The following is a 288358-nucleotide window of genomic DNA, read 5'->3' as shown; positions in this document are numbered from 1 at the left end:
CACCTATTCAAGATAACTGCTGCCACTCAATTCATCCGAACTCAACTACTGGCACTTGTTCTCACTGTAACTATACCCTTACCAGTCATAGAGGCTCTTCCAACAGCAACAAACATTATAAAATGTTTCTCCTAAACTGTCGCTCCCTAACTAAACATTCAGTGCAGATGGCGCTACTCCTAGAGGAAACCAGTCCTGATGTAATATTTTTAACAGAGACTTGGCTTAAAGATGCATCTGACCCGGACATCACTGCCCTTATGCAACTGGGATATGCCCTTTATAGGATGGATAGACCACAACGTAGAGGAGGGGGCTTAGCTATTCTCCTGAAAAACCACTACCAATGCAAGATTAGTCCAACTACGATATCCAATTGTGAGAGTATGTACTTCTCCTTGGATTTTGAGCCCACCGCCACTTTCTCAGGCATTCTTATTTACCGCCCTCCTGGCCAAATAGGAAATTTTCTTGACTCACTCCACGTAAAAGTCGCAGAATCAGTGATCACTTGTCCCCATTTCTCACTATTGGGAGATGTTAATATCCATCTGGATGATCCTAGCAACATGATGGCCAGATCCTTGGTAGATGATCTGGCAGCCCTTCAAATTACTCAGAAGGGCTTCCAACCTACTCATGAAAAAGGTCATCTCCTAGACTGGGTATTTAGTAACGACCAAAGACTAGAGGTAGGTACACCTCTGCCCCTCGCCTGGACAGACCATTACTTGGTTCCGATACAATGGACACCAGTTATCTCTGTACCAGTTGTCCCCCGCACTGTTTTGCAGGGGAGAGAATGGTCAAAAATATCTTTGGACCAATGGACTGAATCTCTGTCCCGTGCTCCCCCCCAATTGGGAACAGACCCTACATCTCTTTATGACAATTACACCAATTGGGTGCATTCAACCTTGGATCATGTCGCACCCCTGAGAGAGCTCAAAGAAAAAACTAAATCAAAAAACTCACCTTGGTATACCCCCCAACTTAAAGAGCTGAAAAGAGGTTGTAGGAAATTGGAACGAACCTGGAGGGTTTCCCGCAAAAACTCTGATAAACTCAACCATCAAGAGGCAATTAAAAAATACAAAGCAGAAATTAGAACTTCGAAAGCTGTTTATTTTGAAAGCAAAATTATCAGAGCTTCGAATTCATCAAGGGAAATCTTCAAAATTGCAAAATTCCTCATGGATACCCCGACCATTCCCCTTGATCCTAATAAAATCCAACTACGGTGTGACAACCAGGCAGAATATTTCTACAAGAAAATACAGAACATCATTGCCAACTTTGAACCAGTTAATAGAGCCACTGATAACAGAACTGTTCCATCATACTCTACGCCTCAGACACTGGATGAATTCCCTCTACTCAATGAGGACTCACTTGATATCTTAATGCGGAAGGTCAAATCCGGGGCACCTAGTGATCCCGCCCCCCCCTGTCATCTTATTAAGATCATAGACATCGTCAGGCCTGTTATTCTTAAAGTCCTAAACTCCTCTATCACCACGGGTATAGTTCCAACGGCGTGGAAACGTGCCCAAGTTAGAGCACTATTAGAAAAAAACACCCTAGACACAGATAACATGGCCAATTATCGTCCAATTTCACTTCTCCCCTGGGTCAGCAAACTGTTGGAGAAACATATTAATGCCTCCATTACTCAATATCTGGAAGACAATCTTCTGCTTCATGAGTCCCAAGCAGGTTTTCGACCAAAGTTAGGAACGGAAGCGGCGCTTCTGACAGTGACTGTGGTGGCTAGGAAACAGATGGATCGAGGCGGCACTGTAGCAATTATGTTGCTTGACCTTAGTGCCGCCTTTGACACCATCAATACCAGCATCCTTCTCCACTGCCTACGCCAAATAAGAATTTCGGGGAAGGCCATACTCTGGCTCCAATCTTTCTTGGAGAACCGCTCATTTGAGGTAGTCGAGAGCAACGCTCACTCAAAAATCTGGCCCCTTGATCAAGGCGTACCACAGGGCTCGTCTCTGAGCCCTACCTTATTCAATGTGTACCTACAACCCCTCGCTGAAATTGTGTATTCGTTTGGCCTAGATATTGTAACCTACGCCGACGATACACAACTGGTTGTATCCATGAACCAGCCTAACACCTCCCCCCCTAATCTCACTAAATGTTTAGTTGCAGTAAATCAGTGGATGACTTCCTCACACCTAAAGCTCAATGGTGAGAAAACTGAGCTTATGATCCTGGCCAACTCATTCACTCCTGGTCCCATGTTAGAATGGCCCCCTAACATGGGAAACCCGCCTCAACCAAAAACCCAAATAAAGAGTCTGGGCATGTGGCTAGATACAAAGCTAAATTTCAACCACCAAGCTACTGTCCTGTCCGCCACCTGCTTTGGCTTGATGCGGATGCTTAGGAAAGTGTTGCCACTTCTACCTTTCCAAGCTCGTAGAATCATGGTGCAAGCCATTATTCTATCTCGATTGGACTACGGAAACTCCCTATACCTCGGAGCTCCTATCTCCACCACAAAAAACTCCAGATCACCCAAAATTCAGCTGCTCGCCTCCTTTTAGGCTTGAGCCGGCGAGAATCTGGTACAGCAGCTTTGAAGGAACTACACTGGCTGCCCATAAAGGCCAGAGTTATGTTCAAATCCATGTGCATTATGCACAAGGTCATGTGGAGGACTGCCCCATCCATGATCTGCTCTCTGGCAACCCCTTATCTTCCCTATAGAACCCTGAGATCCAGTTCAGCCTTCTTAGCCACTGTAAACAGAATCAAACGGGCCAGATGCGGAGGGCGATCCTTCTCCTGGAATGCCGCCAAGGCTTGGAACTCCTTGCCTGATACTCTTCGCGGCGAATCCAACTTGTTGAAATTCCGGAAATACTTGAAAACGCTCCTCTTTATCTAACTTGGTCCTCTGGCCCTCTCCTGACTCAGATAATATAGCGCTACGAGGCCTCCGGGTTGTATGCGCTCAACAAAACACTATTAATAATAATAATAATAATAATAATAATAACTAGAATCCAATGGGGGTTTCTTGTGCTCAGTGTATTTTGCACTTAGTGCACATTGTGCACCCAAGAAACATTTATTGTGTGAACTTTGTACAGACTTCTGACGTGGCGTATAATCCCTTCACCAGCCATGACAGATCTGTTACTATTCCAGCACAGAGAGTACAGGTCCTGGTCAGGGACAACTTTAATTCCTGTCTTGGCCTTGAGGATTGTCAAGCTGTCAGTGGCATCAGTCATTCTTCTAGGGTCGCAATTGGCTTCAACCGTGAAAATACTGAGGTGTTTGTCCTCCACCTGACCACACTTCTATTTCTGAACTGTAACAGGAAGGCAAGTGCTAGATATCCTCTGAGTACCAAAAAACCCTTTCATGTTTGATACTGAACCCTCATCCAGTACCTCCTTAACTGAGGCCGTGGAGAGGTGTGGCGCAGCTGCCAGAGTGGCCGATTCCACAGCGTGGGGCTCACGGTTCTATCCCTGGCATGGGCGGCAGCACAGCTCAGCATCATGTGACTATGGGCAATAGCTTACTTAATCTCCCCGAAGGCCCCAAGCGCCTTGAAACCTTAAGGGGTGATATATTTGCGCTTTACAAATAGGAATTATTATTATAACCAAATTATTTACTTTTATTTGATTTTGTTTTCACCTAGCTCCAAATGGGATCAAATTACTACCTTTCTTTAATCCAAAACCAATTGACAATAAATGAACAGAGGACTTAATTTGTACCACACCAAAATGTGTTTCTAAAATAGCACTGATTTGTCTTTTATATTACAGTTCAATAAAATATAATACTTCTCAAGCTTGCTTTAAAATGACTTTCAGGGCCCTTTTGCTTTGTAGAAATAACAGACTAGGCGCATTGTATGAATGAACATAAATCCAACTAATGCAGATAACTAAAATAGAATTTTAAATGTTACATATCTAAATATATTGGGAACAGCAGTACATTTATCTTTCTACATATGGTGGAGTGAAACCTTCGACTTCCTAACACTGCACAGGACTTTCTATTGGACCTACTGAGAATAAATCTTGTTTGCATTAGGCTGAGAAAAAACAGATCAACTTCAGAAAATGGGCCAATTTTAACAACGGCCTTTTGACCTAGCATATGTTACAACTTACAGCAAGTTTCTGTCTTTTCCGTAAAGCTAGAGTCTCGTACCAGGACTCCCAGCGTTTCCAAGCTCTTGAGACAGAATGGACTGAAATGCATTCAATGCCATCAGTGATGGAGTGGGCCGCATAAACCTAGAATGGTGCTTCTTATCCATCACCTTAGGAGGAAGCCACTTGGGGCCTGATGTACATAGGCTTCCGTTTGCGATTTCTTAATAGCAAATTTTTGTGATACGCTATTAGGAAATCGCAACAGCTATGTACAACATTGTGCTTTACATTGTTTGCGATTCGAAGTGGGTCACAAATGGACCTGCCTCATCAATATTCTTGCGGCAGGTCACAGGGATGATGGCCGTCTGGGGTCACCAAACCACCATGTCTGTGACTGTGTTTTAAATAGAGCAGTTTCTTATTTTGAAATGCAGCCCGTTTTCCTTAAAGGAAATACAAGGTGCATTTACAAAAGAAAAATGAAAAGATTCCTTTTCATTTTTTACGAGCAGGCAGTGGTCCGTGGGACCACTGCCTGCTCTTAAAAAATGTTGACACCCACATTCAAGGGACCCCTTCCCATTTGCGAATGGGTTCCCACCTCCTTCACGGAGCCGGTAAAGTATGAATGTTTTGCGACCGCATTCTAGTTGCAAAACATTCATACATGCCCCTGCAACTCATTGTTAGGAAGGGACCCCCTTGGCAAGCCCCTTCCTAATAACGACTCGCAAACCCAATTTGCGATTCGGTAATAGCCTACCAAATTGCAAATAGGGTTTTGTACATTTCAAAATGTTTTTTTCAGGTCTTAAACAGCCTGATTCTGCGAATCAGGCCGTTTGTGAGCTGAAAAAAGCTTAGTACAACTGGCCCTAGGTCTTTAAGCTGCCACTCCCTAACTAGTGTTTAGGTGCAAAGCAGTAGCGGCTCCTGGAGGGAGTGGTGCGGGCGGTGAGGCGGTGACGCGGGGTGTCGGAGGGACAGGGTGGGCTAGGAAACCATGGAATAAGGCCAAACGGAGGTAAGTACATAGGTAAATAAACAAAACTAATTACACTGCGCACGCTGCATCACCAAATGGCCACTACAGGTGCAAAGGGAGGCGCATTTACACACAACAAAGATGAGAATGAGATTGAGACAGGATGCTTTCGAACCCTCCTGGTGGCTGCTTGGTTCGTTTATGGTCGTATTACTGCCAGAGATGTTTTTAGCCAAGGGCGGGCTCACATTTTCCAAGGGGCCCCTGGGAAAGTTAACTTTTTCTCTGTTTTACATTTGTCTATTTCTCTTTCTCAACCTTCAAGTTATGCTTCAATGTTGTGAAGCATCATCGGGCTTGAACTACCAGAAAATAGGTAACATAGTTGTTTCAAACAGGGTCACGGACCGGGGACCCCAAAATCGTTAAGACAACTATGAGTGCAGTGAAACTGTTGCTGTCCAATTTGAGTAGAGGTTAGATTATTGTAACCTTCTCTGCATTGGCTGCTTCTCAGCTACAGATGTTTTAAACAATCCTCTCTATAACAGATTTTAAGTGAGAGTTCTGAACTGGATTCTTGAAGTATAAATAGCAATGTATGTATCAGTTGTTTTGGTTGACCCCTGTCTTCCAGTAGTGTTACTGGGTATAATGTTCTGGTATGTTATTTGTATGGACTGTGTTTCTGAAATAATGACTTTCCAGAAAATATGTATGAATCCCTTTCTCAGCATGGTCATGTTCTTCAAAGCTCAGCGGATGGCTTTAAGGAGTTCCTGTGAGGAATTTCTCACATCCTTTTCAAAATTCTATTAGTAAAAAACTTCTAAAAGAATTTCCATAAGTTTCCCTGGAAGTACATTTCATTATCTAAATAATTATTCAAATCTACCACCTCTTGGCATTTCTCTAGGGGCACATTCCACACCTCCCTGGTGGTTCCTTGGTAGTATTTCCAGCTAAAACTTTCTCCAGAAATATTTTTAAATCTCAGCCTGCTCTTCCTGTGGTTCTTCCATGACTTTTGATTCAGCGGGCTCCAAAGATCAGAATTCCTAAATGTGTTAGGATGCTCGAAATTAACAGTATCTATTAGATGTGGAAATTCCATGGCTCAGAAGTTGAATTATATTTTTTCACAGAGAAGTGTCAGAAACACAAGAGCGGTATGGCCTTGCCTCTAATATTTCTCCTGGACACTGCAATCTATGATATTAGTGTATTTATAATTTAATATCAAAAAGTCAAATTAAGAAACATGAAGGTGTTTCAGACATCAGATGACTGGTGCACTCTGGCTTAAGCACCTGCCAGCTGCCTTTCCTTTCTGCATTACTTTCTGTCCAGAATGACACAATGAAATATTTATTGGTTATGTCAGTCATGTCCCTTAAAGACCTTATCTTGAGCCTAGCCCTATAACTTGCTATAGACACACGAGGATACTTCTGGGATCAATTGTTCATGAATGAGTAAAGCTATTTGAGTGAAGTATGCATGTATACAGTGCTTAATTGGAGCTGGTGGGTTCCTGTACTCGTCACTGGCACTAACCGGCTTCTAATGAGCCCCAGGTAAGGACACATTAATTTATGGGGAGTATAAGTGATTTGCTCAGAATCACAGGACGTTGAGTCGACACCGTCACTCGAACCTGGTCCCCATCTCCAAAGTTGGCAGCTCTGATCATTACGCCACATCCTCTCCCCACTCTCACGGTAAGCAGTTGGTTCTGATTTAGGCGGCGCTACAGGAGAAATGGGCTGGTGCAAGCTGCCTCCTGACAAGAGCCCTAGCACTTATTTATTATACAAAATAACTACTGCATGTATATGGCATTTCTATAGCGCAAGTCTAGCTAAAAGACAGCGGAGCGCTTTATAGGGTGAAAGACAAACATACATTCAATAAGTAATAGGGGGGGAAATGAGTTGTGGACAGATAATACATTGGTATGTAGAGGTGATTCTTCATCTCTTTCCTAAACTGGAGCAGCGTTGGGGCGGTCCGGATAGATATGGGGATTTTGTTCCAGATCCAGGAGTAGTGCTAGGTCAATTAATGTACTATATGAACTACCAGCTTTATGTCCTGGTATGAACCTCAGTAAGCACAGTTAAAATATATTTCTTTAAAGAAATTATTGCAAAGATTGACAGATGGAGTAAGTTTAGACTAACAGTGAGAAGCAATCAGTTCAAGCAGGTCTCTGGCTTTTTTTAATCAATGGAGTCCAATCAGATTATTTTTTGTTGCAAGGAGGATCACAACCTTATGTATAGCTATGTATAGAGATGTACCTGTGTTACTGTTGAATATGCTTATGTTTCCGCCATCTAGATTGTATCCCTCTGTTAACTTGTTTAATTTTTTTCAAATTGAAGTAATACCATGAAGCATAAAGTGTTTGAATTCTAGATTTAGAAGGTTGAGCAACCATAGTAAGGATGTCCTTTGTGCAATTGCAAAAAATGTCAATGGCCTCAATATTATGAGCCATGATAGGGCACTAGTTGCTCTTTTAAGGAGTCCACATGAAGGGCCACTAATTCCAGCTTCAGGTTAGAACTCGGCCATTGAGTAACGGAAAAGCACATGTGGTCTCTTTGTGGCACAGGACCTCTCACGAGGGGCCTATATGGAGACTGTAGCATTCATATATTAATATAGATGGGAACCTCCATCTTGTGCTTCAATCACAGTGGCCTGATAATCCAAACCTCATGATGATGAACACAACATGTGCAACATAACTATAACTCAACTGATTCTACTTGGTGGAAATAAAAGCAGAGTTTACCTAGACAGGGTTGATGGGTTGCAATCACACTGGTACAGGTAAGAACTCAGTTATCTACAGGTAAGTCTCAGCTGGCCCGTTCATTAATCTTCCCATTGCCTTGTGAGCAGGTTGTAGGCCCCCTATACTGAGCATGGGGCCAACTTTTGATTTTCTCTATGGCCAGCATACCCTGGTGCTCTTCTGATGGAACATGAAACCAAACGGAGCACACTTAGTGGACTTGCCGATTGTCCACAGCACTAAAGTCAAGCAGGATCTGGTCAAGAAAGGTTTATAAGAACAGGATGGCCCAGCTTTCTGTCCTGCAACATGTCACCCCTACAATTAATGTCAGGTTTTCTTGTCTAATATCATCAAAAAGGTAAAATTAATTAGTAAGTTTGAGTATTTTTTTCATTTTTCTATATTCAGGAATCCATGCAACATGCTGTCAAACGAGTTTTGTAATTCTGTCAAAACTTTTTTTGTGCTCTTTTGGGAAAAACTAGACTATTCCAACCAAACAAGGAAACACCGGACTATTCCAAACAAACAAGCAAAACAGGACTATTCCAACCAAACAAGGAAAAAGGACTATTCCAACCAAACAAGGAAAACAAGACTATTCCAACCAAACAAGGAAAACCAACACTATTCCAATCAAACAAGGAAAAACAACTCTATTCCAACCAAATAAGGAAATAAGGAAATACAAGACTATTCCAACCAAAAAAGAAAAAACAAGAATATTCCAACCAAACAAGACTATTCCATTCAAACAGGGAAAAACAAGACTATTCCAACCAAACAAGGAAAAACAAGACTATTCCAACCAAACAAGAAAAAATGGAAAAACAAGGTTATTCCACCAATCAAGGAAAAACAAGACTATTGCAACCAAACAGGAAAAAACAAGACTATTCCAATCAAGCAGGGAAAAACACAATTATTCCAATCAAACAAGGAAAACAAGACTATTCCAACCAAACAAGGATTCACAGGACTATTCCAACAATACAAGGAAAACAAGACTATTCCAACCAAACAAGGAAAAACAAGACTATTCCAACCAAACAAGGAATCACAGGACTATTCCAACCAAACAAGGAAAAACAAGACTATTCCAACCAAACAATAGCTGTTAATTTTGAGCACTTTCAGAACCTCTTGTCATACGGTCTTGGTCACCCTGCTCTTGAACTCTAGCACATGCTATAATCTAGGCTTCCGCATCTAAGTAACACCAGAGTGACAAATATGACATTTTCAAGTAAGAATGATTGATAAATGCCTGTCATTGGCTATTTGATTGCACAGCATCTCAATTATTTGTCTTAGTGTGGAAATTATAGTACACAGTTTCCTTTGTCGTGCAACATCCCATTTTTATACCAGTATGCTCGTCTGTTATTTGTGAACATTCTGTGTCTGATATGTGGGATGAGCTCCTTTCAGGGCCGTTTCTACCATTAGGCAAGACTAGGCGGCTGCCTAGGGTGGCAAAAGGGGGAGGGCGGCAAAAAACATGAGTTTGGGAATATCTAATGCATTCATTCTTCTAGTCTGGATAACAGGAGGAGAGCGTTATGGTAGTAAAAAGGAGGGTGCAGCATTTTTCAGTTGTCGCTTAGTGCGGCAAAACACCTAGAAACGGCTCTGACTTCTTTGGTACTATATTGAGCATCACCTCAGCATCTTCAGAACTATAAATCTTTCTGTGAGTGGGCTTTGAGTGATACCGTTTCACATCATCTCACAGGCCTTGGCATCTCTTTTGTTGTCAATCATAAAAAGCACAAGAGAGATCCGTACTCAGCAAATTAAAAAATAACGGGCTACCCTTCAACTTTGTTCAGAGAGGCTCACAGGACCATTGTGGATCCATCCTTATCCATTACTCAAATTTACTTCTGGTTCTGAGAAAGGGAATTGACGAACTGAGATGCAGCGAGTGGGGGAACGGGAAGAGTGATGCGCACCAGACGCACTTCCCCAAAATAGCTTCCTTGGTGGATGAGACTGAACAAAAGGCAGAAATTTAGTTATCAGATAATTGTTAAAGAAATCATTTTAATGATGTAGGGTTTTGTAGATATTTTCCTGTACACATCTGAACTGTTATATGCTGTGAGAAAGGTAGGATTCTATTCCAGTCTTGTGGTATTCCCTTTACCTCCCTTACATAGAAGCACCCATCATAGCCTAGTATGTCTTTAAAATCATGAAGTAGTATTGCAACTGAGTTACTCTACAAATACGAACAATTACCCTTTTACGCAAGACTGGTTGGAGCATGGAATTTCAAAGATACCTACCTAAAACACAGCCTCACTTGAGTAACATGACAAAACCCACCATGCTCTTCTGTGCTACTGTACCCAGATTAATACCTCACGAAAGGAGAAGAGGAGTGAATCTTTTAGAGAAATTAGTAACTCTAAAGACTAATTCCCAAAACGTCAAAGGCTATTGTGCACAGACGGTGACTAAAGAATCCACTAGAGACTGATTAATAGACGAATGTGAACTAGGCAACAGCTAAATCTAACTCCACATTTTATCTAGCACTAGTACAAGGGTCATTTTGGGACAAAATATTGGACATTCTTGTGGCATGGGATAGTGAAGTCTCTGATAGGCATAACCTCTTTGGGAAATACAAACTGGGTTAACCAATGCATTTTTTGTTTCCTTTTCTGTCTAGTGGTCTGCAAATCACATTGGCATAGCTTGGTCAGGTAAATTGGGTGGTGTGAGCTTCAGATTTTCCAACAATTCGGTTGGCATGTCTTGTTAAAAAACAATATACCACATGTACGGTGCATAAAAGAGGCATAATGGGCAGTGGAAAGGAAACGTAGTGTGGATTGGTAGGGGTGCTCAGTGAGAGAAAACACAATATTATGTAAAGTAACCAACATTTTTGAGGACTTTCAAAACAGAGGAGTGTGTGTTTGTTTTTGTCTGTGTGTATGTAGAAATTCCTGGTGAAAGCTTTACCATGCCCAATTAAAAGCACCTGTATCCAACTATTTATATGAAAATACATTTATTTAGGGGAGTGTAATGCCACAAATAGCCCCGCGGAAATTACGTCCCCACACATTAGGAACCAGAAACTGAAAGGTTCAGGGTCTCTCTCCATCTCAGCCTGCATACTTCGGTCTTTCTGTTTTCTTTGCCAATGGCTCTTTTATGCTACCATCATTTTTTTCTTTTTATTACGGAGTTGAAGTATATTTGGATCCAGATTTACTAAGGTTATGCATCGGGATTGTGCCACTTTTATGGCACAGCCACAATGCAAAATCCTTTTTGGCATTTAATAAGCCCCGCAAAGCCACTTTGCATGGTTTAGTAAATACAAAGTCATTGCTTTGCATCGAGAAGGCGTTCTATGGGTGGAGTATGGGCGTCACCATGTAATCCCAAATTTACTAAAGTGAGTATACCTGGAATTGCGCCAAGAAGCGACGCCTCCCTGAAACAGGTTTAACAAGGAGAAATGTTTATTTTTCCTTGTTACTTCCGCTTTGTATGTGTGCTTTCTGCAGCACACATAGAAAGAGGAAATTGCTTCTAGGGATTGTTTTTGTGTAGGAATGTAACCCTTCCTGCACAAAACCAATCCTGCTTGTAATTTAGACGCTCTTGCACCAACTTTGCTTGCTGCCCTGTATTGCGTGAAATGTTACTAAAAATCCCCCTTATTCTTTCTTTTTTTGAGTCAGGGACAACTCTCTCCTTCTTTTGTCTTTAGCCTGGCCTATAGAGCCTTGTGATCAGGCTGCCAGAGATGCCCGTGTTCTGTAAAGCACCAACCACACACCCTACATGGTGTAGCATGCTGCTCATGTAGGCAAGCACCCTGTGTAGTAAGCGCTAGATAAATATGAAAAAGATGAAGCTTCTGCTGTTCTCTCCATGTCTCTGCCTGCACACATCCTCCATCTCCGGAGCAAAAGTGATAGTGGGAGATTATGGGTCTTCACATGTGTTTTTCTAACCTATTTCCATGGTGGAATGGTCAGAGATTTACTACTGTTAAGGGCAGTAGTAACTGGAAATCCCTTTCTAGGGCGCAGGAGGAAGGACACACAACCACAGTTTGTAGGGCATAGGGGAGTCGTTTAAACCTGTGCAAATATTTTGTTTATCAGTAACGACACGCTTAGATTGTTCAACTTCATGTCTCAAGGATCCTGGCCCAGATTTATAAACGGTTTACCCTGGGTTTATGTTACGTTTATAACGCAAAACCAATGCAAAGTGTTATTTAGGGATTTACCATCCAACGCAAATTAGGGTTTGGATTGGATAGTTTTCCAAAGTATGTCAGAGTTGTGCTATGTGCTGCTTTGCATTACATTGCGTCAAGAGGCATCCTATGGAAGGTGGAGGGATGTTCCTATGCAACCACCAACGGGTTTTGATGAAAATCCTTCTATACAAACAATAGTACACAGGGATCTGCATCAAAATCCTACAGCTCCTCGAGGCAGGCACAACAAAGGAGAATTTTTTTGTTTCTCCTCGTTTTTCCTACTTTGCATGCGCTCTGCATTCTACAATACACATGCAAAGCAGAAAAGGTGTTAAAGGATAGATTTTGTGTTGGTATTGTCTCCTTCCATCACAAAACCAATAATATTCCGTACAGAACGCACAATTTTGCACTATGGGGCCAGAATGTGAGCATTGGAGTCCGAAAGCCAAAAGTGCGCCAGCGCAGAGAGAGAGGAAATCAGTGGCACATCTTAGTAGATATAGTGGTCTTCTGCTTAGATGGGATGTGCCTGGGAACATGGCCCACTAGTCGAGTTTTGCTGAACTCCCGCTGGCATTTGTATATCCTGCAGCACCTGCGGTGAGGTTAACATCTAAAGTCAGGGAAAAGGCAGTAAAGACAGTGATCAGGAGGGCACCACATGCACCCAACATGCTAATCTGGGTGCTCTAGCCGTTTGTGAAAATGGCTGCCACCATGGCGGTAGACCAGTGGAAGACGGGAGGTTGTAATACTCTGGGGGACCTGTACATAGAAGGGCAATTTATTACGAGACACCAGGCGATAGAAACATTCGGGTTGGGGCATGGGCCATCATACAAAGATTTCTGCCTTGCTGTTGGAGTCACCCCTATTCCAAACCCTTGGGCCGCTTCTGACCTTGGTGAGGGGAGTGAAGCTAATTTCCCATCTTTATAGGGCACTGCAAGAGGATCTTCCAGCGTTGTTGCTAAAAACTAAAGTGAGATGGGAATTGGCTTTGGGAGGCCCACTTACGGAAGCGGGCTGAGGCAAGGTGCATGGAGGGTTGAGGACTGTGTCTACCAATGCAAGGTTCAAGCTAATAATGTATAATTACATTCATCAAGTGTACCTCACCCCTAAAACACAGCATGTCATATATCAAGCAAGAGAGGCAATTTGTTCGCATAGTGGGGAAGGGGTGGCAGACTTTCTACACATTACTTAGGCTTGCGGGTCCCTCAGCCCCTATTGGCGGATGGTTGTGGAGAAGCTTAATGAGGCCACAGGGTGATACTTGTAGCATGTTATCAAAATGCTATTTTTAGGCCTGCTTCCGAACCCAAAGGGTAGGAAACTGAGCAGGAAGTTTCTGCTCTTCGGACTGGCGCTAGCGAAGAGATGTATAGCCATGAGATGTTTGGCGAAGGAGCCCACTTGGGTGGGAGAGTGGCTTAGGGAAATGATGGAGTGGGCAGTGGCAGAGAAAGTCCATATGAAGTGGACCAGGCACAATGATAGGGTGGAAGATGATCTCAGGGCTTAGGCGGTCATGTTAGATGCACTGAAGGACCCCCCTGACTCACGCCTGCCTTGGGGGACTAAGGGAGGGACTGTTTCGAGAAGGTTCCTTCTATCCCCAGAGGGATTTGTAGACTAGAATGGTGGACAACCCCAAACGGAGATGTTATACAAGTTGCACTAGATGACTGGGAAGGCCTTTGCTATGCATGGATGTTCTCTTACGTTCTTGGTGGACTGTATCAAGAATGTTACACAGGTGATAATAGAGAGGAGTTGGGGGAGGAGCGAGTAAGCAAGAGTTCTTTATTTATCACATTTCCTGAAGACTATGAGGTAATGTGATATACTGTATGGAATGTAAAATGCAATAAAAAAGTATATGAAAAATGATGGTGGTGTTCTGCTCCCTCCCTTTCACGCAACGCAGGGCAGTAACTTTAGTTGCGTTCATATTTAGTCAATCTGGGTCCTTGTATCTGGTGCGTGCCTTTTGATGCCTGATCACTCTGGGTTTTAATTTTACTTTGAAACTTCCTATTTTATTAAGTGTTTTTTTTTTGCTTTGCTGTGCTTGGTTTTGAGCAGTGCATGAAAGGGTGTTTTAATTGTCTCTCATACATTTTGGTGGTTGCCTTGGTCCTTGGCTTTGTGCCCATTGTCTTTAGCCAAAACAACCCTTCATGAGAAAGATCCCTGAAGTCTCTTCCAAATGTTGTCTTATTCTTTCACATGGTTACAGGTCTCTGCCCCTGCCAAGCAAGCCGGATCTCATCATATGAGGCCATGGGCTGACAAGCCACCTGCCAAGTTCATAATGACCCCCTTATTCTAGCAGTAAAGGACCTGGGCTTTAAAGCTAACTAGGGCCCAAGTGGAGTTTCAACACTGAAGTAGTTCACCCTGACCACAATGTGTGTGATGTAAATGAGAGATTACAGAGAGCTTTCTAAGAACAGCACAAGCCACTTGACAACCAGCAGACCCTGCTGCTATATACTGTAAGAGCGAATACAAGCACGCGTAGTAAACATGTGTAGATTGTAGACTGAGACCTTAGAAACAAAGTCAACATATACCAAGAACTAAATGAATCAGAAAAAGAAGAATTTTCCCAGGCTGCACATAAAATGAATGTATGCTTGAGGCAAAAACAAGGGGCACGCAATCCAATAAGCATAAATAGATATATAAAGCTGGACTGTTTTAAAGCCCAAAACAGGATGACCTCTAAATCACCTAAAACGAAAATATATATAAATGTGCAGGAGGGTGTCACTCTGAGGCAGGAAAAAGTGTCAGAGATAAATGAAGCGTGCTAATGTACAGTACAGATTACCTACACGGAGGAGAAATGTGAAGGGGTTTGGTACCAGATTATTCCAATCAAAATTTCCTCAGGAAGAATATCGTATCCTAAATATCGTTTGCAAATTAATCCCCCTACTGGAGATAGTAATGGAAACTCTACACCCAATGGGATGACATGTTGTAAACATATTTAGGACAAGATATTTCTGTCAAACAATATGTTTGTTTTCATCATCTTTTCGTATGTATATGAAATAATATAAATAAAATAAGTAGTATAGGCTGTATACTGCTCACTGCCATGTATTTTTGATAAATAACCACACCTCTTTTATTTGTCAATGGTTGTCGGTATGTGTTGTAATTGGTAGATATATGTTTTTTGTCTGTTTTTATAATGTTTTAATGGGTGTTTAACGTTCAGCGTCGCGGTAACATACTGTAATGGAGAAATATGTTATTGGTTTAGTATTATTTAATCAGGCGATGTAAGGGGGAATATATTTTATCTGATATCGATTATTATTTAATCAAAGCATATGAAGAAGAAATATTTCCTCAGTTAAGAATTGTTATTTAATCTGGATATATAAATAAGGAATATTTTATTGGTTCTGTATTATCATATATTTAGCTTGCTTAAATAAACTAGACTAACATTCATGTCCAATACATTTTATAAAATATAAATGTTTGCAAAGGCTTTATTTTTAACACATTCTCTCCAGAAGTAGCTGTGATGAGAACAGTTTTACAGAACAACAAAAACACAGAGGTGATTATATATACAGACATTTTGTACATTGCACTTCTTACATCAATGATTAGTGAAAATTACTTTGTGAGCTACCTGTAGCATTACAGTTGCTAGTAAGCAGCTGACAGACAATATGGACCCTGGTCAACTATGTTGCCAACATGCAGGAAGCAGCACTGCTCTTGAGGAGGTAGCCAATCACAAATGGACTAGCCCATGCTCACAACACTAGGACTATCAGCATGGGGGCCAACAACACAGACAAACGTCGAGGGGCACAGGCACATGGTGATTGGTTGTGTTGTAGGTCCCAGTAATATTGGCCACATTATGTGTGCCAAACACAATGCTAGAAAAGTTGTAGTGGTGTCTCTGGATGTGATTTTTAGGGACAGGCACATAACAGGCCACCAAACTGGTGGACACACACAGACACACATGCATGTATATACACTCTGAAAATAAGCAAAATGTTAAAGAGAATTAGCAATGCATGGCACAATGCTCACTGAGAGTCAATAAAACATTTTAAATAAAGGATTTTTATTAAAAATAAACATGCATTTGTATTTCTTTAGCACTCTTCAGGCAGCCATAGGACCAACCTCCAGGGATCTCTGGACTCTGAAGGGCATACAGCTCCAGTTTGGAGTGCTTTTAAAAAAGATAGTAAACTCTCCTGGGGTCATGTATTCAATGACCAAAGATATTTCTTTCAGGACTGCTGTGCTCCATACAGCCTCACAACATTTTAGGAAAATTGGTTGGTGCTTCTCTACCCTTTCTTGGGACGAGGAACAGAAAAATAAATATAAAAAACCCTTGTAAATGCATTATGGGGAGCCCTCCGGCAAAAGTATTCAATATGAATTGAGAGACTACTCTGTACGTTTCATATTCCTGCCATGTTTTTTTTGTGAAATATTTTTTGTGGGTGCCCCAGTCCCATCCAGGGCACTGACAAATACGTGTAATGTTGGTTGCAATGAGGGGAGGTCCATGGCCCCGGGGCCCCACCAGATTGCCAGACAGCACCCATTAAGGGTGCCAACAGAAGCAGGCCATTATTATTTTTTTAGTGCCCCAGTCCCACCGGGGACACCCACAACTTTTATCTCATTTGGGGACAAGGAGGAGCCCCAAGGCTCCTGTGGCCATGCCGGCCTTCCGTCCAGCACCCATCCTGGGTGCCGGCAGGAGCAGCCAACACTGAATTTTCTTCCACCGTAGGAGCATCCTCATTGTCTGCTCCTGCGGTGGGAACACATTCACTCTTTCCGGCCTACTATCTTGCAGGCAGGGACAAAGATTACTGGGGAGCTGGTTGTGACTTTAGGTGTTCTGGAACCATCCCCACATCCCCTAAACAAAATGGTAAATGTGGGTGGGTAGCAGGACACCCACAAATATATATCACTGCTCCTTAAAAGAAGGTCCCATAGTGCCCTGCAAGGGAGTTTTGTTTATAATTTTTGAGCTTGGAATAGGAGGAGCAATATCAAGCTTTTTTTAATGTTGTGGGAGGGTTGCAGGGAGTGCAGTAGTCCCCCAGCAACATTAAATAAAACAGAAGGTCTTCTGGGTCATTAAATCTATGACCCGAGGAGAGCTTACCATATTTCTTAACGTGCTCCTAGCTGGAGCTCTATGGTCTTACGCTAGAGTGCAGAGCTCCTTCATGGTTGGTTCTATGGCTGAATTTTGAAGCCTGAAAACTATTAAAAGAAGACTTAAAGACACGCTGGTTAGTTTTGTTAAATAAAATAATGTATTACAATTTTTTTAATACATACACTTTTATTAAACATTGCAGTGTGTGAATTAATAAAATATACATTTGATTATAATTATTGGGGATTTTTTTATTTAAAAAAATATGTGTGCTTCATACATGTTGAGATGGTGACCCCTTCATAAAGACAATAGGACCACTTTTTATGTTTTAGTGTTGTAGCCTGTTGACAAAGTCAGTAGCTCTGCCTTACTTAAAATGACATCCCTAGTAATCAGCTATACTCACCCGTGAGGGTTTGGGCACCAGGCACTATGCACAACCCCCAGTTGCGCATGACTTGTGCGCAGCAGGGGGGTTGGACACAGGGCCCCACACTACACATGACCAAAGGCTATACACTGCACAGGGCTGGCTGCAGGGCATGATTGCATACAACCTGACCTGAACACGGCCAAATGCTGTGCATGGCATAGGGTTTGCTGTCCTCGTGAGGTTGGATGCAAGGCTGGGCCACAGTCCAGGCACTGCAGCCAACCTTACACTGTGCACGGCCTTTGGCTGTGCAGGGCATAAGGTTGGACTTATGTATGGAAATAAAATATTACTTAACGTGAAAAAAACTAGAAATTCATGAAAAACAAAGGTTGAAGTGACGTTATAGTTAGGTATTGTAATAATGTTACTTTACATTAAAAACAACCATAGAAATTCACTGAAAAGACCAAAGGTTAAAGGAACGTTATAGTTAGGAGAAAAGGTCAGAATCAACATACCATTTTAAACAAAACCACAGTTATAGTTATCTCAAGTAACACTAATTCAAGCCCGAAAGTAACTGTCATCAGTATTGTTATTTGAGATGTCATCAGTGATGTCACTGACCATGTCATGAGTGATGTAATATGTGAGGTCATAAGCAGTGCTTTGCAGTGGCGCAAGTTATAGTTAACTCAGCTAACTATAACGGCTGAATTTCTCTAGTTTTGTACAATTGAAATGTCAACCTAACTATAATGTCCCTGTAACCTTTGTTTTTTTTAATGAATTTCAAAGTTTTTTTTACATTTTATTTGCTAACTAAAACGTCCCTGTAACCTTTGTTTTGTTTAGTGAATTTCTAAGGTTTTTAAATTCTATTTGCTAACTATAACGTCCCTGTAACCTTTGTTTTTTGTTTAGTGAATTTCTAAGGTTTTTTAATTCTATTTGCTAACTATAATGTCCCTGTAACCTTTGTTTTTTTAGTGAATTTCTATGTGTTTTTTTAAATTCTGTTTCCTATCTATAACGTCCCTGTAACCTTGTCTGTGAATTTCTACATTTTTTAAATTCTATTTGCTTAATATATCGTCCCTGTAACCTTGTTTTTTTGTGAATTTATAAGATTTGTTTAACTAGCAGTCACATTTGCAGAGTGGTGGAGAAGGGGGGCTGGGCCTCCAACCAGCTCCAGGGAATTCCACAGTGTAGGGCTTACAGGAGGTACCAGGTGGGCTTCTTGGCCTCCTAAATAACAAGATAGGGGCCCCCCTTAACCAAAGGGACAGGGCACCAAATTGATAACCAGTCAAAGTTCAACAATTTCCCTTTGGATATTTTAAAAGAAGCCTAACAGCGAATCATTCACCATTCATCCCAGATTCAACCAATATCACCAAAAAATAATGATTAATTGAATAATTCAGTATGTATTTTTAGTCTTAAAAACTGCTTGAAATTATCATATATGAGAAATATACATTCAATATGACAATAAATATGTGCAAATCAAGTTATTCTATATGCAAATTCAAAAAGATCACACCAGAGTTATTCTAAACTCACATAATCTTTACTAAAACTGCCTTGGCAGGAGCAGTGCTCCCGTCATGCCATGGCAAACTGTTATGTCCCTGGGGTGGGCATCCCGGGACATTGCTGGAGCCGGTTCTATGGGGTGGCTGTCCCCAGGGCCATGGAGGGCTCCTGGAGGGGGGCAGGCGGCCCACCTCCCATCTTCTATGTAGCCCCGGGAAGGCGGTGGTCCCCAGAGCCAGGGGGCCGCAATGGACCCTCCCTCTTTACTTAACTTGTGCCCCGAGGAGGCAGCGGTCCCCGGAGCTGCGGGGGCCAGAGGGGCCCCTCATTTTTAGTTCAACTGCTCCCGGGACCTGGCCCACTGCGGACCTAATTAAACAAACTGCGGGACACCACGTATCATTCATTAAAACATTTCGACGGGATTTGCAGATCCAACGCAACTCCCGACGAAAATTGTAAAGAAATATACTTTTTGAGCACTGGGGGCTCCCTGTGGGACCCCCAGAATAGGCTTAGGGGGTCAGGGTGTTTCTACCCTGCCCCCTTTTCTTGTTTTTTCACCTTTCTTCTTGTTACTAGGTTCAACCGAGTCACAAGATGGCTGCCAACACTTGTGGTCTGAAAAGTTGGCAGCCAATCAGATCTCAGGCACGAGATTGGGAGGGTGTCAGAAACCATACAGATGCACTAACCTGTAGCAAGGTACAGCAGGAGCGATGTCCGACGTTAGGTCTCCCTATCCCCTGCAATGGCACACCTCGGGTGTGATAGATCAACACCTCTAGGCGTAACACCGCCAGGGAAGGGGAAAAAATGGATAAAAGAAACAATAAAGTGCAGCTGTTCAAAAATAAAGTAGCAGATAACTTCGGATATCTGTGCGAAGTATTATTCTCTGATCTCTGGTGATAGACCCTGCAGATGGAGAGACAAGGTATCATTCATACATTCCATACCTCTAAATAGAACTATACAATATGTGTATGGAATATAACTTACAGTTTAAATAGCCGCCAGAATCTCCTAGTAACCATTCAACACAGGAAAAGAATAAAGCATAAAAGAAAGAAAAGGTTCTATAGGTAGCAAGGCACTCAATAGACTATGAGTGTAGTCCCAGTAGATCCTTTTGCAACTAGAACAATTTCTTCTTTAGTCTTCTGCAAGCTAATCTATCCTTTACGTTGCAGAATCTTCTGTTAATTCACAAAAGGATTCTAATCTCAACAATTCTTGGATTTCGTAGTCTCACTCCTTTAGAACAAGAATGTTTCCAAAAGTTCATACCAAAACCATATCTGAATTCAGAAGTTGTAACAAGTTCAAAAAAGCAAAAAAAATATAAATTCCCCAAGTCCAGGATGAATTTAAAACTGTTCGACTTTTCTTTTACAGGCAAAATAGAGCAACCGCTCTTCTTCAAACACAGCGCGAATGAACACGCGCTGTGAACAAAAACAAAGGCGCCTACCGTGAAGCCGTTTCTTACTAGCCAGTAAGCGTCCAACTCAGTTCAATGGAAAGCGGCGCCTGCCGTGATCCCAGCGCGTTCAGTGCGCGATCTTGGCTAAGCGTTAACGCTCCCCCAGCTTACCGGCTTCGTCTCACGCCAGGAAGTCCAGCAATGGTGCATCAAAACGGGAAACAGGAAAAAACGAAGAAACTCCGTCGTATTACACAAGGCGCTGCCAAAGCTGCAAGCAAACACAGCTTACTCCTAGGATCAGGTGACAAGCACCGGACTGCTGCTAGAGGAGGAGTATAAGTGTAGACTGATAGAAAGTGTGAAAGGACATCCGCCCCCAAGCATTCTGGGCTCTGTAGTTTTCACCATTCAGACCCTACTTTCTCTCATTCAAACAACCCAGGTGCGATGTGACAGAGGGTTTGCGGCCACAATTGTATTTCTGAGAACTCTTTAAATTTCTCAGGAACTGCTGAATGGATTTACACCTTTTAACGAAAAGAGTGCTTTCTGGACCAAGAGCTACCTTCTTGCCAAATTTGGTGTAATTCCGTTCAGCAGTTCGTGGTGTAGCTGTGTCTAAAGTTTCCTAAGGAAATTAACTGTCATGGTATCAGTAGCTCAAGATAAGATAATGCCACTAACCTCGTAAGATCGTCTGCATGAGCGATGGCACGCGGCTAAGCCTCACTATTCCCCTGGGTGCAACCCCACATAGAGCGAAGTAGACTAAGGGTGGGCGTAAAATCTGTTTCGCGGGCGAATTTGCGGATTTTCCGCGATTTCGCGATCCGCGAATCTCGCGAAATCGCGGTAAAATCCGCGAATCAGCGGGGACGAATTTTCAGCCAAGCAAGGGTTACAGCAGCAGGTGCAAAAGTTGAACCTAATTTCTTTGTAACCTTTTACAAAAGGGTTACAAACAAATTAACTTCAACTTGGACACCTGCTGCTAATTGCTTCCTGGCGCCTCGTTGCCTACTTGCAACTATTCTCTGACCCTGCTCTGACCCTTGAAGCAGGGTCAGAGAATAGTTACAAGTAGGCAACGAGGCACCTGTCCAAGGAATTAAACCTCATCAGGAAGCACTTACAGATATAAAAAACAGGAAGAAGGGAGAGGATGGCAAATACACCCATTTTGAGTTGTCAGGAGGGGTTAAACTAAAAGAGACCTTTACAGCACAATTTTCATATGCATTTTGCTAAAAATAAAAAGCTGTATGTTCTGTAGGGGCAACTCAGGAATCTGGCCCTTCAGAGATCCGGCCTCTCTTTCTTTCTCTCGTTCTCTCTCTCCCTCTCTCTTTCCCTCTCTTTCTCTCTCTTTCTATCTATCTATCTATCTATCTATCTATCTATCTATCTATCTATCTATCTCTCTCTCCCTCTCCCATAAACGACTGCATGGGTAACTTCGCTATGCAAGCGGCTCGCGAAGACGCAAAAATCCCCGCGAACACGCAAAAAACCCCGCGTACACGCAAAAAAACCCGCGAACACGCGAAAAAACAAAAATCCGCAAATTCACACAAATTTGCGAATTTTGCGGATCGCGAATTCGTGAATCCGCAAATTCGCGGATCGCGAATTCGCAAAATTCGCCCATGCTTAAAGTAGACGCTACTATGCACAAATTCACCCCGGGGAAATGGGAAGGGGATAAAACAATAAACACTGCAGACAATACAGCTCTTCCTAATCCTGCTTCTCTCTTCAGAAAGACCATGTCAGCACGGAAGCGTAGGAGGTTCTGGGAGGTACTATTTAGATATAGGAGATAGGAAGCCAGGAATTAGAGAAAAAACATAAACAGGATCAATCATACAAAACTGTAGTTATGTAACTCTCACCACTTACAAGTGTTGTACTGCAGTCCCTTTAAATTAGGAAAGAGGTATTCAGAGGAAAGGAAATCCTGAACCCCTATCTGCGCCCACAAGGGTTGAAATTAAGTTTTACCAGGAGTCAGATTTGTCAACTGATGTAACACAAATATACACTATTTATGCTGTTACATCACAGCACATACTTTACTGTATGGAATCAAAATCAGCAAAGGAAAAAATGCTCAATAACCACAGGAAGGTGCTCCTGCGCTCTCCTTACAGTATGCACACCTAAATACCTGTAATAGTCGCGCTCTGAATGCGCTTTGGAAATGCAGCAGAAATACACGCTCCTCCCAGCAGTACACAGGTTAAGGCGCGCAAGTGAAATAAATGATGAAGGAGCCGTCCGCTCAGCGGGGGCTGCTTCCAACGGGAACACGGAGACTCAGCAAAATCCAGCGGGGAATACCTTCCGCTATGCCGAGCTCCGCAACCAGACACCACTCGAGAGGAAGGCAAAGCGGGAACAAAGGCACAACTGCTCTGAGGAACAGCTTGCAACAGGACATGGAGACTTCAGCAATCCGCGGGGAACACCTTCCGCTTGCTGGGGCTCCAGACAGGAACAGGAAGTTTGTCAAGCTCCGATCCTCTCTAGAGGAGGGGCTTTGTAGTTTCTGTATGGGCGGTAACGACGGAGTCTGTTTTCGGTGCTCCGAGCACAAGGATTATGGGAGTTGTAGTCCCTTGTTTTCTGTGTGCCCCCCAAAGGCCTTGCTAAGACAGCGCTTTCATACCCATGCATTCCTTAGGCAAGGAGGGAAGAGGGATGTGTGCCCAACACTCTACGTCCTTGTACATGGCCCGTGAGTGCTACAGAACCCCCCCTTGAGGACCGCTGTCTCGGCGGTTGACCCGGCTTACCGGGATACTTAGCATGAAAGCGGTCCAACAAGAGAGGGCAATGCAGGTTGCTGGCGGGTTCCCAGGTCCTATCCTCTACCCCATACCCCTTCCAGTCCACCAAGTACTGCACTCGACCTCGAATTAATAGAGAGTCTAGTAATTCTCTGACTTCATACTCTTCCTGCCTGTCTATTTCAAGGGGAATGGGTCTAGTTGGTAATCTCATATTCACGGGACAAGGTTGGAGTAGGGATGCATGGAACACAGGGTGTATGTGCCAAGAGGGAGGAAGCGATAAACATACTGCTACAGGGTTGATGATTTACTCAATCCCATAAGGCCCGATGTACTTGGGAGCCAATTTGCCTACCCCTTTGAGATGCAAATTCTTTGTGGACAACCACACCTTTTCCCCCACTTGATATACAGGTTCCAGAGCCCTTTTGTGTTTGCGAAACTTTTTTGTGCTGTTTGGAATAGGGCTAACTGGTGTTTAGCATCGATGAGTACTGCTCTTAGATGGGCATGGTGTTCCTGTATGGAGGGGTGTTCGGACACAACGGGCCAGTCGAAGGGGAGCATGTTTGGATGTAACCCATAAAGACAAAAGAAGGGCGAACAACCCAATGTGGAGTGTTCCGCATTGTTGTATGCAAATTCTGCCATCCAGATCAGGGGATACCGGTCTGAGGTGTTTTGAAGAGTGAAACAACGTAGGTATTGCTCCAAGGTTTGATTGAGCCTTTCTGTTTTTCCGTCAGTCTGAGGATGGTAGCAAGTGGATAAACGGGCGTCGATATTCACAGTAGTGCATAGTGCTCTCCAGAAACGGTAAGTGAACTGTGCTCTTCGGTCCATAATAAGGATTCTTGGACTTCCATGTGCTCTCACCACATGCTGTAAGAAAACCGCTGCCAGTTTGGTAGAGGTAGGTAGTCCTTTTAGCGGAATGAAATGCCCCATTTTTGTCAAGTGGTCGATGATTACCAGGATAGTAGTGTATCCTCAAAGGGGGGCATTTCAACTATGAAATTCATAGATACTGTGTGTCATGGAAAAGGAGGTATAGGTATGGGTCGCAGCAAGCCCACAGGTTTAGAATGACCGGCTTTTCACTGGGCACAAATGGCACAGTTCTTTAGGTATTATTTAGTGTCCTTTCGCAGAGCGGGCCACCAAAAGGATCTCTCAAGGTTAGCGATTGTCTTGTATTCCCCTAGGTGTCCTCCTAGCGTAGAGTCATGAGCCCCGGCCAGCGCCTGTAGCTGAAGAGCGGGTTTTGGCACATATAAGGCATGGTAATGGTATAGGAGATCGCCGATGGTGCTCCGATGTTCAGGGTCTTCTTGTATCCATGTGTGGCTATCTATGTTGGCTGAAGATACTTTGATATCCTCGATGAAGTCCTGAGAGATAATGAAGTCAATGGTCTTTTCCGGAAAGGCAGAAGCAGGGAGGATTCAGGAGGTTCCAATCTTTCGTCCATGTAATGTTCTGTGGGTTCCTCTCTTCGAAACAACGCGTCTGCCTTCCCATTCTGTGGTCCGGGTCTGAACTTAATAACAAAATCGTAGTCAGAAAAAAACAAAGACCATCGTAGCTGGCGTGGGGTCAAGGCTCTAGCAGTTTTCAGAAACAGGAGGTTCCGATGGTCAGTGTATATTTCAACGGTGTGACGTGGTCCAAGGAGGGAATGCCTCCACTCCTCACAAGCCTGTTTGATAGCCAACAGCTCTTTATCGGAGATGGAATAGTTTACCTCACAGGGGGTAAGTTTCTTGGAGAAGAATACAACAGGGTGCAGTTGTCCTGTATCCGTGTGCCGTTGTGATAAGACTCCACCTAATGCGTACTGCGAGGCATCCCTTCTACCACAAACGGCAAGCAGGAGTCATGGTGTCTTAAGATGGGAGCCTGGGTGAAACGTTTCTTCAATGCCTCAAATGCCTGATCCGCCTCTCTGCTCCACACAAACGGGGTGTTTTTCCGCAGCAGACTAGCAATGGGGTGTATGATCTTAGAAAAGTCTTTGCTGAAACGTCTGTAATAGTTAGGAACCCCAGAAAGCTCTGAACGGATTTCACATGATGGGGTGCCTTCCATTGTGTTATGGCTGCTACCTTACTAATATCCATTTGGAAGCCTCGTGCATTGATGACATATCCCAAAAAGGTGACCTCCTCGACATGGAACAGGCATTTCTCCAGCTTGGCGAACAACAAGTGTATCTTAAGTCTGTCCAACACTGTTTTCACGTGAATTATATGTTCTTGAAGATTGGCTGAGTATACCAGGATATCGTCGATGTAAACGATACATATGTATTCCAACACCCCATGTAGCACTTCATCCATAAAGAATTGAAACCCGAAGGGGCATTACACAACCCGAAAGGCAACACCTGGTACTCATAAAGCCCAAATTTGGTCCTGAAGGCCGTTTTCCACTCGTCGCCTGTCTTGACTCGTACCAGGTGATAGGCGCCTCGCAGGTCTAGTTTGGTAAAGATTCGTGCCCCCTTCAGTTCGTCCAAAAACACCGGTATTAGGGGCAAAGGGTATCTGTTTTTTTACGGTTACCTCGTTGATCGCTCTGTTGTCGATGCATGTCCTTAGCTCATCGCAGTCCTTCTTCGAAATGAAGAAGAGTGGTGACGAAGCTGGAGAGGTGGAGTGTCTGATAAAGCCAGAAGCAAAGTTTTATTCCAGGTAAGTCTTGAGATAGTGTGTCTCTGGTTCTGTGAGGGGGTATACCCTACTACAGGGGATATCAGCTCCTGGGATAAGATCAATGCGACAGTCGTAGGGTCTATGGGGTGGTAGCTGGGTGGTTTTTTGTTTATCAAAAACTGATTGATGGTCACCATCCACTTCAGGCAGTAAGGTAGAGCAGCAGTATCTATTCTCTTCAGCTCCTGTGGCTGGCAGCTCTGCCTGTGTTTCAGTTGCACCTTCCTGGATCAGGGACTGCTTGGTACAATGTTCTTTACAAAATGTGGACGACAATGAAACAGTGCGTTCCGTCCACCGAATAACAGGATCATGCAATGTCAACCAGGGCATTCCAAGAATCAGGCGAAAGTGGGGGGCATTGATGAGGTCGAATTAGATGGTTTCGTAATGGTCTTTACCAAACCTCATGAATAGAGGAACTGTGTGATATCTGACGAGTCCAGAAGTCAGCTCAGTCCCGTCTACTGCTTCACAATTTCGGGGGTTTTCTTGCTTTCATAAGGGACTCCAATGTTCCAAGCGTACTGCTGGTCGATAAAGTTCCCGGTGGCTCCAGAATCAAGCAAAGCAGACACACTAAGGGGAGTAGCGGCGGTGACCCATATGGTTACCCTCACATTCATGTGTGCTACAGATGGCTAAATGGTGTTGGCGAGAACAGAAGGGATCGTATTTGTTCTTAAAACCCAACCCGTCCATGCTTGGGCTCTTTAGTTTTCCACCCCCTGTGGGGCGGTTGCTTGCGTTCTAGGAACAATTCCTCTTTCAGGTCTCCTTGCCCGGACTCGGCACTCTCTTATGAAATGCCCGCTCTTTCCACAATATAGACAGAGCTTCTGCTGTCGCCTTTTCTCTCTCTCCTCCAAGGTGAGTGGGCCTCGGATTCCCCCTATTTGCATGGGCTCAGACCCATCCGACGTCTTGGTGTGTTCTTCGAGGGTTGATCGAGGCCTAGGTACGACGAAGCGTGATTCTCCTCGCCTTCTGTCCCCTTTTCTTTCTTGCACTCGATGATCTAGTTGAACAGTGAGTTCAATCAATTCCTCACAAGTGTGTGGTAGTTGTACTACCTGAGAGAAAACATCTTTACATTCATAGAAGAGAGTCGTCCGTCTTTCTTGTGGCCAGTCGGTTTCCACCAAGTTGTGGTTAAATGTAGTGATGTAGGTCAGCAAGTCCTGTGACCCTTGCCGGAGGGTAATCAGTTCCCGGTCCAGAGACATCATATGTGTTTTTAGGGAAATTATGAAGGATGGGTCATTCCGTTCCATCAAGGGAATAGTCCAGCTGGCTGCGTGGCCCCCCATGTATGACATCATGAAGGATGTCTTGGATGCGTCCTCTTGAAATATGGCTGGTTTACAAAGAAAGTGGAGTCTGCTTTGATTAAGGAAGGTTTAGAATTTTTTCGTGTCCCCATAGAAATGCTCGGGAGGTGCCAAAGGTATACAAGCATTCTGTATAACATGGACTGTGGGAGGGATTCCTTGGGAAGAAGGACTCGCTGCGGGTGCAGAGAAGAAACCTGTACCTGGTGAACCAACCCCTGTGGAAGATGTACGTGGGTGAAGAGTTGACTCTTTAATATTAAGCCCTTCCCAAAAGCGTAGCTCTTGCCACTTCTTGAGATGCCTGCTACCTCCCTACGTAGGGCTCCCATCTCATTCCTTAACTCTTGGGTTTCCTGACATGAGGTATGTACTTCCTGCTGAAGAGCGGAAAGGCTCTCCAACAGCGAGGCTAAGACCTCATTGGTATCCATCGTTCAGGCTGACAACAGTCGTGGGCTTGACAATCTGTCGTGGTATCAGTAGCTCAAGATAAGATAATGCCACTAACCTCGTAAGATCGTCAGCAGGAGCGATGGCACGCGGCTAAGCCTCACTATTCCCCTGGGCAAAACCCCACATAGAGCGAAGGTGACACTACTATGCACAAATGCACCCCGGGGAAAAGGGAAGGGGATAAAACAATAAACACTGCTGCAGACAAAACAGCTCTTCCTAATCCTGCTTCTCTCTTCAGAAAGACCACATCAGCACGTAAGTATAGGAGGTTCTGGGAGGTACTATATAGATGTACCAGATAGGAAGCCAGGGATTAGAGAAAAACATAAACAGGATCAATCATACAAAACTTTAGTTATGTAACTCTCACCACTTACAAGCGTTGTACTGCAGTCGCTTTAAATGAGGAAAGAGGAATTCGGAGGAAAGGAAATCCTGAACCCCTATCTGCACCCACAAGGGTTGAAATGAAGTTTTACCAGGAGTCAGATTTGTCACCTGATCTAACACAAATATACACTATATATGCTGTTTCATCACAGCACATACTTTACTGTACGGAATCAAAATCAGTAAAGGACAAAATGCTCAATAACCACAGGAAGGCGCTCCTGCTCTCTCCTTACAGTATGCACACCTAAATACCTGTAATAGTCGCGCTCTGAATGCGCCTTGGAAATGCGGCAGAAATACACGTTCCTCCCAGCAGTACACAGGTTAAGGTGCGTGAGTGAAATAAATGATGAACGAGCTGTCCGCTCGATGGGGGCTGCTCCCAACGGGAACATGGAGACTCAGCAAAATCCAGCGGGGAATACCTTCCGCTATGCCGAGCTCCGCAACCAGACACCACTCGGGAGGAAGGCAAAGCGGGAACAAAGGCACGATGGCTCTGAGGATATATATGTATATATACATATATATATATATTCTCCATTGCTGGTTCCCTTTACCACTCGTGCAGCGCTCGGAACGGGTGCGGCGCCCTGCAGCTGAACCACGCTGCTAATCCATTTGCCACTGTTCCCTCTCGAAGGAACAAATTGGGTCGCACTCCACGGGTCAATTTTGCAATTTTTTTATTTTTTCATTACATTCCACAGACTCAGGCAGATGTTACGATCTACGCGTTTCGGTATTACAAATACCTTGCTCACGATCAACCGATCACTTGGCTCCCCCTCCCTGATATACTTGCATTGTATACATTACATCACTTCCTGTTTGGGGTTTGCCAGTGCCTCATTGCTTTATGGGACATGTAGTTTTTAAGTTTTGCAGAGTTTAAATTTCTACCTTTTGCCCAATATTCAACATTTTACAGTTACAATTGACAATGGTTTGGTCAAAGATATCAAAACACGTAAAAATTGAGAGGATCCCTCTGGTGGGACGAGATAACTGCTATAGTGATTTCATATATAACTCAATGGTATAAAGTTATTCTCGGCAATTAGTAAGCAGTTGCGATGTTATCTACTAATATTTTCCCTCTGGTGGGATGATATTACTTACATTATTATATGTGTAACATAACAGTATCAATTCAGATTTGTTGACACGGGTATCACTAGTCATTTTAAACTAGACAAACAGAAACCCCACCATGGAAATAAAAGAAATGGTGGATGCTAGATTGTCAGAATGGACGAAAAATGGTCTAATTGATGAGGAGGAAAGAAAATACCTCACAGTTGCGCATCCAGTAACGGCCACTATATATTTCCTCCCAAAGCTGCACAAACATCAAAAAATGCCTCCAGGACGCCCAATCCTGTCTGCCAAAGGCTCACTCCTGGAACCAATTGCCAATTATATTGACTACTTTTTGAATCCGTTTGTATTATGCCTGGACTCATATATACAAGATACAAGTGATCTACTCAGAAAACTTGAGAACACCCCTTGGCAAGACACATACCATTTGGTATCTATGGATGTTATTTCCCTTTGTACCAAAATAGGGAATGACATGGGACTGACAGCATGCAATCACTTCCTGAACGAAAGGAAAATAGAATTTGCAAACCACAATCAAATGATTTTGGATATGATTAAGATCTGTCTGACTAGAAACATCTTCATGTTTGGGGATGAAATATACTGCCAAAATAGCGGGACGGCGATGGGATTTTCCTTCAGTCCCAGCTATGCCTGTTTAGCGATGGGATGGTGGGAAAAGGAAATCGCATGGAGCAACAGCAATGAAACATCACTGAGCAAAGTGATAAGCTGGACGCGATATATTGATGATTTACTCATCATTTGGGATGGCAGCAAAGAAGACTTTCAGAAATACTTCGATATCATGAACAACAGCATACCAAACCTCAAATTTAGCTATGTAATAAGCAATGAGCGTATTGTATTTCTGGACACAGAGATCTACATACGAGAAAGTCAAATACACACCACATTGCATCGTAAATGTACTGCCACCAACGCTACACTAGAAGCAACCAGCTTCCACCAGCAATCCCTGATCACCAGTATCCCCTACGGGGAATTCTTGAGAATCCGGAGGATTTGCAGCGAAAAAGATGAATGGGAAAAACATAGTGCGGCAACCTCGGAGAGATTCAAAAAACGCAAATACAACAAGGGCATAATCAAAAAATGCTGGGAAAGAACAGATCAAAAGAGCAGAGAGGAATGTCTCCAAAGAAAATCCAAAAAACCAACAGAAGAATCAGAACCAATACGCATGATCATGAACTTCTCGAACGAGAGTAAAAGGATTGCAAACATTTTAAGGCGCAATTGGAAAATCTTACAATTGGACGAGACAGTGAAAGACATTGTGGGATCACACCCGACAATTACATACAGAAGGGCAAAGAACCTTAAAGATCATCTCATTCACAGCCACTTTAAAAAAACGACAAAAAAAGATGAGTGGCTAAAAACAACGGGTTTTGTGAAATGTTATGCATGCAAGGTCTGTCAGATTGCCAAACCGACAAAACAAGTACAAATGTCCAATAAGAAAAACTGGGAGATAAAGGAACTGATCACTTGCAAAACAACACACGTTGTATATGTCGTCGAATGTCCATGCCCCATGAGGTATGTGGGCAGCACAGTGTGCGAATTAAAAAAACGCATCCTAGAGCACGTTCGAGCGACCATTCATAAGGACAAGGCTAATGCAATAGCCAAACACATGGAACTATACCATCGAAGTGACTGGAGCCAATTAAAATTCTTTGGTCTCGAAAGTGTCCCCAAGAAAGAAAGAGGGGGGGACAGGGAAAGGCTCCTGAGACAAAAAGAATCACGCCATATCCTAAACCTAAGAACCCTTACGCCCTATGGGCTGAACCAGTCGGAAGAGCTATATATACATTTGTGAGAACTTCGCTTTGATAAATTGTTTGTTGCCCAATATACTTTTACAATACCAGGATTGAGTTTGACACATAAACTGCAAAATTGAGATGATGAAAATGTTATCAGTGTCTGAGCACAGTAAACAGAGTTTGTATGCGATACTGTCACCCGGGTAGTCAAAGGAAGTTGGCAATTTAAGCACTCAAATAATGTTGAGCAGCCGTAACAATAAGGTATTCCCACTAGAGGGAAACAATTGTCTAGTTTAAAATGACTACAAGAATATAGTTTATTGATAAACTGTGCGATTACTTAAAATCATTACAGTGTATAAAAATGCATTTTGATTCAGATAAAATACAGTAAAATGCAGTAAAATACGCCCCCCCCCCCCTGCTCGACCTACACCGGTCAGGGACCATTGGTGCAGCTATGTGGTCTCGATACTGACTGTGTGCACTGGTACTGTACATTATTAATACTAAAAGGAATTAAAATTTTTAGAGTCATCATGAGGCCGTGCTTTACTAGAGTCTAGAAGGCGTGTAAAAGTTCGACATCCTCAGTTGCACTGTGGGCTTTATTGGCCCCTGAGTCGGCCCCAGCTTTTCGGCGACTCCCTGTGTTATCTGTGGATTACCAACTTTAGGGCGGCGGGTCACAGGGCACTTCGGGATGGTGTCCTTTAGTTGGTTTTCGAGTGCCATTTTAACTTGATGAATGAACTTGCCTATCCTGGCTAATAAACATGTTGTGGTTTCAGAGAAACACCAATCCGAGGCCTCTCTGCAAGTTCTGAGACCCAGGATACGTAGTGCCGGACGTAGCAATCGCTGTCGGTCACTGGCCAGCTTAGGGCAGCAACATAGCAAGTGTAGCCAGGATTCTCTGCGATATTGGCAAAGTCGGCAGGCAGTGGCTCCGTCCGAGCGTGCCCAACGTGGGTTAAAGTCCATTGTCCTGAGGGCCAAGAGGCGCATAGACAGAATTTTTTGTCTTGCTTCGGTTGTTAGTGAGTCTTGTAAGTATGGCTGGGGTTTACCAGGAATGTAGGACTTGTCCAGGGCCAACGTTAGCGGGTTGGGCCGGAGCGAGGAGAGGTCTAGCTCAAAGGAAATAGACTGGACTTGGCGCTTGACGGCTTTTGCCCAGGCGGAATATGGGATTTCGTGTAAGTGCAGATTCCGCCCCTCGATTTTCAGAAGGTCAATGGCTAGTTCCACCTTGGCTTGCCATGGGGAGCCTTCTTCCCCAAAGATGATTTTTAGCGAGTGCTTCAAGGTGTTTTCAGGCAACTTCAGAACTCTGATGTAGTATTTTAGCAGTTCCCCCAGTAGTACCAGTTCAGGACGTTTCAGGCCCATTTCCAGTCTCACCCTGCTATTTCGCGCCTGTTTGGGGGCTCGTAGCACCAACTTATAAGCTTTCACCTGTGCCGCTTGGACCACTTTCTCAAAAGCCCCTGGATAGGCTATATGGCCGTACGTGATGGCGGGGATCAGTTTAGCCCTAAGTACTGTCAGCATCGGATCTGCAGAGGGACTGGCCAGGCCGTGGCTTAGACGTCTTAGAGATGTAATTATTTTATCAAGTTTTGGTTTAAGCGTCTTCAGATGTTTGAATGCCGTGGCCCTCTCTGATACCCATGTGCCCAGGTAGTTGTAGGATGGGGCCGTGGTGATACGGTGTTCCCCCAAAGACCATGAAGCTTTTGTTTTGTGTGGATGTTTGCCAAAGATTATTATCTTAGTCTTGCTCACATTAATGAGTAGCTCGTTCTCCTTGTTATACGTGGCGAGACTGTTTAAGGCTCTTTGGAGGCCTACCCTGGTGTGGTCCATAATTACTGTGTCATCTGCATACTGGAGCGTGCCCAGAACCAGCTTCCCCAGTCTGGGTGGTGCTAGGTTTGCATCTTTCAGGGCTTGCCCCATGTCTGCAGTGTACAAGTTGAAAAGCAGGGGGGCCAGGACACACCCCTGCTTTAATCCCGAGTTAGTGGCAATTCTTGTGGTTGCAGATGTAGCGCTTAGTTTCACCTGAACCCAGGTTCCCTCGTAAAGTGCTTTTATGGCCTTTAGAAGATCTCTGGGGATCCCCCAGGACTCTAGTTTTGCCCAGAGCCGACTTCTGTTCACGCGGTCAAAGGCCGTTGAATAATCGATAAAGCAACAGAACAGGGGCAGCTTATTCCGCATGTTGGCCTTCTTAGCGAGGTACGAAAGCGCTATGATGTTATCCAGCGTAGAACAGTTAGCTCTGAAGCCAGTCTGTGAGGGCGGGAGTATGCCGTTCTTATCTACCCAAGTTTCCAGGTTCTTAAGTAGGAGGCGGGCATAGACCTTAGCTTCAAGTCAAGGAGGGCTATCAGTCTGTAATTAGCCGGGTTAGAGTGGGCACCTTTTTTATGTATAGGAAAGAGGATTGAACCTTTCCAGGAAGATGGCAGGGTTGCGGTTGCAAATGCGTGGTTAAATAGAGGAGTAAGTTTGGAAGCGAAGAATGCAGGATCTTTCTTAAAAACCTGTGCGGGGATCCCGTTAGGTCCAGGGGCACCATCGGTTCTGATGGCTTTGATGAGCTTTACAATCGCCGCCTCCGAGAATTTTCCAGATCGAATTGGACATAATTCTTCATTCTGGGCACTTTCAGAGCTGATGGTAGCTGCCGTTGCCTTGGACCAGCCGGATATGCAGTGAGACATCTGATTTGGCTCACAGGTGTACAGCCCCTTTGCATACTGTTCCCATACTTTTCCTCCAACACTGTTAACCTTGTGTACGCCTCCTGATGACAAGCTGTTGATGTAGCGCCAGAGCTTGCTATTATCTTTGCCTTTGATTATGGAAAACACTGTCAACCAGTTCTGATCGGTCCGTTTTCTTTTCAAATCCCAAATGTTCTTTTTGTACTTAGCTCGCAAAACAGCAATGGGGGGCCCCCCTGGCGGGTGGATACCTTTCTTGTTTGCTCTCACTGCCTTGTTAAGCGCCTGCTTAGCCAGCTTAAGACTGTAGGATTTTTGGTAGCCTGGGATGACATTTTTTTGACCGCTTCTTGATTGGTGAGTGTTGCCCAGGTGCTTCAATAAGTCATTGGTCAGAGTTTCCCATAGATGTGTTATACTGTCTTGTGGACTTGGTACAGTCACCCAATTGACTACGAATGCGTTAAGTCTGTGGCTAAGATTGGTCGACCATTTTATTCGTTTGAGGACTAAATGGTGTTCTTCGCCTGTGGTCATACCAATTGTGGCGTAGGGGTCCGCCTGTTCTCGTGTCAGGTTGAATGTGACACGGAGGGGCCTATGGTCGCTTTCGGCTCTGTCGTCCACAGTAAAATTGCGAAGTTTGTTGGCCAGTCCTGCATTGATGAAGATGTAGTCTATAGTGGAGACATTCCTGAAGGTCGGGTGGGCGGACCATGCGCAGTTGCGCGTTTTTTGTATCCCGTGGGTGGATTGCAAGTTGTAATTTGCTAAAAGTTCAATCAGTTGAGCTGACTTCCTGCTAGGTGTAGTCATGGGTAGCAGGTCCAGGCCTCTCAGGTTAAAGTCACCAACTATGATTACATCGTGGTGCAAGCGGCTTAATAATAGATCTTCCAGGGCAGTGGTAAATGATTCCAAGCCGTGTGGGGAATGAAGTTTTGCAGGGTTGAGATAGCAGTTGATTAATAAAAGCGGGCGGGTTGTTTGATCCGCTCTCAGTCCTTCTATTGAGATAGCTTGTAGGTCAGGTGGCTCCAGAGATAGTTCTTTTACGTTAAATTTGCAGGCGTGGCTTACAAAGATTGACAGACCCCCTGACGGGCGTCCAAAGATCGTCCTTTTGGTTGCTGATTTAAAGTATTCGTGGAAGCCAGCAATTGGTGAGGTGGACCTCGCCCAGGTCTCCTGGATACATAATATGTCCCCCTGTGCGAGATAGTCATGGGTGGCAGTAGCCCTGTGGATGTTATTTAACCCTGCAATGTTCCATGAGATGATGCTAAGGTTACGATCCAGGCCTGTTGATGGGCATGCGCGACTGATGTTTTCATATGAGTGGGAGGGGTTAGGAGCCCCGTCTCCATGTGTCCTCTGGGGGGGCCAGTCCTTGCTGAGGACGCTGGACGAAGCGCTGTTTTTCTTTGAGCAAGATTTTTATTTTTAGCGGGGATCTAGGCCTCCCAGATTTCACTCCCCCATCTAAACTTGTGTAATTTGTGCCTTTGAGAACAGAGATGGATTGTTGTAGGCCATACTGTGGTCTGAGGACGTGCGGATATTTTGGAACTATGGGGGCGGTGACTTCTATACCCCATTCTGCCAGTTGCAAGGCTTCATGGAGGACAGCTTTTTGGGCTTGCTGGTTTGCTAGTCCGACTATGGTGGAATCACCATGAGTGTCTGTCTCCAGGCACTTGAACTTCACCCATTCGATCATCCCCGAAGTGATGTGTGCCAGGGAGTCAATGTGGCCGAAGAGTCGTACGATGTTTGACCTGTTCAGAATGTCAAAGGAGCCCATGGCTGTAAACCTGGGGGTGAACAGCAGCTCGTAAATAACTGGTGGCTTATTATTTTCTGGGGAGCGCTGTTGTGCCTCTGCGCCAGGGGACTCCTGCCTCTGATGAATTGGATGTGCAGTGATTGTGTGGCGGTCACCTGGACACTGTCTGTCTGAGATCGTAATTGGGGGACTTGCCTCTCTTGACTGTCCATGCAGCTCATCGTTAAGAGCGCTCGGGTGTGGGGGGTTATTATATATGGCTCCAGATTGCTGGCTACCTGGAGCCTCAGTTGGTGGACCTACCGGACAGGGCAGTCCCAACTGCGCTCCCAAATACAGTGGGCGTGTTGATTCTATCTTATGTTGGGGGAACCAATCAATTGGACCATTGATGCTGGAAAGTCCTCCAGAAACAACTTGTGAGGGCTGTGGAGTAACCTCCACATTACAGTAGCCCTCCGGAGGAGGGATTGAGTGCCTGGGGGCCACACAAGGGACAGGTGGTACATCACTTGGCTTAACGGTCCTCAGTGCACGATTTAGGGTGAAGATAGGAAAGGGTGTTTTGAAAGTACTTTCAGTTGTAGTGGCGCCAGAAGTTATTTTGGCTGGTGGTATGATCCTGCTTTTGGTTTTAAATTTATTTAGTTGTTTTTTTAGTCTTTTTTTTGCTCTCCGTGACAGCGGTGCATTTGCACCAGCCAATGCACATTTGGCCTTTTCCGAGAGAGGAATGCTGACGGACGAGTCGTCGCTATCGGTGTCAGGGTCCAAAACCACAAGGTCCCCGCTTCCTTGTTCTGGCATGGTGAGCTTGCTGCATGGCACTGCCAACGAACCTTTTGGTGAGCTGCTGACCTTGGTGCAGGGATCGTTCAGTACATCGTGCACTCTCGTCAAAGTTGGTGGCTTTTGAGCAAACTGTGTTTTAGGGGACCTCTCTCCAAGGCCCTTGGCTAATGTGAGCATATCTTTTAAAACTTCGGGTAGGCTTGCCCATTTTTCTATAATGGCGGCACCAGAGTTGATGTTGACCGCGTGGGCTTCAAATAGCACTTCTAATTTTGCAAGTTTGTCGTCTTGGCGCACTAAGTGCTGGGCGATTGAGTGCAGCAGATCAACTTGAACCTCCATCTTCGTGGACTGCCACAATAAGGCCCTGGCCATGGTGTCCTGCACTTCTCTTATTATGGACAGGTTTAGTTCTTTGACCGTGACCTCATCGACTGAGTCTTGATGTTGTGTTAGGCCCAGGGGGCTCCATGCCTCCGTCTGCTGCAAGCTCCTGGGATTAATTCTGGGTGGGTGTATGGGGGTGTCTTCTAGTGTACGCTCTATTGAGTGTTCTAGTTTTTGCAGGAACGATGCCGTTAGCGCGGCCATGCTCGGGGTGGTTGTCTCCGTTGTTGCCCGGGGTGTAACTGACGTGCATAGGTGCGTCCCAGGGCTCGTTGGGGGAGAGGGTGTGGTGCCCCTCTTTTGCTTTGCGCTACCTGTCTCCTCCTGTACACCCTCGGAGGCATTCCTGTGAACTTCAGCTAGGATCCTTAACGGGCTTTTTGCTCTGACAGTAGAGTGAGGTAGGACTTCCTTGCTTCGAGCGTCTTCCGGGCTTAGGGCTTTTCCGGAGTCTGCGGGCTCGCAAGAGTAACTGCGGGAATGGTCTTGCTTCGATATTGACAACCTCGATGTGCCTCTACCCTCGGGTCCTTGTAGACTCATGTCCGTGGCTATCAGGCCACTGGGGGCCTGAAAGAAATGAGTGATGAGACCCTGTGGGAGGGATTTGCCCGGGACTGAGTCCTGTGAATTTTGGAGGTTGGTACCTTTAGTACTCCTGGTTGTCCTTCTTAGTGCCGTGTTTTCAGGGTTCGCCTCCGCCCCCACCTCCTCCTCCTCCTTCGTGCTTGTCTTGAATTTTTTAAGCGTCATCCTTTACACACCTTTAGGCACCGTAAACTGGGGCTATATGATGTGGGAGGGTGGTAGGGCCCACTTGCTTATATTCCTGGTTGTTGAGGTGAGTCCCCTGTAAGGGCCTAGAGCATATTGAGCTTATTGTGTGAGTCTAGGGAAAGTTACTAGCTCTCTGCGTGAGCAGTGCAATACTGGGCAGCCTCTTTTTTCAGGGGGAGAGGGCGGCGGCAAGCGGAGCGCACAGGGGGGCCGCAGGCTGGGAGACCTAGTCAGGCAGCCCCTTGGTCCGCACCCTCGGCTCTTACTTTGCGACTGCCTCTAATGGCTGCCGCGCTCACCACTGCCACTTGCCTCCGTCGGGGATGGCAATTGTACTAGCAACAGGCAACCGGCTATCCGGTAGAAGGGAATGTGAGAACTCCGTGTTTCCAGCGGCTTAAACTGGACTCTCTGCAGCTTGGTAGTAAAGTCAAGGTACGTCCTCTTGTGGGGGTATGTTATTTCATTGTTAGTTTGTGTGCATTAGTAATCAAATCGTTTATTCTAAAGTCTTGTGCTGGTTTTCTCAAACACAACCTCAGACTTTCAGACTCTGGGCAGCATTTCTCCAGGCACAGGTGGTGCAGGCTGTAATACCACCCGCAGCAAAACAAAATGAAGTAGATGTAAAGTAGAGTAAAACTTGCAGCACTCGCTAATATTGCACGCCGCTGCTCCCACCTTCAAGCTGCCAAAATCACTGCGGGCCGGTGTGGGATCGGTATGGCCGCCTTATTGTTCAAAGCGGCCAGAGCTGCCAAAGTCAATGAAACACAGTGTAAAGTTCTCACCGGAATCACTGCTCCCTCTGCTGCTTTGGTGCTCGGGGCTCGGAACTCAGATGCGATGCGCAGAACCTGCTGAGCCGAGAAACCGGAAAGATCTCTCCGAGGTCAATGCAGGGCGGCCCCCCCTCGGAGCTTAGAGCGGCGCACAGAGAACCACTCTTATCTCTGGCACCGCGGCGCACTCCGAACCGCCACGACCAACTGCGGACCTCGGGAGCTTGCTCTGCTTCTCCTTTTGCTTCCGCCTTCCTTCCTTCGTGTTAAAATGACTAGTGATACCCGTGTCAACAAATCTGAATTGATACTGTTATGTTACACATATAATAATGTAAGTAATGTCATCCCACCAGAGGGAAAATATTAGCAGATAACATCGCAACTGCTTACTAATTGCCGAGAATAACTTTATACCATTGAGTTATATATGAAATCACTATAGCAGTTATCTCGTCCCACCAGAGGGATCCTCTCAATTTTTACGTGTTTTGATATCTTTGACCAAACCATTGTCAATTGTAACTGTAAAATGTTGAATATTGGGCAAAAGGTAGAAATTTAAACTCTGCAAAACTTAAAAACTACATGTCCCATAAAGCAATGAGGCACTGGCAAACCCCAAACAGGAAGTGATGTAATGTATACAATGCAAGTATATCAGGGAGGGGGAGCCAAGTGATCGGTTGATCGTGAGCAAGGTATTTGTAATACCGAAACGCGTAGATCGTAACATCTGCCTGAGTCTGTGGAATGTAATGAAAAAATACAAAAATTGCAAAATTGACCCGTGGAGTGTGACCCAATTTGTTCCTTCGAGAGGGAACAGTGGCAAATATATATATATATATATATATATATATATATATTCACCTTTGGTTGCTCTATTCGCGGTCCGGGCGCATTCTTTCGGCTGTGCGTAACCCCACGGTTAAGCACACCGCCATTAATTTCTCAACACTCTCTTTCCAGAAAGCAACGGGTCGCACCACAATAATCGGGATTTCAAAATTCAAGGTGATTTATTGCATGATATTCCAAACGTAAAACACACCAATGCGTTTCGTTCTCTGCTGAGAACTTGTTCACGGTAAAGCCCCCACCAATCCTGCTACATTTTTTTAAAACAACATTCACTGTTGGTGTCATTTCCTGTAGCTTAGTGACCAGGGCATTATGGTAAATGTAGTTGTTTTTAACAAAATTTCAATTATGTGAGAAAAAAGAAATTATATTATTTAATTGCACTTCCCTCACATCATGATTTGTGTATATACATTAAGTAATTTTTATGTGCTAGCATATATTTACAGTGAATAAATTATTCCAAATAACATTTTGTCTAGATGAGTTTAAATTTAAAGCCTCCAGTGGCTATATCGAGTTACCCAACCTCTATCATCATCTAGGTTATGTGCCTCTGGTGGCCAAACAAACACATTTTCAACCTATCTCACCTAACACCCCTGCTTTGCTAGACTGTGAATTTCTAAATCATGTGTACCCAAATATAACCTCAAACTATAATTTAAGAAAACTGAAAACTAATATTGTGATTTCAACCTAACATAATCTCGTGAATAAAAACCTCACTATTCCTTATTCCTCTACAGAACACTAAATACTTCTTCTCAATTCTCTATAGATCCAGCTATTTACAAATGTATGTACATCTCTTCAGTCAAAACGGAGTTATTGTTCTTAAGCTTAGAATGTATCTTGACTCTTTCATTCTCAGCGATTTTTCTCTGGCTCCTCTTCGTGTCTGTTTTATCACAGTGTCAATACCATAAAAACTTAGACTTTTCCAGTTACTCTCATGATGTGTTTCCATGTGCTTGGCTACAGCATTACTTCTGTCCTGGTGTATGGTTGCCCACACATGTTCCAAAATGCGCTTCTTCAATTCACATTTTGTGCTGCCCACGTATTTCAAGTGGCATGGGCATTCGATTAAATAAATTACATATTGGGTCTTGCAGGTGATGAGTTCTTTTATGTCCCAGATCTTTCCGCTTGCTAGCATTACATTTTGTACATTTCTTGCTATCTGACACACCTTAATATTGTAAAAAACACAGTTGATGGACAGAATGTAGAACAATGTCATACATTCACCCCAGTACAAGGATCTGGGCCTAAATCCATCGTTTCTTTGCACTCCACACCACCCTGGGTTAGACACTGGCTATATGCAAATCAGCTCTGACCCTGTGCCTCATGGGAACAGTCCAGTCCGAACTACCAAGCCATGTCTTTCCCAGACCGGAATCAAGCATCCAAGGACCGGTTTCTGGCTATCAGCCTTCTTCAGCCTGGATAGCTTGACTCCAGTGGTGTGGAGAGCCTGGGACTCACGTCTGAGTATACCCAGCACACTCGGTGTGAAAATTGCAAAAAACACAGTTGATGGACAGAATGTAGAACAATGTCATACATTCACCCCAGTACAAGGATCTGGGCCTAAATCCATCGTTTTTTTGCACTCCACACCACCCTGGGTTAGACACTGGCTATGTGCAAATCAGCTCTGACCCTGTGCCTCATGGGAACAGTCCAGTCCGAACTACCAAGCCATGTCTTTCCCAGAGTGGAATCAAGCATCCAAGGACCGGTTTCTGGCTATCAGCCTTCATCAGCCTGGATAGCTTGACTCCAGTGGTGTGCAGAGCCTGGGACCTCCACTCCCTCTCGGACGCTGGCCCAGAGGCACCGACGGACAGAGCGGGGCCTCCTTCTCCCCGAGCGGGTGCTGGGTGAGGTGAGGTAACCTCCCACAGAAAGCTGGGAGAGAATGAATGATTGGATAACCGCCAGAAAAACATTTGGGCTCAAAGTATCTGGTAGGAGTGATCCATTATGTCAGTGCACAATTATTAGCTAAACTTTTACAACTGCAGTCGCTATTACTATCTGGTCCTGAAGAAAGCTTGGACACACAGTCCACTTGAGCTGAAACATGTCAATCCTCCATGCACTGTGCCATCATATAGTTATTATTTAAAACTATCAGGCGTTGTTTTAAATTTTGACCTTAGGACAATACCCATTAAATTTAATTTTTGTCCCATGAGTCAATTTTATCTTCACTTTATCTTCACTTTATTTTTCATTAGCACTGCACTCCATTAGCACTACCTGTGAAACACTGTGGTCTAGAAGAATATCTTCAAAATCCATCTCTGCATCATTACCAGGTGCTTTGGGTGAGATCTGGATTTATGATATGTATCCCACATGACGAGATTCCACCAGAAGGGTGGGCTGATGGGAATTTTTTCAGCCCAGTGTTATCACAGTTGTGATCTGATGGACTCACGGTTCTAGTTCTGGATCTGGGCCTAAATCCATCGTTTTTTTGCACTCCACACCACCCTGGGTTAGACACTGGCTATATGCAAATCAGCTCTGACCCTGTGCCTCATGGGAACAGTCCAGTCCGAACTACCAAGCCATGTCTTTCCCAGACCAGAATCAAGCATCCAAGAACCGGTTTCTGGCTATCAGCCTTCATCAGCCTGGATAGCATGACTCCAGTGGTGTGGAGAGCCTGGGACTCACGTCTGAGCATACCCAGCCCACTCGGGGTGAAAATTGCAAAAAACACAGTTGATGGACAGAATGTAGAACAATGTCATACATTCACCCCAGTACAAGGATCTGGGCCTAAATCCATTGTTTTTTTGCACTCCACACCACCCTGGGTTAGACACTGGCTATATGCAAATCAGCTCTGACCCTGTGCCTCATGAGAACAGTCCAGTCCGAACTACCAAGCCATGTCTTTCCCAGACCCGAGCCAAGCATCCAAGGACCGGTTTCTGGCTATCAGCCTTCATCAACCTGGATAGCTTGACTCCACACCACTGGAGTCAAGCTATCCAGGCTGATGAAGGCTGATAGCCAGAAACCGGTCCTTGGATGCTTGATTCCGGTCTGGGAAAGACATGGCTTGGTAGTTCGGACTGGACTGTTCCCATGAGGCACAGGGTCAGAGCTGATTTGCATATAGCCAGTGTCTAACCCAGGGTGGCGTGGAGTGCAAAAAAACGATGGATTTAGGCCCAGATCCTTGTACTGGGGTGAATGTATGACATTGTTCTACATTCTGTCCATCAACTGTGTTTTTTGCAATTTTCACCCCGAGTGGGCTGGGTATGCTCAGACGTGAGTCCCAGGCTCTCCACACCACTGGAGTCAAGCTATCCAGGCTGATGAAGGCTGATAGACAGAAACTGGTCCTTGGATGCTTGATTCCGGTCTGGGAAAGACATGGCTAGGTAGTTCGGACTGGACTGTTCCCATGAGGCACAGGGTCAGAGCTGATTTGCATATAGCCAGTGTCTAACCCAGGGTGGTATGGAGTGCAAAAAAACGATGGATTTAGGCCCAGATCCTTGTACTGGGGTGAATGTATGACATTGTTCTACATTCTGTCCATCAACTGTGTTTTTTGCAATTTTCACCCAGAGTGGGCTGGGTATGCTCAGACGTGAGTCCCAGGATCTCCACACCACTGGAGTCAAGCTATCCAGGCTGATGAAGGCTGATAGCCAGAAACCGGTCCTTGGATGCTTGATTCCGTTCTGGGAAAGACATGGCTTGGTAGTTCGGACTGGACTGTTCCCATGAGGCACAGGGTCAGAGCTGATTTGCATATAGCCAGTGTCTATCCCAGGGTGGTGTGGAGTGCAAAAAAACGATGGTTTTAGGCCCAGATCCTTGTACTGGGGTGAATGTATGACATTGTTCTACATTCTGTCCATCAACTGTGTTTTTTGCAATTTTCACCCCGAGTGGGCTGGGTATGCTCAGACGTGAGTCCCAGGATCTCCACACCACTGGAGTCAAGCTATCCAGGCTGATGAAGGCTGATAGCCAGAGACCGGTCCTTGGATGCTTGATTCCGTTCTGGGAAAGACATGGCTTGGTAGTTCGGACTGGACTGTTCCCATGAGGCACAGGGTCAGAGCTGATTTGCATATAGCCAGTGTCTAACCCAGGGTGGTGTGGAGTGCAAAGAAAACGATGGATTTAGGCCCAGATCCTTGTACTGGGGTGAATGTATGACATTGTTCTACATTCTGTCCATCAACTGTGTTTTTTGCAATTTTCACCCCGAGTGGGCTGGTTATGCTCAGACGTGAGTCCCAGGCTCTCCACACCACTGGAGTCAAGCTATCCAGGCTGATGAAGGCTGATAGCCAGAAACCAGTCCTTGGATGCTTGATTCCGGTCTGGGAAAGACATGGCTTGGTAGTTCGGACTGGACTGTTCCCATGAGGCACAGGGTCAGAGCGGATTTGCATATAGCCAGTGTCTAACCCAGGGTGGTGTGGAGTGCAAAAAAACGATGGATTTAGGCCCAGATCCTTGTACTGGGGTGAATGTATGACATTGTTCTACATTCTGTCCATCAACTGTGTTTTTTGCAATTTTCACCCCGAGTGGGCTGGGTAGGCTCAGACGTGAGTCCCAGGCTCTCTACACCACTGGAGTCAAGCTATCCAGGCTGATGAAGGCTGATAGCCAGAAACCGGTCCTTGGATGCTTGATTCCGGTCTGAGAAAGACATGGCTTGGTAGTTCGGACTGGACTGTTCCCAGGAGGCACAGGGTCAGAGCTGATTTGCATATAGCCAGTGTCTAACCCAGGGTGGTGTGGAGTGCAAACAAACGATGGATTTAGGCCCAGATCCTTGTACTGGGGTGAATGTATGACATTGTTCTACATTCTGTCCATCAACTGTGTTTTTTGCAATTTTCACCCCGAGTGGGCTGGGTATGCTCAGATGTGAGTCCCAGGCTCTCCACACCACTGGAGTCAAGCTATCCAGGCTGATGAAGGCTGATAGCCAGAAACCGGTCCTTGGATGCTTGATTCCGGTCTGGGAAAGACATGGCTTGGTAGTTCGGACTGGACTGTTCCCATGAGGCACAGGGTCAGAGCTGATTTGCATATAGCCAGTGTCTAACCCAGGGTTTTGTGGAGTGCAAAAAAACGATGGATTTAGGCCCAGATTCTTGTACTGGGGTGAATGTATGACATTGTTCTACATTCTGTCCATCAACTGTGTTTTTTGCAATTTTCACCCCGAGTGGGCTGGGTAGGCTCAGACGTGAGTCCCAGGCTCTCCACACCACTGGAGTCAAGCTATCCAGGCTGATGAAGGCTGATAGCCAGAAACCGGTCCTTGGATGCTTGATTCCGGTCTGGGAAAGACATGGCTTGGTAGTTCGGACTGGACTGTTCCCATGAGGCACAGGGTCAGAGCTGATTTGCATATAGCCAGTGTCTAACCCAGGGTTTTGTGGAGTGCAAAAAAACGATGGATTTAGGCCCAGATCCTTGTACTGGGGTGAATGTATGACATTGTTCTACATTCTGTCCATCAACTGTGTTTTTTGCAATTTTCACCCCGAGTGGGCTGGGTATGCTCAGACGTGAGTCCCAGGCTCTCCACACCACTGGAGTCAAGCTATCCAGGCTGATGAAGGCTGATAGCCAGAAACCGGTCCTTGGATGCTTGATTCCGGTCTGGGAAAGACATGGCTTGGTAGTTCGGACTGGACTGTTCCCATGAGGCACAGGGTCAGAGCTGATTTGCATATAGCCAGTGTCTAACCCAGGGTTTTGTGGAGTGCAAAAAAACGATGGATTTAGGCCCAGATCCTTGTACTGGGGTGAATGTATGACATTGTTCTACATTCTGTCCATCAACTGTGTTTTTTGCAATTTTCACCCCGAGTGGGCTGGGTATGCTCAGACGTGAGTCCCAGGCTCTCCACACCACTGGAGTCAAGCTATCCAGGCTGATGAAGGCTGATAGCCAGAAACCGGTCCTTGGATGCTTGATTCCGGTCTGGGAAAGACATGGCTTGGTAGTTCGGACTGGACTGTTCCCATGAGGCACAGGGTCAGAGCTGATTTGCATATAGCCAGTGTCTAACCCAGGGTTTTGTGGAGTGCAAAAAAACGATGGATTTAGGCCCAGATTCTTGTACTGGGGTGAATGTATGACATTGTTCTACATTCTGTCCATCAACTGTGTTTTTTGCAATTTACACCTTAATATTGTAGCATTTTTTAAAGCCCCTACTTTGGAGCCATGATTTCTTCTTTTCTTTATGGAACTGACTGTGAGTTAGTTGATCTTTTTCAAATTTAGAGCCCGGCGATATGTTATCTGAGGTGCCTTTCCCACAATTGGACCTACAGTTGAATCTAATTTCAGAATCTTCACATTTTTCTTCAGAATGTTTCTGATTGGTGGAGATTTTTTCGAGAAGGTCGTATTGAACCGAATTTGTTCATTTTCAAATTTTTTTATGGTGTTCTCTGATGAATCCAAGAGATCATTTCTCTTTTTTTGATTTGCACTTTCCCATCCTTTTTTGATGTGATTTTTTGAATACCCTCTTCTCGCAAATCTTCTCGCAGTTGATGCACTTTGTTCTTTCCATTGTGATTCTTCAGAACATATTCTCCGGACTCTTACTTAAAAATTCACCATAAGGAATATTTTGAAATAAACATTCCTGGTGGAAGCTACTGGCGTGCAACGTTGAATTGGTTGCTGTCTTTTTTCTGTGTAAGGTGGTTTGTATCTGGTTTGCTTCTATGTAAATTTCTGTATCGAGAAAGGTCACTCTTTTTTTGCTTAGTTCACATGTGAATTTGAAGTTTGCTGGTGCGTTATTTAGCATTTCAAAATATTCTTTGAATTCATTTTCTGAACCATCCCATATTAACAGGAGGTCGTCAATGAATCGCAACCACAGTATTGTTTTATTTAAAAACATATCATTGTCTGCTTGCCAAGCCCATTTTGGCTCCCACCATCCCATAGTGAGGCAGGCAAAACCTGGGCTAAAGGAAAAACCCATAACTGTCCCTTTGATTTGGGCAAAGATGTCTTCTCCAAAGTAAAACACATTCTGATTCAGACACATTCTCATAATTTCTTCCAGCATTTTGTTTTGACTAGAAAAATGAATATTTCTTTCTTGCAAGAAGAAGTTACACGCTGAGATACCAATTTCATGATCTATATTGGTGTACAGTGATATTACGTCCATCGTTATCAGCTTATAAGTGGACATCCAGGGAATTCCATTGAGATGCTTTAGCATATCTGTAGTGTCCTTAATGAACGAACTTAACTTTGAAACATAAGGTAAAAGGAAAAAATCAAGATAATTGGCCATGGGTTCAAATAAAGATCCTTTTGCCGAGACAATCGGTCGTCCCGGTGATCTAGTGCGGTTCTTGTGCACTTTTGGCAAAAAATACATTGTTGCGGTTACTGGTTGTTTCACTGTTAAATATTTAATTCATCATGATCAATTAATCCCAAATGTAACCATTCATTTAGTTTCTTATCAAGTTCAAGTTTCATTTCCTTTGTGGGATCTGACGTTAACTTCCGGTAATACGTTTCATCCTTAAGCAGCTCATCAGCTACTTTGACATATTCCAATTTATCCAGATAATCACATTAGCACCTTTGTCTGCCATTTTTATTTCAATGGTGTGATCTTGACTAGGTTTTTTTAAGGCATCGCGTTCTTCTGGTTTCAAATTATCCACATAGCGTTGTGTTTTTATTTTGTAGATAACTTGTATCACTGTCTCGTGAAATGTATCTATTTTATTGCCTGGTTGTATTTGTGGATAGAAACTGGATTTTGGCTTCTTTTGACTCATCCCTGCCCCTTGCTGGGCACATGCTTCATTTAATGTTATCTGTTCAGATTCTTCTTCCTCATTTAGATTCAATAATGAAAGATAACTTTCAGAATCTTTTACCAACAAGTGTGAACTAGGTGTCTCCCTTGTTACTGGGATTTTTTTTATTATTGTTTTTCCAAATGTCTTTTTCTTTGAAAACTTTAGCCAATTTGATCTTTTGCATATATCTATATAGATAAATCCGTGTTTGTGCTACATCCATATGAGCGCTTAGACAGAAGTTCAGTCCTTTCTTTATTAATATAGTTTCTGATTCTGTCAGTTGCCTTCATGATAAATTTATGACCGTCAATTCCTGTGCATCTTCTAGAAGGTTTTTTTTATCCTCATGCTACGGGTCATCGTTCCTACTCTTTCCCGGCCGCTGGCCTCTCCTTCCTCCTCTTGTCTGTTAGATCTTGACTTTCCCCTGCCTCTTCCTCTGTTCCTTTGGTTTTGCGGCTGAAATGCCCTCGCCTGTTCCCAATGGCGCTGTTTGGATATATATCTTTTGCGTGTCATGTCCTGCATCGACCCCAACCCTGGCTATTTTCTGCATTTTCATCAACGTCCCTCAGCCACACTTACCTGGGAGCAACCAGTGCATCCTGGGGCACGAAGTCCGCTGACTTTCTCAGACCGGCTGAAATCTTCACCTGTGAGGGGCGGAGCCAATATTTTGCACCTATCAGAGTGCGGTTGGGTGTATTTCCTCTGCAGGACATTTGGGACTTCCTACACACTCACGGCAGGCGCTGACGAAGGCCAACCCGGCCGAAATGCATTCACCATCATTACAGAATAAAGGGTGTTGTCCTGCAAATCCCCTTTGAGGCTCCTGCTTCTTTCTTCGAGAGTAGACGTTTTCTTTATCAATTCCACGCGTGTGCCAGAAGCGCGTTCAGGAGCTCACTCACTACCTGTGGCTTGGAGAATCTGGACCCAGCCTCGGCTTTTCCTGTTTCTTCATGTTAGTGAAAATCTCCAAGCTCGCCGGCAGTCCAAGCGATTTGATGCGGCTTAATGAGACATTTGCCTCTGCCGGGCGGGCTGCATTGTTCTCCCGCCCTTGCAACTTTGCTACTTGGACTCCCGGTTTGTGAGGTGGGGACGCGAGGCAGCACCTTCTACTTCTTTTGCGTGTCATGTCCTGCATCGACCCCAACCCTGGCTATTTTCTGCATTTTCATCAACGTCCCTCAGCCACACTTACCTGGGAGCAACCAGTGCATCCTGGGGCACGAAGTCCGCTGACTTTCTCGGACCGGCTGAAATCTTCACCTGTGAGGGGCGGAGCCAATATTTTGCACCTATCAGAGTGCGGTTGGGTGTATTTCCTCTGCAGGACATTTGGGACTTCCTACACACTCACTGCAGGCGCTGACGAAGGCCAACCCGGCCGAAATGCATTCGCCATCATTACAGAATAAAGGGTGTTATCCTGCAAATCCCCTTTGAGGCTCCTGCTTCTTTCTTCGAGAGGAGACGTTTTCTTTATCAATTCCACGCGTGTGCCAGAAGCGCGTTCAGGAGCTCACTCACTACCTGTGGCTTGGAGAATCTGGACCCAGCCTCGGCTTTTCCTGTTTCTTCATGTTAGTGAAAATCTCCAAGCTCGCCGGCAGTCCAAGCGATTTGATGCGGCTTAATGAGACATTTGCCTCTGCCGGGCGGGCTGCATTGTTCTCCCGCCCTTGCAACTTTGCTACTTGGACTCCCGGTTTGTGAGGTGGGGACGCGAGGCAGCACCTTCTACTTCTTTTGCGTGTCATGTCCTGCATCGACCCCAACCCTGGCTATTTTCTGCATTTTCATCAACGTCCCTCAGCCACACTTACCTGGGAGCAACCAGTGCATCCTGGGGCACGAAGTCCGTTGACTTTCTCGGACCGGCTGAAATCTTCACCTGTGAGGGGCGGAGCCAATATTTTGCACCTATCAGAGTGCGGTTGGGTGTATTTCCTCTGCAGGACATTTGGGACTTCCTACACACTCACTGCAGGCGCTGACGAAGGCCAACCCGGCCGAAATGCATTCGCCATCATTACAGAATAAAGGGTGTTGTCCTGCAAATCCCCTTTGAGGCTCCTGCTTCTTTCTCCGAGAGGAGACGTTTTCTTTATATATATATATATATATATATATATATATATATATATATATATATATTAGCTAATGAATGGCTCTCTTAATGTTATATGCACTATAAATTGCACTTTATATCCTGCATGTGTATGTATTTAAACAGTGATAAAATATGATTGACTAAGTTATGTATACTATTCAGACGCAAGCACATATTTCTTCTATGTTTATGGTCAGGTGACCAAACCACATGATGTCAGTGGGTGTGCACTAAATTTTTTTAAAAATGCACTTTAAAAAGGTAGCGGTTCCGTGTATCCGATGTGTGATCAAGGACAGCCCAGCCCGAAACAAGTCACTGCTGGAAACTGATTAAAAATAAATACAACTTGCCTCAACTGAGTGGTCCGTCCTCCTTCTTCGCCGGCGCTGCTTGAGGTGGTTTGGAGTTGTTCGTGGAAATATATATATATATATATATATATATATATATATATATATATATATATATATATATATATATATATATATATATATATATATATATATATATATATATATATATATACATATATATAGCGACCTTTGATAAAGAGAAAAGCACCTCGAAACGCGTCAGGTCATTGAACTTTTACCGAAAGGATTATGATACATGGTTTTCTATCTGCCTTGTGTGCATCCCTACAGCTTTCAGGCATTTGTTGGGACATATATATATATATATTTTGTTTGGTGAAAATTTGGAAATGGGTCCAACCTGCTCCAGAAATCGCACTAAAGGCTAACAACCTGTGATAAAATTGCACAAAAAATTGCACAGAGAATAAAGGGAAAAGAAAATGCACTGGTACAATTTTAGTTATGCATGAAGAAATGCATAAAAGGAAGACAAAAAACTAATTGAGATAAATATATACATTTTTTTAAATGAAATTAATTCATAATGTGGTGCTTCAATGTACTTGTAAACTGTATTTGCCTTTTAAAATCAGGATAGAGTGAATATGATGAACTCTATTTTTTGTTGTTAAATTTGACTCAATACATGCATGGTCTGTTTATCATATCCATTGCAATCAGTGATCATGTGACAATTCTTCCTCTGGTATAAAAACTGTTTATTTTTAATGGTTGCCCATGTGAACAAGGCAGGTGTGCCGAAACACGTCATGCTGTTTTAAAAAATAAACCCTCAACTGGATGGCTAATTGTGCTCCTGTGTGTCGGTGTCTGATTTTTCGAAAAAAGATCGGGTTTGGTTGAGAATATATATATATATATATATATATATATATATATATATATATATATATATATATATATATCCGGTACACTGCGTCTCCACCCAGTGATGAATTCCTCCACCGCGACAGAAACAGGACGGACACGGCCAAGTAAGTGCTGAATATCTTTATTCGTGCAAATTCAGCCGCATGACGTTTCGGCTCCGAGGAGCCTTGCTCACATGACAACATTCCAATGTTGAGAACGCCCATTTAAAGTGCTAGCCATAGGTTTGAACTACGTCACATGGTCGGGCTGATAATAAACATGGACAAAATACTCGAGGTAACCTGGTAATGCAGAGACATTGCTTAAAAGAATATTGATTATCTACAGAGATTAATGCCATGTAAAATCACTAATAATTATTTCTTGTATTCATCCTATCTGCATTAAAAACGACATATGTTGTGGATTTAAATACAATGATATGGGTAATTTTTTAAATTCCAAAAAGAATCACGGTTAAATACCATAAATCAAGTCAATCAGATAAATGCCGTTTGATGTATATGGTTTCCTTCATCCTTATCCGTAAGATAATAATTCAGTACGATTGTATTGCTACATATTAAGGTACTTGTGCAAATCACGCAATAGTGCAAACATTCTAACTTCAATTCATAATCTAGTTAGATTCCTGTGCAAAATACGCAGTTGTGCAAGATAGCTTGTTTTCTCTATTGAGAGCCTTTTAAAGTGCAAATAATAATAAATATGTGCAAATAGTAGCAACACTCACTGAATCCATATTCTCACATTTTAAAAAGGAATACACAATATTATAACAAACAGTCATAATTCATGATCTGTAAAAATGATAAAACCTTATAATCATGTTTTGATCATAAAATTTGGATAAAAAAGCCCATATTTTAAAATCCACATATCTATCATACTACATTGCCTCGTTAAGTGTCCTGTAAGTGCAATTTTCTCCTAGTGTGGTTAAAATACTTAGTAAAATCATCATATGAAGACCAACCGGGTTTAAGGGCCCATCTGGTCTCCTTGATGACTTTAGCCCTTCTTAAAGGAAACCTGATTCTTTTAGACAGCAGCAGTCACAATACTCAATAGATCAGATGTAATTCAATTTAACTTACTAAAAGTGCATATTTGCTCGATAATTGGTAGGTCTTCCAACTCAGATCCAACTGTGTGCTCTAGGCTCACATTAATCATAATGTATCAGGGGCCAGTACAGGACATGGGGATGTTCCAGCTAAGGGAGACATGTGTACAGATCTTCAGTCACATTTAATCCCCCAGGGGCTTTTGTATCGAGTAGGAGGAGATAACGGGTCTCCAATTTGCGTAACACAGCTTCCCTGTCTCCACCCCTTCTAGTGGCCTTAACCGCGTCAATGACAAAATATTTCAAAGAGGTATTGACACTTTGGTGGTGCTCACGGAAGTGCCGAGCTACCGGGTACGTATTGTCTCCATTCGTGATGGCCCTCAAATGTTGGAGGATGCGTTTTTGCACCAGTAGCTTGGTACTTCCTACGTACTTGAGTGAGCAGGGACATTGCAATACATATATTGCAAATTCAGTTTTGCACGTTAAGACTTGTGATATAGGATGTAATTGACCACTGAACCCATCAGGGTATGTCTTGACATTTATGCCGTGGGTCCAAGCCTTGCAGGTCTTACATCTATAGAATCCCTTGTTGTTCTGCCACCAAGTAGTTTTTTCAATAGGCTCAGGGTTAGTATCAACTAATTGGTCTTTGAGAGAGGGTGCCTTGCTGAATGTTAATGACACCCTCTTTGGTAAACTCGCTCCAATAATTGGATCACTTTTTACAATAGACCAATTTTTATTTACAATCTTGTAAATATCTCTGTGCTGCTTGTTGTAGCCTGTGATGATTCTAAAAGTTTTTTCTTTCTCAGATTGCCTATTCCCTTCAACCTGCATGATAGCTGACATAGCTCTGTTGTCCTTTCTAGTTAGGAGTTCCTCTCTAGTTTTAGTCATAGATTTGATCCTGGGTCTCTCAATAGACTGTTCTGTATAGCCCCTGTCTAAAAAGCGGTCTCTGCTCTCCTGCTGAGCCCTCTCTAGGTCAATGGGGTTACTGCAAACCCTTCTCATGCGCAACATCTCCCCGTAGGAGGATGCTGGAAACAAGGTGTGCAGGGTGTGCACTGGCCGCATGTAAAATGCTGTTTCCCGCAGTACTTTTGCGGTCTACTTTTGTTTCCAGTTGTCCATTCTTTATATACAGTTCAGTGTCCAAAAACGTTACTGATTGCTGACTGAGTGCGGCAGTAAACTTTAGATTTAATTCATTTTGGTTGATATCATGAATGAATTTTATAGCCTCCTCTTGACTGCCTCTCCACACTATAAGCAAATCATTGATAAATCGATACCATCCTGCAACATAGTCTGTGTAAGCCTGATCGTGTGTGGTCTTGAGGACCAGCTCCTCCCAAGCTCCCATGTGTAGGCATGCGAAGCTTGGGGAGAAGCTGGCCCCCATAGCCACCCCTTGTAGTTGAGGATACAGTAGCTTGTTATACATGAAAATGTAGTTGGTTAAACAGAATTCCAACATCCACAACAGCATTGCATTGTGTTCTTTGAACAGGGGCCCCCGTCTTGATAAATAATGATCCACCGCTGATAACCCATCACTGTGTGCAATGCTGGTATAAAGGGCTGTAACGTCCAGTGCAATTAGCCAGTCACCTTCTACCCAATTGATGTGTCTGATTTTTTGTAAAAAATCCCCTGTGTCTTGTACATAAGACTCAAGTTGTTGCACATATCCCTGAAGAAAGTAGTCTATATAAACAGACGTATGCTCCAATAAACTGTTCGTAGCAGAGATGATAGGTCTGCCAGGCGGGTGCGTCAAATTCTTATGCACTTTAGGGATAAAATACAATATGGGGGTCACGGGGTTGTCATTTTTTAAGTACTTGTATTCTGACTCACTAATCAATTTAGTTGATTTCCATCTTACCAGTTGTTGGTGGTATTCTTAATTGATAGTGTTCAATGCTTGGGTATTTATGTGCTCATAACAATTTCTGTCATTAAGTTACGAATATGCCTCTTTATCGTAGTCAGCTCTAGTCATTAAAACAATATTTCCGCCCTTGTCACTCCCTCGAATTACAATATCCTTCTCTTTAGTTAATCGAGTTGTGAGGGCGTTATATCGTTGCGTTAGAGCATCATGTTTCTTTTTGGTGTTGGATACATTTCTTTGTAGATCTTTTAATTGTGTGACAACACTCTCGTGAAAAATGTCGATGGCGTCTCTTGGTAGTACCGGGGTGAATGTTGACGGTGGTCTGAATGGGGTTTTCTGTGATATTCTGTTCCCCCTTCCGTCTATTTTTCCCATCTCATCCATAGCTCGTGGGGAGCTTTCATATCCGACACCATGGGTTTCCCAGAGTTCTGTAATAGCCTCCGTGTTTTGGGAAGCACTGTTTGTATATTTGTCCCCAACTTGTACCGATGTTGATCCTTTAGTTTTTGCTTTTAGTGTGTAGAATTTGCGTAGCTTTAATTTTCTTACTGCTTTGTATAGATCGCATCTTACAGTAGGGTAATTGAAATTGCATAAGGGAGCAAATGTTAAGCCCAAGTTGAGTATTTCCTCTTCTTTCGGTGTTAACAAGACAGAGGTCAAATTCACTATAGTTTGATTTTTGACAACATTTATTCCTGTTGGTTGGCAGATCCCTGCCCACCGCCCTTCTTTCTTCTCTGATAATTTCTTTTTGGCTGCCCTGTGCTTTTGCGTCTCCTGTAATTTGCCCACTGTTTGCGTAGTTTTGTCGCGTCTGGGGCCTTAAGGTTGAAAGTCTTTCCTGGCACAAAAAACTGATTTCCTTTCCCAATGTTGGTTTTGGGATTGCACCGGCTTGTGCTTGTTTCCGGCGTTCAGAATCATATTCAGTGTCCACATCTGAGCTGAGGGTGGAGTTACTTGTGTCAATTTGACCTTGATTTTGTCTGTTGGGGTTGGGTCTAGATTGAGGTTTGGCCCCACCACTGCGAATGGCCTCATATTTTCTAGAGAACGTGAAGATCTGACCCAATTCATAATCACTACGATCTCGTTGGAATTTATAGGTCTATCTATCTATAATTTTAGCTTCTTCCTTCTTCAATCGTTCATTCATTGCTTTCATTAGTTTGGCTCTCTCCTCATCTTCCCCCATTGTTTCCAATTGCTCCTGTATGGTTGCTATCTCTGTAAGCAGTTTTGCGCGATCTATATCCGCATATTTATTAAGTATTTGGACTTGCCGTCGCGATGCCTCCAGGTTGCACTCCGCCCACTCCCTCATAAGATCAGGGTTGGGGTCCTCGTAGGTGGGGGCAGTTAAGATTCGTAAACCCCATGGAATCCGGTTTACTTCAATGTATCGCTGCAGCGATTTAGATTCCCACCACTTATACTGCTCGCTTCTGGATTTCTTTTCCAGGATTTTAAAAAGATCTTTGAGCGCTGTATTGCCGCTGCTACTAGCACCATCATTGTCCCTCCCCCTGATGTTGGCTGGGAGAGGGGAGCTGTCGGAAAACATTGTTGCTGCTAATGTTTCCCGATCTCGAACGCTGTCAGCCGACATATTTGCAAATTTTAAAGTGGTTTTGTTTGGCGTCTAATCTGTCCCGGTGTAATAATTGGTTAACAGTGCGCCACGCACTATGCTCTTTGCCCGCTAAGCCGTGTTGTAGATTTAGTCAGTATACGTGATAGTTTGCCAGTACCTTGAACTCCCGGTTCACCACAGTCTTCTTGAGGACTCGTACACCGCAGTTTGCTGATTGAAGTCTCAGCTGCTGCTACGATTGCCGGCCAGCGGGGGTCAAATGCCCTTCTCCTTCCGGAGTCAGTAAATCCTGGGTTGCTCCAAGATAGTGTCACGGTTCAGGCGTTGTCCATTGTCGAAAGAGGGCCTCGTGTGTTGGCAGGACCAGGAACAAACCAGCCAATATATCCGGTACACCGCATCTCCACCCAGTGATGAATTCCTCCACCGCGACAGAAAAGGACGGACACGGGCCAAGTAAGTGCTGAATATCTTTATTCGTGCAAATTCAGCTGCATGACGTTTCGGCTCAGAGGAGCCTTGCTCACATGACAACATTCCAATGTTGAGAACGCCCATTTAAAGTGCTAGCCATAGGTTTGAACTACGTCACATGGTCGGGCTGATAATAAACATGGACAAAATACTCGAGGTAAACTGGTAATGAAGAGACATTGCTTAAAACAATATTGATTATTTACAGAGATTAATGCAATGGAAAATCACTAATAATTATTTCTTGTAATCATCCTATCTGCATTAAAAACGACATATGTTGTGGATTTAAATACAATGATATGGGCAATTGTTTTAATTCCATATATATCAAGCTCGGTGGGGAGTGTCCCTCAGATGAACCTCACTCGAGCAGCGAAGAGCTTCCCCAAAGCTGAATCAATGGTACGAGCAGTAAAACACACCGCAAATGTTCCATATGGCCACAAAGCAGACGCGTTTCAAGTTTACCTCTTTATCAAAGGAGTGCAGCCAAAAAGCGTTGTGGTGGCCCTACCTGCCAATTATATATGCCTGATCACCTGCCTAAATAGGCAACTCTTAGATGAGAAAGGCGTAGCGTTATGGGAGGTGAAGTCCTTTATTTCAACATGAATTGCAGCGCTTTACTAATAAATGGCGGAAAGGGCTCTATATGAGCCCCGGTAATTATTTTCTGTTCTTATCCTGCTTCGCTGCCCCACATCCCAAAACACTCAGTTTTGCCAGTTTTATATCAGAATACAGAGCCACGGCACCAGGATGCTGTAGAGGTGAATTTCAGTGGCAGCACTCAACGCGTTTCAGAAAACAAAGTTTCCTTGGTCACGAGTATCGAGGTTGTCCACATTGAAAGTTTAATAAGCATCACGTGATTGTGCAAAAAACCATAACAACTGAAAACAGACTTCTCGCTTTTGCAGTCATTATAAACATCGTATTTCCACATGTCTATGTTTTATAAATTATTTAGTATCATTTCACATTTCGCAAATTGTATATCAATGAATGCATCATTCTGTAATCACTAAATACGGCATATTATTCCGCGGAGGTGGAATACATTTAATTGTCCGCAACTGTATTAGTCTCGCATGGAGCAGTCGAGCTATCTCCCCAATTGTAAATCTAGCAATGTAAGACATTGCATATGCGCAGTCAGATTCTCGACAATTGAATACAGTCTTATAGGGATCTCGGCATGATACTAGCCAACAATACATTACGGCTAGATTTTTCGTATTTTAAAGCTGTCGTTGTCAATTGTCGAAAGTCTATAATAAAACTACTTCCTATGCACCAATTCTGCCCTAGTGGACATAATGACAGAAATCATAACAGAAATCATGCTATGCCTTGCTCAGTGTATAGATAAATATTAAAGGGAAGAAGCTAATAGCCAGTATATAAGACTTGTGGAAAAGCAAATCAGATAGTTCATCCACCTAAATCTTTCCGCTGCGATAAATATTCGACATAGCGATTCCAATTCATGAACACCTTTCATACGTGCGAGATCTGAAAATATACAAAGCACCATATCACTAAAAACTAATTAAAACCAGTGTATATACAAGCAGAGTATATGTACAGTCACATAACATCAAAGGAAGCCTTAAAACAATGATTAACACATTCAGTTTTCAATATTTAAAGGATCTAAAAGAGTGGGGCAAGATCAAAGAGGGATATACTCTATAGCTTAGTTAACTAGGTGAACTGACAGTTCTTCATCTATGTTATGCCCTAGCGGCTGTACTGTATGATATTGTAGTATCAATTTAGACTCCAAGCGTCTAAGCTTGAGAATTCTATTGCCTCTTCTCTCTCTGGCTGGAATTGTATCAAGGACGCAGAAGGATAGGAGACTAGTGTTTTGTCTGTGTAGTTCCTTAAAGTGTCGTGCTATGGGGTATTGTTTGTCTTCTTTTGTAATAGCCCTCAGGTGTTCAAGGATTCTGTTTTTGCTGGGTGAATTGTACTGCCAATATAAAATTTCTCGCATGGACATCTGAGGGCATACACTGCATGATCTGTGTTGCATGTGACGTGTTTCATAATCACAAAAGGTTGTTGAGTAGCTGATAGTTTTACTTGTTTGCAGTTCTTACTATTTTTGCACGCTTTACATTTATTACAAGTATAAAAGCTGCGTATTGGATTCTCCCCTTGATGTTTAACAATAGGAATCACAGTACTTTGGCATATGATGTCTTTTAATGACTCTGCCTTTCTAAATGTAATTTGAGGAAAGTCTTCCACCACAGTAGATAAGTCCTTATCTGTTTTCAGGATTTTCCAAAATGTAATTAGACTATTTCTTACTCATTGTGCTTGGTTAGAGTATGTAGTGATGAATCTGATTTTTGTGCCATATACGTCAGAGATCGGTTTTACTGGTTTGATTTTTAAGAGATCTTTTGTGTCTCTTTTATCAGCTTCATTGCAAGCTTTACTTATATCAGCCTGAGTGTAGCCTCTCTCAAGAAAACATTTACTCTTACATGCTTTTTCAAGTTCATATCCCAAGGGGAAGCTGCAATTTCTTTTTGCTCCAGCAGCTCTCCCAAAGGGATGCTGCGGATTACATTAGTAGGATGGCAGCTTTCCGCGTGCAATAGGCTGTTGCCAACCGTATCTTTTCTGAATAAAAGGTTTTCTTAGTGATTGCCTGTTACCACTACTTTTAAATCCAAAATTCAATAGATTCTTTCTCAATTCTGCTGCTGAACTTGAGATTGAAAGAATTGTTTTTGAGAGTGTCTACAAATTGAGTGGTTTGTTCACATGTACCTTTCCAGACACAAAAAAAATGTCGGCTATATATCTTACCCACGCAACAACGTTTTCTTGGTATGCGGGCATGGCGGTGGTGACCTGCACCTCCCACCAGCCAAGGTAGAGACCCGCAAAGCTGGGGGCGAAGCAGGTCCCCATCGCTGTTCCGGGGATCTGGCGGTAGATTACTTTATCAAAGATAAAGACATTTTGTGTAAGGCATTTATACATCATATCAAGGATCATCTCTGTATGAAACAGATATGATCAGGAGCGATTTTTGAGGAAATGGCGGCAGGCCTTAATTACTGCATCATGAGGAATGCAGGTATACAAGCTTGTCACATCGAGGCACATCATTAAGTATTGCTCCTTCCATTCAATCTGATCAATAATTCTAAGGAAATCACTTGTATCTTTTATAAAAGATGGAAGTCCTTGAACAAAAGGCTGTAGATAAAAATCAATGTAGCATGAAATGTTCTCAAGGCAACTGCCTCTAGACGATACTATAGGTCTGCCTGGGGGGTTAATTTCATTTGTATGTAATTTCGGGAGTAGATAAAATGCTGGGAGTTTAGGGTATTTACACTTGAGGAACTCGAATTCCTCCCATTCTAACAACCTGCGTTCTCTCCCCTCTATAAGTTGTTCTTGATATTCTTTATGTGCTTGTTCATACTTAGCTTTTGTAGTTTTTTCATAGTTTTCTTCATCATTAAGTTGGCGTAGGCCTTCTGTTAGATACATAGTTCTAGACATCACAACTACGTTTCCCCCTTAGTCTGACCTTTTTACTACTATTTTTGTGTCATTTTTGATAGATTGTATGGCTTCGTAGTGTTCTTTGTTAAGATTATACCTCTTAAAGTATGTTTTTTTACTCACTTTGTCAAATTCTTTGATGACTCCCTTTTCGAAAGTATTGATGGCATCATAAGTTATTTGGGGAAGAAATATTGATTTGGGTTTAAAACCACTTGAATGACATAGGTCAAGGTGAATGATGTTGTTAACTAGATTTAAATAGGGGTCATCTATAACATGTTCTCCACCCTCCAATTCATGCATGGTATGTAGCAGTTCTATATCCCCTATACTGATGTTGCTAGGGACCGTAGGTGTTTTATTATTGGTGTCAGTAACTTTACTGGCAAACCATTTTCTCAATTTAAGTTTGCGGGTAAATTGGAAGAGATCAATTCTACTTTGGGTGTAATTAAATACAGCTGACGGGCAGAAAGAAAGGGATAGAACTTCAATTTCTGACACGCTCAAGTCCCGACCTGAAAGGTTGATCACCGTTCTTCTATTCTTCATTTTGATTTCTGCTGGCCCCTTGTTCTGCTTCCCACTGGGCTGTCGACATCTCTTCCCAATAATGTACTTTTGTTTCCTTCTCCTCTCCCGCCTCGCCCACGTCCTCTGTAGCCGCCGGTATTTTGCTTGTTTTGTGTTGTCATCCTTCCTTATGCCATAAGTGCAAATTCGTTTAAAATTGTGTGTTTTACTCCCTGCTGTTCTGAGACAGCTGATGCATCGCTCGCATAATTGTCACTATCACCAGTTTCGCTTTGTTCTCCTGTTTTATCTAGATTGTCCGATCTTGAAGTAACAATTCATACTTTCTTTTTTGGTTTCATGCTTTGGGTCTGATTCCGTAACTGGTCATCTCTTTTTGCAAAGGTTAGAATTTGACCTTTGTTATAGTCTACTTGGTCGCAATAGAATTTGCGCTGTTTTTTCCCTTCATGTCCTCCTCAATTTTTTGAAATTCTTCAGATGTGCACATAGCTTCGCCCCAAAGGTCGGCAGAGCACCCAGTCTTATAGTTATCTCGGCATGATACTAGCCAACAATACATTACGGCTAGATTTTTCGTATTTTAAAGCTGTCATTGTTAATTGTCAAAAGTCTATAATAAAACAACTTCCGAATTTGTTTAATTGGTGCATAGGAAGTCGTTTTATTATAGACTTTCGACAATTGACAATGGCAGCTTTAAAATACGAAAAATCTAGCCGTAATGTATTGTTGGCTAGTATCATGCCGAGATAACTATAAGACTGGGTGCTCTGCCGACTTTGGGGGCGAATGCTTGACTCCTCGCCGCTTTCCTGCCTGCCGCTTCAGCTCCTGGCTCTGTGTAGGTCTCCCTCCTGCAGCCGCAGCTTCCTTCCACACTAGCGTGGCCGCAGAGAGGGGGTGAGACTACACCTCCCGAGAGCCTTCACGGCAGGAAGCCGCCATCATTCATCCCGCGCCTGGAGGCGCTAAAAGCCGACCTGAGCCCTGGTGGAGCGGGGTGCTGTGATGACCTTGGGGGCGAATGCTTGACTCCTCGTCGCTTTCCTGCCTGCCGCCTCAGCTCCTGGCTCTGTGTAGGTCTCCCACCGCCGCAGCTTCCTTCCACACTAGCGCAGCCGCAGAGAGGGGGGGACTACACCTCCCGAGAGCCTTCGCGGCAGGAAGCCGCCATCAATCATCCCGCACCCGGAGGTGCTAAAAGCCGACCTAAGCCCCGGTGGAGCGGGGTGCTCTGCTGACCTTGGGGGCTAACGCTTGACTCCTTGCCGCTTTCCTGCCTGCCGCCTCAGCTCCTGGCTCTGTGTAGGTCTCCCTCCCGCCGCCGAGCTTCCTTCCATACTAGCGCGGCCGCAGAGAGGGGGGACTTCACCTCCCGAGAGCCTTCGCGGCAGGAAGCCGCCATCAATCATCCCGCGCCCGGAGGCGCTAAAAGCCAAACTGAGCCCCTGCGTTGTGGGACCGCGTGCGGGCCGCGCCGGGCTAAGCCCGGGCAAAGGGCGGGACGTCTGTGGCCGTCCGGGGCCGATGGAGGCTGGGCTGGGCCACCCCCCTTGTTGCTGAACCGAGAAGGCTAGATCTGGAACATTTGCTTATTGGGGACATTAGACTCAGGTATTTTAATAATGCAATATATTTACTTTCCGGTAAATGTTTTAAACATATATTTTAACTGTATTGCTTCTGTTTCGTAAGCTTAATTCAACAGCATCTTATACGCCAAATATTGTATCAGGATTTTAACCTAAAGTACATTTCTCTTCTACATTAATTGGAGCACATAGATATAACAAGGCGAGTGTTGTAACTACTAACCATGACAAAACGTAGGCTAAATAAAGGGGTCACTGATGTCTCCGAGACACCCGGAAACACAATAGACTGCTACCTGGTGAAAGCAGTTAGCGCTATTAACCAGGAGATTGATAAGGCAGAACGTAGACTCTCGCTGGGCCTAGGTACTTTACCTGACCCTTTACTAATTATTGCAACCCAAGCTAAGTCTGACCCTACGACTAATATGCCTAGTGCCACCACACTAAATACTAACCTACTACCCCCAGATGTTACTAGTAACTCTGAGCTAGATGGATCACCCTGTACTCCTTTAAATAATGGTTCCCCATCCCCCAAAAGAAAGCGAAATTGTAGGAGGGCCCAGCCAAATCTACCAAAGAAGGGACGTGCTAAAAAAGGTTCCAATGTACCCACGCATACATCCCCAGTGGAAGTACAAATGATACCAGGTACCATTACCAGTGAGCAGGTCAATATGATCATTGATAAAGTAACAAGCTCCCTGGTAACACATATTAAACCCCTTGAGAATAGAATAGAGGAACTTAAAATAGAAGTGTGTAGATTACAGGATGTAATTACGACGCTGGGAAAAAGCAAGTTAGTGGTTAGTACGAAGAACCCAGTTTGTTCACAAGGTCATATAGCTGCCCAAGGCAATGAAGGTTCCGGCATACCTACAGAAGGGGGGGGGACTATCTAATAGCCCGACTCAAGACTTACAAATCATTAGCAGTGCCCAAATTACTAAGGAACAGCGCAAGGCAGCAACAGGAAACAGTCTTCTGGGGAGAAATAAAGAGACAAAACAGGTAGATATAAATAAATCAGGTAAAGACCCGCAGAAGGTTATAAGATCTAGGACAATTGACCTCCCTCCAGCATGTTGCCCATGTGTAACTGTATTGGCGAATGTCCACCCACTTACTCCTGATGCCATAGAATCGCATGACTCACTCAAAAACAAGGTTGTTGATTGGGTCCACCGCAACTGTGACTTCCCCATAGCTTGCGTGGATCAAATCCTTACAACCAGGAGAGTAAATTGGATTGGTCCATCAAACAAATCCTTTCAGGGGGACTGCGTAATCATTAATTTTTAAAATCCTCATTACGCACGTACAGTTCTAGAGAAAGGTCCTACCCGGCCCCCTAATGGTGGAAGTGTCTCTCTGTTACCGCTGGGGTACTTTTACAGACATCTAAAAGCAGATAGCTCTATGGCACAAGAATGGAACCGGAAGACATTAAACCCTCATATCCCGGTACTACATTACCCCGCCATCCTGACGTCTAATAGATATCTCCCATTTACATCATTAGAGGAGATAGATTGACATTACCCCGACCGCCATAGCATATGTATGGTGGAACAAGAAAGTATGATTTCCCTAGGGGATGCTAGACAGTCGGACAACCCTATCCAGGTTGACCCCAGCATAGGGGATAATAGGTTAATAAGGGATTCTAATCAATGCAATCCACCAGATTTAGATCCGGATAGCCCTGCAAATTTTCTACCTAATGAATTGGTTGGCACACCAAAGGAAATCGGGGCTGTAAAATCCCGGGTGAGTGAAGTAGCTGACCCGAGGGCAGGAGTATATGGTAATGGTAGCGGGTTTAGCCTTATTAACTGGAATATTGCCAGGTGGCGTAGGAAGATAGATTCTTTAGGCTGGAAGGACTTTGTCAATAGCCATGATATTCTATGCTACCAGGAGACATGGTGTATGGAGAACATCAACTTTGATGGGTATGTTTCATTTAATCTACCTGCCCTGGAATCTGCCGCCGGCAGAGCAAAAGGAGGACTATTAATTCTTCTGTCTGTTAAATTGCCTGTGGAAGTTAAAATGTATAAAATGGTTGGATGCCATTCCCAGGTTCTGTGGTTACAACACAAAAATGGTCGTAATGTCCTGTTAATTAATTTTTACAATAATGTGTTTGATTCCACGCGACACAAATCGGTTACTGAAATAGAAAATGTACTAGATAAATTGTGTTCCTATAATCATATTAATTTTGATTTTATTTGGGGGGGGTGATTTTAATATATCCACGTGTCCCCTCTCTTTAACGAAAGTCTGTGGGTTTAACAACGATCAAGGCGATGAATGTGTCCATTTTCTGCATACCACTTATGGAGAGGTGTTGAATTCCGTTATGGCCAAATTTGACATGGAGGTGTTGCAGTGTGCCAAAGATGGGGATGGTAATCCTTTACCTACATTCACAGGCAGGAATGCTTGCACTATCATTGATCACCTGTTGATCTCTGCAAATATTAGTGCATACTGTACCACTCCAGAGATAATAGATTTAGCCATTAGTGACCATAACTGTATTGTTCTAACACTTTGTATTTGTGGCTCTAGAAGTCAGACTCCCCAAATAACTGTAGATGATATTACCCCTTGTAGACCGAATGGCCCAAGGATTAAGCGGAAAGGGGAAAACTCTGACAAGTTTTTTAAAAGTATTGTAACGGCATGTTAAGCAGAGTTATATGACTGCCTGAACTCCAATGTTGACTCCTTGCATACTATAAAGTGCTTTAGAAAGATTAATGTTAAAATTCATAACATCCTGACTGTAACTAAGGTGAACAGGTCAGCCCAGATTAAAGGGTGGTTCGATCATGCCTGCACACAATCCCTGTTGCTGCTAAAGCAAGCCCTGTCAAGTAGACCAAGGGACAGGACAATTGTTACCAACCTGAGATCTGCATATAAAGAACAGTTAAAGCGAAGGAAGAAGGAGCTACAGGAAGAAGCCTGGGACAAATTGACTATGGCAGTTGAGATATCGAATACCAAGTTGTTTTGGGACACAGTTAATTCTCCCTTTTTAAAAAATGAGGACGCCCTGATTTAACATCCCATGTTAGTGAGGAAGCATGGTTTGCACATTTTACCAGCATCTTTGACTCGGGGGAAACCAGTGGGGCGTAGACATTTGGCCAACTCTCCCACTCAACATCACACTCTCAGAGGTAGAACACAGTATTAGCAGTAGTAAGGGGGAAAGCACCAGGGCCGGATGGCGTGCCAGTCGACCTATACAAAGCCGAACCGGCACTCTGGGGACCGGTGCTGACCAGAGTTTTTAACGCTGCTGTAATGGAAAATCCGCCGTTAACCTGGGGCGAGTCTACAATTATTCCCATATTTAAGAGGGGAAGCAGATCTGTAGCCAAAAATTACTGACCTATTTCTCTTTTAGACTCATCAGTCAAGATCATGAGCAGGGTCTTGCTAGTCAGGCTAGAAGAATGGGCTGAGGATAATAAGATCCTGGCTCAGTCACAATACGGGTTCAGGAAAGGGCGAGGGACCATGGAACAATGCATTAACTTAGATCCTTTAATAGGGAAATATATGCGTGCAAAGCAAGGATCCCTATACCTTTGCTTTGCAGATCTAAGTAGTGCATTCGACCTAGTAGACCATGGCCTACTATGGCCGATTTTGTTGGGTCTAGGTGCTCCAGAACCAATTATTTTCTTTTTGGCTAGACTGTATACTAAATTATCTGCTCGTGTGCGCTATGGGCAAGCCGGAGAATGCACTGCTAAATTTAAGGTCAACCTAGGCATTAGACAAGGCTGTGTTCTTGCGCCTCTCCTCTTTACCCTTTTTATTAATGCCATTGATGCTGAACTTAAAATGGTTAAATGTGACGCACCACAGGTGGAGGGCCTTGAAGTACCGGTACTGTTATAAGCGGACGACGCTGTGCTTCTCTCTAGGACTCCTTTAGGCCTCCAGAGACTTATGGATAAGTTCTCAGATTTTATCAAGGGCAGAAAGCTGCAGATCAATAAAACTAAAACCTATGCTATGATCTGTGGCAATAGAGCAGGAAAAACAAAATCCTTTTATTTAAACCACCAAAAAATCTCACTAGTAAAGAAGTTCTGTTACCTGGGTATAACTTTTGCCTGTAACGGAATGTGGACACAGGAGGTAACCAATGTTAGGGCTAAAATCGCCAAAAGCGCATTTGGGGTTTTTTAATTTGCGGCCAAACTTGGGGATCGCTGTATCCGCGATATGCTACATATATATCAATCTAGATGCGTGTCGATAGTGCTCTACGGAGCTGGGGCCTGGGGCTACTGGGGCCTGGGGCTACTGTCACCGTGTAGATCTACAAACAGAGGAAAATAGGTATTAAAAAAGGTTACTCAGTTTACCTATGTCGGCCTCCACCGAACTCTTACATAATGAAGTGGGGACTGAACATTTGACAGATTTAATTGGGCTAAGACCCCTGATGGTCTGGAGATCTATATGGTTGAAGGATGAAACCCCTTTTAATAGAAGCATTATTGATGACTGCCTCCGCCTGGACAAATGCTTACAGATCCCATGGCTCAAATAAGTAGTATCAACATTTAAGGACATATTCAATATAAATATTATGGAAGATGCTAGTAGTGCTACCGATATATCAAAGAGTGAAATCAAACACACTTATATGAGGAAAAAAGCTTCTGACCGCAAACGCACAAGTGGGCAGTCAGCAACCTTTAAGTTTTATACTTTTCATGCGGATACCATTGGTTTTCAACAATATCTAACCACGGTTACTAGAACATCACACCGGTTTGTACTCACCAGAATGAGACTAGGTAATGTACACCATCTGGTGGCATTCCCATGTATTAAAAAGTATCCCACTGTCCCATGTCCATGTGACGGAGTCACAAAACAGAGCACTATGCACTTTCTTCTCATTTGTGATTTATATTTGCACCTCCGCATTGCTTTTCTCAAACCTCTTTTTAAAAAGTACGACATTTTATCTGTAAATATTGCTATGAATCTCCTGTTTTTATTACACGAGTCGGATATCTGTTTTTTTACTGCAACTTACATCCTAAAATCAATTGCTGCTAGAAAGAGTATGCTATTTTAATATTTGTTGTCCCGATTGTTGCTATTTCATATAATGTACTGTACATGTCTTGAATGCTTCTGTGCTTTTATGATTGTTTTTTATAATCGAATAAAGCTTACTGAACTGAACTGAATGTGATTACAAGTGTTACACAGTGTCTATAGTCCAAATCTCTCGACTAACTCGTGGAGAAGCATTGGCTGCTCGTCCTTGCTACTCTTGGTGAGTCACATGTGCACAGAGAGTAACTTAGTTTGCGAATTAGAGTGCAAAAGTACCATAGGGTATGAGAAAAAAAGGGTGCATACCAGCGCCCACTGTTGATTGTCCAATAACCTATACGCCATTGCTGGCATTCGTTTTCAGGTTTAGGCTATTGTACCATTTGTATCTTAACTGTTTTGTATTGTATTGGCACGTTTCTTTTATGGTCAGGATTGGCCCAATAATGAATTATTGAACTGAACAGCACCCACTCTCCACACCAGGGCAGAGAGAGAGGAGGCCTGGCAGAACAGGCCTTCCAGGAGATGGTGGTTTTGGGTGGGCCTGAAGGTGATGGGTGGGCCCTAGTGATGATGAAGGTGTGTCTGTGGGTGGACGGTGTGATATGACAGTGGTGGGATGAAGACGGTGGGTGGATTGTTATGATGGCGTGTAGACTCTCAATTGCAGATTTTTCTGATGGCGTTGAGTGGCGTCTTGTGGTGAGTGGGCTCTCATGGTGGTGGGTGGGGTACGGAAATGGAAGGTGAGCTCTGGTGATGGTGGGTGCACTTTATGGGATTTGAGGGTGCTGAGTGTGGTCTCATGGTGGGTGGAGTATAATGTGCATCTGGGTCTGATGCTCTTGTGTGGGGTCTGATGGAGTGGGGTCATGCTGGTGGTTGGGCACAGATGACTGTTAGTAGACTTTAAAGACAGAGGCCAAGATTTACTAAGGCTTTTACACCATTGCATAGTGATGAAAAGTGACGCACTGGTATTCATTTTCTAGTGGAAAAGGTATATTGCGCCGGGAAGCTGTCCTTTTCCCAGAGCAAAAGGGGCTTTGTGTAGCCTGGGTGTTACTCGGGCGGAGCAACACAAACTCCTATCCTACAGCGTTCGATGCAAAGCCTGATCTACTAAAATAGCCAGATAGACTTGCATCAAAAACGAACGCCTCCTTGAAGCAGGCGTTAACGTAAGGAAATGCTTTCATTATTCAAATAATGCATGTGTTCAGAAGTGCCCAGCACACATTCAATCCTTCTGAAATGTATCTAGATATTGAAATATGTATTGGAAGAGTACGCTTCCAGTATTCTGCCAGTATGCTTCCACCTCAGGCAACTCCACTGGCTGCCCGTGCAGAAGAGATGCCAATTCAAGCTGCTGATCCACGCGCATAAGGCTCCACACAACCAAGGACCCGCCTACATTAAGCACCGCCTGAACTTTTACCGTCGAGAAGACTACGTTCCGCCTCCCTCTCACTTGTTCATAGTCCCCGCATCTACCGAAGCAGAAGTGGAGGACGCTCCTTCTCCCACATTGCAGCAAAGACCAGGGACAGTCTCCCCTCACACCTCCGGACCATCACCTCATGAACAGCAAGCCTTCAGAACCTGCAAGCACCTGGATACCCTATCAGGTGAAATCCCGATTGACTGATTGAGTACAAATGCTATGCTAGGCAACGCCCACTCACCTCTGCACCACGGTACAAAGCACTGCGCCCCGCAAACCAACTTAATTAGCCCACCAGTGCATGGGATGACAGCAGCAACACCCCAAACTTAGTAGATATGGCTCTGCGCTTTGTATTCCCTCTTACGCAACACATCACAGCAAATTTGGTTGTTGCGTTGCTTGCAAAGTGAGCATATCAGCCCCATACAGAGTTGGTTCTGATGTTGGTGGGAGCCCTGTGAGGTGGTGGACTCTTGATGATCTGTCGGGCCTAACGGTTGTGGTTGATGATGGGGTGTTGGGTCGGTAATGAAGTTTGGCAGTGATGGGTGGGGTCTGTTGATGGACTGTTGGGTGTTGAGGGAAGGCCTATGATTGGCCTTCCCCGGCTTGGGTGGGGCCTATGATTGGCCTTACATGGGTTGGGTGGGGTCTGTGATTGCCCTTCCCTGGGTTGGGTGGGGTCTATGATTGGCCTTCCCTGGGTTGGGTGGGTCGATGATTGGCCTTCCCTTGTTAGGCGGGGTCGATGATTGGCCTTCCCTGGGTTGGGTGGGGTCTATGATTGGCCTGAGGTTCTGAGATTCTGAACCCGTTTCATAAAGGTCGTCGTATCGTGACGATTTTGGTAATAGCGGACCGCAAATGACGAGTGCGGCAAGCACGAGTGTTTTCGTCATGATCGAGTGATGGATTCACTATGAAATTAGGGATTCCGTTCTGAACCTTCGGGTTCCATTTTGTGTACGGCAGCCATTTTGTGGTTGCCCTCACATAGGCCGATGACTACGCCCGAACGAGCCTTTAGCTGACTTCTGTGTGACCTGAGCGAACTGACTCTGTTGCCCGAAGCTAACTTGTTGAGTCAGTTTCTTGTCCGGCAGCTGGTCAAGATAGAGATCAAAGAGCAGGACATTGCTGAGTTTATGGTGCACGCACACACCCTTCTATCTTGCTTCTCATCTGTTTCTGTTCCTTCTTTTATGGCCTATTTATGGTTTGGGTTTGTGGTTCTTTTATTATGGGTTCGTCCGGCCTGTCCGAGCAAGAATGTTGAGCTTTCCCGTGTAATTGATGGTGGGCTGGACAACTGAAAAGTGGGCTTGTCGCTATGTGATACCTTTTGCAATGTCATCTGTGATCGGATAGTTTGTAAATAATTGTTGTTTGTCAGGAATGTGATTTTTAGCATAAAAGATGATGTCTCGCAATACGAAAATTGTGCAGTCTCTAGCGAACCACCCGTGTCGTGCTTTGTAGACTTCTGTTCCTGATTGCAGCCAATAAATTTGATCTTTGACGCCACCAAGAAGTATCCTGTGTCTCTGTATGCCAAGACAGGTGAACTCGAAGACATCGGGCGTTTCCCCTGGCGCCGCTGGGTTCTAAAACCCGGTTCTTCAGTTGGCGCCCAACGTTGGGCCACTTCAATGGTACCGGTCCAAGCCTGAAGATCGTGAGGAGCTTCGAGAGAAAATTCTGGAGGAAGGCCTACCACTTCATCGAACCCTGTATGTCGTCGTGGTCCGAAAGTCTTTGCTGCGAGGTTCCCCGCTTTCCGACGGCTACGAAGGACTGCTGCCCTGACTGTCGCCCTGTCTTGGACCCTTTGATGATTTGTAGAGCGAGACGATAGACGGGTCTTCTGGTGACGTCATCGATATTTCAGTTAAGTATGAGTGGAGCGTCTCCCAGTCCTTAGTTTTTGGGTATCCCTTTGGGATCTTTGATTTGGTACTTGCAAGCTCCAAAGCCGAGGGACTCGTGCATTTGCGAGACTCGCGAGTTCGATAATCCCTTGAAGTTTAAAGCTAGACTAGTGAGCGAAGATGCCTGGTCGTAGCAGACTTGGAAAGATATTTTGTTGTGGTTGTAATAGGGATTCCTGATTGGAGGATTCGTGTCCGATACCTCCGGTTGGAACTTTGACCTATGAGCTCTATTTAAAACATGGCGTGGGCCCCATCACGTATAATGAAGTGTGGGTTCGCTACACTAAGAAGGATGGTGTCTTAAAATGGCCCCAACATGGTAGTTATGACATGGAGATTTTAGATAATCTGGAAGTTAAACTCTTCAAGAAGAAAGCCCGGCCGGCGATGTTTGACTCTTTCCGCCTTTGGCGAAAGGAAGCCAAACAGAAAGAAATTAAACTAGCGAAGAAAAATAAAAGAGAGAAGGGTATATCGATAATGCAGGCTGCTATACAGTTTAAAGATAACGAAGAAGAACAAGTGAGTGAGCAGTTGCATAGGCAACGTAAAATGGCGATCGATAAATGTTATCCAGCTTTATCACCCCTTCAGCAAGGTGCAACAAAGGAACTTGAGAAAGATCCTTTGATGTCACATTTGTTGAGTTCTCCACCCCCTTATGTGCAGAGTGCTACAGCACCTCCGCAACCTTTAGTTGCACAACCTCCAGTTGCTTTGCCTCCTGTTATTGCACAACCGCCAGCTCCTCTTCAGTTGGCTCCTATTCCTCTGGTGCAGCCTTCTCAAGGGCCGCCGACTTTGCCTCCTGCTCCGTTTCCAATTCCTACGACTTTTTCTCCTGTACTTGCTACTTCTTCTGCTACTACTCCTACGTTGGTTTCCTCTCAGTCTGCTTTGTCTCCTGTCCTTCTGTCAACTTCTCCTTCTGTTCGACAGCGAATGACTGATACTGTTACTGGTCTTTTGTCTCCTTTCTTTGGGTCATTGAGTATGACCCCTGTTTCAGCACGTAATCAGTTGCGTAGCCAAGTGCCTGGTCCCAAAGAGCGGGAAGTATTGAATCATTTAGCGCGTTAATTGGGTTACTTATTCTTCGAGATATGATTTAGAGTCTGTTATGGATGTCTTCCGACAATGGGAAGCACCGAAGCAGAGGTATGTCTTTGATACGATGTGTACTTTCCTTCGTGAAGAATGGGAAGATGGTGATTTGGGACAGACTCCTTCTGAGTTGTTCCGTGTACAGTCTGAGTTTGCGAAAGGTACTATTGTGGGTCTTGATGTTGAAAAAGCAGTTGCGACATTGCTGTCGTTTAGAAGTCCATCTCCTTCTCAGCCGTTGTTTGAGCCTGATTCTTCTGTTAGGAGAAAAGTGCGACAATATCCAATAAGAGAGGTTCCTCCGGTGTGGAGGGATGCAGTTCAGGCCAATGCTCAGGCTGGTATTGTAGCTGTACCGGCTCATTTTCAGCGTGTTTGGGTACATGTTCCATGGAAGCGAGCTGAAGTCTTGGCTCTTAAGCAGACTTTGCCTGACCCCCGTAAAAATCCTGCAGGGTACTATAAAGAGTTATCACAGACAGCAGACGCATGTATTATGAATTTAGCCAATATAGACATGTTGTTTGGGAATGTGGTTCCTCAGCCCCTATGGGGAATGATTCGTCACGTGGATCACGCGCAAGAGTTAGGTGATACATGGAATAATATTAGTGCCGCCGATGGTCGACAAGGTGGTGGTGCTAAACTCCCTGGTAGGATCATTAATTATATGAAGACTTTGATGCCTGCTATGCGAGTAAATTGGGATAAATTGTCTGCATGTAAGCAGAAGAAATACGAAAGTGTGTCTGATTTCTTCACAAGGTTTGAAGAGACGTTTATAGACCATAGTGGCCAAGATATGACTACGGAAGGTGGCCTACGATTGTTTGTAGATAAGTTTGCGCATAATTTGCTTCCTGAGTTGTGTACTAAGTTGAAGGATTCAGAGAGTTCATGGGCTGTTTCTTCATCGGTGCAGTTATTTGCTACTGCACAGTATTACGAGAATAGAGATAAGGATGAGAAAGAGAGAGCGGATAGAAAGACTAAAGATTTGAAGACAAAGGTTCTTTTGCAGCAAGCGTATCCGCCTCGTAATAATCAGCGCGATTATCAGCAACCTCATCCGTTTCAGAGAAACTCGCAAAGGTTTGACTCTTCTCAACCGCGTTTTCCTGTAGGCCCTAATCAGTGTGCATACTGTAAAGAAGAGGGTGATTTCAAGAATAGTTGTCCGGTTCTGTTACAGCGCACGAATGGTACTTCTGGTGTGAGAGGTCGAGGTGTTCAGAAAGCTCCGAGAGGTAGGGGACGTGGTGTGTTCCCCAGAATGCACGTTAATTTCCTCCACAGAATTCGATGAACTGTTTTGATCAACAGAATGGTGCGTCTGGTAGGACGACTCAGTACTATGCGGACGACTACTATGTCGAAGGTGAGAATGTTGACGATAATGATTGCTAGGACAGCCATAGACAAGGAGAGGGAGTTGTGTCAATTCCAGTAGATCAGAGTGGACCTTATGTTGAAGTGATTACATCAGGTGTGTCAGAGCCTTTTTTGTTGGATACTGGTGCTGCGAAGAGTTCTATCATGCACTCTAAACTCCCTGGTACACCTTTGTCTGGCTTGACGAATGTTTCAGTAGGTTTTTCTGGCTCCCCAGTTTGTAATCCGGTTTCTAGTCCTTTGTCTCTTACTGTTGGACCTTGTGAATTTGAATCACCCCTCATTCTAACGACAGGTTGTGGTGAGAATTTGTAGGGACTGGCTTTGTTGAAAAGATTGTATGCGACGCTACATTGTTCTCCTTCAGGAGTACAGCTTACATTGGGTAAGAGAGTGATCTCTCCGATGTATTTGTCTAAAGATCGACTTCCATTGGAATTGTGTTCTCTTCCTGATTCTCTTTGGGCTACTGGTTCTAATGATGTGGGTCTTTTGGAGATTTCACCATATGTTGTGACGTTGAAAGCGAATGTTAGACTGCCAAGTATTCCTCAATATCGGATTTCTAGTGATGGTGAAGGAGCGCTTCTAGCGATCATCTATGATCTGATCGATAACGGTGTGATTGAAGAAACGAGAGGTAATGTGTGCAATAGTCCGGTTTTGCCTGTTTTGAAGCGTACCGATTCTTCGCAACCGCCTGTGTATAGGTTTGTGATCGATCTCCGCGAAGTGAATAAGATTGTAGTTCCGCAATTTCCTGTTGTTCCAGACATTACTGCTTTGTTAACTATGATTCCTGCTTCTGCTACCTGGTTTTCCGTGATTGACTTGAAGAATGCTTTCTTCAGCATCCCGATTGCCGAGGAGAGTAGAGATATTTTTGGATTCTCTTTAGGAGGCCGAAGTTTCCAGTTCAAACGCGCTCCTCAAGGCTATTGTGAGAGTCCATCGATCTATAGTCAGGCTTTGAAAACACAGCTTGAAACGATTGTCTTGCCTGATGGTGCTGCTCTTATTCAGTATGTTGACGACTTGTTAGTTGCTGCTGATAATGAGGAGATTTGTAAAGAAGCTACTTTGTCGTTGTTGCGTCATTTGTCTGACTACCATCATAAAGTGTCCCTTTCGAAGTTGCAGTATTGTCGACAAGAAGTGACCTACTTAGGTCATCTCTTATCGAAGGAGGGAAGAAGATTGACCCCAGAAAGAATTCAAGCGATTGCGAGAATGAGTGTGCCAACCACGCAGAGAGAAGTGCGTGCCTTCTTGGGTATTACTTCATACTGTAGGCAATGGATTCCAAATTTTTCGCTCCTTGCGAAGCCTTTGTTAGCTCTTACTGTTAAGGATACTCCGAATCCTATTCCTTGGACTGACGAATGCCAGAAAAGTTTTTCTGAATTGCGTGATGCGTTGTGTTCGGCTCCTGTGGTGGGTACTCCCGATTACAGTAAGCCTTTTACACTCTATGTCCACGAGAGAGAGATGTGCATTGTCAGTCTTGACACAACAGTTAGGCGATAAGCAACGTCCATGTGCGTATTTCTCGTCGACTTTGGATCCGGTAGCTAGAGCATTGCCGAGTTGTTTGAGAGCTACAGCGGCAGCAGCTGTTTCTATTTGACAGTCTGCTGGTTTGGTGATGGATAATACGTTGATTGTGATGGTTCCACATGCAGTGGATACCTTGTTAAACAGGACAAAGACACAGCACTTAACTAGTGCTCGGTTGTCAGGTTATGAGTTGACACTCTTAGCGAGTCATGTGCATATAAAGAGATGCAACACGTTGAATCCAGCTACGTTGTTGTCGATTTCTGTTGAGACAGATGTTTTTGAACAGCATGATTGCTTTCTTAGGACAGAGGAGGAAACGAAAGGGAGAATAGACCTTAGGGACACTCCTCTTCCAAAGTGTGATGGTACCTTATGGGTAGATGGTTCATGCTTCAAGCTTCCGAATGGTGATTCGACTGCGGCATATGCTGTTACGACATTGCATACGATTGTTGAAGCTGCACGTATCCCACATAATTCGGCTCAAGCAGCAGAGTTGATTGCATTAACAAGAGCTTGTGTGTTGTTGAAAGGGAAACGAGTGACTGTATACACTGACAGCCAGTATGCGTTTGGTGTGGCTCACAGTTTTGGCCGTTTGTGGAAGGAACATGGGTTCCTCACGTCTCATGGAACGAAGATTCAGCATGGTCAGTTGGTGAATGAACTTCTTGAGTCGCTTACGTTACCGTTGCAAGTTGCGATAGTGAAATGCAGTGCACATAAGAAGGTTACTGATGATGTTGGTCGTGGTAATGCGTTTGCAGATGAAGTTGCAAAAGATGTGGCGAAAGATGTGATGAGTCTAATGTATGTTGCAGGTCTGGCGAGATGGCTTCCGGATAGAAGTATGTGTGAGGATACAATAGAGAGCGTGAAGTCAATTCAAGCTGAAGCTACAGAGAAAGAATTGAGTGTATGGAGAGAGAGTACGGGTAAATTGGATTTGAATGGTTGTTGGATTGAGTTGTCAGAGCATCAGCGATGGTTGTTACCTGATGCGTATGTGCTTGCAGTGGTTACGATGGCTCATGGAATGGCTCACATCAGTGCGAAAGGGATTTGTAAGTTGTTGGCTCCAGTACGGCAGAATGCTGGAATTCCTAAGTGTGCAGAGAATGTGGTCAAGAATTGTATGGTTTGTCTGATGTACAATCCTGGTAAGGGAACTCCAACTCCAGCTGGTCATTTTGCACCTCCGACGTATCCGTTCGAGGTTTTGCAATTAGACTTCATTCATATGGAGAGGTGTAACAACTTGAAGTACGTCCTTGTTGTTGTTTGTGCCTTTTCGAGATGGGTAGAAGCATATCCCCTGAAAGATAATACTGCTTTGACCACAGCTAAAGCCCTTGTTAAGGAATTTTTCCCTAGGTATGGTTTGCCGGAAATGGTCTTGAGTGACAATGGGAGTGAATTTGTGGGTCAAGTGATGAAGAGAGTATTTGATGGATTAGGTATTCGACAGAAGTTTCACGCTGCAAATCATCCCCAATCAGCTGGTTTAGTTGAGTGCTATAATGGCACCTTGAAGCTAAAGTTAGCCAAGATTCAGGCGAGCTCTGGTCTCCAATGGCCCGATGCTTTGCCATTAGCACTTTTGTCAACTAGGATGACAGTACATTCTCGAGTGGGACTTAGTCCTTACGAGATCGTTTTTGGTCGCCCGGCAAACATATGGGGAGTGCCGAGGCCGACCAAATTTAGTGAGATTGAACCCCTGTATTGCTTGACTATCTGTATGATTTGACGGCTAAATTGCGTGTTCTACACCAACCGGTTCACAAAACACTACCTCAGGCTTCTGAAGATCCGGGACACGCCATTGATCCTGGTTCGTGGGTCCTGGTCAAGAATTTTCAGCGGACAAAGAACGATCAGCCCCGCTGGACCGGACCTTACTTGGTGTTACTGTCGACGCGATCTGCAGTGCGAGTGCACGGGAAAAAGAACTGGATCCACGGCGTACATTGTAAGAGAGCTCCTTTGCCTCTGCCGTACGACCGGTGGGTCCAGAAAGTTATTGCCGATTCGGAAAGTGAGACCGTGCCTCGTTTTGTGCCGCTCAGCAATGCATGTTTAATTGGGACAAGTTCTGAGCGTGAGAACAACGATATTCTGCAAGAAGCTGTGCCTCCATCAGTTCGCTTGGACACTTCCGAACCTGAACTATTATTTCGTGAACAGATATTGCCTGGTAAAGGCCGCTATAATTTACGACCGAGAGTCGTTGGACTAATAAAGCAATAAAGTCTTTCCTTTGATATTTTTTTTTAAACTAAGCTCTCCCATCTGAGAAACTGTTTTGACCGATTTTTGTTTTTCGAACCGCCATCCGGGTTCAGCTGTAGGGTCGCGGTATAAAGACTCAGAGCGTACTGCCGTGTAGACACAAGGTCAACGGTTCTGGTTTGTTCTAGGGTTGTTCCCTGGGACATTCAGAGGTACACTGAGCGAATCGAACCAACTGCCGCGAACAGCACGGTTAGAGGATGGAGTTTTTCGAGATAGAGAGACCTGTTAAAGAAATTAACTTTAAGACGAAATTGTGTAGAATACTGAGTAGGAAATGTTTCCTAATAATGTGCCTTCTGATGCTACTTAGCATAATGATGTTCTTGGTGGGATATATTACTTTCTCTTTTCAGGTGACGTTTGCACCCACTACACAACCCATATTTTCTTCTACTGTGTCTTCGCATTCTTTTCACCCTTTGCCTGAACATGAGTCCACTAGGAGATTGGAATTTATTAATAACTCCTTTGTTCAGCTTTTGCACAAAGACCAGTTAGTAGTAAACACCACTAATTGTTGGGTGTGTGGCCTTATGCCCCATACTACCGATAAAGGTATTCCTTACCTGGTTCTGCCTTTCAGCTACAATGGTTCAGTGTGGGCATACAGAACGATGTTCATCTATGCTCGTGAAGTTTACCCCCTGCGTTCTGTGAAATACAATCCAAAGAATAGTGCTCTAGTCAATGGTATATTAGACATGATTAGAGGAATCGACTCCTATGAGACTATCCCGAGAGATGAGACACTAGCGTATATTGGATGGAACGTGACTGGATATGGTGTTAGTCTGAGTGGAAACCAGCGAGCGAAAAGATCGTCTCCGATTTGGCTCGTACCTCATCGTGGTCATTTTTGTCTGCAAGGTAATGGCAAGAATCCGAGAGCTCAGTTAGGGAAGAGTATTTGCACTGAGACATATGTTTTTGCGTCTCAGTCTTCCCCATTGTTTTTAGCAGCTAAGGGTACCTATTTTGTCTGTTACGATAGAGCATATACATGGTTGCCCCCTGACTTTTCGGGCACATGTTATGTCTCGTTCCTGTTGCCTCCCACGTATACAGATGCGGCAGATTACCATAAGACAAGAGTAGTTAGAGGTGTCTTCAGTAAGGCAGATACCGCTGGACAAGAATTGGGAGATTTTCTGAAGGGTTTTCTGCCGTTTTGGGGACCAATGGTTAACATCAGGAACATACGGCAATTGACGAGAGTGGTTGAGACCACCGTAGTTGAGACTGCCGGTGCCCTTAGTAATTTGACTGCTGAGCTCCAGTCGGATCGCCTTATGACTCTCCAGAACAGAGTTGCGTTAGATGTCATACTTGCAGATAGAGGAGGGGTATGTAAATTGATTCAATCGAGCTGCTGCGTTTTCATTCCAGACAACGCTCCAACAGTGTACCAAGCCATATCCAAGCTACATAAGATCTCCGAGTCTATACATGTGGACGAAGTAGATTGGTCGTTAATGGGATGGTGTTGGGGATTGTTATCCACCTGGGGATGGAAGATTCTGATGGTCATTGGGATGGTATTAGCCATTCTTTTCCTGTTCTGTCTTTGTGTACAGTGTGCTCCTGCTATGTGTGGCCATTGGGCTACTTCGTGTGCGAGGAGACCTGTCCAGAGAGAGCTACTAAGTAATAGGATGATGCTACAGCAACATCTTGATGATCTGATGAATATAGACCTGGATTCAGACTGACGTGAGTTTAGGTTATTGCCTATGTAAGGGCAAAAGGAGGGTCTGAGGTTCTGTGATTCTGAACCCGTTTCATAAAGGTCGTCGTATCGTGACAATTTTGGTAATAGCGGACCGCAAATGACGAGTGCGGCAAGCACGAGTGTTTTCGTCATGATCGAGTGATGGATTCACTATGAAATTAGGGATTCTGTTCTGAAACTTCGGGTTCCATTTTTTGTACGGCAGCCATTTTGTGGTTGCCCTCACATAGGCCGATGACTACGGCCGAACGAGTCCTTGGGACACGTACACCTTTAGCTGACTTCTGTGTGACCTGAGCGAACTGACTCTGTTGCCCGAAGCTAACTTGTTGAGCCAGTTCCTTGTCCGGCAGCTGGTCAAGATAGAGATCAAAGAGCAGGACATTGCTGAGTTTATGGTACACGCACACACCCTTCGATCTTGCTTCTCATCTGTTTCTGTTCCTTCTTTTATGGCCTATTTATGGTTTGGGTTTGTGGTTCTTTTCTTATGGGTTCGTCCGGCCTGTCCGAGCAAGAATGTTGGGCTTTCCCGTGTAATTGATGGTGGGCTGGACAACTGAAAAGTGGGCTTGTCGCTATGTGATACCTTTTGCAATGTCATCTGTGATTGGATAGTTTGTAAATAATTGTTGTTTGTCAGGAATGTGATTTTTAGCATAAAAGATGATGTCTCGCAATACGAAAATTGTGCAGTCTTTAGCGAACTGTAATGATGTTGATGCAAAGTGCCCGTGACCTAAATAATACTGCTTTGACCACAGCTAAAGCCCTTGTTAAGGAATTTTTCCCTAGGTATGGTTTGCCGGAAATGGTCTTGAGTGACAATGGGAGTGAATTTGTGGGTCAAGTGATGAAGAGAGTATTTGATGGATTAGGTATTCGACAGAAGTTTCACGCTGCAAATCATCCCCAATCAGCTGGTTTAGTTGAGTGCTATAATGGCACCTTGAAGCTAAAGTTAGCCAAGATTCAGGCGAGCTCTGGTCTCCAATGGCCCGATGCTTTGCCATTAGCACTTTTGTCAACTAGGATGACAGTACATTCTCGAGTGGGACTTAGTCCTTACGAGATCGTTTTTGGTCGCCCGGCAAACATATGGGGAGTGCCGAGGCCGACCAAATTTAGTGAGATTGAACCCCTGTATTGCTTGACTATCTGTATGATTTGACGGCTAAATTGCGTGTTCTACACCAACCGGTTCACAAAACACTACCTCAGGCTTCTGAAGATCCGGGACACGCCATTGATCCTGGTTCGTGGGTCCTGGTCAAGAATTTTCAGCGGACAAAGAACGATCAGCCCCGCTGTACCGGACCTTACTTGGTGTTACTGTCGACGCGATCTGCAGTGCGAGTGCACGGGAAAAAGAACTGGATCCACGGCGTACATTGTAAGAGAGCTCCTTTGCCTCTGCCGTACGACCGGTGGGTCCAGAAAGTTATTGCCGATTCAGAAAGTGAGACCGTGCCTCGTTTTGTGCCGCTCAGCAATGCATGTTTAATTGGGACAAGTTCTGAGCGTGAGAACAACGATATTCTGCAAGAAGCTGTGCCTCCATCAGTTCGCTTGGACACTTCCGAACCTGAACTATTATTTCGTGAACAGATATTGCCTGGTAAAGGCCGCTATAATTTACGACCGAGAGTCGTTGGACTAATAAAGCAATAAAGTCTTTCCTTTGATATTTTTTTTTAAACTAAGCTCTCCCATCTGAGAAACTGTTTTGACCGATTTTTGTTTTTCGAACCGCCATCCGGGTTCAGCTGTAGGGTCGCGGTATAAAGACTCAGAGCGTACTGCCGTGTAGACACAAGGTCAACGGTTCTGGTTTGTTCTAGGGTTGTTCCCTGGGACATTCAGAGGTACACTGAGCGAATCGAACCAACTGCCGCGAACAGCACGGTTAGAGGATGGAGTTTTTCGAGATGGAGAGACCTGTTAAAGAAATTAACTTTAAGACGAAATTGTGTAGAATACTGAGTAGGAAATGTTTCCTAATAATGTGCCTTCTGATGCTACTTAGCATAATGATGTTCTTGGTGGGATATATTACTTTCTCTTTTCAGGTGACGTTTGCACCCACTACACAACCCATATTTTCTTCTACTGTGTCTTCGCATTCTTTTCACCCTTTGCCTGAACATGAGTCCACTAGGAGATTGGAATTTATTAATAACTCCTTTGTTCAGCTTTTGCACAAAGACCAGTTAGTAGTAAACACCACTAATTGTTGGGTGTGTGGCCTTATGCCCCATACTACCGATAAAGGTATTCCTTACCTTTATGGTACACGCACACACCCTTCGATCTTGCTTCTCATCTGTTTCTGTTCCTTCTTTTATGGCCTATTTATGGTTTGGGTTTGTGGTTCTTTTATTATGGGTTCGTCCGGCCTGTCCGAGCAAGAATGTTGGGCTTTCCCGTGTAATTGATGGTGGGCTGGACAACTGAAAAGTGGGCTTGTCGCTATGTGATACCTTTTGCAATGTCATCTGTGATTGGATAGTTTGTAAATAATTGTTGTTTGTCAGGAATGTGATTTTTAGCATAAAAGATGATGTCTCGCAATACGAAAATTGTGCAGTCTTTAGCGAACTGTAATGATGTTGATGCAAAGTGCCCGTGACCTAACTGGTCAGGCACTAGGACCGGCCCGAGTGAGGGACGAGGGCGGGCGGAAAGGGAGGATCTGGGAGACCAAAGGGACAGTTAGCCGTTAGCCCTGCATGAGGAAGGAACTGAATAAAGAAGCTGATGCCTGTAATTGTGTATGTGTGCAGTTTGTGACGAGGAACGACACTACAACTGGCGACGAGGGTGGGATGTCCCCACGCGGCTAATTCGGCACCCAGAGGTCATCGACCCGCCTGGAGCTCACCCTACGTCAGGAGGTTCGAGTGCGTGTTGCCAAAAAGTGCCCACCGAGTGCCCACCTCGGCGGCGGAAGCACGCTACTGAAAGCACCCACCGAGTGCCTACCTCGGCGGCGGAAGCACGTTGCCGAAAGCGCCCACCGAGTGCCCACCTCAGCAGCGGAAGAGTGTTAACTAAAGCGCCTACCGAGTGCCCACCTCGGCGGCGGAAGCGCGCTACCAAAAGCGCCCACCGAGTGCCCACCTCGGCGGCGGAAGCGTGTGGCCAAGGAGAACGCCCACCGAGTGCCCACCTCGGCGGGGGAAGAGAAAGAAAGCTGCCCTACCTGATCGTGACTCAAGCGGTGGATCCTGGCTGCGGTGAGTGAAAGTGCCGATTAACTGGGTCCCCGATGAAGAAACGAAGAAAAACGGCCAAAATCTCGCTAGAAACGAGATTCCCGCACTGCCATCTTGGAGTCAGGCAGATTCGTCCAATCCCCTGCGAGAAACCAATGGCGGCCATTTTGAAGTCAGGCAGAAGACCTGAATAGCAAACAAGCACTGGCGAGTGCAACGAAGACAACAAACAAGCACTGGCGAGTGCAACGGACATAACAAACAAGCACTGGTGAGTGCAACGAAGACAGCAAACAAGCACTGGTGAGTGCAACGATAACAACAAACAAGCACTGGCGAGTGCAACGAAGATAGCAAACAATCACTGGCGAGTGCAACAAAACCAACAAACAAGCACTAGCGAGTGCAACGAAATCAATAAACAGATGGTGAGTGCAACGAGGACAACAAACAAGCACTGGCGAGTGCAACGGAAACAACAAACAAGCACAAGCAAATACAATTCATAAATGAAGGCAACTGTAAATAACGACAAGCAAGCAATAAGGAAAACCAGAGAAGCATGAGTAGACAGATATCAAGGAAGCCGTCTATCATCAACTAAGTCATTGGATAACACGGGAAGCAAAAAAACAGTCCTGTGACCGTAGCAGATCAAAATCTTCCTCCCTCATGGCGGTGGGAAAAGCAACACAACGATCCAATCCCTGCATTGAAGTGCCACCCCCAGTGACACAGACTGACATTCAGAATTTGGGCCCTAAATGGAACCGGTGGCGGGAATCACTGGATGAATTTCTTGATGCCACCGGTGAGCGAAGAGATGGAAAATGTCTGACACTACTACTCCATTTGGTGGGTCATGATGGCCGACGCTTAATTAGAACATTTTCTGAAAAGGACACAGAGACTTATGAAAGACTACAAGAGACGCTACGCGCCCATTTTAACGCAAAGGACGACGTGGATCATGAACGCATCGCTTTCAACACAGCACGGCAGGAACCAGGAGAATCATTGCCAAACTTCATCACCCGGTTGCAAAGTCTGGTACAATGCTGCCACTTCAACACATTTACAAATGAGGACGCAGTTCGACTCCGGGTAATCGAAGGCTGTTCAAGGTCTAGCACAAAGCTCAAGATTCTTCGAGGGCATTGGTCGCTAAAGGAAATAATCAGGAAGGCCGAAGTTGGAGAGCGGGTCAAAGCAAGAGAACTATCAAAAGAACTGCACCTAAGTGCCAGACACCAAGATACCAGGAAAGAGACATCTCTAAGGTCGGTGAATAAAGCCCAATATATATACAAAACCAGAAACGGAGAGGGTGAAGACAGATCAGAGATAAGACAACGGGAGAGACCAAGTAACATGAAGTACTCTGAGTCAACAACACAAAAGACCGGGATGATCCAGGAGTGCGACAGCTTCACTAATTCAACCTCAAGGGGTCATTCAACGTGTAGTGCAAGTGATTATGAAGCAGATGAAGTATCAAGTGGGACAGATCGCACCAATGGACCAGATGAAAACCTGCCCAACAAATGTGCAAGAAAAGCAAACTATAGAAGACTGGACCAGTTACGTCAACACTGGAAATCGGTACATGATCACACCCGTAACACAGATGTCAGAGCACAAAACAAGCGGGAAGAAGCAGCAAACCGGATAAGACGGACTGATCCACTCGGACGCCGGGAAGAGGAAGACAAACGCATCCACGACATCCGAGACAATGAAGAAACTGAGAGGAGGCCATTATCATCACACGAGAGACGTAGAGATAAAATACCAAGAGATCAAACACAAGAAATAAATATGTGGTCATCAAATAACCTCTCCAGTAAGATGACACCGAAGTCACTTCGAGAAAGGTACCCGGAGAAATATGCCAAAGAGAACTCCGACTCTAGGAGCAGCTCGTCACGGCCTACCTGTTTCAGAAATCCTCTATTCAAGACACACTCAAAGGAACGGTATCAAAGGAAATCGACAGAAGACTCCTCTGATTCAGAAAGCACGTCTGTTCGATCCCTCGAGTCGACCGAGTCATGGTCCCGACGACGGCCATGGCGTCAACCACCTGAACACACCCCAGAACCAAAGGACATTAATCACGTCAAGAGTCACGTATCTCACACCAATGTCCCTGAGTACTCAATCACTCCACAAGACAACCTGTCATGTCAGTCGCAGGTACATCAAGATATAAACAATATACCTTCACCCCTGATAGGGTCAGCGAGGCTGACCCAAAGGGCCTACAGAAAGAAAACAGAGGTAGTGGACATTACCCACCGGATGGGAAAGGACCATCCAGTCACTCTGCAAGAAAACCAGCCGTGTTAACAGAGACAGATCATCATCAGATGAGAGAGAAACATGCACAGGTCCAGACAGTCAAAGGGTTCACCAGTCCCAAACATGAGTGGGAGTAGGTGAGACAACCAGAGGTAGCGAATAAGTCCCCGAACCAAACCAAGATGGTCTTTTCAGATAGCACCTCACTGTCTGGTATACATGACTTTGAACAGGAGGGCAGAGTTGCCCTCGGCCGTTCAAGACAAAAAGAAGTAAAGTCATAGGCCGGTGCTCGGAAGAGAACCCGAACAACATCCCCTCATGAAGGAAATCGAGCGTCAATCAAACAAGAGCCCCATAGGAAGTCTGACTGCCGACATCAAACTGAGCTTTTCACAGTCACCTCAGAAACTGAAGATGAGTGGATCACCCAGAAGCTGATTGGAAACCACCACGAACCTGAGCAGAAGAAGATCACGCGAGACGTCTCGCAATTCCAAAGATGCACTCCTGTAACAAAAGATGTTCTCGTCAAAGCAACAGAAAGCCACACAAAAGAAATGGAGATGCATCTCCATAGCTTAAATAGGCGGCCTGCAGACCCGTGTGGCTGACTGAGGAACTATAAACATGTTGGACGCTAAGTTTATTTTGTTAACAAGGGGTAGATGTAATAGTATGATGCAGTCTAGCGTTTCAACAAAACGGAACTATAATCACTGCGGAGGCTGACGGAAGATGACTCACCCGCAACGTGACATACTTTAAAAAAAATGCGGACCCAATGTCAAAGAGCTTCTGACCGAACCGAAACTGGAACAGAGAGACCCAGAGACACTGCCAACTGACAGTCAGGCATTGATGGAGACTGTCGCTGAGAATGAGCCCGACAGTCCCAACCTCCAGTCACGCCTCAGGCGTGTGATCACGAAACCATATCGCTTCATCGAAGAATTCTAAAGAAAGACAGTTTGCTGTTTTGCCGTGGTGTATATTGACCAAATGGACAGTTAGCCGTTAGCCCTGCATGAGGAACGAACTGAATAAAGAAGCTGATGCCTGTAATTGTGTCCGTGTGCAGTTTGTGACGAGGAACGACACTACACGAACCACCCATGTCGTGCTTCGTAGACTTCTGTTCCTGATTGCAGCCAATAAATTTGATCTTTGACGCCACCAAGAAGTATCCTGTGTCTCTGTATGCCAAGACAGATGAACTCGAAGACATCGGGCGTTTCCCCCGGCGCCGCTGGGTTCTAAAACCTGGTTCTTCAGGCCTTCCCTGGGTTGGGTGGAGTCTATGATTGGCCTTCCCTGGGTTGGGTGGGGTCTATGATTGCCCTTCCCTGGGTTGGGTGGGGTCGATGATTGGCCTTCCCTGGTTTGGGTTGGGTCGATGATTGGCCTTCCCTGGGTTGGGTGGGGTCTATGATTGGCCTTCCCTGGGTTGGGTGGGGTCTATGATTGCCCTTCCCTGGGTTGGGTGGGGTCGATGATTGGCCTTCCCTGGTTTGGGTGGGGTCGATGATTGGCCTTCCCTGGTTTGGGTGGGGTCTATGATTGGCCTTCCCTAGGTTGGGTGGGGTCTATGATTGGCCTTCCCCGGCTTGGGTGGGACCTATGATTGACCTTACATGGGTGGGGTGGGGTCTATGATTGCCCTTCCCTGGGTTGGGTGGGGCCTATGATGGCCTTCCCTGGGTTGGGTGAGGTCTGAGGATAAGGGGGGAGGTGTGATAGTGGTGGATGTGGTGATTATGGTTGGTGGCCTGTGTCAGCAGCAGATAGCCCCGGTTGTGGGTTGTCAGGCGGCGTCATTCGTCCAGTACTTCATTGTGGGTTGCATTGTGGGAATTGTCGTCCTGCACTTGTAAACGTGAAAAGCAAGACCGGACCAAGAAAGGTAGAGGGGTGAATGGAAATCATGCGGGCACGGTAAGAGAGAGGGGGACAAGGAGATGAGATAGGGGATAGGGGAGAGCACAAGAGATGGAGAGAGCAGGGGGAGGAGAGAACAAGAGCAGAGAACGGCCGAATAGAAAGAGGAAACTCGAAAGAAGGAAGACAACATGGAGAAAGAGGGGAGAAAGGGAGGTGAAAGGCGAGTACTGGAGACATGAGGGGAGAGCAGAAAGCTTGCGAGAGGAGTGGGCATAGCAGTGAGCAGGGACAGGGGGCGAGATGGAGAGAATAAAGGGAGTGAGAGAGGAGGGCGAGCGGGTAAGGGGACGCGCAGGAGGAGAAACTGGAGAACGAGACACAAAGAGGGTGGGGAGGGAGATTAGAAGGAGGGAAGGAGCCAATAAGGAAAGAGACATCTGAAGAGAATGCGAGGGGGGGAAGGAATGTGGGAAGCCAGAGAAAAGGGGGCAGGAAGAACGTACTGGAGAGGAGGAGGCGAGATGGGGGGGGGCACGTTGCGGAGGGCGGGGGAAGGAAGATGGGGGAGAAGAACGGCGGGGGGGGGGGGGGAGTAAAGTGCTGGGGGTGAGATGATTGGGCGGTTGCAGGAGGCGCTGCTGGAAGAGCTGGGTGGCCTTGCTCTGTTGTCAGAGCCTCTCTTCCGGGTGTGAAGCTTCCCGTCTGCTACCGGAACAGATTCATTACATGCTACAAATGTCAGAAATTGTCAATCCGTGAGCATTCAAAGCAGGTGGGACACGTCTCGTGGGGGAGGACGCGCGCCCTCCCACCAGGAATCTGCCTGCCCTCTCTACCCACGCATACTGATTTGCACCACTCTCCCTCCCACATTTACATATACTTGCCTGCAGCAATTTGCCTCTCTTCCCTCAACACGCTGATCTGCACCAGTCCCCCCCTTTCCCTCAAGACACTAATCAGCGCCAGTCTACACCCACACACTGATCTACACCAGTCTACTCCACACATACTGATCTGCACCGGTCTACCCCCACACACACTGATCTGCACCGGTCTACCCCCACACACACTGATCTGCACCAGTCTACACCCACACACACGAATCTGCACCGGTCTACACACACTGATCTGCACCAGTCTACTCCCACACTCACTGATCTGCACCGGTCTACCCCCACACACACTGATCTGCACCAGCCTACCCCCACACACTGATCTGCACCTTTCTACCCCCACACACACTGATCTTCACCAGTCTACCCCACACACACTAATCTGCACCAGTCTACCCCCACAACCTGGCCTGCATCAGTGTACCCCCACACACTGACCTGCACCAGTCTACCCCACACACACTGATCTGCACCAGTCCACCCCCACACCCTGACCTGCACCAATCTACCCCACACACACTAATCTGCACCAGTCCACCCCCACACACTGACCTGCACCAGTCTACCCCACGCACACTGATCTGCACCAGTCTACCCCACACACACTGCTCTGCACCAGTCTACCCCACACACTGACCTGCACCTGTCTACCCCACACACACTGATCTGCACCAGTCTACCCCACACACTCTGATCTGCACCAGTCTACCCCACACACACTGACCTGCACCAGTCTACCCCACACACTCTGATCTGCACAAGTCTACCCCACACACACTGATCTGCACCAGTCTACTCCACACACACTGACCTGCACCAGTCTACCCCCACACACTGACCTGGCCCTCTCTCGCCAGTCTGCCCAATGCACACACTGGTCTGCACCAGTCTGTCCCACTCTCCTCCACACACTGACCTGCACCAGTCCGCCTCTACCCCCATGCACAAGGCTACTCCAACAACCACATCTGCACCGCTATGTCTCCTACACACACACACACACGCTGATCAACACCGGCCTGACCCCGCAAACACATTTATGTGCAACAGTCTACCCCACTCTCCACCTACTGATCCGCACCGGTCGGTACCCTGCACCAGCCTGCCACCCCCTACGCACACTGAGCTGCACCAGTCTGGCACTCTCTCTCTTTCACACACTGGTCTTCACCTGTCGACCCCCCCACACACTGATCTGCACCAGTCGCCCCCACGCACACTGACCTGAACCAGTCTACCCCACACACACTGATCTGCACCAGTCGACCCCCACACACAATGGTCTGTACCAGTCGCCCCCACACACACTGACCTGAACCAGTCTACCCCACGCACACTGATCTGCTCTAGTCAACCCCCACAGGCACTGATCTGCACCAGTAGACGCCAAACACGCTGATCTGCACCTGTCTACCACACACACAGATCTGCACCAGTCGACCCCCACACACTGACCTGCACCAGTCTACCCCACACACACTGATCTGCACCAGTCTACCCCACACACACTGATCTGCACCAGTCTGCCCCCACACACTGATCTGCACCAGTCTACCCCACACACACTGATCTGCACCAGTCTACCCCACACACACTGATCTGCACCAGTCTACCCCACACACTGACCTGCATCAGTCTACCCCACACACACTGATCTGCACCAGTCTACCCCACACACACTGATCTGCACCAGTCTACCCCACACACACTGATCTGCACCAGTCTACCCCACACACTGACCTGCACCAGTCTCCCCCACACACACTGATCTGCACCAGTCTACCCCACACACACTGATCTGCACCAGTCTGCCCCCACACACTGATCTGCACCAGTCTACCCCACACACACTGATCTGCACCAGTCTGCCCCCACACACTGACCTGCACCAGTCTATCCCTCTAGACACGGTGACCTGCACCCCCTACACACACACACAGAGTAATCTACACCATGTAACCCTCGGTCCCCAGTAGCCCCCACCGACAGTGATCTGAGATGAGTATCAGAAAGCGGAAACCATCCCGGCCTGCACCGGAAGCTGCGGACAGCCGAGGGCTGTTTGTGCAAAAAATGTAATTATAAACCGGTGTTGTTTTCTGATAGTGTATTAAACTAGTTTCGGCAGAGAAGTGCCAGACAGACATTGTGGCATACCAATAACAAGCGAGTTTAAATTAAAAATAAAGACGAAGGCCACACAACACCCGACCATTGTCATGGAAGTGACGTATTCCCTCCGCCTACCAACTTAGCACTAGGGACTCGTATCTCCCCCACCTCCAACTTTACGAAAACATCCTACCCCACAAACCAGCAAGACCCCCCACCCCACCCTGGACCCGTGAAACAACATCTATGCAGCCCCACTCACCCCCATACTCCTGCCATACCGCCTCCTCTCAGAGCTCTAAAGACACGAGAGAGGGTGTGTTTGTGTGTCAGTGTGTGCCCCGCGCCTCATAACACCTCCTCCGCCCTCTACACAGACAGGGCCTAGAGTCAATCCATCACGCAGGAGAAAACCGGAAGACCGAGGGGGCCGTCCCCCCCCCCCACCCCCCCTGCCCCCGGCTGCGCCCCTCGTGCCTGATACACCGGAGGGCGCTGCGGCTGTTCTCATTTTGTGTAGTGTGCCTCACGCGGCTCTCTCGTTCTTTGCCACAGACTCTTCTCTCGCTTGATGATCTGTAGGAGAACATGTATTTTTAATTTACCCTGGGCCTCTCCATTCTTTCCCCGGCCCTACTCTTTTCCATTGCACAGTGGGAAAAGTAGATTTGTTTATGTATTTTTTTGTTTGTCTGTTTATTTATTTATTTAGTTCACCCCTTCTCTCCTGACCCTGCTCTCTCGAATTGTACATTGAGAGCGACATATGCATATTTTGTATTGGGCATCTCTATTCCACCGTGGACCTTACGTGCTGCCTTCGTAAAGATGTATTAATGTAGTTATTTTAGTTACTCCAGTCTCTCTTTGACCCTGCTCCCTTCCTGTGGTGAAGTGTGAGAGGCTTATTTATTTATTTATCCATCTATCTCTGGCTATACACGTTCTCAATTCCAGACCGTCCGTGGTACAGTGGGAGACATGTATTAATGTATTTAATTCATGGTTTAATTATGTATAGTTTACGCATGCAGGGGGGGGGGGGCGGTGTATTTATTTTTTATTTATTCTTTATTTTATATTTGCCTCTTCCTTCCCTCCCGGGCCCTACGCTCGCCAGGGGTGCAGTGGGGTGTGTATTTATTTTACACTGGCTCTCTACTTTCTCTCCCAGGCCCTACGCTCTCCCGGGGTGCAGTGCAGTGGGTGTATTTATTTTACATTGGTTCTCTTCCAGCCCAACGGTCTCCCGGGGTGCAGTGCAGTGGGTGTATTTATTTTTTATTTATTCTATATTGGCCCTCTTCCTTCTGTCCCGGGCCCTACGCTCTCCCGGGGTGCAGTGCAGTGGGTGTATTTATTTTACATTGGTTCTCTTCTTTCTCTCCCGGCCCTACGGTCTCCCGGGGTGCAGTGCAGTGGGTGTATTTATTTTTTATTTATTCTATATTGGCCCTCTTCCTTCTGTCCCGGGCCCTACGCTCTCCCGGGGTGCAGTGCAGTGGGTGTATTTATTTTACATTGGTTCTCTTCCAGCCCAACGGTCTCCCGGGGTGCAGTGCAGTGGGTGTATTTATTTTTCATTTATTCTATATTGGCCCTCTTCCTTCTGTCCCGGGCCCTACGCTCTCCCGGGGTGCAGTGGGTGTATTTATTTTTTATTTATTTTACATGGCCCTCTTCTTTCTCTCCCGTGCCCACTGCTCTCCCAGGGTGCAGTGCAGTGGGTGTATTTATTTTTTATTTATTTTACATGGCCCTCTTCTTTCTCTCCCGTGCCCACTGCTCTCCCAGGGTGCAGTGCAGTGGGTGTATTTATTTTTTATGTATTTTACATTGGCCCTCTTCTTTCTCTCCCGGGCCCTACGCTCCCCGGGTGCAGCGGGAGGGCTGTATTTATTTTGTATCTATTTTACATTGGCTCTCTTCGTTCTGTTCCTGATCCTACACTCTCAGGGGGAATATTTATTTATTTTACATTGGACTCACTTCATTGCCTACGCTCTCCGGATGGGGGGGTATTTTTAATGTATTCTACATTGGCCCTTTTCATTCTCTCCGAGCCCTGCGCTCTCCAGGGGCTGCAGTAGGATCGGAGTATAAATTCCCTGAAGCTGTGCCACCTTGTTTTCAACAATTCTATTGGTGAGTGAGTTTATTTTCCGCTGCGTCAGAGGTCTTCCTCGTTTGTACAGTCTGAGACTCAGTCCTCCGATCTCCCCGGTTCTCCCCCCCCCCCCCTGTCTTTGCTCGTCTCGGTACCGGACGCGAGAGTGGTCTCCCCCTGTCTTTGCTAGCCTCGGTACCGGACGCGAGAGGGGTCTCCCCCTGTCTTTGCTAGCCTCGGTACCGGGCTGGAGAGTGTTTTCCCGTTCGGGTCTCTCTTCTGTCTATGCTCACACCGTCTCTCGGTATCGGACGGGAGAGTGGTCTCGCCCCTGTCTTTGCTCACATCGGCACCAGGCGGGAGAGTGGTCTCCCCCCCCCCCTGTCTTTGCTCACCTCGGCACCGCATGGGAGAGTGGTCTCCCCCTGTCTTTGCTCAGCTCGGTACTGGACGGGAGAGTGGTCTCCCCCTGTCTTTGCTCACCTCGGTACTGAGTTGTCTCCCCCCTGTCTTTGCTCACCTCAGTACTGGGCGGGAGAGTGGTCTCCCCCTGTCTTTGCTCACCTCGGTACTGAGTTGTCTCCCCCCTGTCTTTGCTCACCACAGTACTGGGCGGGAGAGTGGTCTCCCCCCTGTCTTTGCTCACATCGGCACGAGGCGGGAGAGTGGTCTCCCCCTGTCTTTGCTCACCTCGGTACTGGGCGGGAGAGTGGTCTCCCCCTGTCTTTGCTCACATCGGCACGAGGCGGGAGAGTGGTCTCCCCCTGTCTTTGCTCACCTCGGCACCAGATGGGAGAGGGGTTTCCCCCCTGTCTTTGCTCATCTCGGTTCTGAGCGGGAGAGTGGTCTCCCCCCTGTCTTTGCTCATCTCGGCACCGGATGGGAGAGTGGTCTCCCCCTGTCTTTGCTCACCTCGGCACCTGATGGGAGAGTGGTCTCCCCCCTGTCTTTGCTCATCTCGGCACCGGATGGGAGAGTGGTCTCCCCCCTGTCTTTGTTCACCTCGGCACCAGATGGGAAAGGGGTTTCCCCCCTGTCTTTGCTCACCTCGGCACCTGATGGGAGAGTGGTCTCGCCCCTGTCTTTGCTCACATCGGCACCAGGCGGGAGAGTGGTCCCCCCCCCCTGTCTTTGCTCACCTCGGCACCAGATGGGAGAGTGGTCTCCCCCTGTCTTTGCTCACCTCGGCACCGGGTGGGAGAGTGGTCTCCCCCCTGTCTTTGCTCGCCTCGGTACTGGGCGGGAGAGTGGTCTCCCCCTGTCTTTGCTCACCTCGGTACTGGGCGGGAGAGTGGTCTCCCCCCGTCTTTGCTCACCTCGGCACCGGGTGGGAGAGTGGTCTCCCCCTGTCTTTGCTCACCTCGGTACTGGGAGAGTGGTCTCCCCACGTCTTTGCTCACCTCGGCACCGGGTGGGAGAGTGGTCTCCCCCCTGTCTTTGCTCACCTCGGTACTGGGCGGGAGAGTGGTCTCCCCACGTCTTTGCTCACCTCGGCACCGGGTGGGAGAGTGGTCTCCCCCCTGTCTTTGCTCACCTCGGTACTGGGCGGGAGAGTGGTCTCCCCCCTGTCTTTGCTCATCTCGACACCGGATGGGAGAGTGGTCTCCCCCTGTCTTTGCTCACCTCGGTACTGGGCGGGAGAGTGGTCTCCCCCCCCCCCCCCCCCTGTCTTTGCTCACCTCGGCACACGGCGGGGGTTTCTCCGGGTCTCGCTCTCCCCTGGCTCCTCCCACTCTCTCGGTGCCGGACTCTGTTTCTCCCCTGTCCGCTCCCTCCCCGTTACTCCGAGTAGTGGGACTGGGAGACTACTTTTCGTTGGCGTCGTGAATATGTATGATGTGACACCCCGCCCCCCCCCCCCACACACACACACATACACACACACAACCACCCCTTAGTTCTAAGAGTGATACCGCCTCACCTGCAGGGACTCCCTATTCCCCCAGCCTTCGTTTCATCTGAAATGGTTGATCTCCGAGGCACCTTGTGAGTGTGCAGCGCCTTGAAGCGCTGCACACTCCCAGAAGAGGCCGCGGCTCGGGAAGCATTGGCCGCCGCAGCTGCCTGAGACTCCGGGGTCGGAGCGCATGACGCAGCAGCTAGCGCTTTGAAGCCGGTGATGTCTAGAGCTCACTTTAAGCAGGGGGCACGAGCCGCTGCAGCTCCTTGAAACCCTTGCAGCCTATAAAACATAAGCCGCGGCAGCTTCTTGAAGCAGCTTGCGGGCGAGAGACAGAGCTGGCCTTTGTCGTGGGCGAGTTGAGTCAAGGCCCAGGGCGCCAATCTTCAGAGGGGCGCACGGTGCTGTAGACAGCAGCGTCCCTTTGACTAGACTCAAATTATTCCGACTAATCTGCTTTTCGTCATTTTTAGTTGCAGCAGGTGCCGTTTTATACCTGATTACCCTCCCTCCCTCCTTTCCCTTCCCTTCTCCTTTTCATCCCTCTGGCACACACACCAACACCGGCCTGTCACACCACCAACAACTTGGCGCGAATGTGATCGACCTCTGCTGTGAATGAATACGGATATGTGTGGGGGTGGCGAGAAGTTTGTGTTTAGAGGCCAGTCGGTCACTGCCGAGATGTGTGACTGACCTGTGAACATACAATGCACCGCCTTCTGCCTCGTTTTATTCACCAGCTGTCACGAGAGCGACACATTTCTATCAGCCCAGGGCCCTCCCCATCCAAGCAACGGCCGACTGTGGCTAGCGCCAAGCAGGGAAAGCTCCTTGAAGCGCTTGCGAATACCACGCATCTCCTTCTAGTCGGTGCTGCAGAAATAGCCCAGGCCACTGAGGCTCCTCGAAGATCGTGCACAGGCCGCGCAGCTCGTTCAATACTATGCTGACCCGAGGGCACAGACAGTACAGCGCCTTGAAGCAAGACAGAGAATACAGGCAGCTGCTACTCATTGAATCCATTACTGCTTAGAAATCAAATCACCCACCGCCGCCGGGCCCTTGCTACCAGGAGAGCACAAACCACTACAGCTCATTGAAGCCCTTGCTGTCAAAGTGCTTTACCACCTAGAAATCGCCCGCCCCCGCCGGACAGTGCATGTCATGTAGCTCCTTGAAGCCCATGCTACCAGGAGGCCACACACGATTACAGCTCGTTGAAGCCCTGCCCGCCTAGATCATTTTTGCTCTGAATCCCCTTCTAGCTCCTACTGCAGAACAGCACAGGCCTCTGTGACACTCCAAAGCCGAGCTGCCTCGGAAGCAAAGGCCGCGCAAAGAGCACGAGATGCGTCAGCTCCTTGAAGCCGGGTGCCTAGAGAACATAGTGCTGCAGGACAACGTGTGGCTTAGATCTGTGGTGTTTGAGGGCCCAGCGGCCTAGTGAGCACCGGTTGAAGCAGCTCATGGAGGCCTGTGCTTCTCATTGACACTCGTTGCCGCCTGCTAACATCAGGCCCCATAGCTCATTGAAGCCCCTGCTGCCTAGAGAGCTTCAGGCCGCCGCATCCCACTGAAGCTGCTGCCACACCCGGAATTTAGGCCGCTCCAGCTCTTCCACTCCTCTCGCGGCCCCGTGAATAAATGCAGGCCGCGGCAGCACTTTGAAGCAGACACTGTCTGCCTACAGAACACAAGGCGCTCGCTGCAGCGCCTTGAAGTCCCCGCTGGCCAAAGAGAACTTGCCCTGTAGCTCTTCCAGTCTCGGATGTCTCTACAGCACAGACGGCTCAGACATGTCCATCCCGCAGTGAACCGGAGCAAAAGCGCTATAGCTCCTTGAAGCCTGTTGCTCGTGGCGCTCCTCCCCTGTGTATCCGGATTCTGGGAGCAGCCGTCAGTTTTTGGCTCGGGAACAGCCCGAACCTGCACCGCCGGCCGCCCCGCAGCCTCGCACGGCTGTAATTATGCCGGTAATTACAGGGGCGAATTAAAGCGCCACGGGAGCATTTGATGCGGTTTCTATTCTCTAGCGAGGTCTGGCGAAGACTCCTCTCGGGGGCGGCTCAGCGCTTCATTCTCAAGGAGAATGTATGGCGCATTTTATGAACCGAAGCAGGGCTTGCCTATTAAATACCTGCAGATCTGAAGAAAGGAAACGGGTAGCGGGGAAGGCAGCGCCGAGAGCTAAAAGCGGCTATCGAAAAGGATTAACTCCAATTCCTGCTGGGCGCTACCTCTGGAGGGTGTGGGGGTTCTAAGGGTCCTTCCCAAGAAATACATATTTTAAATGGTTCAAAACTCTATATTTCATTGGAAAACCTTGCAAATGAAACTGTTTAAAAGGCAGATATTTCTGAATGGGAACCATGAACTACTCCAGCGCCTTAGTGACTGGCAAAATATGCAGGAGCTTTATCTCTCCACAGCAGCAAATCACGTGTGCGCTCGGCCAGGTTTGTACCACACGCTGAGGGCCGCTTTGAGGCCTAGAAGGGTTGAGGCCCGCCGACTCCGAAAAGAACTCTACACCCCAACCTAACACGGGTTCCCCAGTTCCTCTGTCACACCGGAGGGGTACAATACAGACAAGACGTGTGGGAGGAAAACAAATCAGCGTGGGAAGAGGGCAGAATGTTGTGGGAAAAGAAAGAAGGACGCAGGGTGCAGAAGAGAAGAATATGTGAGGTGGAAGCACAAAAACAAGGAGAAAATAAAGACATTTGCTTTGAAAGAGTCAGGAAGTGCTTGGGTAAAAAATGAATTTAAAAATGTGAGGGAGCGGAGGACAGAATGGGCGGCGAAAGAAGAACGGACCACGCGTGGGAAGAGAATGGTGTGGAAAAGAGGTCACGCTTTAACGTGAAAATAGGTATAGCCTGCCCGGGGGAGAATAACAAACAAAAATAAACATCTGTAGGCGAAAGGAGCTTGTTTTTGAAACAGAAATCCGAAGATGGTGTGAGAGGCGCTCTTATGTCTGTCATGCCAACTGTGTGGGAACCAGGATTTATAGCTATGTGTGATCTTGGGCAAATGACACCGTCTACCCTATCTGGCAGGTCACACACCTTAAAAAAATAAAAAGTCGGACCGCTTAGCAGAAGGCTAAATGTATCCGAACTATATAGAAACCTAAGCATCCATGGAGAGAAGGAAGGAGGGAGGGTGCGCAGGGAAGAGAGTCCGGAGCGCGCGGTAAAACTGTGTAAAAGCGTGGGAGTAGAGTCATGCTGGTGAGAGTGAAAAGGTGATTGATTGTTTGTGAAGCGCAGCGAGTGGCCGGATTAGATGTGGGAATCAGGAGGAAATCTCCTTGTGGGGCGGAGGGATACCTATAAGATGGGAGCAGGTAGTTTGTGAGAGGGGAGGAGATTTTGGGGGGCAGAAATGCGGGGTGGAAACGGTGGAGGGAAGATGGAGGAAGAAGGGATATGTTGTCAAAAGTGAACTCCGGGGAGTTTGCGGAGGACGAAGGACATTTTCAGGCAAAGGGAATCGGCTTCTATGAAAGAGGAAAGAGAGAAATCTGCGAGGGAGAGAAATCGGATGAAGAGGAGGAAAAGGGGTCAGGACAAAAATTGCGGGTAAATGAATAAAAGTTGCTGGGAAAGACGAGAAATAGGTGGGAGCAAAGGTGGAAAAGAAGGAAAGTTCGCGACGGGGGGACTCTGCGGGAAAGGAGGGGCGTTTGCGGGAAAAGGTAACAGCGATTTCTGCAGCTCCTTTGTATCGAGGAATGTGAAATAGAAAACCGCTCCATTTCGCGATGGTGAAGCGGTTTATAGCGCTGTGGAGAGCACGTCATCTGTTCGTGGGTAGACACCTCCGTAAGCACGAGGCAGAGGGTAGGAAATCACTCCATCTCGCTGAGATGAGCGGTCTTTGCTTCTCTGAGCGGAGAACGACAGCCTCCAGCACAATACAGGATCAAATACAGCCCCACAAAGGATGCTAGAGACCTTGGAGACGATAAACCACTCGTCCTCGCGGCGATGGAGCGGTCTATCGTTCTCTGAGCGGAGAACGTCAGCCTCCAGCACAATACAGGATCAAATACAGCCCCACAAAGGATGCCAGAGACCTTGGAGACGATAAACCACTCTTCCTCGCGGCGATGGGGCGGTTTATGGAGCTGAGTGGAGTGGGGTTATCCATCCCCGGAATAAATGACAGAGCAACACTATGTTCAGAAGACAGAGAACAGAAAAATACTTCCCACAGCTGCGATAAGCGGGGTATGCTCTACAGTGGAAGAAGGGACTCTATCTGAGGAAGCCACGTAGGCAAAACACCGGCAGATGCAGGAAAAACACTTCAAGGCGCTGTGAAAGAGCGGTTTATGCTACCTGCAGGAAGTGATCCACTCCCAAACTAAATAGTGGCAAGTGACGCCATATGCTTACGGCAGAGAGTTGAAAATCGCTTTATATCGCGGCGGCGAATAGAGCACTTTATATCTTGGTGCTAAAGCGATTTATGTTGCTTCCTTAGAGAAAAATGTCCATCACTTTGTAAAAATGATCCCGTGTGGGGTGGTGAACTAGAATGGACAACCCCGTCACGTGGGCAGCTTTGAAGAGGTTTATGTTGTTGAGTGTTGAAAGAACTTTCCTCTGCGGAATACATTAAATTACCCTATGGGGACGACACAACATAGACGTCGTATCACGCTCGAAGCGGTTTAAAGCGCTTTGTGGGGAGGGGTTACTCACTCGAGGCACAAATAATAATACTATCACGACAGAAGCTGGGGCAGATAACGAAAAGGAACTCGATTTTGCAGCAATGAAGCGCTTTATGCAGCGCTGTGGAGAGCGTTTAACCACATACGTCATAGTAACATTCCGAAGTGATTCGGGCAGATAAGAGAAAGGCAAGCCATATCGCGTATATAGAGTGGTGTATGCAGCGCTGTGGAGAGAATTTAACCACATACGTCATAGTAACATCCCGACAGTGGCCCGGGCAGATAATTGAAAGGCACGTCATATCGGGGACATAGAGTGGTGTATGCAGCGCTGTGGAGAGAGTTTAACCACATACGTCATAGTAACATCCCGACAGTGGCCCGGGCAGATAATTGAAAGGCACGTCATATCGGGGACATAGAGTGGTGTATGCAGCGCTGTGGAGAGAGTTTAACCACATACGTCATAGTAACATTCCGAAGTGATTCGGGCAGATAATTGAAAGGCACGTCATATCGGGGACATAGAGTGGTGTATGCAGCGTTGTAGAGAGAGTTTAACCACATACGTCATAGTAACATTCCGAAGTGATTCGGGCAGATAATAGAATGGCACGTCATATCGCGGACATAGAGTGGTGTATGCAGCGCTGTGGGGAGAGTTTAACCACATACGTCATATTAAGATCCCGACAGTGGCCCGGGCAGATAATAGAATGGCACTCCATAACATATCGCGGACATAAAGCGGTTTATACAGCTCTGTTGAGAGAGTTCACCCACATAAATCCTAGTACAACCCCGACAGAAGCTGGGGCAGATAACAGGAAGAAACCCGATATCGTGGCAATGAAGCGCTTTATGCAGCGCTGTGGAGAGAGTTTAACCACACGAGTCATAGTAAGATCCCGACAGTGATTCCGGCAGATAATAGAAAGGCACGTCATATCGCGGACATCAAGCGGTTTATGCAGCGCTGTGGAGAGAGTTTGCTCACATAAATCATAGTGCAATCCAGACAGTAGCTCGAGCAGATACTAAAGAGACACTCCATATCGCTGCCATGAAGCGGTTTATACTGCTTTAATGGAGACAATCTGCTCACACAAATCAAAGTAAAATCCGGACAGTGGCTCGGGCAGGTAATGGAAAGGCACTCCATGTCACGACCATAGAGCGGTTAATGCTGCTCTGTGGAGAGAGTTTACCCACTTCAATCAGGACAGAGGCTGTGGGTAGATAGTATAAAGGCACTCCATATACAGCACATAAAGCGGTTTATGCAACTATATGGAGAGAATGTAACTACATAAATAATAGTAAAATCCCGACAATGAAATAGAAAGGCACTCCAGGTCACGCATGAAGCGGTTTATACTGCTTTGTGTGGAGAGTTTACCCACGTAAACTACAATAAAATCCCGACAGAGGCTGGGGCAGATTATAGAAAGACACTCCTTATCACGGCCATGAAGCGGTTTATACTGCTTCGTGGGGAGAGTTTACCCACCACGGCGTAAATCACAGTAAAGCCCGACAGAGACTGGGGCAGATAATAGAAAGGCATTCCATATCGCGATCATGCTGCCTCGAGGAGAGAGTTTACCCACATAATTCACAGTACAATCCCGACAGAGGCTGGTGGCAGATAATAGAAAGTCACTCCATTCCAGGCATGAAGCGGTCTATGGGTTTTGTGGCGAGTTCGAAAGGCGCTCCCTGCCGCGGCCATGAAGCGCTTTACCCTGCTGTGTGGAGGCAGCAACAACTGCTCGTGGCACAAATGACATTTGGTGAGGCAATTTGCGGGAAACAGGAAATCTAAATTAACGCCTTATTTCGGTGAGACGGAATGTAGGGAGACTGCAGTCAGGAGGTTTAAGGAACTTTCCGTCTGGCTCAGACCGATCTGTGCGTAATGTCAGACGCTAAATAACCCCGCCTCTTTTTTTATTGGTTGAGTTACTCTAGTACTTGTGAATATTAAGGTGCGTGTTTTAGGGTGTTCCTGGCAAAGCTACCACCCCCTCCCCCAAACACTAGTTGTGGGTGAAGGGTAGTGCTTTGAACGAGGGGCTGGGGCAAATTTTTTGAGCGCTCGCTTGTTGATGGGTGCGGGGCTGGTACTCAGCTCTCTCTGAGTGAGGTTATGGGTGCATTTTTCGGGGTGCCAGCACTAGGAGAGGGGTGCATTTTTCAGGGTGCCAGCACTTAGGAGCGGGGGCGGGTACTCAGCTCTCTCTGAGTGAGTTTATGGGTGCATTTATCGGGGTGCCAGCACTTAGGAGCGGGGGCGGGTACTCAGCTCTCTCTGAGTGAGGTTATGGGTGCATTTTTCGGGGTGCCAGCACTTAGGAGAGGGGTGCATTTTTCGGGGTGCCAGCATTTAGGAGCGGGGGCGGGTACTCAGCTCTCTCTGAGTGCGTTTATGGGTGCATTTTTCGGGGTACCAACACTTAGGAGAGGGGGGCGGTTAGACTTAGTCAGCGTATGGGTGCATTTTCGGGGTGCCCGCACTACGGAAAGGGAACCCATTGCCTTGGTGCCCTTGTGCCCGCGAGTCACCGGGCGCCCTTTCCATGGGCGCATGGAAGTGATCTGTGCCCAGAGCATACATTCTGTAAATTTGTTAATTTATGGGTGAATTTTTAGGGGGCGGGAGGTGGAAAGTCCCCTACCCTCGCTCTCAAATGCTGGAGCATAAGTGCTTAGGGGAGGGAGACAGTTGAAAGTACTTTTGCGGTTGTTTTATTTTTTTGGTAATAAAGTTCGGGTGGCCTCTGAGCACTGCTTGAGCGTTCCGTTTTGGGTACACTGTTAGAGGTGCACGGAAAAGTACCCCTCCCTTCCCACGGGCAGAAAGGATTCAGTGCTAGGTCGGGTTTCTTTTCACCCCCTCCCCCGCCACGCATAAGCTTTTTTCTTGGGTGGACTTCATGTTGGGGATTCAGGTGCATTTGAGGGGGGCACCAGAAGAGACAATGGGGTGTTGGAACGGCGCATAGACAAGTATATGTGCTCCCCCCCCCCCGAATTATGCTTGCGTTTTTTTGTGTTTTTTGGTGAGGGGATGTCGGGGATTTATGAGTTTTTTGTCTGGACGCCGGGATTTGGTGTATCTGAAAGCAATGAATGGCCCCAGTGCATGGCTGGGGGTTCTCTCCCCCTCCCCTACCCCCCGAATCCGGCATTCCGAGTGGGTGTGAGGAAGTGAAGTGCATTCACTGTTGTACAGCCATAATTTACGGGTTTTTTGTCTGTGTGTGTGTGTCGGGGTGGGGGGTTCTCATTTCCCCCTGCCACCCGCATTTCTTCGCCTCCTTTTTGTTTTTTTTCTCATCTATATGTTGCATTTCCCTCAGGGGGGCTTTTCAGAATCTACCGCCCCTGTATCTTTGATTTCCTCTTACTCTCTCCCGTTTTCCCTCACACTCCTCCTGCCTCTTATCCTCAAACACGTCCCCGTTTTTTTCTGCCTTCTCCCAGACTCTTTGTTCTCTTTTCTGCAGTGCTGCAATCTTATCCGTGTTCTTTACTGCGGCGTTAATTCTCCTTTCAAACCTGTAAACACTCTCCAATTTGTCGTGTTTTTATTTTCTGCACTGTTTTCTGTTCTCTCTTTCGGTGTTTCTTTTTTCTCTTTCCTGCGCCCTTCCTTCTCCTTGTGGTATGTTTGTTTCTACTGCCTCTCGTTTTTTCCCCCGACCCTTTACTTCGTCCTATGCGCTTACCCCTTGCACCCTTCTCCCCCGTCTCTGTATTTTTTCATTATTTTTTATTTTCCCCTATTTCTGACTGTCTGCTCCCTTCCCCCAGCCCCCCTGCCCCCGCCCCTCCGGTCACATGCTCTGGGGGCGGGGGCTGTCTGGCTGAGAAAGGCCATTTTGTGGCTGCAAAACCGAGTGCAGCCAGCGAGGGAAACAAGGAGGAGGCGGGGAGAGGAGAAGAGCCAGGCGAAAAGGGGAGTCCGGGCCAGCGACAGGGGGAGCAGGGCGACCGAGGGGAGCGGAGCCCGGGGGCCAGGGTACCAGACACAGAGAGATCGGGGGTCTCGGAGATCAGAAGCTGGGGGAGGGGGCGGACATAGTGGCCATATGATCCGTGCGTCCGGCGATATCGGGGTGCTGGATCAGATCTAGGGTGCGCCAGGAATAACGAGCGTGAAGGGGCCCGGAAGAGAAGGGGCAGGGTCTTAACCGGTGCGGGGAGGACCCGGACCTACAGCGGCCTCACGACGGGGGAGAAGCCGGGAGCTGAGACCCCAGGACCGGGGAGAACCGGAGCCCTCCTGCCTGCTGGGACTGCAGCCAGCGGCGCGGTGGAAAACCAGGAGCGGACAAGCTTCAGGTGAGGAGGGGTGGAGCCTCTGGTGGGGGGTGGAGGGGCTGAGTGGCATCTGTAGGGGGGAGGGATAACTGGCCCCGAGATCCCGTCACCCTGGCCCGAAGAAGCCTGCCCAGAGGCCGAGCTTTCAAGACCGCCGGGTAACCCCAGGCCCTTCCCAACACTGCTCGAGCAGCTCCCCTTCGCTTCTAGGCACTATATGCCCACTAGACCCTTGTGCTCACCGAGGGCAGACAAGGCCGGACCTGAGGCCAAGCTTTAACCTGTTGAGCATCTTGCTTTTGTCAGACCCCACCGCCCCCAGCTCAGAGCCACTGACAGTAACTTGACCTTTAGGGGGCAATCTCCGCCCCCCACCACGCAAGCCCGCAACAGATTGTACCCGCCAGACGGTCTAGCAGCCTCCGTCGCCTCCAGTCTACCTCTCTTAGGCGCCAAGAAGCCAAAACGGTGGTGCTTTACTTACAAAGAGGGTTTACAAAACACAACTGGGGAAGTGTGACAAGTTTGGGGGGAATGCCCTCTGCAACACCTGACTCTCCAATAAACCAAAGAGGTCTATGCTCTCTGCAGAACAGGCGTTGTACAAGAGCCAGATAAACCTTTTCTAATCACCGGCCACATCTTCACTGCACAGACTCGGCAACAGGTGAACATGGACATCCTGGGCGGGAGGGGCCTATTTCAGAAATGACAGGACCCCATTTCATTCATTTTTGTATCTATCAGTACATGTTTTACAGCTGAAGTGTGTGTGAAGGGGGCGTAACCTAAAACTGCAGGTAGGCCTCAGGCAGGCAGGCATCCGCAAGGGTAGGGGGGTCAAGAGCATGAAACCTGGGGTCTTTAAGGACCATGGGTTTGGTGAAAGTCAACTAAGTGGAGACTGAGATATCAGTCAGGTGCAAGTCTTCAGTGAATGGCAGCAACGTGCAGACTGAGGCATCAGGCAACTGCAAGTCTTCAGTGAATGACAGCAGCGTGCAGACTGAGGCCATCAGACAGTTCCAAGTCTTCAGTGAATGGCAGCAGCATGCAGACTGAGGCATCAGGCAACTGCAAGTCTTCAGTGAATGACAGCAGCGTGCAGACTGAGGCATCAGGCAACTGCAAGTCTTCAGTGAATGGCAGCAGCGTGCAGACTGAGGCTATCAGACAGTCCCAAGTCTTCAGTGAATGGCAGCAGCGTGCAGACGGAGGCCATCAGACAGTTCCAAGTCTTCAGTGAATGGCAGCAGCGTGCAGACGGAGGCCATCAGACAGTTCCAAGTCTTCAGTGAATGGCAGCAGCGTGCAGACTGAGGCCATCAGACAGTTCCAAGTCTTCAGTGAATGGCAGCAGCATGCAGACTGAGGCATCAGGCAACTGCAAGTCTTCAGTGAATGACAGCAGCGTGCAGACTGAGGCATCAGGCAACTGCAAGTCTTCAGTGAATGGCAGCAGCGTGCAGACTGAGGCATCCGGCAACTGCAAGTCTTCAGTGAATGGCAGAAGCGTGCAGACTGAGGCATCCGGCAACTGCAAGTCTTCAGTGAATGGCGGCAGCAGCGTGCAGACTGAGGCCATCAGACAGTTCCAAGTCTTCAGTGAATGGCAGCAGCATGCAGACTGAGGCATCAGGCAACTGCAAGTCTTCAGTGAATGGCAGCAGCATGCAGACTGAGGCATCAGGCAACTGCAAGTCTTCAGTGAATGGCAGCAGCATGCAGACTGAGGCATCAGGCAACTGCAAGTCTTCAGTGAATGGCAGCAGCATGCAGACTGAGGCATCAGGCAACTGCAAGTATTCAGTGAATGGCAGCAGCATGCAGACTGAGGCACCAGGCAACTGCAAGTCTTCAGTGAATGGCAACAGTGTGCAGACTGAGGCATCAGCAACTGCAAGTCCTCAGTGAATGGCAGCAGTGTGCAGACTGAGCTATCATTGTAGAAGGAGCGTCTGTCAGTATAGTGACTGTCAATAGCATACAAACGGGAACTCCGATGCTGGAAGACTCCGGCGCATCCATACCAGTGCCTTTAAGAAGGAATATCGGCCGTATAGTGAGGGTCAATAGCATGCAAACTGGAGCCGTGAAGCAGGAAGTATCCAATGCGTGCATACTGGTGCCTTCAAGAAGGAACATCGGCCAGTATAGTGAGGGTCAATAGCATGCAAATGGAACCTCGATGCAGGAAGACTCCGGCGCATGCATACCAGTGCCTTCAAGAAGGAATATCGGCCAGTATAGTGATGGTCAATAGCATACAAACTAGAGCCCTGAGGCAGGAAGGATCCAACACATGCATATTGGTGCCTTCAAGGAGGAACATTGGCCAGATTAGTGAGGGTCAATAGCATGCAAACTGGAGCCGTGAGGCAGGAAGGATCCAATGCATGCATACTGGTGCCTTGGTCAGTAGCCTGCAAACTGGAGCCGTGAGGCAGGAAGGATCCAACGCATGCATACTGGTGCCTTGGTCAGTAACCTGCAAACTGGAGCCGTGACCCAGGAAGGATCCAACGCATGCATACTGGTGCCTTCTAGAAGGAACATCGGCCAGTATAGTGAGGGTCAATAGAATGCAAATGGAACCTCGATGCAGGAATACTCCAACGCATGCACACTGGTGCCTTCTAGAAGGAACATCGGCCCGTATGGTAAAGGTTAATAGCATGTAAACTTGAACCCTGATGCGGGACGACTCTAACACATGCATACTGGTGCATTCCGGTATGAAAGTGGATAATGTCAATCTCAAGCTTGACGGTATGCCCACCGGGGATTCAGACAAAAACGTGTTCTTAGTGGTGCACAGCAGCATTAACACTGGGGCCTTCTGTCAAGGATATGGATTTGGTTGTCTTCCACAGCATTGAAACTCGGTCCTTTTTTAGGGTGGAATGTGGATACTGGGGCACTCAATAGCATGGATACTGGCTCTTCAGGCAAGACCTGGGTTAGTCAATGCGCAGTAGTATATAAACTGGCGCCTTTAGACACAAACATGGATGCATTGAATCTCAACAGATGACAACTGGGGTCTTCGTGCTGGAATGCAGGAATTTTAAGACGGGCAGACTGAGGCCTTCAGATAAGAACATAGGAGCTTTGAATGCAAATAGCATGGAAACTGGGGAATTCTGGCAAACATGTGAAACTGGTCCTTAAGACCGGAACGTGAGGCCTGTGACGTGCAACAGCATGGGCACAAATTCCTTCAGTGAGTCCTGGGTTTGGTGAACCTTACCATAATGCAGCCCTGCGTTGGTATGCCAAGCCCAAGGGCATGTTATGTTTTGGTAAGTTTATTCATAGAGTGCAACATGCACAATAGCTTCTTGGTTCTCAGAGATCCATAATAAAGGTAAAACTCCCGGGTAATGTGAAACAAAATTAAAATGGCAGGTGTTTAGTATTGGCCTAAAGTAAAGCCAGTGGCGGTGATTGGAAACGCCTGGTCTTCAAAATTGCCAAGCCCACTCTTAGGCATTGGTGACAGAACTAGCATCGATCCCAAAGTTGACAGTGACGCAAAAACTTCAAGGCCAAGAAAGTGGGGGACAGCTGTGTGCTCAATGGTCATAAATATCACTCTTGAGCGACTCCGCAACCAGCGTAGAAACCTGAGAAGAGAGGTCCTGTGCACTCTTCAGGAACTGCCTGCCATTATCCGAGCAGCCATGTTTGGATCTACTGTAGAAGGTGGAACAGTCCTGGATGCCAGGTCGACGGAGTTAGGATAGTCCAGCCTTGACTGGTGCATTTATCAGGGTGATGTGGAACTGGGCTCAATGGACAGTCCACTCTTGCACAGTCCGCCATTGTTCAGTCTCGTTAGCGGCAAACTCTGGCTTCTAGCAAAAAATATTCAAACTGTGATTCAACATCGTGCACACTGGGATCTTCTGGGAGGCCCATTGGTTCAGTGGATCCCTACACCGTGTAAACTGGGACGTTAGGGTATCAACATGCATTTATAGAAGCTCAGCAGCAGGCAGATGGGAGATCTCTTGTGGCAAAGTCCGCTCCCCAGAAGTCCGCAACGCACAAGCCGAGGTCCTGTGATGGGAACATTGGTTTGAGGGATCTCAAAGTGCTCAGATTGGGGCGTTCAAGTAGGTTGTGCACCTCAACACTCTTCTGTCGAAGCTCACAGCATGCAAACCGTGTCCTTAGGTGGAAGCATGGGCTCAGATCCAATAACATTCAAACTATGGCCCTGGAGCAGAAACCTGGGATCAATGAACCACAGCAGCATGCAAAACTGGGCTCTTGGGCAGGGTCATAGGTTAACTAAATGCACATAGCGTGCAAACCTGTGCTCTCAGGCAGGGCCATCGCTTTATTGAAGAGGCACAGTGTGCAAACCTGTGCTCTAGGCAGGGCCGTGACTTTACTGAAGATAAACAGGGTGCAAGCCTGTGCTCTCAGGCAGGGCCGCGACTTTACTGAAGATAAACAGGGTTCAAACCTGTGCTCTCAGGCAGGGCCGCGACTTTACTGAAGATAAACAGGGTTCAAACCTGTGCTCTCAGGCAGGGCCGCGACTTTACTGAAGATAAACAGGGTGCAAACCTGTGCTCTCAGGCAGGGCCGCGACTTTACTGAAGACAAACAGGGTGCAATCCTGTGCTCTCAGGCAGGGCCGTGACTTTACTGAAGATAAACCGGGTGCAAACCTGTGTTCTCAGGCAGGGCCATCGCTTTATTGAAGAGGCACAGTGTGCAAACCTGTGTTCTCAGGCAGGGCCGCGACTTTACTGAAGATAAACAGGGTGCAAACCTGTGCTCTCAGGCAGGGACCTCGCTTTATTGAAGAGGCACAGTGTGCAAACCTGTGTTCTCAGGCAGGGCCGCAACTTTACTGAAGATAAACAGGGTGCAAACCTGTGCTCTCAGGCAGGGCCATGGATTTATTGAAAACACACAAAGTTCCAACTTTGCTCCCAGGGAGGGCCCTGGCTTTACTGAAGATACAAGAGTGCAAACTTGTGCTCTCAGGCAGGGCTCTGGCTTCAATGAAGACCCACTGCGTGCAAACCTGTGCTTCCAGGAGGCGCCTGGCTACTGAAGACACACACAGAGTTTAAACCTGTGCTCCCAGGCAGGGCCTTGGCTTTGCTGAAGACACACAGTGTGCAACCCTCTGCTCTCAGGCAGGTCCCTGGCTTTACTAAAGACGCTTTACAGAGCGTGCAAATTGGCGCCTTCAGACATGAACATGAGTTTGCACATGTTCAGCCGCTTGCAGACCTGAACCTTTGAGCGGGAACTTGGGTTCGTTGAAGCACAGCAGCATGAAAGCGCTTTCTTAAAGCCACACTTGTTGCAGACTGACCACCCTGCAGACAGACCCTATAGGCTATCCCTCACACCCACCACTTACTGCATGCCGGACTGTCACCTTGAGCCCCTTCTATTACCCTGTCACCCCATCCGCACTGCCTGGGATCCCTACCCCAGCTCGCCAAGCCTTCACCCAAAACCCCTCTCACCCTATTCTATTTGAACTCCACCCTCACTGTAGATTCCCAGTGACCCCCTTCTTCCTCTCCCCCAAGTGAGCCGTGCGCCCTCCGAGGCCTCTCGGGCTCCGATTTCAATCTCGCGCTAAATAAATGCGCATACAGACCTCTAATGACGCGAACCGAGAACTTCGCGCAGGGACGTGGGTCTGCGGAAGCGCGCCAGCGTGCGGGCTTGGGACATCACACAGGAAGGCACGGTGGGCCCGTCGCAAGAGCATGAAAACCGAGGCCTCCTGGCAGGAACGCGATCTCAGGACAATGCAATGTGAGCCCAGCCTTATCCAGCGTGACCTGGGTCACTGGCTGCTGGAGGCCCCCGTGTCCGGTGCAGGTTCAGAAGGACCGGCCTCGCTCCACCAAAGAGAACTCAGTATCCCTGGAAAGAGAACTGCAAGACGGCTCCTACAATTTCCATCATTACCTACACATGTTTTTAATTTAAAAAAAAAAAAATGTTTTACACCTGCCTCGACAGAAGTAATTCGGATATTAAAATCAATATTATCGACACACTTTAATCCTAATTCAAAACACCATTTAAAATATTTTTTAGCTTAAACTGGCCATTTGCTAGTTTATCACAATATGAACTTAATGAACCAGTTTCTTTTAGGGTCAATCTATTTTTCTAGAAAATGAAAGTCCTTATTGTCAATGGCCCATCCAGCCCATTGTCTAGTAAAAAATAGTCCATCGCGGTCCCTGTATGATTATCAGGGGCACACAGATGTGTATATACATGATGTATGTGTGTTTATAAATATGTGTGTATTTATATATCCCTTTTCATACTTCAGTGTTTACTGCCTCTGTGCACTATAAATAATAAGTCTTACTGTCATGCAGTTTAGTGGTACACACTTAGTGCTGACAGTTACAAGTGAAGAGATGGTGACCAGGGCTGGCCTTTCAAAATAAGTTACCCAGAGGCTTATCTCTGGCCTGTGGAGGGCTCCGGCTTCCACGCCACTTAGGGTGTCCAGCAAGATTCTGAAACGGGTGTCCAACATAGGTTCAGGAGGGCCAGAGCCATGCCAGATGTTCGGGACAACAACTGGCTTCATAAGGAAGTTCTGTTTAGATGAGAAGTGTTTTTGTGGCTATCCTGAAGATGTGACATGGATCTGGCCTGCCTGGACAGTCCTGCTCTAAAGCTAATGGATGTTCTCTTTTTATAAGTGCTTCTTACTCAAAGGACCCACATATTCCTTTTTTAGGTCTGGCTAAGCTCTTTAACAAGTATCATGTTTTTTTTTAAAGTAAATGATACAAATATATACATAGTGGTCAGCCTGCTTCTGATAATGTGTTATTCTAATGTTGCTGCTTTGGCCCACTGGCCTACAGCCTGTGGCAGACCACTTCAGCCACTGGCTTTCATCACTGTGAAATGTCATTTTGTCTTTCGTATGTAAATCTGCGTCTAGAAAGTAGTCCGCTTCACTGTCAGGGCTGGTAGGCCATTCTATCTTTTCATTTCTGTTATAGTTTCATGCTTTTTATTTGCGTATATTCTTTTAAGATGACTTTTTTTGTACCTGTTTTTTTTGCAAACATATGCACACTATCTTTAGATGCCAACATTTTAACTTTGTATTGCTTTTAAAGTTAGTTGCAAAAAAGTGGGGGACAATCACAGGCCTGGCCTTTGCCAATGCTTGTTTAAGGGGTTTCAGTTGTACAGCCTCGATAGCTCCCAACAGAAGCTGCGCATGCTTGAGCTTGGAGGACCAGGTGCCTTCTAGAGCTCGTGCTCAGCAGGGTTAGGCCCCGCCCAGCTTTGCCAGGTTTACTTTTCACAGGCCGGAGTTGACGTGACGCGGGGCCTGTGCCCCTCCCCCTCCGCACACTGATATGTTATCCTGGGGGACCCTCCCTCCACACTTACACGATACTTACCTCCTAGGGGTCATGGAAGTTCAAAGGGTCACTCAACTGTCCCATGTGCAAATTAACTTTCACGAACGTTGATCTGTCTTGTAACGTACATGCTGCGATATGTGTTTATGTATAAGTGCAAAATTCAGTAAAACGTTAAATAATGACGCAGGGCTTGTGAGGGAAAGGCCTGGCGCCGCTCGCGTGTGCTGCGAAAGTAGGGTCGCTCCTAGTTTGTTTATAGTGTTACAAATTGCCTGCCAGCTCTCTACCCACCGGAGACCACCGTGCTTTTGACCCGTGCTCCCCCGGCACCCACCCAGCCGGCAGGACCTCTGGAGCGATACCTGTGCCCGTCTGCTACAAATAAATACATCCTGACCGCGGCAGCATGGCGAGGAGGGCTGACGTGGCCATGATGCACGCTTGTGCTCGCTGCAAAGGTCCACAACAAGCAGTTAACTCGCTGAGCCATCCTGGCAACTATTAAGCGATTTATCGAGTGCTTTATGTAACAAAGTTGCTATGCTCGAGCATGTAAAGTGTTAAAGTTATTCCATGGCCTAGCGTGCCCGTTCACGTGCTAGACGTCTACGGTCTATTGGGCACGTTTATTACGCCCAAATCTTGAATTTATCGAACTTGTAAAAACAAAACTACTGGTAAAGGTGCTGCGTAAGCAGTAAATGAGAGTACAAAGGTGTGTTAAACAGACTGTTGTTCACGCTCTCTGCATAGCTCCTTCCGCCATCTGAATGGCTTCGCAGCGCCTTCCTAATCAGGGCGCCCTTTCTGGGGTGTGACGCTCGTCTGGGAGCCTCGGGTTAGTTAGTGGAGGTTTGTGAAGAGTGCAGGTCACACGTTGCTTCTGCTGAGCACTGTGAAGGTGAGGTGAGTTTCAGTCTGTGACGAGCCTCGCAGTGTGCACTGTACCGACGTCCCCGTGGTCAGCAGAGGCCGAAGGAGGCCCCCGAGGCTGGTGAATAATGCACCTCTGTGGTGGAATAAAAGGGTCAGAGTAGGAGAAAAGAGGGTAGTGACCAGAGTAGGAGCGGAGCAGAGCGGGTAGTGACCAGTGTAGGAGCACAGTATGTAGTGACCAGTGTAGGAGAGGAGCAGAGCAGGTAGCGACCAGAGTTGGAGCACAGCAGGTAGCGACCAGAGTTGGAGCACAGCAGGTAGCGACCAGAGTAGGAGCACAGCAGGTAGCGACCAGAGTAGGAGCACAGCAGGTAGCGACCAGAGTAGGAGCACAGCAGGTAGCGACCAGAGTAGGAGCACAGCGGGTAGTGACCAGAGTAAGAGCGGAGCAGAGCGGGTAGTGACCAGAGTAGGAGCACAGCGGGTAGTGACCAGAGTAGAAGCGGAGCAGAGCGGGTAGTGACCAGTGTAGGAGCACTGCGGGTAGCGACCAGAGTAGGAGCACAGCAGGTAGCAACCAGAGTAGGAGCACAACAGGTAGCAACCAGAGTAGGAGCACAGCAGGTAGTGACCAGAGTAGGAGCACAGCAGGTAGCAACCAAAGTAGGAGCACAGCAGGTAGTGACCAGAGTAGGAGCACCGCGGGTAGTGACCAGAGTAGGAGCACAGCAGGTAGCAACCAGAGTAGGAGCACAGCAGGTAGCAACCAGAGTAGGAGCACAGCAGGTAGTGACCAGAGTAGGAGCACCGCGGGTAGTGACCAGAGTAGGAGCACAGCAGGTAGTGACCAGAGTAGGAGCACAGCAGGTAGCGACCAGAGTGGGAGCACAGCAGGTAGTGACCAGAGTAGGAGCACAGCAGGTAGTGACCAGAGTAGGAGCACCGCGGGTAGTGACCAGAGTAGAAGCGGACCAGAGCGGGTAGTGACCAGTGTAGGAGCACAGCAGGTAGCAACCAGAGTAGGAGCACAGCAGGTAGCAACCAGAGTAGGAGCACAGCAGGTAGCGACCAGAGTAGGAGCACCGCGGGTAGTGACCAGTATAGGAGCACAGCAGGTAGTGACCAGAGTAGGAGCGGAGCAGAGCGGGTAGTGACCAGTGTAGGAGCACCGCGGGTAGTGACCAGTGTAGGAGCACAGCAGGTAGCAACCAGAGTAGGAGCACAGCAGGTAGCAACCAGAGTAGGAGCACAGCAGGTAGTGACCAGAGTAGGAGCACCGCGGGTAGTGACCAGTGTAGGAGCACAGCAGGTAGTGACCAGAGTAGGAGCGGAGCAGAGCGGGTAGTGACCAGTGTAGGAGAAGAGCAGAGCGGGTAGTGATCAGAGTAGGAGCACAGCAGGTAGTGATCAGAGTAGGAGCACCGCGGGTAGTGACCAGTGTAGGAGCACAGCAGGTAGTGACCAGAGTAGGAGCACAGCAGGTAGTGACCAGAGTAGGAGCGGAGCAGAGCGGGTAGTGACCAGTGTAGGAGCACAGCGGGTAGTGACCAGAGTAGGAGCGGAGCAGAGCGGGTAGTGACCAGTGTAGGAGCACTGCGGGTAGTGACCAGAGTAGGAGCACAGCGGGTAGTGACCAGAGTAAGAGCGGAGCAGAGCGGGTAGTGACCAGAGTAGGAGCGGAGCAGAGCGGGTAGTGACCAGAGTAGGAGCACCGCGGGTAGTGACCAGAGTAGGAGCACAGCAGGTAGTGACCAGAGTAGGAGCACCGCGGGTAGCGACCAGAGTTGGAGCACAGCAGGTAGCGACCAGAGTAGGAGCACAGCAGGTAGCGACCAGAGTAGGAGCACAGCAGGTAGCGACCAGAGTAGGAGCACAGCAGGTAGCGACCAGAGTAGGAGCACAGCGGGTAGTGACCAGAGTAAGAGCGGAGCAGAGCGGGTAGTGACCAGAGTAGGAGCACAGCGGGTAGTGACCAGAGTAGAAGCGGAGCAGAGCGGGTAGTGACCAGTGTAGGAGCACTGCGGGTAGCGACCAGAGTAGGAGCACAGCAGGTAGCAACCAGAGTAGGAGCACAACAGGTAGCAACCAGAGTAGGAGCACAGCAGGTAGTGACCAGAGTAGGAGCACAGCAGGTAGCAACCAAAGTAGGAGCACAGCAGGTAGTGACCAGAGTAGGAGCACCGCGGGTAGTGACCAGAGTAGGAGCACAGCAGGTAGCAACCAGAGTAGGAGCACAGCAGGTAGCAACCAGAGTAGGAGCACAGCAGGTAGTGACCAGAGTAGGAGCACCGCGGGTAGTGACCAGAGTAGGAGCACAGCAGGTAGTGACCAGAGTAGGAGCACAGCAGGTAGCGACCAGAGTGGGAGCACAGCAGGTAGTGACCAGAGTAGGAGCACAGCAGGTAGTGACCAGAGTAGGAGCACCGCGGGTAGTGACCAGAGTAGAAGCGGACCAGAGCGGGTAGTGACCAGTGTAGGAGCACAGCAGGTAGCAACCAGAGTAGGAGCACAGCAGGTAGCAACCAGAGTAGGAGCACAGCAGGTAGCGACCAGAGTAGGAGCACCGCGGGTAGTGACCAGTATAGGAGCACAGCAGGTAGTGACCAGAGTAGGAGCGGAGCAGAGCGGGTAGTGACCAGTGTAGGAGCACCGCGGGTAGTGACCAGTGTAGGAGCACAGCAGGTAGCAACCAGAGTAGGAGCACAGCAGGTAGCAACCAGAGTAGGAGCACAGCAGGTAGTGACCAGAGTAGGAGCACCGCGGGTAGTGACCAGTGTAGGAGCACAGCAGGTAGTGACCAGAGTAGGAGCGGAGCAGAGCGGGTAGTGACCAGTGTAGGAGAAGAGCAGAGCGGGTAGTGATCAGAGTAGGAGCACAGCAGGTAGTGATCAGAGTAGGAGCACCGCGGGTAGTGACCAGTGTAGGAGCACAGCAGGTAGTGACCAGAGTAGGAGCACAGCAGGTAGTGACCAGAGTAGGAGCGGAGCAGAGCGGGTAGTGACCAGTGTAGGAGCACAGCGGGTAGTGACCAGAGTAGGAGCGGAGCAGAGCGGGTAGTGACCAGTGTAGGAGCACTGCGGGTAGTGACCAGAGTAGGAGCACAGCGGGTAGTGACCAGAGTAAGAGCGGAGCAGAGCGGGTAGTGACCAGTGTAGGAGCACTGCGGGTAGTGACCAGAGTAGGAGCACAGCGGGTAGTGACCAGAGTAGGAGCGGAGCAGAGCGGGTAGTGACCAGTGTAGGAGCACAGTAGGTAGTGACCAGAGTAGGAGCACAGTAGGTAGTGACCAGAGTAGGAGCGGAGCTGAGCGGGTAGTGACCAGTGTAGGAGCACCGCGGGTAGTGACCAGAGTAGGAGAGGAGCAGAGTGGGTAGTGACCAGAGTAGGAGAGGAGCAGAGCGGGTAGTGATCAGAGTAGGAGCACAGCAGGTAGTGATCAGAGTAGGAGCACAGCAGGTAGTGATCAGAGTAGGAGCACAGCAGGTAGTGATCAGAGTAGGAGCACAGCAGGTAGTGACCAGAGTAGGAGCACCGCGAGTAGTGACCAGAGTAGGAGCACAGCAGGTAGTGACCAGAGTAAGAGCGGAGCAGAGCGGGTAGTGACCAGTGTAGGAGCACTGCGGGTAGTGACCAGAGTAGGAGCGGAGCAGAGCGGGTAGTCACCAGTGTAGGAGCACAGTAGGTAGTGACCAGAGTAAGAGCGGAGCAGAGCGGGTAGTGACCAGTGTAGGAGCACTGCGGGTAGTGACCAGAGTAGGAGCGGAGCAGAGCGGGTAGTGACCAGTGTAGGAGCACTGCGGGTAGTGACCAGAGTAGAAGCGGAGCAGAGCGGGTAGTCACCAGTGTAGGAGCACCGCGAGTAGTGACCAGAGTAGGAGTGGAGCAGAGCAGGTCGTGACCAGTGTAGGAGCACCGCGGGTAGTGACCAGAGTAGGAGTGGAGCAGAGCGGGTCGTGAAACAGAGAGGCATTCAGAGCTAGAGAGCAAGAGGAGAGGTGAGAACAGAAGCATGGAGCGGAGATGTAAGAGAGTGCCCGAGGGAGGGCTGAGGGTTGGAGGGTGCAGAAAGGAGCGACACCAGCAAACCCTGCCACAACCAACCGGCCTCTAAGGCCTGCGTCAGCACGTGGTTCCACGAGACGACCAGCTAGGCTGACCACCTCCCTCTATACGCCATTATGGACACTGTCCCCAGTTCCAACCTATTTACATATAAACCATTGTTTTCAGATGTTAGTCTTATTAATTGAAGGAAAAAAGACCACAGTACCCAGAATGCATTAGGTTATCCCACGAAAGTCCACAATCATAAACTGTGGCCCTAATGACCTAGAGGAAGGTAGGTCTTCTACCTCGCGTACACATCCATCCGTCGGGCAATGGGCAGGCCTAGAGAAGAAGCAATGTATACCCCCTGACCTCACACTCCCTGACAATGACCCAACAAAGACGCGGTACTCAACTCTTAGTAATGGTGCATTTACAGAAACCTGTTGAAACTCTGGCCATTGTTTGGAAAGACACCCATGGGCTGCCGGAAGCGCTGCGACGCAACACCAGAATGTGCGCTATGTTTATGCCAGATAAACCGCAATAACAACTGAATACCTATGGTGCAGAGAGGCACTGGGTAGATACATACTACATGTGCACGGAGCTTGTCCATGCTGTGGGTGCAGCGAGTCATTGTGTAGATACATACTACATGTGCACAGAGCTTATACATGCCGCTGGTGCAGGGTGGCACTGGGTAGATACATACTACATCTGCACAGAGTTTATCTATGCCGCTGGTGCAGAGTGGCACTGAATAGATACATAATACATGTGCACAGAGCTTGTACATGCTGCGGGTGCAGAGAGCATTGTGTAGATACATACTACATGTGCACAGAGCTTATACATGCCACTGGTGCAGAGTGGCACTGAGTAGACCGTTGACCCTGTCACCAGGCAGGTCGCCCCCCCTGGCCACCGCGTGGTCCTCCTCGTGCGGTGTGCTGTGTGCTACGCTACGCTCTCCGAGTTTGCCTTTTTCACTCCGCTGGGTATTTGCCGTTCTTACCCCTCTGTTCTGTCCCATTAGTTTCCCCTCCCTCCCCTTTGCCTCGTGCTTCCATTTAGCTTTGTTAATTGTTTTGTTCTGTTATTTGTGCCTCCCCTCGCTCCCCCTTGCCCTCTCCTCTGTGCCCTCCCGCCTCGCCCTCGTTTTCCCGCCGCTGCTCCCTGCAGCCCCGCCCCCCCGCCGCTCCCATTCGCCACCCCGCCTCCCAGCTGCTCCTCCCTCCCTCAGCCCCTCATATGGAGGACGCACGGTGTACGGGCAGCGGACGCGCGCAGTGAGCGCGCGGATTGTGCGCCAAAGGCAAGCCCGTCCGCGCCAGGTCCGCGCCCAGCGCCAGGACCCCTGGCCCCCGACGACGCCAGACCACACGACGGACCTACGACGCCGCCACCCTCCACGCACTCAACGCCGGCCGAACCTCCGCCTGCTACCGAGCCACCCCGAAACGCACCCACGGACCCTTCACCTGCCAAGCCTGCAAATTCACCTGCCTGCGGACCTGCACCGCACTCGACAAGCCGAGCACCAACAGAAAACCACCTCAAGTGCATCCTGCTCAACACCCGCTCCGTCCACAGACACGCCGTCGAACTCTGGAACCTGCTCAACACAACATCACCAGACGTCGCCTTCCTCACAGAAACCTGGATAAACGCCTCCTCAGCGCCTGACATCGCCATAGCCATCCCGGACGGATACAAGATCACCCGGAAGGACCGCATCAACCAGACTGGAAGAGGCATCACCATCGTACACAAGAACACCATCCGCATCACGACCAACCCCGACGACACCTTCACCGCCGCCGAACACCTCCACTTCCAGATACACACTGACCCCAAGACCACCCTCAGAGGCACCCTCATCTACAGACCCCCGGGAACACGCACCCAATTCAACGAAGACATCGCCGACTTTATCAGCCCGCACGCCCTCCCCTCCACTGACTAGATCCTCCCAGGGGACCTCAACTTCCACCTGGAGAACAACAAGGACCGCAACACCGCCGCCCTGCTGGACAACCTCGCTAACCTCTGACTCAAGCAACTGGTGAACACCCCCACCCACTACGTTGGCCACATGCTTGACCCCATCTTCTCCTCCAGCAAGCACATCTCCTTCAGCCACTCCACCGGACTCCACTGGACCGACCACAGCTGCATCCACTGCAGCTTCAGAAGAACCACAACCCACCACCACCCGCAACAGATTCCGCGCAGGAGCTGGAGCAAGATCACCGCCGAGCAGCTCACCACCTCCCTCCGCCAGAACCCTCCCGCCAGCTTAACGGACCCCAACGAAGCAGCCAGCAACCTCACAAGTGGCTCACCAACTGCGCAGATGACCTCGCACCACTGAAGGACCCTCCCAGCAGACCCGGCAGCAAGAAACCCCCCTGGTTCACAGACTAACTCAAGATCTCCAAGAAGAACTGCCACACCCTCGAGAAAGCCTGGCGCCACGACCAGACCACAGACAACATGACTGCCCTCAAGCACACCACCCGCAAACACCACCAGCTGATCCGCACCACCAAGAAGACAGCATTCAAAGAACGACTGGACAACAACGCCCACAACAGTAAGGAACTCTTCAGCATCGTCAAAGAGTTCTCCAACCCCAGCGCCGGAAACAACGACATCACCCCCTCGCAAGACCTCTGCGACTCACTCGCCTTGTTCTTCCACCGCAAGATTGCCGATATGCACAACAGCTTCGGCGCACCAACCACGCACCCAACCACCGAACCAACGCCCCCCACCACTACCCTCTGCGCCTGGACCCCGATCAGCACTGAAGACACCACCCGCAAGATGAACACCATCCACTCCGGATCACCAACCGACCCCTGCCCCCACCACGTCTTCAACAAGGCCGACTCCATCATCGCACCCAAACTCCGGGACATCATCAACACCGCCACCTTCCCGGAGACCTGGAAGCACGCCGAGCTCAGCGCCCTCCTGAAGAAACCAACAGCGGACCCCACCGACCTCAAGAACTACCGCCCCATCTCGCTCCTCCCTGTTCCTGCCAAAGTCACGGAAAAGACCGTCAACAGACAGCTTGCCGCCTTCCTCGAGACGAACGGATCCCTGGACCCCTCTCAGTCCGGCTTCCGAGCCAACCACAGCACTGAGACCGCCCTCATTGCAGCCACTGACGACATCAGATCCCTGCTCGACAACGGGGAAACAGCGGCCCTCATCATCCTGGACCTCTCTGTAGCGTTCGACACTGTCTGCCACCGCACCCTCGTACAGCGCCTCAGCAACATCGGAATCCGAGAGAAGGCAGTGGAGTGGATCATCTCGTTCCTCGCCGGAAGAACCCAGAGAGTCCGCCTCCCCTCGTTCAGATCCGAGGCCACTGAAGTAATTTGCGGCGTACCACAAGGGTCATCACTCAGCCCAACCCTCTTTAACGTCTACATGAGCCCTCTCGCAGCCATCGCACGCAAACACAACCTCAACATCATCTCCTACGCCGACGACACCCAGCTAATCCTCTCCCTCACCAACAACCCCGCCACCGCCAGAACCAGCCTACACGAAGGGATGAAAGACGTCGCCGAATGGATGAAGAACAGCCCCCTGAAACTGAACTCAGACAAGACTGAAGTCCTCATCCTGGGATCATCGCCCTCCGCCTGGGACGACTCCTGGTGGCCCCCTGCCCTGGGCACCACCCCAAACCAACGGACCACGCACGCAACCTGGGCTTCATCCTGGACTCCGCCCTCTCGATGACCAGACAAGTCAACGCCGTCTCGTCATCATGCTTCAACACCCTGCGCACTCTCCGTAAGATCTTGCGGTGGATCCCCACCGAAACCAGGAAGACGATCACCCAGGCACTCGTCACCAGCCGACTGGACTATGGAAACACCCTCCAAGCCGGAACCACAGCCAAACTTCAGTAAAGACTCCAGCGCATCCAGAGCGCCTCCGCACGACTCGTCCTGGACATCCCCCGACACAGCCACATCTCCGGCCACCTGAGAGACCTGCACTGGCTCCCCGTCAGCAAGAGGATCACGTTCAGGCTCCTCACCCACGCACACAAGGCCCTCCACGACCTGGGCCCCAAGTACCTCAACAACCGCCTGACCTTCTACGCGCCCACCCGCCAGCTACGTCCGACCAGCCTCGCCCTCGCCGGAGGAAGATCCTTCTCCTACCTGGCAGCCAAGACCTGGAACTCCCTCTCGATCCACCTCCGGCTGACCCAGGATCATTTCTCCTTCAGGAAGCTCCTCAAGACCTGGCTCTTCGAGCAGTAACGGACTCCTCCCCCTCAGCACCTTGAGACTCTTCCGGATGAGTTGCGCGCTATACAAATGTCCATGATTGATTGATTGACTACATGTGTGTGTACAGAGTTTGTACATGCCATGGGTGCAGAGGGCAAGGGGTAGATACATACATGTGCACTGAGCTTATACATGCCGTGTGGCACTGGGTGGAAACCTACTTGTACACAGAACTTGCCCTTGCAGAGAGGCACTGGCTAGATACATACATGTGCACAGAGCCTGTACAAGCCGTGGGTGCAGAGTGGCCATGGGTACATGCAGCTTAACCACCTTGTTGTGCACACATGCAACCTACCTATACCAGGAGAGCGCAGCCGCACTGGCAATAGTCCTCCACACCATGGACTCTGTGGAAGTAGGGGTGCAGAGCAACACTGGGTATATTCTTCTGTACTCCAGGCTTTGTTTAACCCACAGGACTGCAGAGTAGGGCTGTAGATTCTTCTGTACCCCAGACATTGCTTAACCCTCAGGGCTGTAGATTGCCCTGTACCCCAGGCATTGTTTAAACCTGGAGCACTGGGCAAATTCACCCAGTCCCCATGTGTTCCTACATACTACATGTACATAGAAGTTGCCCAAACAAGAGTGCAGAGTGGCAACAGGTAGATTCCACTAGGCCTTCTAATGTGACCATACAAGGGGTGCAGAGTGGAAATGTTTAGATTCCCGTAGCCTTCAGCCAAGCCTTGGGTGCAGAGTGGTACTGGGGAGATTCTGGTAGACCTAAGATATTCATCATATGAGAAATACAGAGCAGTAATGGGTCTTTCCCTCTGATCTCAGAAATCAACCACACTAAGGATGGAGAGCAGCATTGGGAAGCTACCCTGGGCGCTCAGAAATTGAACAAACCAAGGGTGCAGAGCTGCACTGGGGCATGACATATTTACCTCAGAAATTAAACCAAAGATGCTGAGCAGCACTGGGGCGATTCCTTCAGACCGGAGGAGTGCAGAGAGGCACTGGGGCGATTCCTTCAGACCGGAGGAGTGCAGAGAGGCACTGGGGCGATTCCTTCAGACCGGAGGAGTGCACAGAGGCACTGGGGTGATTCTTTCAGACCCAAGGAGTGCAGAGAGGCACTGGATCGATTCCTTCAGACCTGAGGCGTGCAGAGAGGCACCGTGGAGATTCCTTCAGAATTTAGAGGGGTGCAGAGGGGCACTGGGGCGACTCCTTCAGATCTGAGGAGTGCAAAGAGGCACTGGGGCGATTCCTTCAGACCTGAGGAGTGCAGAGAGGCACCATGGAGATTCCTTCAGACTGTAGAGGAGTGCACAGAGGCACCATGGAGATTCCTTCAGGCCTCAGGAGTGCACAGAGGCTCCATGGAGATTCCTTCAGGCCTCAGGAGTAGCACAGAGGCACCATGGAGATTCCTTCAAACCACAGATGAGTGCAGAGGGGCACTGGGGCGATACCTTCAGACCGGAGGAGTGCAAAGAGGCACCATGGAGATTCCTTTCTGACCAGAGGAGTGTAGAGGGGCACTGGGGCGACTCCTTCAGACCTGAGGAGTGCAGAGAGGCACCATGGAGATTACTTCAGACCATAGAGGAGTGCAGAGAGGCACAGGGGCGATTTTGTTCAGACCTTAGAGGAGTAATGTAAATGTAGTATACTTGTAAAGCGCACAGCTGCCCCAGCAATGGGGCGTCCAGGCGCTGTATAACGCTGTGGAACCCTTCCTGTCTCTCCCTGTGAGATGCCCCTCCTGGGCACCCCCAAGGTGAAGCCAGGCATCCCAGTGTTAAGCAAGCTATTGCCTAGAGTTGCAGCGTGGGACCCATGATTAAAGTAGGCGCCGAGGCGAGAGAATTATCGAGTCCGTGGACATTGAGCCCAGGACCCGGAGAGGGACCATGGAGAATCCTTCAGACCTGAGGAGTGCAGAGAGGCACCATGGAGATTCCTCCAGACCATAGAGGAGTGGCACCATTGAGATTCGTCAGACCTTAAGAGGAGTGCAGAGAGGCACCATGGAGAATCCTTCAGACCTTAAGAGGAGTGCAGAGAGGCACCATGGAGATTCCTTCAGACCTTTAGAAGAGTGCAGAGAGGAACTGGGCGATTCCTTCTGACCATAGAGGAGTGCAGAGAGGCACCATGGAGATTCCTTCAGGCCTTAAGAGGAGTGCAGAGAGGCACCATGGAGATTCCTTCAGACCTTAAGAGGAGTGAGGAGAGGCACTGGGCGATTCCTTCAGACCTTAAGAGGAGTGAGGAGAGGCACTGGGCGATTCCTTCAGACCGTAGAGGAGTGCAGAGAGGAACTGGGCGATTCCTTCTGACCATAGAGGAGTGCAGAGAGGCACCATGGAGATTCCTTCAGGCCTTAAGAGGAGTGCAGAGAGGCACCATGGAGATTCCTTCAGACCTTAAGAGGAGTGAGGAGAGGCACTGGGCGATTCCTTCAGACCTTAAGAGGAGTGAGGAGAGGCACTGGGCGATTCCTTCAGACCGTAGAGGAGTGCAGAGAGGCACCATGGAGATTCCTTCAGACCGTAGAGGAGTGCAGAGAGGCACTGGGGCGATTCCTTCAGACCGTAGAGGAGTGCAGAGAGGCACTGGGCGATTCCTTCTGACCGTAGAGGAGTGCAGAGAGGCACCATGGAGATTCCTTCAGGCCTTAAGAGGAGTGCAGAGAGGCACCATGGAGATTCCTTCAGACCTTAAGAGGAGTGAGGAGAGGCACTGGGCGATTCCTTCAGACCTTAAGAGGAGTGAGGAGAGGCACTGGGCGATTCCTTCAGACCGTAGAGGAGTGCAGAGAGGCACCATGGAGATTCCTTCAGACCGTAGAGGAGTGCAGAGAGGCACTGGGGCGATTCCTTCAGACCGTAGAGGAGTGCAGAGAGGCACTGGGCGATTCCTTCTGACCGTAGAGGAGTGCAGAGAGGCACCATGGAGATTCCTTCAGGCCTCAGGAGTGCAGAGAGGCACCATGGAGATTCCTTCAGACCTTTAGAGGAGTGCAGAGAGGCCCCATGGAGATTCCTTCAGACCTTAAGAGGAGTGCAGAGAGGCACTGGGCGATTCCTTAAGAGAAGTGAGGAGAGGCACTGGGCGATTCCTTCAGACCGTAGAGTAGTGCAGAGAGGCACCATGGAGATTCCTTCAGACCGTAGAGGAGTGGCACCATTGAGATTCGTCAGATCTTAAGAGGAGTGCAGAGAGGCACTTGGGCGATTCCTTCAGACCTTAAGAGGAGTGAGGAGAGGCACTGGGGCGATTCCTTCAGACCTTAAGAGGAGTGCAGAGAGGCACTGGGGCGATTCCTTCAGACCTTAAGAGGAGTGAGGAGAGGCACTGGGCGATTCCTTCAGACCTTAAGAGGAGTGAGGAGAGGCACTGGGCGATTTCTTCAGACCTTAAGAGGAGTGCAGAGAGGCACCATGGAGATTCCTTCAGGCCTCAGGAGTGCAGAGAGGCACCATGGAGATTCCTTCAGGCCTCAGGAGTGCAGAGAGGCACCATGGAGATTCCTTCAGGCCTCAGGAGTGCAGAGAGGCACCATGGAGATTCCTTGACCATAGAGGAGTGGCACCATGGAGATTCCTTCAGACCTTAAGAGAAGTGAGGAGAGGCACTGGGCAATTCCCTCAGACCGTAGAGGAGTGCAGAGAGGCACCATGGAGAATCCTTCAGGCCTCAGGAGTGCAGAGTGGCACCATTGAGATTCGTCAGATCTTAAGAGGAGTGCAGAGAGGCACTTGGGCGATTCCTTCAGACCTTAAGAGGAGTGAGGAGAGGCACTGGGCAATTCCTTCAGACTGTAGAGGAGTGCAGAGAGGCACTGGGGCGATTCCTTCAGACCTTAAGAGGAGTGAGGAGAGGCACTGGGCGATTCCTTCAGACCTTAAGAGGAGTGAGGAGAGGCACTGGGCGATTTCTTCAGACCTTAAGAGGAGTGCAGAGAGGCACCATGGAGATTCCTTCAGGCCTCAGGAGTGCAGAGAGGCACCATGGAGATTCCTTCAGGCCTCAGGAGTGCAGAGAGGCACCATGGAGATTCCTTCAGGCCTCAGGAGTGCAGAGAGGCACCATGGAGATTCCTTGACCATAGAGGAGTGGCACCATGGAGAATCCTTCAGACCTTAAGAGAAGTGAGGAGAGGCACTGGGCGATTCCTTCAGACCGTAGAGGAGTGCAGAGAGGCACCATGGAGATTCCTTCAGATCGTAGAGGAGTGCAGAGAGGCACCATGGAGATTCCTTCACACCTTAAGAGGAGTGCAGAGAGGCACCATGGAGATTCCTTCAGACCTTAAGAGAAGTGAGGAGAGGCACTGGGCAATTCCCTCAGACCGTAGAGGAGTGCAGAGAGGCACCATGGAGAATCCTTCAGGCCTCAGGAGTGCAGAGAGGCACTGGGCGATTCCTTCAGACTGTAGAGGAGTGGCACCATGGAGATTCCTTCAGACCTTAAGAGGAGTGCAGAGAGGCACTGGGCGATTCCTTCAGACCTTAAGAGGAGTGCATAGAGGCAGCATAAAGATTCCTTCAGGCCTCTGGAGTGCAGAGAGGCACCATGGAGATTCCTTCAGACCTTAAGAGAAGTGAGGAGAGGCACTGGGCAATTCCCTCAGACCGTAGAGGAGTGCAGAGTGGCACTGGGTGATTCCTTCAGACCGTAGAGGAGTGCAGAGAGGCACTGGGCAATTCCTTCAGACCGTAGAGGAGTGCCGAGTGGCACTGGGCGATTCCTTCAGACCTTAAGAGGAGTGCAGAGAGGCACCACAGAGATTCCTTCAGACCTTAAGAGGAGTGAGGAGAGGCACTGGGCGATTCCTTCAGTCTGTAGAGGAGTGCAGAGAGGCACCATGGAGAATCCTTCAGGCCTCAGGAGTGCAGAGAGGCACTGGGCGATTCCTTCAGACTGTAGAGGAGTGGCACCATGGAGATTCCTTCAGACCTTAAGAGGAGTGCAGAGAGGCACTGGGCGATTCCTTCAGACCTTAAGAGGAGTGCAGAGAGGCACCATAAAGATTCCTTCAGGCCTCTGGAGTGCAGAGAGGCACCATGGAGATTCCTTCAGACCTTAAGATGAGTGCAGAGAGGCACTGGGCGATTCCTTCAGACCTTAAGAGAAGTGAGGAGAGGCACTGGGCGATTCCTTCAGACCGTAGAGTAGTGCAGAGAGGCACCATGGAGATTCCTTCAGATCGTAGAGGAGTGCAGAGAGGCACCATGGAGATTCCTTCAGACCTTAAGAGGAGTGAGGAGAGGCACTGGGCGATTCCTTCAGACCTTAAGAGAAGTGAGGAGAGGCACTGGGCGATTCCTTCAGGCCGTAGAGTAGTGCAGAGAGGCACCATGGAGATTCCTTCAGATCGTAGAGGAGTGCAGAGAGGCACTGGGCGATTCCTTCAGACCTTAAGAGGAGTGAGGAGAGGCACTGAGCGATTCCTTCAGACCTTAAGAGGAGTGAGGAGAGGCACTGAGCGAGTCCTTCAGACCGTAGAGGAGTGCAGAGAGGCACTGGGCGATTCCTTCAGACCTTAAGAGGAGTGAGGAGAGGCACTGGGCGATTCCTTCAGACCGTAGAGGAGTGGCACCATGGAGATTCCTTCAGACCTTAAGAGGAGTGCAGAGCGGCACCATGGAGATTCCTTCAGACCATAGAGGAGTGCAGAGAGGAACTGGGCGATTCCTTCAGACCGTAGAGGAGTGCAGAGAGGCACTGGGGCGATTCCTTCAGACCTTAAGAGGAGTGAGGAGAGGCACTGGGTGATTCCTTCAGACTGTAGAGGAGTGCAGAGAGGCACTGGGGCGATTTGTTCAGACCTGAGGAGTGCAGAGAGGCACCACGGAGATTCCTTTCTGACCAGAGGAGTGCAGAGAGGCACAGTGGAGATTCCTTCAGACCATAGAGGAGAGGCACCATGGAGATTCCTTCAGACCATAGAGGAGAGGCACCATGGAGATTCCTTCAGACCATAGAGGAGTGGCACCATGGAGATTCCTTCAGACCTTAGGAGGAGTGCAGAGAGGCGCCATGGAGATTCCTTCAGACCGTGGAGGAGTGCAGAGAGACACTGTAGAGATTCCTTCAGACTCGAGTGCAGAGAGGAACTGGGCGATTCCTTCAGACCTTAAGAGGAGTGAGGAGAGGCACTGGGGCAATATCTTCAGGCCTAAACTAGCTTTGGGGACATTTCTTCAGACTAAAGAAATCAAACAACCCATGGGTTCTGGGCAGCACTGAGGATATTTCCTTCTTACCTTTGAAATGATTTAACCTAGGGTTAGTGCTTGTTATCCAGAAACGCATCTTTGAATTCTAGTGCTTTTGGATAAGCGATTAAAACGTGCTCCACTGCTAGGCACTACACAAATAAATCTCCAATCCCAACAATGATTTTCTGTTGTTCTATGTAACTGCTCTTTGACAAAAAAGAGAAACAAGCATCTGCAATGCAATAGGTCTCACATTTACGCGAGTTAGAGCTATTGGCATTGTAAATGACAATACCTTTTATTTACGTTTGGTTTTTAAAACCTAAATAAAAGGCATTGTCATTTACAATGCCAATAGCTAAAAGTCTTGCAAATGCGAGACCTATTTCATTCCAAATGCTTGGCCCTCCTGCAGTAAGAGAATCTCATTAAAGAAAATAGTGCTTGCAGACTAAAGAACACATACCGTGTACCAACCGAAGTAAAAGGGCCAGTCCTCATGGGAGGTTCAAATAAAGACCAGCGGTACTAAGGAGGGACTAACCAGCCTAATAATGAATCCGAAGCCAGCATTTGCGAAGGACAATAACACAAGCCAATGCCAAATATGGGTGGAGTGGGCAGGGCTTTAAGTACATACTCCAGTACAGGATTGGCTTGGCAGCGCATGCGCTGCCCAGGCTCGGCCAAAAAAGTGGCTCTTGGACAATAGATTATGAAACATCTCTGATGTACCTTATTCTTGGGAAAAACAAATATCAGTATAGGGGCTGAATCATACTGAATACACGTCGCTTAAATAATGAAATGGGTGCAAAAAGGTGTTCGATTATCACTATTTAATTTAACAGTACTTAAATATAAATTATAGCAAGCAAGAGAGAAACTCCACCTACACATACCAAACATGTAGTTCTGCTACGGAGGCAAAACAAACAACAGAAACAATGAGAGGCTCCAGGGCTGTTTCTCAAAGTTCATCAAAAAGAGAAAATAAACAGGCGTTTGGGCAAAGACTGCTTCTTTGGTGATCAATTCGACGTTTCAGTCACGTTTAGCAAATCGCCAGGACCATCATCAGGACACGGTGTGGGTCATACATTTCATCTATTGCTTTTGCTGCTGGAGATGACAAAGAAATATTTTAAGGCTGCTTCTGTTTCTCATTTTCATAGTCTATTGCACATGGGACACTTTTTTCTTTGTTAGTAATGATCCTTGCCCCAGGTTCTTCTGCAATTGATTGGGTAGGCACTGTTTTGGCATTACTATATAACTGAGCTGGCAAATGCTCCCACAGCCTGCATGCGGACAGATGGTGTGTGCTTTGATGTTCTTGTCTTGTCTTGCTTCGTGGGAGGCGTAGGGGGAGCGAATTGCTGTGCACGCGCTTGGCGCACATGAACTGTACGCGATCCGCAGTGGGTAGACTTTTTAGGTCTGATTACTATAAATCTCGCCTATCATCCCTTCGGGATATAATAGACGAGACCTAAAAATGACATGCTTGGCTGCACCATGAAGCACAATCCCGAAAATACAGACATATCAATAACTACAATGTTGCACGTGAAATCAGAGTAAGAACTGGATATGGTGCCACATATCGACAAATAAAGTGCTGCACACAGATGTGCATACAAAGGGGCAACCATAGCCACTGCAGCAGCAACAGTGAAACACAGACATGCCAAAAAGTCCACTGAAGCACAGTAACCTACATCAACAACTACATACAGTGCAGCAAGTCAACATAGGCTGCAGCTAGTCACATATACAATGCATAACACAGCAACATCAACAAGAGCTTTACAAATACCTACACCTTCAACCAAATTACTAAGCAAGTATCTCTGCGATGCAGGCCACATCAACAGTTACTCTTGACGACACACAGACTCACTGTGGCACTGTGAGGCTGTATTCACTCAGATACATTGACAATACATAGTGGTGCACACAGATAGATGCACACACACACCCCCCACCGGCCACTACACCGCTGCACAAGAACATCTCCAGTGAAGCTCACTTATCCACATACACAGAGCCACACCTACAAATACTAACAACTACATTGTAATACATACCGCTACGTTAACAGCAGCAATACTGCACACACCCCAACCGCTTCAGTCCTGGGCAGAGACACTAGTAGCTAGAGCATTTTCATTACAGCTTTATCTTTGTGCAGGGCTGACAGACACAGCGACTCTGCTAATGTACACACAGACACACCAACAGCTACAATATAGTACACACAGTTGTTACCTGGATTGTTTATTTGGGTCTATTGAGATTTGGGAGCCAGTCGAACACCAGTGTTGTGCATAGCAATACCCTGTTATAGAAAGACATGTAGATATGTAAGTAATTTGACAAAGATTTGTGGCTAAACATGAATTGAGAAATGGTTACCGCATACCTTGAAGGTTCTGGTTACAAAGACAGTGATATCTAAGCACATTACCCATGCTGCAGCCTAGTTACATATAATACCTAATTATATTTTGACGATCAAGGATGGGTTTGGATGGTTGGTCATACGTAGATAGATGGAGAGTTGGGTGGTCAAAGGATGGAGCTGTCGATTCAGTGTCCTTAGAGAGTATCCTGAGGGCAACCACGTGGGTTCCATTACATGCTGTGCAAACGTTTGTGGATGTGAGTGCCAGAGCTAATGCTCACTTTAAGCAAGCTCTTTAAAATAATGTATCTATGTTGGCGGTTATTTACCTGTGGTCTGGGTTCCAATAATGATTCAGTGGGGGTCTCCGGATTTCAGTAATGATTAAGTGGGGTTCCACCACCACAGAAGTCAAAATGATTAAGAAGCACTGGTCAAGGTTATTAATATTAATGCAAGAACCCCAAAGAAGGAGTCTTCTTTTGTGGTTCTTGTGCTTGTTTTAGATCCTGGGCTGTAGATAAGGATCACAGGCTTTTTGGTGGAAGAACCGACTTAATGAATAGTAGCACAAGAACCATCACCAGAGTGGGATACGTCACATTGTTGGATGCAAGCATGTCTACTCCTTGGTACCTACATATTCAGTGTTCAGGTCAGTATCCGTATCAGCTAACAATGGTTACTTGTTCAAATTATGCTTTTAAGCTGGATCATTTGTGTAGAATTGGAGGTTAAAAGTACACTGTGGAACTGGTGCCGGTGCCAATGATTAGCGGGAGGGTTGGTATCTAAACTGCTGGCCAGAACTGACACGTCTGGTGCCAGTAGGGCAAGAAACTTTCTCTCTAGTGCAGGGTCATTTACTAGTACGAGAAGGGTCTAGACAAGCCTGATTTTAACTAGCACGATGACAGCAGTCTTTAACTTGATGCTCGATGCAACAAAAGAACGATTTGGCACAAAAAAAGGGGATGAGAAATTGTCAAAGCCCATAGCGGGACCAGAAGACGCATCCACCTCTGTTTCAGTTTTTATTCTATGGATGGTAAAAATGGTTAATGTAATTTATAATGTCCTCCAGAACAACAACCTTGTTGTACAGGGAATAACCAGATAAGGCCTGGTTGTGAATGAGCTCTGTTAAAGGCCAACTGTGGGTACTAAAGTGGTGCTGATGAGTTTCTGCCCTGAGGCATTAGGTGGGGAAATAGGGGAGATCCTAGACCAACATGGGGCAACTAACCTAGTAAGATCACATACTTTCCAGTCCATATAAGATAGACTGGTATCACAGACCAGCAAGGAAAGGGGAGAGTGGGGTGAACTTTTCTGGTTTTAGATGCTGAATTATATGTTAGTACCTCTCAGGGGGTTGTGCTTGCTTGGATCAACATGTTGTTGTAGGAGTTTCACCACTATTTTCTCCTTGCCAGGACATATTAAGTGTAGAGGAGGCCAGTTTTTAGTTTCCATTGTCTTCTCAGTTAATCAATCACTAATTCTTTACTGCTGCATATCACTTGTGAGGGTATCCAGGAGCTGGGCTGTGGGTCTCCGTCAAAGAGCCAGGTCTTGAGTCCCTTGCTGAATTCGGTCAACGAGGGTGATGTTCGATGGTGGGGGGGGGAGGGGGGGGGCGTTCCAGGCTAAGTGGGAAAAGGATCGTCCTCCAGTGTGGATGCAATGTTTGTATGCGAGGGGAAGGTGAGCGGAGGTTTCTGTATGATTAATTAATTAATTAATCGTGGGTTTGTAATGCGATAGAATCGACTCCCGAAGGAGTATCTCTGCGCAGTATACCGCTGGGGAACCCGTCCTGGCTTTCCCTGTGAGATGGCATCCCCGGTGTATGTGGGGGGCCGTTGTGGAGATGAGGCAAGCTAATGCCCAGAGTTGCCGAGTGTGATCCCTGGTTAGAGTAGGCACCAAGAAGAGAATTATCGAGTCCGCTTTCCCTGGTCCACGACCCTGCCGCGTCGGGAATTGAACCCTGGTCCCGGGCCGTCCTCTGCTCTCGGGTCTGCCGCCTCTAACCAGTGAGCCACACCACTCCACTATTGGTTGAAGTTCAGGCGGTGGTTCATGTGTGCCAGTCCAGGTTGTGGAGTGCTTTGTGGGCGTGGGTCAGAAGCTTGAATTGGCATATGTTCCTTGATGTGGAGGTAGTGGATTGTCTCTCAAGTGTTGGGTGATGTGGATCCTTTTGGGCAGGTTGCGGATTAGTCTGGCTGCTGCTTTCTGGATCGTCTGGAGTCTTCTGAAGAGCTCGCTGGTGAGTGCCTGCATACAGTACGTTGCTGTAGTCCAGATGGTTGGTGATGAGCACCTGTATCATTGTTTTCCTGGTGGTGATGGGAAGCCATTTGAAGATTCGGCAGAGCATGCTGAGTGTGGAAGCAAGCTGAGGAGATGGTGTAGACTTGCCTTTTCATGGAGAGTTTGCTGTCCAGGATGATGCCAAGGTTATGTGCATGGTGTTTTGGAGTAGGGGATAGGTCCGAGTTACGCTGGCCACCAGGAGTCATTCCAGAGGGAGGTGTGGCTGCTGAAAATCAGCACTTAGGTCTTGTTCGTGTTGAGCTTCAGGCAGTCGTCTTTCATCCAGGCTTCGACGTTCTTCATGCAGTTGTGGAAGTTGTTTTTTGTTGTTGTGGGGTCTGCTGAGTGAGAGGACGAGCTGGATGTCGCCTGCATAGGAAATTATGTTGATGTCGTGGGTTCTGACAATGTCTGCTAGTGGTGATGTAGATGTTGAAGAGGGTGAGACTCAGGGATGAACCCTGCCGGACGCCGCAGAGGGTGCTCCTGCACTGTAAGGTGAAGGGTGGGAGATGGATTCTCTGGGTACTTCCAGTAAGGAAAGTAGCCATCCATCTAAGAGTGTCGTCTTTGATTCCGATCTGGTTAAGTCGGCTGATGACAGTGTGGTGGGAGACAGTATCGAAGACTGTGGAGAGGTCGAAATAGAATTGTTGAAAGAATGGTCTCCCACGAATTTTTGTATAGTTAAGTAAGATGTGTTGCTGAGTTTTAATCTTGTGTTGTGCAATATCATTTTAATCAGTGAGCATGATCTCAGTGCCGTTCTTGTCTGAGTTGAGTAGGCTAATGCTTATAGGAGGTCGATTGTTGTGATTATTTGACTGAGGGTGTTAGGATCTTTATGACAATCTGCTGGGTTCATTGGCATTTGTGTAGGTGTATGGAAGAAGACCAGGATAGTGAATGGGCAAGTTTGGTAGGAGCTGTTGCTGTTTAGTTTATAACAATGGTTCTCAAAGTACGATGTGTGGGCCTCTGGCGGCCCAGCACAGGGTTGGATTGGGATTAAAAATCGGCCCGGGCACGCATATAAAAATCGGCCCACATTTGCATAATGCCTTCCCTCAAATCACTGCTTCAGCATAATTTTACATAAAAGGGGGGGGTGGTAAAAAAAATATGCACGCATCAGTTTACACTAGTGAAACGCCTGAAAACAATTGAGGCCACTTCTGCTCAGGCCCCCTCTCCCGCTCAGTATGTCTACATTAATGGGAGGCCCAGCGAGAGAAAGGGAGTGACACCTCTACCAGTTGCTGCTATACGGGAAGTAATGAGTGCCCATCTCCCTCCAGAAAGGCCACTTAGATACCCACTGGGCAGCTGGCGGTATAGTCGAACAACAGAGATGCCGCCCCAATCGTCCCCCAGGCTGCTCAAAAGCAGCCCTCAGCTGGAACTCGGACCTCGGGCATTGCCCGAATGCCCCCGTTACCAATCCGACGCTGGCCCAGCACACCTTCCCTTGAGGCCCACAGATCTTCCCTTTGGAACACCCTGGTAAGCCGAGAGTGCAGCAGAGAAAGTTTCTCGAGTGCTTTATTTTTGTGTGTGTTAGCCAAGCAACAACGTTTTGTGATTCTGGGTTTGCTTTCTGTAGTCAGTGTAGCTTGTTTTATGAGAAGGGCAGGCCTGCTCAAAGACCAAGTTAAAATGACTGTAGAAACAAAGCCCAGAAACAAAACAACAATGTTGTTAAGCTATGTTTGTGTGCTAATAGGCTTTGTTTCTACAGCCATTCTAGCGTATACTTTCTTCCAGACTGCTCATACCTGAAAAATGCTGATGCACTTTTTTGATACAGTGCTAATGGACCATTTTAAAAAAAGAAAAAGGTGACTGAAATGGGGAATGTCAAAGCATTGATACGGCCCTCGGGCACAACCCTAACTGTATTTATGTTCTTCGAGAAAATGTTTGAGTACCCATGGTCTAGCACATGCATCGAAGGGACAGTGCTGTTTGTGACTGGAGGAATGGGAAAGGGTGGAGGATGAGATGTCAGCCCAATTTCTTTATTTTTTTATTCATTTAGTGTTGTATATAGCGTGAACGTAACCCGTTAGGGTGTCAGAGTGCTTAACTAAGATATAGTGATCCAGATTGCGGCAATAGCAAGCATCATAACAAACTTACTAGTGAAGAACAATACAAAAAAGTGGACAGGAAAAGATATAAGATGCCCCCACTGAGTACGGGTAAGTGAATGAAAGTGAGTTAAAAAAAATAGATCAACACCTTAGGTATAGGGTGGGTCCTTGCTCCATCAACTTTGCAGACTGGGCCCAGCAATACCCGCCTCCAGCCCCGAACAGCGTACGGTAAAGCAACATCCGAGGGGGGGCCTTGCTCGAGGAGACCCTGGCCCTCGCGCCCCGCAGCGCCAGCGACTGCTTCTGCTGGGCACAGGTCTCCCGAACCGATCCACCACCTTCTGCTGCCTGTGGCTGTGTCCGGTACGCTGTGAGGACAGTGCCTCTGGTGAACTCTGATGATCGCAAGCTCTCCAAGATGGCGATGCGCCTCCTGGGCTCCCACCTTCTCTCCTGGACTTCTCGACTTGCGTGCTATCCTGAATGACACTTTGCTGCTGTTTTCGGACAGTTTTCGCTGGACTCTAGCCCTTCCTTCCATACCTTGCATCCCACCCACCCTTCCTCTATGCTGTGACTGCATCTTTGACCTATTGCAATAATGCTAAGCTTTGGTATTCGCTGAAGTCCTTACACCATATACCACCCCTATGCGTCTCTTAGAGTTTAACCAGTCATTTCCCTTCCTATGTGTATGTAGTTGACTCTTATCACTAGTGTTTGCAGTCGACCTTTGTACTCTCTACCACTCCTATATGACCCTTAGAGTATTTCCAGTCATATCCCTCCTGTGTAGATAGAAGATAACTCTATTGACTAGTATCCTATGTGATTTTTAGATTGTATCCATGTGTATCCCCTCCCTGTGTTTAGAGATATAGCTTTAACGACTAGTCGCCTGTGTGACTGTTGGAGTATAGCCAGGTGTATCCCTTGCCCCGTGTGAAGAGATAACCCTATTCACTAGAACAAAAAGAAATGTGTTCCTTATGTAACGTAACTGATTCTATGTAAAGTGCTTTGATAACATGTAACGGAACTGGTGCTATGTAAAGCGCTCTGATAACCTAATCGGTTCAAGTTCGCGCTATATAAAACTCTAAAAATAAAATAAATAAATAAAATCACTTACACCCACAGAAGCACTGCCATCTTCAGTTGCTGGCACCCACATAAGCACCACCATCTTGAATCATTGGCACTCACGTGCACCACCACCACCTTGGATGTGTGGCTCTCGCACAAGGGGTAACCACATTTAGCATCTTTAAAAGCCCTGCAGCAGGGGCAAAACACAGCATACTAGAGCACGACATGGGTATGTTATGCAGACTGAGTGACCACAGGCTGGAGTTTAAACCAGAAAATCCAGGGAGACAAGACTAAGCCAACAGCGTGAAATAGAAGTTATAGTGAACTGAGGGGGCCTTTCTCTTGAACTGCTTCATATACAGAGACGAAACTCACTCCCACTCTTCAAGAAGAAAAGAAATACGTCTGAACAAAAGCAGAGGCGGCAAACTTGTCTCGTCTCTAGGGAATTTCCAGAAAAAAGAGGGGGAAGCAAAATGTCTGTGCCTTTAAATAGTGGAGGTCTGGTGCATGAAGGGGAAAATCAAGCGCTGCAACGTACTCGTCATGGTAGAACTAGGTACACAGTTTTAATTTCTGCATTCCATAAATTTGGGAGCACGAGTCTTACTTTTGCTAACAAGCACTATTCTGTTGCATTCCAATGGCTAATACGTGCCACAGGTTGCTAGGCGGCTCCAGTTCGGGACACACCATGTTCCAGTGTGAGGGGATGGAGGGGTGTGGGGGGGGTTTGTTTGACAACATAAAGCATTCTGGAACCTGCTGTTTTGGTTCACTTCATTTGAACCTATTGGACTAGTTACCAGACTCCAAAGGTTTGTAATGGGACAGACTGGCACATGGAATGCCTGCCGAAGGGAGGTTTCTGGTAGGTCAATGTGAGGAGGAGGTATAAGGCGTTCAAGGCCTCATTTCCAGTCTTTATTTGTACATCTTGGTCAGTGTTGTGCGAAGCTTTGGAGATTCAGCTTTGAGTATATTTTTTCCCAGCTTCGCTAAGGGAGAACCTGACAACTCTTCAGAACAAGCAGTAGCAGAGCCAATAGGTCTTGGTTTAAAGTGCGACGACATGCAGTGTTAGCAATTAGAATGAGAAACATAGTAGGAAGCCAGGAGGAGCAGACAAAGAGGTCTATAATTGTAAAAAAAAGTCCCTCAAGCAGTTCAACGCAAGCACTTGTGGAGCTGGAAGATTGCACCCAAAGAGCCAATAGCATTAGATGAGAGATGAACACTCTACTGGACTGAGCGAAGATGTGATTGACAACGTTTTATGCCAGTGGCTGGTTAAAAAAAGCCAATGGTTGAAAGGGGCAGACCCAAAACCCATTCAATGTATATTTTTAGCAGTAGGTCTGCTTAACAGCTGTGCTGTCACTGTCAAAACCCAGGCCTATAAGGGGATGGAGGTTCTCCAAGCAACAGTAGGAAATGTTCCTGCTGCTCAAGGCTGAGAGCAGGCTACCGCTCCGTAACCAAGCACTTGTTGTCCACGTTGAGGTCCCGGACTTTATACAGTTGCTGGGCAGTCGCGGTAGGGCGAAGGACTGCTCTGAGGGACAGCGAAACAAGTAAAACATCCCACTGGGAACCAGCTCCCAAATACTGTAAAGCCAACAGGTCTGATTGTATTCAAAGTATATTCCATGTGTGAGAAAGTACCTCTTTTGACATGGTTAGCCCCCACTTTTTGCTTGGAAATTGATGTGGTTTCAATTGTATTCACAGTTCAGCGAGGGGTTATTCGTATTCAGAATAGAATGGCGCACAACATGTAGTGGTTGAGTGGTCACAAGAAAGTAGTTTTGGTTGGTGCTGCTTGTACAGAGAGAACCCTAAAACTCTGCAACCAAAGGGTGTAGAACTACCCTTATGTTAAGTACAACAGCCAGTCAAGCGCACACAACAGTTGTAAGGGTATAGTTGATTATGGTAAAGCGATCAAGGATAAGGTCACACACAATGTTCTTTCCGTCTTAGTTTTTTAATTAGTGAAGAGTTGTTTCCCGTATCCGGCAATACCTGTTCTCCTGATTACCCGGCACAACGAGCCGCTCGTGATCCTTACTAAAGGCATTACCCGCCTTTTGGACTAATACAAGCCTATTATTATTCTCTCGTCTACCTCTGGTGCGGACACACTAACCTCCCACCAAAACCCGACCAGGACCCGGTTGGAAGTATCACCGGTCCCCCGATACTACGAATTTTTACTCCCCGACAGCCCTGAAGAGTCATTGGGTTAACTGCCCTTACTGACGAAACACGTGTCGGCTGGTTTCTCTATTTTCGTTGGTCTCTCCTGGACAGGAGACCCAACCATTCACTAATTAAAAAACTAAGATGGAAAGAACATCGTGTGTGACCTTATCCTTGATCGCATTACCATAATCAACTATACCCTTACAACTGTTGTGTGCGCTTGACTGGCTGTGGTTTCAATTGTAGTGCACAGGGTCCCTACCAACTAGGTCCCCTGTGCCAGTGCTTCTTCTCTAAAACTGTTCCACTATTGGCCCTTAAGGCCCCCTATAAGTCCTTAGTAAATAAAACCTCAGTGCCTAGAGCATGGGGACTGAAGAGGGTCCACTAGAGACCCCTCACCTAGGCGAAGCAGGCTGCCACTGCAGCATGCATGCCCTGGTGCAGACAAAACAACAGTAGACATGGCACACTACCTGTGTGCCATGCCAACTAGCACTGCCTATGGTATAGGTAAGTCTTCCCTCTAGGAGACCTTACATCTCAATGACAAGGTACACTATATCCCATATGTGAGCATAGCTGCAGGAGCAGAAATGCCCCTACAATATTGAAGTCTATTCTTCAGTATTGTAAGTGCCAGGGAAGCCATAGAGAGTACATCAGCTGTAAACTCGACTACTCGAGTTTCCCAGCACCATGGTGGCTTCTCTGAACCTAGGAGTGTTTGTACCAAACTACTTCTCTCAATAAACTCACCCTGATGCCAGTGTGGGATTTATTGAAACGTGTACTCGGAGTAGACCTCCGAGGTTTCCTCATAAAACCTACCAACCCTGGTGTGGTCTCTGACTGGCTGTCACCACCAGACATGTTTTTGGACCCCTGGGTCTAGAACCTTCGATCTCTGGGACCAGAAACCAAGCACATTCCGGGCAGAGGTGTCCCACCTCCACCCCTAGGGTGAGCACAGTGCTCGAGAGGGAAGCTTCAAAGGCCTGCCATCTTTGTAATGTGACCCCCAGCCTCTGCTGCTACAGCAGATGGCAGCCCCTGGTTTACATCCCCACTTTGGGGGGAGGGAGAAACTTGTAGGAAAACTAGAAGAATAGGAGGTTTGCCCACCATTGCCAACTCCACCCCTAAGGTGAAGGAGGCGAGATGAAGCCCATCTTTCAGTCTCCACCATCTTGAAGATGGGGGACTCCTTCAATCGGGGCTAGGACCATGCCCACTCCCACAGGAGGATGGCATAGTTGAGGGTTTAAAGATCCAAGGTAAGGTGCCCATTGGTCCTACATATCACTCTCCTAAAACACCCCTAAATCTAGTATTTCATTGGCTCTCCCAGACACTGAAACTAGTACCTGTCGACCTAAGAAGGACGAAGAATATGCCGTGCAGAGAAGACTGACGCCCACTGAATTGGCCCCAGCCCTACCGGCCTGTCTCCGGCTTCAAAGACCCTGCAAATCGAACGCGCCTGTCTTGCAGCCATCAACCTCCACAACCCCTGGGAGGACTGCCTGCCTTTGAGTAAGACCAGAACTCCCGAGGACATAAACTCTGGTAGCATCGGATCTGCGATCCTTGACCACACCTCCAGCCTGTGTCCAAGTGGCCCACCAAACCATTAAAGGTTCTTTCGTGATGCATTGTTTGTGGCTATCTGAACCTTACCCTCTGTTGACCCAGCAACCTGAATACAGGATTTGTAAGTTGTTCACTTACCTGTAAAACCGCGTTATTGTTTTCCTCCATAGGTTAACATTGCAAAGACTGAAAATTGCATTGGTTCTATTTTCGAAACTGAAAAGAATTTCTATTTAAAAAATATACTTACCTTTTTGCGAAAATCTTAGTCTTAAAATACATTTTGAGCAAACCTATTTTTAGGTTGAGCCTCGGCAGCGCATGCGCTGCTCTGTTAGGCTTGCTGTATTCAGGCATGGACTTATGAAGCTCTGCCCACTCACCACCCATCTTTTTAATTGGCTGCTGTCACTGTCCTTTATAAAATGTTGGCTTTTGATTTGTTAATCGGCTTATTAGTCCCTCCTTAGTACTTCCCTGTCTAAAAGTGTAACCTCCCATAAGGACTGGACTTTTTACTGTGTCCTTACTGTATAGCTTGCATTAGCGCTTGGGTAGAACTCTTTGCTTTATTAATCTAAAGAGCACTGGTGGGACACCAGCTTTAGCAATGCAGGCTGTTTTTTTTGTGGTACTTGCAGCACACTTTAAATTAATATATAACTTTTAAATATGCCAAGCTGCATGGTTGCTGTGCGAAGCGGTGCTGTGTTAATTCAAGAAATATATGGAAGCTTCCTCCATTGTTCCCCCCTCCCTCCTCCATCCATGCCCTTCGCATGGCTTGTTTTAATTTCTCTCCCCACCTCCCACCCCCAACACTGCATGCCCGTCTCTCAAAGAGGTCTCTTTTTATTTCTTTATAATTAAAATTTCTAGATCCTGGGCAGGAGATTAAAGTTTTGCTAAAAATTAAATAATGTTGAGCCTACGGTGAAGCTCAAACTGGTCCCCAGCTCCAGAGTCAGGAGCTCCGACCGCTGAACCACAACCTCTCCCTCTAAGGGCAGCATGATAACAAGCATTTGCAATGCAATAGATCTCACATTGATAGAGTTTAAGCTATTGGTATTGTAAATGGCAATACCTTTTATTTATGTTTTAAAAATCAACACCTAAATAAAAGGCTTTGTTGTTTACAATGCAAATAGCTCAAACTCACGTAAATGCAAGATCTATTGCATTGCAAATGCTTGTTATGAATTTGGTATGTCTCTCCTTTTTGAGTCATGTGTAATTTATTTATCATTGTGTGCACATCAAATGTCTTAACACTCCTCTATTAGGCCTAAGTCTGCTTCCCCACACAACCACAAATACACCACTTTGTGTTTGCATTGAGGCCGGAACGCTTCTGGGGAAATCTCTGGACTATATACAGAGCCAGCTTCCTACACCATGAAAATAAGTCATGCTGCTGCCTAATTGTGACTGCATGCTTGCAATAAAAAAGGTTAAAGAAAATTTACTTTCGCATATGATTTTAATAGAATAGTGGAGGGTTTACTGGCTGGCAGGTGTACTTATAAAAGGTATAAAAACTATTTTTTTTTAGCTTCAGTGTTCTTCACAGAAAACATACTTTTTGGTACCATTGGTTTTGAATTCGTGTACACCGAAGACCAAGTTTAATTAAACACACAAGCAACGTTCACTTTTTCCCCACACATGAGCAGGCCAAACGCCATCACTCACACTGCATGGCAGCCAACGGCCAAAGTAGGTTAACTATTGCCTCGTGCTGCAGGCTGTGTTGGGCGGAATTAAAATGTAAATGCTAGCTGAACAGAGCAATGATGGGTAGGTAAGTAGGTAGGTGTGTGTGTGCTTTTAATTACATTTTATTTGATTACATGAGCCTACTGAGACATCTAAAGCTGTGTCTAGGCCAGACTATATATAGTTGTGTATTGCTATATTTAATGCTTAATGTTTTACAACTGGTGAAAAGTTGTTTGTGTATTTGCATGTGTTTTTTTTATGATTACATACTCTGTATGGGTCATCTTTTTGCCAAAATGCATCGGGTTTTCAACATTGTTTTTTCACCTAAGCGTGGTAGTTCTGGATTCTAGGTCTGACCGGCATATATGTGATTAGCTCAACCTAGTCTTGAAAGTCCCATCTCTAGCTAATAAAACATATGTTGAGACATTTGTTTTTTATTTGTTTTAGACTCCTACGAGTCCTACCAGGGCAAGCACGAACACGACTGCATTTTTTTTAACTCTGTGCTTTTGAAGATCAGGTATCTCTTTCAAAGTAACCACAGAGTAAACAGGAGCCTTTGAGACACCACGCTTGGGTTCTTGTGAAAGAACATACAGCAGCGTCCCTATAAAAGCACAGATTACAAGGTGTACAGAACCAGACAGCCAGGCTGAGTCTCCGCCTAAGATGGCGTGTCCACACATCCTCCCTGCAAGCTGCTCCCCCGGCTGCCTGTGCAGTCTAGACTCGAACTTCAATCCCACGTGTGAGGCCTATTATCAGAGGCGTTCTTTTCCCCTTTTCTCCACTACCACCTCCCCTCGCCACCACAGGTGTTGGAATCGACCAATAAACACCTCATACATGTACCAAGGGTCGGGCAGGGCAGCATTCACATGGAAGGAAGCCCATCACTTCTACTCTAGGCCCGAGCCTCTGGAATGGGCCACTTCAGACCTGAGAAGCTCATCTGTGAGTTTCAGAAAACCAATGAAAAGAAACTTAATTTGCCCTTCCGGCAGAATAGATGCTAGAGCAAGCGCTATGTTGATATCTGGTGTCCTTTCTGGCTCTTACAACAGTACTTCAGTCTGCACCCTCACATAAACAATTGCAAAGTCCCAGACCAAACACCAAGATTACCCCTTTCATGACAGCAGAGCCAGAGGTGGCAAGCCACACAGAACAGGAAAGCGAAAGAGGGTATCACACTCATACTCTTGCACGACTTAGCTGCAGGCGTGCTAGGCCGCAACCAAAACAAGCATTTGCAATGCAATAGGTCTCGCATTTACGCAAGTTTAAGCTATTGGCATTGTAAATGACAATGCCTTTTGTTTGTTTTGAAAAACGAAAACCAAAATAAAAAGGCATTGTTAGTTGCAATGTCAATAGCTCAAACTCACGTAAATGCGAGACCTATTGCATTGCAAATGCTTGTTAGATTAGTGAGTAGAAACGCTCCCTTTTGGCCCATGCAGCAAATTAATTAAATAAACAAGCGCGGCCACTAAAGTGAAAGCGGACCACGCTGCAAAAAAAAAAAATATGGTGCTTACCCACTTATTAAGAGACCGTGTAACGCCACAACTAAAAGATCCAGTCCTCAAGGGAGGTAACAAATGGTGACAGGGCGGGAACAAGGAGGGACTAACAAGCCTCAATGTGTATCGGAAGCCAGCATTTACCAAGGACAATGACACCAGCCAATCAAAAATATGGGCGGAGGGAAGGCGAGGCTTCCGCTGCATACTTGACTACTGCATGCCTCGCAGATTGAGCAGCGCATGCGCGCTGCCGCTTGGCTCGACCTCAAAAGCAGGAAAGAAGACATTGCAGACTGGACTGTCTGTGTACTGTATTACAGTGCTGGAAAGTAGGGGGACCCTCCGGTAGCTATTTCCCCAAAGAAATATGCTGAATTTGTCCTGGTGTCACTTTACAACACAGGACATAGTTCAGCAACCTCCGTACACAAGCACAAAGGGGATCTGGGGTGCAGCCGACCAACGGGAGGTCTGCCCCAACCTGCCCCAGCAAATTTGGAGGGTGGTGCAACGCAAGTATAAGGGCTTTTTTTTCTTTCTAGCCAGGAGTTTACTTCTGTTAGGCTAGGTTGTTGAGAGAGGCATGCAGGGGGGTTGAGATTGTCATAGCTGCCGGGGTTTCAAATTGCTATGTGTGACATTTTCACAATGTCGGTGTAATTATGAGTGAAATTTCAACTACTGAGTGACACTTTCTTGCGAGCAAAAATAAAGTAAAGAAGGAGAGGAAAACAAATGCATCTCAAAAATGATGCCCATTTTAGCAACTTGACCGTGCCAGCAAAAGCAATTTTAATAGCAAGTCAGTGCAACAGTGGACGATCATGACTTAAACTTCTGTGAGGCGAGCCAGCGTTGTGGCAAAAGGCAGCCTCCGCCAGTCTGCTATGAATGGAGACTGTCCTGCGGCAACCAACGCCACTGCCGCATATTCTAACACACAACTGCTTCTGGTGACACTGGTGCCTTGGGCTGCTGAACCACTCTGGCGGCTTGGGCCGCGTGGTTTACATTGGGGACTGAAACTTACTAGTAACCGAATGCCGCTTGCGACAAAGCAAGGGGGTGCAACAGAAGGCACAGAACAGATTTACTTATGAACACTCAGATATAGCATGCAACTAATGTTCCTGATCCCAAAAACAAGTCTTTTAATTTTGGGTTTATACCCTTTGCACCCGTGCCTGCTGTGCCCAGAGTGAGCGCCATGTGCAATGTTTTAGCCTCTCACTGAAATTGAAGGCCATGTCCCGATTGGCACAGTGGGACACTAGCGGAGACCGATACCGGCTCTGCTAGATATCCTCCTGAGCCACCAGGGTAGAAGGAAAATCGACAAGGACAATCACAATAGGGGCCGTGTGTGCCACTCCCCCACCATCTCTGAAAAAGGGTGTGTTCTTGCAATTGTCTGCCTATCAGTCATGCAAATTAATCCAAAATGATTACGACAGCGAGGGCACTACTTATTTTCGGTCATCTTTGTTTGGACTGCAGAAACGTGGGACGAACTGGCGGGCCGTAATGCGCACACTCAACAATAGCCCTGTCTGACGGATCACAGTAAAGCTATGGTAAAAAAGGCGAGCTCCCGATTGGTTGCTAGCTGAGCAGGTTCACAACAGCGCTGGCGCTGGTCGGGTCACGTACTGCTCAGCCGCAGGATCGATACTGCCAATCACTCATTGAAATGGGCGCTGTGGCAGGATAAACCGATTAAGGTGAGTCTTAGGAACTTGCTGAAGCTCACACACTGTCTCCGTAGTAGCCATTGGGCACGGACAATGAGTGACCTAGTGATGTTAGACTTATGCCGTGTGGTGTCGGGTCAGGGGCGTAACACAGGCCCCTGCAGCCCCCGCGTGCAGGGGGGCCTCACCCTCCAGGGGGCCCCGTCAGCACTGCACTTCTGCTGGGGAGCTCTAGATTGAGTCCGGAGGGGGCCCCTTCACGTACCCTGCAGGGGGGCCCCCTCACCGTTCGTTACGCCACTGTATCGGGTGTTGTTACTTTGTACAGTACAGTAGAAAACCCCAAGCCTGCCGGGAGTAGCGTATACTGCACACTGCAGCTTTTAGTATTAAGATTATTATGGCATCTTTCCTGCGTGACAGCTGAGAGGCAAAGGTGTAGGGGGGGCATTGGTTAGTTACATTTGATGTCTAGTGAGCTTTAGTTTTGTAAGGCTGATTGCCAGTACAGTTTGTGATTTGCACCTGTTTCAATAAAGCTGCTTTTTTCACGCAACAAAGTGGTCTGTGATATGTGCTGCGCTCCTCTCTTCCAATGAAGCATATGTGTGTAAAGCAATATACAGGAAATGTTACATAAGGCAATGAGGGTTATAAGGTGTAGGGATCACGTATCATCCATAATTGTAGACATTATATATTAAAAATGAATGATGGGAAACAGCCTGTACAACGAAGGCCGAACAGCGAAATGCATTTAAAACAAAAGTTTTTACCACGAGCGTGCGTGCCTTTACCACTGATGAGTTTACAACAAATCTCATTGTTAAAGCATGAATGGTAAAAACCTAGTCATACAAAAAAAATTTGGTAAGGCATGCATTAAATGTAAGTATTAAGTGGCAAGGGTATTGCTTAGGGCGGGTATCTGTTTTTGAGTGGCAGGGAAATTTTTAGGGTGGCAAGGAATTTCTTAGGGTTCAGGGGTTGTGGGTTAATAGGGCATAATATATATGTATATATATATATATATTTGTGTGTGGGTGTGTGTATCTATACTAATATAATAAAGAGAGAGCTCAAACCTTTGAGGCGGGTAATCTCAGGAACCACAGCACCAATCACAACACCCAATACAGCGTTGGAAAGGGCAGTTGCAGCAGAAGGACATAGGCTATGCAGACGCCCACCAAATACATTTAAAAGGTAAAAGAACCGTGCCAACAAAGTAGTCCCTTGTGGGCGTGTCTGCGTTGTGCTGTGGGCGTGTGCTGGGGCGTGACAAATGCTGGGGGCGTGTGGTACGTTCCGCCCTTCATGCCATGTCTCATATCGTGTGCTAATCCCACCCTGCTCCCTTTAAATACCCCTGCACCCCATAATCATAACCCACCCTTACTCCTTAAAATACCCCAACACCCTTAAACCCTAACCCATCTTAACCCTATAATATATACCCTGTACCTCAAAACCCAAACCTATCTCTAAACCCTAAAAATACCCCTGTACCCCAAAACCCAAACCTAGCCCTGAACCCTATAAATACCCCTGTACCTCAAAACCCAAACCTACCCCTGAACCCTAAAAATACCACTGTACCCCAAAACCCAAACCTACCCCTGAACCCTAAAATACCCCTGTACCCCAAAACCCAAACCTAGCCCTGAACCCTTAAAATACCCCTGTACCCCAAAACCCAAACCTACCACTGAACCCTAAAAATACCCCTGTACCCCAAAACCCAAACCTACCCCTGAACCCTAAAAATAACCCTGTATCCCAAAACCCAAACCTACCCCTGGAACCTAAAATACCCCTGTTACCCAAAACCCAAACCTAGCCCTGAACCCTAAAAATACCCATGTACCCCAAAACCCAAACCTAGCCCTGAACCCTTAAAATACCCCTGTACCTTAAAACCCAAACCTACCCCTGAACCCTACAAATACCCCTATACCCCAAAACCCAAACATAGCACTGAACCTTAAAAATACCCCTGTATCCCAAAACCCATACCTATCTCTAAACCCAAAAACTACCCCTGTACCCCATAACCCAAAACTATATCTGAACCCTCAAAATACCCAAACACCCCAAAACATATACCTCAGTACCCCAAAACATATACCCCTATACCCATACTTACCTTATCCAAACATTAAAAAAAACATGCTTTTACCATTCATGCATTTACAACGAATTTCGTTGTAAATGTATGCGTGGTAAAAGCATATAAAATGTAATGCTTTATAATGGCATTGCGGAGTCATGGTACTTTCGTAATGAAAGTATGCGGAGTGATGGTATGCAGAAGGAAAGTTGCGGAATAATGGGTGTTTACCCTCCCCAGGTAAGTACATTGGTGGCACGGCGGCCCACATCTCCAGCAAGATACTCATATTTATTCACCACCCATTTGAAAAATGCACAGGTCTCTCTCATTGATGGCCAGCACCGACATACACTTTTAGACACACCTCCCGCCACAAGTTCTAGAATTGCGAACTTTAGAGCTGGGGAGCTACGTTCAAATCTCTGCATCAGCTCAACATCCTGTGATTCCAGGCAAATTGTGTTGTCTCCCCGTGCCTACCACAAATGAATGTGTTCTTCGGTAATGTAAATTGTGCTCATGCCATGTTTTCGAGTTCGCGCTATATAATATTGCAAGGAAAAATAAAGTAGGGAAACTAGAGTTCACACACTACTGAACGCGCACTCTTAAGTGCATCAGCAGTGCACTGTGAATCGGAGAGTTTCACAGGCCTGTCACAGATCAGAAATGCTATCAAAATGAAATCCTACAAAACAATATACTACTGGCCGGCAGCAATTCATACCCGGACAACGTCGGGACGGGCTGCTAATATATATATACCTGCCAACTCACAGGGTGCCACCGTGTGACACATGATATCTGCGCCCATCACACAGTCTTCCAAGGAGGATCCGATATCACACAATGGAAGGGAAAACGAGCTGAAAACCACTGTAAATAGTGGTTTTGCAGCATGAATCTTTCTGGATTCACTATGCTGTGCATTATTCTGCGGTCTAGTGGTTGGGTCCGGAATCGTATTCTTTTCTTTCTTTCTTTTTTTTTTTTGTAGCCCAGATGGGCGTTGACGTCCTACCTTTTGTTGTACTTCCTGTGACGTCGGCACGCTTCCTGCAGAAGCTCCCACCTTTGGGCGCAATCTTCAGATTCTTTTTTCCGCCGTTGGGTCTGGATCGTCACCGAGAGGCTCCAGAGTTTTTTGGAGAAAAGAAAAGGAAAAAGGCGAAATATTCACAGAAAAGATTGGAGAAGATACCGAAGAACAAGATAACCAAGCCGGGACGACGAAGAAGGAAGAGAACTTCGAGATCTTCAACGTCCAACAGAGAAGCGCACCCAGGGGGCCCCCTGAGCGCAGGAATGGACAAAATACCCTTTAAATTCTGCCGTAACTGCCACCACAAATATGCGCAGAAGGACCAGCACCCGGTCTGCAACCTCTGCTGACCGATCTACCACGAGAGCAAGGATTGCAACGCCTGCTCCACCTTCACCCCGAAGACACTCAGGGTTAGAGAGAGACAGAGGAGAGCCAACTACAACATGCAAGGCAAATGCCAACGTCCGTCGCTTCAGGACCTGGGCCTCTCCAGCGACGAAGAGGACAACATCGCTGAGGGACCAGATGACTACACGGTCGTAGAGACCGATAAGAAGACATCTACCTCAAAACCCATGACAGACTCTCGAAAGTCCGATCAGGACTCTCGAAAAACAGAGTCTAAATCCTCGAAGGGAGCACTGGCGCCAAAAACCTCTATGGCCGCAGCTGTATCCAAGGACAAACAGCCCAGCGGTTCCTTCGAAAAGGACTCCCAGGCGGCGAAGACCGGCGAAAAGCCAAGGTCGACGAAGTATGTCCCCGAAAAGGACCGCTCGACTTCGAAAGAGAAGGACCCGAAGGTCTCTGCGACGAGCATGCCGCCGAGATGGCGAGAAAAAAGAGAAGGCTCGAGGCCGAAATGGAGAACATCCTGCAAAGGAAGAAAGAGTTTGACGAGAAAATAAAAAGGTTCACGATTCCGTCGAAAGCGCCGACAACGATCGTCGAAATAGAAGAGGAAGAGGAGTTCGACGCCGAAGGGCTGCCGAAAACTCCCGAGCCCCAGGAACACCTCGATGAAGAGGGCCTATACTATGAGGAAGAAGGCAACGATGACCAGCAAACGATTTTCGGTGTGGCATCCTCGATGACACAAGACCTGGAATGGCAGGACATCGACTCCGAAAATCCGGAAGAGCCCGTGGAGACTTATCCCTTGAGGCCTTCGCCACCAGATGACATTGGGGCCTATAACATGGTCATCAAGAACGCGGCAGTGGCCCATGGAGTCAAATTGGAGGAGGAAAAACCAAAGGCATGTTCCCTTTTAGAGACCCTGCTCCCCACTCAAACAAAGAGTCAGTTCCTCCCCATGCCTCTGAGTGTCATGGACCAAGGGAGGGAGGCGTTCAAAGACCCCTTAAATTGCAGGTCTGTCACACCTATGATGGAGAAAAAATACAAACACTCCTCTCAGGATCCTCCCTACATCCAGGGATCCATCACAGCGAACTCCATTTTTGTGGCAACAGCCAGAAAGAGGGCAAACGTCACAACATCAGGCCCACCACCAGACAAAGAATGTAGAAGAATGGACCTGACTGGGAGAAAAATAGAGAGAAATACAGCAGTATACTGGCGCATGGCTAACTTAAATGCCCTACTGAACAGACACCAGTATCAGCATTGGGACGAGATGGCGGTAACTGCTCAAGCGCCTCCCAGAGGAATACCAGCAAAGGGCATCACACCTGGTGGAAGAGGGGAAAAATATAGAAAATGTTGCCTGAAAACGTCCTTGGATGGGGCTAACACATCCAGCAGACTGATGATGATAGGAATCACAGAAAGAAGGCAGGCCTGGCTTAGGATCTCAGGCTTCAAGCCAGAAGTGCAAAACAACATTCTGAGCACTCCCTTCAATGGAAAGACACTGTTCGGGGCACCGGTGGATGAAACACTCACCCAGCTCAAGAAAGAAAATGAAACGGCAAGGTCCATGGGGGCCTTACAATTCAGAGGGATGAGAAGGGGTACCCCGACACGGAGACCAAACGGAAGGGGAGGAAACCTGCCGGGAACATCACACCAGACATTTCAGCAGGCACACCAGGGCGACAACCAACCCCATCGGGGGCAACAAAAGCAAACCTGGCAGTACCACCCTCGGGGCCAGTCCTTTCGCGGGAGGGCGAATGGAGGAGGGCAGACAAGAAGAGGGGGCCAACAACCCACCTCAAAGTGACTCCGTCACGCCAAGCGTGTCCACCCACACGACCCCTCCGAGGGTGGAGCACAACAAGACCAACAAGAGGGAGTTACACGGACCAAACATCGACGAACATGTAACACCAGTAGGAGGCAGGCTAAGACACTTCTTCCAGGAGTGGAAGAGGATAACTACAGACAAATGGATACTCAACATAATACAGTTTGGATACTGCATAGAGCTGGAAAAAAAAACACCAAACAGAAAAACGAAAAGGAAGGCGCATTCAGGAAAAGAACTAGCGCTACTCCTAGAGGAATCACAAGAACTCCTCCGGAAGGAGGCCATCAAACCAGTTCCATTCAGAGAAAGAAACAAGGCAGTGTACTCAAACTATTTCCTAGTTCCAAAAGTGGACGAAACGCTAAGACCCATCCTGGACCTAAGGTTCCTAAACAAATACATAAAGTCACAAAAGTACAAAATGACATCCCTCCAAGAGGTCATTCCTCAGATAAGGGACAGAGACTTCATGTCCACCATAGACCTCAAAGATGCCTACCTGCACATCCCCATGAACAGGCAGCACAAACATCTACTAAGATTTACTATCAACAAAGAACACTACCAGTTCACAGCCCTAGCCTTCGGACTAAATTCCGCACCAAGGGTGTTCACCAAATGCCTCGCAGCCGTGGCAGCGTACTTGCACAGAGAAGGGATTCACGTATACCCTTACCTCGACGACTGGCTAATAACAGCAAGTTCACACAGGACATGCAAGGAACACGCACAGCGGATCACAGAGACCCTGACAAACCTGGGATTCTCCATACCTGGGAAAAATCCTCAACGGAACCAGAGCAAGTGAAGATCTTCCTAGGAGCACAGATCAACACCATACAGAGCAAGGTGTTCCCCAACGACAAGAGAACACTTGCCCTGCTGCAGGAGCCACGCTACTACCAGAAGGGGCGAGCTCTGACTGTGAGGACAGCGAGCAAGATCATGGGGATAATGCCGTCCTGCATACACCTGGTCCCCAATATACAGCTCCACATGAGACCATTCCAGGAATGGCTTCAACAGCAATGGTCACAAGCTACAGGAAGTTGGGAAGATCTAGTGATTGTAACGCATGCAGTGCAGGAGGAGATAACGTGGTGGAACAAGGAGAACATAACAAGGGGGAAGCCCTTAACACCACCAACCCCAACAGTGACCATCACCACAGACGTGTCCCAGATGGGATGGGGAGCACACATGAACAAACTCACAGTGAGGGGTCTGTGGACTCCAGCAGATGCGGTCAGACACATCAACTACCTGAACTGAAGACCGTGTTCCTCGCGCTGAAGGCATTCCAGAAATAAATGTACAACCAGAGAGTGTTAATACAAACAGACAACACGACTACGATCAACAAACCGGGAGGAACACAATCTGTCGCACTGTCCAACCTAGCGCAGAAAATATGGAGATGGGCCATCCCACTACCAGGGAAGAACAATGTGGGAGCGGACTGGCTCAGAAGACAGACTTCAGCATCCCACGAGTGGGAGCTCAATGCACAGGAAATGCAAAGGCTATTCAGGAGGTGGGGAACGCCGACAATAGACCTATTTGCAACACACCAGAATGCAAAAATCCGACACTTCGAATCCAGGCAACCAGAGAAGCGATCCCGGGGGAACGCCCTATAGATAAGCTGGTCGTAAACATTTGCCTAGGCTTTTCCCCCGATACCACTGATACACAGAGTACTCAACAAGTGCAGAACCAGCAACATGACACTGATCCTGGTGGCACCCCAGTGGGCCAGGCAGACCTGGTACTCACAGATAATGGAAATGGCACAGGGACCACCCCACAAGTTTGGGAAAAGGAAAGACTTACTCTCCACGCAAAACGGAGAAGTACTACACCCAGAGCCAGAGACCCTCAGTCTAGCAGCATGGCTCCTGAAAACATAGTTTGCACACCTAAGGTTACCTGAGAGCACCCTGGGGGTGCTATGAGAGGCAATGAGACCTAGCACACGAAGATGCTATGTGGCAAAATGGAAGAGGTTCACACAATGTTGCAGCAAGAAAAAAATACACAAGAAAATGACAGGGTAATCAACGGTGCTAAGATATCTCACGCACCTGCTGAAAGCAAAAGTAAGTTCATCCTCGCTAAGAGTACACCTAGCAGCGATAGTAGCCTACACAAGAGGAGAAACAGGGAAGAGCTTCTTTACATCACAGATAGTAAAGAGATTCCTGGAAGGGGCAAAAAGGATCACAGCACCTAAGAGGATGCCGCCACCGGCATGGAACCTTAATTTAGTCCTAACAAAGCTCATGAAATCGCCCTTTGAACCCATTCATAAGGCCTCCCTACAAATGCTGACAATGAAAACAGCCTTCCTGTTGGCAATCGCCTCGCTGCTCAGGGTAAGCGAACTACAGGCGCTAACGGTTCAAGAACCCTTCATCCAAATACACAATGATAGGGTGGTAATGAGAACTGACCCACACTTTATGCCAAAGGTGGTGTCAAGGTTCCACATCAACCAGACAGTACAAATACCAAGCTTCTTTCAGAAACCGTCCACAAGCGCAGAGAGTGCACTGCACACTCTGGAAGCTAGAAGAGAAGTAATGCACTACATAGAAAGAACTAAAGAGCACAGGAAAACAAAGGAGTTCTTTGTGTCTTTCGCAAGCAGTTTCCTGGGTAGACCAGTAACAAAGGGCACCATTGCACGATGGATCGCACAAACTGTACAATTCTGCCACAGACAGGCAGGCCAAAAACTAGCAGAAGGGGCACGAGCCCACTCTACTGGAAAAAAAGGAGCAACAATAGCCTTCCTGGCTAACACACCCATTCAAGACATATGCCTGGTTGCAACATGGGCTTCAGTGCACTCGTTCACTAAGCACTACTGTGTGGATATACAAATGAACAAGGAAGCACAAGTAGGACAGAAGGTGCTTCAACATATATTCAACAACCAACGCTCATCTTCCACCCAGCCGCCACAAACATAACAAACCGCTACAAAGTCTATGCCAGCATAGTGAATCCAGAAAGATTCACGCTGCAAAACAAATAGTTTCTTACCAGTCGGTGTAGTTTTGCAGCTTGAAGATCTTTCTGGATTTACTAGCGAACCCACCCACCTCCGCCGGAAAGATGAGGCAGGAGAACAAGGTGGTAACACAAGGTCAATATGGAAAGAGACACCTTAAAAGGACAAAGCGGAAAAATCACTTACTGAATAAAGGAATAGTGAACATGGCCAGAGGATTCAAAACAGAACTCAAAAACAAGAAAAAAGAATCCGAAGATGGCGTCCAAAGGTGGGAGCTTCCGCAGGAAGCGTGCCGACGTCCTAGGAAGTACACCAAAAGGTGGGACATCGACGCCCACCTGGGCTACAAAAAAAAAAAAAACAATAAGATTCCGGACCCAACCACTAGACCGCGAAATAATGCGCAGCATAGTGAATCCAGAAAGATCTTCAAGCTGCAAAACTACACCGACAGGTAAGAAACTATTCGTTCTCCAGCTCATTTTCTGGGGCTTTGAACTGCTGACGTCTAGTAGGGGGTGTGAAAACACTCCAGGTCATGGCACCAGCCTCGGCAAGCTGGTTTTTTTGGGCGGGGAAGGTGGGGCGGGGTTCAATAGTGCCTCATAGGTACGTCTCTGCATGAGGTCCCGCCCCCTCCACAGCCACACCCCCCTCCTCACACAGTGAGATTGTTTTTCAAGTTCAAAGGTTTTTTTTTTTATCAATTGATAAGTTAACTGTCTGACTATGCTTTTCAAGTTCCGCCCCTCTTGACTATCCACTTTCCTCTGCTACACCTTGAGCCCCAATTTATGGGTTCCTGGAGTAATATGTTTTTCAGAACTAACACTGCTGTATTGTAATTGCATTTTATAGCGTCTCCTAATCTTGACGAGGCTCTGAATTGCTTTTTCAATGGTTAGCACGCTAGTGTAGGTGCTATGTTTGAGGACCAGAGTGGCGCATGTTTCTGGATGTACAATTTCTGACATAGTTCTCCTAGCATAAGTATTGGGAATTACGCAGCACCTTGCAGGCGCTGTGGGCTTCATGGCACACTGGTGCAGCAGTAGCATTAGAGGTCTCGACTTGCGCCGTGTCTACCTCGAACCCTCCCACCCCCCCTTGCCAATACGCTTAAAGTTTCCACTGATCCAGCTGGTGAATCAGTGTTAAATGTGGTAATGTGAACTTTATTCCACTTAAGGCACGTAACAAATTTATTACAACAGACTGTAATGTACATTTGCTTGTTGCACTGAAGCGATGGTGATCTGTGAGAATCTTTTGTCTGATATTCCCCTTAAATATCCCCACTAACAAACCAAACAAGCATTGGAAATGCAATAGGTCTCGCACCATTAGAGTTAGTGCTTTTAGAATTGTTTATGGGGTTTTTTTTGTAAATGTTTAGCATTTTTGTTTCCTGTAGCCTATGCTAAAGAATTACAAATAAAAAAAGCCATAAACATTTCTAAAAGCTCTAACTGAAATGGTCTGAGACCTATTGCACTGTGTGAGGGTGAGGGGTTGAGGGTGAGTGAGGGTGAGGGTGAGGGTGGGTGAGGGTGAGTGAGGGTGAGGGGTTGAGGGTGAGTGAGGGTGAGGGGTTGAGGGTGAGTGAGAGTGAGGGTGGGTGAGGGTGAGTGTGGGTGAGTGAGGGTGAGGGTGAGTGAGGGTGAGGGGTTGAGGTTGAGGGTGAGGTGTTGAGGGTGAGGGTGAGTGAGGGTGAGGGTGAGTGAGGGGTTGAGGGTGAGGGTGAGTTAGGGTGAGGCGTTCAGGGTGAGTGAGGGTGAGGTGTTGAGGGTGAGTGAGGATGAGTGAGGGTGAGTGAGGGGTTGAGGTTGAGTGAGGGTGAGGGTGAGTGAGGGTTGAGGGTGAGGGGTTGAGGGTGAGTGAGGGGTTGAGGGTGAGTGAGAGTGAGGGTGAGTGAGGTGTTGAGGTTGAGTGAGGGTGAGTGAGGGTGAGGGTGAGTGAGGGTGAGGGTGAGTGAGGGTGGTGAGGGTGAGGGTGAGTGAGGGTGAGGGGTTGAGGGTGAGGTGTTGAGGGTGAGTGAGGGTGAGGGTGAGTGAGGGGTTGAGGGTGAGTGAGGGTGAGTGTGAGTTAGGGTGAGGCGTTGAGGGTGAGTGAGGGTGAGGTGTTTATAAATAAGTATATTTAAGACTTAACTTGCTATGATGGCCCATTCATTATTATAATCCGTTGTTGAAGTGTTGTAAACGTTTGCACTCGCCCTGCCTCGTCCGGTTTATATGCAAGTCAGAATCCTTAGATATAGCTTGCATACGTAGGAAAGAAGCGTGTTTTAAAATAGCAAGCTGTTTGATGCGCTCTTAAACCCTGTGAGTTAGCTATTTACCCCAGGGGATAGAAACAACTACAAAATCGGCAACGGAACGTAAGGAGTACGGGTAATAGATTTAACATGGCCAAGTTAAAGCGCTATGAAGCATACTCACATACCCTGACGTGCTTCATGGTAAAGCAGCAGGAAGTGTGTGCAGATGGAGCGTGGTAAACAAAGATAGCAGGAATGGAATGTATGGAGTGCGGATAATAGATTTAACAGGCTAAGTTAAAACGCTATGAAGCATACTCGCATACATGGACACGCTTCACGGTAAAGCAGCAGGGAGTGTGCGCCATCATGTTGCCTTCCTTATCACGCTGCCCAGGAGTCAGAAGGTGGACAACATGGACAGCGAGAGGGGAGCATGGAATTTACAACTTGAACGGCTTGAGGAGGTGAGGGAAGGGCTAAAGGCAACAATGTCACCGGGTGAAAAAAAAGCGAAAGAGAAAGCAGGGTAACCTGACCCAGGAGGGGGGAGGAGGGAGGAGAAATGCGTCTCGGCCGGAGCAGGGGGCGGAGCAGGGAGAGCGGGCTTTGAAATGCACTTCACACGGCCGGCCGGTCGTGAAACTGAAAGCATGGCCGGCCGGCCGTGAAAGCCTTTGATGCCGCAGGGGGTGGAGCGGCACCAGCTGGGAGAGTAGGCAAGGCAGGCGGCTGGGGGCATGTGCACGCGCTTTTAAGCTCAATGCGTATGCGCATTGATCTTAAAAGTCACGGGCACTGCAAGGAATCGCCACGATTCCTTGCAAGTTGGACAAAGAGTGGATAAGCCCCCATAGTCTCGCTTGCTCGATGCGCATGCGCATCGACAGGCGAGACCTAAAAACAACCCACCACCCAGGCCTCTGTTCATATCCAGCTCCCTATACACAATCTAAACCAGCGATACTCAAAGTACGGCCCGGGAGTCGCATGCGGCCCTCCTGACTTTTGCATGCGGCCCACTGGGCAAAAGCGGCAGCAGCACTGGGCTGCTGTTTACTCGACTCAGCTCTAACACAAAAAAGATGTTAAATAAACAGCTAGCACTTATTTCAAGGTTAATTGCAGTTAGGGAAAAGAATAACTCTCTAGGCCCTTAACTGTAGACACACCTTCATTTTTTAAAGAAGCAAATATGTAAAAACTACACTTGTTGAACTTTGAAAAGTCTATTTCAATAACCTGTAGAACCATTTCACTTTAGTAAATTAGATTATAGCAAGGCATTCAGAGTTTTTTTTTTAAAGAGATGATTTTCAAACATGAATTTAGAAACGTAATGCTTCCCACCCTGACAACAATGACAATAGTGATTACATCCAAACACAGGAGAAGGTTTTGTACAGCAAGCATCCGAAAGTCCTGTATTTCGAGGTCCTCTTATATGTGATAATGAAGAAAAGGGAGAGAAATTGAAATAAAACCATTGCCCAGTAAATGCTTGTAATAGCAATTCAATGTCCAGTGATGCTAACGAGATTGATCTAAACAAACCAATAAAGTTGATTATCCCCCCCCAAAAAAACATTGCCCAGGATCACACAATTTAGTCAAGTGGGGACGCCAGGATTCAACCCAGGTTTTCGGGTTTACATTGCGCAATTGATTTCTGCCGCTAGATGTATATACTTCGCTTCCCCTACACACACTTTACGCACCCCCTCGGTCACACACCAAAGACCAAACTTTTCAGCCCCTGGGAAAATTGTTTGCGAGTGTCCGTCCCATGGTCTAAGTCTAAACTCAACCCCAGACACGCCTGTGTGTTTTAACTACGTCACAGAAACACCTGCCTCGAAGTTTGTGAGCAGCCTCCAGTCCTTCAACAGCCACCGCGGCCTTGACAAATAACAGACACTGGCTGCAGGCGCTCTGAGGGGCCGTAGAAAGAGCAGATAAAGGTGCCCTTGGCAGGGCAGGAAACGCGAAGTAATGCCAGCAACAAAGGGTGCGCCCTGTCCCAACTCCCATCTGTAGGGGCGGAAGTGGGGTGGAGGGCAATATCTGAATTAGCTGGTTGGTGGGGGCTGGGGTAGTGACTTCTGCTGTTGCAGTGTCCGGGTGGCATGGCTTTAATATTTGAGGGCTCAGTGCTACCAAGGTCGTTCCTGAGGGAGGTGGCAGAGTGGGAGGTCGGCGACTCGTGGTGAACGTGTCTCACAGTCTCTTGCGTTGTCGTGTTGTGTCGTGTGGTAACGGGCAGTGTCGCTAGAGGTGTTGGTTTGCGCTGCTGGCCGTGGACCGGAAGTGGCTAAGATCCGCGTGAAGATCAGCGTGTTGCTGGGCGGAAGCGGTGCACGGAGCTCCATCTGACAACGACCGGTGTATATTGGGTGGACTCTTTATTAGAAGACAACAGCGACTGAGGGGGCTGAGCCTGGAGGCCCGTGGAGGGCGAGGGCAGTGTCTGGGTGTGTTAGCTGGCTGCGGTTCCTTGTTCTGGAAGGACAGAGACTGGTTGTGAGAATCTCTGAAAGAACAAGCAGAAGGGAGGTGACGCTGATGTGGGCGCTGGCAGCTTGTGGGTCTGTAGCTGCTGGCCCTGGGCTCTTGAATTGTGTCTGTGACTGGGGAAGGAGGATCTAGTCTGTTAGGAGTTTGTAGAGCTGGTTGTCCCTGGAGAGATCGAAGGGTGGCAGGATCTTGTGGGGGCTGGTGATGGTGTAGTGACTGGTCTGAGGTTTGTGGGAATGAAGCGTCAGACTCTGGCTAGAGCCGGCATATTTTGGGCCCGATTCACAGAACTAGTTTAAGCAAAATTCTAATCTTACTACCATTTTGGTGTTCACAGAAGGCACTTACTAATTTTGGTATTCACAGAAGGTCCTTACTCATTGATGAGTAAGTGCCTTCTGTGAATACCGAAATGAGTAAATAAATGCCTTCTGTGAATACCAAAATGGTAGTAAGTTTAGAATTTTGTCTTAAGTTAGTTCTGTGAATCGAGCCCAATGGAATGAGGTCTGTCCCTGATTGCTTTCTAGTGCCTACGGTGTGTGGGTGTGACATGCAGTCTGTGACTGGAGGAGGGTTGTGCCTCCTCCAGTCACCAGGAGGGTGTTGGTGGCGGGGGGGGGGCTATTTTTTTAAGGAGGCAGGATGGTTCCTTGACGTGGGGGGGCCCTGTGACTGGCGGTGCCCAAGTCTGAGGGGTTTTCTTGGTACATGACTGCAGTATTTAGTTAGCCTGTGGTGATATGTTTTGGCAATGCATGTATGGGCGTGGGTGGAGGGGCTCTGGATGAATTGAATCAGTGTCTAGGTGTAATGAATCTTTATCAGTTGGACGGTGGCTGCGCTCTGTGGGAGGAGGTGGAATGGGAGTCTGTGAATGGTGGTACTGTCTGGATGGCTTTAGGACTTGCAGCACTTTCCGAGTTTCATGGATAGGTGGAGTCCATGACTATTGGCTGCTGTGACTCCATCCAATAGGTTTTGGTCAGAGTGGGCAGTTTCCGGGAGTCCGTGGCTGACTTAAGGGTATTGTCTGATAGGGTAAATGGATGATGCTTGAGCTAACTGTACTTAAACCAGTGACTGGTATGTGGGTAGTTACTTAGTGGGGTCTGTGACTGACCGGCAGAGCACTGTCTTGAGAGGGTCTGGCTAGTAGGTGCAGTTTCTGCAGTGTCTGACACTGTTTGGTCCCCGACAGTATGTGATTGGCTGGGGTTTGTAGTAGTGGATGTGACTTGTACTGGTCTACAACTGACCGTGTCTTGAGTGGGTGTCTGTACCATGGTGGAATAACCAGTTTGAGTGTTCTGTGTCTGGCAGATGGGAGTGGGCTGCCACTGAGATGGGCATTATTTATGTGATCGACTGTAGGTACTGGTTGGAGGATGTCTGTGTCTAGTCTTAAGTAGTTTATGGAGGGTCTGTGGCTGGTTTGGATCTGAGATGATTTGTCACTGACTCTGGAGAGTCCTTGATGCCATCTGCATTTTTTTTGGGCTTTGGAAAGAGGTGTTGGGTCAGTGTTTGAAGGAGTCTGTAGCTGGTTGCCTTGAAGGGAGAATTTGTTGGAGAGCCTCAAGCAAGTAGGCACAGTGGCGGGATACAAATTAACAAAAAAGGGAGGTAGAGTAACGAAGTAGGATTCTTACTCCACAGGCTTAGTTACATAAACAAGGGGAATCCTACTGACAGTGTTTCAGAAAAGTGTTACCCACGGTGGTGTGGGAGCACTTAGTGTTTTTTAAAATACCCCTCACACACCAAAAGGCCCCTGGGTGTCATGCTTCATCATAGGGGTCTTCGCACCCCTCTAGCGGGATGCGGCGTGCTACGACCTCCGACTACGTGGGAGCACTTATAGTAATGACTATGTGTGGTGCATTTCAAAGGGAATAGCACAAATCAACTGTGCATTACAACGAATAGTACAGAATTGACTTAGCAATGGCTCAACCACATTTTTGCATCCGTCTTCCTCAAGCTTTTTGGGCTTTGGGTCAGAACCGCCCATGAAGTGGACTGAAAGGAAAGACTATTTTGTGATTTCTATAGAAACCATCAATATGTCTGCTGAACAGAAGGAACGTATTCTTTTGCATTCACTGGGTCACATGGGCTAAAAACGTACTGCCAAATGGCTAAAGCGACAGTGACTGGTGACACTTATTGTTTTGATGCAGCAATAAGGGATTTTGATACATACTTTGCAGCAAACGTTTGTGAAGGCATAACAAGATATACATTCTTCCAACGAAAACCAAGAGAGAATTAATCTGCTGATTAATTTGTGGCAGAGTTAAAGAGGCTTGCTATTGACTGCATATCTGGAGCATTACATGATGACTTAATTGGTGACCAAGTCGTTATGCGCGCTAGTAACCCTGCCATTCAAGAATAACTATGGGTTAGTGAAGATTTCCCTCTTAATAACATTTTAGCAATTGTCAAGAAAGCTGAGATGTCTGGTAGGTGTGCAAGTGTTTTGAAGTAGGATGACAGGGAGCATGATACTGTTCACAAATTGACAGGTCGCCTGCAGGATAAGTACCTCCGTAAGTGGAATACGGATAAAGTTGGTTTAAAGGAGGATAATAGATGTTTCCACTGTGATAGCAAGGAGCAATTAGCTTACTGTAAAAACTGTCCTGCACAAAAACATAAATGTAGTGATTGTGGATTGCAAGGTCATTATTCCAGAGTTTGCAATAAAAAAGAAAAACCGTGTTCAGTGTGTGTATAAGGATACAGATCATTCATATGAGTGCGACTCTAGAAATTACGCTGAAAAATTTCCTAATGTCACGACTTTGGGTAGTAAATTAGTTCTGAACTAAGTCAAAATTTATGCTGGTTCTGGTTTACCCTACATGATTGTGAACGAGAACATATGGATAGATAAATAGGTTAACAACATTGATCCACAACTTTAGAACCTGAAATACAACCTGAGGGATTCAGTGGAGTGAAAATAGATACATTGGGATTTAGATAGTTAACTTTTAGGTTCAAAAACAGAAGCTCAAGGGGAAAACTATATGTTGTGAGGAAGAGCCTTCAAGTTATGGGCTGGTAGGATCAAGGGAGTTTACAGATCATACTTGATCCCAATAGTGATGAAAAAGTTTTCGTTGTGGATGAAGTAGTCAAAATTGGAACTAAGATGATGAAGGAATTTCTTGGAGTTTTCAGCAAGACACTGTGGAATTTCCAGAGTTTTGAACACAAAATCTTTTTGAAGGATAATGTAAACCTAAAAAACCATAAAGTGTTCAATATTCCAATAATGGTGAGCGAGGAAGTTTCAAAAGAAGTGGAAAAAGCTTTCTGTAACTAATATGATAGAGCCTATGTAAGCCTCAGAATAGATTTCTCCCCTGGTGGTAGAACGATGCAGAATGGAAAGATCTGACTGTGTGTGGATGTATGCCATGTGAATACTAACATTGTGATAGATCTCTTCCCATTACCTAAGATCAATGAAATGGTAATGTGTTTGAAAGTGGCAAAATTCCACCATTAAGTTGCCGTCTGCTTACCACCAGGTTTCTTTGGCACCAAACTCCAGGCAGTACACGGCATTCATAAAACCTTTTGGCTGCTTCCAGTTCAAAAGAATGCAGTTTGGTTTGGCTTCGGTGGCGACCATTTTGCAAAGACTAATGCACAATTTATTTGGAAAGGAACAAGCTGTAGTATTTTTACAGGACGACATCTTACTTTTTGGAGAAAACAAAGATACTCATGATGTGAGACTTCAAAAAGTGTTGGGATTTCTGGAGAAGTATGGTCTAACTGTAGAATTCCCAAAATGCAATTTGCGGGGGAAAAAATGTAACATACTTGAAGCATGTAATTGGGTAATGTTGGGGGTGTGAAACCTAAATCAGCTCAATTTACAGCAATTTGGAAAACCCTAGCACCTATTTACAAGGAAGAGATTAGATCATTTTTGGGGATGGCAGAGTACGGTGCAAAATTTGTTCCCAGGTTTTCAGAAAAAAACCTACAGCATTAGACAATTGTTAAAGAACAAGACAAAGTTTGAAAAGTCACCCCAGTGTGAAGAGGATTTCAGTAGACCCAAACAAGATATTGTTAACTTCTCCGCATTGAATAGTTGTGCCCCATAGTTGAAAAATTATATCACTACTGATGCAATTAAAATCAATATATGGGGCATTTCTAACACGTCAAGGGAAGGGAACTGACATTTCCTTTGCTTCGAGGTTCTTGTCCTCATCTGAGGTAAAACATCCTATCAACGGAAAAGAGGCCTGTGCATGGGCTTTGGGTCATTTAGGGCCTTTATATGGGGGAGGCCTTTAGTTATTCTGTTTGTTCATAAGCTTTTGGTATAATTGATGACAACAGAACGAACAGTGAGTGCATCTCCCAGGATTGCTAGGTTATCTATGCACATTCATGACTATGTTTATAAAGTTGAGTATATGCCTGGAAGGGATAACGTTGAGGCTGATTTGTCTGTCCAGTTTGCCAGATCAGCTAGAAGAGTATGTGAATGACGCATTGAACAATTTTCAAGTGATGTTGGTACACGATGGTGGTACGACTAATCAAGAAGGGCAAGTGGACTTTGGAGTATGTTAACAGAATTTTGCAGGAAGTGCATACTTTTATCCATAGTGTTTGGCCATGGAAAAACAATCTCCACAGTGATTTGAATCCGTACTGGGAAGTCTGATCTGAACTTTCTATTGAGAATTGGTTAGTTATGAGGGGGGAAAGGATTGTACCTCCTTTTGGGTTGTGTGACGTGATAATTAGTTTGTGTTGTGAGGGCCACTTTGAAGTGGTTAGAACACAATCTGCTGTCAAGAAATTATTTTGGTAGCCTGGTGTTGATTTGGCTGTTGATATATTTTTTAGGAAATGCACTACCTGTTCTTTCGCCGATAAACCTTTACAAACTTTGAAACCATCTATGAGTGACTGCTGATTCCCAAACAGCCTTGCAAATCTGTAGGTGTTGATTTTGTCGAACCGCTAGGGGAGTTACAAAAGTAGACCATGGTACTCATAGATATGTTTTCTAGGTGGCCTGTTATTGACATTGTGGACAGAACTGATACTGTAGTGAAGTTCTTGGACAAGTTTTTTGTGTCTGAGGGCATTCCAGCAAATATTTTAAGTGATAATAGTGTACAATTGTTGTCTAAATTATCTAAAGAATATTTTGATAGTTGAGATTAGACACAGGACTAAGTCCTTATATAATCCTAGCGACAACAGCACGATTTAGAGATTTAACTGAGTAATCAAAATGGCCATTCAATCAGCAGCTGCTACTAACCGTGATTGGGAAGTACAAGTTATCAAAGCAGTATGGGCCTACAGAGTAACGTGTAATGATATTGCAGGAATCTCACAGTTTTTGCTCATGAGAGGGAGGAACCCGAGGACAAAGTATAATCCTGCATGGATGTGTGGTACTGGTGTGGAGCAGTGGCCATTGGAGTTAGTGCAAGAAAAGTTGGTGGATGTTCATAAGGAAGCAAAGTTATATAATGATACCAAGCATGTAGTGAAACCCACTTGCGTTAAGGTGTATGATTGGCTAAGAAGTAAAAGCCTTTTAAAGTGCCTAAAGGTGAGTCAATGTTATGGTCCTGAGTCAAGTGGTAGTAGTTTTACAAAATGTAGTCAGAGTGATGGAATTTGAAAAGGTATGGAATTTGAATAGGGTTGCTTTAGGTTCACATGAGTTGTAGAAATGGTGGTGTGGTCACTAAAGGTGGTAATCAGTGGTTGGACTGGGAAGACAAGTTATGTATTTTGCCCACAGCTAGGAATTCTGTGTCGGATGTATAACTGGTGGTGACTGTGAATCGGGTGCTGGTGTTTTGGATGAGGTGGTGCTTTCTAGTCATTAGAGTGCAAGCAGGAGTGATGTAGGTAGTAGGGTTGATGATGACTTGGGATGCGTGGAGCAACTGAAGGAACCAGGAATAAGAGAGAGCTGGCCGCCTAATTGGTTAAACGATTATTGCACAGATGGGAAAGGGAGAGTAGAAATAGATGCTGAGGAGAGTTGTGATTGAGGAATGTTTGACTGATATTTTGACCAGATGAATTTATTTGTGGGTTGTCATTTTTTCAAATTGACATTTTGTCTTTTTCCAGGAAATGTTACTTTATTGTGCGAAGAAAATAATATTTATGTTATTGTGGGAGGGAATGTGTTGTATTGCTTTGATGTAATTAGATTCTTTCGATGCAATTAGATTCTGTAGAGAAATCTATTGATGCATAGAGTGCTCTGTGGGAGCACAGAACATGGCAGGCAGAGGAACTGTTCAGACCTACCTTCCGGTATTCCACTGGATTTAATTTTTGCAACAATTGCTTTGTACTGTGGTGTATATATACAACAGATGATCAAGCAGACAAGCTCAGGTGTGAAGGTTGGTAAAATGTAGTAACATGCATTCCCATTCTCTCTTTGTCTGAGCTGGTGTCTGGAATGCTGAGAATGAATGGTGTAAATGAATGTTGCTCTGTGGTGTGGAGTAGAAGCCTGGTGATGGAGACAGTGGCGGGGGGGACAGACGTCTGATGGAATCTAGGGGCTGTTCCTGTAACCAAACACCTTAATATGAAATAAAGAACTTATCTCCTACCTGAATGACTCCAGACATGTGTATGATATTGGGGTCTGGGTAGCTGTTTGCAGAAGGGGATGTAATACCCACCCGGGTGCTGTTGTGTAGATACATGCTGGTTGCGTATGTCCAAGTTTTGCACCAGCGTGGCAGAGTAGTACCCTGTTGCGAGACATAAAAGTGTAGTACACTTGTGTGTGTTGATGCAAACTCTGGAAAGAGCAGTACCTTGTTGCTAGATGTTGTATTGGGTGTACCCCATGGTATGCGAAGTTGAGGAAGTGTAGTATCCTGTCATGTGAAGGTGAATGGGGGAACACCCAATGGATGTGATGTGGGAGAAGAAAAGTACCATGTCACAAGAGATTGCAAGGGGAAGTACCCCGTGCTGTGAAAATGTGGGACGTGTAGTACATTGTGGTATTCTGGGTGATAGCCACAAGTGTCGCCTGAGTGTGCTCTGGCTGCATTTTGTCGTCAAATGGAAAGATATGTCGGGAGGCAAGGAGACAGTTCAGCACGTTCTACTCTTCTGCCCCCCGTACCATCGACCGAGACCCAGATGGATAGTACAATTTTGTCAGTCTAGGGGAATCAGGGACTATAGGGAGGTGTTTAGAATCCTCAAGACCGACACTGAATTTCTGACTGTACTTGTAACATCCACATTTCTTATGTCTATGTGGATTATAAGGTGTGCTACTTTAAAACAGGCATCTTTACCAACCTTGCCCTAATTGGGCTGGTTGACCGGTAACTTTACAGTCGTGTGACGCTTAGATCTTTGCATCTTTTAACTAAGTTTTTAACCTCTATTTATTAAGCTGCTATTTCTTTTTATCTGCTTTTAAAAGATGACATTTTTTTTCCTGTATGTATTTTGTCTTTTTATGGTTTTTTCAACCGAAATAAAGCTTTTGACTGACTATGTCAGGAGTGTGTTACAGGAAACTGGATACATTTGAGGTGATGTCAGGAGTGTGTTACAGGAAGCTAAATACATTTGAGGTTATCCGGTGGTGCATTTTATTCAGTTTGCCTTAATGAAGTCATTTAATTGCGTTTGAATGGTAGTCTCTGATGTGTAGCTGTAGTGTATTGTAGGTGAGTACTTTACCTGGTTGGTGTCATTGGTTGCATCGCTGACGTGTTCTTGAGTGTTGCGTCAAGTTTTCAGTGTGTATGTACTGGAGGATACCACCCTAGTGTTTAGAAGACGTACCTATTCCCCCACCCCCATCCTCCCCCTCCTCCGGTGCAGTTTCCAGAGGGTATGGTAAGGAGTGCAGATTACGCGCTTTCTTTTACCTAGCACTTGGTCTTTTTGGTTTGATAAGCTACTGTGACTGGGTGTTGGGTAGCTAGTTGCACTCCTGTGTGCAAGTGTGTGGTGCCTTGTTGTCCTTGTGGGGATGTGTGAGTTGCGTGTGAAAGATGAAGAATCTGGTAAAGTGAAGTGGATGCCTTGGGGGGACATTGTGTATAAGAGTAGTTGTGATGACAGGCTTTGTGTTTGAGTCTGGTCTAGGGAATTTTAAATTAAGATGAGCATTGTTAAAATTTTCGTTTTTGTTGTGTTTTGTGCCTCGAATGTGTAGACTTTGGGATGATGAGGAAACCATTTGTCAAAGGAAGCTGGTAGGTTCCGTGCCGTGGCTGTCGAGTGACTGAGCATCCGTAACTACATGTCCTGCATGAATAAATGTTGTATGATGTCATTGTGAGTGTGTGCAGACGTGTGATGGTAGTGCCTCATGTCCAAGGAGGTCGCAAAACGTGCACGACTTGGACCATTGTGCTGGTTGTCTAGTTTCTTTGGTTTGACATGAAGTGTGGGAAGCAATACGAAAATTGTACGTCAAAAAATAAATAGTCACATTGTTCTCCCAAAACAACAAAATGTAGTTAATTAAACTTCCCAACCTGTCTCGCAGAACGAAGTAATCGGCACACACAAACATTATCAAAAAATGAAATCCCAAAAACAGAGCTTTAACTCGCATGGAAACTTGCTAAATCTGACACATGAATCAAAAACAAGATGTGTATGGAACATGTCAAAAACATAAGAATTACAAACTGACATGTTTCCCACTGTAATAAACCTCACAGTTGGTGGGAAACAAGGTACATTTCTTAAAAGAATCACATAAAATAGTACGAACTCCATAATTGCCAAATAACCCTGCAAATAACTGAATGTTATATCTTGACTTCGCATTTGGAGAAATTGCAGGCAGGCGATGTTTCGTCTTCCCATGACTAAAGTACACAGTATACCCCCCCTAAAAACTGTCTTATTTTTAGGTCTCGCTTGAGACAGTGCATGCACTATTCAGTGGACTTTGAGCCAGCCCATTACTTACCATTGGTTGACTTCATTGGCACTCTTTTCCTTGCTTCTTATTGGTCAGCAGCTATTGGCTTCCTTCCCCTTTGTTTGTTTGTTCCTCATCTGTAGAATGGGCGCACTACTTGTGTCCTTCTACTGCTTTCTTTTTAGGCGCTACTTTCTTCTTTATCCGAGCACTCTACGGGAGTACTTTTTCACCTGCATCCCTCATGTACTTCTCCTCTTTCTGTTTTCTCCTGCTATCCTTGTTGCTTTTGCCCCCCCCCCTCCCTCTGTCCCTCTTGCTTTTGCCGCCAACCTCCCTCCCACAGTCCCTGCTCTCGATGTCCCTGTTGCTTTGGCCCCCACCTTGAATCCCGCTGTCCCTGTAGTTTTTGCCCCCATCCTCCCTCCGCTGTCCGTGTTGCATTTGACGACTCCCTCTGTATTGCCTACCACCCTGCTGTCCCTTGCGCAACAAAAAAGTGATCAGACACAACTAGGGCTGGCCACGTCCTAGTGCTTTTTTTTTTTTTTTAAAGGATCAGCCAAATACTTTTTTTCTCTGGTTATTGCTTTTCTTGATGATTGCCATAATGAGTGGGGTGTTAGTATTGTGCTTCATGTGAAATCAAGCACACGGACTTAAATTATAATCCGCATCATTGGTGTCCGAATTTCATCTGACGGGGAAACAAAGACGTCCTAAATACACATTGTAAAATTTTGAGAAAGTAGATTATAAAGTTGAGGCTAGAGAACGAGAATGATGGACATATGTAGGGACATCGCCCGATTACAACTCTTTAGGAATGTTCTAAGGCACTTTTCTGCTTGTTATTGTAAGGCGCGTTTCCAAATACTCTGTAACAACACAAATGCTTTAAACGGGCAGCTTTTGAGTACTTTGGCGCACTTGGAATATTGTTCCTCATATGTCGATGTGCAATAACTTGGTCATGCCACTCATTCCGGCCAACTGCTTTGAAGAGACCCGTAGGTGACATGTAGTGCTTTGTACAGCTCTCAATAGGTACACAAGCTAAACAATGTCGTCTCTCATGGGCCCTTCCAACACTCACCAGATAGGTCACTCTGACTTGTGCCACGTTGCAAGGAAGGATGGGAACTGTAGTCCTCAATGGTGTTCTTAAATCTCTGACCAAGTCTGGGGAAGTCTGCATGATGGAAGCCACTGATTGACTGTCGGGGCATCTTCTTTATTTATTGGAAGTGTGAAACGGACCACATTGACATTACCACGTTTGAAATTACCGTCTCAAGATTTGGAATTGGTAAGATGCATCACCAGGTGTGATGCATCCTAACCCATTTATTGAAGTTAAGAGATAAGAAAGCAAAAAACAAACCAATAAAAAAGTGGTGAAATATTACTCTGGGATGTGATTATATTACATATGGTCACTTGAATTTTGGAGCTTGTTAGATTTGAATTGACAAAGCACTTCCTGTAAGGCATATTGTTACCAGTTCATTGGCAAACTCAAAAGGTCTCACCTATGTGTGGGACTAGCTTTGTCTATGCTGACAGTTAAAAATAAAAATAAAAGCCAATACCCTGCATAGGTGGTATTCACTGGCTTTGCCAATGCTTGTTAATGCCAAGATTCTTGGAGATAGTCTCCCCCCTCCCCTTTCTAAATTAACGAGGAGGCCTTGGGTAATCTCTCTTCAACGTCTTGAGACCCGTCCTAATCAGACATCTGCTTAATACCCCCCTTCATGTTGTCCACTTCTATCTAACCAGCTCCTCCACTTTGACATTTGCTATCCAAGGCCTTTGTGAGGCTCCCTTGCAAGTAAGTTGCGCTGCTACTCTCCCAAACACCAGACCCTGTACTTTCAGAGCTGACTGATTCATGCCTGAAAGAAAATTCCCCCTTTAGGTGGTGCTGTGCATTGTCACAGGAACTTTGTCCATCACCTTGACCATGATTAGGACTAGGGCTTACTCAAGGCTTGGAGATGCTATGGCGAATGGTTGTTTCGGCTGAACGTAGGTCAAGTAGGATAAAAAAATGAGTAGGTTGATTATCTACGCTATAATAATTCTTGAATGACTAGCCTGTTTCACAGCTGTTTTTGACTGCATTGAATCATGCTCTTGTCAGCCGCCTTACCTGGTCACATACTTCTTCTTATCACCTCCTGAGCATACCCAACAAAATATTGTGTCACTTTTTTGTTTTTTGTTCCCATTAACTATTTTTGCAGAAGTTACAACTCTGGCGTAGTTCTACAAGGTTTGCTGTCTCACCCACGGGTGACCTAGGTGAACTTAGTTCAATGCACCAGCACTGAATGTGAAAGACCGGTTATTGTAGTCCCGCAGAACTCTACTCAGTACATAGCTGAAATGTAATTGTTGATTTTGGGTTAGTAACAATCCCCGGAAAAGGATCCGAGGCATTGTGGTAATAGAAAACCTGTTTCGCTCTTCACAGTATTTCACACATGGCACAAAGAAGAACAGACACTTTTAACTAGAAGTATTAATTACATCAGAGCGAACCTGTTTCTTAGTTCATATAAAAATAAACGCAGGATATCATAAAAACAGCAAGAAGGTACGTTGCAAACAACGAAAATAAAATGAACATTTCTAACATTGTTAAAATGTAATCTAAAGCCCAACACTCTAAATCTACCTCTATCCGCTACCCCAGAAGAGCTGGTAGTAGAGCAACTTGGGAACTAGAGATTTTTGGGAAGAAGGTGGCGCACTTCATACCTTGTTGCCAGCTCGTGCTGTCATTATCAGGATAGCCATGGAGGAAGTGTTCCCTGCGAAAGGCAAACACATGATGTGGTCGCGTCTCTCCCCGGGTACCCATTTCTTACCTTCTCTAAATGCCAGCAATAACCAAGATCGTCTTTGGACAGTATCTTGAAATATAATCTGAGATGAAGGATGTCTCTACCTAAAAGGTTGAGTGGTGGTCCTTGAATACTAAATGTTACCAGGTATGAAGACCTTTGACATAGTTTTACGAATGATGTGTATAAATTGCAGGTGCTGGAGAAGGGTCGTTGACATATCTTTAAGAAAATAGGAGAGATCGGGACGTTAATTTGAACTACACCTCTTGGATGAATTATCTAGGGATGTTTCTTGTTGGCATAGACCTATTGATAAGGGCACACTTGTTCCAGACTGAGTTTCTTATCAGGTGTTATATCTGGGTCATTATCAGAATGCCTTGACACTTTCTGTCCCTTTCCCATTTCTACGAATGATCAGGCCCAGACTACATTCATGGTATCATTGATTATAGCAAATAGAAATTTGTAAGGAGTGTGATCCGAGATGGATTTGAGTGTCTGACCGGAATAGAATTGGACCATAGGAGCTCTACATCACTGCACACGCTCTCCATTTTAACCCCTTGACCACGATTATAACAACAGCTGCCATCTTCCTGTGAATGGTACATGCGCCCTCCTTATTTTTATCAGATCTTTCATATTGAACGTGTAGCTTGATAATCCTTAAGACCTAGATCACTAACCTACTTATTGTTCAATACTACTTGACCTTGACTTCAGCCAAAACTACTGCTCACCTTTGCATCCAAGCCCTGAGGAAGGTACAGGTCTGCAAGCCGAAAAGGGGAAAACACGTGCTGGCTGTTCCATTGAAAATCTTATTTTCCAATAACTATCTGAACAAATGTATGACTAGAAGAAATGTTTATTCTGAACAAAATGAGATTGTGTTTATTGTACCTTCTGTTGGTTAGTATAGGGTTGGTAGATTGGTCCTTTGCTGAGACTGAAGTCATCCTCTGCTGAGGGCCGTGCCTTGCTGGCAGCTGCAGTTTCAGGAATAGAATCCATCCATATTGGTCCCAGCAGAAGAGAGGTGGTCATTTAGTAGGTAATCTCTGTGATATGTTTTAAAAGTGCTGGCTGAGAGTTCCTGATATATCTGCTCTTTGTTAGCTTGGCTGAAAACCGGTCAGATCCCAAAGAAATGGAAAAAGACCTACAAATGATGGACGGAATGCGGAACAAATCAAACATTTTTTTTTTTTTTGAAGCCTTTATTAGATGTTAAAGCAGTATACACTACACATAGCCTTCGCCTACAACCTGAGGTTTCAGGCCGGCAGCCTCGTAAAGACAGGGGGAAGGAGGGTAAAGGTAGGCACATACTGAACACAACATGGTAGGATGGGTAGACACAGCATGTCGCCTACAACCCGTCAGGGCCGGCCGCGTGAGAAATGGAGCACAGTCCGGTTGAGCAAGAAATCTAGCAGTAGGAGATGGCAGACCGTATACAAGGAGAAGGCAAATGAGGCTTCTTTTGTAATTTTTTCCCCAAAAAAACATAGAACTAGGAACAATCCCACCCGTTATGTACCACCATACCTTGTATGTGGATCAGAGGATGTAGGAGTGGGGAACCACAGAATACAGAAAGAAGAATGCAGAGGTGGTCTCCGTCAGAATCAGTGTGGTCCCCACCCTAGGAATGCTATCGGCTAACACGGGATAGGAGGGGGGGAGGGGGGAGTTGAGGGGGGGGAGGACATCTCACCTCTAAGTCAGCAAGTGCAGTAGATTGCCAAGGTCATGTGTGTAACGCTACATATAACACGGTGGTGTCGCGAGTAACAGGGCGCCGCTTTGGTAGAGGCAGGCTGCGGAGCTGGGCATTGAGCATAGGAGGACCATCCGTGAAGAAGAGGCATAGGAGTACCTTGGGACAGGGGGGGGGGGGGGGGGGGGGGAGGGGAGGGAAAGGCGTATAGGACAGGCAGGCTCGGACCGCGGAGCGCACTCCCAGGAGGGAGGAAAGCAGGGGAGAGGGCGGTGCAGGAGGCGTACGGTCGGAGCAAGGAGCAGGCCAGGGACAGGGGGAGGGAAAGAACACTTCAAGTATCAGGTTGGTCTTCGCTCTGGTGTCGGAGCAGATAGGCAGTGAGGGGCCCCCATATATCCTTGGGGCGTGATTTGTGCGGTAAGAGTTCAGAATAGTTGTTCAGGTGATCTTGCCAGGTAGACATCGTATGGAGCCAGATCTTAAATTTGGGAGCTCGTCCTCTGCCCCATCTACAGGCAACCTGGCGTTTAGCCAACAGAAGTCCCAGTGCAAAAAATTTCCTGTGTGCCTTTAGTGCCGGGACCGCGTGCCCCAGCAAGGCAGTCTTTGGACAGGGCTCCATACCAATACCAACCATATCAGATAAAGCTCTGAAGATGGCACGCCAATATACCGCCACTGCAGGGCAGGTCCACGCCAGGTGGAAGAAGTCAGCCCCTTCGGCTCCGCAACGGAGGCAGCGGTCGTTATTTCGGAGGCCAAGACGGAACAGTTTGGAAGGAGTGAAATAAGTGCGATGCAAGAATTTAAAGTGGATTAAGCGCAAGCGGGTATTACCAGTCACCGCGGTGGTGTGTGTGCAGCTTTCCTCCCACTGGTCGTCAGAGAGCGATGCGTCAAGGTCCCCGTCCCACTCGCTGCGGGCCTTGAGCGGGGGAGGCGACGGGGCAGGCTGAGCATGTTTATAAAGCATGGATACCACATGCTTAGGGGTTTCGGTTTGTAAAAGCGAATGCAAGGGGGGGAGGGTTTCCGGCTCTTCAGGAAAGTTCGGGAGGACTGCTTTGACATTCTGCCTCAAACGGACATAAAGGAAAGTGTCCATGACAGTGGGAGGGGTTTCCCCAAAAAACTGCGCCGAGGAGCGGAACTGCCCCTGGAGGAAGAGATCCCCCCAGGTATGAAGCGCTAGCCTCTTGAAGAACTTGCGCCCTATCTCCTCCCCGGCTATGCTCAGTCTGGGGTCGTGAGCTAGGGGCATGCATGGTGAGTATAGAAAGGTAACCTCCATATGAGCCGCAATACGACGCCAGGCCTGGACAGTGCAATCCACAGTAGAAGGGTCACGGTCCGTCGCACTAGAGTCGGTATAAAGGTAACCTGATGGTTGAACGGGACGCATATAACCATCCTCCACCGCTGGATGGGCCATGAAGGGAGGTGGATGTAGCCAGTAAGCCACGAAGTGAGCCTGGGCACAGTCATAGTACCTCGGAAAGTCAGGAACATCAAACCCGCCTTGGTGATAAGGTAACTTCAGCGTCTTCGGAACAAATCAAACATTCACATCCAGTCAAGAGCTTAGATTTAAATCCATTGTTCTTTAGCTCACTCCGCCGCCCTGATTTAGATCAAAGCAATATGCAAATCAGTCTTGACCCTGCTCCTCATGGGAACAGTCCAGCCCGAACCAGGTTCTCCCTGGACCAGAAACATGCATCCTGGGAGCCGGTTTCAGAGTTCCGAGCAAGGGACCGACATCTGGGTATACCCGACACATTACGGGTGAGAAAGCAAAAGACACACAAAGGATGGACAGAATGCAAGAAATCAAACATTCAAACCCAGTCAAGAGCTCTGGGTTAAATCCATTGTTCTTTTGCTCACCATGCCTCCCCAGTGCTGGCTGGGGAGCTCCTGTTATATCTGCTCTTTTGTTAGCTTGCCTGAAACCGGTCTGCTCCAAATGAAATAGAAGTACTGTTAAAATTCCAAATGTTCTGGGCACTTACGGGTTGTTTCTTGGTCAAAGTTGGAAAGGGTAGCTGAGTGGATGGGACTGTGTATTCCCAGCCAAACCAGACATGAAAAAAGAAATTAATTTTTTTTACTTTGTTCTTGGCAGTCATGGTTGGTGGCTGCCGAGGTCTATAGACCAACTGTCTGCCGCTCTCCAGATGAGGGACAGAGTCTGAAGCCAGAGTAAACACTGGCTCCATCAATGATACTCTGTCCGGTTGCTATTAAGAGATCTCTAGCACCTGCCACTGCGAAGAAAGTCCACCCCTGCCATTGTTGACAACGGCAAGCCCCGGTCCTCTGGATTGATCGCGGCTGAGTAGAAATGTGGGGTGGTCGCTTTGCAGGAAAATGCCCAAAATGGCTGTTATTGCCCCTAACAGTTAAAATCCCATTATTCCTTTTTCCTGTTCGGGCAATTTTTGGGAGAGTTTTTTGACTGGTGCAGAAGTGCTTGATCCTAGCAACTGAGATTCTTCCTGTGCAGAGCGACACAACCCGTCTGGTCATCGGGCCATGGACGAACTTGTGCCTACTTTGTGTGAGGGTGACTCAGCCAAGGATATCCTGCTGGACCTGTCCAACACATTCGAAACTGTTGCTCGTTCCCTCTTGAACCTGATTCAGAGAGAAGGAAAACTCTGGATTACAGGCAAGGAGAAAAGTGGTTTACATCATTCCTTGGTTCGCAGTCTCTTTCTCTTCCCCTGTTCCGTATGTAGATGGTTATTTCCCAGATTGAGCATTTCATACTGTGAGACATGACCCTGTCCCCAGTCTTTCGCATCTGCATCAAGCCTTTAACCAAGAGGATATGACTGTCTAGCTCCTTGGCTTTCATATGCCGACAACACGCAGCTCATCTTCTGCCTGGACAATCGGACCCCTGTCCATGCCTTGCATGCAAGAGTTTCCGTCACTGCAGCAATGGTAGTGCTGCAACTTCATCAACTGAACTCCAGTAAGACACAGCCTATGATTATGCGGAACCAGAGAGCCAGGTGGGAGGACATCTTGTGATCAGCTAGAATGAGATATCACAAACTCTGGAGGTGACATCTGTTCGAGTCCTCTTCAATCTTGGGCTATCGCAATGCCTAGAGTGACTCAGTAATTAGATATTTTAGCACCATCTTAAAAAAAACTTCCTTGCCTCCCGAAAGAACAGCATGCTAATGATCTGTCTTCCTGTGTACTCTTTGTGACAGCCTGCTGTAACAGTCTGTACCTCCACCTGCTCCTTGGTAAAAGTAAAGAAAATCAGAAATTCTCAACGAGAGTCGTCATCTACACGCAGAATGGGAGGGTGGCAAGGGGGGGTGACAGGATGGGAGAGCAGGACTGGTCAGTGCCTATTGGAACATAATAATAAGGGAGCATATTGTGGATAGCCCTGTATGATTAGGTTTGAATGTCAGAAATGTAACTTGTGGGCTCCCGGTCATGCAGTGTAATGGAGGAAAAAATCCACAGGAAAGGGGGTTATGTAGGTGTAAATGAAAAGGTAATTATGCCATTCAAGGTGGGGATACAAAAAAAGTGGTTCAAGTTGTCGCTGATCACAGAGTTGAGGGGTAATTGGAGCGGTGTTTTGCAGCTGGGTTTTGGATTAGGTGTATGGGACCCAGATGCGGGAGTTGGCTGAATCATCTAAAATGGTGTTGGAGGAAGGAATGACAGGGAGGAAGGACAGGCTAGACAAAGAATTGACAGGGGTAGGATGAAGTGCCCATTTGCGTCTCCGCCAATTGATAATCTAATCATATCACCGATTGGAGAACCGGCTAATTCATCATCTGTCATGGCCTGAGGGTAGATCAATTAATGACTACATTGATCAGAAGAATTGTAGAGTAGACTACACCGCTATTGATGAGGCTGTCGGATGATTAGGAACTGCAGGGCAGGAGCGGAAATGGCTAAAGCTGATGTTAAATCGCCTTCCGTCTCTTCCAGCTTTACCTGGAGGATATGCCATTGCTGGACATCCAATTCCAGGGACGGTTTAACATTGATAAACCAATGACTTTGGGGTGCTCCGTAGCTGCGCAGCCTTTGAGACTGTTAGCACGTTCTTAAAATGGGCAGTGAGGACGGCAGCAAGGTCTGAGCATGTGCTGCACTACCTTGACTATTTTCTCATGGTAGGGAAGGGAGAGTGCAGGGGGGAGTGTGTGAAATTTCTGAAAGCTTTTCAGAAAGTGACAGAACATATTGGAGTATCACTGGTTGTTGAGAAGAGGGAGAGCTTAACGACGCGTTTGACATTCTAGGGCATGTTGCTCGACTCAATGGCCATTTAGTCAAGCCTACGGCTACCCGCAGACAAAATGCAGACATTATGGGGAGTACTACAGTATGCATTGAGTAAGAACAAGTGCAAGCTAGATCTAATACAACAGATACTGGGGCCCTTGACTTATGTGCTTGGGCTGTTGGAGCGCTCATTGGCTGAGTCAACCTGGAGGACATACAGAGAAGCATGGAGTGATTTTGTGCAATCCGAAGCACATTGCAGATGCACGGACCAGAAAGAAGGACGTAGTCTGATATGAAATAGCGTTGGCAGAGAAGAGGTGTTCCCCGGTGACCATAACTGGAAAGATGGCAGGCATAGACTTTTAAGTCAAGTGTTTTTGTGGCTTTGAACCCAGAAAAGGTGAACTGGTGTGGAGGGGTTTGGAAAGATTGGCAAGGGAACACAGAAACGAGAACAAAAGGAAGACGCCAATAACAGAAGGCATTCTGGGGATGAAGCTGGTTCAGACGAGGCACACGTATGCATCTGCTTGGGAATTCCTCCTATTCTCCTGAGGTTTTTACACTGATGTTCTTTGGGGCCCTGAGAGTCTCTGGAGTGGTAGGTTCACGGTCTTTTGAAGGAATTAGAAGAAGGACGTTCAAATACAAGGGCAGGTGTCATGGTTATACCTTCAGCAAAGCAAAACGAATCAACTGGAAAAAAAACACTTGGGTGTCAATGGGTGAGAGAAGAGGATTTGTTACATGGAACGTGCCGCCATTGAAAAGATGGTTAAAGGGAAGAGGTCATTGGGAAGGCCCGTTGTTTGTGCATGCCAACAGATTTTGATGACGGCTAGAACAGTGCTGGGAGTTTCACGGCTGTGCTTACAGCCCATGGGGTTTGAGAAGGACAGGCTTTGGAGCACATTCGTTTTAGATAGAGGTGGCTACGGAGGTTTCCAATATGGGGATGAACGCAAGGGAGCTCAAACATTTGGGAAGGTGAAAAAATGACTGTATGTGGTGATATGTGAGACCATAAGGCAAGAAGTATATGAAGGTGTTTTTTTTCTCACTTAGCAGTTGGGCAACAGATGGGAGGACAGAAGGAAGACTTGTGGATATGTGGACATTCCACAGGAAAAAAAAGACACTAGAGCAGGCTGAACATATGTGGGAAGGAGTAGGACTGGGTTGTGGATTGGGAAAAAGTAGTGATGAGATGGTTTAGGGTCGAGATGGGAGAAGTTGATAATGGAATTACAGGGGGGAGGGGGGGCGGAAGCAAAGATTTGGTGAACTCAGTTGTAACCAAGAAGGGTATGGCTAGGGGCTATAAACCTGGGTGCCATAAACCATTCAAGGATAGAGGTGGATAGGAAAGTCTAAGCGTTTTGTAAGGCACAATGATTTGGGGGGATAGTTCAACCCGAAATAGTGTATGACAAGCCAAAGTTGTTCAGAGAGGAAGGGGTACATATATCGCCTTTGGGCAATGCCAGTTACACACAAAATTAAAAAGGCTTTGGGGAATGAAGACAGGTAAATGAGGAAATCTGGCTGACACGGGCGGGAAACAGAAGAATCACCTCAAGTGAAGGGCTCTTCCGGTGGTGGTCAGAAGGATACTCAGAATTGCAGTAGGGTTATCAGGGAAGAGTCCAGTGGAAGGTAAAGAGTCAATGAGTGGACAAATGGATGGAAGGTTTGGCTCCTAGGTGGGCAAGCCTGTAGGCAGGAAAAGCAGAGGGGGACAAGAGAAAAGTTAGAGAAGCTTCAGCGAAGCATAAAGACGGAAATGGTTCAGATGAGGTTAAACCACGAAATGTAAAGGAGGGACTATTTAGATGAGGCGCAGGATGCTTTTAGTTGTTCTTTGTTAGTTGATTGTTAGGGCATTTTTTGTGCAGCAAGAAGCTAAAGGATGTGTTCTTTGCTTATACGCCCAGCCTGCGGTCTATTAAAGCAGCCTTTTAACCCAAAGAGGGCACCTGTGGTGAATCTCTTCCAATATACGATATAGTTGCCTTAAGACACATCGGGCAGGAAGGCACGAATAACCAGACCATCCTGACAAAAAAGGCCCCTTTATTAGGACAGGTATGCAGACGAAACTTTGACATTTACAAAACACTTGTGAAAACGCCAGCCTTACTAATGCAATAAAATTCCTAGCCCCCCTACCCTTAAACCTACCCCATGCCGTCAATACAAAGTCCCCCAACTATCGACCAAGCATCTATTCATCTTGATCCCCTTCCTTCCTTTGCTATCCTTTGGACTTCACCCACCCATCTGTCCCCTGCATTCCCTCAGCCATGCCTACCTGGCAAGGCCCCCAACCCTTCCAGCCTATCTTGAGGCTCCCCCTGTGTTAAATGTTATGTTAAATGGATATTTGTAAAGCGCACAGCTACTCAATTGAGTGTCCCGGCTCTGAGGTGTGATGACGACAATCCGCTGTGTGGCATGTCAACCAGGTTGAAAATTATTGCTGGAATAACCAGGTTTTCAATGACTTCCTAAACGCCAGCAAGTCCTGCGTCTGTCTTAGATCCAGTAGCAGAGTGTTCCACAGTTGAGCCGCTTGTACCTGAAAGGAGCGTCCCCCGATCTCTGTGGTATTTGGTGGTGCGTGCCAACTGAACCGTTGCGGTCCTTAATGCACGGAAAGGGCAGTAAAACTGAATTCTCTTCCTGATGTACCCAGCACCTATGCCATGAAGAGCCTTAAAAGTCAGGACTGTGGCCTTAAAATGGATCCTCTTGCGAACTGGTAGCCAATGTAGGGATCTCAGCTATGTGGACATCCGTGCTCTGGGGCTAAGCATGAATATTACTCTGGCTGCTGCATTCTGAGCCACCTGCAGCCTTGCTAATAAATACTCCGGCAACCCTAGGTACAGTACGTTTACATAGTCCAACCTGGAGACTATCAGTGCTTGGACTACAGTTATCCTGTGAGTAATAGGCAGGGGAAGTAGGAACTGCTTTAGCATTTTCAGCATGCCGAAGCAGGAGCCAACAACTTCCTGAATCTGTGCCTGCATGGAGAGATTCTCGACCAACTTCACCCCTAGATTTTTCACTGTTATTACAGAAGTTGTCGGGGGAGACGTGTCCGCGGGCCACCAGTTACGCCACACGTTACTGGTGGGGTGGCCGAAGAAGATGATCTCCGACTTTTCAGGATTGCATTTAAGCTGATTAGACTGGAGCCAGGAAAACACTTCTGTCAAGCAGGAGTTAATCGTATCTCCATTAAAATCTGTCTTTTTTTTTTTTGTGTCTTTATTGCAGGTGAAGAGCAGCTGCGTATCCACATATGATACGATTTTTGCTCCATGCCCCCCAGCCAGATTCGCTAAGGGGGCCATATATATATTAAAGAGAGAGGGCTCAGAATAGATCCCTGAGGGACTCCCATCGCCAGAGGGGCGATAGGGGCAGCAAAAGGCAGGGAACAGACTATTTGCTGGCGATCCTTTAAAAAGGAGGCAAACCAGTTGAGTACCGTACCCCCCCTCCCCCAAACCGCACTCCTGAAGTCTCACCAGGAGTCGGTCATGGGGGACGGTATCAAAGGCCACAGATAAATCCAGTAGTATCAATACGGCTTTGCCGCCCTTAGCGAAAGCGTCCTTTCTGCAACCTGTCCTAAGCGACAAATAAAGAAGTCTGCCTACCTACCCCAGCAACTGCGCCAACAGTCCTATAAACTGAGAGGGGATGGGGAACGGACAAAAACCCGACCAGCTCCCATCTCCAGGACCACATACACTGGAAAGAGGCCAAAAATTAATGGCAGCGACTGGAAACTGTCGCGTTACCCCGCCCCGAGCTTAAAGTGGCCCATGCCTACCCCAGATGTCATGAATCGCCCCACCCACCCGAATAACCCCGGAGTTGGACATCCTTTAGATGCCCCCAGTGTCGTAGGGGAACGGCTTCCTTGCATAGATTGATGTGGGCGTGGTCCTCCTCGCCTATGAACGGAGGCTGTGTCTCAGTTCCCATCAGCAATGAGAGGAAAGCATTTAGTAGCCAACCATAGCTGAATGCCAGGTTAAACTATTTTCACCGAGCACGCAGCACGAGTCACGTGACTTTCCAAGAGCCCTGTGCCTGGTTGCTGTTCCGGGTTCAAAGGTTGTTGGGTCGTGTACGTGTCTATGTCAGAAAGCTGACCAGATGCTAAAGGCAGGTTCTGCCAGCTGGGCTCCAGCTAAAGGGCTGTACATGTTTAAAACTGCACTCTGTGCAGTGCACATTGTAGTGTTTCATTTTAGTGTACCTTGTTGGCCTGTCGTCTCCTCCTGTCCGACTTTCTGCGGATCCTCAACTTGACCCTCCTATATGGTGTCTCTTCGTTTTAACCCTAGCGCTCCGAAGTGGTAGTTTTATGTAGCGCTTTAAAAGGTCCTAAATGTGCGGTGTGTGGTGCGTGTGTAAAGGTTTTACGCTTACAGTGAATGTTTCTATGCAAGGACGTGGTAGAGGAAACGTCAGCGAGGGAACAAATGGCGGTGAAGTATGTGTACACGCGTCTAGCGTCAGGGCCTCCTGATCAGCCCTACTCTGCAGCTTCCGTTGTGCTTGATGGGAACGTGTCCCATCCCCGCATTTTATGGCTTTTGCGGGTTGGGCGATGATTCTCGCATCTAATCTGTTTTCACACCAGAAGTCCAGTACACACGGGGGTGTGGGCCACTGCATACAAATGCACACATAAAAGCACACTGGGATGCATTCACAACCATTCGTGTACAAAAAGACGAACAGCAACACCTGTTGCTTGCATTGGAATGTGGTGACTTTTCTAAGCATGTACTAGGGCAGTGCCAGCAATTCCTCACAGGACAGCTATGCATCTAATTGGGCGGTGTGAACACTCCTCTGCAGAACAGCTGTCCTTGTATTTGAACATTACTCAGAAGTGTTTCTTTACTATGTAAGATCGGGTTTGTGCTGCTCCACAGGGCTTCTCTGATGTTAATAGGACAGTGGTTTCGATTTCCACAGGGCTGCTGTGTTATTAGGACAGTGGTTCCGCTTCTCGCCAGGACAGCTATGAATCGAAAGGGGCAATGCCCACACTTCTCTGCAAGAACGGCTATCCTTGTGCAACACTACTCTAGGGCGGCAGTGTTAATAGGAAAGTGGTTGTGCTTGTCCAGAGGGCTGCTGTGTTATTAATGGGACAGTAGTAGCATTTTTCACTGGACTGCTCTGCTGTTAATAGGATAGTTTTGCTTCCCCACAGGGCTGCTGTGTTGTTAAAAGGGCAGTGGTTGCACTTCTCCACTGGGCTGGTGTACTGTAAATAGGACAGTGGTTGCACTTCTTCACCCGGCTGCCATGCTATTAATAGCACTTTGGTTTTGCTTCTCCACTGGGCTGCTGTGTTGTTGTTAGGACAGTGGCTGCACTCACCCCACTGCTCTGCCCTAAATAGGACAGGGACCGTGTTCTCATCAGGACTGCTAGAGTCCGTGGGACCATACTGATGCTTTCAGCAGGACTGATCTACTTTTAATGTGAACACAGCGGTCTTTTTTCGATGACATGACCATACTTTCAATGGATCAGATTTGACACCCCTTAGCAGCCGAGGACAAAAGTCCGCAGCCGTATGTTGCCTTTGTATAACTCTGCGTTTTTCATTTTTATTCTGGAAAGACTATATCACCCCAACTGGTCGTTTTGATGGTCTGGCTTGACAGCACAACTGTCGCCAAACAATTGGGCGTTGGCGCCGCCTACGTGTTGGCAGCCAGGAGTACATGTTTCGATTAGGCAGAAGTTGTGTGCTTCCACAAAAAAAGTGCTTGCCCTCCAGGGGGCTGTAATAATTTTGTTTATTTGTCCAGCTGCCTAAAATTGAACTTACAGGGGTCGCACACATGACATTGGAATGCTATTAAAGTGTCTTAGATAACTTGTTTTTGTCTGGCAGCAGCACAGTATTTTTAGGCCTGCCACCGGACCTTTTACCTTACACCAATATTATTCTACAGTTCTTTAGTTCCACATAAATACAGATCTATCCCCATGCTATTTACTTGTAATGATTCACATAACCATACAGCATGTCTGTAAATCCAGATCTATTGGCATTTCCAATGCTTGTTCTCTTGATGGTTCCTGACAGACACGTGCCCCCTCCCCCCAATCTCAACAGATTCATCTTCCTTGAGTGACAGTGGGCAGACTGTATGATTGTCTCCAGTGTACTGTAGATTGGGGGGTGTAGAGTTTTTATTGCACTCTTGGAAGCAAGGGTCACTGAACTTACTTCAGACTCACACCGTTGAGTGCACCTCACTTGGACAAAACTTTGGTTCAACTCACTCCTTACTCTCTGTATCCAATTGAAGCATGTCATTTCTCGTAGGCATCATAGAACATAGCTGTGGACAGCTTGTGTTCTGCCAAACGCAGAGGTTTCCACAGTGCCCAGACATCTTTTGAAGTAACTAGAGATCTGTATAAAACCTTTTTCCCTTCATTGATCCCTTTCTCCATACCTCAGTGTGTAGTTGGATTGGTTTAATATATGTCTCGTTTGTCTGGGAGTTCTTGCTTTCTTAAGGGCTGGAGTTTCCAGGAGGAGAGAGACTGTGCTCGAGTGTGCATGTGGTCTACTAGAGGTAATCAGCCTAATGGTTAAGGTGTTCATGTGAATCGTCTTAAGCGCATTATAAATTCGTTTGAAAAGGCTCCGCAACTCCATGGGAAGCGAACCGAGCAAGCACAAATTGGAGTAATATGGTCTGGTCTTTTGGCGTCAGATATTAGGTGAGCCACTGCATTAACAGCTTCTTTCAAGGGAGCAAGGTGGCTTTTTGGGATTCCAATGAGCAGCGCTATAGTGGAATGCCATAGTTCTCTGCGCCATAGATTAAGGTGATTATTGTGGTCTTATCCTTCTGTCATGGAAGCGTTGGATTCAATCAATCCTAATTCTTTATGAGAACCATGGAAATACGGATAGGAATATGCGGCACAGTGCTGAGTTGGTTTGAATCATACCTACTTTTCGCAAGAAAGATTCTTCTTCTGGAGCAGCTCATGTCGGGGATGAGAGAAGGGGCGGGGGTAGCTCGGGGGAATGAGACGACGGAGACAAATAAAAATATAAAATCAAGAACTTGCTTACCATCCTCCAGGATCACTCTCTTCAGCTAAAAGCTGCAGGCAGGCAAAGGCTCACAGACTTCTCTGCAGCCAATCCTGAAGCGTCTCTCATGAATGAGAGCAGCTTCAGGGTTGGTCTGAGTGCTGACGATTTGCGCTCCAGGACAGACTGGAAGCCTGTGCCTGCTCTCTCAAACCTGGCAATGCAGCTGGGGTTGGAGAGAGCCTGAGATGCGGCCAAAACCACATGCGCAGGGAATAGTAGTGCCCAACACTCCCACTCCACACTGTCATTACCCCGGCCATGTCCCTAAACCTCGGCACAAGAAAATTAATGTTTTAAACCTGTTTTATTATTATTTTATTTTTCACGTTTTTAAGAGTGCTGGCAGGGGGGGCGACGCTCATCTGCCGTAGCGGAGGAGCCACCGCTTTTCTTCTTCAGTCGTTTCCCCTGTCACCAAGGATCGAGTCTTTCACTGCCGCTGTTTAATCAGTACACAGAACAGAACCTCTGTGCACACTGCTCAAGGATTTAAGTGTCTTGTTCCACTTCCACGCTGATGACACTCAACTCTAACTGAAAATCACCTTTCCAGAAGTCCCTGTTGAACTAGCCAGTGCCGTAAATTTTCTGAAATCCTGGATGTTGCAACACTACTCCAGATTAAACCATCTGAAAATAAAGTTCTTCTCATGACCCCATCCCCTCCCCAAAAAATATTCGGCAGCATTCAACAAACATTCCCGACTGCAAGTCTACAAGGGTGGATTGCGCTAATTCTTAAGGCTTTATCCTTGACAAAAACCTGAATACGTTGACTCACATTAACGCCCAAGCTAAAAACGCGCACTTCCACATCAGTCTTCTACAAAGAACTGATGATATTGCCCACAGTGAGTAACACAGCAGTCTCTGTACAAAATCCAGATCCAAAGCCTGAATGTAGATCATTAAGTAGGCAGATTTTATTGATAAAAGTATTGTTCGTTCCGCCACACAGCTTTCTGTAACTGAATGGCTGGTGGCTGGGTACAGGTCAGACATTTTTGTTCTTCTGAGTCTGTGCCTGGTCTTTTTTTCTATGCATTACAGAGTGACTTGGCTATTTTTTACAGCATCCATTATTATGCTGTGTTTCAGTGATGAATTGTCCATATCTGTTAGGTAGGCGGTGAGGGAAGGACCGATCTTCAGCACCTTGACTAGGACAGTGTCTGAGAAATGAGGGGACAGCTTAAGCTCAGCAATGATCTTTGCCAAATCCTTCTGTGATATCTCTAGAAAGGATGACCAGTATTTACAGGTTAAGTTGTTATAGGGTTTATCCAGATTATGGACAACCAGAGACAGGTCTATATTTCATATTTTCTTTTGAGAGAAGGTTGGTTTTTTCCCCGCAGTTTTATTAGGAGACTTTGATAACACGAGAGTTGGGTGAATGTGTGTCTCCAAATCACCTGTCTCCCCAATGTAAGTTGAAATTGCCAAAGAGGATGTTTGAGGCTAAATTCATTATATCAGCTAGCAGCTATAGCGTTAGGGATTAGATCTGTCTCTCTTCAGGCGAGTTCAAGGGTTTCTAAGACTCATAATGACTAGTTTCTGAGAGAGAGTTTGATAAATCATGAGACAAGAGTTGGCATATGATGAGACCAGGTCGTTGATGGCGTTCTCGACTAAAGTGTGGGAAGATCTAGTTGGCCTGCGATCCTTGTCGCACGTGGCACACTTGAGATGTCGTCCAGAGGAGTAGACGGAGGGTCAACATTGACGGTGGGCTATAAATGATTTTTCAAGGGCCCTTAAGGAGTTTGTGATGATGGGGAAATAGTGTGCTATCAGAGATATTTGTCGATGGAGGGGTTCAACTTTTCCCACCTGGAGCTTTGGGCCTGTTTCAGAATGAGGATGGAATTTGCTGTATGAGTTAAGGACATTTTGGCTTTGGAAGTTATTATTTTCTGGAGCTCTGAAGGTTGTGGTTACACCTGGGTGTCAGATAGGAAACGTGAACAGGGCTGTTTATTTTATTTACATATCTGTCTGTATTTATCCATATTTATTTTTTGCTACTGTTAACTGCATTTATGCATATTTTATTTTGGGTTTTTTTAATCAATGAAGTTGAAACTAGTATATTTCCACATTTATGTAACTGATAAATGTGCATTCATATTTAAACGCCGGATACGTTCCAATGATTGGAACACCCGCAAATGATAGATCAATGCACTTATATGAACCATGAACATTTTAGTATCCACTTTGTGCATATCTACTGCTGTTTAAGCCTCTTTACTAAAATGTCGTTATGGTTTTATGTTTGCTGTTTTTTGTGGCACATTCAGAGCGGTTAGCAGGGAATCGAATTTTGCTGGAGTGAATATTCCGCTTTGAAAGTTTCGTGAGGAGCAATGATTTTTTGTTTTTAAATGTGACATCTTGTAGAGGCGCTAGTGGCTTGTGAAGACCAGATCAACATAGTTCTCTGTTATGTTTTTATAGTTGATATCTTCTTTGTTGTCAGGTCTTGGTAAACTGAGTTGAAATATGCTTCTGCGAGTGGCTTCCCGAAGGGGCTGCTTGCGTTTGTTGGGGCATTCTCCTACATCGCCGCCAAATCTTGGAATGACCTACCCCCCCCCCCCTCCCCCTTTGGGTGATAGTGTTGTGCTATATAAATGATTGATTGATTGAGTATGGGCTGGGCTTAGCAGGGCTGCTCCAATTTGACTGTGGTTTTACTAGCACACCTCAGCCTGGCTACTTTACCATTCTTGATAGCGATATTCGGAATATGGAATTACAAACATTACCTTTAGAAAGTAGGCCTTGGGCTCCCCTGGATGCTGAGACTGTCTGCCTGGCAGGTACAGTGTTTCCTGATCACTGCTGAGCTGGCATCTTGCCAGGACCAAGCCGTAGGTAACCATAGAAACTGGCAAGTGTGGGCCTATCGCTTGCAAGTGCGTCACTAATTGTAAAGGGCATGCGTGCACCACCTCGCGCTTCCTAGCTGTGGGGTACCACCTATGGAGTATGGTGAGGGATGTGGGCAAGTGAGAGACAAAAGAAGCTGCAGAGAAGAAAGTATGAAGCAGAATCTGTGTAAAACTGCGAACGAAAAGCCTTGGTTATCTGCCACGAACACTTATCTGCATCACACATGCCTGCTGTACACTGTCTTGATAAAGCTCAGGCCTGAGACCCGTGTCTGCTTCCTCCATGCGGGCTCATGACTGTCAAGATGTGGCGCAGCTGTGGTCCCTGGGTCTCATCATCCATGCGGGCTCATGACTGTCAAGATGTGGCGCAGCTGTGGTCCCTGTGTCTCATCCTCCATGCGGGCTCATGACTGTCAAGATGTGGCGCAGCTGTGGTCCCTGTGTCTCATTTTCCATGCAGGCTCATGACTGTCAAGATGTGGCGCAGCTGTGGTCCCTGGGTCTCATCATCCATGCGGGCTCATGACTGTCAAGATGTGGCGCAGCTGTGGTCCCTGTGTCTCATTTTCCATGCAGGCTCATGACTGTCAAGATGTGGCGCAGCTGTGGTCCCTGGGTCTCATCCTCCATGCGGGCTCATGACTGTCCAGATGTGGCGCAGCTGTGGTCCCAGTGTCTCATCCTCCATGCGGGCTCATGACTGTCAAGATGTGGCGCAGACATGGTCTCTGCGTCTCATCCTCCATGCTTCCTCATGGCTGTCAAGATGTGGTGCAGCTGTGGTCCCTGGGTCTCATCCTCCATGCTTCCTCATGGCTGTCAAGATGTGGCGCAGCTGTGGTCCCAGTGTCTCATCCTCCATGCGGGCTCATGACTGTCAAGATGTGGCGCAGCTGTGGTCCCTGTGTCTCATTTTCCATGCTGGCTCATGACTGTCCAGATGTGGCGCAGCTGTGGTTCCTGTGTCTCATCCTCCATGCTGGCTCATGACTGTCCAGATGTGGCGCAGACGTGGTCCCTGTGTCATCCTCCATGGTGGCTCATGACTGTCCAGATGTGGCGCAGCTGTGGTCCCAGTGTCTCATCCTCCATGCGGGCTCATGACTGTCAAGATGTGGCGCAGACATGGTCTCTGCATCTCATCCTCCATGCTTCCTCATGGCTGTCAAGATGTGGTGCAGCTGTGGTCCCTGGGTCTCATCCTCCATGCTTCCTCATGGCTGTCAAGATGTGGCGCAGCTGTGGTCCCAGTGTCTCATCCTCCATGCGGGCTCATGACTGTCAAGATGTGGCGCAGCTGTGGTCCCTGTGTCTCATTTTCCACGCTGGCTCATGACTGTCCAGATGTGGCGCAGCTGTGGTTCCTGTGTCTCATCCTCCATGCTGGCTCATGACTGTCCAGATGTGGCGCAGCTGTGGTCCCTGTGTCTCATTTTCCATGCTGGCTCATGACTGTCCAGATGTGGCGCAGCTGTGGTCCCTGTGTCTCATTTTCCATGCTGGCTCATGGCTGTCAAGATGTGGCGCAGACGTGGTCCCTGTGTCATCCTCCATGGTGGCTCATGACTGTCCAGATGTGGCGCAGCTGTGGTCCCAGTGTCTCATCCTCCATGCGGGCTCATGACTGTCAAGATGTGGCGCAGACATGGTCTCTGCGTCTCATCCTCCATGCTTCCTCATGGCTGTCAAGATGTGGTGCAGCTGTGGTCCCTGGGTCTCATCCTCCATGCTTCCTCATGGCTGTCAAGATGTGGCGCAGCTGTGGTCCCAGTGTCTCATCCTCCATGCGGGTTCATGACTGTCAAGATGTGGCGCAGCTGTGGTCCCTGTGTCTCATTTTCCATGCTGGCTCATGACTGTCCAGATGTGGCGCAGCTGTGGTTCCTGTGTCTCATCCTCCATGCTGGCTCATGACTGTCCAGATGTGGCTCAGCTGTGGTCCCAGTGTCTCATCCTCCATGCTGGCTCATGACTGTCAAGATGTGGCGCAGCTGTGGTCCCTGTGTCTCATTTTCCATGCTGGCTCATGACTGTCCAGATGTGGCGCAGCTGTGGTCCCTGTGTCTCATTTTCCATGCTGGCTCATGACTGTCCAGATGTGGTGCAGCTGTGGTCCCTGTGTCTCATCCTCCATGCTGGCTCATGACTGTCTGGATGTGGCGCAGCTGTGGTCCTTGTGTCGTATCCTCTATGCTGGCTCATGACTGTCTGGATGTGGTGATGACATGGTCCCTGTGTCTCATCCTCCATGTGGGCTCATGACTGTCCAGATGTGGCTTGGCTTTGGTCCCTGTGTCTCATCCTCCATGTGGGGTCATGACTGTCAAGATGTGGCGCAGCTGTGGTCCCTGTGTCTCATCCTCCATGCTGGCTCATGACTGTCTGGATGTGGTGCAGACATGGTCCCTGTGTCTCATCCTCCATGCTGGCTCATGACTGTCTGGATGTGGCGCAGACGTGGTCCCTGTGTCTTATCGTCCATGCTGGCTCATGACTGTCCAGATGTGGCTTGGCTTTGGTCCCTGTGTCTCATCCTCCATGTGGGGTCATGACTGTCAAGATGTGGCGCAGCTGTGGTCCCTGTGTCTCATCCTCCATGCTGGCTCATGACTGTCTGGATGTGGTGCAGACGTGGTCCCTGTGTCTCATCCTCCATGCTGGCTCATGACTGTCAAGATGTGGCACAGCTGTGATCCCTGTGTCTCATCCTCCATGCTGGCTCATGACTGTCTGGATGTGGTGCAGACGTGGTCCCTGTGTCTCATCCTCCATGCTGGCTCATGACTGTCTGGATGTGGTGCAGACGTGGTCCCTGTGTTTTATCGTCCATGCTGGCTCATGACTGTCTTGTTGCGTCGCAGACGTGATCCCTGTGTCTCATCCTCCATTCTGGCTTATGACTAGATATAGCGCATACATGGTCCCTGTGTCTCATCCTCCATGCTGGCTCATGACTGTCTGGATGTGGTGCAGACGTGGTCCCTGTGTCTCATCCTCCATGCTGGCTCATGACTGTCTGGATGTGGTGCAGACGTGGTCCCTGTGTCTTATCGTCCATGCTGGCTCATGACTGTCTTGTTGCTTCGCAGACGTGATCCCTGTGTCTCATCCTCCATTCTGGCTTATGACTAGATATAGCGCATACATGGTCCATGTGTCTCATCCTCCATGCTGGCTCATGACTGTCTGGATGTGGTGCAGACGTGGTCCCTGTGTCTCTTCCTTCGTGCTGGCTCATGACTGTCTTGATGCGTCGCTGACGTGGTCCCTGTGTCTCATCCTCGACGCTGGTTCATGACTGCTCTGGCTACCACGCAGGCCTGATACCTGTGTATGCTTCCTCCATGCCGGCTTTGACGTGGCTGTCTGGATACAGACCAAGTCAGCTTCCTCCATTCCAGCTTCTGACCTTCTGAATATAGCACATGCTTGAGACATTATCCTGCTTTCGCCGTGCTGCTTACTTTCTCGATACAGTGCAGCTTCTGGCAATCTGGATACAGCACACACATGAATCCTGAGTGTAGACCTGTGTCCGCTTCCTCGCTGCTGACTCCGCATGGTCTGGATGCAGCTCAGGGCTGAGATGTTGCTGCAGACCTCTGCCTCAGTTATCCTCCCCAGCACATGTACTCCATGCTCAAGGCCACACAGACAACTCCCAGACAATGCACCATCGATCATGAAACATTTTGTAAGATTGGCTTGTCGAACCGGGGCTACAGCTAAAGACCAGACTCCATTCATGCATAGAGTAGTACTATTTGGTTGAGCATTACAAATGCGCTGCACTCCTACAGGGTACATGGACACCCTTTGTTTCAATGCAGTGACTGTCGCATAGAGAGATTGCGCTAAAAAAGCGGCCCACTGATGGGGCTATAAGCACAGGCACACCTCAGTGGTCTACCTTTGTTTGGTTCCTTTGACTCATCCTGAAACAGCCCCGTACATCACAAGTGTGCAAGATACTTTGTATCCGATCACAAGTGAGCAGGACACCTTGTATCTCAATCGCCACTGCTGCACGCATCTTTCCAGCAACTCCAAAGTGGAAGTCTGGCAGGGGTAGAGTTTGGCTGCATATTCCCCTCTAATAGTTTTGCTCTATATTTTTAATATATTTGAGTGTTTTTTATTTGCCCAACATGCAGCCTGTTCCCCTACTTTGCATCTGTATGCATAAAGTTACGCAAAGTGGTGGAAGTTGCGGTTGGGTGGCTACGTTGTATGTGAGGATAGCCTTGTAGGAATAGTTGGTGGGCCATACGCCAGCTTTTGGAATTTACCTTGACCACAGATGAGGTGAGGTGAGGGATACAAAGTCGTTAGTAAAGAGTTCTGGAGAGGAACTTTGGGTAGTGGGTGGTCAACGCTTGAATTGGTCACACATCAGGAATCCATCTGTAGACGTTTAACATATCACGTCTAACCATACACAACCAAACAGCCATGCACGGCCCATTGATCGATACTGTTGATTGACATTAAGCCTTCTTATAATTGGTCACTTCGAGTGGGACTGATGAATCCTCTGGGACGCTTTGTGATCAAGTGGAATTCATTTCAGTGGATTGCAGTGATTCGTGTTTCGCGCTGGGATCATACACCGTGAGCTTTATTCGAGGCAGTATGTAGTCCTGAAACTATAATGAAGTACAAGAAATGTACAAGAAAGCAGTCCTTTAATGAACGAGTGGTCATTATAGTTGTAGCATCGTGTTAGTGTCTGTAGAATGCTACCCATTGAAAATTGACTAGCTCCAGTGACCAATACAGCAGTCATTGCTTGGTCTCATTCAGTCTTTTGTAATGGCTCGTAGCCAACTTGGTGTTAAGGTTATTCCCAGATGAAACCATACAGTATCAGCGACTTGAAAGGCAGTTCCAGAAAAAAAAATGTTACTAGATTTTCCCCAACCGTGGCTATTTATACCTGGGCTGACAGCACAACTGTTAAACTGACAGTTTGCTTACAATATACTTCGAGTGGGCCTTCGCTCGCCCCTTTCAAACACTGCCTTTTATTGACCAGTCTTTTTCACACATTTGCTTGAGACTTCATCATCACATCTTGGCTCAGCCTGGATGCGTTCTCACTCGCCTGATGCTATTGGCAACTAAGTTGTATCCTTCCACCTCCAATGCAGCTCTTGCATTGACCTTCATAAGGGACTGCTTTACAACTGTAGTCATGTATATCCGCTCCTGCTGGTTCTCTTTCATCCCTCACACCTCCCTCTTTTCCATCTGCTTCACTCGCTCTTTCTCCTACCCTTCACCCTCTATTGTCCTTCTGACTCTCTCCTCTTTACACAGTGCACTACTTGCCCCCCTCCCCCGCGCGCTTCTCTTTAAGTTGGCCACTCAACAGTGCCAGGAGTTGGTATGATCACAGTTTTTCTTTGTCTGTAGGAGTGGGAGCTCGCCGATTAGCATCTAAAAGATTCTGTTTGGGCTTCACCCCTTGTTCTGAGATTTCATTTCCTAAGTAATCTACTTTATCAGCTAAAACCTCACATTTATCTTGTCTAAGAGTTAAGCCTGATTCTCTAATTTTGAATAAGGCCTCACGAAGTGTATGGTTATGCTGGTCAACTGTGTCACCAAATATTAAAATATCGTCTTGGAAGAAGACTATGTTCTTCATTCCTTTAAATAGTACATTCATCATCCTTTGGCATATGCTAGCTGCGGAGCATAGACCGAAAGGCATTCTGACACATTGGTAAATGCCCTCTGTGGTAATGAACGCTGTTAGAGATTTTGATTCTTCGTGCAGTCTAATTTGGTGATACGCGGTTTTTCAAATCTAATTTTGAAAAGACTTTTCCGCCACTCAATGCAAATATTAGTTCATTAATGTTTGGGAGTGGGAACGTGTCGACAACCACATTTTGGTTAAGTGACCTAAGGTCAATGCAGAACCTAAACTTGCCGTCACATTTTTCAGTGATAACTACTGGCGAAACCCATGAAGAGCTCTCAACTGGTTCAATTACCCCAGAATCAAGTATATCCTGAAGCGTTTTCTTAACAGCTTCTCTAGCTACTAACGGTGTCCTGCGTGCTTTATGCTGAACTGGAATCGCATTGGGTTTCAAAATAATCTTATGCACATATCCTTTAAAACAACCCAACTCCTCTTTAAATACATCCTTAGCTTCCTTTAATATATCTTCCAAAGAGGGATTGTCTATGACTAGTACTTGTGTTGGAGCTCTGGGGTCTATAATGATGGACAGATCAAATTGATGCATCCAACCTAAAATCAGTGGTTCATCCCTTGCAACATAGACCTTACCGTCAATTGATCTCCCTTTGAATTCAATGATTGATAACATATAACCTATAAGATCAATAGTTTCACCCTGATCCCCCCTGGATTGATGTCTTTAGGATGTAACTCTTTGGTAGGCCACAGTTTGTCATAAATGCATTCAGGAATAATGGTGTTCATAGATCCACAATCAACCATTAAATCAACTGTTTCATCATTGATTTTAAATTCTGCCTTGGGCCGGTTCTTCCTACCAATTTGATCACCAGGATCAGCTACATTCAGGATTCTATCAAGCTCCGGTGTTCTGGCACTATGTATCTTTCCACTCACTGCATTTATTATTTCGTGCTCACGCTGAGTTCGTCGGCCACTTCTACTTCGGAGATTTGACTCAGCCAGGACGTCGCCAAAATGTGGTAAGTACAAAATACTCCAATAGAAACAGTTTGTAACATAGAATAACTTATTTATTAAGAGAAGTTTATCTGAGTAGAAATCTGTGGCTCTCCCTCTGGCTAGTCAATCAGCAACTGCCAAGGAGTAGAACTATTCCAGCCTCATAGGAATGTGGAACGCACTAGGCACAGTGCTCCACACTCCATAACTAACATAGAAGATTACAACAATTTTCTGTCTTGTTTTGTTTTGTTTCCTAGGCCTTCAATACAATTCCCCTTTTGTTTCAAATGAAGGTTGGGTGGCAAGACAGCTTTAATTATAGTCTTTCCCTTCTTTCTGTATCCTAGAAACCAAAGAAGGTATATAATGAAGGTTCCCTTGTCATCTAAATTTTATTAGACATAGAAACAAAAACAGAGCTATGTTGAAGGCAATGGCGCCATCAAAATAGACAGCCTTTAGTTGTATTTATCTGGCTTAAATATACTTGAACTGCATGCATTGGTGCCTCAGGCACCTACCTGTTGCTTTACCAATGCTTGTTTACTCCTTCTTTACTCTGGCCGAATGGAGTTTCTTAGTTGAAGCATCGGGTGTTTTCTTGCTTCTGTTTTATCTCTTGTTTCACTTTGTGCAGAATGCATAAACTTTAAATGTGATTTTGGCTTCCACCGGAAGTGTCGGTATAGTGTAGTGAACCGGTACCAGTGGCTCTGTCACGTGTTGCCTTATCTAAAGGATTTGCAAGATGGGGCTCGCATCTGCAGACAGGATGCACATATCCAGCATAACCTGTAAAAGAAGCATTTGCATTCGTGCATGAGGGCCACAAATGTGCTCTAATCGTGCTACTGCTAACTAGGCGCTGGGGTTAACGAATATCGCAGATTAAGTCTCGTATATTTAATAACTCGGCATTCGCCTCTCATGCACAGTGGTGATCGTGTTGTCTCCGATTCGTATTTCTTCCAGGGCTGTGGTACAGAATCCGTTTACCTTTGAATACATCTGGGGTGTTATCCAAATAATTACATATGTTCGAGAGTAAAAGCAGCAGCGAATGAAGCCCACCAGTGTGCAAGGACTGGAATCACTCCCTGTGATCCGAGCCCTCCCGGTAGAGGGGCATGTGGGGGAGGCGAATGATCATGGGGAATGTGCCTGAGTGTACGAGAAATGCCAACCGAGTCCGGGTTCACTGCGTTTCCTGTTTCCATGGCAACCTGCAGGGCTGGCAGGATTGGCCAATTATGTGCGCGTTGCGTGCCGAGGAAGCACCTCTCACGACAAAGATGGCGCAGGCCTGCCTGGCCTTGGTAGGTACTCATATATGTGCAATACCATGTGTGTGCTCTTACCCAACCCCCACCGTGCCACCCCATCGGAGTATTGTCTACCAGACAACCTTTAGATGACCGCTTCCCAGCTGTGCGGTCTGCACCAGCAGGGGGAGCCATTCTAAGGCTGCTGGACTCCAGCTGTGCAGTCCGCATCAGCACCAGCAGGGGGAGCCATTCGAAGGTTTATGGACTCCAAGCTCTGCTATCTACTCCGCACCAGCAGGGAGAGCCATTCTAAGTCTACTGGACTCCAGCTGTGCGGTCTGCATCAGCACCGGCGGGGTAGGGGGCATTCTAAGGCTGCTGGACTCCAGCTGTGCGGTCTGCGTCAGCACCCGCGGGGTAGGGGGCATTCTAAGGCTGCTGGACTCCAGCTGTATAGTCCACATCAGCACCAGCAGGGGGAGCCATTCGAAGGCTGATGGACTCCAAGCTCTGCTATCTTCTCAGCACCAGCAGGGGGCATTCTAAGGCTGCTGGACTCCAGCTGTGCGGTCTGCGTCAGCACCGGCGGGGTAGGGGGCATTTTAAGGCTGCTGTACTCCAGCTGTGCAGTCCACATCAGCACCAGCAGGGGGAGCCATTCGAAGGTTGATGGACTCCAAGCTCTGCTATCTTCTCAGCACCAGCAGGGGGCATTCTAAGGCTGCTGGACTCCAGCTGTGCGGTCTGCGTCAGCACCTGCGGGGTAGGGGGCATTCTAAGGCTGCTGGACTCCAGCTGTGCAGTCCACATCAGCACCAGCAGGGGGAGCCATTCGAAGGCCGATGGACTCCAAGCTCTGCTATCTTCTCAGCACCAGCAGGGGGCATTCTAAGGCTGCTGGACTCCAGCTGTGCAGTCCACATCAGCACCGGCGGGGGGAGCCATTCTACGGCTGCTGGACTCCAAGCTGTGCTGTCTTCTCGGCACCAGCAGGAGGTGCCCTTCTCCAGTTGCTGGACTCCCAGGTGCACAGTCTCCCTTGGCATCGGCCGGGGGCACGCATTCTAATGCTGCTAGACTCCAGCTGTGCTGTGACGCCAGCAAGAGGGGGGGGGGCTTCTGCTGCTAGACTGACAGCTGCGCGAGAGGCTTGTGCAAGTCAGACCAAGAGTTCTTCAGTGACTAGATTGTGACAACCATAAACCGAAACCCCGCGCAAAATGAAGGAGGACTTCGATTTTGCAGTAACGTGGAGGACAGAATTACTGACTTCAGTCACTCAGTTACTGACATTAAAAACAGAGGACAGTTAGGCCGTACAGGGAAGTGAAATGCACGTTTTACGCGCAGCGTTATCTGCGTTAATTACGCTGCTCTCTGATAAGGGCTGCTATGAACCTCTCACAGCTACACCTGGAAATCTCCCTCATTGAAAACCGGGACATGCATTCAAGTCACAAAAACTTGCTACGACGTGTGTTGAACAAGCATTGGCATAGCCAATAGGAGTCGCTTTTAGGACGTTATAAGTGTTTAGCCATGCAGCATTTTACCCAGGGTGCTGTGCATCAGGGATTGAAGAACTATACAATTACTTCACACTGGGGTATGCAATCTGTTTAAGGAATACGTTTGCCTTAGGAAACAGACTTATATCTTGGCTGGTGCAGTGAAGAATAAGGACTTGTGTTTCTTTTGTGCTACGTGGTCAGAGCCTGTGTAAATTTGTACGTTATTATTTGAAATTTGCATCACACACTGTCTAATATAGACTGCTACAAAATGCACAAAAATGTTTAAGATAGAATGGTGCTTCCAAAATAAAGATTTTAGTAATACCCAGACTGTACATGTGTTTAATTGTATGCGTCTTTATGAGTGTGTGCATGGGCCTCTATGTATGAATCAGTGTATTATGTGGGGGTGTGTTCAACTGTATTGTAGCATTTGTATAGCAGTTGCCTCTTTGTATACCTGTGGGTGCCCAACTGTGTTCCTGTATCTGTATTTGTGTGTTTGTGTGTATACTGTTGTATACCTGTGTTTGTATGTATCTGTATATGTTGGTGTGTGTAGGTGTCTTTGTCTTTAAGTGAGTGTCTATCATGAGTTTAATCTGTACGTGTGTCTATCTATCCATGTGTGCAGTGCGTGCAACCATGTTATATCTTCCTGTGTCTGTATATCTATCTATGTATGTTTGTGGTGCTTCTGTGCATCTCTGCAGATCTCTGTATGATTGTGACTATATATATCTGTCTGTGCACGCGTATGTTTATCGTTGTGTGTAAAGGCACCATGTACCTGTACATTTCTATCTGTCTCTTGTGTGTATATGTAAATGTCTGCGTTCTTCTGTGTCCTGCATATATAGTCCAGGAGGTTAAAGCACCAGCTGCAGCTCAATAGTAAATCAGTGATGGAAGTTCCAATGTACTCCGGGATTATTAGTCATCCAGCTACACATATGCAGGGCTAAAATGCAGAGCCTGTGCTAGAATTTCAGCCACCTTAAGTGAAGCAGCATTTTACTAGCCTTCTCCCATCATAACTTGGCCCCAGTTCATGATTCACCAGGCTATCTGGTGGGTACATAGCTGACGTCATCATATTCAGCTGCCTTGATGTTGCACAGCTCTGGGGAAAGGCCAGAGGGGAAAACTATAATATCTAAGACAATGAGATAACCAGTGGATTGGGCTTCTCCTATACAAATCTGTGCATTGCCGATCACAGGATGGAAATGCGTGGGTGAAATACCTGCCGTTGAACTGAACAACGGATAATATCAGCGTTTAGATATAATTTTGTGAGAGGCCTGTGCTATAATATAGCCTTGGGCTATACCGGCTATTAAAGGCCTGCTGAATCGTTAAAGGCCCGAGCCGAAGGCGAGGGACTTTAACGAGACAGCGGGACTTTAATAGCCGGTATAGCCCTGCTACGAAGGGCTATAAGGCTATTAGAACATTCTGCCACTAGAGGGCAGAATGTTCTAACAAATTAAACAAAGGGTTCTCGAAGCTTGAGGGGATATAAATCCCCACGACCTTCGAGAAGCCTTTGTAGAACATTGGAATGTTGCTCTGCGGGCCTTTACCGGCCCGTAGAAGCAGGGAGCACTCCATTGAGCTCCCAACATTCCAGTGTTCTAATATTAATTTTCGTTATCCTACTGCACTGAGAAAAACAAAGCACTAGTAGTTTTCCTGATGAAATCTAGTGCACAGTAGACTTGATTGCCTGAAGGCGGTTTCATAGTAAGTGTTATCACACGCTCCTTGCGTGCAACCATCATCCTTCGCCAAACCCTCAAATGCCTGAAAAATATGATGCATTAAAATGTCCACTTGCTATGAAGTGCATACATAAGTTGAATTGTACAATGTTTCTCCTACAAACTGCATACAAGCACATTTTCTGTGCTGCGGTGAAGGGTTATATTTATCCTAGGTGCTTCATTTGGTACGTGATGAAAGCATGTAATTTAGGAATCTGTTGAATTAACAACTCTGTTAAAATGCCTACAGATGCCAGTGTACATACACTGTATGGGAATTTAAACAAATGGAACTTCTAACTGCTTTGAAGAGGCGTGAGAGAGGCTTCTGGTTTGTGGCTAGTAAAACAAACGCCAAGATGGCGGACCGCTTTGGAATAAATACCAACATCCAACAAGGGGCTGCTGTCACAGGGACCATTTACAACTTGTTTCGGAGCGTGCCATGTTTGTGTTGCACATGAATGGCTCCATGCATGCTTGTTAGGAGGAGTGGAGGGTCTTCCTCTTTAAGACATGCTAGCACAACACCACCTCCGCCTGTTCGTCTCATTGAGGCTAGAAATAACAGGGACAAAATTATAACTGCGAGCGGCAAGCAAGGCGTGGCTATGTTTTTGGATCTTAAGCCTTTCATATTTTTTACACCGTATACTTGCATAATTAACATGCCACATATTAGGAGAGCTCGTCTCCTGGTTAGCTCTTATTCACATGCTGGTCAAACTAGTGAGGGGACTGTGTGCGGTTCTACCCTCGGAACTGCTGCTGCAATGGCTCTTCCCACTATTGCCCCCGGTTGGGCTGGGATTCAAAATGTGCGAACATTCGTGACAAGAATTTTCAATTCTATTAAGCACACAGAGGCAAGGATTATGCTTCTCATTTTCTTTACAGAAAATTCTCAGCAGCCAATCAGAAAGTTAAAACAAATAAACATACTACAATACCCATAAACCCTAGAGGGTATCACATGACAGCCATAGAGTAGACCCCTATATAAGGAGCATAAGAGAATAGTACATCCTCTTTCTTTGTGTAAAATAACAGTTAAGTCTAAACAATGATAATAAACACAGTCCGAATCTGGAGACACAGGAAGAAGAATCCATTCGTCAAAAGGAAAACCAGCGGCCTACGGGCAGCAATGAAAAAACTTGACGTCAGCTACAACGAAACATCATTCTGCTGGAGATCCCGAAGACATCTCCGGAAAGGTGAACGTCATCAAGCCTTCCTTGAGGTCAGTACCTGAAATTGGAAGACAAAGCCGTAATACCACACTCCCAAAGGAGACCTATAAAAAAAGGAAGGGTAAAAAAACAGCATAATTAAATAGTGCAGAATATCAACAATTCAAAACAGACGCAATTGTATTGAAATATGGGTGGGATAATCCTCACGTCCGTGTCCTTAATAGAATTGAAAATTCTTGTCACGAATGTTCGCAAATTTTGAATTCTATGTCCGGACCGGAGGCTCAGATTATGCTTGTTTAAAGTTGCGCCAGCACAACAGATGCAACATTCACAATAGGTTTATAATAGAAAGTCTTAAATGTAGATTCAGTGGACCAATCAGCTTCATTCATAATGTCACCCAGAGTGACCCCCACAGAAAATGCCTTGGAGGCCATACCACCAAGAGCAGAATGGGCACCAAATCTGGAAACATCAATACCAGCTTCGCCCATGAGCCAACGCACCCATCTTGCTAGAGTAGCTGGGGTCCCTGGGCAAAAAGATTTCTGTAGAGCAATCAACAATTGACCTGCCATATCTTGACGAAAACCTGCCGTACTCACCTCGTAATCCCGGATACATTGCACCACGCACAATTTAGGATTGTCAGGGAATGCGGGATAAGTGACAGAAGTGGTGTTACACTTAGTACGCCTGGTGACCCAAAAAGCCAAACACACCGGGGAAAATCTGTGACCCACTAGATCCAAAGCGCGAATGTCAGACACGCGTTTACAGGATACTAGACAAAGCAACATAGCGAGTTTAGCAGAAAGAGGTTTACGAGATAGATATTGATTAGTAGGCCTGGAGTCCAAGAACCACAAGACAATGGAGACATCCCAAAGCTCTGAGTATTTAGCACAAGGGGGATTTGCCAACCGGATACCCCTGAGTAATTTACCCAATAATGGATGCTCACCAAGAGGTTTACCATTAAGGGGTGTGTGACCCGTCGAGATGGCCGAGCGGAAGTTATTGACAGTGCGATAAGCAAGACCTGAAGCGGCTAAATACGCAAGGGGGTTCACTACCAAAGAGACATCTCCTGTAGAGGGATCCACTTCCTGTTGAGAGCACCAACCACGCCATTGTTTCCATGCTGTAGCATAACGTTTGTGTGTGTTGGGCGACTAAGCTTCGTTGATAAATCTGGAAGCATCTTGTGAAAGGCCCGGGACTTGCCAACGATCCCCGAAATTCGCCAGACGACTAGCATTAATTGATCCGATGTCACCAATGGATGCAGGGATTTGAGAGGGTCCAGCAACAGATTCCATCTCTGGGGAAGGACTGGAATCGCACATTACATTTCCAGATGGACCGGAAACCACGCTTGAGCCCTCCAAAGAGGAGTGATCAGAATCAACTCTGACTGGTAACACTTGGCACGGGCCAGGACTCTCGAAATCATCACAAAAGGAGGGAGCGCATAACAAAGCGCTGGAGGCCACACCTGCAGGAAAGCATCCGTGGCCAGAGCTTCCGGATCCGGACGCCAGCTGAAAAACTCCGGAATCTGTTTGTTGAGTCTTGAGGCAAACAGTTCTATCTGACAAGGGCCCCACATCTTGGTCAACACACGGAACACTCGAGGGTGCAGCCTACAATCGCTAAAGTCCCAGAGATGTCGGGAATTCCAATCGGCAACTTGGTTGCTGCATCCTGGAAGATATTCCGCCACAACAAACAGTTTGCTCTGCAGGCAAAAATGCCAAAAGTGTTTTGCAATTTCCGCTAGGAGACAGGACCGGGTCCCGCCCAACTTGTTCACATATCAAACTGCCGACATGTTGTCCATGCGGAGAAGGATGCCACAAATCGTCTGACGTGGTGACAGGCAATGAATCGCAAAGGAGCCCGCTAGAAGCTCCAGACAGTTGATGTGGAGATCCAATTCCTCCTGAGACCAACGGCCGCCAGTGCACAGATGACAGCACCGGGCTCCCCAGCCCCACCGACTGGCACCGGACTCGATCCCTGCCTCTGGAGTGTTGCCGAAGAGGGCTCGACCGTTCCACGACTCCATATGTTCCAGCCACCACAACATCTCCCACCTCGCCTCCTCCGAGAGAGGAATCTGGTCGGAATACTTGAGGCCTATCTGGAGATGCCGTATTTTGAACCGTTGGAGTGCCCGATAATGAAGGGGCCCCGGGAAGATCGCTTGGATAGATGAAGCTAACAATCCAACAACGCTGGCTACAGACCTCAAGGATACAGTCTGCTTGTTCAAAATCAACCTCGACTCTCTCTTGATCGATCTGATCTTCTGAGGGGGAAAGAGGAGTTGACAAGTGATGGAGTTGATTAGGAAACCCAGAAACTCGATAGACTGAGAGGGAATCAACATCGACTTCTGAGGATTGATCGAGAAACCCAGACTCTACAGTCCAGGAAAGGTGCTGCATTAGAAGACGAGGACACAGCCCCGTGATGAGGATGTCGTCCAGATAAATTATGAGGCGAACGCCTCGGGCTCGAAGAATTTCGACCACAGGCCTCAGAAGTTTCGTGAAGCACCAAGGTGCTGACGAGAGGCCGAAAGGGAGGACTCTGTACTCGTACCATATCCCCAGCCATTGGCATTGAAGAAAACCCCAATGTGGCCTGTAAATGGGCACTGACTGATAAGCATCTTTCAGATCTATGCGGACCATCCAGTCCCCGTCTTGAAGAAGATCGCGAAGAAGATGGATCCCCTCCATCTTGAAGTGATGATATACAACCCATCCATTGAACTCCCTGAGATTTAAAACAAGCCTGGATCCACCCCCCTTCTTCTGGACTAGAAAGACGTTGCTGACAAAGCCTAGAGGGTGAGGAGTTGTCTGCACTATGGCCCCTTCTGAAGCAGAGACTTGATCTCGTTGGAAATGAACAGTTTATCTTGAAGGGAAAAAAGCATGGGACGAGGATGATGAGTCTGAGTGGGGGAGTGGAGGAACTCTATCTTGTAACTCAGCACAGTATCCAAGATCCATGCTTCTTGCGAGATTCCTTGCCAACTGTAGAGAAAAAACTGGATGCGACCCCCCCCAATGGAACTTCTGAAAAAGGAAACCGGCTCACATGAAGCTGTGGCATCACACTGTCCACCTTGGTTACCGCCGTATTGACCCTTGTTGTTGTTGTTTCTAGATCCACGAGTGGGGTAGAAGGAGGCGAAGGAGTTAGACTCTTGATATCTCCAACGCTGGGAATTAAAGCCTCTGTGGGTGCCTTTTTGGTAACCGCGGCCGAACGACCGCCCCTATGTCGTCCGGCCCTTCCAAAAACTGGACGAAACGCCCGTTTCAAGGAACCCTGCACCTTGTCAAGGCCACTGAACGTAGCTACAAACTTGGTTAACTCTTTGAGGAAAGGTTGTCCGAAGAGGAGGCCTTGCGCCAAGGGACTTGATTCAGAGGACGCTAATTCAGCTAACTTGGGTCGAGTTTCAAAAGAAGAGAGTGGCGCCGCTCACAGGACATAGCACAATTGGCATTGCCCAAAAAAACAGACAGCTCGCTGAGCCCATCCTATCAGATCATCTGGATTTATGATCTGGCCAGTGGACTTGGCCTTGAAACCCAAATCCAAAATCTTGGTCAAAGGACCTGCCAAGTCCAGCAACCAATCCTGACAATATCTCCAGGTACGATCTATCCCCTTTTTTGGATCTTTTGTGTACTTTTTAAGATATGTTAACATAGATGGATCCATTTCAGGAGTGTCCGCAACCTTGTCTGCAAGATCCGGACGTGGACATTCCGAGCGCAAACACGCTCTGACATCTTTATCAAATGCCTGCCGCAGTCTGGACTGAACATACTCCGCAACCTCCGTAGAGGGAAGCCAGGAAGAGGAATTAGAGGAATTAGGGTAGACAATTTCGGCCGGGTCAAAATTAAGCAAGTTAGGGTGAGACGGGGAGTCTACAAAACGCTCATTGCGTTGTTTTTTTGCAGAGGGAGGAGCGGGGGGGGGACCTCCGGCTCAGACGCTGTATCAGAGGAAGAAGTGTCGTCATCCAGAGGCGAACTGGAAGGGGCGGCCTTGGCAGAAGACCCATACGAGTGTTCAGATGACAAAGTCTTAGCCAGCTTGGCAAAATCCGAAGAATGGGGATTTTTTTTAACCTTTTTCTCTAGAATCAGAATGGGACTTAGAGCCTTGAAGCCACCCTTGCTGAAGGGCATAATTACATAAATGTCTTTTCAAAGGTTCAATGGCCCTCACCATGGCCTTATTTACGGAGTGTTGCACCCCTACATCTAAAGCTTCAACAAGCTCATGCTCCAAGGACCCAGAAGGGCCTTCTTCAAAGTAATCTTCCTCATAGTAATATTCCGACATGCTGACACCTTAAATGTCAGATAAACCCACAACAGGAAGATGGAGCCAAAGCGCACTGTCAACAGAGAATACTTTAAAGACTATTAGGAGTGACAGTGGAAATAAATGGGAGTGGGAAACCCCAGGCAAGCCAATAAACACAAGAACTCAAAGTGTGTAAGTAAATTTGAATGTGGAGAGAAGGCTTGTCTAAAAAAAAAAACACTCTAGGCAAAACCTATGCACTAGTGTACTGCCCAATTCACCAAATTTTGAAATGAGCGTCCTTTGGGGGCTTGAACAGTCGTGTGGGCTCTGAGCAATTTAATGCGCTGCTCCCGCGCTCACTGTACTCGAAAAAACTGTGTTTTCGAGAAAAAATATGGCTGCAGCGCATGCGCAGACCGGCCCGACTGTCAGCATAGAAAGAGGACTGCACATCTAGTGACACGCGTCCTCACCCCCGAGTCTCCCACTCCACTATCAGAGACGCGGGCACAGCGTGCCCAGTCAATGAAGGCTGCAAGCGCTCCGGAAAAGAAAGGAAAACCGAACAGCCGGGAAGCAAGACCGGCACCCGCAAGCGGCAACGCTAGCACAGCGAGAGACGTGCTAGCAGCATTAAAGAAAAAGGGAAACAAATGAACAAACAGCAAGCAACGCACAGCAAATAAAAGATCACCGAAGCACGAGACATGCGCAGCAATGAGGCAAAATAGATCAGCGTGCACCCCGGTAAACAGACTAATATGTCAGTTAATAAGCTAAATCATATATACATACAGTATAGACATACAGTATAAGCTAGCAAAGGATAAGACAAGTAATGCACTTAACTGGCTGCGGAGCAGCAAAGAAAGAGGATGTACTATTCTCTTATGCTCCTTATATAGGGGTTTACTCTACGGTTGTCATGCGATACCCACTAGGGTTTATGGGTATTGTAGTATGTTCATTTGTTTTTACTTTCTGATTGGCTGCTGAGAATTTTCAGTAAAGAAAATTAGAAGATAATCGGAGCCTCCGGTCCTGACATAGAATTCTGGAATCGCTGCACTGGCGCCATGCAGAGTACACTACTAAATCCCATCTCTTGCTGGGTATTTACAGGAAAGAAACACGGCTGGAGTCATAGACATAAAGGAAGGACTCAAACTTGTTTGACGGTCCTTTAAAAGACACAGAACTGCAGATTGTTTCTTTAAATCGCGTAAACGCTCTGAGTAAACCTAGTTCCTGTTCCCGATAGTAAAATAGTGCGCTGCTGCGTGGGGGCTGTGACTGACATTCTATTAATGCTTATACGGCAGTTTGTTGCACTTTCCTGGTTTTTAACTCGGGGCATATGTCCTGACATGTGGCTATGTTCGAATCAGAAATAGTTTGCAAGTCATGATCTTCTTTACGATGTTTCGATATTAATTTCACATGGAGCGCTGTGCTGACAACATAAAAGGCGTGCACGGTTGAGGTCGGGCTGGGGCTAAATGATAGCTGCTTGATTACACTGAAGTGGGAATTGCACGGTTGAAAGCGGGCCTGGAGCTAAAACGTGCTTTATTACACTGAATCGGATGCCTTGCTAAGTTGGAAGTGCTGCATAAAGCATAAGTGTGTGCAAATTAAAAGAATATTGTGCGAAACATGAGTGTGACCGGGGTACATAGCAATCCATCCACCCGCTAGGACCACATCTGTTGTTTCTGTTTCACCTTGTCCGTGTCATTTACAGAGCGCCGCCGCGCCATCAATCCGACATACGCGCAACAAGAGTCCTCTACAGTTTTAAATCTCGTAAAGATCCCCTAAGAATCTCACCATGCACTGACCACTGCAAACACAATCTACATGAATCGACCTTTGGCATACCTACCTACGGTCATACCTTCTAAGACATTCTACAGTAGATCTCGATATACTGTATTTTTTAGAACATCTCAGGAGCATTCCACCTTTTGTCCATACCATAAGCGTGCAGCAGGTTCTGACGATACATGTGATCCCTCAAGACATTCCTCTGAATCATCCATTTTGTGGCTTCCTGACTTAAGCAATTTGCCGAAACGCACGTAGAAAATCTTACACAGTATTCAATCCTTTGGCCACAAATCATTACTCTTGTTGTATCAACTATACCAGCACCTTGCTATATTACGATTTGTGAACCCAGTAAGTGCACAAATGTATTGATTTTTTGATATATATTAACCCCTTCGCTGCGGCGGCTATTCCGCCGCAGCGCTAAAGAGGCTGGGCGGCCGCATGCTGGTGACGGAGCCGCTCCGTCACCAGCCGCGGTTGAGCTATGCTGGTGACGGAGCGGTTCCGTCATGACCCGCCCCGCTCATTAGAACGCCCGCGCAGGCGCGAAATCAGCGCCGCGCAGGCGCGGCGGCTGGGCCATGACGGAACCGCTCCGTCATCAGCACAGCTCAACTGTAGCTGATGACGGAGCGGTTCCGTCATCAGCAGGGGAGGGGTTAATAAGTGGATGAATGTAGGAGTATGTATGAGAAAAGGTATGTCTGGTTTTATATATTATTTATACAATGTACATATTTGTTCGTTATAATTATTTTCATTGATATAGTGACATTGTTAATTCAATTATTAAAAAGATTTTTCTATTTTTGTACTTGATGTGTGTCCTTGATTTTGCCCTTTACCCTATTTTATAATTACTTGCCTTTGCGCGAAATGTCCGTGTGCCACAACAAACTTGAGAGCAGTGCGAGATTACACTGAAGCGCAGCAGCCGTGAGTCAGGAAGTGCTCGGTGTCAATGTAAAAAAAGTTTTGAAGACGGGACATACAATAATTGTACAAGTGGAGGAGGACAAGTCCTGGGGGCGATCCTTGGATTGAGAGAAAAGGTGGGACAAGCAGGAACCCATATCCAATTAGACACAAAGTTTTTTTAGAGGACGGAGACAAAAGCCAATCAGAAGCTGGAGGTGGGCCGTACACCCCCTCACTGAATCCAGCATGTCAAGAGACCGCACATGCGTTGCCTAGGCTCAACCTAAAACCCAGTATTATTTATCCTGGCCTGTTAACGGGCCAAGTTGGGGGCCCCTCTCTTGCTGTTGTTAGCCAAAAGCTGCATATCAGGGCCGGCCTTAGGCATGTGCAAAGTGTGCACCTGCACAGGGCCGCCAAAGCCCAGGGGCCGCCACGACGAGGATCGGATCCAGGATCGGAATGATACATCGTGGCACTGGCAGCCCCTAGCAGGATTTGGCGGCCTCCGACCCCGGCTTCCAATTTTACTGTCACTTAGTTCCGACCAGTTCCAAGCCCTGACACTGACAGTGAGCCTGTGTGTATTAAGCAGTTTGTTGTGTATCATTTAACTGGACTCTATGCGGAAAGGACAGTATATTCGTTAGGATTGTGGCATTTGTTGTGTAAAGGATGTGTACATTTGCTGTAAACAAACACCTAGAGAAGGGTACCAGAGCGACAGAATAAAGGAGCACTCCTATTATTCCACAAACCATAAGAAGCAGAACTATTTTATAAATGGTCCAAACTTAAAGAAAGAGCGGGAAGCATAAACCTAAGAATATGTAATTTCGTCTCGTGCAGCAGCACTCGTGACAGCTACAGTCACAGTCTTCAGTTTCGTTGTAGCCTGTGCATGCAGCCCCGAATCTTACTCATTCCTGCTGGTTTTGCACATCTGATGCTGCTACAGCTGCTTCTGCCACAATTTGTGGGCACCTTGTGCAGGCGACACCTCAGCCATCAGGCTATGTGTGCACCACTTCTCGGGTAATTAGGCTGGCAACAGGGGTGTCCAAGTACGTCCAGGAGGGTCGAATCCCTTGAAGATGTTTTAAGATTGCCACTGACTTATGTTAATTAGTTTCATTTACATTGTATCTGAATGTGTGTTCTGTTTCATACACATTTTGCAATCTCCCCTGGACCTATGCTGGGCATCCGCTGTTACTGTATATCCAATACAGAAAGAACTGCTTCTGTTGTGCTGTTTTTATACTTGGAACAGCCACCACGGCTTCTGTGACATTTTTGGAAGAGGACTTTATGCAAATAGTCTAGCTAAGACAACTTTAGCTCTCTTGTGCCTATGAGTTACATTGTGACAAAACTACTGAGAACCCTTAAGTTGCTGTTAGGCTAAACGCTGCAGTGACACCTGAGAAGGAGTGGCCTTCTGCTGTTGCTAGACTTGCAGGGGGGGGGGGTGTAAAGGTCCATGCTTCCTACATACCCAAAGCTGTCCAACTAGCCCTTCTCTTTCGTTTCCTGCTATAGACCTGGCTCTGTTGCTCTACAAACAGGCGGAACCCTCCTACTATTGCCACAATCTCAGCAGTAGGTCTTGGAGGGGTGGGGGAGGGGAGGGGATATTTCTTGTCTGCTGACCCAGATTCAGTTCTGGGCCCAGACCAGTAGAGGGAGCCCTTCGAAGCTGCGGCCAGCAGCTGTCTACCCTCGCACTCCTTGTTTATTAATCCTGTTTGAGGTTGCCTTTCGGGTCCCTCTGGTGGCTGTATTTACATAGAAGCAGACTGACCCGTGGTGACATTGGAGTGTCCCCCAATAGGTTCTGATTGCACAGGTAGCGCTGGATCGGAGTCAGTCACACTCCGGTCAATTTTCCTGGAGGTGTGTCATTTAAAGACTGCCACTAGAGGGACCCCTACCCGTAAGGCAAGCTCCTAAAAGTATTGAATCTAAAATAATGTTTTAACTCTGTAACGTAAAAAGGAGGCTTATGGGGAATGTTCCACTTTTCACACATGTATTACTATAATAATATTAAGATGGATAAGTACAACAATAATACCATTAGAAGAACAATAATATAAAGAATGACGATAACACATCATTATTAATGTTATTGTAATTATTCCTGATCCCTGGAGGCCATTCCAAGCGGCCTCTACGGCTGCCTGAACTAATGCGTGGGATGACCCCTGACCTCTGCCCTCGCACTGTGGCTTTCTGTCACAACTGAACAGCAATGTGTATATATATATATATGTGTGTATATATATATATATATATATATATATATATATATATATATATATATATATATATACATATACATAATGTATTTATTTATGTTTTTGGGTGTTCCTCCCCTGTTTTGGGAGGGGCTTGAAGTTCTCTGATTTGGCGTGAGGCAGCTCGCAATCAATACATGTAAGAAAAAAACGGTTAAAGTGCCTTTTATGTGCACTTTTCTAAACTCGTGGCCTGGCGCCGAGGGGGGGAGCTGCCCATCTCTGTGGTCTCGTTAGCTTGCTGGCCTTTTTGGCGCAGTGCCAAACATAACTGCGGTCGCTATGGAAACCAGAGGATCTGGCTATAAACGGCCCTTAAAAAGAACTCCTATTAAAAATACAAATAAACAGAGGGGGATGCAGACGTGGCCGCTCTCCGTCTTCAAAAGGGTTGGCGGCGCTGTCCCGACGTGCATCGCAGGCAGGCCTGTGTTTGGGTGTCTGCCCTGGGCTCCGGGGGAGGGGTGGACGCTCAAGTGGTTTTTACCCAAACTAGTGAAATTCTCTCATATCCGGCAGGTACTGCCTTCCAATTAGCCGCGGGGTTGGCCTTCCCATCACTCAACCTAGACTTCCTTCGGCCTTCTTTCCGTCCACCCGATGCAACCAGGCTGGAATTGTATTATAATTGCGTTTATGTAGCGCTTACTACCCCGGACGAGGCGTTGAGGCGCTTTATAAAGGTCAACAGGCTAACCCAAAGTCAGTGGTTCATCCAGTGACTATTAACTCCACTTGATTCGCCAATACATTCAATTCCTGCCCTGCAAGAGGAAGCCACACCTGTGCAGCTTTGGATTCTTGGTTCTCCCTTGGATCCTATGCTTGCTGAGAGCCTAGGAAGGACAGAAAGAAAGGACTTGATCACCAGGGTATTGGAGTCCAGGAACATGGCTGCAGAATAAAAAATAGCTGCCAAGTTTCTAGGGTCCATGCGTGACTAGATGATAATAATAAGTCTGGTTCTGTTTTTCTTACACTTCTGGTAAGTGGTTACATAAACCACAAGTCCCAGAATTCTAATAAAAACATGGGCCTGGCCTTTCTAACCATGCATGGTCTGAGAAACTTGGTGTGTCTGTGTACAGGGGGTAGAAAAAACGCTCGTAGTAGAGTTTGGAGCTCCATAGCCAAAGATGATAACGCTGTAGTGTGGTTATGGGGTTCCAGTTGGAGTTAGTCAGTGCATAGTATCAGTAGCTGTCGCCCCCTGCTGGAGATGATGGGGTAGCAGAGACGGTATCTAGGAGTGAGATCCATATCTGGGGATGAGGCGGTTTAGATTTGGAGTGAAGTGGTAGCAGGGTGTTCAGGGCGCCTTCACACTGGCAGCGTTCTCTTCATATATGGAAAACGTACATGTGATGTATAAAAAGTAAAACTCAAACCAAAGATGTTAATTTCCCATTCCTTTGTGATTATGTTAATTTCTTATGTTTTGGAAAGCTGGAAGTTTCAAATATAAATGGTAACTTTTAAGAACACATAGCTTCTTAACCCCTTCTGTGCTGATGACGAGCCCAGGCTCGTCATGCAGCACGGTGCTCGTGTGCTGGTGACGAGCCTGGGCTCGTCATGAGCCGTGGAACGCTCACACGCGGGGCTAATTTCCCCGCTGTGCTGAGCGTTCCATTGCGCGGGCGTGGTCATGACGAGCCCCGGCTCGTCACCAGCACACGAGCACCGTGCTGCATGACGAGCCTGGGCTCGTCATGAGCACAGCGGCGCCGTGCGCGGCCCCCCTCCCCCCGCGCTGTGGGGAAATTAGCCCTGCAGCGAAGGGGTTACTATCTGCATTTATTACTGTGTAATTATTCTCTTCTTACGTTTATACTGTTGCAAGGATTCTGCTCTTAGAACAGAACTATTCTTGGAACCATTGAATATCAGTCTGTAGGGACTGAGTCACCATACCACCCCAGTACCGATCAGCCCGAGTCTGACTAGCTGTAGTGCCTCACTTGCCCTCCTAACCTTACCAGAGAAACAAGTGAATTGGCACCCCAGAACACAACACTCTCGATCCCCTTAGGGATCGTGGTAACAGAACACACCGTTCTGCTCTCTCATACTTTCTTGTCCACAATAAGATAACCAGGATAACCAGGAAACACAAAGACAGTTTAGAATATTTATTTAAAAAATCGTGCTCTGAAATGCAGTTTACGTGCCACAGTTAGAAAACAAATGCATACTAACAATACAGTTAGCATGGTCAATAACCAATACATCATGAAAAGCCCTGTCATTTTATAGGACAGAGTAACCTATACCCTCCTCCCTTGCTAATGTAGAAATGGTTATATATCGAAGATCTCTGGGATTACTGGTGGACCCCGTACCTCAGCATTCACTGATGGATGTTCTACATCTTAGCAGACGCAGTGCTCTTGTCTCAGAATTATATTTCCATGTGTGTGTTTTTGGCTCATGAGCTCATCTATATGATAGGACATGTATGCACATAAACAACAGCTGCAGTCTTGTGTTATGTGGAGGTGCTTGTGCCTGGCCAGAAAGAATAACAATGGACTTTGTTGCTATGGTGTTCATACTAAATACTATGAAAATAACAGAATGCGAAAACTTATGCAGGTTCCGTTAAAAAGGTCAATGTGGCACAAAAATAAGCATCTTTATATGGTAACGTGTTCAAAGGAAAATTAGGCCTGCTACGTGCACAGTTAGGCTAACATAGGGAAAACAACAATAGGCCATGCAGGGAACACACAACAATACATTTGTTCGTTATTCAAATTCATGCACATGAATAAATGCAAGTCCATGGATTATGCTTTAAATGTAAGTTTGTTTTAGATTTACTATTTCACATTTCTATATCTGCACATTTGTGTTTTTTTATGTGAATGCATATATTTTATAAATTTCCATTCTCAAATTATATAGAGCAAAGCCTGTATCTCAGCTTTGACTGTAAAATAGGCACGTTCTTTAAAGGGGGGCATATTATGGTATGTGACATTGCTTCCTGTATCATCACTTGCCGTGAGGTCACAGCATGAGACTTCATCTGAAATGCTATATATTACTTGCTCCATGTTTTTCTTAACTTGTTCCCTGGGTACTAGTGAAAGAAGGGGCCAATATCCAGGGCCACTGCAATTATACGGTAGTGGAGGGCCAAATAATGCGTCCAGGTTGAGTAAATTATGCGGCAAGAAAAGGCAAATCATGCAGCATAATGCAGCTCATTTTGTGATAGTATTTATTTAATATTTTGTAATTTTTACACTTGTTGACACGTGGCATTCGTTGCACCTGTAGTACCAGATGTAGCAATAAGAAACAGAAAGGCGAGCAGTCAAGCTATGCGAAGGGCCTTCCACCGTGCGGCAACACGTTTCCCTTCATTTTTAGTTCCTCGACTGTTTGAGCTATAAACTGTTTTTGTTAAAACCTGCAGAGTGTACAACGGACTTTGGATTATGAGGCAAATTCGGAAAATCAACAATAATGCGACAGGCGCATAATCCCAGTGGCCCTGCCCATATCTAATGAGGTTCGCGTTACCTAAGTAAGTCGGCGAGGCGTTATGTTTGCCTATGACGTTGCACCGGCAACTCTCGCAACCCACGCTGCACCTGCTGTCATCAGGGCGCGTGGCACATCAGGGCGCGTGGAGACCGCCAGGAAGCCTGGACATGTCCAGAAACGTCCGCGCAGCTCAGGCGTTCGTGACTCTCCAGACTACTGCGTCTGCTGTGGACGCGAGGACAGGACGGCGGGAGTGTTATGAGGGTTCACCCCACTCTACTCTAGGAGAAGTGTGGCTCAATGGTTAGAGGAGGCAGACCTGGAAGCAGAGGTCAGCCCGGGACCAGGGTTCAATTCCCGGCTCGGCGGGGTCTTGAGTCCTAAAATGTCCATGGACTCGACAATTCTCGCTCCGGTGCCTACTCGATTCACGGGTTCACACTCTGCGACTCTGGGCAATAGCTTGCTTAATCTCCACAACGGCCCCTCGCGGCGGGATGCCTGGCTTTCACCTTCCAAATACCCTGCCGGGGTTATCTCACAGGCGAATACCAGGACGGGTTCCCTAAGCAAGCGCTTAGAAACCGCTCGGTGATTTGCGCTATATAAATTCCTGTACATTTACATTTACTCTACCAAGACACCCCCACCCCCAAGGGGCCGGGAGCCTCTTGCGGTTTCTCTCCATGCCTTTAACCCCTGCTTCCCGGCATAGGCACCCCGACAGGGCTAGTTTACATTTGACTGTCTCCAAAAAAGAAGGCAGAACATAAAGTGAGATTTGTTCTACGTTTTGAATTTTACAAAGCGCTCAGTCCAGTTCGAAAGCCGCTGTCGCCATACCCCGCAGCCTGTCTGCTGTGGTTACATGTGCCTTCTTCGTCTGTTCCTCTGCCACTCCTGTCTCTGTCGCAGCCTCTCTCAATGCTGCCCTTCTCTGCTGGTCCGCCTGTCACTACTTGTTAAGAAAATAAGTCCAGGATCCGAGTAGAATCGTAATGATGTTTATTTAAGATTCAAAGATAATAGGCCAACAACGCATCAAGAACTCAGCACAGCTGCTGCATCGCGTCACAAACTGCTTCAACGGATCGCCGATGACACCTGGGGATTCCAAGTGTCATCAGTGATGAGATGTAAGAACAGTCGACAACAGCTCGTGACATTAAAGTGCCACAACACTTTAAGCATAAACACAACACTACTTCTACTGCCACCCACCCGCTCAAGCTTGGTTAAAGGGGGCAAACACTAGAGGGAGGGGCAGCGATCAGCGACGAGGAACCCCGCGTAGGACTAGGGGGCCTCTGGTTGCACTGGTTCAGGGTAAGGAAGTGCTACTGACAAAGTAGGGGTCCGATCAACGCATTCGCTGCAGAGAGGGCACTGTGCGCTTCCCTAGGCAGCAGTAAAACACACAGTGTCTGTTCAGCTGAACAGGCCCCTGGGGGACATGCATAGACCCATCCCTGGGTGTCCCCAAGTGCATTCCTCTAATCCTGCTGCACTCTGAACACGTCATAACAAGTGAACATATCATTTTTCGATCGCTTCCGCTTCTTTTCCAGCATACCAGAACGCCCTTGTTTATCGAATGAAGATTCACCACCGTGGGAGCTCACGTGATGCTATTCACGGATAAAGGATGTTTATTGTTACCCGAGACACGGGTGCTCGTTTTGTTAACCTTGGAAGGATGAAAGGCTAAGTGAGTCCACTAAGACTGCGAACTTGTGAAGTACACACCCCCAAGACACTAGACTTAGCCCCCACTGCTGCTTCTTGAGATGGCTGCATAGGTCTTCTCCCGTGCTTATGCATTGGTCAGCCTGTGCCATTTTAATGGCAAAGCCAGAATGTGTGCTGGATTCAGATGCTTCCGGCTGTGCAGCCCCCTTCTAACCCACTGTGGCACCGAAGTGCCACCCGGTCAAAACTGAACATTTCATGTCCTCCCCAAACGACCTAAAAGAGGGAACCAAACTAATGGTTCATGAATGCTCACGACTGTAATTTGATTCTAACCCTCAAGGGATATTTTTTAAAGTAACAGCAGCTCCATCTAAGCTAAGTGTGGAAACCAGCACTTGTTGTGTTGCATCAGTACTCCAAAACATCCTCCAGTGTAATGCTACAATAGCCCTCACTGCTATAATATAAACAAGAGGGATGTGATCTCAGGCTGGACATACACTGCTAAGGGGAAAAACATGTGTATCAGCAAAGGATTTCTTCTCCATGAAGATCGCAGAAGGATTTCTACGCAATCGGAGGACCTGCCGGATAAACAAACTAAAAGCAGAAGCATCTGGAGCCTCAAAAGAGATGACTCAACAGTGTTATAGAGGAATACAAGGGCTTAAAAAACGAGTTGGCTCCTTTGACAAAGTAGAATCTACTTAATTGCTTGTCTAATCTTCAAGAAAAAATGAAGCAAGACCTTTTTGGATCAATTGCTGGCCACAAAACTGAGATGACTGCCACAGTGTCAGACATTACAAAGGATATACTATCCATTGAAGACCACGTAAGAACAAATGAAGAAGCTATCACCATTTTGAATACAGTGTTGTATGCAACTGAATCCAGTGGGGAAATCCTGTCGGAAGAATTGAAGGAATTGTGAGATTAGTGGGAAGACCTGGAGGACAGATGATGCTGATTTAACATAAAGATTAAGAATGTGACTGGAAAAGCTGAGAGAGAAGATATAAAGGACTTTTACAGAGCTCTACTCCAACATGTGCTGAATGAAAAAAAGAGGACTTGGAAGTAAATTTAAACACAGAGAACCGAACCCCCGTTTGTCTCTGTGTGCTCATCCGAGAAACATTTTAGTAATAATTGCCTTGCTGTCTACAAGGAAAAAAATCCTGTAAGGCAAATCAAAAGTGGGGTTTTTAGAGTGTACCATTCTACTAGATCAGGATTTGTCCCATATTACACTGGATGAGAAAAGAACCCTCCAAGAAGTCACAAATGAATTGAAAAAGAGACACATTTAATATAGGTGGGCCTTTCTCTAAGCATTAATGTTTCACAATGACACCGAAAATCATACAGTCAAAAGCGCAGAAGAAAGTAATAGGATTCTTGGCATGGCATTTTGCGTATGTGAAAGCCCCTGATTGATCACTTACCTGTCTTATCCAAGAACTCAGAGCTTTGATAAAATATTAGGCATTTTAATACTTTGTAGAAATGGCAGCACTATGGGGCCTATTCACAAAGGGAAGGAAGCACATCTGTGTATATATATTTATAAACCTGTATTTTAAATATTGAACCTAGATGTAACTCTAAACTCAATAATATATATATATATATATATATATATATATATATATATATATATATATATATATATATATATATATATATATATATATATTGTTTTGCTCTTCACCATTTCTGAGTATAGGCGTTGATTTACATGCATTTCCATTCCCTCAATTCATGGGATCGAGCCTCCTACAATGGAATTTACAAGTGTAAAGTTACTATTAATAACTTTGCAGACATTGGTTGAGACCACCACCACTGTGGCAGAGATCTCCCTATGGGAAAGTGTAAGGGAAATAAGTAAAGTTTATAACTCTTTCAAAAAATATTTTAATGTAAAATAAAAATGTAAATTAATTTTAAATATCTTTAGCCTATAATTAATAAAATACAATGTTGCTGCACATTCTCGTCAAATTAAATGTGTATTAAGAAATTATTGTAAACATATTAAAGTAATTTATAATTGCTTTTTAAAAATCCCTCCATTAAAATGTTTATTTACCATGTCATTTATGTTTAATTAAAATATTTTTATATTTTAATAAGTTTAGTTTAATATTTCAAATTAAGTTTATCATTACCTTTTAAAATATTATTTAATAATTATATATATTTTAACATTATAATATATATATATATATATATTTTTATTGACAATAATGTTAACATTAGTTCCTAAAGGGTGTTATTTTATTTATCAGCCTCTGTTTTTTAATATGGGAGTGTGTTGCAAAACCTGTCCGTGACCATGTATGGTGCTTGGCTTTCTCCAAGGGAGGGCACGCGTACATTTACACCGGTTTTGAACTATATGATTGTAAGTAAGTAAGTATTACTTTTATTTGATTTCATTGAAAATCCTAAAAGCATGGCAAAAAACATATTACATAATAATTATCTAAAATAAAAGTCTATAAAATGCAAACAAGTAAAAAACATTATCCTTTCATGAGCTTTGGTCGCAACGACAATTAAAACAAAAATATTATAATCTATACGAAATGTAAGAAGTTCATTGCAGTTCAATATGAAAAGAGCGATATTTGATGTCAGTGCAGAAAGGGAGTGACCAGACAGTGACATACCTTTGCCATGTGGACTATTATGTTTTTTTGTCCAATTCTTTCGCTACTATTTTCCAAAAGGTAATGGCTCGACATGACAGCTGAATTGACAGTCCACCAAGGCATTGTATCACTGCAGCTCTGCACGACCTCAATTGGTGTTTCCTAAAAATCTCATGGAGGACTATTTTTCGAAGTTCTAATAGCAAGGGACAGATGCATAAAAGGTGTAATAACAACTCTTCTCCTTGTTCACACAGGCGACATTCTTTAGTGGGCCATGTAGACTTCCATTTCGGGGATAGGTCCTTTGTGGGGAATGAACCCAGCCGCAGCAGCGCCAAATAGTGCTTTTTGTAATGCGAGAAGTATTCCGACAAGTACGGTTGGGGTTTCAGAACCTATATGATTGAATCACTGCCCATGCATGATTTTTCCTAGCAAAGGCAGATTTGTCAATAAATAGCGAAGTTCGTTTTATTGCGCTGTTTACCATATTTATGAACCCGGAATATGATGTTGTTGTATGCCATGCCTCTTCAATCAAGATGTAGATCAGCTAGTGATTCTTTTAGGACTGAAACAATAAGAGTTTTTTTGTCTCGCTTGCTTTTCGATTTCTTCCCAACAGCAGTGGGCTAAAGTGTTGTCTTCCGCTTGCCTTATCTGCCAGTAATATTTTGCCATCGCCCCTTGTCTGGCAGGTTTCTGATTTTTCAGCCCGTATTCCAGTCGAACTTGTGCCTGAGAGATGTGCAGAGGAATTAAAAACAGGCGCTTAAAAAAACTCGATTGGGCTAGGTTTAAGGCGGCTGCATCTTTTGTATTCATAATTTCCGACCCATATGATATTGAGGGTAAACATTTTGCTGCAATTATCTTAAGCAACTGACCTGTTGGACAACCTTTTAGCTTCTTCTGTAAAAATTTGAAAGCATAAAGGAGTTGTTTTGCTTTAACATTCCCTTGGTCCAAGTCTTGCTTATATTTAAGTGTATGGTCAAGTTGGAACCCTAGGTATTTGTATGACTCCACCTGGGATATTTTTTTTTTTACTGACAATAATTTTAACATTAGTTCCTAAAGGGTGTGATTTTATTTATCGGCCTCTGTTTTTTAATATGGGAGTGTGTTGCAAAACCTGTCCGTGACCATGTATGGTGCTTGGCTTACTCCAAGGCAGGGCACGCGCACATTTACACCTGTTTTGAACCTATATGATTGTAGTAACTTTAAAAATGTAGTTGGTGAATAGCGATGGTCTTCCTCTTTTGTGGGTGTTAGCAATAGCATTTCCATCACTAAACCCCTCCCATTTAGTAGTAAATGTTCCCCATTTAACAGCCACTCCCACTTCTCTCTTCCACATTTACTACTGAAACGTATACCTACCTGTGCAGATATCTCGCTCACCGTTGAACACTTCTCCTCACAGATAAGTTAGAGGCAGAGGAGTGTGGGTAGTAATATTGTAGAACTACTTTAGGTGCAAATAACCGCAGCCTGTAAATATGCCCCTAATGAGTATGCAGTGACGTAATGATGGCTTAGAATGGGCTGGGAAACCTGATGCTGCCCGTGACTTTATCAAAGTGTGACTCCAAGTAATTGTGGTAAATGTTCTTTCTCCAAGAGATTTGAAAGGGGGAGGGATTAACCCATAATATACTGATGTTGTCATGTCAACAGGAGAATTTAAAAGTATTTAACGTTTTCCTTTAATTAAAAGCACTGAGGTTTTTTTTCTCGAAATTTTATATAGCGCAAATTTGACCCGAACTCGGGTATCAGAGCGCTTTACATGAGCAACAGTTGCTTTGTTAGGCACGGGGAGAATACGTGATTTGCCCAGAATCACAGGATGTTGAGCGTCGCTGCTGAGACTCGGACCAGGTTCCCCAGATTCGAAGTCCATGCCTTAACTGTTAGGCAATATCCTCTCCCCCTATTACCTTTTCAGAAAACTCAAATGTTAAAATAAAGTGAGTGTAAGAGACAGATGGGAAATATTCGATCTAAGGAACAGAATCTGACAAACAGTTGGAACGTATCTTCATGTTTACTTTGTCAGTATGGAGGTGCAACCGCTGGGCTCTGTAGAGGTCTTCAGTACAGGGATATCCGTGCATAGTGCAGTTCAACAAAAGAGGTGCACGGTGTGAACCCTTGATGCTGGACTAGTGGAATGGCTGTGCAAGCCATAATATAGTGCATAATGGAGGGGCACTGTGCAAAGACTGTGGACGTGGATGGTGCTGCATGGTACAGGTCACTGTAGATGTGCACTGTGAGAGCCACGGGCATGTCAGTAAAGTGCTAGCAGTGCCTGACACTAATAGCGCTGCATTGTGGTAGGCATTTGAAGATCTCCATTCTACCATTTCAGTGCATGAAGCAAATCAAACCAGAGGGGTATTGTGCAGATGTCTTGGTGCTGGGGTTGCAGTGCAGACTTTGAGTGCTGGTGGATGTTCCATTACTTGAAGAAAAGTGAGGGCCGAGTAGGGAAGGTTTAGCAGTAACTAACAGGTCATGGTGGAGATATATTTCCCTCTCAGTTAGGAGGCCTAGGTTGTAGGAGTGCACGAGGCCCTTTCGTACCGGTTAATGTCTCAGTAGTGGATGTCCGTGCAAGGATCTGGGCTGTATAGAGGCGCACCATGCCAGCCCTGTGGATAGCTCAGCATAACACCGCACTTCTTGATCCAGAATGCATGGACTGTGACATCCCCCACAGTCTGTGGTGTCAGTACTGCAGTTTTCAGTGTACGGCGGAGGAGCGTCGGCCCATCTGCCATCAGCCAAGAAATAAAAAATAAAACCATAATACAGCCTTGATTATTATTGTTTTCTTTTTAGGTCTCGCCTGTCGATGCGCATGCGCATCGAGCAAGGCGAGAGTATTGCGACTTATCTACTCTTTATCCACACTGCAAGGAATCGTGGCGATTCCTTGCAGTGCCCGTGACTTTTAAGCTCAATGCGCATGCGCATTGAGCTTAAAAGCGCATGCACGTCCGTCTTTGTTTACCCGCTCCGCCCCCTCCCCTTCCCGCCGTGTCGCATTTCTCCTCCCCCCTCCCCTCTCTTCCCTCCGGCTTGTTTGTTTATTTGACCCGCTCCGCCCCCTCCCCTTCCCGCCGTGTCGCATTTCTCCTCCCCCCTCCCCTCTCTTCCCTCCGTTTTGTTAAAGTCCGTCGCTATGCTACTTGCCCAATCCAAATGGCTCTGAAGTGCCAGACAGCGGAACAACTTGAATTAGTCACTGACAAAGTCGATAGGTCGCTACCATGTTCCTTCAAAGAAGTTTTTGCGTGCTTTGCATGTACGTGTGATTCACAAGAGAAATAGGGGCTCGACGGTGCCTAGTTTGCACAAGTCTGCCTCCCGCTGTGGGTCGGCCCGATGAGAAGAGCTGCGCTGATTGGCAAAGTGTCCCCTCTACATTGTTAGTTGAGCCGGAGCTGTTGCGACTCAAGGTAGGAATCTGTGTGCAGCGAACTCTTATGTTTTACTACTTCGGACTGCTGATGCTTATTCTTGGGAATGTCGCACGGCGCAGCAATCTCCATAAGGTTTGGTGCTTTGAAAACTGGTGCCGAATTCCACTTTCATTCTCAGTTGCACTAAAATAGCCTTGCAGATGATGGTCACTTTTCATCTCAAACGTTTTAATGTCCTTCTATGGTTATACATATGTCTGAAAGCTCTGTTGAACTGCCAGTGCCCTTTTGCTTTTATTCTATAATTGCAATGCTTTTTAATTAACACGCCAATAAAGATGTGACACATGAAATTGTTTATGAAAAACAGCCACAGAGCACACGCTAAAAGCTGAGGCAGGCTAGGTTCAAAGTGTTTCCCCAGCAGGGCTTTAAGTGAGATGAAAACACAGGGGTGGTGGTCTCACAGAGGGCCATGGCCAAAGTAATTAAGTGCGTTGCTTAAACACACCTAAGCTAAAAATCTGTGCTTAGCATAGTGTTCCGCCCGACATGTATTTTGCAGCAATTATGGCTTGTTTTTTTTACTTGCCATTGTTTTTTAATGCGGTATTAGATCTCTCAGATTTGGGTTAGGTTGCTTCTTTTACGAGGCACGCGTCCTGCATCCAGTGGTGGTGGCTTCTCTGTTGCACTTCTTGGATGACATCACTGTCTGGCGCCGCTCACTTATTTCCTGGAAATAGAAACGTACTTTCTGCGGAGAGGCAGGACGTGCCCCTGTAAACGGCGATCCAGCATTTCTATCAGATGTGCAACGTAAAACCTGACCAAGGCGAATGGAGGCTCTTTTGGGGGAAATTAGGGCAGAAAGATTTCATTTTTCCAGACTTTTATTTTTCAAGTTCGCCTGACTTCACATTCCTGGATTGCAGTCGCCGAAACAAAGCGGCCAGCTCTTCTTCCCTGAAGCGAATCCTTCTGGCGCTCAACACTGCCGCTGACGTGCTTTCAAAGGGGCGTTTAAGAATGACCCGACAGGGAGCTTGCTTGGATCGTTCCTTTGTTCCCCAATACGGAAGATGGGATGCAGCGACCCTCAACCCCTCACTCCCCCTCAACCCCTCACCCTCAACCCCTCCCCCTCAACCCCTCACCCTCAACCCCTCATCCTCAACCCCTCATCCTCAACCCCTCACCCACCCTCACTCACCCTCACTCACCCTCAACCCCTCACCCTCACTCACCCTCACCCTCACTCACCCTCAACACCTCACCCTCACTCACCCTCAACCCCTCACCCTCAACCCCTCACTCACCCTCAACCCCTCACCCACCCTCAACCCCTCACCCTCACTCACCCTCAACCCCTCACCCTCACTCACCCTCAACCCCTCACCCTCACTCACCCTCGACCCCTCCCCCTCGACCCCTCCCCCTCGACCCCTCCCCCTCAACCCCTCACCCTCCCTCACTCACCCTCACTCACCCTCACCCCCTCACCCTCACTCACCCTCACTCACCCTCACTCACCCTCACTCCCTCACCCTCACTCACCCTCACCCACCCTCAACCCCTCACCCTCACTCACCCTCAACCCCTCACCCTCACTCACCCTCACCCTCACTCACCCTCACCCTCACTCACCCTCAACCCCTCACCCTCACTCACCCTCAACCCCTCACCCTCACTCACCCTCACCCTCACTCACCCTCAACACCTCACCCTCACTCACCCTCAACCCCTCACCCTCAACCCCTCACTCACCCTCAACCCCTCACCCACCCTCAACCCCTCACCCTCACTCACCCTCAACCCCTCACCCTCACTCACCCTCAACCCCTCACCCTCACTCACCCTCGACCCCTCCCCCTCGACCCCTCCCCCTCGACCCCTCCCCCTCAACCCCTCACCCTCCCTCACTCACCCTCACTCACCCTCACCCCCTCACCCTCACTCACCCTCACCCTCACTCACCCTCACTCACCCTCACCCTCACTCACCCTCACTCACCCTCACTCACCCTCAACCCCTCACCCTCACTCACCCTCACCCACCCTCAACCCCTCACCCTCACTCACCCTCAACCCCTCACCCTCACTCACCCTCACCCTCACCCTCACTCACCCTCAACCCCTCACCCTCACTCACCCTCAACCCCTCACCCTCACTCACCCTCACCCACCCTCACCCTCACTCACCCTCAACCCCTCACCCTCACTCACCCTCAACCCCTCACCCTCACTCACCCTCGACCCCTCCCCCTCGACCCCTCAACCCCTCACCCTCCTCACTCACCCTCACTCACCCTCACCCTCACTCACCCTCACTCACTCACCCTCACTCACCCTCAACCCCTCACCCTCACTCACCCTCAACCCCTCACCCTCACTCACCCTCAACCCCTAACCCTCACCCCCTCACTCACCCTCACCCTCACTCACCCTCACCCCCTCACCCCCTCACCCTCACCCCCTCACCCTCACCCCCTCACCCTCAACCCCTCACCCACCCTCACTCACCCTCAACCCCTCACTCACCCTCACCCACCCTCACCCTCAACCCCTCACCCTCACTCAGCGCAACCACAGCATCTTCACTAAATATATTTAATACACTTTAAGCTATTGGCAATATAAAATAAAATCCATTTTATTTACGTATTAATTATTGTTTTTTAAAGCCATTGATTTTTTTTATATCAATACATATAAGTCACATATAAGTCCCGTTAATACAAAACATGTTGCTTTACAAATGCTAGAGGTGTCACATTTAGAAAAATTATAACTATTGGCTTTGTAAAGAAGAAAGATATTAATTTAGCTATTTAGAAAAAACAACACATAAATAAAAAACAAAAAAATAATTAACACCTATAGCTCAAACTTTCCTACTGCGAGTTAGGAGCTAACCGCAGTTAGGAGGCCTAGGTTGTAGGAGTGCACGAGGCCCTTTCGTACCGGTTAATGTCTCAGTAGTGGATGTCCGTGCAAGGATCTGGGCTGTATAGAGGCGCACCATGCCAGCCCTGTGGATAGCTCAGCATAACACCGCACTTCTTGATCCAGAATGCATGGACTGTGACATCCCCCACAGTCTGTGGTGTCAGTACTGCAGTTTTCAGTGTACGGCGGAGGAGCGTCGGCCCATCTGCCATCAGCCAAGAAATAAAAAATAAAACCATAATACACCCTTGATTATTATTGTTTTCTTTTTGTTTTTGCAGCCAAGGCTTGGGGGCGGGGGCCAGAGGGATGCCGGGCAGGTGGAGGTGTGGTTGCACTGCTATTCAGTGTGCATGACTGTCTGGCCGTCCGTCTCAGGACGGCCAAACCAGCATGCGCACTGAAGTTCTCCAACCCGAGCTGCGTTGTCGGGTTGGAGATACGAGGCACATGCCCTCAGTCTAACTGGGAGCATAAATCATCAACGCCCAGGCCAATCCTGATGCTGCTTTCAGCAGAATTAAAGCAGGGTCAGGATTGGACGCTGTTGACTCTGGGAGCCTGTGTCTGCAGTGTAGAAGAGTGTGATGCAGCGGGATCTGGAAGGTAAGTATTTTTTGTTGTAGTTTATTTGTGTCTTCATCCATCGGTCCCCCGCCTACTCCCCCCCCACCCCCTTCCCCCCCCCCTCGCCCGACACCCGCCCGCCACTCTATCGACACACCGGCCGCTACTACTTGCACCTACATAGTAATGGTATCAGTCAGCAGTTCTGGGATTCAGACACACCTGCCAAATCCATGCAGATGAAGTGTGACGTGTGCAGCCCCTGCTGTTCTATTATTGAAATAAATGCACATCCACCAATGACCCTTTGATCTGGCCTGCTGGAGGCCTTGCTCCTCCAGTACAGAAGCCTTCACTTCTCGGGGTGAGAAAGGGTCTGTCGGAGAGACCTGAACCCAGGAGGGCTATTTCAAGGCAAGGTGCCGAATATGAAGCTAAAACCGCAGCTGGCTCTCCGCCTTCATCCCCCTCTTTGGGTCCTTGCCTGTTTATCTTTATATCTCTCTCTCTCTAGATACACATTTCTGTACTACAGGGAAGGGAGCTTTCTCTGCTTGCTCAGGACATACGATTTCTTCTGCTGAAAGAATCGCAGACATCCACCTAGAATCTGCTTATCCAAGAACTGGTGCTGTCTTCTCCTTCATCTCCATGAGCTCACACATCATCCACCTTTTCACATCTCTTGTGAACCCGTCTCCATCATTCTTCTCTCTTACATGCTTCACTCATACTTCACTTTATCACCCTTTCACCCTCTTACCCTCACATACACTCATCTGTCTTTTGTGTCTCGCCCCCATCTCCCCCATCCTCTGACTCCCATATTTGTCCCGTGTTCCTCCAGGTCACCTCTTACAAACATATTCACCCTCACCCCCTTCTCGACACCCTCTCTAAAAACGTAATCTCTCACAACTTCCATTCACAAAACTTCTGTTTTCACCTTCTTTTCAAACGCTTCACTTTAACACTCACTCTCTGCCCTGCATCCATATCTTACCTCCCACTTCTCCCTACCATAAACTCAGTCCCTTCTCCCTTCATTCCCCACTCCTGCTCTCACACCCGGCCCTCTTCTGGACTCCTAATATTCCTTTAGGCCTGCATTGATGATTCCCGGGTTTTCAAGATGGCAATTTCATCAATATTTGGTTCAGAAAAAGAATAATGATGACATTTGTGGGGTCATTTCACGATAGAATAATTCTTTAGTTTCCTGTGTTTTGAAAAGTGTTACTTCAGAAGCTGTTTTTTATTTATTTATTTGGTGTTTGATAGAGCGCGAACGTGACCCGTTAGGGTATCAGAGCGCGAACGTGACCCGTTAGGGTATCAGAGCGCTTCACAGAGATATTGAGATTTCAGAAGAATAGGAGCAAGCAATCATATCTAACACCCGAGTGAAACATTACATTCAAAAGCAGGCAAAGAGCATATCTGCATACCATAAACTCTGCCCCTCAGGGTTACACCGAATACACTTTTGAAATTGACGAAACGCCATAAACGATACTATATTTTACAGTTGCACTGAGCATTTGCCTAGGAAGTTCTGTGCTCAGACTCTCTGGAACAGGGGGGTTCAGATCCCAATGAGCTTCATTTCAGAAGTCTTCTGGGGCTAGCGGGTCAACCCATCAGGACAACTGAAGAAGCCACAGTACCTTGTAAAAAACTATACTGAAGTCAACTAGGGTGACCATTTCCCCCTAGGGCTTGGGATATCATGTGCTAAACTAATGCATTCTGGGTGTTGTAGTCCTCGTTCAATTTCTTTGCACTAATCTGCGCCGCATTTCCAATCTGCTGGCCTTTAGAAAGGCCTTGAAAACTTGGCTCTACAATCAATAACTGGTCTGTCCCTTGTTTCCTCATCTCTCTTTTCAGCTATGGGTCAGAAAGCGCCGGGACACTCCTTGGAGTAGCCGTGCGCTATATAAGACACCCATTAACATAACATAATTAGACTGACACACCCGAAGTCAATGATTTGTAGGTGAAAGGTTCAGGACTGGAGATATTGTACATAATGACCTGGAGTAGGGTGGCCACCCTACTCCAACCTCTTTGAAAACTTTTGAAGGAGTGCTTAGGCACCGCATGCATGCTGGTGCTGCGTCTGTTCCAATTGTTGAGCGACCACTGTGAGGTGCTACTGCGGGTTACGGGGTGGAGATCTGGCGGGCATGAGGGAATGGAGGTTCGAGAGCAGAAGCTGACGGGGCTGTGAGATGATTTGGATCTAGAGGTGAGATTGCACAAGTGGATTCCACATCTGGAGGTGGCGCGGTACTGGAGAGGGCCGTCTTCAGACAGGAAGCTGTCGTGAGATCTGGAAGTTAGTTTACCTGGTGGACGGAGGGTCAATACAGAAGTGACCAGGTGATGGTCTCTGGTGGGCACCACAGGCAGAATCTCCCATGCAATGCCTTGTGGGTGTCAATAAGGGGGGTCCAAGACTTGCTGCCTGTCCAGGTATACACTCTAATACTGTGCAGTGAATCTTACAGCTGTCTGTACTTCCTTTACAGATCTCTGCAGCGGCAGCTCACCATGTACCGGTCGACGAGGATCAAAATCACCGCTCTCAACCCCCACCTGATGTGCGCCCTGTGCGGGGGCTACTTCATCGACGCTGCCACCATTGTAGAATGTTTGCACTCATGTAGGTATCCAGCTCTGTTACATGCTGGTGTGCGCATGTGTAGGCCATACTTTGTGAGCGTGGAGGGAGCTAGGGCCAATCATGGACTCCAAGCTCATGCTGGTGCATTCTGGGACAGCGGAGTCTTAAATATCATACCCTGGGTCTGCATGCACGCATGTTTGGTGTGACAGGTTCCATCTATTACTCCTCCTACCTGTCCATTGAGCTGTTCCTCACAAGGACCTATTTATTCCTAACCTGCACTGGCGCCAAACCCGTCCTAGCTCTAGGCGCCAACTGCACGCTGCCCCTGGCCCTAACTGCGCACTAACCCTGGCGCTAACGACAGGCTAACCCTTGCCCAAAAGGCCTGCTAATATTTACCCTATTGCTTACTATTGAGCTAACGGCTTACCCTTACTTTAGGGGGGGGCCTTGATTTCTCTCTTTCACTCTCTGGAGCCTCTAAATGCCTGTCTCCCTGCGGAAGGTAGGGGCAGGTGTAGGGGAGATATTCCTGGTCTGTGGAGAGCCTTCACCAAAGGATCCCCACTTGCTAAGCCGAGGCAGGCCCACCTTACTGCTTGTGTTCGACTCCATGCTGCAATGATCTGTTGCAGGTTGCATGAGTGCACCTATAAATCAACCCCACTGCACTGACTACAGTGTGGCAACAACACAGTGGCTGGATTGGGGACACGTCTGCTGCAAGGAACTATTTCTCCTGTATATTGCTCCCCAACCTGTTCTATGCACACGGCATAAAGGAGGGGGGGGTGGATAAACAATGGAAGGAAGATTTGGGTGATGCGTTGACTGGATGGATGGACTTCTAGAAAGGCGGCTTGAAGGGAAAAGGAAGAATGGAGTGACTGATGGGGGAACGGATAGGCAGTTGAGTTAAGATTTGACAGGTAGGTATCAGAGAGCGGATGGCTGGATGACAGAGCAGGGGGTGGACCAGGGGTGGTATTAATGTACAGACAGGTGAAGAGGAAAGAGAGATGTTTGGGTGATGGAAAGAATGATGCAGTAATGGTGTTCTGTGGCTTATGCACATCTCTGCTTTCTCTTGCAGTCTGTAAAACCTGCATCCTTCACTACCTAGAGGCCAACAAGTACTGCCCCATGTGTGACTCTCAGGTGCACAAAACCCGGCCTCTCCTCAGCATCAGGTGAGTCGATAGTCGCCACATGCACAACTGTCAGTCGTTTCATTGGCACTGCTGCATGGAAAGGGGGGAGAGGGTGTACTGCTGGGTCAATCTGGGGGTCGAGTTGCATTAAAGACCCCAAGACTGATGCTCCCCTAAATATAGGCCGTCTTGGGCCTGCAACCCGTCACGCGCACTTTGCATGTTATCCACCCAGGCTCTATTCCAGCTGGATGGAGAATATGCATAGGCCCCTAGTGTCTGTCTGAGCGCCGAACCACAGTGCTCAGACCAATCACAATGATGAATTGCAGCGTTTTGATTGGCTATGAGGAGCCTGGGAGCCCGGGTGATTCTTGCTGCAGGACTCGAAGAAGATGAAGAAGACACAGGAGAGGTGAGGACCGGCTTTAGCCAATTAAGTGTGTTTAAAAAAACAAAACATTTTTCATACCTCTCTTCGCCACACCACCCCCGTCCAGTAGCAGCCGCTGCTGGATGTATCAAGACTTTGTTCCAGTGCAGGGCTATGCAAAGTACACCACAAGTCACCACAAGTCACCCAACTACCTCACTCACAAGCTGACTATATCAGGAGGCTCAAGATCCAACAGAAGCACAAAGAATCTCCTCCTGAAACCTCGTAGATTCCGGAAAGAAAAAACATACTAACGCTCCTTCTCAGGAATGGCACCTAGGATCTGGAATGCACTCCCGCCAGAAACTAGGCTTATCCCCTCCACTGTACTCTTCAAGAAAGAGGTAAAAGCCATCCTTATGGCTAAGTTCACCTGAACCCTATTGCTACTGGAACATTGACCGTACATGGCTCCTATATTATCGGCTACCTGAATGCTTATCTATGTTTGACTCTTTTATGACTGCTACTGGATCAAAATCATTGCACGGATGCTATATTATTGGTTTCCAGATTGTTTAGTAGGGCTGTACACTATGACTTGAGTGCTTTACTAACATGCAATTCACTCACTACTGCCTACTATTCTGTTTTCAACAGTGTGGCTACTCACCCTCTGGGGTGCTATAATCTCATTCGAGTCGACACTGGACGGCTTCTATATTATTGTTTCTTGATTGTTATTAGTGTGCATACTCTTGTGCGATTGCTACCCTATTTTGCAACTCACTCACTACCGAATATTATATTGTTTTCAAGAGTTTGTTTACCCTACCTACTGTTTCTGTAAAGCGCTCTGATATCTGCAAAGATCTTGTTCACGCCAAATAAAACTTTAAAAATAAATAAATAAATAAAATAAATAAAGTTACGCAAACTGGCGCAAAGTCTTAAAGTATTTCCTGCTGAGTGCATATTTTTTTCCCCACCGGAAAGTTGCCCTAAAAGTAAATGAAATAGTGCTTTCTGCTGCCTTGTGTCAAGCCATTCCCTTGTTACCATCCATAGTTTTTTATGTAAATCCTGATCTACTAAAATTGGTAGAGCTTTGGCCAAAGAAATTTCTCCTTAACCTCTTCGCTGCTAGCCCTCCACCCCCCTCCGTTCTAAGTTGTTTTTGGCTATTTGGAGTGGTTTGCACTTAAGCTCCTGTAACATTTTGTCCCAATGAGAGATCCAAGCAAAATTTGCGTCCTTTTTTCCAACAACTTGATGATTCTAAAGGTACCTAATTTTTGTGGATTCCCCTGGAGGCAAAAGAGAAATTAGCCAAAGTACAGCTAATTTTTGGGGGGTTTCGGAAAAATGGGGAAAAAGTGCTGCAGAAGAAAGCGTCTGGTTTTTCTCCCTTGCAAAAGGTATCAACAAAGGGTTTGTGGTGCTAAAATCACCATCTTTCCAGCTTTCAGGAACAGGCAGACGTTTGTCAGAAACCCAAGATTTTCTACAAGTTTTGGCATTTTACTGGGACATAGCCTATTTTTCCTATTTTTTGTGCTTTCAACCTCCCTCCACTTAGTGGTAGGGTTGTATGATGTTACAACGCGATCTTTTAGATCGCGGTACATCACAACGCAGGTTTTACCACGCAAGTCGTTACCACGACTTTCGCTATAAGGTGCTGGACTTAGGAATAGTAAGATTTACTATTCCGACACCACCCTACGTACAGTAGGGAAGGTGTTGGAATAGTTAATCTACTATTCCTTAGTCTAGAGCGCCCTCCAGCGCAAGTCGTAGTAACGACTTGCGTTGTAAAAGACACGTGGTAATGGCAGCGCGGTGTTTTGACCGCGTTGTCATGGATGTTCCCCAGTGGTAGAGATGGGTGTGAAAGCAATAATGGATCCCGGACTACCATACACTACTGAAAAGCAGTCAAACCTCTGAGTTCAGCAAGCAGTCATATATATAGATCCTTAAATGTTTTCCTATAGAAACTAATAGTTGAAATAAAACAATTTTAAAATTGACTTGGAAAAAACAGCCATTTGTGCCAGCGTTTTCACCTGTAACTCCTAAGTATGGCAGATTTATGTAAGCAATATACCGTTATGTCATCTGGACCCTTCTGGTTGCAGTGATGTATAGTACTTGTTGGTACACCAAGAACCTGCGGTACCCAGAGCCAATAACTGAGCTGTGTCCTGCAATGTTTTTTCATTGTGTACCGGGTAAGAAGTCATTAATTTGGTAAAATAAAAAAAGTGAAACATGGGTATCAAGGAAACCTATAAATTTCTGAAATGGGAACAAAATATAGAGTTTAGAAGCAGAGGTTATTTGCAAATCTCTGAAATTATGGGTTCCCATACTAGCATGTGAATTGGAGGATATTTTTCAAAATTACTTCTGTTTTACATATTGTCTTACATTTGTTCTACTATTCTGTGTTCCCCTTAGTCTCCCGATACAAATGGTACCTCACTTTTGTGGGTAGGCCTAGTACCCGCGATAGGAAATGTCCCAAAATGCAACGTGGACACATCACATTATTCCAGTGAAAATGTTCCCTTTTTTTTGGAATGTACCCAGCAGTGGATTATGGACCCTTGCTTGGCCAGCACCTAAGGAAACTTCTCAAACCTATACATTTTTTTAAACTAGGCTTTTAGTGGAATCCTGGATGGTGTGACTTGTGTGGCTCCCACTCGGTTCTGTTTTCCAGAATCCTTTGCAAACCTCAAACTTTATTTTAAAAAAAAGAAAAAAATATTTCCCTCAAATTTCTGTGATGGAAAGTTCTGGAATATGTGGGGAGCCACAAACTTCCACATCCCAGCATTCCCCCAAAGTCTCTCAATAAAAATGGTACCTCACTTGTGTGGGTAGGCCTAGTGCCCGCGATAGGAAACAGCCAAAAACATACTGTCGAGACTTTAAATTTATCGATTACAAAAAGACCTTGTTTTCAAGGAAGTCGCCTGCGTTTTCAGTCTCTGGCTCGGCAGCCATGTAGGGAAACCTAACAAACCCAGACATTTCTGAAAACTAGACACCCGGGGGAATCCAGGGAGGTGTGACTTTCATGTATCCCCCAAAGTTTTCCTACCAGATTCCCCTGTAAATCTCAAATTTAGCAGAAAATAAAATCAAATTTTTCTCACGTTTCTACCAAATCCAGACATTTCTGAAAGCTATATACCAGGGGGAGTCAAGAGAGTTACAGCTTCAGTGGATAACACAATGTTATCTTACCCAGAAAGCCCTGCAAACCTCAAATTGAGCTGAAAAAATAATTTTACTCGAGAGACCAAGGGGAACACAGGATGGTAGGAAATTTGTGCCAGCGCCATTCTCCAAGGCAGAAATATAAGGAAAATGTGCTGTTTTTTATTTTAGCTTAATTTGAGATTTGCTGGGGATTCTGGATAGAAACATTTTGTGGGATCCATGCAAGCCATACCTTTCTCAACTCCCCTAGGGTATCTAGGTTGTAGAAATGTCTGAGTTAGGTAGGTTTCCCTAGATGGCTGCCGAGCCTAGGACCATAAAGGTAACTACTTTGCAAAAGCAAGTCTTTTTGTTATCGATAATTTTGAAGTCTCCACAGTTCTTTTTGGACCATTTCCGGTCACGGGCACTAGGCCTAACCACACAATTGAGGTACAATTTTTACAGAGACTTGGGGTAATGCTGGGTGGGTGTTTGTGGCTCCCCACAGATTCCAGAACTTTCCATCACAGAAATGTGACGATAATGTGTTTTTGTTTTTACAAAGTTTGAGGTTTGCAATGGATTCTGAGGAACAGAACCTGATGAGAGCCACACAAGTCACCCCATCCTGGATACCCCTGGGTGTCTAGGTTTAAAAAATGTACAGGTTTGCCATGTTTCCCTAGGTGCCGGCTGCACTGGGGCCCAAAATCCACCACTGCTAGGCACATTTCAAAAATAGGTCAGTGCCTAGTTGGCTTTCTGCCCCTCTGGGTGGAATATCTGGGGCTATTGGTCCGATATGCCCACAAGGAGGACCTAAAGACTGTGGCCATTTTTTTTGGGGGGGGGGGAGGAGGGAGTGGCATTAGCATGACCATCTGGGCAGCCCCCAGCCCTTCTCTAAGAAACTATAATAGTCCCTGGTGCCTAGTGGTCTTTCTGCCCCGGGGTAGGTGGGGGATATTGCCCACGTATGCCGCCGGGGAGAGAAAAACTGTGCCCATTTTTATCCGGGGGTGGAGGCGTTGGCATGTACATTCTGGGCAGACCCTATCCTTGACTTAGAAAAGAAAAGTCCCTGGTGCCTAGTAGGCTTTCTGCACTGCTGAGGTGTGGCAGATCTTTGGTTCCCATGTATGTGGGGTGGTGGAATGGCCAAGCCAATTGTGAACAGTCCTTACCCCTCTTTTATATAAATTAAAATCTCTATTGCCTAGTGGGCTTTCTGCTGCCCCTCAGGGGTGCAGAAAGACTGTCCCATTTGTGTTTGGGGACATTCTGGGCAGCCCCCACCCCTATGTTTAAAAAGAAATCCCTGGCACCTAGTGGGCTTTCTGCCCCCCTCCCCGCAAGGGGGGGCAGATCAGGGGCTCTTTCCCCCATCTGCTTCCCGGGGTGGGGGGGGGCAGAAAGACTGAGGCAAAAAGAATTTGGGGTGGGGGCATTGGCATGCCCGCACCCCTACATATAATACAAAAAAACATAATCCCTGGTGCATAGTGGACTTTCTGACCAGATATGGGGCTATTTACCGCACAGAAATACTGTGGCTGATTTCTTTCGGGGTGGGGGCATTGGAATGCCCATTCTGGGCAGCCCCCTCCACTATGTACATAAATGAAATAAATCCCTGGTGCCTAGTGTGCTTTTTGCTCCCCCCTCCCTCCCCCCAGAGGCAGATTGGGGGCTATTGCCCCCATCTGCCTCCCAGAGGGGGCAGAAAGACTGAAAGTTGCCCAAAACGTTGGGCGGAGAAAAGCCCTAGCCCAAGGGGCTGCTCACCCCTCTCTGGTGTCCAATAGGTGGATCCTTCCTTGCGGAGCACCCTCCTGCGGCATACCAGGACAGAGATCCACTAGATTCTCCCCTTTCCAACAACACCTCTCCCGCCTGCCTACGTGCTCAGGCACGTAGACAGTTAAACGGAAACAAGTTGATCGGCTCATTTGTTTCACTTTCTGTGAAATTATGTCCGCACACCGTGCCTGATGATTGTCATATCACTGAGGGAAAAAAAAGTTTTGGAGGCTGGGGAAGCTCTTTCCCAACCGCCCTCCCTCCCCCAAGGCTGAAAAAAAAATCCCTCTGCTGTTTTACAGCAGATCAATGTAGTGCTTGTGTGCACATGACGGAACTATTCTGTCATGCGCACCGAAAGGGTTAAGGTAGGCATTACAAAGTGCTAAGTTTTCATTTTTCCTGTCTCAGACATTTAATATATACTGCACTGTACATCACACATACAATGTGTTAAAAGTTTTCAAGTTAGTCTAAGCATAGTATTTTGCACTTGAAAGATCAATTTCAGTGTAAAATCTATACAAGACATCACACAGCACATCTTTGTACTATGTGGCAAAGGGGCGTGTGCTGTAGACAGCATGTTTGGGGAAGAGATCAGCAGTGGTGGCTGGCTTCTACGGGGGCAGGCGTGCGCGAAAATATTAACATTAGAAAACCAACGTCCTCCGCTCTGGAATTCTTCTCAGGAACTGGATACAGTTTGGGCACCAATCCTGGCGCTGCTTTCATGCTGTGAGAGCAGCGCCCTGATTGGAGAGAGCGGCCTCACTTGCCGTTCCTGAGGACACTGGAGCACTGCACTTACTCTAACCCAGCTGTCTTCAGACAGCTCGGTTAGAGGTTTCAAAGTGCACATGTGTGGCTGGCCGTCGCAAGACGGCCAGCCGAAGGGACATGCGCACTTTGAAAAGTGCAGAATCACCCTACCCACCTCCCTGCTGTAGTCATTCAGCGGCGGCCCCGTCACGGCCCTCCGTTCAGGATGGAAGGATGAATAATAAAATGGTAATTTAATTTAAGCTCCATCGAAGAAGGCACCCCTGGAGACAAGCAGTGACATTTCTGAGATATGGCTCTGCAATGCTCTCTCCCTCAACTTTGGTTGCTGCACTTCATTGCACTACTTTTTCTGCCTCCGAATTGTGCACGTGTGCTACACACATTCCTTTGTGGCCTATGTCTTATAGTTGTTTCTTTTTTTTCAGGTCCGACAAAACCCTACAAGACATTGTCTACAAGCTGGTCCCGGGGCTCTTCAAAGGTACCCTGCTGTATACTCAATCACCATACTTCTTGATGGGATCACTGTGGGCCACAAAGTAGTTGTACCTGTAGTCAATAGCTACCAGCTTTTAAAATTGCTCAGTTACTTCTACAAGCTGTTCAAGGAACCTAAATGTACATAAACAAAAGGACTGACTTGTCCAGTAAAACAAAATACATTTGTTCTTGTACATCTATAAAGCTTGAGGACATCTGACCTAGGAGGTTGGCGTAGCTTCCTAGTTTTAGTCTGGAATCCACACCACAGATGTAGAGCCTCTGATATAGATGGTCCGAATAAGCATTTGCTGGAATGGCCTCAATGAAATGTATTTGCAATTAATACATGGTTCCTAACTAGGATCTCGTACCACCGTCCTTGATAGCCTCATATTCATTAACTGTGACCCCTCCAGTGGTCTTTAATGGGCACCCTCGTTGTGACGTGACCATTCAATGTCTTTCAATTAAATCTTCCATTGTCTTTGACTGTAATATTCCACCATACACAGTCTTTAACTGGGATATCCCACAAACTATTCTCTTTAACTGGAGTCACTGCTGTCTCTAACCACCCCCTTGTTCTTAAACTAGGGTCATGCTCGCCCCACCAGCTTTTGCCTGGAGCAGGTGTCTCCAGCCAGTAGATGGCAAGCTACCAGTAGCTGCCAGACACCTTTAAAGTAGCTTGCAGTCCTGAATTCATTTTTAAATAAACACAGGGTCACATTTTCCTTCTTAAGTTAAGTGACGGCTGTGTTTATTTTATGTTATTGTCAGGCATCAGATAGCAGGGCATGAGTAGTGCTGGGGTCAGGTTTATCAACCAGACTTAGGCTGGGGCACAGAGGTGAATAACTGAATCCCTACGGTATCGAACTCTTAAATAAAACTCCTTGTCAACTCAATATTGGAGAACGAGAACAAAATTATGTTTGTGAATGCCTTTAAATGGGAGAAAATGAAAATGAAAAGTTACCTCAATGATTAAAATTAACTTTTCATTTTAGTTTTCTCCCATTTCCAAGTGTTGCATTTACAAACAGCAGCCCTCTTGCTCCCAGTGGCCTGTAGGCACTGTGCCATATTTATAACTGAAAAATAGTCTTTTTTTAAATGGGAGAAATTTAAAGTGCAGACAACTTTTCAATATTTTGAACATCTTTGCGGAACATGTTTCTGCCCTTTAAATTTCTCACATTTAAAAAAATGGTTTTTGGTTTGTGTTATGCATGTAACAGTTCCACATATGGCGAAAGGTATATCCTGTGCCACAATTACATATGACATAGCCTCTGTCACCAATTCACATATATCCGATTAATATGCACACATGGTCATACATCCCCGAAGAGCACCCTCTAACTGACACTCAAGGAAGCCCTGTCATAGTGCCCAGAGATAAAGTATTTTGCTCGACTGTAGTATCTGGCTCTATGGACATTAGGCTTAAAGTCAATGAAGCTGGGCGTGGGGGTCTCTGGTAACAGTATGTAAGTTGTTTAGCTTTCATTAGCTCACGATGATTTTCACCGATCAGAAGCGGCTCTCACTACAGAAAAGTTCAGAGATCCCTGGTCTGGAGGCACCACCCAAGGTCTTTGAAAGTTATCCTGTTCCTTTGTCTCTAGTGCACCCCAGCTCGGATAGGAAACCAACATAAACACCCAGGCACCCTGCACTGCCACTCATGTCATTAATCTCTTGCTTTTTTTTTTTTTAAGATGAGATGAAGAGGAGGCGGGAGTTCTATGCTGCTCGTCCAGTGGCAGATGGTGAGAACATGTTAAATAATGACCCTGGTATTTTATTTGCCCTTTGACCTGTAATCACAGCATGTAGAAATCCATTTTCCTCCCACCTTCCATTTCTTCTCTGCACATATCGCTCCTGTCTACTCTTTTTCCTGCCCGTTCCATTCTCCTCTTCCCCTCTCTACCTGTACTCTGTCCCATTCGTGCACAGCATCTCTTTAGCCCTTCGCTTTCTTTCAGCCCCCGGTGGATCCAATGAGGATCGTGGGGAGGTGTCTGAGCAGGAGAAGGTTCACGTCACAGAGGATGAAATCGTCAGTTTATCCATAGAGTTTTACGAAGGGACCAGGTAACCCCATTTTTTGGAAGCCCCTTTGGGGTGTTTGTCCTCAGCAGCACCTGTGGCAAAACTACATTGGGTTTAGGGGGCACTGTGTAGGAAATGGAACCAATAGTTTAATTTTTGCTGTATCCTATCATCTAGTGGCTGGGCTTGGGAAAGCATCTAGGTTACTTGGGGAAAAAACTCTGGACATCGCCCATAGGTGTGACTCACAATGACGTCAAACCCTACAATGTCCCACATTGTAGATACCATTTTCAGTTTAATTGATTAATTACATGTTTTTGTGGATACAGTACCACACTTCACCACATTTAATTTATCAACAGGAGCATTATTACCTTTCAACAACTTGTCCAAAATTCATAAACTTCATTAGACTTGCGGTGTAGAATAGATGTGTCTCTGGAGCTTGTGAGAAATGTTCCAACAATTTCAGAAGTAATGCTGTAATTCAGCATTAAAAATTAGAGTTGCCCTTTTACAGTAGCGGGTGATGTTTTCCCTTTAAAATAGAAATTTGCTGTAGATACCAATTAAGCATGCATGGACAAAGCCAAAACGTCTGGCTTGCATTTCCTCACTAAAACATTAAACCCTGCTGCAATGAACAATCAAAATGAAAAAAACTATTGCTTTCTGTATACAGTGCACTTATTAGAGGAATAATTTAATCTGTGGTAAAAGTGTACATTTGATTACATTAAATAGTCCCTCATGTGTTCCTATTCAAGCCCTACAATGGAGGTGGAACAATACACCAGCCAATAGCATGAGGTGAGACAGAAATGCTCTTGTACATGGTAACAATAGGTCTTTCAGACAGCTGCCAGACCTAAAATGTTCCCAGAAGTAAACTTAAAGTGGTTCTTCATCACTATAAAAATATAATATCTGTTGACCGTATATCACTTGAGGACGACAGGGCACGGGACAGGGTAACAATCACCAGTGAAAGGGAAACAGGAGACCAATCCGCTGGCAAAGAATTATCTGAACCGGTGACTTTATTTGCCTATGTAAATTTAAGTACTTGTCAATGATTCTGATGCTGATAGGAAAGAAATGTGTGGAGGGGATCTGCCAATGAGAGGGAAGCGCGGTTACCCTTCGACATAGGTAGTTGTTTGCGTGTGGTAATCTAGCTTACTGGCCAACAAGAGATTTGTTTGCTAGCTTCTCGTTAGCCCTGCACGCTTGTGTGGCATTTTCATGGGCTCCAGGGCATTCTGTAGCGAACAGGCAGACTCTTCTGTGATTAATTTTGTTCACTGGTGTCCAGGGTCCACAATACTATTATACTTAAACTACGTGGCTCCTTTTGAACGCTTCTACACAAGCCAATCAGCCAAGTCCCTCCAAGGAGGTGTTGGGGATTTAGAATGCATTCACTCCCAAAGAAGTGCCTGAAAATGTATGGGCTATCTCAAAAATGGGCAGATAAAATTAGTATCTAAAGATTGTGGCACACCCAATGTTTGAGAGTGGTTGAGTCAAAGGCAAGTGTGTGGAGGGCGCCCACTTTGCTTTGACTCAACGACTCTCAACTGTGGAACAGTAATGGTACAATGCGACTTCAAACTTCAGATTGTCTGCAGTTGTGATAGCTCAGATGGCAGGCGCAGGACAGAGAACTGAGCAGAGTCCCAAAGGAGCGAGTTTAGAAGATTGAGGGTGACAGACGGGGTCATGTAATGACACGGAGCGGGCTTGCAATGCTGTAGGTGACCTCCATGCAGAGCTTCATTTAGATGGACCCTGTACCCCAGGGATAATTATTCAGGTTCCACAACCCCCCCCAACCTTCAAAGAGGAAATCCAGAAGAAACAAGCATTGGAAATGCAATAGGTCTCGCAGCATTTGAGTTAGTGCTTTTAGAATTGTTTATGGGTTTTTTTGTAAATCTTTAGCATTTTTGTTTCCTGTAGCCAATGCTAAAGAATTACAAATAAAAAAAGCCATAAACAATTCTAAAAGCTCTAACTCAAATGCTCCGAGACCTATTGCACTGTGTGAGGGTGAGGGGTTGAGGGTGAGTGAGGGTGAGGGTGGGTGAGGGTGAGTGAGGGTGAGTGAGGGGTTGAGGGTGAGTGAGGGGTTGAGGGTGAGTGAGGGGTTGAGGGTGAGTGAGAGTGAGGGTGAGTGAGGGTGAGGGTGAGTGAGGGTGAGTGTGAGTTAGGGTGAGGGGTTGAGGGTGGGTGAGGGTGAGGGGTTGAGGGTGAGTGAGGATGAGTGAGGGTGAGTGAGGGGTTGAGGGTGAGTGAGGGTGAGAGTGAGGGTGAGTGAGGGGTTGAGGGTGAGTGAGGGTGAGGGGTTGAGGGTGAGGGGTTGAGGGTGAGTGAGTGAGGGTGAGGGGTTGAGGGTGAGTGAGTGAGGGTGAGGGGTTGAGGGTGAGGGGGTGAGGGGTTGAGGGTGAGTGAGGGTGAGGGGGTGAGGGGTTGAGAGGGTGAGGGGTTGAGGGTGAGTGAGTGAGGGTGAGTGAGGGGGAGGGGTTGAGGGTGAGTGAGGGTGAGGGGTTGAGGGTGAGTGAGGGTGAGGGGTTGAGGGTGAGTGAGTGAGGGTGAGGGGTTGAGGGTGAGGGGGTGAGGGGTTGAGGGTGAGGGCGAGTGAGGGTGAGGGGGTGAGGGGTTGAGAGGGTGAGGGGTTGAGGGTGAGTGAGTGAGGGTGAGGGGTTGAGGGGGAGGGGTTGAGGGGGAGGGGTTGAGGGGGAGTGAGGGGTTGAGGGTGAGTGAGGGTGAGGGGTTGAGGGTGAGTGAGGGTGAGGGTGAGTGGGGGGTTGAGGGGGAGGGGTTGAGGGTGAGTGAGGGTGAGGGGTTGAGGGTGAGTGAGTGAGGGTGAGGGGTTGAGGGTGAGGGGGTGAGGGGTTGAGGGTGAGGGCGAGTGAGGGTGAGGGGTTGAGGGTGAGGGCGAGTGAGGGTGAGGGGTTGAGAGGGTGAGGGGTTGAGGGTGAGTGAGGGTGAGGGGTTGAGGGGGAGGGGTTGAGGGGGAGTGAGGGTGAGGGGTTGAGGGTGAGTGAGGGTGAGGGTGAGTGGGGGGTTGAGGGTGAGGGGTTGAGGGTGAGGGTGAGTGAGGGTGAGGGTGAGTGAGGGTGAGGGGTTGAGGGTGAGTGAGGGTGAGGGGTTGAGGGTGAGTGAGGGAATTTCACGGTATATTAATCTAATTATTATACCAACCAAACTTCACAAGCACCACACTACCCAAAACACACCTTCTCAAAACAATCTTTCAAGCAATGACCTCAAGCGATGCCTCGAACTGGAAAAAAATTACGTTTTCCTTACTCTAAATGTGGCCGACCTGAATGTAATATGCTAGAATTGAAATTGCCCAATTAAAAATGTCCGCCGGCGTCTTAGACTCTGCTACGGCAAGCCAAAGCTGCCAAAATATAAATGCACTTAGCCGCCTGCCAGTTTGACAAAGTTCACTGAGGTAAAGTTATGAGTGCAAATTAGACAAAAAGACATATTTTTTTCTTAATTTGCCCTAAGTAGGAGCTGAATGGAAAGCCGCCCCCTTGTAACGCAGTAACTTTGCATGGACAGCTCGCATGGTCAGTCATGCGTTATCGACAAGCAAGCAGTCTGCAAACGCTGGTATCTTCTACGCGGACCAACCAAACTTCACAAGCACCACACTACCCAAAACACACCTTCTCAAAACAATCTTTCAAGCAATGACCTCAAGCGATGCCTCGAACTGGAAAAAAATTACGTTTTCCTTACTCTAAATGTGGCCGACCTGAATGTAATATGCTAGAATTGAAATTGCCCAATTAAAAATGTCCGCCGGCGTCTTAGACTCTGCTACGGCAAGCCAAAGCTGCCAAAATATAAATGCACTTAGCCGCCTGCCAGTTTGACAAAGTTCACTGAGGTAAAGTTATGAGCGCAAATTAGACAAAAAGACATTTTTTTTTCTTAATTTGCCCTAAGTAGGAGCTGAATGGAAAGCCGCCCCCTTGTAACGCAGTAACTTTGCATGGACAGCTCGCATGGTCAGTCATGCGTTATCGACACGCAAGCAGTCTGCAAACGCTGGTATCTTCTACGCGGACCAACCAAACTTCACAAGCACCACACTACCCAAAACACACCTTCTCAAAACAATCTTTCAAGCAATGACCTCAAGCGATGCCTCGAACTGGAAAAAAATTACGTTTTCCTTACTCTAAATGTGGCCGACCTGAATGTAATATGCTAGAATTGAAATTGCCCAATTAAAAATGTCCGCCGGCGTCTTAGACTCTGCTACGGCAAGCCAAAGCTGCCAAAATATAAATGCACTTAGCCGCCTGCCAGTTTGACAAAGTTCACTGAGGTAAAGTTATGAGCGCAAATTAGACAAAAAGACATTTTTTTTTCTTAATTTGCCCTAAGTAGGAGCTGAATGGAAAGCCGCCCCCTTGTAACGCAGTAACTTTGCATGGACAGCTCGCATGGTCAGTCATGCGTTATCCACAAGCAAGCAGTCTGCAAACGCTGGTATCTTCTACGCGGGTAGATGCTCGTGCTGCCTGCCATTAACTCTGCTGCTCCACTCTGCTTTTTTAAAATAACATTCAATCATGTATACCGCCAGCACAAAATCTAAAATTATGGAATACACAATATTTTGTTTAAAACTATATACAGGGGTGGGGTGGGGGGAAGAGAAGATGGCAGTGAAGGCGGGAGGCTGTCAGAGGGAGCCTGGCTGACGAGCTGGGAGAGAGGGTGAGAGAGACGGCAGGATGAGAGAGAGGGTGAGAGAGACGGGAAGATGGTAGGGGGGTGAGGGAGACGGCAGGGTGGGAGAAAGGGTGAGAGAGAGATACCAGGATGGGAGAGAGAGATGGGAGAGAGGGTGAGTACAAGACGGAGGGAAGAGAGGGGAGGGGGGAGGAGAAATGCGACACGGCGGGAAGGGGAGGGGGCGGAGCGGGTAAAATAAACAAGACAGAGGGAAGAGAGGGGAGGAGAAATGCGACACGGCGGGAAGGGGAGGGGGCGGAGCGGGTAAACAAAGACGGACGTGCACGCGCTTTTAAGCTCAATGCGCATGCGCATTGAGCTTAAAAGTCACGGGCACTGCAAGGAATCGCCACGATTCCTTGCAGTGTGGATAAAGAGTGGATAAGTCCCAATACTCTCGCCTTGCTCGATGCGCATGCGCATCGACAGGCGAGACCTAAAAAGATCTACCCCTGTCTGGTGCGAAAAGGGCATTATTTAGGGGTGTAACATGTTTATGGAGTGAAGTGTGTAAAGTTTGCAAGATGGTCGCATTGTGAAGTGTGTGCAGTATTTAAGGATGTAAAACAGGTAAAGTATGGAAGGTGGGAGGACTCCACCATGCTAGGTGCAGGGGCCTGGAATGAGTGCACAATGGAGTTTGAATGTCCAGTGTTACAGTAGCCTTGTGTGTGTGTGTGTGGGAACAATGTGTGCAGGTTTGAGGGCTTTAAAGTTGTGTAGGATGGGGTGGTTGTATAACAGGCCCTTAGCAGTGTATCATGCAGGTGGTATTGAAATAAAACACAAGCCTGACCTGGAGACCTCTGACCTCTTTTCTACAGGGAAGAAAGCCGCGGCAGCATGGCAAATGGGGAGCTGGAGAAGGACAAGGTGAGTGTTTAAACACGAGAGGTTGTCAGATTGGGGAAGGAGTGATCAGAGATGAATTCTAAATTTTCTGTTTCGCGCATGGCTTTAAGTGGGAAGTAGAAACTGGGGGGATGGCCTCTCAAAGGAGCGTGATCGACGTAATTAAGGGCGTGGCTTAAAACATGTAAGCTAAAAATCTGTGTTTAGCATAGTGTGCCGCCCAACTGGCATTTTGCTGCTTCTCTCATTGCATCTAGATCAATAATACGAGTAGCCTTACACCTACAAGTAGCCAGGACTATTGGATTTGTTAATGGTTGTTAGTTTCATAACATGAATAACAACTATGGCTTTGTTGTACAGCATATTGAAAATGCTTCTGTTCTGAAATGAGACTGTGAAAGTACTATAACGAGTCCCTTTGAAGTTACATCAAAGGCAGTGAAGGGTGGTACTGCTGCAGAATTGAGATTATTTTTTTCCACCCTGAGAGTGAGGGCAAAAATTGAGACGCTGACAGGGACCAGTCTCTGAACCTGCTTTTTAGAACTGTCGGTGCTGAGCACCATCAGGACCCGGCTCACTTAAAGCCCTGGTTATACAGATCTTATTGATAATCAAAGTGAATGAGTAACATAAGTCGTTTTTTTCAGGGTCTCAAAGAGAATTGTGATAGTGACCCTCAACCACACTAGCACAATGGTGGTATAGCTTGATTCTCCTCCGGTGTGGTTTAGTGGATTGCGTTATCATTGGGTCTTAACACCTGGGTGTCCAGTTCTACAGGTGCTCTGTTATCCTCCACCAGGTGGGAGACTTGTCAGGTTCACAACAGTTGTGAATGAGGAAGTGAAATAGAATAAAATTGTCTACTCTCCTTTTGTGTTGTCTTTATTGTTACCTGAGAGGGATACTTTTAAAAACTACAAAGGTAGGTGCTTGTATGGGTACTTTATTGGTCCATTGCACCTCGGTCAACATGTTTCAGCCTAGTTTTGCCAGTACGGGTCAGTTGGCTTTCATCAGGACCAAAGGAAAGCCGTCTCTGATAGGAGGAGGTTGTATGTGATTTATAGGTGAGCATGCATCTAAGTAGAATCACTCACCCTTCTTGGTCAGCAGGTTTATTGGTTCGGGAGCTGACAACGTATTATAGTCACCATCTTGGCCTATAACAGGTTATGAGAAGGCGTCTTTCTTCAGGGAGCCGGCAGTGTGACTGTCAATCCTCGATTGTAGCATTTTTCTGCAGATTCTGCTGCTGTCCTTCACGAACCTTATGGCCAAAGTGGGGCTTGGTTCACTTCAGAGTCAGGTGACTTCTGTAGTCTTCGGTTTTATTACAAAGCTTACTTGCAGCCAGTAGGACAGAGGTGCCACAAAAAAGAATTTATCGAGCAGCCTTGCTATAGGATGTCTTGTCCTCTGTTTCTGTGTCTGGGGTCACCAGTAAGTCTCATTGGCCTAAAGCCCCAGGGAACGACGTTCTAGTTTTAAAAGCAGTACATTACCTGGCCAAAAAGCCACCTGAACAATAAGGGTCCTACCAAAAAAGTCCTAACCATGTCGTTCCCCGTAGGGACCAAAATCTGGGGGCCTGTTGGTCGTTTGAGTCTGTTGTTAAGGCACACACGGAACTGGTGTAACTTGTTTGCAGAGCTTAGCTTTTGACAAATGGCCATGTTAAAATATGTGGCACCTCCAGTGGGGAGCTATGCATGTGTCTTCTTTCCTACAGCTTTTGATGCCAGTGACAGCCTCCTCTTGTACATTTTGCTTCTGTGCTCAGTGAGAGGCAATGTTTGCTCTCATTTCTGTGTTCTGTGTGTGGCACATCTCATGCTGGCAGTGTACATGTCTCTTTGGTCAATAAGGGCTTGTCTTGACATGTAGACGTATGTTTCCTTGGGCATTGAAAGGCTTCTTTCTTGCTACCATTTCATTCCTTACTCTATGGTCATTGGGCACTCTATTTTTTCTTAGTGCATCTATGGTCTTACGTGCTATAAAGACAAACACTAGTAAGTGAGGAGCCTCTCGCTGGCCTAACAAGGCAGTGAAAAGGCAATGGCAGTTGACGGGAAGGGGGGAAGCAGGGGCGGGGGGGCGGCAGTAATACTTTCCCAGACACTGCATGAAGATACTGCGTCAAAATAGCAATTCATTGCCCCACTCCTCTTTAATGGTCGTGTCCAAATCGGTGTTGGGTGAAGAGTGTTTGGTTTTTTTGTTGGGAAGGCAGATTTTATTTGACAAAATTATGTATTCTGGTAATTCTAGTCTTGGGTTGATTCCACTCACCTAATTGGGGCTGACACACTCAACAACAAAGAATCATGACAGAAGAAACTAGGCCCAGGTTTACTAATACTTTGCACAAGGTCATTTTGCCAGTGCAAAAATTGCTGTGTACCACTTTGCATCAACGGGGTGTTTCATGGGTGGTACGTGCATGTGCCTATTCAACCACCCATGGGTGTTGACACAAATCTCGATCTACTAACCTTGATAGACGGGGATTTGAGTAAAAAAAATGATGCCCCTTCGAGGCAGGTGTAATGTGGAGGAAGAGTTTTAACTTCTTTCAATTGAGGGTGTGCTGTACTGTACGGCATGTATACAAAATTGAAAAGGCATTTTACTATGGATTGGACTCGTATTTTGTAGTTGATGTGAACCCTTGCAGTGCAAAACCTATGCTAGATATAACACACACACCCTATGGAGCAAGGGGCTCTGCATAGCAGGCAGCAGAAACTTCACTAGTGCAGGTGGGGAGAGAACCACCATTGAATAATAGATCTGGTGCTGTGCTGCGCTCTTCCTTTGACGCAGTGCAGCTACCCCCCTAGGAGCGAAGTGCCATCCCCTGAGCCTAAGAAGCTAGCAGGACATGGAAGAAGTTTGCAGCAAGCACTTTGTGTCGCGGTGCTGTGTAGCGTGCAGGTGCTGCTGCTGGTCTGTACTGGGTGGAGCGGCTGCCTGCTGGTCTGTACTGGGTGGAGCGGCTGCCTGCTGGTCTGTACTGGGTGGAGCGGCTGCCTGCTGGTCTGTAGCTTCGTGTGCGGTTGCTTCCTAGCAGTGCAGGGGTGCTGCCTGTCGGTGGATGCTGTCAGTCCGTGCCTGCGGAAGGGGAGGCCTCCTTTAAGCGTGCGGAGTCTTAGTTTGACAGGACGTGCTCCGGGTGAAGAAATGTCCGGGGATTCGCGCTCTCTGCCTTCCAATCGGCAGCAGATTTGCCGTCAGTGCGGGCCCGCGGGAGTCTCCTTTCCCTCCCCCTCCTGGGTGGTCTCCTCCTCTCTTTCAACTGCGCAGGTCTCTCCTGTCACCTACCCTCCGACATGTTTTATCTGCTCTCCTCCCTTGACATGCCTCGACTCTCCGGGCCCTCACACATTTGATTCACTCCCGGTTCCTCATCCTTCCGCCCCTCCCCCTCTCGAAGCCTCCAGGGTCTGCTTGAGACGCCCTCCTACTCACACGCAGCGACATCTCCAGCGTCGCGGTCCCTCCGACCTAAACATTGGCGTCAGGAGTTCTCGGGCCAGGGGCCCGCCGCCTGTACACAGTGACGAAGCCCCTCCACCCCCCCCCCCCCCCCCCCAAAAACTACCCCCTCCCGGGACCGTGGGGGCTAATGTTACGTCACTGGGCCTAAACTCTCCCTTAATGAATGTGGTTAGGGGAGCACGGAGACTCACATATCATACAGATAGGTATAGGCCATAGATGGATGGGGGTCTTAATGAGTGGTGACACCCCCAGCCCCCTCCGCCGTGCCCTACATTACGCCCTTGCTCCACTCCCTTATTAGCCCACCTTTAGGTACCCGCTTGATGTGCACTTGTCGCGGTGTCCCAGCGCTGTTAATCTTCACACAATGTACACAGAAGACAAACTGTAGAAGTGCGGCATGGACCGCTATATAAAAATATATAATTGATAATCATCATGGCGTTTGAGGCGAAGGCCACAGAAGAGCCCTTTGTTGCTTACAAGAATTTCTGGAAATAATCTTTCTGTGTGCAGATTTCTATTGATAAAGTGCGAGCTAGACAGCAACAGGAGGATTAAAACCAAGAAACATCGATTTTATTCCTCCCAGACAGTATAGAAAACAGTCGCTAATCCTATTTATAGGCCTCACAGGACATAGTTCTAATACCAGGTGAATTGGACCAGGCTACTACTGGGCGCGCAATGTCATCACTGGTAAGTCAAAGTCAAAGTCAAAAAGCTTTATTTCGATAAAATTTCATTATCATAAAAGCAAGTTATAAAAGTAGTAACACATATCCAGTTAGTAGCAAAAAGTGTGATTTTTACAATAATAAATAACGTTTAAAAAGAGATTAAACAGAGTATTTAAGCTTTCTGGCTCGAATAGCCCAGGCCCAGAATAAAAATTTAGCTAGGGCACAGGCATAGGGTACATAGCTATCCGAAACAAGAATCCTAATTGCCACATCATGGCTCCTGGTTCCCAGCTGTCGGCACAAATTCTTCAGCCACACCCTTCTTGGGTTAGCATATTCATTGCAGACAAATAAGAAATGGGCTAGTGTCTCTGGGTGGGCTAAACATGATGGACACAAGTCAGTTTTGTCTGTGCAGGATTTCCATGTTTTGGTGAAGGTATTCAGTGGCAAAGTACCCGTTCTGAATCTAAAATACAAAGACCGGGCAAATGGTTTCCCGATTATGTCCAGGTAGGGTTCTCGCTTAGGACAGTCTTTAAACAACAAAAAATCCTCTGTAAGCCTGCCAATGGATGTGCTGGAATGTCTTTGAGAGCAAATCCAATCCCGATAAAGGTTTTTAAGTATTTGTTTTGGAGGGGAGGTTCTGCTTGACCAGGAATCCGATAGGCCCAAGTTCGACAATGAAGTTTTCATATCTTTTAGCCATTTGACTCTGGCCCAATGTGGTGACGCCATTATTTCTTCCAGACCTCTGGCGTAAGCACGAAGTTCCTCTACCCGCCAAATACGGGCCCATAATAAGAGAGGACGAAATTTTGCGATTTCGCCAATCTGGGAACAGCCAAGGTCCATAAATAAAGGCAAAAGTGGGGTGCTTTGTGGGAGGGACATTATTTGTCTACAGAAATTGTTCTCAGATTTTTGTAGAGCTTCGGTAGATGCAGAGCCCCAAAGTTCAGCTCCATAAAGGGCAGAGCTGACACCTTTGGCAGCGTAGATCTCAAGGACTGTTCCTATTGGTTTGAACAAACTGGAACGTTGCTCCCTCAGTAGGGCACCTGTGATCCTTTTATGATTCAGCAGCATCTTGTCTAGATGGGGAGTCCAATTCATTTTGTCTGAAATGCGTATCCCTAAGTAATCAAATACTTTTACCCTTTCCAGGGGCTCGGTGTTTAAAATAGGGGGACGCACTTGCTGTTTAGGGGGATTAAGGACGAGGTATTTTGTTTTGTTGGTATTTATAACCAGGCCCCGATCGGTACAAAATGATTGGAAATTATCTAAGAGTTTCTGTAATCCCATGGGAGTTTTAGAGATTAGGAGCGTGTCGTCCGCGAAGAGGAGGGTCGGTATACGGACCCCCGCCAGGGATGGTTCATCAGATGGAAATTTAAGTAAGTGCTCAACCACCCCATTGATGTACAAAGAAAAAAGGGTGGGAGCCAGAACACAACCCTGGCGGACCCCTCTCTCGACCGGAATACAGCCCGTTTTCTCCCCTCCAGAACCCCACCTAATTTGGGCAAAGCTGTCCTGGTGGAGCCTGACTAGTAAGGATAATAAATACCGTGGGAGCCCCATGTTGGCCAGGACCTCCCATAGCAGATCCCTGGGAACAAGGTCAAAGGCAGTCTTTAAATCAATGAATGCGAGATAAAGACTGCCCTTGCCTATCACTACCACCTTCCAGTAAATCATCATAAGCCTAAAGGCCTGCTCTATCGTTCCAGTGCCTACTCTAAAACCGGCCTGAAAATCGGTAAGTATTTTATTTTCATCCACCCAATTGAGGATCCTGAGTAAAATAACTTTACCGATAACTTTTTGGCTTACATCTAGCAAGCTAATCGGCCTATAATTGGACGGATCATCCCTTGGGCCTTTCTTGTGGATGGGAACCACCTCCGCCCCCTTCCATGGCTCGGGAATGGGGGCGCCCCTACAGATGGCAAGAAGGAGGGAGTGGATTAGTTTGCCCCATTTAACACTATCAGATTTTAGCAAGTCCCCGGGGATGCCATCTGGTCCTGCAGCTTTTTGTGGAATGATGGAGTTAATAGCATATTCTACTTCCTTCAATGTAAAGTCAGGATCGCTAGGGAGAAGAATGTAATTAGTATAGGGAGAGGATTGGACAGACCCTCTTTCATTCAGGCCATTATGGCAGGAGTAAAGTTTGGAAAAGTGAGCCTCCCATACCTGCCCCGGAATGTTGCAGGTTACAAGGTCACTATCCGGTCTGTTTCGTGCCCTTATGGCGTCCCAGAAGGATTTAGAGTCTTTTTTCATACTGGCTTCCTTAAGGGTTAGCCAGTAGGCATCCTCCCACTCCCGTTTAGCTACCTGTAGGGCCTTTTTATGATCTCGTCTGGCAATTTGAATTAATGGGGGGGACTTCCCTTTAACTGCCTCTATTAGGCGAGATTTGGCCTTCCTGCATGTTGCCGAGTACCAATCATGTTTACCTTTAGGTTTAGATAAAGATTTCTCCTTCCCTGGGGGCAACTGTACCCAGAAGAGGTCCCCTATGATTTTTACGGCAGCTTCAAAAGTAGCGGTGGCATTGTCTGCTGCTTTAGTTAGATCAATGGAGCCAATTTCGGCTTGCGTGGCCTTAACCACTTCGTCTATGGTGGATAGTTTGTCGGTGTTACACATAAACTTGCTCCACTTTAGACGCCTGCCACAAGTAGAAACAGTAATCCCCTGTGGGCGGTTTGATGGGACCGGCAATACTTCAATGGGCCAAGGATTTTTTAAGGATAAGGAGAGTGGGTTATGGTCGCTCTCTATGGTATTGGTGACAACCATGTCGTTAACATGGCTCCAGAGGCCCCTATCTAGCAGAATATAGTCAATCCGTGTACAGTGACCAACTCTGTTAAATGTGGGAGCACCCAGCAGGTCTGATCGAGTGCGGCCATTGGCAGCTCTTAATCCAAACTCCAAAGTGAGTGCGTTTAAATGGATTGCACTGCGGGTCCAGCGCTTGATGGGTGGGATAGAGAGGGTAGGGATTCCCCATCTACTATCCTCTTCTCCTATGTCTGGTATTCCTTCTAGGGGGAGTGGTTCATATGTACAATTAAAATCCCCTGCTACTAGGATATGTCCAGGTCCACTCTGCTCTCCTAGCTGGGCCTCAAGCTCCATCATTGTGGGTGAGATACACCCATTTTTTGTTCCCCTGATATAGACATTATAGAGGTCAACAGTTATACTTCCCCGTAGGCCCAAAAGGGAGATACCAAGAATATCCGGTGTTCCTGTCTTCTTAGTAATTATCCTGCAGTTGAGCAGGATGCTTATCCAAATGATAAGCCCCCCCGATGGCCGCCCCTTCCCTGCCTTGGGTTTTACTGCTGGTGAGAAAAAAGTGACAAACCCAACCCGATGCAGTGGTTCAGTGGCCCATGTCTCTTGAAATATACAGATTTTGTGGGCATCAACCAGGGCATTCCACTCCGGGAGGCCTAGTTTCCTTAAGATCCCAGCAAGGTTCCAACTGAGGATTTTTAACTCGCCATGTGCTGAGTTTCCGTCTGGGATCACAGTACATTGGGGGTTAGATGAATCTGCTCTGTCCCTAATTAATGTAGATGATAGCACCTCTAAGTTTATAGGGAGAGATGTACCCTGTACTGCATCATTCGTAGTGATATTAGCACAAGGGAGGTTAGTATCTAAACCTCCCTTGAGGGAAAGTCAATCAACCTCATCCAATACACAGTACCTGTTTGGATGGGCAAACTGTGTATAGCAGGGGTTGAAGGACAAGGACGAAGACGGATCCTGCCATGGCTGCTGCCATTGATGATTAACAGAGAATGGTGGCTGGGGGTGCTGTTGCCACTGCTGGGCAGGTTGGAAAAAAGGTTGTAAGGGGTGGGAAGGTTGTTGCCACTGTGGGCCAACATGGTGCGGGACAAGAGATGGAAAATTAGGCTGCTGCTGCCAGTGGTTAGGGGCATATTGAGGGGGACGTACAGGCCCTTGATTACTTGGAATAATTGGCCGGTGGAAGTTGGGTCTTGTCGAGTTGGGAAGGAAGTAAGACAAGGGGAGTGGTTTGATTTGGGTCGCAGGACCGCTGTTAGGTGCATTACAGATGAAGGTCGCAGCCCCCACATCCCTAAAGTTAACAGTAATTACATCCCCTGATATTGTTTTCTTACTCCTACCAACCCAATCCCCTCTACGCACAGTAAGGATTTCCCCACTCATCCCACTAGGTAGTGGTCTGTGTAGTTGGAGCCACTGGGCGCATTTATTTCTTAACTCTACATAGGTCTCTTTAGCTCCTTCCTTCAGTGGGGGGACAGCAGTCAACACAACCACAAAAGGAGAGCCTTCTGGTGGCAGGCTAATAGATTTATAACGGGCCTGCCTTGACTTAGGGGCTTCAGAGTTATTGGTAGAGTGAGAGGCTGGGGTATTCGTAGGTTTCCCTTTGGAATCCGTGGCTTGGGACGTGGTAGGTTTAGTACCAGCAGCTAGTTGCTGCACGGATGAAGGATTAGTTACTGCTTTTGTAGTGGAGATAAGTGGCGGTTCAGCAAAAATGTTCCCTGAATGGGGAGAATGAGAAGCAGGTTGGTCCTTGGTGGATGGAAAAATTTTGACCTTATCGGTTGTGGACTTAGTGACCTTAGCTGGAGGTTGGGGATTGGATGGTAATTCTCTGTGCCCTTGTTGCTGAACAGGCCCAAGCTCATTAATCTTATTGGGCCATTTAGTATTAATGAGCGATGTTAATCTATCAAGTTTAGAAATCAAGGGTTTGATTTGGGCCGCTATTGTGGCTTCAAGATCATGTTTGAGATCCGTGACCATGTTTTCGACCCAGCATGGAATGCCAGGCGCTGTGTGCGGAGTAGGTGATACCAAATTGTGATTGCTAACTTTGGCTTTGGTCTTCTCCTTAGGTTTAGGCTCCTTGGTTTTGGGCTTATTCACTACTTTTGTGGGGATAAAAGTAGCCTTTCTCCTGGAATCACTGGGCACGAAAGGGGTCGACTTGGCAGTTAGCCCATCCAGGCCCGGCTCCGTCTCCTTAGGTGTCCGACAGGCTTCCAAGTCTGGGGTCGCCTCCAGATCCACAAAGGACGGGTCTGACTCTGAGCAGGTAACTGACAAGTCGACGGCACTCGGTACTGTAACAGTGCCCATAGTGGTCAAGGGCAAAGGCAAGGAACAATTATTCGTGGCTTGCAAGGAGGGTGAATTGACATTTGCAAGTGAGCCCAGGGAGGAGCGTTTGGCATTCATGAGGTCCAGGGAGACTCTTTTCTCTAGGAGTACAATACTCTTGTCGATTGTCTCATTTACCCTTGAGATGAAAAGGTCAATAGGGCCAGTCACTTGTGCTACCTCCGTGGCTTTTTTGGTACAGCTTCTTGTTTTGTGCCGCATGGTTGATGTTGATAAGGCTATGCCAGATATCGAATGGCTATGGCCTCAATAAAGAATAAGTGGCGATCGGCCTACCTGGATAGTGATTTCAGGGCGATAAGACAGGGATTCAGGGCCTGGGCCGTCCTCTGCCGTCCTTGAACGGCCTTAAACGGCCCGCTCTTTGCCCGGTCTTCGCCCCGGCCGTTGCCCCGCGCGCGTCCCGCGTGCGCGTTAGTCTGCACGAAGTTTATAGGAGGAGCAAGTAAGGTAGAGGGGGCGGGAAGAGGACCAGCTGCGGCCAATCAGCGCCGCGCTGCACGCTGGTCCTCGCAGTCCCGCCTCGAGCTGAAGGGTTGGTGTTAACTCCGTGGAATCGCGTTGGTGCTCCTGTGCACTACCAGGTGACCTTGGGCAAGTTAGTCAGCAAAAAGTCTTGCCTTCGAGCGGCTCCCGCGAAGCGGGGGCCGCGAGGCTGGGAGATTAAAGCTGGCGCTGGAAGCAGGGAAGAAGGCTAAGAGGCAAGCAGGCAGCAGGCAGCGCTCTCAGCGTCCCAAAGGCAGAACCCACACTGCTCACACACCGCTAGGTCTTTATCGGTGGAGGGGGCGGGAAGAGGACCAGCTGCGGCCGATCAGCGCCGCGCTGCACGCTGGTCCTCGCAGTCCCGCCTCGAGCTGAAGGGTTGGTGTTAACTCCGTGGAATCGCGTTGGTGCTCCTGTGCACTACCAGGTGACCTTGGGCAAGTTAGTCAGCAAAAAGTCTTGCCTTCGAGCGGCACCCGCGAAGCGGGGGCCGCGAGGCTGGGAGATTAAAGCTGGCGCTGGAAGCAGGGAAGAAGGCTAAGAGGCAAGCAGGCAGCAGGCAGCGCTCTCAGCGTCCCAAAGGCAGAACCCACACTGCTCACACACCGCTAGGTCTTTATCGGTGGAGGGGGCGGGAAGAGGACCAGCTGCGGCCGATCAGCGCCGCGCTGCACGCTGGTCCTCGCAGTCCCGCCTCGAGCTGAAGGGTTGGTGTTAACTCCGTGGAATCGCGTTGGTGCTCCTGTGCACTACCAGGTGACCTTGGGCAAGTTAGTCAGCAAAAAGTCTTGCCTTCGAGCGGCTCCCGCGAAGCGGGGGCCGCGAGGCTGGGAGATTAAAGCTGGCGCTGGAAGCAGGGAAGAAGGCTAAGAGGCAAGCAGGCAGCAGGCAGCGCTCTCAGCGTCCCAAAGGCAGAACCCACACTGCTCACACACCGCTAGGTCTTTATCGGTGGAGGGGGCGGGAAGAGGACCAGCTGCGGCCGATCAGCGCCGCGCTGCACGCTGGTCCTCGCAGTCCCGCCTCAAGCTGAAGGGTTGGTGTTAACTCCGTGGAATCGCGTTGGTGCTCCTGTGCACTACCAGGTGACCTTGGGCAAGTTAGTCAGCAAAAAGTCTTGCCTTCGAGCGGCTCCCGCGAAGCGGGGGCCGCGAGGCTGGGAGATTAAAGCTGGCGCTGGAAGCAGGGAAGAAGGCTAAGAGGCAAGCAGGCAGCAGGCAGCGCTCTCAGCGTCCCAAAGGCAGAACCCACACTGCTCACACACCGCTAGGTCTTTATCGGTGGAGGGGGCGGGAAGAGGACCAGCTGCGGCCGATCAGCGCCGCGCTGCACGCTGGTCCTCGCAGTCCCGCCTCGAGCTGAAGGGTTGGTGTTAACTCCGTGGAATCGCGTTGGTGCTCCTGTGCACTACCAGGTGACCTTGGGCAAGTTAGTCAGCAAAAAGTCTTGCCTTCGAGCGGCACCCGCGAAGCGGGGGCCGCGAGGCTGGGAGATTAAAGCTGGCGCTGGAAGCAGGGAAGAAGGCTAAGAGGCAAGCAGGCAGCAGGCAGCGCTCTCAGCGTCCCAAAGGCAGAACCCACACTGCTCACACACCGCTAGGTCTTTATCGGTGGAGGGGGCGGGAAGAGGACCAGCTGCGGCCGATCAGCGCCGCGCTGCACGCTGGTCCTCGCAGTCCCGCCTCGAGCTGAAGGGTTGGTGTTAACTCCGTGGAATCGCGTTGGTGCTCCTGTGCACTACCAGGTGGCCTTGGGCAAGTTAGTCAGCAAAAAGTCTTGCCTTCGAGCGGCGCCCGCGAAGCGGGGGCCGCGAGGCTGGGAGATTAAAGCTGGCGCTGGAAGCAGGGAAGAAGGCTAAGAGGCAAGCAGGCAGCGCTCTCAGCGTCCCAAAGGCAGAACCCACACTGCTCACACACCGCTAGGTCTTTATCGGTGGAGGGGACGGGAAGAGGACCAGCTGCGGCCGATCAGCGCCGCGCTGCACGCTGGTCCTCGCAGTCCCGCCTCGAGCTGAAGGGTTGGTGTTAACTCCGTGGAATCGCGTTGGTGCTCCTGTGCACTACCAGGTGACCTTGGGCAAGTTAGTCAGCAAAAAGTCTTGCCTTCGAGCGGCTCCCGCGAAGCGGGGGCCGCGAGGCTGGGAGATTAAAGCTGGCGCTGGAAGCAGGGAAAAAGGCTAAGAGGCAAGCAGGCAGCAGGCAGCGCTCTCAGCGTCCCAAAGGCAGAACCCACACTGCTCACACACCGCTAGGTCTTTATCGGTGGAGGGGGCGGGAAGAGGACCAGCTGCGGCCGATCAGCGCCGCGCTGCACGCTGGTCCTCGCAGTCCCGCTTTGAGCTGAAGGGTTGGTGTTAACTCCGTGGAATCGCGTTGGTGCTCCTGTGCACTACCAGGTGACCTTGGGCAAGTTAGTCAGCAAAAAGTCTTGCCTTCGAGCGGCTCCCGCGAAGCGGGGGCCGCGAGGCTGGGAGATTAAAGCTGGCGCTGCAAGCAGGGAAGAAGGCTAAGAGGCAAGCAGGCAGCGCTCTCAGCGTCCCAAAGGCAGAACCCCATCACTGGTACTCCCAACACCTGACTCAGCATCTTTTCTGAATATGAAACTTCAAGTGATCACTGGTATACATGCGGTGGAAAGAATCAGAACGCAAACCTGGGGTGGCAAAAGCAAGGCTTCTCCTGAACATGTGGGGCTGGCAAACCCAATGTTTAAAAGGGTCAATTGGGAGACTAAAGCCATTGCAGGTCCACGGGGAGAGAATGAGCCTGTGCAAGTGTTTGTGTTGAAAATAACCGTACCTTTTATGAAGGAAAAAAAAATCTCGTACCCTAAAAATCTGTTTAAAAAATATAAAACATTGGAGTAGGGGTAGGGTGGGAGGTGGGACAGTGCAAAGGCAGGGAAGGCCCCAGGATTTTCCGTGCTCTCCTGGCTGAGATACGGAGCGCACGTGCCGTAGAATACAAAGGCTTCATCGCCATACTGCTTCTAACTAATATGGTAATGTTTAGATTGATCAGTGCCAAATATCCAATCAGTGACCTTTTCAGTTGACAGTTATATAAATAAAAATAAAAGTTGCGCTAGCGGTTGGTTGTAGCCGAATGTTGACGCTGCACCGACAAATATATGCGTCTGCAAATGTGATTATATGAATGCAACAATAAAAACAAATTTAAAAAAAATATATATATATATATAAAACATTTCATTTTAGGGTTCAAAAGCCCCATTTCAAGTGTAGAGATTAGTAGTTCAGGCTGCATTAGGGTGGTGCCCCGATGTTCGTCTCGATGACCCATCTAGAAATAAGAACAAGACCCTTGGGATGTCCTGCCTGCTGATGAGTGAAGTGGATGTATGACAGAACCACGCATGCCCTTACAATGCATATCTTTCCCACGCGTCCTTAACAGCACATATGCCTTTACAACTCGTGCCTTTCCCATACAGAACTTAACCACATGTACGCCTTTACCAGGCATGCCTTAACAATAAAAATTTGTATTTGTAATTGAATTTGTAAGGCGCAACAGCTACCCACCATGGTGTCTCCCAGCGCCAGGACAGTCAAGCAAATACGAAGCTACTATTGAGAAAAGAGCCATGTCTTGAGATCTTTGCGAAACTTCATAAAGGAAGATTCAGATTTCAAGGAAACAGGAAGGGAATTCCAAAGTCTGGGAGCGAGATGGGAGAATGAGCGGCCTCCCATCTTATCCAGACGAAATCTTGGAATAAGATAATTACCCTGCAAAGAGGATCTGAGTGAACCTGAGGGCACATAAGGGTGAACAAAAGACTGAAGATAAGCGGGAGCAGAACCATGCTTAATCCGGAACATGAGACAGAGGGCCTTGAATTTTATACGACAGTCCGAGCGGAGCCAGTGCAGGTCCCGAAGAAAAGGAGATATAGAAGATCTCTTGGGAACATTGCATAGGAGGCGGACCGCCAAATTTTGAACAAGCTGGAGCTTCCTGTAAATCTCCTGATTTCCACCCAGGTAAAGCACGTTACCATAGTCCAGGCGAGAGGTGACAAGTGCCTGGACCACAGTGCGCCTGGCAGGAGCAGGAAGCATCCAGAGAATCTTTCTGAGCCACCTGAGAATAGTAAAACAGGTGGCAGCCACTCTAACCACTTGTTGCTGCATGGAGAGTGAATCATCCAAGATGAAACCCAGATTGCGCACCTGCGTGACTGGTTTGGAAAGCGGGCCCATTTCCGGGGGCCAATGTTGGGGGCCCCAGAGATGTTTCTGCTTGCCCAATATAATCACCTCGGTTTTGTCACCGTTAAGTTTCAGAAGAAGAAGAAGAAAATGTAAGTATTTTGCAGGTAGATATAAAGCTATGTATATTGGGCATGGCTATTGCCTTTTTGCACTGAATAAATAATGTATTCACTTATCCCGAGCAAGTGCGTTCTTCGTGAATCTCTGTGTTGGAGAGGTACTTGGTGAAATATTGACCGGCTGCACTGCCAGAGAAGATACACACCGCCCCACATGAGAAGCACTAGTGAAATACTTATGCGTATATATATTTATATGTGTGTGTATATATATATATATATATATATATATATACCTACATATATATGTGTGTGTGTGTGTGTATATATATATATATATATATATATATATATATATACCTTATTGTCCCCAATCCCTAAACATACCCTTGCCACCCAAAATACCCTTATCCACCCTAAACCCTAAAAATACCCTTCTCAACCAAATACCCCTATCCAGCCTAAACACTAAAAATACTCTTGTCATCTGAATACCCTTACCCATCCTAAACCCTTAAAATACCCTTGTCTCCCAAATACCTTCACCTAACCTGAACCCTAAAAATACCCCACCTTTCCAATGCACTCACCCACCCTTAACCCCTAAAAATGCCCTTGCCCAAATATACATATATATATCTATATCTATATCTATCACCTACTGGTGGTCGCCAGTAAGTAGTTATAGTTAAAACCATGTTTCCATAGAAAAAGCATTTTTTGACTTCGCTATAACTTTGGCGTCGTCTGACCAATCTTCATGAAATTTTCCTCAAAAGTGTCGAGGTGGGTTATATTGTTATGTAAATGTCGGGGGTGATCCGTGCAGTGGGGACCAAGAATTTGGGAGGCAAAATAAGGTTGCGTTTGTAATGTTAATTCCCATCAGAAACTTTAGCCACACCTACAGCCGGAACCGCTTAATAGACTTACACCAAATTTGGCAGGGAGGTAGATATCGATTCAAGCAAGGGCCTTTTGCTTATTTGGTGTAAATCCAATCAGCACATGTTGAGAAATGTAAGTTTAAATTTATAGCTATATCTCTGGACGCAGATGTTTCGCTAAGGTTTCGGAATGGATTGCAAAGGCAGGCGCCAACGGGAATGCTCTGATTGGCTGGACGCAACCTGAACAGAAAGTTGCAGCCGCCATTTTACTCTATCGGGAACGGCTCCCGCGGTAGAAAATTTGTGTGAAAGCCCACATAAGGGGTCAGAATGGAGCCACTCTGACCCCATGGTTATGAAATGGGGGTGTTAGTGACACAATTTATGTGTCCAAAATAGATTTTTTTAATCAAGTGCGATATTCGTGACGTGACTGTCAGCGCTTTCACCATGTACCGTCGCGGGGACATCGCGACTATCAACGTCGTCTCGAATATTGGTGGAAATATTTTACAAAATATAAGTGAATCATTAATACGCATTGTTATAGAGCTATTAAGATTCTGGTCAATGTTTTTAGAATTATTTAGATAGTGAAATATCTACTGTGATGGTTAGAAATAATTATATAGTTATAATTTTTTTATGTAGTGGTGGCTATTGAATTCCTGCTTTTGTTTTTCATTTTAGCCACTTGTGGGTATTTCAATCTCCTGAATAACTGCTAAAATATAAAATCGGTTTTAGAGAGGGTTTTTATAGAAACTCTAGAAAATCATGAGTTTAGAGAATACTGAAAGAAACCCCCAGTGTGTAAAATACTGTCAATAGTATGTGTGTATATATGTATTTTAGACTTTATGGAAAAGGCACAATCATCACGGTTAATAACATCACTGTGACGTCCCAAATAACCACGAAAACAGAAAATAGTGCAATGTTCAGAATGGATTTTCATATATATTATTTTTGGATGTGTTGGTGGCCATTGAATGTTTTCTTTTGTTTTAGGCTTTTGCGACGTAACCTTGAGGCTTGCGATTACCGACGTCATCGCGGTCTCTGGTCATAGCGAAAACTGAAAATTGTTTTTCGAAATGGTTGTTTTAGAAATACACTAGAAGAACATGAGTTTGAAGTGTACAGTAATAAACTGCTAGTGTGTAAAATCATGTAATATGTGTGGGTATATGTGTTTTCACTTTATGTAAACGGAGTGATCATTGCGGTTAACAACATCATTACGACGTCTTGAATAACTGCAAAAACGAAAAATAGGTCTGAAAGATGGTTTTTAAAGAAACTTAGTAGAACAATTAGTTTAAACATGCTTTGAAAGAAGTATGTAGATAGTAATATGTGTAGGGCAATGTTCAGAATTGATTTTTTACATATTATTTTTGGATGTGTTGGTGGTCATTGAATGTCTACTTTTGTTTTTTGTTTTTGTGACGTGTTCACGGGGATTGCGACATCGTCGCAAATATTAAAAAAGTTTATTAATCCACTGAAAAAAATACGAGCTTATAATAAATACCCCTTATAGAGACATTTTATATAGAAAATACAATTTTAAAACCTCAAAAATTGAATAAAATCATAGGTTAAATGGACGTTGTAGTTGGGAAATAGAATTTGAAAAACCTTAGAAATTCACTGAAAAAAACCAAACGTTACAGGGGTGTGCTATAGCTAGGAAACAGAATTGAAAAAACCTTAGAAATTCAGTGAAAAAAACAAAGGTTACAGGGACGTTCTAGTTAGGCTGATATTTCACTTGTACGAAACCAGAAAAGTTCAGCAGTTCTAGTTAGCTGAACTAACTATAATTCGCACCTTTACAATGCACTGCTTATGACCTCACATATTACATCACTCATGACATGGTCAGTGACATCACTAATGACATCTCAAATTACCCTGCCACCCTTTCTCTTTTTTTAAAACTTTTTTTAAGCCGAGTCCCAAGATGCCTGCCACCACTTCTTGGTTGAAGTGTTGGCCGCCAATCAGAGCTCTGCACGAGCTCATCATTATTCCCAAGTCATCACGGCCAAAGAAATACACATTTTGATTTCCTTTAATTTCTCAACGATTACTGAACGGATTTACACCAAATAAGTGAAAGCGTGCGCGTAACCACATCTACCTTTCTGACAAATTTGGTGTAGTTCTGTCTAGCGGTTCGGGCTGTGGTCGTGTTTAAAACTCCTATGGGCATTAACGTGGGAAAAGCACTTTTTATGACACTACCCCCTCCTTTTATCAGGCCCCACTGGGTGGATCACTGAAACTTTCCATGCTCAACCATACTCGCGGCCCACTGTTTTTGGGAACATTTTGTGAAGATTCAATAAATGACGCCAAAGATATAGGCAAGTCAAAAAATCTTTTCCTATGGAAACATGGTCCTAACTATAACTAACTAATGGCGATCACCAGTAGGTAATAGAAAAAAAAGATATATACACATATGAACATGAGACATCTTGTGACTTCACAAACAGAATGGCTCGAATATGAGGCACTCAGCTTTCCAGAAAGAGAGTTGGCAGACATAACAACTCTGTGTCCTTAAGTGACACTCATCCTTACCAAGAATTAACTTCACACTAGGATGTGAGCTAACCTGTGATAGATATAGCAAACGAAAAGCATAAAACAATATATAGGAACAAACTACCACCAGTAACAATGCAGCTCAAAACCATGTGACCAGCAGCAGTCTTGTATTGTATTGTATTGTATTTGAAATATGCATATATATATATAATTTTGTTAGCACCAATCAAAACTGTCTTTCTGTATTTAAATCAGAGTAAACAAAATTTCCCAGAATGCACCATTAAGAGCAAGACGGCCATAGTAGAGGGACTCACTGACCGTGAGAGAGACTCGGAGGAGTTGAAACATATAGGTGTTTACTACTTAAACTAAAAGAAGTGAATTATACCATCGGAGACTAGAGTGCAGCGCTTTCTTTTATCAAGGATTGAAAGTGGATGTGATATATATATATATATCATCAAACAAAACTCTCAACTTTACCAAACTTCATAAGAAGCGGGCACAGACTCCAACTGTTGCGGTGCCAAACGATATGAATGTATTAATATCTCTTGATTCTGTCCATGACAGATGGCCTTGATCACATGTGTGTGTGCGTGTATATGTATATATATATGTGTGTTTGTATCTGCTGTAAAATGTTGCGTGGTAAGGCATATGGGTTGTAATGAATGAGTGGTAATGGTATTGCATGATAATGGCATTGTGTGGGAATGGCCATGTTGTAAAGGCTGTTTCCCAAGTGAAGTTTAGCCTCAAGACTCCTATGTCAACATCTTCTGGTGTCTAATGCTGTCTCTCCATGTGCCTTCTGCAGAAGAACAGTGTGCGCTTCCTTCGCTGTCCGGCCGCCATGACAATCATGCACCTGGCCAAGTTCCTGCGTAACAAGATGGACGTGCCCAATAAATACAAGGTCAGTGCTGATTATACTCAACTGTGAAGTGGGGGGCACAAGGCATTCGACATGTACCTGACCTGTGACCCTCCAGCAGGGGCAGAAGATGCTACCAGACCTGTGGCCTTCCAACAAAAGTAGCAGTCCTCTGTTACCTTACTTGTGACCTTCCAGCAGGGCCAGTAGTCGTCTACTGGTCGACTTCTAACCCTCCAGCAGGGGTGTTAGGACACTATAGTTACTTGGCCTCTAACCCTTCAATGTGGGCGATTATGCCGCCAATGCCAATTAACCCCAGGTTTTTAGTACATTAGGGCGAATTAAGCATGTGATGCACTGCAAACACTCAAGGTGGGAGGCATGCAGATGGTGGGATACCTGTACTCTCAGTCCCAAAAGCAGGCAGTGGCTTTGATACAAACCCTTCGACCTCCACCACGAATGCTAAGCCTGCCCTGGTACCCCCCTGTACAGCAGTGAGCATAGCTTCTGTGCCAACACCTATACAGTCAATTGCGATTCTCCTATTAACATGACCAGAGAATCTGGATTTCATTTAAGACACGGAGGCTGACATTATGCATTTATCCTTTAATAGCAACTCACACAGCCGCACTACATTACAAAGGATAAAGTTCTAGAGTCATAACAAAGGATGTATCTAGGAGATGATCTGCCTCTTTTAAAAGAATCGCAGCAGGAAGAACTTCAAAAGGAACTGAGAGATCCGGTAACGGGAAACAACTTCATGAGATGAAACATCAAGGGAGGAACTTCAGCAAGTCAAAGGCCAGCCGGTTAAACGGAGTTGCCTGAAAGAAAGAAATGAGTAAGAACCAAGAGCCTGAAGAGTAAATTCATCACATGGTTATAGCAAAGATTAAAACCAATTGAAGCAATTCATGAAGTCATGCACAAATACAATATATCAAAGATGTAGATGTAATAAGTTGACACCCCTCAAGTTGTGAAAGGGAGGAGGGAGGGATAATGTCAGCCTCCGTGTCTTAAATGAAATCCAGATTCTCTGGTCATGTTAATAGGAGAATCGCAATTTCATTACAAGACCGGAGGCTACATTATGCATGTTCGTAGCCCCGAAGGACCACCTCAGACATATGCTCGATAGGCTTACAGTAATGACGAGCAAAGGTATTAGCATTTGACCAGTCAGCAGCTTTCAGAATATCATCCAACTTACCACGTGACCAGAAGGACTTACTGGCCATAGCTCCTCTGATAGAATGAGCTTGGAACTTAGAGAGGTCAACACCAGCGAGCTTCATGGTAGACTTAACCCATCTAGCAATGGAGGTGGAAGAAACAGGTTTGAAAGGTTTCACAAAGGAAACTAAGAGTTGATTTGCGCCATTGGGGCGCAGGAGAGACATCCTAGCGTCATATTCTTTCATGCAAGCAACCACACAAAGTTTAGGTAAGGTGTCAAAACGAGGATAAAAGATAAAATCTGACATCGTTTTGGTTCTTCTAAGTAATTCGAACTTGACACCAAACATATCATAACATCTATTAGAAATGTCTAAACTTCTGATGTCAGAAACCCTCCTACAGGAAATTAAGCACAAGAGTGTAGCAAGCTTAAAGCAGAGAAACTTTCTATTAAGGGAAGAATTATCTGGCCAGGAACAAAAAAGGTCTAAAATGCACTTGACATCCCAAAGGGTCGCCTCTGTCAAATTGTTCGACCAGAAAATTAACGATATTCACGACAGGAGTCTCCACGGGATCCAGACTCCTTTCCAGGCACCAATGAAACCATTTCTTCCAAATGCTGTTGTATCTAAGGTGTGTCCCAGGTGCCCAAGATTCTCCGAGGAGAGAGAGAGCTGTTGACGAAAGTCCAGACAGCTCGTTAGATTGCCTGACACTTTCCAGGCAAGAAGGTTCAAATTCCCCTCGAGAATAAGACGGTGATCTTCCCCGTCTGCGTTTGAGACCAGGCCTGAAGAGGCTGGGATCAGAAAGGGAATGTCGCATGCTAGTTCCAGGGCTGTCGGGAACCAGGCTTGGGACGGCCAAAAGGGAGTTATCAGGATCAGGGAGCATTGCTCCAATCTGACCTTCTGAAGGACTCTCTGAATCATGGCGAAAGGAGGAAAGGCATAACCCAGGAAGTGGGACCAGGGTTGGAGAAACGCGTTCACAGCAAGAGCGCCCGGGTCTGGCATCCAACTGAAGTAGTTGGGAAGTTGGAAGGTGAGCCTGCTGGCGAATAGATCCACGTCTATGGGACCCCAAAAGTGGGAGAGGGAATTGAAGACGTTCACGTCGAGTTTCCAGTCCGAGAAGTCTATAAGGAATCTCGAATTCCAGTCTGCTGAAATGTTCGATTTCCCGGGGAGATATTCCGCCCTGAGGGAGATTTTGTGTTCCAGACAGAACATCCAAAGTCTCCTGGCAAGGTTGGAGAGATCCGCAGATCTCGTCCCTCCAAGGCGATTGATATAGGCCACAGCGGAGACGTTGTCCATCTTCAGAACAACGGACCTCCCTTGGATGGAGTGTTTGAAGCTCATAAGAGCGTATAAGCCAGCCGTCAACTCCAGAAAATTTATGTGTCGGGAGGATTCCGATAGGGTCCAAACCCCACCGGTGTCCTGGTCTCCAAAACGAGCACCCCAGCCATGAAGACTGGCGTCTGATTCTAGGACAAAATCCGGGGATGAGCCAAAGATAGCTTTGCCGTTCCAGGCATCTAAGTTCTCTAGCCACCAAAAAAGCTCTGTTCTCGCATCCGGATCTAGAGAGACAAGGTCCCCATACCACAGACCTGAATTGAGGGCTTTCCTTTTTATTCTCTGAAGTGCGCGGTAGTTCAGAGGGCCGGGAAAAATGGCCTGGATGGACGAGGAAAGGAGCCCAAGTAGTCTGGCTAGTTCGCGGAGAGTTAAAGACTCTTGTTTCAGAACAGATCTGATCTCCTTCCGGATCTTGGCAATCTTCTTGGCCGGAAGAAGGAGGAGACATTTCGTGGTGTCTAGAGTGAAGCCGAGGAATTCTATAGTTCTGCAGGGAGAGAGTATGGATTTGTCTCTGTTGATGATGAACCCAAGGCTCTCTATCAGGTTCATGGAGGTTTCTAGGTCTCTTAGGAGGTCTGAACGGGATTGGGACATGATAAGAATATCGTCCAAGTAAATGATGAGGCGGATACCCCTCTCTCTTAGAATTGTAACGACGCACTTCATGATCTTGGTAAAGCACCAAGGGGCAGAAGAGAGGCCGAAGGGAAGAGCTTGGAAGTGGTAGAGATGTTCCTTCCAAGCAAATTGAAGGAAGGGTTGATGTTCCTTGTACATGGGAATCGTGAAGTAAGCGTCCTTCAGGTCTAACTTGGCCATCCAGTCCCCTTCCAGAAGGAGATCCCTCAGGAGGTGGATACCCTCCATTTTGAAATGGCGATAAACTAGAAATTTGTTGACTTCTCGAAGGTTTATTACGGGTCTCCAACCCTTGTCCTTTTTTTGAACGAGGAACAGAGTGCTTATGAACCTTGCATCGGACCAGGGAACCTCCACTATTGCGTCTTTTTTGAGCATGGAAGCGATTTCTTCCTCCACGATCTTTTCTTGATCTTCTGAGAGGACAAAGGGGGGGGGTAAGTGTGACGGGACGGGAATCTGTAAGAAATCTATCTTGAAACCCATGACGGTCTCTAAAACCCATGGGTCTTGGGTAATTGAATCCCAAACATGATAAAACTGTTTTAGCCTGCCCCCTACTATGGGAGGGGTAGAAGAAGGAGTAGTACTTACTTGTAGAGTTGGAGGTGTTGGGAGTACCTCGACCTCTTGAGCCGCGGTTTCTCGGGCCTCTTCCTCTCTGGGGAAAGAAGGGTTGTCTAGGGGGGTAGAAGCCCCTGCCTGTTCCTCTGAAGGATGAATAGGGTCGTTGGTTGCCTCGGCCGGAAGAGCGACCCCTTCTACCGGCCTGGCCAAAAAGGTTGTTGTTGAACACCCGCCTCAGGTTACTTTGGGCTCTGTCGAGGGCGGTGAAGGTGGAAACGTATTTGCCAATTTCTTTGATAATGTCCTCTCCGAAGAGGAGGCCCCTGGGGTTCTGAGAGGGCTCTTTTTCGGCCATATCACCTAATTTAGGGTCAATCTTGTTCAAAATGGACCTTCTTCGTTCAATATTTAAGCTCGAGTTGGCATTACCAAGGAGGACGATGGCCCTCTGGCTCCATCCTCGGACGAGTTCAGTATTTAAGGGTGTGGAGGAGAGGTGGGATTGCTCGGCCATATCGAGGATCCTAAGAAGGGGTCCCAAGACGTCCAGGAGGCGGTCTTGGCAGCCTTTAAGGGCTCTTTCTAATCCTTTTCTGGGGTCTCGCCTAGCACTATCCCAAAGTGTGTCGCGAGGGACACCATACACATTTGTGCCGCCATGGGCACCGATCAGGGTAGTGTCCCGAGGGACATCAGGTTCAAGTGGGGCGCGATGGCCACCCATCCAAAGCGAGGTGCTAAGACCTCCTGTACTGTGAGAGGCGCTAGGGCCCGCAGTGCTTTCGCAATGTTTGGTCTTTTTGGGTCTCTTACTGTGTAGGGGAGGATCCTGAGGATCACACGGTCTTTTGGAAAGCATAACTTCTTTAAGAGAAGACATCATACATGCTTTAATTTCCTGTTGAAGGAATTTTTTGAGGGAGTTGTCAAGGGGGGCCGGTGAACTAGCCGTGGCGTCGTCGGAATCCATGTCAGACATGGTGTAGTAGGGTCAGAAGAGGGTATTAGCAGGTAGAGTAAGCAACTTCTCCTCTTTTAAAAGCGGCTCGCCAGCAGATAAGTCACTACTTCTTGCTCTCCTTCATTTTTAGCCTTAGACTTGTACTATTAATTTCTATGTAATTGTGTCGTTCTGACTTTAATATATTGTGCAGCTTTTATTAGCTTTTACCTTCTCACCGATGTTGTGCTGAGTTTATGCCTGTTTTATTAGCCTTTGCCTTCTCACCAACCTGGTGCTGAGTTTATGCCCGTTTTTTTGCTCAATAATCAGTGACCTTATGCCGTTTCTTTCATTTCCTAACACTGTGCCTTAACACACTTTTCATCTGTAGGTGGCGTTGGCCTCCCCCACCCCACCCTCCCTCCCATATGACTTCCAATTTATGGTTGTTCCCCCTTTTTTCTTTTCCCTTGCCAAACGCGCGACCGCGCTGCTTTTCTACCGTTGTGTTCTGCCCTTCAACGACCTCGCTCAATCTCCGCTTCCATCACGGAGCAGTGCGCTTGAGAACGGACCCATTTTGCCGCTCCCGCTTTAGAGGAAAGCACCTTAGCAACGCCCGCGTTGCGTGCCTTTCCTCCCAAGCGACTTTCCTCTCCCCGGCGGCTGAGCTCGAGCACTCCTCGGCAATTTTGCCAGTTGCTCCAGCCGCCGGAGAGACTTCCACATTGCGCTAGTGCTAGGCTCTTTTAACCCATACTAAAGCCGGATTAACAGTAGTTAAACCGCATTGACTGCCCTTTCATGCTTAAACCCCCCCTTTCTTACCCTATGATATATCCCCTGATTAGATTTACACGTCCCTTATAAATAGATTTTCCCCTTACAAACCTAAAAAAAAAAAAAAAAAAAAAAAAAAAGGTGATAGAGGAAGGAAAAGATAAAGAGGAGAAGTTGCTTACTCTACCTGCTAATACCCTCTTCTGACCCTACTACACCATGTCTGACATGGATTCCGACGACGCCACGGCTAGTTCACCGGCCCCCCTTGACAACTCCCTCAAAAAATTCCTTCAACAGGAAATTAAAGCATGTATGATGTCTTCTCTTAAAGAAGTTATGCTTTCCAAAAGACCGTGTGATCCTCAGGATCCTCCCCTACACGGTAAGAGACCCAAAAAGACCAAACATTGCGAAAGCACTGCGGGCCCTAGCGCCTCTCACAGTACAGGAGGTCTTAGCACCTCGCTTTGGATGGGTGGCCATCGCGCCCCACTTGAACCTGATGTCCCTCGGGACACTACCCTGATCGGTGCCCATGGCGGCACAAATGTGTATGGTGTCCCTCGCGACACACTTTGGGATAGTGCTAACGAAAAAAGAAAGAATGTTGGTCTTGACTCCTCCTCATCCTCTTTTGATGATAATGCCTCCAAAGACCTTTCAGACGAATTCGTCTTCGACCTGGATGAGGTCCACCATGACTTTAACTCCCAACCTGACCCGGAACCCTCCTCTAAGAATATTATTCTCAATCCTGTCGGAGAGGAGATGTTCTCTCCCCTGAACATCTCTCACCCCAACAGTTCTAAATGGTTCCCACAGGATCATGTTTCTAAATTCGTTTCTCGTTGGTTGAGAAACCTTTTAGACAGAAACACCAGGAATACTATGAGGTCTGAATCCCCCAGACCTACCATCGATGAGAGGGTTTGTCAAACCCCCAACCTAGATCCTAGTCTTATCAAATTCTTGTTTAAATTAGGGCGAGACCCCAGAAAAGGATTAGAAAGAGCCCTTAAAGGCTGCCAAGACCGCCTCCTGGACGTCTTGGGACCCCTTGTTAGGATCCTCGATATGGCCGAGCAATCCCACCTCTCCTCCACACCCTTAAATACTGATCTCGTCCGAGGATGGAGCCAGAGGGCCATCGTCCTCCTTGGTAATGCCAACTCGAGCTTAAATATTGAACGAAGAAGGTCCATTTTGAACAAGATTGACCCTAAATTAGGTGATATGGCCGAAAAAGAGCCCTCTCAGAACCCCAGGGGCCTCCTCTTCGGAGAGGACATTATCAAAGAAATTGGCAAATACGTTTCCACCTTCACCGCCCTCGACAGAGCCCAAAGTAACCTGAGGCGGGTGTTCAACAACAACCTTTTTGGCCAGGCCGGTAGAAGGGGTCGCTCTTCCGGCCGAGGCAACCAACGACCCTATTCATCCTTCAGAGGAACAGGCAGGGGCTTCTACCCCCCTAGACAACCCTTCTTTCCCCAGAGAGGAAGAGGCCCGAGAAACCGCGGCTCAAGAGGTCGAGGTACTCCCAACACCTCCAACTCTACAAGTAAGTACTACTCCTTCTTCTACCCCTCCCATAGTAGGGGGCAGGCTAAAACAGTTTTATCATGTTTGGGATTCAATTACCCAAGACCCATGGTTTTAGAGACCGTCATGGGTTTCACGATAGATTTCTTACAGATTCCCGTCCAGTCACACTTACCCCCCCCCCCTTTGTCCTCTCAGAAGATCAAGAAAAGATCGTGGAGGAAGAAATCGCTTCCATGCTCAAAAAAGACGCAATAGTGGAGGTTCCCTGGTCCGATGCAAGGTTCATAAGCACTCTGTTCCTGTACCCCCCTGTACAGCAGTGAGCATAGCTTCTGTGCCAACACCTATACAGTCAATCAATCAATCAGAGTACTTGTAAAGCGTTACACTTACCCGTGAGGGTCTCAAGGCGCTGAGGGGAGGGGGTGCCGCTACTGCTCGAAGAGCCAGGTCTTGAGGCATCTTCTGAAGGCGAATAGGTCTTGGGTCTGCCGTAGGTGGGTAGGGAGGGTGTTCCAGGTCTTGGCGGCGAGGTAGGAGAAGGATCTGCCGCCGGAGGTTATTCGTTGGATGCGGGGGACAGCGGCGAGGGTGAGGCTGACGGAGCGGAGGGGTGTAGAAGCTGAGTCTGCTGTTCAGGTAGGCTGGTCCGGTGTTGTGGAGCGCTTTGTGTGCTTGGGTGATCCTCTTGAAGGTGATCCTCTTGTCGACGGGGAGCCAGTGTAGGACTCTCAGGTGGGGGGTGTTGTGGCTGCGGTGGGGGACGTTGACGATCAGTCGGGCGGAGGCATTTTTTATGCGTTGTAGTCGTCGTAGGTGTTTGGCTGGGATTCCTGCGTAGAGTGCGTTGCTGTAGTCCAGTCTGCTGCTGACGAGGGCCTGTGTCACCGTTCTTCTTGTTTCGGTCGGGATCCACTTGTAGATCCTGCGAATCATGCGGAGGGTGTTGTAGAAGGAGGAGGAGGAGACGGCCTTGACCTGTTTAGACATGGAGAGGGAGGAATCGAGGATGAATCCTAGGTTGCGTGCATGGTCGGTGGGTGTTGGTGCTGTTCCCAGTGTGGTCGGCCACCAGGAGTCAGTCCCCCTTCAGCACAGGGCATTGGTACTGTGCTGATGTCCTCAGCCTCCAGCAGATGGAGTTTACCTTGTGCAGATACCTGTATAATTGCCTCAAGTAGTGAGCATTGATCCTTTTTGATATTCTCAGTATCCGTCATCGGACACAGAGACCCTACTCTCTACCCCATGAAGTTTGAACTACATTATGAGAGTTCTCTTGGGTACCATGCCGTAGTGTAGTTTCTGAATTATGCATATCAATATCTTACTCGTAGGCGGAAGCTGTAGTTTCTTTAACGTGTTGCATATCTGTGACACTGAAGTTTTCTGTGAGCCCTCTCTATCCAGTCTTTACTCTTGACCTATGCTTCCTCTTTCCTATAGGTGGAAGTCCTGTATGAAGATGAGCCACTGAAGGACTATTACACCCTCATGGACATTGCATATATCTATCCATGGAGGCGGGTAAGTGGATGTGGTATTCTTGCAATAAAGCTCCATTTCCAAAACCCTCTTCCCATCTCCTACCCACGTCGATGCCCACCCCATCTCCTCGCCCCATCGACACCCTCTCCCTATCACCAGTCTGCATCAATGCCCTCTCCTACCAGCAATCAATGCCCTCTTTTCATATCCCACCCATGTTGATGCATCCTTCCATTCTCCTACCCACGTTGATGCACCCCATCTTCTACCCCCTTATGCACAATCCTCAAATCCTGTCCCATCTGCGTTAAGGCTACTCTCCATCGCCACTCCCGCCCCCATCGTCTCCCGATATCGATGGCCTTGGCCTATCTCCTACCCATGTCAATGCCCTCCCTTTTCTCCTATTCATGTAAGGCCAGCCACTATTTTCCAAGGCCACTGGAATTATGCAGCAGGGTTGACTACATTTTGCAGAAAAGAAGGCTAAATATGTGGCCTACTATGGCACTATTTGATAGTTATTACTTCATTATTTTTCATTTTTACAACTGGTAATAATGTCCAGGCAAAGACTGCACCTCACTGGAAACAGTTAGATAACCAAATACAGAAACAAACAACTTAAAGATGACCAGTTAACCTTTGCGAATGACCTTTAACTGTAAGCAAACAGATGTCCATACATTTTAGTAACTTTTGATCTGTTAGAGCAAGACATTATTTTTTTTAAATTTGCAGATGATGCAGTAGATAATGGATTGTGTGGCAAATCCATAGCAATGCAAAAAAAGCCCCAGCCTCGGAATTGCATAATTCCAGTGACCCTGCCCATATCATACCTGTATCAAAGCCATCTCCAACCCCCTCTCCGATTTACCCGTGTTAACACCTCTCTCCCTCTCCTATTCGGGTTGATGCGTCACTCCATCTCCTATCCACATCCGCGCCCTCTATCGCCTACCCACATTGGCGCTCCTCCATTAACTATCCACGCCAATACCAACTTCATTTCCTACTTGCATCTACGCCATCCCTGATGCCTTCTCTCATTTTCCAACCATATCCACGTCACATCTTCTACCGGCATCAGTGCCTCTCTCTATTGCCTATCCACGTCAATGTCCTCTACTTCACATCAACGTATCTCTCGATCTCTTATCCTCGTCAATGCTTCTCTCAGCTCCTATCCATAGTGACAACCTCCCTCCCCTATCGATGTCTTCTCTATCATCTACCTGCATCAACACCATCCCTTATGCCCTCTCCCACCATTGCCCGCGTCAACTCCCATCTGCTATCCACGTCAACATCCTCCCCTACACGTGTGGACGCCCTCTCCTTATCTTTCACTGTGGGAGAGACCATCTGGAGATATATCTTTCCTTATCACATTGTGAAGTATATGGAGTATAAGTCACCTGAGTCTATGTCCGGACTGAGTGAAAAGCATGATTTGAGAAAGTCTTTCAAGCATGAACAATACTTCCTTACATAAAACGTGGTATGTCGGCATTCCTTGTGATCTGAGGATTGCTTCATGGTACGCAACATATGCCAATGGAACATGTGGTCTATGAACACCACCTGCTAATTTTATAAAGAAATATCGCATTCTAAGATTTTAAGATGAATATGTTTGATATCTCCATCTGCATTCCTTTTTTACAGGACTGTACACTCTGTTGCTTCTTATTAGGGTAATGTGCCCATGTACAATTTCTTATTTACCCGATGGTAATGTGACCATGTACAATTCTTTATTTACCGACACTTATGTAACCATGTACAGTTTCTTATTTATCTGACAGTAAAGTGGCCATGTACAGTTCTTGTGACCATGTTCAGTTCCTTATTTACCTGAGAGTAACATGGCCACATACAATTCCTTATTTACCTGACGGTAATGTGATCATGTACAATTCCTTATTTACTCAACTATAATGTGACCATGTACAATTCCTTCATTATCTGGCAATAAAGTCACCATTTACCATTTGTTCTTTTACTGATGGTAATACCAACCATGCACAATTAGTTCTTTAATTGATGGTCATATGGCCCTATGCAAGTCTTGTGACCATATACAGTTCCTTATTTACCTGACAGTAATGTGGACATGTACAATTCTTTATTTGTCTGATGGTAAATGTGACAATGTACAACTCTTGTCACCATATATAGTTTCCTATTTTTACAGCATAAATCCTTTTGTGGATTCACATCTGTGCATTATTCCTCCATTTTGTGGTTTTATCCGGAAACTTTGTAAGTCCTCTTCTTTCTTTTCTTTTCTTTTTATTTATTTGTTCTGCTGGGCATAGTCTGTGACCATTTGGTGCTATGCCCATCCTCTTGCGGCCTCAGATGTGCCCCTCGGAAGCCTCTGTACATGGTCACTATCTTCAGATTCTTTTTGCCGCCGTTGGGTCTGGAAGCATCAGCAAAACCTCTGTGGATACTGAAGAAAAGGGCTAGAAATTTGAATAATCGTCGAGGACAGAGAGAGAAAGATCTATCACAAGGAACATCTGTGGAAGAAAAAAGTTAAAAAAAAGAACCGAAAAACACCAAACCGCATCGAAGCAGGGGCAACTTGTGAAAGGGCAATTATGTGGTTGGAGAATGCCCTGACAGAACTGAGGACCTGTTGCGGCAAATGGAGAACCCTCCTTGTAGGCTCTACCCGGAGTGCCACCACAAGTTTGCCCAGAAGGAGGTCTGTAACCTCTACCTACCCAGGGATCATAACAAAGAAGGCTGAAGGCAGACACCAAGTTCTTCTCAGAAAACACTGATGACTAGAGACTAGCAGAGAAAGGCACACTACTCTACCATTCAGGTGCATTAGAAAGAGCTCATCTTTAAAAGACCTCCGGCTCTCCAGCGAGGAAGAGTACTACAGGGGCAAAGAAGCAGCTCAAGCGGTAGAGTCTGACATTGAGTGAGAGATCGTCAAGATGACACCTGGTCCCTCTAAGAAGCACAAGGTGGGAGACCCCTCCCCCAAAAAATATTTCAGGTACCGGGACAACGCAGGGTAGCGACAACCAAAATTCAGCAAACCAAAAGTCGGTGGACTCAAAGTACTAAAAGACTACCTTGATGCCGAAAGATTTGTCGACTGAAAGTAAATTGAAACACAAGGACACCAGTGGTGTCCCCAAGCCCCCCGAAAACCCCCACACCCCCAACCCTAGAGAAATGTTCAGTGTCAAAGGTTAAGCGAGAGAGGCTCTGAATTAAAGAACATTGACCACCATCAATGCTGAGTAAAAGGCGATTGACTTTTAAAGAAAGAAAAGGCGCCTCGAGGCCGAAATGGCAGCAGTCCTGCAAACGAAAAACGACTAAGAAGCTTTGGGAATTTTTAATCCCTTCGAAGGCGTCAGGTGGAACCAAGCCAGGAAGAACCAAAGGAGTTTGAACGAGACCCGCCGACAACACCAGCCACAAGAAGAAGAAACTGAAATGTTCTTAAAGGACGAAGAGCTTGGCAATAACTAGAGACTCTTCCCCGAAGTCAAAAATGTCAATGGCTTGCAAGATATCGAAGCTGACTCTCCCGAAGAGGGAATCCACTCCTACCCTTCGAGACATCTCCTCCAGATAATATTGCCACGCACAACACCGCTGTGAAAAGGGCAGTGGACAAATATGGAGTACAGCTTGAAGAGGAGAAGTCACAGACGTTTCTTCCTTGAAACGCTTGTGATGTCACAGAGTAGGAACCAATATTGCACCACACCCAGTGTCCTAGGACAGGCAAGGCTGTGACCCCTAGAGTGGAGAAAAAGTATAAACACTCCTCCAGAGACCTACTATACATTAGAGGAATGCCACAGAAGACTCTGTTATAGTGGCGACGGCAAGAATGAGAGGCAACATCCCCACTTTCATGGGCCCTCCATCTGAAAAAGTGAGCAAGAGAGAGGGTGTAGATGGTAGGATGAAAAATGGAGAGAGGAGCAGTCCCATAGTGAAGAATTGCAAAGTCGAAAACACTCCTAAACCGGTATGCCCATCAGCACTGGGAAGAAATGGGCGAACTTATGAAGCCCCTCCCAGAGGCGTTCCAAAAATGGGCAACTGTCCTAGTGGAAGAAGGCAAGACCATTTCAAACACATGCCTCAAATCTGCCCTGGACACCGCAGATACGGCCAGTCGACAGATGGTCATGGGCACAATACTGAGAAGACGCCTGGCTACATGTGTCGGGGTTCAAAAGCAAGGTACTTGCAAGCATCATTAGCACCCCTTTCACTGAAGAACACCTGTACAGCACTGCAGTGGATGAAACACTCCAGCAATTGAAGGACAATGACACAGCAAGTGCCATTGGAGTATTACAGTTTCAAGGCCACTGGAGTATTACAGTTTCAAGGCCATGCAAGTAGAGGGGCAGCCCCCATGAGAAGGCCTACCACCACACCTGACAGCAAGCAATAGCGCAACAGTGGCAGCTACAGAGAGCACACTGACCCTCGGCGATGTTCTCCTCTTCGTCGGAGGAGGCACCCAGCTGGTAGAGGGTCGGCGTGGTCCCTTTCCCTTGCATCGTGTGGTGGGCCACCCTCTGTCTCTCACGAACTCTCAAAGTCTTCGGCGTAAAGATTGAACAGGCGTTGCAATCCTCGCTGGAGTGGTCGATCGGCAGGCAGAGGTTGCAGACCGGATGCTGGTCCTTCTGCGCGTACTTGTGGTGGCAATTACGGCAGAACTTGAATGGGGTGTTGTCCATGTGCTCGCTCAGGGGGCCCCCTGCGCGCGCTTTCTCCTTGGCCGTCGAGTATCACGAGGTTTTCTCCTCTTTCTTCGTTCTGGCTCTAGGAGGTCTTCTTCTCCGACTTCCCTCGGTCCTTTTTTCTCAAAAACTCTGTGTATTTCCTTCTTTTCTCCTGAAACTTCTCCAGAGCTTCATGCGACGATCCAGACCCAACGGCGGAAAAAAGAATCTGAAGATGGCGCCCAAGGGTGGGAGCTTCCGCAGGAAGCGTGCCAACGTCACGAAGGTGCACCAAATGGTGGGACGTCGACGCCCACCTGGGCTACAAAAAAAAAAAAGAGAGAAAAAAGACTACGAATCCGGACCCAACCACCAGATCGCGGAATAATGCACAGCATAGTGAATCCAGAAAGATCTTCAAGCTACAAAACTACACCGACAGGTAAGAAACTATTTGTTATGGCTGAGCGAGAGTAAGGGACTGCATCCCAGAGGATGCATCTCCTCAGCCAAGTTAATCCACAGGCCAGCCACCTTGCACATACCAGTAGGAGCAGAATAAAGCCCTTTATCCAAGAGTGGAGGAGGGTCGTATCAGACAAGTGGATCCTCAACATTGTCGAACACGCGTATGACATAGAAATCTTAAAGACACCCCAGGAACCAAACCAAGAAAGAAGGCACACTCGAAAGAAGAGAGATCCACGTATACCCATACCTGACCAACTGGCTAGTAAAAGCAAACTCCTTCCACCAGTGTGAGAAGAACATCTGAATTGTCATGGTCACCCTCCTCAGGATAGGTTTCCCAATCCAAATCGAAAAATCATCCAGGAAACTAGAAAGGGAATAGACCTTTTTAGGAGAAAGGATCAACACGGTAGAGGTGAAAACGTTTTCTACCCTTGAGGGTTCAAGCAATGACAGAGCAAGCTCGCTGCTAACTCAAGGAGCAATCTCTGACAGTGAGGATTGTGGGCAGAATGATGGCCTCCTGAATCCCCCTTACAACACATGCAAGACTACACAATACCCCTCCAAGTGTGGATCCAAAATCAATGGTCACAGGCAACAGGGAGTCAGGGGGGATCTATTGGTTGTGACGTATAAAGCGTAGGAAGAGATGAAATGGTGGAATATGAACAACATATCAGTGGGCCGTCCCTCCACACAACCACCTCGACCTACAGCAATCCCCACATATGCATCCCAACTAGGCTGTGGAGCACACATGGTAGAGCTACAAATCTGAGGACTCTGGAGAGCGGAGGAAGCGATCCAGCACATAAATGTCCTGAAACTAAAGACTGTCTTCCTGGCCCTCAAGGTTTTTCAGGCACAAGTGAAGGAAAAGACAGTACAGATACAAACAGACAACCCAACCACGATGTTCTAGCTGAACAGAGAGGAGTAAAATCACATGTGCTGTCCAAACTAGCCCATGAAATATGGACATGGGCCAATGAAAGCAGAATAACCTTAATAACAATACACCTACCAGGAGTGCAAAACGAAAAGGCAGTCAGACGTAAGGAGACAATCCTGTATCGCACGAATGGGAGCTAAACGGACAGGTCCTCCAGGAGCTCTTCACACACGGAGGCACACAAGAGATCAACCTCTTCGCAACACCAGAAAATGCACAATGCCAAGATTTCGCAGCCAGGCACCCACACCACCGCTCCAAGGGAGAAATCCCTGTTGATAAACTGGTCAGAGAGATTTGAATTTGATTTTCCACCAATTCCCCGTAAACTGGATGACGGCCAATTCTCCGAAAATACATTTGGATAAGACCAAAGTGCTTGCCATTCCAACTAAAACTAGCCCTTGATGTGATCTCTTTTGGCCACCAGAACTGGGTACTGCCCCCATACCAGTCCCGGTTGTAAAAAGCTTGGGTATAAAAATTGACTCTGAGTTGTCCATGTCCAGCCAGGACACCACAGTGGTGGAAACCTGTATGGGGTTGATGAGGCAGCTGCGGAAACTTGCCACTCTTCTGTCAACTGCCTCTTTACAGGCAATTGTATCTGCGTCTGTCATCTCAAGGCTGGATTATGGGAATGCCCTTTACATTTGGCTCCCCCAGAAACTAATTAAGAGACTGCAAGTAGTGCAGAATGATGCTGCCAGGCTCGTCTATAGACTTCCTAGAAAGACTTGTGCTACCCCCCTTTTACACAAGTTGCACAGGCTTCCAATCAGACAAAGAGCTCACTTCAAAGGCCTCTGTATTGCCCATTAAGCAATTTATGGCAAAGCACCAATGTACATAAATGAACGCCTGGAGAACTATGTTCCCGGCTGGACGCTGCGATCATCTGAGGCCTGCCGTTTAATCTCTCCCCGATACATCACCAACTCCAAAGGGGGTAGAGTGTTCTCTGTCATGCTTCCACAAATTTGGAACAATTTACCTGAGCATTTTCGTAGGGTACCGGTCCTTCTCACATTTAGAAAACAACTTAAAACGCTCCTATTCAGGGAGACGTTAGTCACAGTATAAATCTGTTGCCTGCCGATTGCCGTCTGTGCTCCCGGTCACTCTTTCTAAAAAGCGCTTAGAGGTGATTTTGCGTTATACAAAATACATTTAACATAACATAACCTACCCCAGGCCATAAGCAAGTGCAAACAGTCATGCATAATGATGATTCTAATTGCCCCTCAGAGGGCTAGACAAACATGGTTCTTAGACCTGGTGGTGAGGGCACAGGGAAACGTTTTAAAGTTGCAGACAAGGCACAACCTTCTCACCATGCAAGGGGAAAGAGTCCATCTCCCGGAAATAAACACCTTGAGTCTAGCAACATGGCTCATGATGACATCGTTTGGCCTCCTGAACCTCCCAAAATGGTCAATAGACATCCTAAAAGAGGCAAAAGCAAGAGTGCAAGAAGGTGCTATTCAGCAAAATGGTAGAGATACTTTCTGTGCTGCAGGGATAAAGAACTACTCCACCACAGGACAAAAGACACCACAGTAGTCAGATACCCCACACACCTGCTAGATGACAACCTGACATGCCTCACTTAAAGGTACCCGTGGCTCCAATAGTAGCCTACAAAAGAGGACACCTAAGAAGAAGCCCCTTCATGGCACCAGTGATTAAAAGGTCCCTAGAAGGGGTAAAGCGACTAGCTTCACCCATGTTTGTACCAACACCGATTTGGAACCTTAACCTGTTACTCCCACAACTAAGAAAAGCACTCTTCGAACTGGTGCACAAGGCAGAACTGCGATTCCTGACCTTAAAATAAAACCCCTTTTGAGTTGCAGTCACATCACCGCGTAAGGTGAGAGAACTGCAAGCCCTAACCACACAGAAACCTTACCTACAAATACACAAGGACAGAATTGTCATGCGGACAGACCTGCACTTCCTTTCAAAAGTCATGTCCCAGTTCCACATAAAACAAGGCTTCATCTCCCAGCTTTCTTCCAACAACAACCAAAAACACAGGCCAAAAGAGTCCTACACATGCTGGACATCTGCAGGACAGTGCTGTATTACCTGGAAAGAACTAAAGAGATCAGAAAGAAAACCAGTTCTTCATGTTCTTCACTAATTCAAGAAAAGAATACCAGTAACAAAGGACACCATTGCAAGATGGCTGGTGCAAACACTACAATGCTGCTACCAAGAAGCAGACGCGTCTGGAGGCAGGACCTAGAGTTCATTCCACAACAAAGTAAGGGGCCCCCTTAGTATTCCTAGCAAACGTGCCAGTAAGAGACCTAAGCATGACGAGCACCTGGTCATCTATTCATACTTTCACGAAGCACTATTGCATGGATATCTTGTTGAACAAAGAGTCACAAGTGGGACAGAGCTTGCTGAAACACCTATTCGCAAACTGCACCTCATTTTAACACCACCTCCAGGAGAAAACAGAACACCACTACAAAATGTACTGTATGTGATTCCACAACAGGATTCATGCTGCTAACTGAAATGGTTATTTACCAGTAGGAGTAGTTTTGCAGCTTGAAGAATATTCTGGATTCTCATGTGACCCTCCGCCTTCCCAGAAAAATGAGGTTGCGAGGAGGGTGACACTGTGATGCTAAAAATTGTCAAGAAGCCAAGAAAGACTGAGGTCACCAAGGAGGAAAAAATAATCTGAAGTCGACAACCACGCAGAGGCTAACTAAGCGCACATCTGATGGCACAAGAGGATGGGCATACCACCAAATGGCCACAGACGACGGACAGAAAAAAAAAACATTTGCAATGCAATAGGTCTCGCCTTCGGGACCTTATAAGTATTTATTTATCCATGTAGCACATTATATTGGGTGCTGTACTATTTATTGTTATTTTGGGTGCAAAACAACCGGTTACATAAAGCTGAATCCCTTGGCATTCTATTAAAAAGCATCAGCCATGTTACATGTGGATAATCCCACGAAAGATTGTAGATACCGCCACGATTCAGTTGTAAATTATTGGCCATGTTTGCCTCAACCATGTTACGTTTGGGTGATCACATGAAAGAGTTGAAAAAGCGCTGCGTGCCTATGAGGTGGAGAAAAAAGGAGTGCTCACAAATACACGTTAATAAAAGAAAGCGGAAACCACCTGTAGCTGGGGCAGTTCGAAGGGAGGATCTAAAACAACAAAAGTTGGGAGTTATTAGACATGCTGACTAAACAGAAGCATGCGTCTATAAAATGGACGAACTGGAACAAAAAATGAGGGGCTTCAAGCCAGAGTGTACATTATAGCATGCCTCTCAGAACAGCGCATGCGCTGCCCAGGCTCGACCTAAAAAGGAATGAAAGAAACAAGCATTAGAAATGCAATAGGTCTCGCAGCATTAGAGTTAGTGCTTTTAGAATTGTTTATGGGTTTTTTTGTAAATCTTTAGCATGAGGTTGAGGGTGAGTGAGGGTGAGGGGTTGAGGGTGGGTGAGGGGTTGAGGGTGAGTGAGGTGAGGGGTTGAGGGTGAGTGAGGGTGGGTGAGGGGTTGAGGGTGGGTGAGGGTGAGTGAGGATGAGTGAGAGTGAGGGTGAGTGAGGGTGAGGGTGAGTGAGGTTGAGGGTGAGTGAGGGTGAGTGGTTGAGGGTGAGTGAGGGTGAGGCCGAGGTGTTGAGGGTGAGTGAGGGTGAGTGAGGGGTTGAGGGTGAGGGGTTGAGGGTGGGTGAGGGGTTGAGGGTGAGTGAGGGTGAGGGGTTGAGGGTGAGTGAGGGTGAGGGTGAGTGAGGGTGAGTGAGGGTGAGGGTGAGTGAGGGTGAGTGAGGGTGAGTGAGGGTGGGTGAGTGTGAGGGGTTGAGGGTGAGTGAGGGGTTGAGGGTGAGGGTGAGTGAGGGTGAGTGAGGGGTTGAGGGTGAGTGAGGGGTTGAGGGTGAGTGAGGGTGAGTGAGGGGTTGAGGGTGAGTGAGGGTGAGGGGTTGAGGGTGAGTGAGGGTGAGGGGTTGAGGGTGGGTGAGGGGTTGAGGGTGGGTGAGGGGTTGAGGGTGAGTGAGGGTGAGGGTGAGTGAGGGGGAGTGAGGGGTTGAGGGTGAGGGTGAGTGAGGGTGAGGGTGAGTGAGGGGTTGAGGGTGAGTGAGGGTGAGTGAGGGGTTGAGGGTGAGTGAGGGGTTGAGGGTGAGTGAGGGTGAGGGGTTGAGGGTGGGTGAGGAGTTGAGGGTGAGTGAGGGGTTGAGGGTGAGTGAGGGGTTGAGGGTGAGTGAGGGGTTGAGGGTGGGTGAGGGGTTGAGGGTGGGTGAGGGTGAGGGGTTGAGGGTGAGTGAGGGTGAGGGTGAGTGAGGGTGAGTGAGGGGTTGAGGGTGAGGGTGAGTGAGGGTGAGTGAGGGTGAGTGAGGGGTTGAGGGTGAGTGAGGGTGAGTGAGGGGTTGAGGGTGAGTGAGGGTGAGGGGTTGAGGGTGGGTGAGGGGTTGGGGGTGAGTGAGGGTGAGTGAGGGGTTGAGGGTGAGTGAGGGTGAGGGGTTGAGGGTGAGTGAGGGTGAGGGGTTGAGGGTGGGTGAGGGGTTGAGGGTGGGTGAGGGGTTGAGGGTGAGTGAGGGTGAGGGTGAGTGAGGGTGAGTGAGGGGTTGAGGGTGAGGGTGAGTGAGGGTGAGTGAGGGGTTGAGGGTGAGTGAGGGGTTGAGGGTGAGTGAGGGTGAGTGAGGGGTTGAGGGTGAGTGAGGGTGAGGGGTTGAGGGTGGGTGAGTGAGGGGTTGAGGGTGAGTGAGGGTGAGTGAGGGGTTGAGGGTGAGTGAGGGGTTGAGGGTGAGTGAGGGTGAGGGGTTGAGGGTGGGTGAGGGGTTGAGGGTGGGTGAGGGTGAGAGGGTGAGTGAGGGTGAGGGTGAGTGAGGGTGAGTGAGGGGTTGAGGGTGAGGGTGAGTGAGGGTGAGGGTGAGTGAGGGTGAGTGAGGGTGAGTGAGGGGTTGAGGGTGAGTGAGGGTGAGTGAGGGGTTGAGGGTGAGTGAGGGTGAGTGAGGGGTTGAGGGTGAGTGAGGGTGAGTGAGGGGTTGAGGGTGAGTGAGGGTGAGGGGTTGAGGGTGGGTGAGGGGTTGAGGGTGGGTGAGGGTGAGGGGTTGAGGGTGAGTGAGTGTGAGTGAGTGTGAGTGAGGGTGAGTGAGGGGTTGAGGGTGAGGGTGAGTGAGGGGTTGAGGGTGAGTGAGGGGTTGAGGGTGAGTGAGGGTGAGTGAGGGGTTGAGGGTGAGTGAGGTTGAGGGTGGGTGAGGGGTTGAGGGTGGGTGAGGGTGAGGGGTTGAGGGTGAGTGAGGGTGAGGGTGAGTGAGGGGTTGAGGGTGAGGGTGAGTGAGGGTGAGTGAGGGTGAGTGAGGGTGAGTGAGGGTGAGTGAGGGGTTGAGGGTGAGTGAGGGTGAGTGAGGGGTTGAGGGTGAGTGAGGGTGAGGGGTTGAGGGTGGGTGAGGGGTTGAGGGTGGGTGAGGGGTTGAGGGTAAAATTACGTTTCATTGGTCACTGATTCTTATAATTCTTATGTGGCAACTCCTGGAGAACATCAGCCAATGGTGCATTTGAATATAAGCGTTAGTAGAAAAAAAATGGTGGAAATGGTTCTACAGTCTATCTTACATCAGCGTGCATTTGGGACTGGAAGCACATTAAGCTGACCTGTGTTTGGCACTCCTGTTACCACGGTTACTCTCTGGTGAGAACAGTGACCCAAACCTTGTAATGAGGGAATAAAAGGTGTAAAAACATTGCTTTTTCCTCGATTGTTAAATTTAGGTGAAATAACACTTTGAGCACACAGCGCAAATATAATGCGCATCTGTATAATTTGTCACCCACTTGAGCGCTAAATGATCCAGCAAATTTATGGGTTTTGGCACCGTACAGGAAACGGAGTTCATTTGTATTGCAAAAGCAGTTCCAACACAGATGATTTGAATGGAAACAAAAAAGCCACACACACCTTTTTCTCTCAGCAGTGTACTAAGGCACCTCTGTGTTATTCTTGTGTGTTGCACAAGTTACTTCTTACATCCTCGTTGTTAAGGGCATTAACAGGCAAAATGCGGTAACTGTGGTAGCGTAAATAGGAATAAAATGGGAAAAAATATTCTGGTGTGTTTACGGAGCGGCTCCAAATGCTTAAACTGAAAAGGAAATTCAAGCACACCGTGTTAATTATCTCAATAAGGGCGTTGATTTAGTTATGAGACAATTCCTGGCACAGTGGGTTTAAATTCACCCAAGGGCGGGATTCGGTACAATGCTCGCCATGCCTTCTTGTGAAAGAGGAAAAACTCAGCAGTTATAAGTAAGAACATTAATTAATTGCACGGAGAAACAAGCGCTGGCAAAGTTCCTTGCCGAAAACGTGCAGGCGAGGTGCGACACGGCAGGACGGAAGGAAGAGAGGGGAGGGGGAGGAGAAATGCGACACGGCGGGAGGGGGCGGGCAGGGGAGGGGGCGGAGAGGGGAGAGGTGCGACACGACGGAAGGAAGAGAGGGGAGGGGGAGGAGAAATGCGACACGGCGGGAGGGGGCGGAGGGGTAAACAAAGACGGACGTGCACGCGCCCGTGACTTTTAAGGTCAATGCGCATGCGCATAAGCTTAATGCGCATGCGCATTGACCTTAAAACTCACGGGCACTGCAAGGAATCGCCACGATTCCTTGCAGTGCAGATAAAGTGTGGATAACTCGCAATAGTCTCGCTTTGCTCGATGCGCATGCGCATCGACAACAGGCGAGACCTAAAAAAGGATTAAGAGTTTCAGGACTCAACCACTAGATGGCAGAATAATGCATAGCACGTGAATCCAGAAAACTCTTCAAAACAGTTGTATAACAAAGGCCCCCGAGCGCCAGGAGGCCCCCCCTCAGCACAGTACCCTGGCCTGAGAGCTCCTGAGTGAGTCCAGAGGTGGGCCCCTCCAGGTACTCTGCAGGGGGCCCTCTCAAGTTTCGCTACGCAACTGCTTCAAGCTGAAAAAGGACTCACTGGTAAGTAACCATGTTGTTACTTAATGGTGATGTGACCACGCTCTATCACTTCTTTACCTGATGGTAAAGTGACCACGTACAATTCCTTTTTTACCTGACTGTAATTTGATCATGTACAATTCCTTCTGTGTCTGACTGTTGCATGCTCACTCTCCGTTCCTCCTCAGTGGGGCTACAATGAACATCTAAAGTTTCGTATTAATCTAAATTGAATAAAAACTCTTTTCCTCCGAACGTGAACTTGAATATAAACACAATGTAATTTCTTCGTAATCTAACATTAATATTCAACGTGCACATTCCTAGCAGACAGTGATATGATTCTGCATTCTTCTTTTTAATTTTGTGGTAATTTTAATATATATAATGTGTGCCTAGTCCAAGGCTCCTAGGAACACGCACAGTTCCTTCTTAGTTCAATTTCAACATGAACACGTTCCATTCCTTCTTTCTTTGGCTCTGATGTGTTCATATGCAGTCCACTCTATTCTGACCTTTAGTATGCATAAACATTTTTTCCTAGTCTGACCTAATTTATGCTTTCTTAATAGGACTTAAATATGAGCACACGCCGTTCCTGCATGGTCTCCGTTTAACAAGAACGTACGAGATTCTTTTGATTTCATTTTTTTTGTTCATGGAGATCAGTCCATCGTGGTTTTACTTCATTAATTTTTCATTTTTTTCCTAAGGATTCGTGATGTGACATTTATTTGAGCGTGTGGAGAAAGGATATCTTCCCTTATACCATTAACTATTTGTTCTTGAATATTTTGACTCTCTTGGGGTGGTCCTCTGGGATGACCCACGCTCATTTGTGATTACAAATTAACCCCTGTGGATGTGTATATATATAGTGAAACACAATAGCTTTGCTATTTTAAAAAATATATATTTTTAACCGGTGTTAGGTGTTGAAGGGCTAGTAGAAGCCACTATTCTCACTGAAGTTTAAACTTGTTGGATGTATCTAGTGAAGACAAGGGAAGCTCGCTAAAGGTAAGAAACAAACATCTACTCGTTTTAAACCCATTTCTTCCTTTTGTCTAGTCTCCTGTTGACCTCTACCCTGGGTCCAGGTATCCCTGCTATGAAGATACTGCAGCAGGAAGGTCCATATATGGGCAAGCAACTTCATACGAGGTGATGTACAAAGGGGAGTTTGGAGAGCATTGAGCTAGTTGGGTGGCCAATGAGCTAGCTGCCTTAGTCTCCCAAACTCCCCTCCTCATCCTAAGGGCCCCTATCAAATTAATTGAATTCCTACCGTGACATCCAGCTCTGTCCTCTTGCCCTGTGTTGTGGTTTTGTTTTCTCAAACAGTTGCAAACAATCCCTAAACTCTTTTACAGCACTCGTTGAGATCCAGCAGCTTGTGTCGTTGAGTCCCTACAGGGTGGTTCCTTGGACTGGCTCTTCTGGGACATTGAGTCTCTTCCGCATTCTTGAGGCAGAGTGCCCCTTGAGCACTGCGTTGTGAAGCAATGCTCTTTGCAGTTTTGCATATGCAGAATTGCTGTTTGAGAGAAGCGTAACGGGGCCTGCCCCCAAATGACTTGGGACACACCGGAGGTACCCATTGATGTGGGACCCAAGTGGAATTTTACTGTGTCAAATACCAGTACTGCACAGTTGATCCTCGCAACCAACCCAAGTGTGGATCATCTCTACTGGTGCCCTGTAATGTTGCACATGTTGCCAGAACTGCTCGTCAGTCCCACAACCCATGAGGATTACCCTATAAGCCCGGAATGAGGGTTACATTTCCTGCCCTTTTAGCTGCTGCACTGCGGTTTTAATCCAAGGATGTTGGTGAAAAAGCTTATAGAGGAGACTTGAACCGCATCTGTTCATGTGGACTATCCCTGGAGGCAAGTGCACTATGATTCGTCGTGTGAACTTTTCATCCACATCACCCAAAAAATGTGCACTCCCCAGGAACCCCTCCCGTACCTTGTGACCACTGCTGAGTGCCCAAGGCCTCAAACTGTACCCTCCCCTCTGCCAACAGAGGTCCGTTGTGTCCCCCCATTGCCGTGGACGGCACTCTTTTAATCTCGAGTGCATGCAATGTAGAAATAGCAATACGAATAGAATACACCTTTAAGGAAGTCGGAGGGCGCTGGCTTTCTCTTGGAGACCTACTTTTGCAAAAAAAGACCACTCTAGTCTTTATTCAGACACTTTTTTGCTGGACTTATGAAAGCAGCTCTCCCTCTATAGTTTTGCTGAACCACGTTTTTGAAGGGAATGTGAGCAAGAGATTTATGCCTGACTTTCCTGGAGGTTACTACTGACCTCCATCACATACAACGAGGGCTGTGGTGCATTCTATTTGCTGAATGCTACCTTCAACTCAAGCCACTTGGAAGTAGTGTGTGACATTTACAGCCATCTGGCCTTACCTTCCTTTTGACACCTAAATTATATATATATATATATATATATATATATATATATATATATATATATATATATATATATTTTTTTTTTTTTATTATTTTTTTTTTAACTAGTGTAATTTTTACCCCCGAATTCCTTGATGTATAATATGCGTTACTGAAAAAAATATGTCTTCAAATCTGACTTTAGAACTTTTTGTTTCCGCCCTGTATTGGCCATTGTTATTGCAACGCTGATCTACCTCACCCCTAAGGGTCATTCTCGACCTGGGCCTGTTGCCACAAAGCGAGCGGTCTGGGAACGTTCTGGAAGCCTATGTTCGCGTTGTTCATTTAGATGGGTTTTAAGCTGATCTTTTGTTTAAAACTCAATTAATTTGTTTTATAATACTAAAACTGAGGTAGAACCACGTGGATCTATTCATAGGCTTACATTTGATCTTTCGATGATTTTAAATCGAACTCGAACTTTTCCTTCCTGGTTTAACCCTGATGTGAACCAGGTGCTGCCGGCCTCACCGTGACCGGATCCCGCGAGTGAAGGCTTTGATTTCCGTCCGAGGCCTCGCGTCCGCCGTGCTTCGGGTGGGGAGACGTGAGGTCACGGTGACATTACACCGTGACTGTTTCCAGGGCCCCCCAAGGTGCCGGCTCCGTACCACACGCTGACGTGTAATGTATCCCAGGCCGCGCGGGCCCCCAGCCCGGGTAGGGGACGCGCAGTGTTTCCATTACAAACTTTCCACTGCGTCAGCGGGGTCCAGTGAGGAACGAGATGTACCGGCGGATAATCAGAATGTGCAGATAGCGGGAAGGCCGGGCCTGCTAAAAAACACGGGTTAAAAGGGGATTGGTTTGTGCTACTGAGCGCAAGCGGGTACGGAAGATTACAGCGGGTGTGGGAGGACTGAGCCAGGAGGTTGGCACAGTCAGAGGAGGAGATGGGGGTACTGGGAGAGACGTGCCACAGTAGTAGTACTCGGGGACAGGAGAGTCCGTGGTTTGGAACAGTGGAGTACCTGTTCTGGGACAGAGAGTCTATACTTTCTTTCTTTTAAATCTTTATTTCGGCAGTTCGTGCCATAAAAGAGTACAGAAATAAAACATAGATTAAAAGGAGATTATGCATAGAATTCATTTCAATGGACACAGTAGATGGTAAGGTTCATACAGCGTAAAGACACATTTTTACAGTAGAGAGTCTATACATAAGATGACTTGGTGCGCTGGGAGAGTCAGTACTCGTGGACAGGGGTGTCAGTGTTCTGGGACAGTGAGTCATAAGGGTCAGGGGTGTCTGTGTTCTGGACAGCACGTCATTAGGGACAGTGGAGCAGGTGTCCTAGAACAGGAAGTCTAGACTTAGGAGATAGTGCGCTGGGAAACTCAATATTCTGGGACAGTGGAGTTGGTGTTCTGGGACAGTGAATCTAGACATAAGAGGAATTGGTGCACTGAGAGAGTCAGCACTTAGAGACAGGGGTGTCAGTATTCTGGGACAGCGAGTCTCAAGGGACAGGGGTGTCGGAGTTCTGGGACAGCAAGTCTTAAGGGACAGTGTAGTCGGTGTTCTGGGACTGCGAGTCTTAAGGGACAGGGGTGTCGGTGTTTTGGGACAGCAAATCTTGAGGGACAGTGTAGTCAGTGTTCTTGGACAGCAAGTCTAGACATAGGAGTTGGTGCACTGGGTAAGTCAGTATTCAGGGACAGTGGAGTTGGTGTTCTGGGACAGGGAGCCTAGACATTAGAGGAGTGTACTGACAAGCCATACAACAAGAAAGGTAAGATCAAGTTTATTCAGTATAATGGCGAGAGCAGGAAGGTGCGTCCTCCTACAGCAAGGTCTGTACCAACAGTCCTAACAGTTCTCACTACATTCCAACACCGAAACCAAGGGACGTCATAGCAATGACATTGGCCCTAGCAACCCACATTAGATCATGACAGCACCACACAGCTTGCCTCTTAAGAAACACTACAACAATAAGATAACATTATATTAACAGTGTAATCCTTATATAAATAAGATTCAGTAGTACTGTAAGCATCCCTCAAAATATCATGAGTGAGCACTACCCATAAGAAATTTATTGTGCTTCTTGAGTAGGATCACTTGTCTACGCAACCAAGTACATTTACATACATTAGTATGAATTTGTGCAACATCATCACAAGTAACATCACTTCCGTGAACATTATCGTACATTTAACATTCTCTAAGCGAGTAGCATCACTTAATTTCACAATGCCCTCCTCTATGTTTGAATTCACATCATTGGCTAGATTGGTATTCTCATTGCCTACGGATGTTCATCCCGTTACTTTCCCGGGAGACAAAATTCCTATGGTGAGTTACAGGTCCTTGCTATTTGATTTTAAAGGCAAAAGAGCTTTGGGAAAGTTATACATTTCAGAAAAGGGCCAGTCAAGTCTTAGGTTAAGCTAACCATGGGCCCTTGGGTGTTACTCTTAACCCTAATTGCAAGCATCAAGTTCGGATGTTGGACAATCCAATAGCGTCCATGGAGAGTAAACTGAAAGAACGGTTCCCAAGGGTATTTTCTGGCAAAATTGGTAAATTGTCTGGGTTTGTGCCCAAGATCATTGTCAAAGAAGGTTCTTTACCAGTGTGTCACAAAGTTCGTAAAATTCCATTAAAAATAAGAGACGCTGTGTTGGTGGAGTTGAACAAACTGGAGAAGGATAGTATTATTGAGCCTATAGAAAGTGCTGAATGATTGGCACCCTTGGTGGTCACTCATAGACAGAATGGTCAGATTAGATTGTGTGTTGATCTTAGAGAGCTTAACAAGAACATCATTGTGGATAAGTTTCCACTTCCTAAGATCAACAACTTGCTTGTAGAAACTTAAGTGTGTTCAGTGGTTCTCCACTATTGTACTGTCCCCTGCCTATTATCACATCTCGTTACACCACTCTAGCAAGAAGTTGACATCTTTTATCACACCTTTTGGATGCTGCAGATGCAAGCGCATGTCGTTTGGTCTAGCATCAGTGGGTGCTGTGTTCAAGCAGTTGATGCATAAGCATTTGGGAGATCCCAAGGGGATAACCGATTTTCAAGACTTATCTACTTATTATGGGCAAAAAAAGGAGGGAACGATATGAGATTAGCGACAACTGTTAGGTAGATCAACATAGAAGGGACAGGCTGTGAAATGAAAATAATGTCAGTTTGCTGTGAGATCAGTGACCTATTTAGGACATGAGGTTAGGAAAGATGCCATTACTCCCAAGAATGACTTGGTAAAGGCAATCAGATTGGCACCTACTCCTACTTCAAAGGTAGAGTCTAGATCCTTCCTAGGTCTAGCAAAAATTTACAGAACGTATGTGGAGAAATTTGCTACTAAAACGCATAGGTTACAGCAGCTTTTGAAAAAGAGAAAGGATTTATTTGGAATGCAGCAATAGACCAGGAATGTGTGGGGATCAAGCACAACATTTGTACTGCAGTCCCCTACAAGATTTAATAAGTCTGCGCAGTGTCCTTATTACTGACACCAGTGGCAAGGGCGTGGGAGCAATGTGACACAAATATCTCTTGATGGCTCTGAGTCCACTATAGCTTACGCCTCATGGTGTTTAACACTGTCCGAGGAAAAATTCTCCATAATTCTGTAGTGACAAGCCGTACAACGAAGAAAGGTAAGATCAAGTTTATTCAGTATAAAGGTGCGAGCAGGAAGGTGTGTCCGCCTACAGCAAGATCCACACCAACAGTCCTAACGGTTCTCACTACATTCCATCACTGAACACGGGACGTCATAGCAATGACATCGGCCCCGGCAACCCACATTAGATCATGACAACACTACAAGGAGTTTGTGCGCCGGGAGAGTTAGTATTCTGGGACAGGGTTGTCGATGTCCTGGGACAGGGAGTCTAGACATAAGAGCAGCTGGTGCACTGGGAGAGTCGGTTCTCAGGGACAGGGGTGTTGGTGTTCTGGGATAGCGCATCTTAAGGGACAGTGGAGTCTGTGTTCTGAGACAGCGAGTCTAGATATGAGGAGTTGGTGCAGTGGGAGAGTCAATATTCTGGGACAGTGGAGTCAGTGGCTGAGGCAGTGACTCTACACAGAAGAATAATTCAAGCATTCCATCCATAACTTTTTTGTGTTTTTCACTGACTTCTTAAGTGTGATGGGTATGCCCAGACATGGTTCCCATGTTCACTGCCTCCAGTAGAAGGCTGCATCTGACTGAAAAGGCCCAGCTAGGCTGAAACCGGCCCTGGGTTGCTTGTGTCCAGTTCAGAGAGGACCTGGCTTGGCATTTTGGACGGGACTGATCACACTGGAGCACAATCAAGGCTTATTTGCATTGGGCTAGGTCTAATCTTAGATGGCACAAGGTGAAAAAATGATGGATTGAGATGCAGCCCCTAGTATTTATCAGTGGCTGAAATTAAGTCAACCCATTCTCGCTGCCAACTCAACCGCACTCCCACCACACTACCCCTACATACATCTTCTAGTTATGCAGATGACGTCAGCAAAAACATACCACCTACAACATCACATGATCGCCACCTGACTTGTGATGCTGTAGAAAACAAAATTGGCGTAGTCCATGCAACCAAACACCCACTTTAGCCAAAAAATGGAAAGTCCTTCGGCACATCCACCCATGCACATTACACACTATGGCGATGTGTATGAATGAATGTGAGGTTTTTATATAGCGCAGCGTTTACTCCAAGGAGTATCTTGGCGCTTTAGCGGAGAAAGGGCACCTGAGAGGAAAGGAACTTTTGTGGCACCTGGTTCAATCTCATTTTGCTTTAACTCTAACTAATTGAAACCTTTATCAATATGCGGTAATCCCAGCACTATATCAAGAGGGCATTTAAGTTAAGAAATACTAGTGCAATTGTGTTTCAGTTTTAATGTGGTGACAATACATTAACGTGTGTGAGTACGTTTTGCTTGTTTGTGATTTTGTGCATGTCTCAGTCTGTAGTACCTTTGAATTAGTCTGCCTACAACTGTGCTTTGTTTTGTATTTCTTTAATGCAGAATGGCCCCCTTCCCCTGCGGTACCGAGTGCAAACTGCCTACAAGCGCCTGAAGCTTAGCCACCCGGCCCACTCGGAGGGCACCAACACCAGTGGGACGTCAGAGTGCGACTCCGTCAGCGACAAGGCGAACAGCCCGGCAACAGTGCCCTCCGCCTCCTGCTGCTCCTCCATGACCAGCCCAGCCACACCTTCCCACGGCTCTCCGAACCCCAGCAGCCATGCCAGCCCCCCCAGTGACATGCCTGCCCCCGCTTTGCACAATGGCACCTCGAACTGCCACCAGTTACCTCCGTCTGCCAGCCGGGGGCGCAGCATGACTGTCAACGGGACTCCACCTTCTCCATTAACCTGAAGCGCAAGCGCACTCTGCGGATTGTGTATATATGTACATAAAAAATTATACAGACTTATTTTCTATTGATCAACCAGATTAATTTAAACTGCAAGAAGCAGTTGCATAAAAGCAGTTTTTTGACTTTGTTACATTTTCTGCTTCTTTAAGAAAGTGTCCTGGAGGTAAGGAAGCTGCTCTCACCCAATCCCTTGCTTTCTATTGGGGTGCACATGCATGAGTTTTACCTCTTAGGAGAAGTTGATCTGACTTACTCTGTGAATGTGCAGCGTGTGAGTACTCAAGGTCACCCTGAAGCTCCTCTGATTTTTGCCTTCATGCGCAAGTGATGTTTCATGCCAACATCCTTCTACGTGCCCCTTGTAAACCATGGACACCTCAACAGCGATGAATGGGGAGGTACACTGCAAGGGTAGACTGCACAATACTGCACTTCAGTTCGGAGCTAGGGATGAGCATGAGAAGGCTCCGCATGAGATGTAGTGCTGTGTGGCATTGCGACGGATTTTTCAAGCATGGACCTATTCTAACTTCAGAGGCAGTGCGTTCCTCTGCCATTTAGTGGTTTGCCTCAAAAAAGCATCTTGTTTACATTTCACGTTTGCAAGTTAGAGGTTTTTTTTGTTACACTTCTCAATCTTTGTAACCGACAAGAAGAAAATTGACATAGGTTTGCACTAAACATAGTTTCTGGGAGAAAACTAACAAAAACACACTTAATGAGAGAACTTTCTCCCGAAATCTTTTTTTATATGTAAAAAAAAAAGTTGAATTTTTTGTGACAAACTTTTCAAACGTTGCAGATGTGACCAGCTTCGAATGGATTACAGCATACTGTTCAGATCTAGTGCCGCATGGGTACCACACTGCAGTAAATAGAAGGATGTTGAATCAGTAGGTGAGGAACCAGCATACAGCAAAAAAAGTTCTAAGGCTTGTAATGCAGCGTGGTAGTCTGTGCCGAACTCCTCATTTGAGTTCAGTTTAATGTCAAACTCCTCATTCAGGTTCTTGCTTGTCTCACTATGTGGGCTGCATTTTCAGGAGCACTCAAGGCTGCTCTGGATAGTACCACACCCCGTGGCCAATCAGAGCAGAATCTAATCAGACCTCGATTTAAAAGAATGTAGAAGCCAAGAAATACGCGAGTGAATTTGTGATGAGGTTGTATGGGTGCAGAGGGCTGCCATGCACTCCACCTGGATGCTTCTCTGCTTTCACCACAACCTGAAGCAGGCGAGAACCTCCCAAAAATGCGTTTCTTCTACAATCTTTTCTTGATTTTAGTAACTTTGATAAAGCCGGGTTGTTAGAGTAAAGTATTTTGTGGTCCTTTAAGCCCACAATTGGAGAAACCTTCTGTAAGAAGTCCTGGGCTGAGATGACCTGCCTATTCCTCATGCTTTAAATTGTGTTTGGTCACCAGCTTCACCCAGGCTTATTTTTTCTTCAAATTATTAGTTCCTCTCTTCCCTACAGTAGGAGTTTCTGCACATACAGTCCATAAAGTGTAGAAGTGTATCCTGGCCTCATTTCTGAGACTCGTCATGACTGTATGAGCCTGCAGGGGCACATACAGTGACGCTCCTGTTCCCTCTTTATGATGCTGCACTCACCTGTCGTCACCATCCAGTCAGACCTTTAGGATGACCTCCCAGTAGTAAACTGTTGGCCCTCAGTCACATCTCATGTTGTGACCCTTCTATTCCTTTACTGTGACCCTTGAATCTCCCATGGTAATCCTGGTTTTACGTAACCATCCCTCCAGGCTCATATGATGACCTCCGTCCCCTATGGTTTGCCTTACGTCTCACACACTGCTTCTCCTATTCACCTTATGGTCCATCGAGTCTCCTAAGAAGACCCCATATCACAACGGTGACAACCCAGTCTTGTATGGGTACTCATGTCATGACATCACCTGTATAGTGTTTTGCCTCTCATATGATCCACCAATCTTCAATTATTGCCCTGCTGTTTCATTGTTTCACCCCCGCCAGTCTCATAGAGTAACAGAAGTTCACACAGATCGTGTCACACAGATCGTGCAATGGTCCGAGCGAGTGAGCCAGATCTTGCATTCCAGAGTTCACATCTCAAGGTGTGGCTCTAGTTGACTGGACTGTGGACTAGAAGTCAGCTCATGGGGCGTTCAGCATCGTGCCATATCTTAGACACTTTGCTATTGCAGGAGGCACCCCTACCCTCCCACCCAGGCACAGGGTATCCTTTGGCATCCCATAGAATGAGAAAATTAGCGTTTTGTATTGATCCTGAGAAGCCTCTGGAGGGTGACGGCTCGATGTACATGATGTCCGGGAGAGGTCATTGTAAGAGATCCGTTTGAATTGATCAGGGTTGAGTTTGTCAGGAGCAGATGACTGGGGGGGGTGTGGGGAGGGAATAATTCGCCCACCAGTGTTAGTGGTGCCGCCTTGCGTGCTGTCTGCTTTCGTCATGTACAGTGTTGTGTCCTGTAATATATTCAGATCATTGTATATCATTATTGATCATACTTTGTACAATTATACAGCTTGAAATATGTAATAAATACTGCAATGTCATTCTTCTGGACAATTAAACAATGATACATTCATAGGGTGGTGGTGGTGACAAGGGTAGGGGCAAATGTAATTTTGCATGTAGAGGGTTTACCAAACAGAACGTCTCACAGGTTGCTGATGGTGATGGGGACCACTCCAATAGACAACTCCAGCCGCCCGCCACTGCTCTAACCCAGGAAAATTTGAACTCGCAGACTGGAAAAACAGGGATCTAGTGAGTGGTTAGTAGACCAGATACTCCAGTGGATGAGACCATAGACAGAATGATGGACGCTAAATGGTTGGTGACTGAATGATGGACAGGATGAAGGACACTATACGAAAACAAATGCGCGCAGGGCAGACAAAACAACAGGAGAATGTGCAAGGAGATGGAAAGAAGGGTGCTCACTATGTTGGTGGGTTCCACTGTGTAGTGAAGGCTGTGAAAAGGCACAGGGTGAAGGACAGAAGGTGCTGGGTAGAAAGAAAGAACAATAAACAGATGAGCAGGACCATATTGATTGGATAGGACAGTGTATAGGACAAGTAGATGGGACAAGGATGCTAGGCAGACAAGACAATGACTGGATGCTGGCTTGAAGGATGCCGGATGGCTAGGACAATACACTAGACAATCGATAAGTAGATGAAAAGAAAAGTGATCCCAATGTTGGGTGGATGGGACAATGGACATATGAGTAGGACCACATTGGTTGGGTAGGACAGTAGATGGGACAAGATGCCAGACAGACAAGACAATGAAATGAACAGATGGTGGCCTGAAGGATGCCGGAAGAAAAGTGATCCAAATGTTGGGTGGATGGGGCAATTGTTATGATATGCTGGCAGTGTGCTCCCTCCCACTGTAATTGTGTTATAAACCTGCTTGCTGCACTGTCCTCTCCAGTTATCCCAAATGCATTCTAGTTATTTTAGCTCACAGTAGTCTACTCACAAGTAGAAAGTATTTGCCATCAGTCAGCATGGCCAAGTTTGCATCACTGAACACATATTTCTTGATGGCTGCTAGTCATCAGCAGAGTCATCAGTAGGTTTGGGAGTACTTAAAATGATGCCGATAGTCTCTTGGGTAAAGTA

The 288358-nt window shown here is 47.0% G+C and overlaps 1 protein-coding gene across 1 annotated transcript; it reads left to right on the top strand.

Annotated features, from left to right (window-relative positions):
* Positions 1-100955: 100955 nt before the first annotated feature.
* On the top strand, positions 100956-287288 carry PCGF2 (polycomb group ring finger 2). The gene is made up of 10 exons (XM_086924322.1): positions 100956-101446; positions 221122-221255; positions 222316-222412; positions 228977-229032; positions 230759-230809; positions 231029-231137; positions 236690-236738; positions 255190-255288; positions 263737-263817; positions 284361-287288. The coding sequence occupies exons 2-10, from the start codon at positions 221144-221146 to the stop codon at positions 284712-284714; spliced, it is 1008 nt and encodes a 335-aa protein (XP_086780448.1). The 5' UTR covers positions 100956-101446; positions 221122-221143; the 3' UTR covers positions 284715-287288.
* The last annotated feature ends 1070 nt before the right edge of the window (positions 287289-288358 follow it).

The sequence above is a fragment of the Lissotriton vulgaris genome, chromosome 5 (assembly GCF_964263255.1).
Source record: "Lissotriton vulgaris chromosome 5, aLisVul1.2, whole genome shotgun sequence".
NCBI lineage: Eukaryota > Metazoa > Chordata > Amphibia > Caudata > Salamandridae > Lissotriton > Lissotriton vulgaris.
Note: the sequence above shows the minus strand (reverse complement) of the source record. Positions and strands in the feature narration are given on the sequence as shown.

Coding starts and splice junctions, on each gene's coding strand:
- PCGF2 (XM_086924322.1), top strand. CDS start 221,144: ATGTACCGGTCGACGAGGATCAAAATCACCGCTCTCAACCCCCACCTG. Junction 229,033..230,758: donor GGTCCCGGGGCTCTTCAAAG/GTACCCTGCTGT, acceptor TTTTTTTTTAAG/ATGAGATGAAGAGGAGGCGG. Junction 263,818..284,360: donor ATATCTATCCATGGAGGCGG/GTAAGTGGATGT, acceptor TCTTTAATGCAG/AATGGCCCCCTTCCCCTGCG.